Source organism: Lytechinus variegatus, chromosome 8 (assembly GCF_018143015.1).
Source record: "Lytechinus variegatus isolate NC3 chromosome 8, Lvar_3.0, whole genome shotgun sequence".
NCBI classification, from domain to species: domain Eukaryota; kingdom Metazoa; phylum Echinodermata; class Echinoidea; order Temnopleuroida; family Toxopneustidae; genus Lytechinus; species Lytechinus variegatus.
In genome coordinates, this window is record NC_054747.1 from 32079270 (window position 1) to 32335232 (window position 255963).

At 35.5% G+C, this 255963-nt stretch overlaps 7 protein-coding genes, 1 long non-coding RNA gene and 1 pseudogene across 11 annotated transcripts; all 9 read left to right on the plus strand.

Moving 5' to 3' along the window:
* The first annotated feature begins 45462 nt into the window (after positions 1-45462).
* On the plus strand, positions 45463-54194 carry LOC121419650 (V-set and immunoglobulin domain-containing protein 10-like). Its single transcript, XM_041614107.1, has 8 exons — positions 45463-45484; positions 46174-46497; positions 47083-47388; positions 49809-50072; positions 50780-51094; positions 51625-51942; positions 52437-52712; positions 54160-54194. Exons 1-8 carry the CDS (start codon positions 45463-45465, stop codon positions 54192-54194), a joined length of 1860 nt encoding a protein of 619 aa, XP_041470041.1.
* Positions 54195-65042: 10848 nt separating this feature from the next.
* On the plus strand, positions 65043-79087 carry LOC121419651 (tyrosine kinase receptor Cad96Ca-like). Its single transcript, XM_041614108.1, has 11 exons — positions 65043-65046; positions 65411-65441; positions 68587-68657; positions 69189-69359; positions 69941-70045; positions 70392-70567; positions 71031-71135; positions 71402-71507; positions 72429-72525; positions 73361-73460; positions 78598-79087. Exons 1-11 carry the CDS (start codon positions 65043-65045, stop codon positions 78655-78657), a joined length of 1026 nt encoding a protein of 341 aa, XP_041470042.1. The 3' UTR covers positions 78658-79087.
* A 42078-nt stretch (positions 79088-121165) lies between these two features.
* On the plus strand, positions 121166-155286 carry LOC121419652 (angiopoietin-1 receptor-like). Its single transcript, XM_041614110.1, has 17 exons — positions 121166-121217; positions 123069-123392; positions 125573-125878; positions 126351-126614; positions 127757-127783; positions 128663-128704; positions 130556-130708; positions 131347-131377; positions 134591-134661; positions 135458-135628; positions 136144-136248; positions 142608-142789; positions 143881-143985; positions 144300-144405; positions 145060-145156; positions 154000-154099; positions 154698-155286. The coding sequence occupies exons 1-17, from the start codon at positions 121166-121168 to the stop codon at positions 154755-154757; spliced, it is 2196 nt and encodes a 731-aa protein (XP_041470044.1). The 3' UTR covers positions 154758-155286.
* LOC121420363 lies at positions 145325-150493 on the plus strand. 2 transcript variants are annotated; one of them, XR_005970749.1, is made up of 5 exons: positions 145325-145678; positions 146934-147032; positions 147764-147958; positions 148979-149252; positions 149633-150493. It is a non-coding gene; the product is annotated as an uncharacterized LOC121420363 (long non-coding RNA). The 2 variants fall into 2 exon arrangements; XR_005970748.1 differs by having other exon boundaries at positions 147764-147925.
* A 13205-nt stretch (positions 155287-168491) lies between the features above and the next one.
* On the plus strand, positions 168492-199215 carry LOC121419653 (sushi domain-containing protein 2-like). The gene is made up of 17 exons (XM_041614111.1): positions 168492-168850; positions 173786-173904; positions 174994-175086; positions 180834-181073; positions 182123-182272; positions 186787-186955; positions 187417-187680; positions 187830-188139; positions 188651-188792; positions 189712-189860; positions 191706-191980; positions 193870-194034; positions 194749-194925; positions 196310-196455; positions 197090-197216; positions 198137-198376; positions 198908-199215. The coding sequence occupies exons 5-17, from the start codon at positions 182216-182218 to the stop codon at positions 199213-199215; spliced, it is 2529 nt and encodes an 842-aa protein (XP_041470045.1). The 5' UTR covers positions 168492-168850; positions 173786-173904; positions 174994-175086; positions 180834-181073; positions 182123-182215.
* A 335-nt stretch (positions 199216-199550) lies between these two features.
* On the plus strand, positions 199551-215539 carry LOC121420364 (tyrosine-protein kinase receptor Tie-1-like). Of its 3 annotated transcripts, XM_041614966.1 has the most exons (14): positions 199551-199561; positions 203459-203497; positions 206196-206222; positions 207990-208076; positions 208747-208777; positions 209833-209903; positions 210604-210774; positions 211206-211310; positions 211779-211960; positions 212209-212313; positions 212597-212702; positions 213225-213321; positions 214040-214139; positions 214571-215537. In XM_041614966.1, exons 6-14 carry the CDS (start codon positions 209882-209884, stop codon positions 214628-214630), a joined length of 948 nt encoding a protein of 315 aa, XP_041470900.1. In that variant the 5' UTR covers positions 199551-199561; positions 203459-203497; positions 206196-206222; positions 207990-208076; positions 208747-208777; positions 209833-209881; the 3' UTR covers positions 214631-215537. The 3 variants fall into 3 exon arrangements, with proteins under 3 accessions (XP_041470900.1, XP_041470899.1, XP_041470901.1); XM_041614965.1 differs by lacking the exon at positions 208747-208777 and having other exon boundaries at positions 214571-215539; XM_041614967.1 differs by lacking the exons at positions 208747-208777; positions 209833-209903 and having other exon boundaries at positions 214571-215539.
* Positions 215540-220334: 4795 nt separating this feature from the next.
* On the plus strand, positions 220335-225770 carry LOC121420366. The gene is made up of 4 exons (XM_041614969.1): positions 220335-220437; positions 221204-221527; positions 222035-222358; positions 225529-225770. The coding sequence occupies exons 1-4, from the start codon at positions 220383-220385 to the stop codon at positions 225693-225695; spliced, it is 870 nt and encodes a 289-aa protein (XP_041470903.1). The 5' UTR covers positions 220335-220382; the 3' UTR covers positions 225696-225770.
* Positions 225771-226519: 749 nt separating this feature from the next.
* On the plus strand, positions 226520-242138 carry LOC121420365 (tyrosine-protein kinase receptor Tie-1-like). The gene is made up of 10 exons (XM_041614968.1): positions 226520-226537; positions 228816-228886; positions 229403-229582; positions 231271-231375; positions 232273-232454; positions 233544-233648; positions 238000-238105; positions 239864-239960; positions 240583-240682; positions 241161-242138. Exons 2-10 carry the CDS (start codon positions 228865-228867, stop codon positions 241218-241220), a joined length of 957 nt encoding a protein of 318 aa, XP_041470902.1. The 5' UTR covers positions 226520-226537; positions 228816-228864; the 3' UTR covers positions 241221-242138.
* A 7042-nt stretch (positions 242139-249180) lies between these two features.
* The window catches only part of LOC121419654, a 21524-nt pseudogene continuing 14741 nt past the window's right edge, over positions 249181-255963 (plus strand).

Sequence of the window (255963 nt, forward strand, 5' to 3'; positions counted from 1 at the left end):
CAATTTGTGTATATTTTATAATAACGAGACACTTCGTTAAATCAGTATCAGTGACATTTCTACAACCATGTTAAGGAGGAACCAAACTTGGTTTCAGATTATCACATGCATATATAAATATTTCATACTTCATATAGCGAAATACAAAAGAAGTAGTGAGTTAATGATGTTATCGGTCCCCTCACTTGCATACTAGCCAGGTTGTGCATATAACTGTTTTGTGAAATTGAAGTAAATAATAAGATTTCATAAATTTTTCATGTGTTATCTGATTTTGTTTAAAAAAATTAGCAAAATACTTGTTGATTTTTCTCCTTTTATTCGAACAACTCTTGTATAGGGATGGACTTGTTCCCTTTACGTTATGTTCTATGAACTCTACAAGATAGAAGGGGTTGTAAACATTGATCACTTCGCATACATGGCATATGTCAATATAAAACAGATTATTTTGCTAATTAATTGAGAAAACCTGAAAGAAGCATAAAAAACTCCCCTTCAAAAGAGGATGAAAAATATGAAAGTATTTGCATTTTTGTTTCTTTGTTTCATTATTAAAAAGCAGATAAAAGCATCACACAGGTAATATAAAAAAAAACCGACGGCGCTTCACATTTTATATTGATTGTTGGTTTCCATGCATTCCATTCATATACACATTTATTTTCCTCTATTTTCACCTAAAAACAAATTCAATATAAACCATATAAAATAATTCTCATAAAAGAGCATAGATCTATAACACATCAGAAGAAGCCATAGTTCTCTGACAAGCTTGTTGCGGGATACGACTGTAATACTAATGCAAAACAAATACACAATAAAAGAAAGGAATAGGGGCAAGGAAGGACTAAGAAAAGAACGAGAAAAGAAGGGATGTATGGAGAAGTGAGTGGATAAGCGAGCAAGAATTACCTGGGCAATACTGGCAGAGGTAAAAATGGCAGCGGTAATAATGGCAGAGGTAAACATGGCAGCGGTGATAATGACAGAGGTGAAAGTGGCAGCGGTAATAATTGCAGAGGTAAATATGGGAGAGAAAATAATGGCAGAGGTAAGAGGTAATAATGGCAGAGGTAAAATGACGAATCTTAAACCCCCGAGCAAAAACTTTTAGATCATCATAGATAGATCGTCTGTACCAACTGATAACCCTTAAATTGATATATGTATATATATATATATATATATATTATATATATATATATATATATTAATATATATATATATAATTGACATATATATATCCCCCCTGGACTTGTATGCCTTCTCATGTCAAATTGCGATACTATTATTCAAATTTGAAGCACACTTTGGATCCCAACAATTGTACTTGATTCATTCAAGGGGAAGTTCAACCTGACGTAAAGTTCATTGTAAAAAATATCAGAAAACACTATTGAAATTATCTTGGTGAGGGTTTTAAGAAATCCATCATAGATTTTTTTTTATTACATGTAATATTTTAATGGTGACGTCTTTTAAGTGTTCCTTTTCCAAATATTTAATAAATATAATTCAATAGACTGCAATTTCTTAACATGAAATTGATTTTTATTGTAACTTCAGTATACCAACAGACAAATCCTGTCACATCCGCTGCTGAAACATTTTTTTTTAGCAATCATCAATCATTAGATAATTGAAAAGTATACACTTTGTAGTGCATAAAAAATGGGGCAGCTGGTCGTATATCACACCATAGATTAAAAACCCAAACTCCTATTATAATAACTTTCTTAATCTTTGATGGATTTTCCTCAAATCTTCATCAGTATATTTTCTGTTATTTTTATAATAAACTTATCGTCAGGACGAACTTCCCCTTCAAAGCAGGTCGATAGAATGGTACCTATAAGATACACCAATAATTTGAATCCCTGATTCGCTACACACTACCAAGTTTATGCGGTAACACTAGTTTGGGAAACCATGGACCTATTCGCAATAGGTCCATGGGGAAACTGACTTCCGCTTGGGCATTCAGCTGCAATAAGGTAATGCTCTAAAATGCTAAACAATAATTGCTTTAATTGCATCATTTACACTAATTACTACGTATCATATCAACATCTATTCGGATCCATTATGATATTGAAATAAAGAAAATTACCTTTATTTCAGAATATTTTGTTATTTCTCTGTTATTCAGTTTATGCAAGTGGTTCGAAGTAATCCCGATCTTGTATGTTTCTGTTGGTTAATGCATGGACCTATTACGAATCCATGGTTAATGCTGGCAGCGCACATTGGTGTTCACATTAAAAATCGTTGGGTATGCATGTAAAGTTATGTTCTACTTACGAACTTGCCTTGAAATCATTTTGGCAAGAAAATAATTTTGGTTTAATCATATCAATGACAAAGTATAGACCTAAAATGATGGAAAACAACACAAATAATATCCTATCAATTTGTATAGCCCATTTCATCGACAAGAGTCTGGTCAAGGACAATATTTATGACTGATATTATGTAGCATATCTTTACCTTAGTCATGTTTTGCCTGTGCCATCTTTCCCTCTGCCATTTTAACTCCGTCATTTCTACCTCTACCATTTTCAACTCTGTGTCATTTTTACCTGTGTCATTTGTACCTTGCCATAATTACCTTTGCAATCTTAACCTCTGCGATTAATATCGTTGTCATTTTACCTCTGCCATTTTTACACCGATCCTAGGATACAGGCGTTTATACAACAGGCGCGTACGCAAGGGGGGGGGGGGGGTTCGGGGGTTCAAACCCCCCCCCCCTTTTCGTTTCCTTTTTTTTTTTTTTTTTTAATAATAATAATAATACCAACATGCTTATATAGCGCATATCACTGCCAAATGCGTCCCTATGCGCTCCATTGGATATTATTACCCTGGCTTAAGCCCCGCAGCCTTTTACAGCGCGGTGGCATTTCAAGGAATAAATTCCTGCCAGGTACCCACTTACCTCACCTGGGTCGAGTGCAGCACAACGTGGACGAATTTCTTGCTGAAGGAAATTACGCCATGGCTGGGATTCGAACCCACGACCCTCTGTTTCAAAGTCCGAAGACTAATCTACTAGGCCACAACGCTTTTTTTTGCTTGTCTCCCCAGAGGTCGGTCTGGTCAAAGAGTTATCGGGCAAGAGCCTGATAACTCCTTGGTCTGGTTACGGACAGTTCCCCTACCCAATAATGTATATGACAGCAATAATAAACAGAATCTCATGTTTCCGACGAAAAACACAGAAAAATTTTCCGCTCGCTACGCTCGCTCCATTTTATTATATCTTTTATTTCCGCATGTCGCCAACATGACACGGTATCGCTATTAACAAGGCCATACATGATTATCATGATGTATACTTATGAATACAAGTGAACCAAGACAAAGACATACGTTTTCTTACAAAATATGTTTTACCAATATGAAAACCAAAATGACGGAAAACGCTTAAATGTCGGTTAGCTCGCTCCGCTCGCTCGTAATAATTTATGAAATTCCATAAGTATCTAGCCTCCTGTTCAAGGCCGTATTATGAGTGTTACGAATAGAAGGACATGTAGCATCGACTAATACTTGATTTACTAACAAACTATTGACAAGAAATGTATGTTTTGACGGGAAAACGCGAAAATTTCGGCTCGCTCACTCCGCTCGCTCGTAATTATTCATGACATTTCTCAAGTTTCTAGTGTTCTGATCAAGGCCATATCCAGGCGGCGGGATGCGCGTAGCCAGGGGGGGCGGTCGCCCCCCCAAAAAAAAAAACGTCCCCAAAAAGAAAAAAAAGAAGGGAGAAAAGGAGAGGAGAAAAGGAAAAGTGAAGAAAGGTAGCTTTGTGTTTTTTCTATTTATTCTTTATTTTTTTCTCAAAAGAGAAACTCCTTCACTCTTCTTGCTTTAAATTCATATATGAATTTTGCTTCCGCGCTGCGCGCGGTTAAATGACAATATTGAAGTTCTTCATTGTTCCCCCACCTTTTCTCTAACCCTGTTTTTCCACCTCAGCTATGTGCTTCTTGCAAGTTAAAGTTAAAATTGTATACATTAGGGCATGAATTTGAGTAAGGTTAGGCTGAAGCAAATGTATGAAGTTATTTTTTTTTCAATTGATCGCGCAACTTCTGGTCTGGTCGGCTCCGAGCGGGTAAAATCTTTATATCAGTTTCTGCCGTCACCTCCATAAAGTCAGTTTCTCCCGCTTTTCAGCTCATTACTATAAACAACCATAATTTGGGGGCAAACAGGTTCCTAATTTAAAAAGAGGAAGGTATGGAATTCGTGTCGTATTAAATAACAAAGTACAATATTTTTTTTATCAAATTGTATTAAACTTCATGTCATTTCCCTGTATACATTCATCTCCTGTCCTGTTTTGCGCCCTCAGTTTGAAATTTTGAATGACACTTAAGTTTCTTTATATTCAAAATGAAGCGCTTCAGGATAAGTCAAAAAAATTAATCATCCTTTATTATATAGATAGATAATTTCAATAAATCACAGAAGTTTCAACTTTATGCGCACTATTTTCCTTGTAATGAAGTTCAATAATCTTAGAAAATCAATTGAAATAGAGACGATTGGGTATGAGAGATATCTACATTTGATGAAACGTCCGCCCTTTGAAATTTCAGAGTTTCATTGCTCATCGCGGGGAGGAATATCTTCCTCTACCAATCTTCTCCTCTGTTTTGCGATTTAAAAATATGCACTGATGCTAAATTGTTTGTAATCAAATCTGATCTTTCCAAAGAAAGTTTCAATATATCTTTGAGAATACCCTTTTCTCGGGACCCTTTTTATAGCAAGAAAAATTGATAAATCACTTTAGCTTCCGCGCTTCGCGCGGAGTTATCAATTTAATTTCCTCCATTGTATACCTCTTTTGTGCGTTTACAATCACTTTTGAAAACAAGGTTCAAAATCGCAATATAGTCAACCGAATTGGAGGTACTAGAGACAAGAGAAACGGCTCCTTTTCATTTTAATTTATGAAACACTAAAAGCTTCGCGCTTCGCAAGGGAGGGGGAAACTCCCCTCCCTGCACCCACCCCCTAGGGAGCGCGCTTCGCGCGCTCTGTAAGTGTTGGCACGCTTCGCGTGCATTTACCGCCCCCTCCAAAATGAAATCCTGGCTACGCGGTTGGCCATATCATGAGTGCTATCCGAAGGACATGTAGCATCGAGTATGATACCAACAAACTATTGACAAAAAGGTTATGTTTTCAACGCAAAAACGAGAACATTTCTGCTCGCTCGCGGGTCATGACCGCACTGTTACATACCCATCCCCACTTAAATGTTATTGTCTTATTTGCAGCGCTGAAAAAAAAAAGAAAAAAAAATCATCACCTAACCCCCCCCCCCTCATCACTTTTTAGAGACTGGGCGGGAGATTAAAAAAAAATCAGCTCGAACCCCCCCCCCCCCTTTCAAAATCCTGCGTACGCGCCTGTTATAGAAGAACCCATAATCACCATCATCATAATTGTTAACCTATTCAAATAGTGTCTGTGTGGGTGGGCGATCATGTCTGTGATTGGATATGTGTTTCCGGATGTGTGAGCGTGTGTGTAGGCGGAGGTGTGTGTGTGATGTATATCGCCTGTCCGTCTGTACTGTAAAGTACATAAAGGTTGTTCACATATAGAAATCTGATGCCCATGGTAGTCTATCGGGGTTGGACGGAAAAGTGAGCGACTAGTAAAAAAAAAAAAAAGGTCGCAGAAAACTTAACTGAATGGAAAAAAAACGATCATTCTATCATAAAAAGGAACGAAATGCATGCCGATTATGATGTTGCTATACACTACTCGCGTGGGAGGGAATATATATAGTTTTAGAAGTAAGCCTTCATGTATAAACCCTTTTTAAAGAAATATATATACGATCTATAATAGCTACTATATTTCATTTTTATTTGTTATAATACATTTCATGCAACATCAAAGTATTTATCTTGTTATTTGTTCCCTTTATTGATATGTTGTGTTTTCAGGTACAGGTTCAACCTTATCCCCTCACATGATTGGTATGTCCCTACTTCGATCTCCTATTCATTTTATTCATACTGTTTGTACATTAATATATAAACAATATGTCTTTTGTAAATATTTTAAGAAGTACTCATTTTGCCCTTTTAAAATTTGACACATATTTTCCCTTCATGAGCATATAATTGATAAAAAATGGATCCACATGCTAGTCTGAACTAAACCTACTAAACTTGATGCATGAAAATACCTTAAGTTTAGGTTCAAACTTTCATCCGTCACTGAATGTCACCTTTTCTCTATCATTCTCAACGATAATACATGGAAGTTTATATTGTAACACTATGATATGCAAAAATCAATCATTTGGTGTTTATTTGCCGACAATTATTATGCAAATTTGCTTTGCTATTTAAGACATGATAGGGTCCAAAGTCCCTTTATTATTATTTTTCCTGGGCTCGAGACGATGTGTCAATCAAAAATTTTACTTACAAAGTTCCTCTTTCAAATGATCGGTCTTTTTTTTCTGGAATTCCCCTTTTCATTTTTTTCATTACCACTACAAAATAACATTGCGGCTCCGAATAGAATATTTCTAGACTGATGGCGATATTAATACCCCTTCGTATTAATATTATTGCAACTATTATCATTATCAGTTATATTTTTAATAACAATAATGTTAATAACAGTATTAGTGTTATTTTACTTTTCATTCATTACTGTAAACGCTATCATTAAGGAATTATACTGCAACATATTGAAAATACGTATCCTAACTTGACTTCGTTTAATAAGTTAAATTGGAAATGAGTATGTTGGGGTCGAGGAGAAAGGAGGGGTGCAAAGAAAAACTGGTAAATATAATATTATTGTATTAATATCATGTGAAAAACTAGAAGATTGGATATCATTAAAGAACGGTCAGAATCATTGTTATTTTCGTGTTATTTATTTTTTGTTTAGGAGAATTATCCTTTACACTATTCGGGATATGTTTTGAGGCAGGTTCAATGATTGAGAATAGGACCCAGTATTTTTGTAAAATGTAAAATGGGGTCAACAAGTGTATCGAATACTAGGTTGACGTATGGACCTACTACCTCTGAGTCTATGATAAGTGTAATCGCATTTGACAGTTAGCCTTTGTCGTATTCATGAAAATTTAATTCTACAAACTATTTTTACCTCTGATGTGAAACCTTGCTCACCAATCGTAGACCTCATCCAAACCTATTGCACGTCGATATACCCTGTCTAGTCTGATTTATGGTCCTTCTGCAGGGATAGCTGTCTCAGTCATCCCTCTAGTAGCTTCTATCATCATCAACACTGTACAGTTCATAATCCTAAAGAGAAAGACAATGCCAGGTGATTGTTATTCATCAATTCTTTCAAAATAGATGAAAATGAGAATGCAAAGAAAAAAATATAATAAAGAAATGTCATGAGGATATATCACGTATGTTTTAATTGACTACGTGGGTCTTCTCCTTCTTAGGTCGCTACACAAGACCTATCCAGTGCAGTGTACAAGATCTGGCTGTGGGGTTACATGGGTGAAAAAATGACAACTTAAATCCCAACGAACGTTTTTATTACAACCTTTCTTAGTTAGTAAACTCAAATAATATTTAATCATACCTGCAATTAATAGAGAAAAATATACTTTAACTTTGCACCATTATATTATAAAGGTACAGACCAAAGTCACATCGGGAGCATATTAAAATGTAATATTTTGAACTAATTTCCACCTTTAAGAAAAAGGGACCACCTTTATTGGTGCATCTTCAAATGTGCTACAGTGTTTGTAAAGGTGCAAAGTTGAACCTATTTTATATAGAATATAATTATGCCCTATAATTTTTGTTGAGAATGATAAATGTTCATTGCAATATACATATTACAATAACACTGACCTAAACCCAGCGATGAGCCTATAGTTCGGGAGAGGGTGATCTATTGTTTCACCCCTCCAGTACTTGTGAATAAGGAGAAGTTCATAAAAATTAGCAAACTTATAATTGTTTTCCTCTGATACCAATATCGTGTATCTATCGTTTATCTAAGATAAATTGGTTACTAGACCTTATATCACTTTTCAATAATTAACTTTTCAGTTTGAACAACCCACCTACTTAAAAGCATGTGGGATGTTCAGTAGTCATCGAATCGTTAATGTTTACATAATGGAAAGATACAACTAGAATCATTAGCGAGGTTGTGTTTATCTTGAACATTATCAGTTCACCTCGATTTCTATCTTGAAATCATTTCCCAATATCAGTTTACACACTGCTTCAGTTAATTTCTTATTACTCTGCTGCAAACGTTTATATTTATTTTCATATTCACTAGACCCTCTGACTCACATCCTCATATTATCTGCTTACCGACCCACACATACACTCTGCAACCAAACGCATGCACCATCTAACCCTCTCTCTTTCAGAAACTGGTACAACACATACCGAATATCCACCCTCACAAGTATTTTCAAATACCACACCACTGAAAGCACCGAACATATTTGTAAACATATACACTTTTCCTCAACCTACCGGTCAGAATCAATGCATATTCATCCCGGGGTGGGGGCACTCAGTATATAATGCATAGTGGGTATGTGCCGCGGAGGGGACCCCCATTTTCACACTCAAATTTCAGTTCCAAGGTATAGTATTTTTGTCTTGTTGAGAAAAAGAACAAAGGAAGCCGCTCCAAGGCATATCATTTCCTTCTTATCGAGAAAAAAGAAGAGGGAAGTCCGCTCCAAAGCTTCGCATATTTTTCGTTACGCCGCTCCGATCGCATTGAATGAGTCGAATTTTCGTGAAAAGTGGCCGCAGAGCTCCCCCGGCGGAGGCCGCGCTAGCTGCATCATGCACGCATGACCGTTCCGTAGGGATGCATACGCACTCACACGCTGCCGATCCGTTCCACGGACTCCCGTTTTCACAAACATTTGTCGTTCCGAAGCCGTCCTTTTTACAATAAGCCCGCTCCAAGGCCCCCGTTTTTTGTCTCGCCCGCGGCACACCCCCACCACATTTTTGGTCGAGTGCCCCCCCCCCCCCCCGGATAATCATCCAATTGCAATTTTCACTCGACAATTTTACTGAGGTACATCAGTACATGGACATAATGTAAAACACTGAAAGATAAAAGAATGACTTCATTTCAGTATTATATGTATATATGTTTTCATGTTCAGTAAAAATGAAATTTGAAAAATCTAATCGTCTAACGTTATTTAGCATGTTTAGTGTATGATAAAATTTCAGATTTAAGTCAAGTACTTACTAAAATAGTGTGAAGTTCCCTTTTTTATCCTTTTTGAATAATTTAATTTGGAAAATACAGTACGTACTAATCATATTGTGATTTTTGTGGTTTGAATTTGCGAGAGTCAATGTTTTAGCTAAACTTTATTTTCATAAAACATTGTTTTTTCTAATCCCATTCCTAGAAACACTTTTATATAGAGGATCTATATAACAATGAATAATCGCTATTGGTTATATCCAGTGATCCATAGAATATTTGACTGCTTGCCAACGATTTTTTTTAGTGCCGTAAAGTCATTTTGAATAGGCGTAAAATAAGCTACATGTTATTTTCTGATATCAAATAATAAAATAAAATTATCGTGGACGTGGAGTCTACTCATATTGATATATATTTTATTTTAAAATAATACTTTCGTTACAATTCGTAAATTAAAAAAGATTGTAAAGTGGAAAAGAATACCAGTGGGGTCAAGCTTTTTATGTTTAATCACTAAGTTACAATTAACTGAAAAAAAATTATATCATACCCTTGCTGTATAAAAAAAAACCTGAGTTCAGGAGTGTGTGAACAGACAATCACTTGGACAAGACAGTACGAATACTAAAAACAAAACAAAGACAAAAAAAACGGCACACACACAAACAAAAACAAAACAAAACAGGACAAGACAGCAAAAAAAAAGGATAAGAAACAAAACAAAGGAAAATAAAAAAGTAAGAGATGTCATTTACACTGTAAGATGTGCATTTGGAAACCACCTGGGAATTTAGTCAAAATGGACAAAACCATACCATTGTAACCAGTCCCATAAGTACCATTTGCGCAACAAAATCGAATCTTCCAGGTGAACCAGTGTGCCCATCTTTAGGTATAAACAACAATAATTTTAGACCCTAGTTTTGAAAGCCATCTCGGAATTTTTTACTGTCCTTTTAGCTTGTTCCCGTGTATTTCCTGACCCTTGTAACCATGTTGCAGACACCGAAATCGTATCTCCCAGGCGGATATTATACGAACTATGTACATTTGAAAGTAAGAGCAGTCATTCTAAATTCAATTTTTCGAAGTCATCTTGGATTTTTGGACAGCCTGGACACTTTAACTCATTCCAGTTATTACCTGAAACTTTAAACCATAGCTTAAAATGTCAAAATCATATTTCGCAAGATGATATTGAGCAAACTGTGTCTATTTGTAACAGCAGATATTCAAGCCTCCCCTTTTGGAAGCCATTTAAGAGTTTTGGACACAGTGGACACGTGATTGTCGTTTCAACTTGTTCCAGTGTTCTATTTGACCCTTGAAATTTGAAAAATTGGTTTAGACACCAAAATCATATCTTTTGGATTTTTTAACATACCAGACCATATATCCTTGAAGCATGTTCAAATATACTACTTGAATACTGATAGAAACCAAATGAAAGTCACTTAAGTAGACCACGTAATAGCTGTATCGTGGATTTTAAGGCTACGACAGTTATATTACACGCCTTCTTCGAATTTCCAGTCTATGCTGGGGCGTTTCTGCATCAAAACATCTTTTTACCACTATCATGGATTAAGCCTCAATGTATGTCTCGGGTGGATAATAAAAAAATCTTAAAAATTAAAACATTCCTGGATGCGGATTCTGGTATATCTTACTATATTAATCCAAAGATCAAATAGTACCAGACAACCGAACTAGGTGCATTTTTGGTCACATATTGACCAGATTATAGAGCTTGCCTTTACTTTTATGAACCATGCATTATTGATTAATTACTGTACTTTGCACTACTGTTAGAATTCCTAATCAGCAATGAAATGTCTCTCCCATACTCCAAATATGAATACAGTATTACTTTGCAGAAAAAATAAAATACAAAGTTTTAATTGCTCTTCATTTTCAAAACTGAAGATTTGACTTGATTACCGAATTCGCCTTGTATTGTTTGTAAATATTTATTCCCCTTTTCATGATTTTTATTTGTAATTACTTTGTAAATTTTGATGTTGATTTATATTCAATATATTGTGAAAGATCAAACTAGCCCCTGTTACACCCACAAATGTAATAACCGCCCACAAATGTAATAACGCCCACAAATGTAATAACACTTTACCCACAAATGTAATAACGCCCACAAATGTAATAACACTTTACCCACAAATGTAATAATTTCACCCACAAATGTAATAATGCACTTTACCCACAAATGTAATAATTTTTGATCGCCCACAAATGTAATAATGACTTTACCCACAAATGTAATAAATTTGAAGGGATTTTTGGCAAATCCGTTCTAAGCTAAAATCGTATAGTAATGCGTTCATTTAGCACAAAAGTGCAGTCTCATTTCCTGACCCGGTTAATTAACAAATTATAATATAAGTCCAAAGTCTTTATTCCAAACCCGGTTTTTCAAAAATTATAATATAAATCCAAAGTCTTTATTCCAGACCCGGTTGTTTAAAAAATAATAATATGAGCCCAAAGTCTTTATTCCAGACCCGGTTGTTTCAAAAATTATAATATAAATCCAAAGTCTTTATTCCAGACCCGGTTGTTTAAAAAATAATAATATGAGCCCAAAGTCTTTATTCCAGACCCGGTTGTTTCAAAAATTATAATATGAACCAAAAGTCTTTATTCCAGACCCGGTTGTTTCAAAAATTATAATATAAATCCAAAGTCTTTTTCCAGACCCTGTTGTTTCAAAAATTATAATATAAATCAAAAGTCTTTATTCCAGACCAGATTGTTTCAAAAATGATAATATAAGTCCAAAGTCTTTATTCCAGACCCGGTTGTTTCAAAAATTATAATATCAATCCAAAGTCTTTATTCCAGACCCGGTTGTTTCAAAAATAATAATATGAGCCCAAAGTCTTTATTCCAGACCCGGTTGTTTCAAAAATTATAATATGAGCCAAAAGTCTTTATTCCAGACCCGGTTGTTTCAAAAATTATAATATAAATCCAAAGTCTTTTTTACAGACCCTGTTGTTTCAAAAATTATAATATAAATCAAAAGTCTTTATTCCAGACCAGATTGTTTCAAAAATGATAATATAAGTCCAAAGTCTTTTCTCCCGACCCGGTTGTTTCAAAAATTATAATATAAATCCAAAGTCTTTTTCCAGACCCGGTTGTTTCAAAAATTATAATATAAATCAAAAGTCTTTATTCCAGACCCGGTTGTTTAAAAAATAATCATATGAGCCAAAAGTCTTTATTCCAGACCCGATTGTTTCAAAAATGATAATATAAGTCCAAAGTCTTTATTCCAGACCCGGTTGTTTAAAAAATGATAATGCAAGTCCAAAGTCTTTTTCCAGACCCTGTTGTTTCAAAAATCATGATATGAATCCAAAATCTTTTTCCAGACCCGGGTGTTTAAAAAAAATCATGATATAAATCCAAAGTCTTTTTTCCAGACCCGGTTATTTCAAAAATTATAATTTTAGTCCCAAATGAGATACATTAATGATATTCCAGTGGAATAAAAATGAGAATCGAGCTTAGTCTTTTCTCCAGACGCTAATGGTAAATTGAAAATCAAGCATAGTCTTTGCTCCAGACCCGGTAACTAAAAGCTGAAACTTTATAGTAATGTGTTTATATAGCACAAAAATGCGAAATCTTTTTTCCAGACCCGGTTATTTAAAAAATTATAATATAAGTCCAAAGTCTTTTTTCCAGACCCATTTATTTAAAAAATTATAATAATTATAAAAAACAAAGACCCACGATCCTATTTATGTTGAATAACATGGAAATGTAGCGTAGTCTTTCTGTCAGACCCAGTTATAAAAGTCATTAAAAACACAACAACAACAACAAAACAAAGACCCTGCAACCATTAAAGGTCAAGTCCTCTTCAGAAAAATGTTGATTTGAATCAATAGAGAAAAATCAGACAAGCACAATGCTGAAAATTTCAGCAAGGTTATGACATTTCAAAGTTTTGTTTATTTTTAACAAAATAGTTATATGAACGAGCCAGCTACATCCAAATGAGAGAGTCGATGATGTCACTCACTCTTTCTTTTGGTTTTCATTGTTTGAATTATACATTATTTCAATTTTTACGAATTTGACGATTAGGACCTCCTTGCCTAAAGCACAAAATGTTAAAATAATAAATTTCCACGTGTTGCAGGGAGGAATGAAACTTCATTTCACATGACAATGACGAGAAAATAAAAATATTTCATATTTCATTTAAGAAAATACAAAAGAAATAGTGAGTGAGTGATGTCATCAGTTCCTCATTTGCATACCGACCGAGATGTGCATATAACTGTTTTGTGAAATGAAGCGAAACATTAAAATGCCATAACTTTCTTATTTTACATCCGATTTTGATGAAATTTTCAGTGTTATGCTTGTTGAATTTTTCTCTTTTTATTCATATCAAGTTTTTGTTGGGGTGGACTTGTCCTTAAAAAAATAATTTCTTGTATATTCCTTCCTTTTTTCTATGAAAAAAACCTAAATAACAAAACATTAAAATACATATGAAAAAAAAAATGAGAAATAAGATATCAGTAAACAATAGGGGGATTACTTCCCCAAAACGATAAAGTTGTTGATTGACGATCTATGATATATTATATAAAAGAAAAACATTCTAACAAGAGGGGATAACCATTCCATTCCATGTTTTTATTTGGCAATAAGTCATGATTGACTATTTTTGCCACCCACTGTATGAGGAGTAGGGTAACAATTTTATTTAGTATTATTACTTCTTTTTGTCTCACCTGCATAGCAGAGTGAGACTATAGGCGCTGCTTTTCCGACGGCGGCGGCGGCGTCAACATCAAATCTTAACCTAAGGTTAAGTTTTTGAAATGACATCATAACTTAGAGAGTATAAGAACCTAGTTCATGAAACTTGGCCATAAAGTTAATCAAGTATTACTTAACATCCTATCAGAGTTTCATGTCACATGACCAAGGTCAAAGGTCATTTAGGGTCAATGAACTTAGACCATGTTGGGGAATCAACATCAAAATCTTAACCTGAGGTTAAGATTTTGAAATATCATCATAACTTAGAAAATATATAGACCTAGTTCATTAAACTTAGACATAAGGTTAATCAAGTATCACCAAACATCCTGCATGAGTTTTACGTCACATGACCAAGGTCAAAGGTCATTTAGGGTCAATGAACTTTTGCCGATTTGGGGGTATCTGATGAATTACAATCAAAACTTAAAAAGGTTTTGGATCTGATTCATGAAACTTGGACATAATAGTAATCAAGTATCACTGAACATCCTGGGCAAGTTTCAGGTCACATGGTCAAGGTCAAAGGTCATTTAGGGTCAATGAACTTTGGCCGAATTGTTTTTTTTTGTTGAATTACCATCATAACTTTGAAAGTATGTTTGTCTAGTTCATAAAACTTGGACATAAGAGTAATCAAGTATCACTGAACATCCTGTGTGCATTTTAGGTCACATGACCAAGGTCAAAGGTCAATGAACTTTGCCCATAATGGGGGTATCTGTTGAATTACCATCATAACTTTGCAAGTTTATTGATCTGACTTTTGAAACTTGGACATAAGAGTAATAAAGTATCACTGAATATCCTGTGCAAGTTTCAGGTCACATGATCAAGGTCAAAGGTCATGTGAGGTCAATGAATTTTGACCACATTGGGGGTATTTGTTGAATTACCATCCTATCTCTGTAAGTGTATTGGTCTAGTTCATAAAACGTGGAAATAAGAGTAACCAAGTATCACTTAACATCTTGTGCGAGTTATAGTAGTTTTCAAAGTCAGCACTGCTGTTATGTTGAATCGCGTGATGCAGGTGAGACGGTCAGAGGCATTCCACTTGTTTATTATTATTATTTCTTGTATATTCATTCCTTTTTTTATGAAAAAAAACACACACAAAACCTTTAAATACATATAAAACAAAAAACTGAGGAATAAGATATCAGCACACAATATGGGGATTACTTCCCGTAAACGATAAGGTTGTTGATCGACGATCTATGAGATATTATATAAAAGAAAATCATTCTAGCAAGAGGGGATAAAGTTTTAACAAGTTCTTCGGTACTTTAAATTTTCAGTGTACCAAGCACCATTTGTAATATATTCAGCATTTTTTTTTTATTAGTTACAATTCCAATAATCTCAGTGGCCTAAGATATATTTTCTGGGGTTATATTGACCCGTTAAGTAAAGAGAGAGAGAGAGGGGGGATTTATGTGATCAAGAAGTGATAAGATAGGAAAAAAACTGATTTGAAATGACTGAAAGAGAGACAGGCAAAGAAAGAAGAGCCCCCTCCCACACCCGTACCAGAGTTACGGAGTTAGGCTGTCCCGTCGGTGGATTCAGGTCCATCAACATCTTGAGGTTTAATCTTTCCAGGGGGCAAACGTGTGTGGGTGTGTGTGTGTGTTTGAGTTTTGTCAGACGTGTCTCAATCAGATATGATTATTTACGTCTGGGACCGACCTTTAACGTCACCATCCGAAAGACGTGACCAGGGCTCGAACCTCTGCATCAATTTGTAACTTCCCCACATAGCTTGGATTACAGGCGCACGCCACAACGCCCAGTCTTTAAATATGGTGTAGTCTTTGCTTTAGACCCATGCAGTTATTTCAAAATAGGAAATTATTAGAAACGATAAAAACAGACAAACAATATTAACAAAGACGCCACAATATCATTGATGTAGAATAACGTTGTTGTTGTTATTTTGGGTTTTTAAGGCGCGTACCATTCAGATCTGAATATTTACACCTTTTATTAAATTGACGTTTTTGTGGTATTCAATTCAATTCCATTCAATTTCATTTCACTTCCATCAAACAAAAACAAGTTGTATACCAACTTACGGTATGCCTTATCACAGGGTTTTATAGTTTGGGAGATGCTGGTGTCTAAGTTTTTAGATTAATCTTTTGCTTAATTTGTATTTTAAGAGAACTGGATGTGGGGTAAAGACAACTCTCTAAACCCAAGCATTTTAACTGGGTTTGATTTTAAAGATTGGTCTTAGCTTTGATTTTTTTCAATATTTGTTTATCTTATAAATAGCTGGGTCTAGACGAAGGTCTAAGCATAATAATAATGTTATTCAACAGGAATAAGAATATGACAAAGTCTTATGTTTTAAGATTGTTTGAATTAATTTCTAAATGACTGGGTCTGGAATAGAGATAACGCTCTAAACATGTGCTTTTGTACTTGGTCTTAATTTGGAGGATTGTTGGTTCTTAGATTCGTTGTTGGGGGTTGGGTTTTATTGTTTTTTTTATTCTTGAAATAATTGTGTCTGGAGGAAAGTCTACAATCGATCTCCATGTTATTCCACAGTAGTTAGATTATTGGGTATTTGTTTTAGACAATTTTATTTTTAAATAATAACCAAGTCTGGAAAATGGGCGTTTTCTTTGCAAATGCATAATTACAATGTTTTGTATGGGTCTTAGTATTATTATACAAAAGAATCTGGGTGTGGGTTACAGACATATTTTTTACTGGGTGTAACTTTCGAAAACTGGTTTTAGATTTGATTTTCTTTTTTAATTCATTTCTGAGATAACCTGGTCTGGAGGAAAGAGTACGTTTTACAACTCATGTTATTCCAAGAGAATATGATAGGGTCTTATGTTAGAAGATTTTTTTTTCGTAATTTTTGTAATGATTAGGTCTGGAATAAAGACAACATTCTAAACCTCTTTTTAAAAACATGTTCTTAGGTTCAAGGATTGCTTGGTATTAGATTTGGAGTTATTTATATTTTTACTCTTAGCCTTATTTTGAAAAACAAATGACTGGGTCTGGCTGAAAGACTACGCTATATGTCCATGTTATCCAGCATTAATAAGATTATGGGGTCTTTATACGGTTTTTGTTGTTGTTGTTGTATTGTTATTTACAATTTTTGAAATAACTGGGTCTGGAAAAAAGACTTTGCACTTACATTATAATTTTTGAAACTACTGCGTCTGGAAAAAGACTGGACTTTTGTGCTATATGAAGGCATTACTATAGGGTTTTAGTTTTTAGTTTTAAATAAACGGGTCTGGAGAAAAGACTATGCTTGATTCTCAATTTACTCATAGCGCGTATATTCACAATACGTTCAGTATAATTTAAAACAACAACAAAGACTTTGATTCCACCAGTTTTAATTAACTGGGTCTAGAGAGACTAGGCTCGATTCTCATTTTTATTCCACCGGAACATCATTATCGTATCTTAGTTTGGACTTATATCATAATATTTGAAACAACCGGGTCTGGAATAAAGACTTTGGGCTCATATTATCATTTTTGAAACAACCGGGTCTGGAATAAAGACTTTGTACTTATATTATAATTTTTTAAACAACCGGGTCTGGAATAAGACTTTGGGCTCATATTATTATTTTTGAAACAACCGGGTCTGGAATAAAGACTTTGGATTTATACTATAATTTTTTAAACAACAGGGTCTGGAAAAAGACTTTGGATTTATATTATAATTTTTGAAACAACCGGGTCTGGAATAAAGACTTTGGGCTCATATTATTATTTTTGAAACAACCGGGTCTGGAAAAAGACTTTGGATTATAATTTTTTAAACAACCGGGTCTGGAGAAAAAACTTTGGACTTATATTATCATTTTTGAAACAATCGGTTCTGGAATAAAGACTTTGGATTTATATTATAATTTTTGAAACAACCGGGTCTGGAATAAAGACTTTGTACTTATATTATAATTTTTGAAACAACCGGGTCTGGAATAAAGACTTTTGGCTCATATTATTATTTTTGAAACAACCGGGTCTGGAATAAAGACTTTGGATTTATATTATAATTTTTGAAACAACCGGGTCTGGAATAAAGACTTTGGATTTATATTATAATTTGTTAATTAACCGGGTCAGGAAAAGAGACTTTGTACTTTTGTGCTATATGAACGCATTACTATACGATTTTAGTTCAGAACGGATTTGCCAAAAATCCCTTCAAATTTATTACATTTGTGGGTAAAGTCATTATTACATTTGTGGGCGATCAAAAATTATTACATTTGTGGGTAAAGTGCATTATTACATTTGTGGGTGAAATTATTACATTTGTGGGTAAAGTGTTATTACATTTGTGGGCGTTATTACATTTGTGGGTAAAGTGTTATTACATTTGTGGGCGTTATTACATTTGTGGGTGCAACACCCCCCCCCCCCCCCACATGAAATTCGCCTGATGAATAATGACGAATAATCAAAATTGACATGGCTTATATTTTTGTCGTTTACTTTTTACAGAGTTACCTGTCTCTAAATGACTTGGATAAACGGTGTACGCGTCTACTATCGATGCTTAAACGCATTGTTTAAGAATGGCTTCAAAGTAATATGCTTTAAAAATTAGTGTGTCCTGTCTCAAAGAAAAATTGATTATGTAGAAACGCTGTTTTATGATTTATGGGGGTATAGCCCGTCACTATATAACAGCAAGTTGTTTTACTTTCACACAATTGTTTAAACTTTATGGACATTGTTTCAAAACAAATGTGAAGATGAAGAAGATAAAGATTCTGTTCAGCAAAAGAAGAAAATGTGAACATTTCAACTTGACGACTAGGTATGATGCAAAAATGGTTATTTGCGAAGTAGAGAATGTTATATAGGATAGGTTTTTAGGTGAAACAATGAATACTTTCCACCTCTGTCTACCGCAAGCCCACTCATACAGACCAATACATACCATATGATTCTCATCACGACAAATCGGTCAAGAAGGGTCTTATTAAATGTCTGTTCGACAGAGCAGAACGTATTATAACTCACCCGCCTGAACTCCCGAAAGAAAGAGCACACATACGTGGCGCCTTATACAGTAACGGATACCCACGCCGTTTTATCAAGAATACTTTCAAGAAAAAACAACCACCAAGGGATCAGAAGGTTTTCAAGACTTGTACAGTCTTGCCATACATAGATGGCCTTTCACAACAACTTAAACGCCGATTAGAAGGTCACGGTATCCGAACGGTTTTCCGCTCGGACACCACCTTACGCAAACAGCTTGTACGCCCCAAAGACCCTATCCCTGATCACAGACGTGATGGCGTAGTATACAACATTCCTTGCCAGGGATGTGACGGGTCTTACATCGGAGAGACAGCCCGACCGATAGTTGAACGCATTTCTGAACACAAGCGCGATGTTCGGTTACAGCGAACCGACACATCCGCGGTGGCAGAACATGCTTGGGAGAAGCAACACCACCCAGATTGGGAGGGTGTACATTGCATTGCCAAAGAAAGACATTGGTATACACGCAGGATTAAGGAGGCTATTAGTATACGTCTTTGTCCTAACAATTTCAACAGAGACAGCGGGATCGACATCCCCGATTTCTGGATGCGGACCATCCGACAGCACAATACCCCCTTACCTGGCAGTGCACGCCGACCCGATCATTCCCGGCCCCGATCGAGGGACCGCTCAGCCAGTCAACCCCCGCCCACGGGAAACTAGCGAGCCCGCCAATTTTGGTCTCATTTGCATATTGCCGACCCACGGCGTATTTGCATATACCCCCGGCTTATTTGCATAACTCCTGACCAATCACACAACGGATCAGTGCCCACCTATTGTTCTCGCGTTTGTGCGTACGGTCTTGGAGTTAGTATAAATACAGTACGATATCGGACAATCCGTGTCACTTGATAAAGAGTTGCAGCGGCACTCGAAAGCTCGTGAACTTGTAAGCTAGTGAACACTTTTTGCGAGAGTGATCACGAATTTCCTAGAAAGCCAGTGAACACTTTTTGCGAGAGTGATCACGAATTTCCTTGTTGACCATAGTAGATTGCGAGACAAATGAATACCCTCTAGCGATTATTTCAATCCGCAATAATGAACCTATTTAGTATTAATGAATACTTTGTCGGGATTTCCCATTCGTCTGCAATATCAGTAGCATCAGTATCAGTAGAGGTGTGGGTGTTCTATCGAGATAGAAAATACTTTGCCAAACTTTGTACTTAAATTAATTTATTATACTCTAATTTTTACCACATTTTAATGATATTCATATGGGTTAATACTTGTAAATTTCAACTCAAACAGTTGTATGTACTTCTGAAGAAACGGTAAGAATTTAAAAAAAATCAAGTTAGGCCTGCAATGTATCAAACTATCACTTTCTATAATAACAGTTTCTAACATTACCTTTTTGGGGTTTTCCATCCATATAAATTCGTTCCATATATTATTTGTAACACGTTTACTTTTAACAGTTATTCAATCGTATAAAATTCAGCGAAAGTCCCATTGTTTATACCCAGCAAGGTCAAATTAACCCCACCATTAAACTTATTATTTCACGTTGGAATTTATTATTAGAATAAGAAAAAAGTTTAATTTAAATAGGTTTAAGTCCTTCTGTCGAGAGTTTTTATTCAAAAATTCTTCATATAGATCTATTCCTTAAGTTTGGTTGGTTTGGTGGTTATTTCCTATTTGGATTCTCTACGTATCTTTCAGGTTATGTTGAATGTCAACCGGCATTTATTGTTATTACTTTCGTATATATACTTGTGCATATTTTATGCGAATAAAGAGAACGTTAATAGAATTGCTTGTGAGTCTGACTGAGTGCATGAATAGGGTGTGTGTGTATGTGTGTGCGTGCGTTTTCTTCTGTATGTAATCTATGCATATTTGTTTCAGGGCCATGCCCAACAAGCACTTACACTTTTCGTTTATAATTATCATATTTCATTTAGAGTCTTACTTGTCGATTATATGATACTATATGTTGCATATTTTATATATATTGTCACGAAATGGGTTTTAGTTCGTGTTAGGAAATTATCTTTGGTTGATTTATAATGATTTTGTCGTAGCTGGCCATATTACATGCATGTTTCTACAGTAATAATGACGTAGATAAGACATTGAAAATTATGCATGTTTTGAACCGTTTTTGTGGAATAACAATTTCTTGGAGATGCTTAACTGATTATTATGGTTATCACTAGCTTGATCTAAATGAATGCTTTAATTTGATATGTCATTCATGCATATCCGGTTTCGGAGAGCAAAGTTATAGCTGTTCTAAGATTGTAACAGAGGTTAACTATAACAGATATTGTATAATTAATGCATAAGTACAGTAAGTTAATGCACTCGTGAGGCTTTGCCGATGATCTGTTGAAATACGGCGCCCACGGGGTGCATTGCACGTAAAGTATGCAGACGGCTGGTGGTCCGGAGCAGACGGGTTGGTCTGAAGCGGATGGTTGCTGGTCTGGAAGCAGACGGTCGGAGGTCCGGAGCAGACAACGGGAAAAACTACAAGTAGAGCAGAGCCAATGGGTGTGGTCGTGGGAACCTGACTGCAGAAGGACCCATACATATGGTCGAAGAACCAGACGTCGTTTCCGGTACTGAACAGAGGTCCCTGGTTGCAGTACGGCAACAGACGAGGTTGCGGTACTGAACAGACGTGGTTGCAGTACGGAATCGGGGCGTATGCTGGCGAATGGTCGGAAGCCATTCTTCAGGGATGTCAATACCGTTATCTCTGTTAACATTATTAGGATGAAGACTAATTTGGATAGCCTATTTAACACGCCGTGTGTACCAGTGCTTATCCCGCGCTATACAGCTTAACTCGTCCCACTTGGGAGGGTGATCTGCATTCCAAGCATGCTCTGCAACTGCCGAACTATCTATGCGCCGGTGCTTGACATCTCTGCCATGTTCTAGCATTCGTTCGCTAACGGGTCTGCCCGTTTCCCCGATGTAAACCTTGTCACAAGCCCCGTATGGTAACTTGTAAACAACGCCATCGAGTCTGCCGGACAGCGCAGGGTCTTTGGGGCGCACTAGCGGTTTACGGATAGTAGTGTCGGACTTGAAAACCGCGCGTATGCTGTACTTCTCTAAGTGCCGGCGTAGCTGGCGGGAAATAGAATCGACAAACGGAAGTACGACAGACTTGCAACGCACAAAGTCTTTTTCGGCGGCATTCCTACCCTTAGTTACACGGTCGAGAAAGGAGCGCGGGTAACCCGTCCGCATCCAACCGCATTATTTTTTGCACAGCTACCGCTATTCAATCCTCGACGTCCGCAAATCGCCCGCTTTCCAAGCCGACTGCAGCCGACGGGATTTCCCCGACATCCGCAAGCCCCACGGCGATCGCACCGTCCGCGGCTTCTGATTGGTCGGTTGAGCCGACCAATCACACCATGGCGGTTCCGGCACCTACGGCCCGCAGCTTACGGTAGAAAAGGCGCGCAGTGAGTGTCCACTTCATTGAAAACATAATTGTTTTCTGGGCGTTGTGGCGTGCACCTGTAATCCAAGCTGTGGGGAAGTTACAAATTGATGCAGAGGTTCGAGGTTCGAGCCCTGGTCACGTCTTTCGGATGGTGACGTTAAAGGTCGGTCCCAGACGTAAATAATTATATCTGATTGATACACGTCTGACAAAACTCAAATACACACACACCACTTCATTGCCTGACGAAGACTAATAGGTGCAGTCTAAACGTCGCAATTTCAGTTTGCCGCATCGTGAGACAACAGATTAGTTCTTTACTCAGATTCAAGCTACCACGATGATCAACATCTTCCTTACTATTAAAGGGATCTCCACTCGTTTTAACGGATGACACCACAGTACGTTTTAAAAAAGTTCACACTCTCAAAAAGTTATTATTGTTACATAAAAGTTTAATTTTAATTTTGGACATCTTCTTTTGCTTGGGTGAACACTATTTTTTGGAGGGGGGGGGGGTAATGGAACCCGAGGGAGTGTTTTATTTCAATTATGTTTTCATTGTTTTCAATGTTTTCAATTACAAGAAATCACAATATTTACATTATTAGACATGATCGTAAACAAGCAAATAAAAATAAAACAACATTGGTAAAGAAAAAAGTGACAAGTAACATAATCCAGAACAAGCTAAAACAATTAGATTCTGAACACATGCGTACAACCAGTATATCAGGTAATGAGCCGTGGCAAAAAATTAACCCGTACTTTTAGGACATAAAAAAACATGTTTCACAAGTGAACTTCTTCAAAGCTCAAATCTCCATTTTTTTTTGATGTAAAGCGAGCTTGTTTCTTTTCTAGGCCATATAGTATTCAGTTTCCCTTTGAGATTTTATAAAATTCTTAAAGGAATCAACATTGCCTTTAATGAATTACAATGAATTTGTAACATATTTCCAAAGTGGAGTCACTTTTCCACATTCGCAAAATAAATGTACAATCGTTTCTTCTTTTCACAAAATACACAGTTGGGAGATTCCTTTCTATTGATTTTGAATAAAAAATCATTCAATGCTATTGTTTTATGAAATATTTTAAAATAAAAAGAGCGCAATCTAGTGTCAAAAGTACAAGTGAAATTGACATTACTTGCATGTACATGTTAGGTGAGTTTGTACTTGCTGCCATACTGCGTTTCTTTCAATGTACTTGACCATTCAATGTCAACCATCCGTGTCATTCTTTCTTTATTTGTACATGATTGTGATTTGGTTTAAAAATGGAGATAATCAGGGTTGTCACCCAATATGGTTCTTACTTCTTACACTGACCAGTGTACATGTTGTTGATTGTCATGTGGTATTACAGTATAGACCTTGTAGTGTAACATCACCATCTAGAGTGAAAGTTATTGGATCACATATGTTGTACTATTCCAAATCGAATGCCTGTTTTAGGTTGAGAATACTTATATCTGGTGATGTCAGTCCAAATCCTGGACCTATGTTCTCTGAGAATTGTACACAAGCACTCACAGATGATAGACATATTGTTCATGATGTGGAGGGTAAATCTTACACTAGACTTGATCTGTTCCAATGTAATGTTTTACCCAATAAACTACAATACCATTTCCTCCATCCTGATGTTTTGAGAAATATCAAGAGGTTAGGAATAAATCGTAAACTCAAAAAGAAAGCTCATCGTGGGAAACGGGGAGGTTGTAGAAAGCAACGTAGAATCCCAGTACTTACTGGTATCTCTCAGTTTAGTCTGAACAACAAATCTTCTGTACAGGGAATTAATCATCATAACTTGATTGTTATTGATACCAATAATAAAAGGGTTCATGAGTCCTGTTTAAAGATATGTTTATGGAATGCTCACTCTGTACGTAAACGACATTCCTACTCAATGATTAAATTTCTGAACAAGAGCAGAAGATCCAGTCGTCATCGCAGAATGCCCACCAGCTGGAAATGCGGCTGTGAATGCTCCAAGACTAACAGATCCTCATGGCGGCATCGCGGTTATTTTTAAGTCTCCACTTCAACTGCAGCTGAAAATGGACAACTCTATGACCTATTCTACATTTGAGCTTGCACACGTTGTTAGCAATGCAGGTCAAGTGCATTTCTTTGTAGTCTACCGACCACCGCCTTCTGTGGAGAATCAGCTCCGTACAGCGGACTTTCTTCGAGAATTTGATGACCTTACTGCTGAGATATCACGATTAGCTGGGCGAGTTCTTCTTCTTGGGGACTTTAACATTCACGTCGATAAACCTTCAAAATCTGATGTAGGTCAGTTCCTATCCATCATAGAATCTGCTAACTTGGTTCAACATGTCATCGGCGCTACCCATAACATGGTCACACTTTGGACCTTGTAATGACCAGAGATGAGAGTAATCGTCATGGACAATACTCTGCAGACATCAGTCCTACCCGTCATGGATGCATCATTGAAGACATTGTCATTCATCAGAGTCTGATGTCTGATCATCACTGCATCCGGTGTGTCATGTTTGTACTCAGGTATCCTCGGCCGGTGGTTAAGAAAGTTAAGCGGACTTTCAGGAACTTCAAGGAAATGGACATCGAAGGATTTAGTGAGGCACTGATTGACAAACTTAATGACTTGTCCTCGGCTGGTGATGTTGATTCAGTTCTTACTGCGTATAACACATTTGTTGCAGCCTGCGTTTATGAGTTTGCTCTACAGAAATCATGTTTCCGCTCCACAAGGGTTCGCAATCCTTGGTTCAATGGGGAAATCCTTACTGCCCGTCGAGAAAGAAGACGGATTGAACGGAAATGGATCAAAAGTTTTTCTGACACTGATCACACATCTTTTAAGCTAGCTCTCCGAGTGGGAAGGAAGAGGTGATGATTGTCGACGGTTCAGTAGCCGATTAGCCACAGAAAATATATTTTTTAGAGTCGCCGTGACAGTCTTCAATGATAGCCACATAATAGGAACGCTTTGCTCTCTTCATAAGGAAATTGACAAGGTCACGCTGGGCAGAGAAGAGTTCCGGTGGATATGAAGTGAAGACTGCCGCCATTGCCTCTCCAGCCTTCTTCGCTTTTTCTTCTGAGAGCGGATGTTGTCATTATGCCATGGAGAGTCAACATGAATCTGGACTTTCCTTTCTTTCGGGGGTGCATGAATATCAAGAATCCTTCCCAGTTCAGAGTGATAACGACGTACGGCGGTGTCGACACAAAAGTCTGCACTCTCTGTCCTAGGAGCAATGATGTCACATTCAGTGATGTCGTTCGCAAAAGTCACCCTGTCGATGTTGTTGATGTTGCGACTGATTATAGTGGACTGGGACCGACTCGGCTTGGGAAAGTTGACCTTCCATAAGATGGCAGAGTGGTCTGAGATGCCAGGTATGACTCGAAGCTTCGATAACAGAGCTCGATCATCAGAGTCCGTAACCATGACAACATCAAGGATGTGACCTCTGTCATGTGTTGGAGTATGAACTAGCTGAGAGATTGCGTGACCGCTAATTAGATCATTAAACTTATGTGTGTTAGGTGAAGAGTTATTGTCTAGGTGAATGTTCAGGTCACCAGTGATGATAAAAGGTGGAGTTCGATATATGCTTCTATCCAGGAAATCTGAGAATTCATGTAGGAATCTGGAAAAGCAATGTCCACCAGGAGGCCTGTAGATTACAGAGATGTCCATGCAAGTAACATCGTTGGAGACGGTTGCGGATAGACATTCAAAAACTGTTGAAATTTTCATGCGGCTTGGTGACAACGTGAAGACTGTTCTTGTGAAGAAAAGCCACTCCATCGCCACGTCCAGAGACTCTTGAACAATGCCTGAAAGTGTAGGAGTCAGGACACAGGTCTCCTATGACCGCATCGTCATTTGAAGTCAGCCATGTCTCACTAACACAGACAAAATCTAATTTGTGATCTATAACAAAATCTTGAAAAAATACTTGCTTTATTATGTAGCGACCGGGAATTAATGCTGGCAAATTTATGATGCCCCTTAATGAGACCTCGTCCTCCTCTCTTGCCCCGATGAGTCCTCCGCCTTCGACAAGGTCTACTGATCCCGAGAGACACCAATCGGTCCCATACAATGTTATTATTTTCTCGCCATCTTCTCGTGGAACAACTATCCCTATATTAAGGGCATGAAGTGTCTGAGTATCATATGTAGAATGTGAAGTAAAAGAATCAGCTAAAAGGTTGGATCCACTAGAAGGCCCAGGGTTAGGGTTAATGTCTCCCGAGATCAGTAGCAAAGTGCGAAATATAGAAAGAGAATAAGCATACCGCTGAATGGGTGTACCAACATATTTGCGCTTTCCATTTGGATCAGTGAAAACCAAAATTGGTCGCCAGACTAGCTTAAAGTTAGTCCAAATGGTGCCCACCTGGACTAACTTTAAGTTAGTCTGCTTTGCTGGACTAGCATGATGGACTAGTTTTGCTTAGTCCATCTTGCATCACTAGCCTTCCATTAGTTGGCTGACTAGCATGTTCCTAGTCAAGCGACCAGTTTAACGTTAGTCATGCAAGCCCGACTAGTTTGATGCTAGTCCAGTGACTAGTTATTGGTTAGTCCAGCGAGCTGGACTAACATATAGCTAGTCGCTCGACTAGTTATTGACTAGTTTTAAGTTGGTCCAAATGGTGCCCACTTAGACTAACTTCAAGTTAGTCTTGCTGCTGGACTAACCTGATGTTAGTCCATCAAGCTGGACTAGTTTGCTGAACTAGCATGTTTCGGTACGTCAAGCTGGACTAGGTTGCATTACTAGCATGACGTTTGACTACACTAACGGACTAGCCATGAAATGATCCAGAAAACCTAGCCGCGCCTTCAGACGTTCCCACCACTTCGCTAGACATCGCTAAATTACGAATGAAAATATTTTCGAGGAACAAAATATGAAATCAAGAAAATTTGTAAATTCATTTACAGTAACAATACAGTTTTATTATCCAAATATCATGTATTTCCAAGACATGAAAAGTAATATCACATCATCAAAGTAATGGCATCCAGATGGGCTAGAGCATATACCAAATTTTAGACAAATTATTCCTCACTATTAAAATAGAAAAAATACCTCCTTGACAGTATTCATTAATAAATGCATTCTTTACAATAAAATGTTTTGAATTTGTTATTTGTTCACAAGAAAATAATATCAACCTTATTTCATCTGACTGCTAATGAAATTAAACTTCCAAACATATATGCAAAATCTATAACCTATTTACTTTTCCAAATGAAGATGTTCCTTCTAGATTTAAACATAACATTTTAGGAAGTGCAGTTTAATGCGCACTTCATACTACGATTATTTGACGATTTGTTTTTTCTTTTAACAAGGTTATGTAAACCATCATATTCCAATTCTTTCTTTCAATTTATATAATGAGATTTAAAAAAACTTTTCAAAATATATAACAAAAGAAAGTAATAGAAAATGTACATATTTTAGAATAAATCGTAGATTAAAAAAGCGGTAAAACAAGTAACAGAGGAAAGAAACGAATAAAGCATTATATACTAAATATTCAAAATCAATACACTGAGCATAGTTTGCATGTACATTCCAGAGGAATCCCCACTCGAGACAGGCCTGAACTTGAAAACATTAGAAAAGCGTTAAAAATATTGCATATTTATATACACTAAATACAATCATGGCAGAAAAAAGTAAATCAAAATGAATTCGCATAAGAAAATCAAAGTAAATTTTCAAAGTTGTAATTATAATCATTAATTAGATTTCATTCTCGATACAGGGAATACATGTATGTATATTTTGTTGAAAACAATATGGCAATAGGTGAATGTAGGTTGATATTCAATTGAAGGACTTCAAATATAAAAATATACATATGACAACTTCATTATTTCTGGAAGTATATTTGCTTACTTTTGTTCGATGTAGAGTTTTGTACATTGCAGTATCAGTATATGTTATTATGATCCTCATGAAAATATCTATACAAATTCAAGGTATATAGGGATAAATTTGGGTTTGTACTCGAGTGACAGAATGATGAAAAATCAATAATACAAATAGTCAGATAAATTCCTTTGTGAAAAGGGTGATATGTAGATAATACTAATTAGAGAATTTGGTATGTACGAACTGTTTCTGTCCAAATAAATCATAATGCATTATGAAAGAACTAAATATTTTGCTCTGTAATGTCATAACACAAACATTTGCATTTGTTGATTATACAAAAAGAAACTTTTTCAAACTTAGTCATATGTATACCCAGAACATCCAATAATATACTTGGCATCTGATTAAAAAACACTATTTAGATTTGAAATTGTGAAAACCAACATTTATAATATACAGATTTAAGATAATTCTGATATTGTTATGGAACAAACCTTAACCAAAGTTATTAGGACACTGGAGTGTTGATTATACTAGATTTCAGCAATAAAGAATTAACACAGATAGATAAAGAAGCTTAATTATCTTAACTCACTGCATGTTTGATTTTTTTAAATGTAAATATGGCCGTGTATGGAATGTTGTCTCCATCCTGAATATCTAATAAGATCTTTTGAATAAATATGAGAGTCTTACTAGGCAAGTGGGATATTGAAAATAGAAGATATAAAACGAAGAGATCGACATCGTGTCCTCTGACAGAAGGTCGAGTGATGTGGTGATGGTGAGGATTGTGTTCCGTGTCCGTCTGGATGTGTACGGGATTCTGTGACATTCCAGATAAATAATAAAACAGAAGATGGAAATGACAATTAGAGTGATAGAAACAATTGGAGAATCAGGAGGATGAAATGGATATTATTCAAAGTTAGCAGCAAGTGCTGGCGAGGAAGCCACCACTACGAAAATCATAGTAATGGTACATAAATGTATTTTTTGTTATAAAAAAAAATCATAATTGTCATAGAATTGCCTTTAAAAGATGGCCCCTGTATCTTACGTCATAATTACATGGACCATGAATAGTTTTCATACAGTCTGATACTTGTGGAGAAATTCCCTTAAAACAATTGCCTCATAGCTATTTCATTATAAACATACCAAATCCTAAAGACTAATGTGACTAATGTTTCCATAATAATGTGTTTATTTAGAATGGAAGAGAACATGGGAGTTTGATGTTAAATGAGGAAGGAACCTTATCAGAAATTTCGCAATATTTCAGGTTTGTTAAATCATATCAATATTAAGCAAATGTGAAGGAAAGCAAAAAATTACACATTAAAAATTTAACTAACCTCAGTTCTGGTGACACAAAGAGATCATTAAACTTTCCCTAAAGAAGTCATGTTGTTACCAAGGATGGGCCTACTGCTTTCGTCATTGCTTCTAGAATGTTTAAATGAAAAGGGAACAGATTTTCAATTATTATATTCACTTCATCTCTCTTTATCAATCGATGCAGAATATGTCAGGTACAATAAATAAAAACAGTTCATGACATGCAGCTCCTTTACACCATTAAGACCAACAGTGAAACATTGTTTTGTACAGTATCATCAATGTTATAATGATAATGGTCAACTTGTCAGTAATTAATCGTTTATATTATAATGTTTTTTTTTATTCTGCCTATATTCTTTTAAAATGTAAATCGTTTGAAAGCAGCAGATAAGCATAGAAGCACTTCCTCACCTTCTCTTTCTTCCTGACCTCACCTATCGTCTATAGTCACAAATGATTGGTATGCTTCTTGCCATTCCTAAATTTAATCGATGAGATATAGAAGATTTCAGCGGACCCATTTTCAATGATCGGCATATGCCATATTTCTTTATTCTGTATAGACGACCCATATCTGTAGATAGTTGTGTAAAAAAAATATCATCATCGTTTTATTATAGAATCAGTGCGTCTTATTGGGTTGTTTTTTATGTGATAAACAATATGATTAATTAGCTCCTGCAGTTCGCCATCGTCATTAGCAAGATATAAACATTAATTTTGTGCTTGGGATCTTTTAAATTCGTGGGTTATGTAAAAAGGGATAAGCCTATCGATTTTCATCTACTTACATCAGTTCATTTATAAAAGCCACTTCTTCTTGAACTTTAGCCTAATAATGGACATAGTTAATTTTCAACACTGCCTACAGCAGGCTCCAATTTCAATTGTTTTTAGTGAGATTCTGAATAAAGAATTTTTCTTGTTAAGATTTCTTTCCAAACTTATAGTGGTACAAGTATAAAAGTATCAAAATCAATACAATCCAACTGACAATGGGGGAATTCAACGTGTAAAACATTCCATTTAAAGACTGCTTTACAAATACAAAGATCCACCTATAATGGAAAATTATTATAAAAATTATATAAGCCTACTTAATATTCCAGAAATCACAAATAAAATATAAAAACATTTATACTACTGAACAGTTATAATTATTCTCACAATTACATATCTAATCTTACAAAATTAAGAAACACAAAGAATTTCCTTTCCTACATGTAGAAAACACAACTTGACAATCTCAAATAACTTGGGCTAAGTATGTATGACATAATTTTGAATTTCCTTCAAAAAAGATGCATTCCTGATACTAAAGTTAATTTCAAAAGTTCCACAAATCAATTTAACGCCTATTTAATAGTGCAGAGTCAAAAAATATAACCGAAAACACCCAGCCGATGTTATCTGCACTATGATCTACTCTCCTAAGAATAAGAAAATTCTCACACTCCTCTAACACACTTCACTTATATTGGAAACTAGGCAGTGACTTTCTGTGCCTAATATGCTCTTCGTCCTCTCCCAGATTTGTCTCTTTAGGATCATGCATGATATCGATTTTAATCTTCAAAAAGGAGGAAAATCGTACTTACTTTGAATTTTTCGATATGGTTCGACTGATTCTTGAAAACAGGCAAAAGATACAGGCTTTCAGTAGAATAACTTCAGACTTGCTTCCCTGATCGTATCACACAGCGAATGACCCAAATGATGCATTGTTTGTGAAAGCGTTAATTTGAGCGGGCAATTTCCAAATGAAGCAAGAGCTGGCTTAAGATTGGTCTTTGTATCCAAATAAGCAACTTCTTTGTAGTGCTCAGTGCTACTGCATGTTGACAATAATGCATGTGTTTGCTTTTCGGGTTATTCAATGCACAGGCTCAGATTCCAGTTAGCCCTACCTGTAAACACTGATTGTGGGACATTTTATCTCGTTAAATATGCCTATAGGCAACATCTTGAAAGAATCAGAACATTAATTGCATGTTGCTCATCTTTCATCCAATCTTTTTTTTTTGGCTTTCATGCACTTCATGATAATCATTGATATCTTAGAACTTTTTGCACTATTCAACAGATGTCTTGAATCAAGCTCCGTGTCGCACTTTGCGCTGCAGGTTTTTCAATGTAACCATGATAATTATTTATTCTGTGAAAGTGCTAGAAATACCTAATCTTTTCTAATAACTATATGATTTAGGCGTACTAATCTTAATGCAGGAATAACAATAGAGGACAATGGTATATCCAAGAGCTTACTTCATTTTCGTGGTGAAGCCAAACACACTTTAGTTAAAAAAAAAAAGAATTGTAAAAGCTATCTTATTATCAGCATCTGACATGAATTGCCTCAAATTCGACAAGCCAGGCTGGAAAAAACTTTCGCTATTAAGACAAGCAGGAAACCTTGCATGACAACATATCTCGATTTACAAGACTGAAACTAGTGTACTGCTTGACAAACTTAAAGCTAGTCTGTCTAGATTGACAAGTCATAAACTAGTCCGCCCTGCTTGACAAGCCCGAAGCTAGTCAGTCTGGCTTGACAAGCTACAAGCTAGTCCGTCCTGTCTGACAAGCTAAATGCTAGTCTGTCTCGAATGACAAGCCTTGAACTCGTCAGTCCTGCTTGACAAGCCAGAAGCTAGTCAATCTGGCTTGACAAGTTACACGCTAGTTCGTCCTGTCTGACAAGCTAAAAGCTAGTCTGTCTCGATTGACAAGTGATAAACTAGTCCGTCCTGCTTGACAAGCCAATAGTTAGTCCGTCTCTAAACTAGTCCAGCACCGAAAAGGACATTAGTCGAGCAATTTCGACTAATTTCAAGCTAGTCCAGCAGGCCGAAAGCTTGTCTTAGAGGCTGGACTAGTTTCAAATTCGGGTTTTTCCTAGTCCAGCAACCTCGACTAACATGCCAGACTAGTAAAAGCCTAGTCGAGCCTCCGCTGGACTAGTTTAGGTTTTCAGTGATTTGGATCAGGTTTAAACAGCAGTACATGTACATGTACCAGCAGTATAATGAACAAGTGCAGTTGTGAAAGACACAATACAAATGGATACAAATGGATACAATAGATGCTAAGGATGTCAGCCAAGCCAATTTCATTGTGAAAGTGCACACATCCGTACACTGTGCCCTATGTAGTACAAGAAATGTTCAACATGCATGTGAGCATGGCTCAATACTTACAACACAGTAATGCAGTTGTGAAATAAAAAATCATCAGATAGCAAATATACGAGAAATATAGCAAAAAAAGACAAAAATTGTCTAGTAGGTTCCTGGAGTCATACACAAGACATCAAATAGCAATAAAGAGAAAACAATACAAATTAAGATACAAACCAAGAGCTCTGTGGGAAGGCATATACCAGGAGCACTCAACCCCCCCCCCCCAAAAAAAAAAAACCGCGTTGTGAGCAATATGTCTAATGCCACTTCTTTATCAGATTCTCAACCTACTTGGCTTTTGAAAAAGACTTGTCAATTGCAATATTCCTACTCTGACCTCTATCGTAAACAGCTCATTATCATCGGGTACATTTCCAGATGGTGTTCATCAGGCTATAGTTACACTGACAATAAAGAGAAACAATCTGAATAAAGACACATTTTGTAATTATAGGCCTGTTAGTAATATTTCACATATTGCTAAAGTGATAGAAAAAGGTAGTATCAATTCAACTAACAGAACACGTAAATGATAATGGCTTATACGATCCAATGCAGTCAGCATATAGATCCTATTTCAGCACTGAGACAGCCCTTTTGAAATTGCAGAATGACGTTCTGTCATTTTTCGATCAGCATAAGTGTGTTTTCTTAGTTCCATTGGACCTAAGTGCAGCTTTTGACACTGTGGATCATACCATACTACTGAATTGCTTAAAATCTCGATTTCACATATCTGGTCTAGCTCTTAAATGGTTTAAGTCTTACCTGACTGGTTGGTCATCTAGGGTAGCCATAGGCGGAGAGTTGTCTGACCCGTGGGTCACTGAGTTTGGGGTACCCCAAGGGTCAGTTCTCGATCCGATTCTGTTTAGTTTCTATATCACTTCCATCTCTGACATTATTAATAAACATGGTTTACAGTGTATTTGTTATGCAGATTATATACAACTGTATTGTTCCTTTGACCCGCGCTCTTTTGAAAATATAAAGGAAACACTTAAGAAAACTTTTTTTATTTCAGAAATTAGTAGCTGGATGTCATCTAATTATCTCCAGCTGAATAATAGCAAAACTGAATTCATAGCTATTTTTTCTTCTGCCCGCCATCTGCAATCAATATCACATATCCAGCTTAATGTTAATGGTCAATGTATCCCAATCTCGACTAAAAGTACTGTTCTTGGAGTATGCATTGATAACATATTCACAATGTCTGCTCAAGTAAATCAGGTTGTCCGTAATTGTAATTATCATCTCAGAAATTTGTGGAGGATTCGTAGATTCATTGATCTTAAGACATGTCACCATGCTGCGCGAGTGCTTATCCGTTCGCGGTTAGATTACTGTAATAGTTTATATACTGTTTTGTCAGCTAGAGATAGAAGAAAACTTGAGGTTATACAGAATCGTGCCGCTCGTTTAATTTTTGGCTTTGGATCCCGAACTCATACTACACCCCTACTTAAGGAACTTCCCTGGTTACCTCTATTCCAACGCATTCAGTTTAAAGTCTGTTCATATGTATACAAAACTCTAAATCAATTAGCTCTTGAATATCTTAATAATACCATCAAATTACACCCTCTCGTAATCTTCGTTCAATCACTGACACATGTAGGCTTTGCATTCCCTTGTCAAAACTCTCCTCTGCCGAAAAACGGTTTGCTGTAGCAGATGCCAAGACTTGGAATGCTATCCCTCTTTCAATAAGTAATGCTTCCAGTGTTGTTGGGTTCAAGCCATCCCTTAAGACATACCCTTCTTCCTCAATAATCAATATTTTCGTTTTTTTCTTGAATATTGTAGTAATCATTGCAAATATTAAATTGTTTCCTACTTTTGTACGCGCTATGGTACTTTTTGTTTTTAGGGCCTCTAAATACCCATTATTATTATTATTATTATGAACCTTCTCCCAAATGGTTTCTTCAGGAACAGTAATTTGACTTTTCCAATAATCATACCTCTTTTCAACGATAAGAGGTACAGCAAGTAACGTGGAAACTACGGAATCATGAATGTTTACACTATATACAAAAAGGAACGTCTAATCAGTCCTCTAGAATGTGTTTGATCAAAAAATTGTATTTTCTTCGATCTGATCTGAGAATGTCAGTCTAAAATCTATTCTTCAAACAATTTTTGGTTTGGTAAGGGTGGGTTCAATAGATCTGAAATGCGTGAGATGTTCTTGTTATCCCATGGTTTATAATAAAAACACATTTTCGATTTAGAGCAAATGAGTCTATTAAACTACAAAATCTGGCAAGTACCAATTTCAGAGAATTTAGAGTGATATGATTCTAGAGTAGCATATTCACGATAGACATACAAAGTTCCCAATGAATCAGCTATTTGAGAGTTTTCCAGAGGTTTTAAAATTGATTCTGGGGCGAATGCTTTCCACAAACTTTTGTTATCCTTATGAAATTTTTCTAAAGCCAGCACTTCAATGGACTTCCATGCTGAAACATATTTATCAGCAAGTAAAAGTTTCACCAAAGACATTTTCTGAGCAAGAAAAAAAACACGGATCAATCACTTTTAGACCACATATAATCACTATACATATATTTTCTTTGGACTCTATCTTTTCCTCCATCCAAATAAACTTGAAAAAAAAAAGACTATTTAATTCATTACAATATTTTTGGGGTGTTTTTGTACTTAACACAGAGAACATATGAATTAGTTGAGGCAAGACTAAAGACTTGATCACACAAATTTTACCAATAAGAGATAGATTTCCCATCCGCCAACAATTTATGGTCTGTTTCATTTGCTTAAGTTTTTCTTTATAATTAAGATCAAATATCAAACTCAAATCCAATGAAAAATTTATCCCTAAAGACTTAAATGTAGAGTTTCTACAAGTAATTCCTTGATTACTCACGGGGAAGTCTTGGCAACCTTTCTTTGACCCAATCCAAATTGCTTCAGTCTTAGATAAATTCAACTTGCATCCAGAATATTTCCCAAATTGGTTCAAACCATCGAACAATGAATCAAATGACTTTCTGGACCCATCTATAAAACAAACAGAATCATCTTCAAATAAAGAAATTTTAACTTCATGATCTTGTATCTTCATCCCATTCAAATTAACGTTTTGTCGTATTGATAATGCCAAAATCTCAATAAGAAACAAAAATAAATATGGAAAAATATGGCAGCCTTTAAAAATACCTCATTGCATCGAAATGCGATTAGTCAAAAAGCCATTATTTATTACATAAGAAGTACGTTCCTTATAAAGAGTCTTTATCCAAGATAAGAAGTTGTTCCCAAAGTTGAACTGTTTTAAAGTCTGAAAAAGGAAATTATGATTTACTCTGTCAAAAGCCTTTACAATATCAAGTAATAGTATAGCTCCTGGTATATTATTTGCTTCAGTGTACTCTAATGATATCAAATATTAAACGTAGATTATGACTTATGTTTCTTAAAAAAGCAGATTGATCAGTATGAATCAGACAATTAATAAAACTTTTAATACGTTCTGCCAGACATTTTTCCAATATTTTATAGTCAACCGTCAAAAGCGGAATAGGCCGGTAGTTTTTAATCAAAAAGTCATCCCTATTTTTTTTACGGAAGGAGGGTTATAATATCATTTCTTAGTGATAACGACATAATCCCACTTCGTAGAGAAAAATCAAAAGAATCTAACGACAAATCACATATATCCGGCCAAAACACTACGTAAAATTCCATAGAAAGACAATCAAAGCCAGGAGCTATGTTGGTTTTCATTGATTTAATGACATAAACTATCTCTTGTTTTGAGAGTGGTTTTTCTAGTAATGCTTTTTGAGTATCTGTTAATTAAGGAATATTTATCTTATTAAATAGATCTTGGAAATTATCGTCTGAGCTATTCTGATGTTGGGAATTACTATACAAGTTTCCATAAAAGTCATGAATTTCTTTCGCTATCTTATCTGGGTCTGAAGGCAACTTTCCCTCTCCATCCTTGATTGTACTGATAGTCTTTTTTTGCCAAGATCTATTTTCTTAATTACAAAAATATTCTGAATTCTTTCTCCTTCTTCTAACCATCTGACCCTGGATCTGATTATCAAACCTTTTGTCTCGAAATCATATAATTTATCCAATCTATTTTCCAGATCAGCTATATTTGCTAAAAGTTGTTTATTCTTGGAGACATTTTCACTTAAATGAGACTTCAATATCTCAATATCTTTATTGAGATGATCCTTTTCTTTTTTCCTTTCTGTCTTTTTCCTGGCAAAGTATTCCATACTGCAACCAGTAATTACACATTTAAGGGCATCCCAGAGATTGTCTGGATTACATTCAGAATCCTGATGTATTTTTTTAAATTCAGGGATCTTCTTAATCAAATTTATATATTCTGCATCATGATGTAGATAGTAATAAATTAAGCTTCCAATATCCTTCACCTCTTTTGGGACTGTTATCATTGCAATGTATAGATACTATGGAATGGTCAGATTAGATTCAAGGGGATATTTTCGACTTTATAACGCAGTTACCTATAAAATCACTAGACACCAAAATGTAATCTAATATCTGGAGAAAACTTGGGGTGACTTTAAATGTCGTGTATATTGACTCTGCGTTGGGTGAAAATGTCTGCAAACATCAATTAAGTTATATTCTTCCATGAGATCTTAAATCATATTGCTAGCCCTATTTTTAGAGTGACGGTGACTTGTAACCTTGTAATCTATATCACTAACGGTGGCATTGAAGTCTCCGCCCAAGATTAAGGACGAATTTTCAAACTTGTCAATTTCTGCAAAAAAATAGGGTCATCGTTGTTGGGAGCATAAATGTTAACAATAGTCAAATGTATGTCATTCAAAAAACAATCCAGAATTAAAAATTTACCTTGAGGGTCATAGAAGGTCGACTTCATTCTCACTGAGATAGAATTTCGTTTTAGTATTGTAACACCCCGACTATTGGTAGAGAAGTTAGTAAACCAACAGTGCTCACCCCACTGGAATTTCCAGAATTTCTCATCATCTTTACCACAATGAGTTTCCTGAAGTAAAATGATATCACAATCAGTGTTACATAGAAATTGAAAGATTTTTCTACGCTTTACAAAATCCTGCAAACCCCTACAATTAAAAGTACATAATTTGAATAACATTAATATTCACAAGAAACGCTGATAAAAGGAGACCCCTTACAAACAGGAACAATTAACCTGGCATATTGGTTTACAACCATCATTGCATGAGAAGTTTTTAAAAATCTAAAAACATTGTAAAGAATTTCAATACTGTACTTGTCACAAGAAAAAAATAAAGTAAAAAACAATATCAAAACTATCATTCTGGCAGAAGATTAAAGAGTGCAAATACACAGTGCCAAAACTTCAATTCAGGAAACAGTTTTGGCAAGTGTAACGGTTTGAAAGCAAAAAGATATATAATTGCATGAAAAAAAATCTAGCTGGTATACATTGATGAAAGTAATACAGTTAGCCTTGTTAACCATATTTCGTAAAATTTCAAAAATTAGATGGTTACGGTGTCAAATGTAAGAACAGAAAGATAGAGTAAAACTTGAGGTGGTGATTTAAAAGAAAATACATGTAACCAGTAAAAAAAAGTCCTGTGAACTTGACAGTCATAGTCTTACACTCCAGCTGCCTAGACAATCATTAGCCGGTAAATTGCCAATTCGTCTACTACCATCCCGTCCACTCACCACATGGTCTACATTCATTTCGTCTAATGCCATTTCGTCCATCAACATTTCGTCTACCACCCATTTCGTCCAATCACCATTTCGTCTAATAGCCATTTAGTCTAATAGCCAGTTAGTCTATAGCCAATTCGTCTACAACCATTTCGTCTACCAACCATTTCGTCTAAATCCATTTGGTCTAATGCCAAATCGTCCATTAACCAGTTCGTCCACCATTCATTTGGTCCAATAGCCATGTCGGCTAATTTCAGTTGGTCCAATATCCACATCGTCTACTTATCAACTCGTCCAATTGCCATTTCGTCTAATAGTCATTTCGTCCATCAACCATTAGGTCCAATAATCAGTTCGTCTACCAACCAAATCGTCTACTAACCATTTCGTCCAATTCCCAAATCGTCCAATAGCCATTTAGTCTAATAGCCATTCGGTCCAATAGCCATTTCGTCTAATACAAATAATTTGCGTTATCCGAGGAGGGAGCGAAATGACTTTAATACCTTGAAATTATTGATGATATTAGTTTAAAAAAAAAACCCTAAAAACTATGATGATAACTACTATCGCAAGGGTCGATTCAGTGGGTACAGCAATTCAGGCACCCCCACCCCCCCAAAAAAAAAAACGCACACACACACACACACATATAAAAGGGGGAACTAAGATGGGGAAAATGGAAAAGGGTCCTTTTATTTTAATTTGTCGCTCAATTTTTATTTAAAAAAAAGAAAGGAGAATATTGTATTCCGATATCAAAATACGACGATAAACAGATGAAAGACAATATAACCTTTTAAAGAAATATTATTGATCAATATACCCCCACCCGCAAAAAAGAGCTCTTCCCGATCTGTCCTATCTTCTTTCCTTGTACTATCCTCTCCCTTTTTGTTCGTTTCCCGTCGCTAGAAGCCCGCCTGCGCCTAAAATAAATGTAGGCCTAGTAGTATTGACAATAACGATGAGTATAATGTTTGTGATATACTCATGCTGTAGCAATTAATGGATATAATAATAAGAATGATAATCATCATAATGATACTAATAAATAACAATAATAATAAAATTCACAATAATACTACTACTAATAATGATTATGATGATCATATTACTAATATTAACAAAAATGATAATAATAAGGATAATCATAATAGAAATAATATACATAATTAAAAACACTTCCATAATGCAAAGTAATCAATGACGAACAACACTAGTCAACAGTGATAAAATAAATCAAGAAGTTGAAGAGAATTGGTAATTAATTAGGCCTACAATCGCGAATAGAGTCGACTCGGGTCGTAGAGGGCGCTAGTGCAGCATAGTAGACCAGTATGCGTATTAGACGAAATGAATATTAGACGAAATGGTGATTAGCCAAAATGGCAATTGGACATATTGGTTATTAGACCAAATGGCAATTAGACCAAATGATTGTTAGCCGAAATGAGTTTAGACCAAGTGATAGTAGACCAAATGCAGTTAGACCAAATGGAACATGGACGAAATGAAAGTAGACCAAGTGGTTATTAGACCATTTGCCTTTAGACCATTTGGCTATTAGACCAAATGGGAATAGACGTAATGATAGTAAACAGAGTGGCTATTGGACCAATTGGCAAAAAAATACCATTAGACCAAATGGCTATTAGACCAAATGATAATAGACGAAATGGCTATTAGACGAAATGGCTATTAGACGAAATGGTGATTGGACGAAATGGTAATTGGACCATGTGGATAGTGGACCAACTGATGGTAGACGAAATGATATTAGACCATGTGGGTAGTGGACAAAATGGCAGTGGACGAAATGGCAATAAACCATCCCTATAGGCCAGTCTTGCCGGGTACATGAAGAAGGGTTTTCCCCTCCGCCTTCAACTAAAGTCGTTGCTCCTTCTCTCTCCGAGGGAGTGTTTTGGCCGGGAACAAGATTTAGTTATGAAAGAAAACAGATAAAATCTAAAATCCATGCATTATGTATCATTAATATTTTCCTTTATTCATATAACAACTTCGAGGTTTTGCTTCGTTTTGCTCCGTCTTAGAATCCATGTTAAGTTAGAATAAGTGGTCATCTCATTAATCATGTGATAAAGAAATTGACAAAGAAACTTTAAAAATGATATACTAGAATGTAATATTACCTAATCTTGATATTGTTTATAAAAAAGGCGGGTATTATTGTTCGCAGTATATTTACTTGGTCGGGTTTTGAGAATAAATCAAGATAAAAAGTATTACACATGTGTGCGTTTTTTATTTGTCTAGTCTCTGCAATACGGACAGCAGTGGGTCCCGTCTTACAAAGAGTTGAGATTGATCCGATCAACCATGACTGTTGGAAGCCAGAATTATCAAACTATTTAATCGTATGCATATTTGTTCAGAATAGATTTTTTATGCATTGTATAATCATGCATTCATCGTTTTTTTAATTCACTTGCATACAAAGGAAATTGTGTATATTTCATGGAGAGAAAAAAATCTGACATTGATGAATTTTCCATATAGCAGATGTTACTTTGAATAATCGTATAGCTCTTTAGAAGACGGACCAAGGTGTTACTATAATTATGAAGAGGTAAAAAAGGTTCACAAACTGCTATACTTGAATTTGAGGATAATGGTTCGTTTGCAAATCTGTTCTTTGGACTATAGACTGTGGGATGGACAAGGAAAATGTCTCTAGTTTTTCATTTCCGTGGGGCGGCAAATACAACCACGGTTCTTGGACATGATAATATGTAAAATATTATGAGTGAATACATGCACAATGTTGCCATCGGTAAATTTTGCTCCTGACCTCAAAATTAAAATAACAATATGCAAAATCGTACCATTGATTCGACTGGAAATTCCGCCATTCACCCCGTGTGTTAAGGACTTCCGTGAACGCGCGCAAGCGTGCACAATGCATGTAACCTCGTTCGCGTTTTATTTTTTTTTATTCGCTGTACATGATACGTTTATATTATACAGAATATACGATGGCGGATAAGATGTCGTCGTCTTCGTCGTGTTTTGACAGCGAAAATGACGATTTATCACTAGCAAATATATGCTACATGCACGTCTTACCCAGGAAAGAGGGCCAGTAAATTCCTTTCAAGTAAAGAGCTAGAACAAATTTAAGCCTTTGCTGCATTTGTTGATGTAGACTACCTGGGACTTCAGAATAAAAATAGCTATTCGTGCAGCAGAGAAGTTTGCGATTGACTTGCATGCAACCCGGCCCATCCCAGGGAGCAGTGGCTTAACAGTGCAGGGGGGGGGGCAAGCTATCCCCCCTGGCGGAGTTCACCGGGAACTTAAAGGGGAAAAAAGAAAAGGGGGAGAATGAAAGGGGAAAAAAGAAAAGGGGGAGAATGAAAGGGAAAGGGGAAAAAGAGGAACTGGAAAAGGAAAGAAAGAACAGATAGATATGAAAAGGTGATTTTATTTTTTTTAAATAAGCATGCAAAATCATGAACAAAATCTTGTTTACCGTGGCGTACAGACCAACAAAAAAAAGGAAAAGGAAAGAGAGAAGGGTGAAAAATATGTTATCTTCTTTAACATTATGTCAAAATCTGAAATTGGATTTTTGTAATAAAAATGTATAATTTTTTGCTCACTCGCATTGTTTTTTTACTCGATACACCACATCGCCCCTCAAAATGTTGCCTCATGATGCCATTGCCTGCCCCCCCCCCTTTTGAGAAGCAAAATACTAAAATTTGTAATGTAAATATGCCATTAAAACAAAGGTGTGCCCCCTCTTTTGAAATTGAAGACCCTTTTTCTCGTGTACGAAATATACTTCATTTGTGGGTGAAAACCTTTTTTTTTTTTTGCTTGTCAATTGGTTGAAAAACTTTTTTGGGGGGGAAGGGGGGCTGGTCGAAACTTTCCTCTGAAAAATTAGCCCCCTTTTGGAAAATCATGGATCTGCCCCTGATAAGACCGGAGATTTTTTTGCTCTTGCCCCTCCTGCATGGCCACCGACCCGTTACGCTCCTGCCCAGCCCGACCAGCATTGCAGCAAGATCCGAATGGATCAAACTAACGTTATAGATGTAACGCGTTACATCTTGCTCAGAGCCAGGTCAAAAATCGTTCTTATCACCAGCATTCCAGCAATCAAGCTATCGAAGGTGAAAAAGATACAGAGGATGATTTTGAGATGGTGTTCCTTGTTATAGCGATCTTTGTCCATGCCAAAATTGTTTCACTTTGTGCTTTTGCATTTCATTCTCTGCAAAAGTGAAGCAGTACAAGCTTTGATGATTTTTGTATAGGTCTAGATTTCTTAATTGAATCGATACATAATGTGACTCATGTCATGACTTACTTCACCGCCACATTTACAAGCCTATGAATAGAAGACGAAGTAAGTCATGAGTCACATTATTCATCGACTCAATTAAGAAATCTAGATGTAGACCTATACAAAAATCATCAAAGTTTGCACCGCTTCACTTTTGCAGAGAGTGAAATGCAAGAGCACAAAGTGAAAACAAATTACCTTCGATCGCTTGATTGCTCAATGCTGGTGATATACGAACGATGTTTGACCTTGCTCTGGGCAAGATGTAAACGCGGTAGGCCTACATCTATATTTATTTTGATCCATTCGGATCTTGCTGAAATGATGGTCGGACGTCGGGCTGGTCTCCCGGGGCCGGGCTGCATGCAAGTCAATCGCAAACTTCTCTGCTGCACGAATAGCTATTTTTATTCTGAAGTCCCAGGTAGTCTACATCAACGAATGCAGCAAAGGCTTAAATTTGTTCTAGCTCTTTACTTGAAAGGAATTTACTGGCCCTCTTTCCTTGGGTAAGACGTGCATGTAGCATATATTTGCTAGTGATAAATCGTCATTTTCGCTGTCAAAACACGACGAAGACGACGACATCTTATCCGCCATCGTACATTCTGTATTATACAGCGAATAAAAAAAAATAAAACGCGAACGAGGTTACATGCATTGTGCACGCTTGCGCGCGTTCACGGAAGTCCTTAACACACGGGGTGAATGGCGGAATTTCCAGTCGAATCAATGGTACGATTTTGCATATTGTTATTTTAATTTTGAGGTCAGGAGCAAAATTTACCGGTGGCAACATTGTGCATGTATTCACTCATAATATTTTACATATTATCATGTCCAAGAACCGTGGTTGTATTTGCCGCCCCACGGAAAGTCACAATTTTAGCGACCATCCCACAGTCTACTAATAATCTAGGTACTTCGTACAAAGTTTTTGTCTCTCGGACGAGTTAAGCCTATGCTATAAATTTCTGCCATTTACTTTTTAAAGCTGTTGCCATATTTAAATAAACATTAAAAAAATGATGGGGATTTCACAAGAATTAGGTACATGTATATACTGTTCTACAGAATACCATTATAACACTCCACCTGATTGTGAAGCACGCCCTCCGTCGTGCTGTGACAAATGTACATATTATTCAAGTAATACTTATAATTCGGATCATTTCTCTCAAGTTCAAGGAGTTTTAAATAGGAAGTTTGCATTTAGGAACGTATGCTTGGCATTGCCATGGATTTCGTATTGTATTTCACCTACTATGGCATATAAAAAGCAATACATTACCGATTAATTACCACCTCACCCCAGAGTAAGTAAATTATTAGGAAATATTTAGAAAGAAGTTCGCTTATAATCTTTATAATCAGTTGTTCATATGAGATTTAACGTTTTAGCATAATAAGAGTATTTGGTCTATACCGTTCATGAGTTAGCAGTGACTAAATTTTAGATGATATCATACATTATTTGAGCATTTTGTAATGTATTTTTCTTTATCAGTGTCAAAATATGGATAAAGAAAACGTTCTTTGAGAAATGAGTACTACACCGAAATGACTTTTGAGTTGGTCTGATCTGATATAATCCATTTGGGAAATCTAAAGGCTTGCGTACCAATTATTCTAAACCTTCTAATGTAGTTTAAAGAACATCGTCTGTTCCAACCGATATAAAGAAGCAACAATGAAAATAATAATGTTGTTAAAAGATATTAACGGTATAAATCATCTTCAGAATAACGGTGTTCACTAAATCTGTTATATCTGTGCATGTCTTTTTTTTTAACAGATCGAGTTTGAATGAATCTATACATGTATCAGAGAAACGAGATATTCAGAAGACATTGGAAACCCATATACATAGTTTAACAATCATGGGACCTTCCACTGCTTTCCGGGTTTATACAGTCATTCTGCTCGCTTACGGTATTTTTTTTTATACTGTACACTATAAAAAAAACCCTGATTTTACAGAGAAAAAAAAATTGCAGAAAGCAATAACAGAATCATTCTGTGAATTCATAAAACATGAATTTCCTGCAATTTTACAGGACAGGTCTGTTTAAAAAGGGGAAAAAGTGTTCTATTAAGGGAAATTTGTAAGGTTCCATACAGCAAATACCAATTTCCTGTAATTTTACATGATATAATGTAAGATTACACAATCTGGTAAGATTAAACGTGTTCTCGAGATTGTGCTGCAGGAACTTCTTTTATTTTGAGGATAAATGAACAGTGTATTTAACACGATGACATGACCCTTTTCATCTTTCCTACTAGATTATCTTCATTATTTCAATCAAACATACAGTTAATCGATATTTAAATTTTCAAAATTTTAAATCGACAATCATCCTTTTAATTCGTTATAGATTCATTTGATTCATTTACTTATTCATTTATCATTGGCATCATTATCATTATTTTTGTTAGGGTGGGGGAGGGAGATTACTTAAGTGGGTCAAATCATTTTGACCGGGATGGGGTTTGGCTGGACAACACGTAAGGTGCTTGATGATATTTTTGGTATATAATTATCATTCATTCCTTTATTATTATCTTTTATAATTAATGAAGGAATTAACAAAATAATTGAATGATTTATTTATTCATTTGTTTATTTATTAATTCTTTATTTTTGTTCATTATTTTATGATTACTACCATTACTATAATATGCTATTATTGATATCATCTTAATATTATTATCATTATTGTTATTATTGTTATTATTATCATTATCATTATTACTTTTATTATCATCATTATCATTATTATTTATATTATTTTTTTCATTATTATTAATCACTATTATTGTTGTCATCGTATTTACATTTTCCGTTTAATTTAATTTTCGTATATTTTATATAAAGATTTATTTTACCGAATTTATTTATTGCATTTATCTGTTTAGTTTTTAGTTTGTTTGTTTATGACAAGTGCCAACGTAAAAAATATCCAAAGCAAATCGCTGCAAGAAGGTCATATAAAGCTTGCAGTAGTCGGCATGGTTGGCATTTTTTTATGGCTGGGGTTTTTTAACGAAGGGGGATATAAAAAGAAGAGCGAGGAAAAGAGGTTTGAAGGGGTATGGTGGGAAAATTTATTCGTTTCCCTTATTGGTGTATTTTGATGAAGCATTAATCATGTTGACAGTGCAAAAGCTACAGAAATGATTTACTAATTTTGCAGACGTGCATGGTCAAGTGACTCCACCTCCATCAACTGTAGTGGCTCTTGGAGATGATGTATCATTGACATGTACCTCTACAGAGAGCAACCCAACATTCACATGGACATTTTTATCAGATGATGTACAATCTCAGCTATTATTCTATGGGGATTCAGATAGTGCAATTGCGCCAAGATATGATAATATAGTGCTACGTAGCAGTCCTAATGTTCATACGTCAATATTAGGAATCAATACTATTCAGCTAGAAGATGAAGGGCGGTATCAATGTAGTACAACAACAACCTTAACTCCACCTGTAGCCACAGTGGTGTTTGTGGAAGGTAAGGAAGGATGTATACGCTTTAAAGTATGCCTAGCGAGAATTTGAAAGAAATGGTTGCATCATAGTCATTAAGTCTATAGGTGATGATTTCTATTTTTGATGTATGGTATGGCATTCCTTGAACAATTGATATATACATGGTAAGGAATTCATAACATCATATCTTACATTCACATAAACTGTAATATGTTTAAAACTTTAATAGTTTAAAACAATATTTACGCTGAAATATCAATGATCCCTCAAAGAGAATGCGACTCTGAATGTTTTATAATAGTCGGCCGAGAATAATATCATCATAATGTGTATCCTAATCATGTAATCATAGTGCCGTTCCATCCTAAGAAAACTACCTGAGTGATTAATATTCATAGCTTTTTTGCTTCCCAAGCTGCTTTTGAAAATATAAAAAACAGACCGGGTGAAAATGTAATCTAAGATGGTGTTTAATTGAGAGACAATATAATTACGCAATAGGTCCATGAAATAAATGAAATAGGCTCTCAGATATCGGCTTTTATCTGAGGAATATTCGATTTTTTTCTTAATTCATACATGTATAGTTCTCTTTCAATATCAACAGTTGGATCCGCTTCACAACCAATATGTTTGGAAAGCCCTCATGGTTACACCAAATATATAGCAACATGTGAGGCCATTGGAAGCAAACCAGGAGAGAATATTACATGGATTTTAGATGGTGTTATTCAGACTGATGGTATAGCGCAAACAGGCACAACTGGGAGAGGTGATTCTCTGTTTGATACAACGAGTGTGTTCACATTTCTAGCAACAGTTGGAAATTACAATGCGACATTGGGGTGTATCATCGGCGGTCATCAAGTTAACAAGTTGAACAGACAAGAAACAAGATTGGTTGATATACAAAGTAAGTTATACCGTGTGTCTAAAAAAAAAAACGTAACACTTTTGAAATGGTTGCCAAATTGAGCATATATTATTTCATGAAAAAATGTCAATAAGTATGGCAAGCTAAAGGACCAAACTTTCATATGAAGTGAAAAAATTTGAAAAAAAATCATGCTTCGATGAACAGGATTCACGTAAGTTAGAGGCATGAAAATGGGCCTGCGCAGGATTTTTCCTTCCAATTTTGGACAGGTATAGCATACAAAATAAATTTGATATGAGATATTCATGATCGATGGATTAACTCTTCATGCGTTACGTTCGCATTATTGCACATCCGTAGGCGTGTTTCGTTCGCATTTTTGCACAACCACACATTTCCCATAGACGTCCCCTGTCCCATTGTTTTTCGAACAATTGCACGCCCCGGAGCGTGGCTAGCTACAATGTATAGCCTGGCGTTTTGTATACCGTACATGTGTACCTATCGATCGCGAGTGCAACATTAGTTTAGCGTTTGACGGATTAACGCAGTTTACAAATTACAGAATCGTTGAGTTTTCCCCAAAAATCAATACATCCTGATCACAGCCAGGAAGTTCATTGAAAAAAGAGAGGATAAAATAAATAAAACCCTCCTCACAAACAATACCATGGCCAGGTTTATTGTTAGGAGGCTGTGACTCATGGCACGAATGTGAATGAGACCCTAAAATAATGCAACACACAGGGGGTTTACAGGTGAACGCATGAAGAGTTAAGAGTTAAAAGGATGTTTTGAATACCAGTCTTTTCTCTCTGTCATTTATCAATCCCCAAACACCACCCTTACCACACACACACACACACACACACCAACTTCCACTCCCATCTTAATGTAACGGGCAAGATCGTGTATCGAGAGAGAATGTGGACATGTCGATCAATAATGTGAAAGACTTTTATCTTTACCGGTACCCTTACTCAATCGGTATTTTGAAAGCCGTGATATTCAGTCAAGAAGGAAAGATAGCCATGTGGACTATGAACTGATTACTTTTGTCAGATCTTTCATTTTAAGATGAACAAAGCAGTTGTAAATAAGAAAAAAATAAAAGAAACATGAACATCTTAAAAAAAGAAAAATTTAACTTGTTTTTGTCATGTCTGCCCTAATGTGTGTGTGTGCGTGTGTGTGCGCGTGTATGTGTGTGTGGTTTGTGTGCGTGTGATAATAGGTTTGAGCAATTGCTTGTCGGAATTAATTTTTCAGTGATTTATCGATTGATTTCATTGATCAAAATGAGTGACTGGTTAATAATTTGATTATTAATGGAAAATAAATGATCCACTAAACTTTCAGAAGAAAAGTGATAAAAAAGGAAGGAGTAGGTGAGAGGATAGGAAGAAGGTTGTATGTGTGTGTGTGTGTGTGTGTGGGAAGGGGAGGACAGTGGGTTGCGTAATGTTAATTATGATTTGGAATATTTCAATTTAGCCAATTCCCATTCATCCTTAATCCCGTTCACATCTACCAGATCAATGATACAATAAGATGGGAGTGGAAGTGTGTGTTCGTGTGTGTGTGTGGGGGATGGGGTGGGCGGTGGTGTTTCGGGATTGATTAATAACAGAGAAAAATGAATGGTATTCAAGGTATTCAAAATATCCTGTTGATCCATCGATCATGAATATCTCATGTCGACCTTATTTTGTAAGCTACAAGTAACTTACCTGTCCAAAATTGGAAGAAAAAAAAAATCCTGCGCAGGCACATTTTCATACCTCTAACTTAAGTGAACACTGTTCATCGAAGCATGATTTTTTTTCAAATTTTTCATATCATATGAAAAGTTGGTCCTTCAGCTTTCTATACATATCAACATTTCTTCATAAAATTACATATGCTCAATTTGGCAACCATTTCAAAAGTGTTACGTTTTTTTGAGACACATGGTATAGTACTTCCAGTTAACTGCTAAGAAAAGTATGTATGGTTTTAGGAATGATCTTAATTCCAATATGCGTAAAGAAATAAGGAGATCTCAAAAAAGCGTTCTAGTAACTAAAATTTCAAGAATTTACTATCTATAACTTGAATATAAAGTATGTTCGCAAATATGAATTAGCCAAATTGTATTTTTAATAATATATTATTTCTATACGTGGTCCTGTCTCTGTCTCATTTGCTTCGTTTCATTTTTTGGGTCTATTTCACAACCTCTTCCCTCATTAAAGGCTAAACCAATACTACACGCTAATTATATAATTATACAGTACATGTAGCTCCGAAAATTATTCCCAGTTCACATATTTTGTTTACTTTTTGCCATATATTTTTGTAATCGTAGAATAGAAAATATCAAATTCGAAGCAGTTTAGGATTTAAAACAAACCAAAATAAAAACCCCTTCTGAGAGGTATCCTGTACAAAGTTTATCATTTTTTTCCTTTTCACAGACCCACCAAAAGCCAGAGGCATTACAATTGATTTAAACAGTGATGGAACAGACCTCACAGTATCATGTGAAATTAATAATGATGTAGATGAAGCTATTCCACCCATGGAATCATTCTGCATATATTCTAATGGATCCCTTGTCACCAAACCAGTGTCAGCTAACAGTGTTACTGTCTCAGAGCCTGATTATGATACAGAATACATGTGTGTAGGAGGAAACTATCTGGGAAATACTTCAGCATCAGAAACGTTTTATCCAGGCAGTAAGTATACGTTCATAATATGTGTGTAAAAAGTTGAAAGAAAGAGTGTGTCTGACGAAGTACTAACCTTTAACATGTAAATTATCTGTGAATGTGAAAGTTAATGTTGAAATACAAGTTAAAGTCCATATTAATCGAGGAAAAAAATAAATGACGAATGAAGAAAACAAAAGACGTCAGAGTATTGTGACATTCAATATTGTTTTGAGATCGTTGTCAAAATACCTCCATTTTTGATTGAATTAAAGAGACTAGCATAATCAATTGAGCCTTAAAATAACCAGTGCGAACTGGTGAAGTTTAACTATGAAAAGGTATAAAGATCTCCATTAGGCTATTGAAAAAAATACAATTGGGGACGTACAATTCATAAGACTTATTGACGGCTTGACGCTAGCTGCGCGTGATACGGGTATATCTAAATATCGTGTTAATGTATCCAGTCATTTTTAAGTTAATGGTTACAAGACTCTAATTTTTTTTTCTAACATAATATCTATCAATCTTTATCCGATATTTGGTGACGATAGTCTTATTCTAAATTTCTATGTTACGTGCTCTTGTTTTCGTATCCGACGTTTACAATGATTATTCACCAATAAATGACCATGAAATTTTAAATAATTCCTTGACCCGCATGTCCGCACTTAATACCAATATTACGAAATTGTTAATTATTTGTTTGAACTTGTTTCTCCTTGTTCAAGGAACCAATTGGCAAACGGCCACTGTAACCGGTAATTCGCCAGCAGCAGCGGGGACTGATGTTACACTCACATGTGATATTACAGGTGGAACACCGTCTACAATTCTATGGGTAGATGATAGTATATCTCCCCCTGACAATTTCTTTTCCGGGACGGCCCCTTTCAGTAGTAGTGCAAAATTCAACAACTTTGATGTAACTACACTAACAGCCACTCAATCAGTGATGACCATTTCTAGTGTTGAAGTTACAGATGATGGAATATATCGATGTGATGTTGTGGGAACTGATAGCAGTATCGACTTTGTGGTCGAAGGTGAGTACAGTGAACAGTATGTTTCGAATAACTATAATAGATGATATTAAGAATGGAAAAGAAATGTTTAGAATCAATTTTACAATGTTTTATCTTTGATACGTTTTACTACAAGACAACATAGAATTCTATTCCACCATTCGCATCGAAACACATTTTGAAGTGAAATAAAATTAAATTCGATATCAGATAACGCAATTTACATACTTTACGGACATGTATGTATGATTTATGTGTCTAAAAATAATCGATGCACCCAATTTGAAATTGGAGAAATTGAAATTTATAAAGGATTAAGTCATTAACATTGGATGAAGGGAATAGCGATAACATATACATGGATATTTAAATAATAGTCTTACTTACTTTTAGATACTTGTTGATGCTTCTGAACGCAGGCTTAATCCTCTAATAGTCTTCCAATATTAGATTTTTTTTCGTGAAGGTTGTGGGTTATTCTTGGATGAGTTATTCGTGATAAGTCATATGATCTTAAGTCAAAGGATTATCCTGCATTATCATTTGTGTAGCTGCACCAACTATGACATTGACCGTGATAAGTGAGCTGAAAGACAATGAGGATATGTATCAAGCAACATGTGATGCTGTTGGAAGCAAACCACTAGTTACCATTTCGTGGACTCTAAATGGAGTTGCACGGACTGATGGCAATGAGAACGCGATAGATGAAACAAACCCAACAGTTACCCCGCCTTTATCCAATACAAGGAGTGTGTTGACATTCCCAGCAACTCAAGAGAATTATGGACAGACTTTGGTTTGTCAGACCACTGGACATCAGCTCACAGAACTGAAGAGACAGGAATCAAGCGATTTGAATATGCATAGTAAGTAAATGATTGGATGGTGATCTTCCCAATTCATACAGTGTGCATCGGCCAATACTTTATTTTGAATAATTATTACTGATGTACATTCATGTTGATTTCCATGATTCAATGGTTAATTACCACAAACAGTCAAAACTAGAGCTAATACATGTAGCTCTGAATGATTAATATATACATATATATATATATTGTTTTATTTTTTTTTAATTTATGTTTGTAAATGCTTTTTGTATTGATATTTTTTTCTTTTTCATTTTATAAATGATATAAAAAATAATAAGAAAAGCAAAGGATGAGGCGTCCTTATTGCGTATTGAAATTGAATTCGATATTATACACCACTATAGATTTATGAAAAATAAAACGGGGGGAGCGGTCGTATGTATTTATTTCGAATCTCATAATTGAACAGAAAATTGTGAAATGTATGTCTAAGTGTAATTATCAACACAGAATATATATTTGATAATATTTTAATTCTTCCAACCTAGGCTCTCCATCTACCGCTGGCACTATTGCCACTGCTGATTATACAACCCTAGGAACAGACATCAGAGTGACATGTACTCCACGGAATGAACCCACTCCACCAATGAGAAACTACTATATATTCTCTAATGGAACCCTGATACATGAATCAATGGAAAATGTGAAGGAAGTCACTGTGTTAAATCCGGTAGCTGGCACGGAGTTCACGTGTATGGCTGGCAATTACCTTGGAAATACATCAATTAGTGCAGCGATTCGATATGACTCAACTGCAACAAGTAAGAAGATATTTCTTCTAAATTCTGGTGTTACATTATCTTTACCATCACAATTCTGATTATGTAATTGCTTTTTGCAATGTCTCTCACGATTTGAACCCTTCCTGGTGATAAGTTTGTTCTTGTTCAGAATTTTCTTCACGTGACCCCACAAGTTCCATTTCTCCTTGAAGCCCCGATGCCCCTGTTTCCCGTCGGCATAGTCGGCCCGGATGCTATTTGTAGCCGGTTCTATATACAGAAACCAGCCTTTAGTGTAGGGGTGTGCGTGGGTGTGTGCGCGCGTGTGTTTGTGCGTGTGGGGGGCATCCGCGATTGTACGCCATTGATTGTAAGGGTCGTGTGGGTATGTCTGAGAGAGGTTGCGGTGGTGCGTGTAAATATGTCTTTGGCTATACGTGACGTGTATAAGGGATTTCTACATGTATGTGTATACCTTGTAGGGATTTGCTTTGTACAGACCCCCCATAAAGAGATAATCAAAACGATATTTACATTATTATTTAATTTGGTATAAATAAAACATATAAACAACAAAATAGGATAAGAAAAGTAACATGAATGCTGGAAAAGGACCAAAAAACTATCCAAGTAATTTGAATTTATAGAAAGAAAATACATATCTACGTTCAAGATGGCTTCCAAACCAAAGATTATAAAATTGCTACTGTCTGTATGGTTTTGGTGTCTACACTGTGGTTTCAAGGGTTATATAATACACTGTAACAAGTTATCAAATGGTTTTAATGACTAGGCAACAGCATCCATTTTTAATGCAATATTTTAGATTAAGGTATTTTGGGGGTATATTGAATTGCATTTTCTGCGTTTTTGTCATCATGGAAGTGACGTGGCTTAAAGAATTATTAGAAATACTCAAGTGTGCCAAAAGTATGCAATCAATCTGATTTTAAATCAATTCTCCTTTACTAAATTATTCCCGGAAGAAAAAAAAACACACCATGCATTCTTTTATTCTACGCTTATGCTGAAATGTTTTACTGGATTAAGGCATTGTCACACCGCCCGAGCGTTGTTGGAGCGGTCTATGGAGCGGAGAGAAAAAAAATCATCACCTCGTCATCAAATCAAAAATCTTCAAATCTCGCTCCCGTTCACCATTTTCGATTTCGATTGTTTTAATTTTGTTTTAGATTTTTGTTTTGTATTTTTTCCCCAATTTTGTGAGCGAAACTCGATCCCCTCTCCCTACCGCTCCACGACCACTCCAACAACGCTCGGGCGGTATGACCAGGCCTCTACGTAGCAAAAAAAAAAAAAAGACCTGATGGCGGAAAATAGGAAGGCTGGGCGGTGTGCCAAGGTCTGGTCAATTATCAAACACTCATTTCTCCTTAAAGATGATGGAGATTTATTTCTAATTTATCAATTGATTAATTTATGAATATAATCCTTTACTCTCTTGTCCATATTATTTCAATATCAGGAACAGCCACCCCTCCCCCGACAACTGGTATGTAGGCCTATATTATCCATATTATAATCATGCTATAGCACTATTTTAACGAAATTGATAATTATAGGTTACATTTGTAATTGTTGTATCGTGCAGATGGTCATATTCTCTTTTTCTTCACCTGCAACTGGGTATTGAGCAGCTCTATGCGTTACAAATATTATACTCTTGTCATTCAAAATGCTTTGAGGATTCAGATGATAGAATCCTGCGGAATATGACATTTTATTTATTTATTTATTCAAATATATTTATTCAGGATGACAAGATCAGTTAAAACTGTTTTACATCATGGTCCTGACACTAAAAACATAAACACGTGTAAATCAATAATATATTATAGATGACATAAAAGTCAAAGTAATATCGAAATGATATTCAATACCAGAACATTTACAATATGTTATACAAAGAAATAAAGTAAATGTAAATAAATTTAAGTATTTAACAACCGAAAAAGTACACGATTCAGGGACGAAATGTATTAATAAATGGCTACAGAACTATATAAAAATTGGTAGAACATGATTAACCATATTCATAAGTTCAACACTGATATGACATAGGAATAAAAAAGTGGTATAATTTACATTAAATTCATTTCGTCTTGATCGAACTTAATTGTAAATCAGTCATTACAATGATAGTCAACATCACTAAAGCATAAGAGCATAATATGATTTTCTTTAGACACTTCTTAGCAAATTAATAATAATAATAATAATACCCAGTTTTTATAAAGCGCTTTTCCCAGAATGGCTCAAAGCGCGTTACAGCATATTAATACCCGGGTCATTGGATTCATTTCAATCCCGCACGAAAGTGCACAATTTCCACTCCCTGGGGAGCATTCCTTGCATTCATCGCAGCCTCATTATGGCGCTGGCAAAATCAAGCATACAATATCTTTCGCATCCTACCGGGTACCCATTTAGCACCTGGGTCGAGAGTGGCAAAGTGTGGATTAACGCCTTGCCAAAGGACGCTAGACCGCGTTATAATTATAATTATAAACTTACTGATGTAGACTAAGGCTATAATTTTCAACTTTGTTTTTATATTTTAGATACTACATTAATTTTTTTATATATCACCCTATTAAGTAGACATGACTGTAACACTCTCAAATATTCATTTCTTCTTGATCGAACTTAGAAACATCAACTGGACTAGATGACCAAACTTCTAAATCCACGAAGGGTATGTTGACATTTGTGTTCCTTCCATGTCTACAATGTCTACATGTCTTTCATGCTTACAACACCCACCCGCCTGTTTTGCTAATTCTTTTCCTGAACATCCCAATAATGTTGTGATTCTTTTTTTTCCTGTTGTTTATTAGTTATTGATTTATAAAGCACATAGAAATTGACCTGCTACACATGTTGCAAGAATTAGGGTTAGGGTCAAGAGTCGATTGAAAAAATCATGAAGTACAGTTACCGTACAACAAAGGAAATGAACGGAAATGTAATTGCAGTATCTTATATCAAAACGTAAGTTTACCTCTTAACTTAAATTTTCAACTTTTACTTATTTTATTTTTAGTCATTTATTTATTTATTCATTTATTTTCATTTTTTAGGAGGGGGGATAGTATTGCAAGTATAATGTGTGGATCCAGCGTTGACCATTTACAGTGTTATGTTGTGTAAACATAATGTTCTGCAAAGTTGGGGGATCTAATTTTGTGTTATTTGTGTCGTTACCTGACAGTTTTACATAAAAAAATAAAGACCATTTATATCTTGAAATGTTAGTTCACAATATAGTGAACCGTCGATTAAGAATAAAATATAATTTTGTCATTTCCACAAACATGTACCGTATACTTTCAGTACGAAATATGTTTAACATTTTGATTTGGGAGAAATGTATAGAACAGAACTGCTAGAAGAATCTGCCAATATATTGTGCTTAACATTTTAAGAACCACCCTCTTTTATGTGTTTCTATATACGTGTAAAATCAATATAAGGTAAGATTATTACCTTATATTACCTTAATAAAAAGTGTTTAGGAATATTCTTTTGGTGGCATGGAGTGTGAACTACACATATCACACACGTATACATAAACAGGATTACTTTTATGATATTTTATGCAGTCATGGCAGTAGTCTGTTTGCACTTTTCAGTTTCGTTACTAATTTGCCCTTTAGCTCCACTAAACTTGATGCAAGAGTTTATATCGAATTCAAGTTCAGACTTACACTCTTAAGGCAATGTCTCTTTTCTCTCTTATTCTCAACTGGGTATGGTAGGTTATATTGTAACATTATGATATGCAAACAAGAGCAAGGAAGATATCGATATGACGTTTACATATATATCCACGTTATGTGATTATTGCTTTGGTAATGCATTTGGGTTTAAAGTGCGGTTATTATGTTTATTTTTTTTCTCTTGGCTCCAGAAAAGGTGTGAATACATTCCTTTAAAATTTCATTTGCAAGGTTCCTCTTTCGATGGTCTATTTTATTCGTAGATTCATCTTTCCATCTTATAACTCAGTCACATTTGCAATGCGGCGGCCGTACTGCGAGTCTAAGACAGCCATTTTAACATTTACCAGCTACATTTAGGTTGTTGACTAGCCGGGAAATGTGACAGTAGCATAACAACAATAATAAAAAAAATAACAGTGCGCCTTCGAATAGAACATTTAAGATTGAATACCAATTAATATCTATATTTCATTTTTTACCATTATTGTTATTACTATTTTTGTTGTTGTTACCATCATATTGTTGTTATTGGGCATGTTTTCAGTAAGGCATAGGTATTGTATATTTTGCTCTAAAATGAATACCTTCCTAGACACTCTTACGCCAAGCACCTCTTAATTAGACCACATCACCATGTTACAAAACGCATTCCTGTAAGGGTTATCTGTCATTTCAACTTGAATTATAAATACAGGCGCGGATCCAGGATTTCGAAGGGAGGGGGGCCCAAATTCGACCTGATTTTGGCGCCCCTGTGTACTTTTCGGAAAAATGGCGGCCCCCATAGGCGGCGGAAGCGGGGGGGGGGACGTGTCCCCTCCTAAATTTTAGACGGGGGACGGTCCCCACTAAATTTGTTTATGATAAACTTTTTTTTTTTTTTGCTGGGCAATTTGTTTTCCTGGTTCCCCCCTAAATTCACGTGGACTCCCCCTGAAACGTGTGTTGTCCCCCCCCCCCTAGGTTGATGGCCTTTTTTTTTTTTTTTTTTTTTTGCTTTTTGGTTTAGCAACTCCTAAAATTTAGGTTGATAACCTTTTTGGGGGTCGCTTGTCCAATTTTGTACCTGTGTCCATCCCAAAAATTCAAGTGCACACCCCCTACATTTTTTGGCTTCCGCCGCCAATGGCGGCCCCTCCCTCCCCCCAGGCAATCATAAGTGCCTTAAATGCATGTTGAATTATCTTATTTCATAAACACATGAATCAGGGGCGGATTCAGCCTTCGCCAATAAAGGGGCCACATTTTCCCCGATCGGCCGCTCGAAGATGTTTTTTTTTCGTTTGTTTCTTTGAAGGGGGTAGTCCTATAAGTCACCTCTTAGCTTTATTCTCTAAAGCAAAAAAAATGTATAATATCATAATCCTTATTTTATAATGACCGCGCGAAGCGCGAGCAATTTTTTTTATGAAATTATATGTATTTTTTTCCTAAAATTTGAACATTCTGAAAAAAGATGTGCCTGCAATACTGCGAACGCGAAGCGCGAGTATAATTTTTTGATAAACGTTTTGAACTGATTGGAAAGGTAGGCCTACCAGTCCTGTTAAAGACTGCATACAGTTAGCCATGAAGACGTTAAAGATTTGAACAATCAAATAATGCGAGCGCGAAGCGCGAGCTGAAAATTTTTGACATTTCTACATAAAGAATGGAAAACTTTAATCAGTTTTTGTAATCATGAACAGGATAGCTATACAGTATAACTAAACAATTGATGCGAGCGCAAAGTGCAAGCGGAAAAATTCTAGATTTAGACCTAGAACGGGACACTCTATTCATGTTTCCTAAATCATGAAAAAGATGAGTAATGCGAGCGCAAAGCGCGAGCAGAAAATGTTTGTTTACGTTTTGAACTGATCGAAAAGTGCCTTTTAAGGACTGCTTGCATTTAGACACGAAGACATTACATATTTCATTAATCAAATAATGCGAGCGCGAAGCGCGAGCTGAAAATTTTTGACATTTCTACATAAAGAATGGAAAAATTAATAATCAGTTTTTGTAATCATGAACAGGATAGCTATACAGTATAACTAAACAATTGATGCGAGCGCGAAGTGCGAGCGGAAAAATTGTAGTTTTAGACCCAGAACGGGACACTCTATTCATGTTTCCTAAATCATAAAAATGATGAGTAATGCGAGTGCAAAGCGCGAGCAGAAAATGTTTGTATACGTTTTGAACTGATCGAAAAGTGCCTTTTAAGGACTTGCTTGCATTTAGACATGAAGACATTACATATTTCATTAATCAAATAATGCGAGTGCGAAGCGCGAGCTGAAAATCTTTGACATTTCTACATAAAGAATGGAAAACTTTAATCAGTTTCTGTAATCATGAACAGGATAGCTATACAGTATAACTAAACAATTGATGCGAGCGCGAAGTGCGAGCGGAAAAATTCTAGATTTAGACCTAGAACGGGACACTCTATTCATGTTTCCTAAATCATGAAAAAGATGAGTAATGCGAGCGCAAAGCGCGAGCGAAAATTTTATAAAGTGACATAAAATATTTTTTCCAAGTCTTCCTCTCATCTTATTTTATTCATTCGTCTTCCTCCTTTTCTTTTTTCTTTTTCTTCTTTTTTCTTTCTCCCCCCCCCCCCTTTTTTTGCTCTACCAATAGGGGGTTCGGGCCCCTCGGGTCCCCACCTGGATCCGCCTATGCATGAAGAAGATGCAATTGAATAATGGTTTTATAATGATTTGTTCATGAATAAATGTAATATCACTTTAACAAATAATCGATGCGAGCGGGAAACTCGATCGATTTCTATTTTAACCATTTGATGCTTTCAATTCGTTTAACTTCTCATCAGAGTAGGCCCTGCTAGAATTATGTGAGCGGGATCCAGGATTTCTTAGGGGGCCCTAATTTCAAGTCAAGTAATAATCGTTCCGAAATATTGACTCCCATTGCCGAATGGGTAATGTCTAGTTCCACAGAAACCTCTCTTGCATTCTAGGCATTCTTCGTTCTTGTGGGTACTCCCATTATTTTTTTCTTTTCTACTTTTTGCTTCAGGGGTTGAAAAATCTTATGGGTATGACACCAATGTATCGCCGCGTATGAAAACTGGTAGTGCAATAACTAAATTGTATATTCTGCATGAAAGAAAATTAATATTTTATTTTGGGTAAGATATTCTTGAAAAAGATATAAATTTACATGTTTTTTATTATAAAGGTGAGGTAGATTCAGTAGTCAGCACTCAGCATTTACTAATTGGGAGTGCACTGCCTACTTTGATCTGTAAGTGTTTGGATATATTATATAATCTTTTGTTATTCGCTTGAATTCCATTCAAAACAGTGAGTTGTCTTGTCAATCCTAATCAGCAAACATTGGCTCTTCCGCTCTTGCAACAATCATATAAAGTATCAAAAGGTTATGCATCTTATAATCTTGCTCAAATTTTATATACTCCAAATAGATTTTCAAAAGAAACAAAATGCGTGTAAACGGTGTATATAAAAAGAATATAAGATACTAAAGATAAATTACTGTAAAAACATACTTTATTGTCAGTGTCTTTATAAATATGAAAACAATGCTCTTAAGTTCGCATCATTTTGGACGATAAGTTCTTATCTCTCTCTTTCATACAATACTAGTGAAACATGAATTCCAAGGTCCCATGTATCTTGTATACATCAACTATTTCAAGATGTAACAATAAATGTAAATGATAGCAATGCAGTTTAGGCCTGAGTAAATCCACGTAATATTTTCAGTGGAATTCGTTTAAAAAAATAAAACGTGATTTCCCACTGTAGGTTAGAAAAGAAAAGGTGTCGTATCATCAACTGTATATAGCTGTCTTTTACGCATTACTACATGAAACAAAAAATATAGGAACGATATAAACCATAGAGTTATTTCAGTTATTTGAGTATTTGACGATTCGTCAAAAAATAAAAAAAACGCATCCGAAACTTTCACCATTATAATGAAAGTATCATTTATTCTTTTACATATTGCACACTAAAAAATAAAGGTTCAAAATTAAACCCCGAAAGGTTCTTGCAAAATCAGCACCCAATGGGTTCAAAAATTGAACCCCTGATTTGGGGTTTAAAAATTGAACCCTGCGGTTCGGGTTCATTTTTGCACCCTGCGGGTTCAAAACTGCACCCCTAAATTTCAAATTGAACCCCTATGGGTGCAATTTTGAATCCGCAGGGTGCAAAAATGAACCCCAACCGCAGGGTTCAATTTTTTAACCCCAAATCAGGGGTTCAATTTTTTAACCCATAGGGTGCTGATTTTGCATCAACCCTTCGGGGTTCAATTCTGAACATTTATTTCTTAGTGCTTGCAAGTAAACTTCAAAATTTCTGTAAATAATATCTATCAATGTCCATCAGTGTTGTAGTCAAGGCTCAAACCTCCAAGGCCAATGCTTTAATACCCAAGACCAAGGCATCAATCCCCAAGGCCATGCCTAAAAACCTCAGGGCCAAGGCATTTCAAACTTTCAATATATGGAACAATGAGCAAACAACAAGGCGGTTCGAATATCAGTTCGGCGCCCCAACATGTAGGTCGATCATCAATTTGCCCCCCCCCCCCTTCGAACATCATTTTGGCATCCCTTCGAACTCAATTTGCCTTCCCTAGTTCGAATATCATCCCCCCTAGCTCGAGTATCAATTTTGCGCCCCCCTAGTTCGATCATTAATTTGTCCCCCCCTTCGAATATCATTTCGCCCCCTAGCTCGAGTATTAGTTTTGCGCCCCCCCTAGTTAGAACATCAATTCGGCGCCCCCTAGTTTGAGTATCAATTTGGCGCCCCCTACCTCGAACATCGATTCGGCCCCCTCCCTAGTTCAAGTATCAATTTGGCGCCCCCACTTCGAACATCATTTCGGCGCCCTCCTAGTTCGAATATCAGTTCGGCGCCCCTACATGTAGGTCGATCATTAATTTGCCCCCCCCCCCTTCGAATATCATTTCGCCCCCTAGCTCGAGTATTAATTTTGCGCCCCCCTAGTTAGAACATCAATTCGGCGCCCCCTAGTTTGAGTATCAATTTGGCGCCCCCTACCTCGAACATCGATTCGGCCCCCTCCCTAGTTCAAGTATCAATTTGGCGCCCCCACTTCGAACATCATTTCGGCGCCCTCCTAGTTCGAATATCAGTTCGGCGCCCCTACATGTAGGTCGATCATTAATTTGGCCCCCCCCCCCCTTCGAATATCATTTCGCCCCCCTAGCTCGAGTATTAATTTTGCGCCCCCCTAGTTAGAACATCAATTCGGCGCCCCCTAGTTTGAGTATCAATTTGGCGCCCCCTACCTCGAACATCGATTCGGCCCCCTCCCTAGTTCAAGTATCAATTTGGCGCCCCCACTTCGAACATCATTTCGGCGCCCTCCTAGTTTGAATATCAGTTCGGCGCCCCTACATGTAGGTCGATCATTAATTTGGCCCCCCCCCCTTCGAATATCATTTCGCCCCCCTAGCTCGAGTATTAATTTTGCGCCCCCTAGTTTGAGTATCAATTTGGCGCCCCCTACATCGAACATCGATTCGGCCCCCTCCCTAGTTCAAGTATCAATTTGGCGCCCCCACTTCTAACATCATTTCGGCGCCCTCCTAGTTTGAATATCAGTTCGGCGCCCCTACATGTAGGTCCAACATCAATTTGGCGCCCCTAGTTGAATATTAATTTGGCGCCCCTACATGTAGGTCGATCATCACTTCGGCCCCCCCCCCCCGTTCGAACATCAATTCAGCCCCCAGTTCGAACATCATTTTGGCATCCCTTCGAACATCATTTCGGCGCCCTCCTAGTTCGAATATCGATTCGCGCCCCTACATGTAGGTCCAACATCAATTTTGGCGCCCCTAGTTCGAATACCATTTCGCCCCCCCCCCCCTAGCTCGAGTATCACTTTGACCCCCCCCCCCCCAGTTCTAATCATCAATTTGCATCCCCTACGTCGAACATTAATTTGCCCCCCCCCCGTTCAAACATCAATTCTGCCCCCAGTTCGAACAGCATTTTGACATTCCTTCGAACATCATTTCAGCGCCCTTTTGGTTCGAACATCATTTTCTTTCCTCCTCTTCCTCTTTTTTTTCTTCTCGTCCTTTCCCTCTTCGTCTCCCCTTTTCTTCTCTTCTTTCCCCTTTCTCTCTTTCTTTTTTTTCTCTCCTTTCTTCCCTCTTCCTCTTTCTCCTTTTTCTCCTTTTCCTCTCTCTTTTCACCCTCTTCCTCTTTTTTTCTCCCCCTCCCCTCCTTTTCTTCTCTTCCTTCCCCCTCTTCTTCTTTTTTCTCTTTCTTTCCCCTCTTCTTTTCTCTTTTTTTTTCTTTTCTTTCCCCTCTTCTTTTTCTTCTTTTCTTTCCCCTCTCTTTTTTTCTTTCCTCCCTCTTCCCCTCTCTCCTTTTCTTTCCCCTCCTCTTTTTTCCCCCTCCCCCTCCCTTTTCTTCTCTTCCTTTCCCCTTTTCTTCCCCCTTCTCTCTCTTTTTTCCTCTTCTTTCTTCCCTCTTCCTCTCTTTCCTTTTTTCTTTTTCCTCTCTCTTCCCCCTCTTCCTCTTTTTTTTCTTCTCCCTCCCCCTCCCTTTTTCTTCTCTTCCTTCCCCCTCTTCCTCTTTTTTCTCTTTCTTTCCCCTCTTTTCTCTTTTTTTCTTTCCCTTCTTCTTTTCTTTCCCCTCTTTTTTTTCTTCTCTTCTTTCCTCCCTCTCTCTCCCCCTTTCTTTTCTTCTCTTCCTCCTTTCTTTCCTCTTTTTCCTCTCTCTCCTTTTCTTCTCTTCCTTTCCCCTCTTCCCCTCTCTTTTTTTTCTCCTTTTCCTTTCCCTCTCTTTTTCCTTCTCTTTCTTTCCCCTTTTCCTCTCTCTTTTTCTTCCCTTCCTTCCCTCTCTTCCCTTTTTCTTCTTTTCTTTCCCCCCTTTCCTCTCTCTTTTTCCCCTCTTCTTCCTTCCCCCTCTTCCTCTCTCTCCCCCCTCTTCTTTTCCCCCTCTCCTCTCTCTCTTTTTCTTTTTTCTTTCCCCTTTTTCCTCTTTTTTTTTTTCCTTTCTTTTTCTTCTTTTTTCCCCTCTTCCCCTCTTTTTCTCTTTCTTTCCCTCTCTCTTTTTTTTTCGCCGAAGGGGGAAGGCCCCCTCGGCCCCCCCATGGATCCGCGCCTGTATAAATAAGGTAACATACAGCGAAATATCCGGCCAAAACGCAGATTATTAAGGGTCTCTGGTGAAATGTTTTTGTAAAGGGTGGGTAGAGGGCGGATGAGGAGAAGTAGAAAGAAATAAAGTAAAAATGTGAAATATGTTATTATTGTATTGATATCATATATAATTCTAAACAAACATATAATTCCATTGTAATTTTCTTGCTCAATTGCTTCGCCATCTCGCAACATCTGGCTCACTACACAGCTGATGAGTTGTACTGTACGCTCATGTATTTGAATTATGTTGAATTAGCTGGGAAAATCATCTACTAAACTACATGTATATATTGGGTTAACTTAATTCTCATTTGTAAGATGCATTTTTTTAACGTCCAGTGTTTAATTTAGCCCTAAGTATTTTAAGCTCAGTGGATCGCAATCATTCCTCTCTTTAAATCTTGGCCCACAATTTTTAAGGCTGTTGTTTCTTATCTTTTAAATGAAATACAATTCATGAACATGATCTTTTTCCACTATTTTGGAATATGTTTTGTTGCAGATTTCATTTGTTAAATGAAATATGATGTTTAGATATTATCAAAAAATTATTATGGACTTAATATTCAATCTAGTAGTGAAATCATAGATTATGGGCATACTGCATAGATTAAAAAGTAGAATGGGGCCTCGAATACTGAGTTGAAGCATGAACCTTCTACTCCTGGGTCGTATTAATATGCATTAAATTCCACAATCTGTATGAACATTTAATATGGAGACAACCTTGTTCACTAACCAGGGACCACGATAGAATCCACACCTTGCTCATGTGCACCGGCTGGTCTGAGTTCTGTAGCCTCTACTGGGATAGCTGCCTTAGCCATCCTTCTAGCAGCTTCTGTTACAGTCAATATTGTACAGTTCATATTCACAAAGCGGAGGACTAAACCAGGTGATTGTTATTCATCAGTTCCATAAAAAGCAAAATAAGATGAAGTAATGTCATGCATATATGTTGTGTATGGTTACCCGACTATGTAGGGGAGGTAAAAATTGACAAAATTATGGACATTTCAACGAATATGATCATTATAATCTCTCTTAGTTTGATTAGCTTAAAAATTGTTATTTTATCACACCTGCGTGAGAGAGAAATATAACATTCCGTCGTTATGGGCCTAAATGTACAGACCAAAGTCACAGTGCGAGCCAATTCAGACGTACAATCTTTAAACTAATTTGCACCTTTAAAAAAGGGGACCACATTCAAAGGTGCTCCCAGTGTTTGTAAAGGTGCAAAGTTGAACGTATTTGATATAAAGTATACGCCCCATGAATCTTGTTGAGATTAATAAAAATATTTTATTGAAAACATACATATACATGTAACCATAAAACTAGAGTAAATCCAAGCTATGAACCTATTGATAAAGGGGGTAATCTGTTCCCCCCCCCCCCCCCGATTTAAATTGTATGACGTCATGCATTTTAAGCTTTTGAACAATAATGGGTACAGAGATCACAAATGACATAACATACATGAAATCTACGATTGGTTCTGATACCTTTATCGTGTACTATCGTTTATCTTAGGTTGGTTAAATAGATCTCACCATATTTCCACTCAAAATCGTATTAAGAGTACATTTCCGTAATTAAACTTAGGTTGGTTGGGTTTTTATCAGCCATCGACTCGTTCATGATTATATCATGGAGCTATAAACGTAAAATTAAGAGCGAAGGTTTATTTATCTTGAACATCTTGACCTCGAGTGCTAACTTGAATTCATTCTCCCATTTCAGTTTACATAGGCTTCATTTCATTTCCTTATCACCCTTTTTCAAACATGTCTTTTTATATGTCTTTTCACTAGAGTTTGATGAGTCAAAGAGGAATAATAAAAGGTAAGTGGAAGGGGAAAACAAATTCCAATCACAAAAACAAACATACCCTCCTCTTCTACACCGATGCTCACATTTAATATGATGACAATGAATCTACCTATACTCCATACAAATCTCAATTAACACAAACCTTATCTTTTGCACAGGCATACCCTCGGCTCTCTCCTACATTCACAAAACACACACGCACACACACCCATCCACTCAGGTAATCAAACAACCTCGCACCCTTTCACTCACATTTAAAATATTTCAAATACTAATACTTTCTCACACATGCACGCTCTCTAATATACGTTCCCTATCATACACACTTAACATGCCCACACAGGCATTTTCATACCCCAGCCCAAACACCCTCAACTACCGTACCAACGCACACACTTACACATTCTATCTCACACCCACACATCTCATATCCCTCTGACACACTACCTCACATTGACCTGAACGCATGCACCCCTTCCTACCATTACGAACAAGCGAGCGTAACCTCGTACACACCCACACATACGTACACACCCTCACCCCTCTAACCCTCTCAGAAATTGATAAGACTCGTACCTAATACACACCAAACACATATTCATACAATAGTCTACAAAATACAACACAACACGACGCGATCTTTGTCGTTTTACGTCTTCTAAGGGTGTTAACACTTTAGCAAACATTTTGCATATATTTGTATTAATAATACATTGCTTTGTTATCATCCCTTCGATCGCTTTTAGTAATACTTCTTGATTAATATATACAGTTGAGGCCAGGGCCCCGTCTTACAAAGAGTTACGATTGATCCAATCAATCGTAATAAATCCTACCGGGTACCCATTCATCTCACCTGGGTCGAGTGAAGCATAATGTGGATAAACCTCTTGCTGAAGGAAATTACGCCATGGCTGAATTCGAACCCACGACCCTCTATTTCAAAGTCCGGAGACTAATCCACCTGGCCACAACGCTCCAATATCCTTTGCAAACAAAGATAAGCACAGTGAATTATCCAGATAATAATGAATGCATGAATATACATCATAGTTAGAGAGCATTTTGCACAAACGTGCATAACAGATGTTGATGTTGCTGGCCGTCCATAGTTGTGATTGATCCGATCAATCGCAACTCTTTGTAAGACGGGGCTAAGAAGTTTACATACACCCATGAAATTGAAGAAAAGTTGAAACTTCCCAAAAATCAATTTACTTTATCTTAAAAAATAGTTGTGTTATCGTGACGAATTTGATAACAAACAAATGGATATATCATGCTCCTTCATCACATTGGTTTGTCATCAGGAGCTGAAATATATTTAGGAGTCATTTTCCCACATATCTTCATATTTTAGACAAATCAAATACAAAACCTTAAAAAAACGTTTCATATATGAGTTAGTAACTTCTCAACATAAACATTTCAGATTACACTCTTGTTTTGTTTGTTCAGTGGTGACATATGACATTTGGCACGAATATTTCACCTGAAATGTACTTTAATACCAATGGCAACCCTATCATGTGAAAGAGCTTAATACGCTATGACAACGATGGGAGTGCGAAGCGCGAGTTGAAATTTGTGCACACATTGACCATGTTGACCCAATCCAGGGACATCTTAAGGACTATTTTTTTAGAAATCAATTAAGAGTATACTTATCTCACTATAGTCATCTAATGCAAGTGCCAAGCGCATGCTGATTTTGTTAGAAACACGGAGCTGAAAATTTAGGAAATTCAGAAGAGGGCGTTTTAAGCTTATTTGTTGGAGTTCCCTAAGACAAAACCTGTTTCATTAAAGACAAGTCCACCCAAACAAAAACTTGTTTTGAGTAAAAAGAGAAAAATTCAACAAGCATAACACTGAAAATTTCATCAAATGGGATGTAAAATAAGAAAGTTATGACATTTCAAAGTTTGGCTTCATTTCACAAAAACAGTTATATGAACGAGCCAGCTACATCCAAATGAGAGAGTCGATGATGTCATTCACTCTCTATTTCTTTTGTTTTTTATTGTTTGAAATATGAAATATTTTGATTTTCTCGTCATTGTCATGTGAGTGAAGTTTCATTCCTCCCTGAACACATGGAATTCCATTATTTTAACATTTTGTGCTTCAGGCAAGGTAGTCCCAATCGTCAAATTTATAAAAATTGAAATATTGTATAATTGAAACAATAAAAACAAAAGAAATAGTGAGTGAGTGACATCATCAACTTTCTCATTTCAACTTCGAAATGTCATAACTTTCTTATTTTAGATCCGATTTTTAGTAATCTTCAGCATTGTGCTTGTCTGATTTTTCTCTATTGATTCAAATCAACATTTTTCTGAGGTGGACTTGACCTTTAACCAAATGATACGACCGCGAAGCGCAAGCTGAAAATTTGTGTTATTCAGATAAGAAAAAGGAAGATTTTTAGGAATAATTTTAGGAATTCATCCACAGCAGACAGAATCATATCCACAATCCCCTAATGCAAACGTAAGCAAGACATGGAAATGTTTTATATTCAGACAGTCTGAAAGTCTGAATAAGTAGTCATCAAAAAGAAGCTTAAGTCAATATATAAAACAATGATAACTCAAATGAAATATACTTGTATTTTGTGTGTATTGACTTGAAAATGTTTTAGTCGATCAGGATTGTATATCTCGTTAAACTAACAATGCGAGCAACAGGAACGATGAACACATAAAGGCCCTGACCAAATTAGTTTTCATAGAGTTTTGAAAAAAATATTATGTAATACAACATGATATATACATAATATATATAATGTAATGTAACATATTATACTGTCCAATAATTTCTTCTTTCCCACAACGTTTCTCTTCGTTTTTTTTTCTTTTCCCTCGTTTTGGGGATGGGGGCACGTGCTCCCCTTGCCCCCCGTAGTGACGCCACAGTATATGTGTGTGTGTGTGTGTATATATATATATATATATATATATATATATATGTGTGTGTGTGTATGTGTGTGTGTGGGGGGGTGTGTTTGTGTGTGTGTGTATGTGCATGAATATGTGGACAGAGAGAGGGAGAGAGATTATGTTACACCATGAAATGTTTTTAAATAGGTAAAACAGGCTATTCTACTTTTTTGAAATTACGAAATGAAATGAACTACGGTCTTTTTTTACAGAGATAAAGAAATTAAACCACTTGAGGTGAATGACAACGTGGCCTATGAGATGATTCAAAGCGGAGATCAAGGTGAGATTTGTTCTAGATATCTTATTGTTATTTTATGAACATGTTAATAAACCATTAAGCCCTATATTCCTGAGATCATATTCTCTATATCTGTTTTCAAACAAAGTGTTTACCAAATTATACCTTAAAGTTACCTATCCTAATAATTTCTTACTCATAAAGTCCAGTCAAATAGTGATTCAATTCACATCGTAACATAAGCTGGATAATTTCAAGCTAAAACCTAATTCCGTAAGGGAAAGTTGCCAATATAACTATTCTAAAATACATATCCATGTACATTTTCTTTTATTTGTATTCTTTCTTGTGTCGAAGATAATACATAACAACTTATGGAGTTGCCTTGATTAATGTCTAATGTATTATATTAATTTCCCATTCTCCGGAACTATTGAACACCGCGTAAAATCCACGGTCGTCGCAAATTGTCAGATATTGGACTTATTTTTTTTTATTTTTGGAGTTAGCCCTTTAAGTGTGGCAAATAGCGTACTTTCTTTAAAATATGCATGTTTCTTAAAACACATGTAGCATTCACAGCGTTAAAACTTGATTCATCCAACTCTTTCGCCATCGCTCGTGAAAACGTGACATTCTTCACCAGACTCGGCTCGATTGGACAGGGAAACTTCGGCGAGGTATGGAAAGGAGACCTTCGGTCAAACCAAAACCATCTCGATGTCGCTATCAGGCAAATACCAGGTGATTGCGTCTTTTGCAGGCAACCCGTTTAATTCAAGAATAAAATTCAAACTAGTTTTTAAAGGTAATGCTTAATTCATCATCTAAATAACAATCAATTTCATTGATACCTGATTGTTTTAGGATGTCATTCTAAACATGTAGATTGGAAAGTTCTTCACTGCAATTCAATCAAATATTTTTCATACGACTGGCTCTCCTTTACTTCGGATTAATCAACCATGCTAAGATGGGAAGGATTTGGGGGTAGGTAACCCTTTTTGAAGAAGTATATTATTTTGTTTTTTCCTTCTTACTGCCCAGAAATTGGAAAGTACTCCATTTGTCACACAGTTTTACATGTGTATCCCGACACAAGTAGGCCTACCTGATTTCTCGTTTATGCCTTCTTCCATATTGTGAAAATGTGAAAATTGATGCAATGTCAATCAGGAGAAACAATTGTTTTTTATTGAATTGAACATCCCTCTTGCTTGTCATTCAGTAATTGTGCCCCTTTTCTATTTATGAATCTGCCCCTGCGAATAACAAATCTGTTTGAAAATATTAAAATGGGGCTTGTGTTTCTTTTTAAATCTTAGATCGCGTCACAAAATCATCACACGTACTTCAAGCGATTGAGGTTCTTTACAAGCTATCGGATCAACCAAATATTGTTAAATGTCTCGGATATTCTAAAGAGCAAGGTTTGTGAAGCATCTTTAATAATATTGACATACTAAATAATAATTTAATAATGTTTGAAAGTCAGTAAATGGTATCATTTAAATATTTGTAAAAATCGATTTTGTGAGAGAGACTTTTAATAAGGAAGATGGGAAAGTCCAAATATTTAGCAGATACAACCTTGAACTGAATGAAAAGGCTTTGGTCACGATTTTCTCATACCAAGCAGAATACATAATGATAATCCATTCCATTTTATAATCCCTTTAAAGGATAATTATCCTAAATTAGGGTTTAGAAGATGCTTTAGTAAGATGACGTCACGGAATTCGCATTTCTTTTATAATCTATCATTCATCAATGCAGGTTTTATTTTGTATGAGTTCATCTCGGGGGGTACACTACTTACCCATCTACAGACTTCAGGGGTGCAATCCCGACCCACTTACAGCAAACCAAAAGGTGTCCGTATTGATGAGGATACACTACTTAAATTGGCTTGGCAGGTAGCTAAAGGGATGCAGTACCTTACTTCTAAGAAGGTAACTCATTTCTTAAACAAAATGAGGAATCACACGAGGCAAGGAAGTTAATAAGCCTTCAGACTTATGATTTTATCACTATTTGGAATCTTTAGTTCAATTCATGCTTTGCTTGAGCTTTACTGGCAAAGCGGTTGTTCAGGGAGTCCCGATAGAAAATTAACGTTGCAGTAGAGTACCCCTGCATCCTTATATACATATGTTTTTCTAGTATCCATCCTCTCCGTGGGTTGCAGGCCGACTGCAGCGGCCTATATCCACTGCCGGAAACCTGGATTATTTGCTGTTTGAGTTAATTTCGTCTGAAAATTGTAGGTATTTTTAATCGTACAATGGGAACGGTTTACTGTTCCGTTGTTTCAAATGATGGAGGGGTAAGACGAGAGATTTTCAACAGATTTCCAAATAAACGACGATTCTCCAGATGTCCTCGTAATATAAGTTGTCTTTGTTTCTTCTTCAGATCATCCATGGAGCGCTCTGTGCTCACAATGTGTTGCTAGGAGAAAGAAAGCAATGCAAGATATCAGATTATGGACTTTCTTCATCGCTCTTTGGTGACGTAGCTGTAAGTGAGACTCGTTATGCCTGACAATAACTAATGTTATATGCTGTAGGTTTGCTCAGAGCTTTTCGACATCTTTGAAGAAATGCATATATCTGTTCCGAAATGTAACGGAGCCGAGACCTGAAGACTCTAGACTTATGACTTAATTACTTACTTCGGTTTGTATTACATCTGCGATATTTCATAAGTTAATTACAGATTGCAATTGTTAATCACTTGAATTATTTGCTTTAACACGATTCGTTATAACTTGTACACTGTGCTAGAAACCAACCAGATGGAGCTCACCAGAAACAATGGCAACGGGTGACCAAACAACAGAAGGAGACATCTGGTCTTTTGGTATCGTCTTGTGGGAAATTGTGACTCTGGGTAAGAAAGAACACTCTTAAAAATATTGGGTAAAAATGCTCCATGATGGTAATTATGTATCCAACCAACATTGGGCATTATTATTTATCCAGTGTGATGAAAATTTGCCATTCTAAAGTAATTTCTGCTTATTTTTTAACCATACTGGACAATATGCTTCCTGCATTGTGTAAAATACTGCCCAAAATTGGTTGGATACATAATTACCCTCGTGCTGGTTAAAATTTTGCCCAATATTTTTTACAGTGAAGGTGCACGAAGTTATGTGTGTAAATGTCTAACACCTTAGTCATATATCAAAAGATAAATATGATATGTTTGATGATGGTGGTGGTGACGATGATAATTCTTTACCAGTTTTCGATGATAAAATGGTAAATGATTATAAAAGGCATAATGCAACAAGCTACATCATTATTTTAACTACCATGACTATTGCTGCTACAGCAGTATCAACAACAGTGACGGAAATATCAAAATAACATTTTACATAATGTCATTATTGACTCGAATGATAATGATATCAACATTCTAATGATAGGCCTATATAAAATGCCGGGTGATGTTTAACATTTTAAACGGATTGACAATTGCTACAAATAAAAGTTATTTTTGGTTAGGTATGGTCAAACCTGTGACTGATCGGAAGAATGATGAATTGTATAACTTTAGACGAAGTAGTTTAGCTCTGTTAAACTAAACAAAGAACATGTGATTTTACGAGCCATGTTACCTTTTTTGGCATATATGCAAACATGAAGGAAGTGGTTATCGGTGTCGAGATACAATTCATTTAAAGGAATCAAACTTTGCCGTCAAGTTCATACCTCTAGTTCTAACAATATACGATTATTTTGGGCAACTTTAAGATATTCAATATTCAGATGCTTCATGCTATTATTTATTTTTACACTCTGATAGGTGCAAGACCATACCCAAATATGACATTCAGCTCGGTTCAGACGGAGGTTGCTAATGGTTACCAGATGCCATGCCCTCGTCACTGTGCACAAGAAGTGTAATACTTAGTTTTTTAATCAAAAATCTAAAATTTGTTTATCGAAGATTAATGGGATTGTAAATTCATTTATCGTATATGTTCCAAACTCACAACAAAGATTTTTAAAAATAAATCTTCATAGATTATTTTTTCGCACAACCCTAGGGAAACATAAGCTGAATGATCTATACTTAAGGGGTACTCTGGGTTGAAAATAATTTTCATCTAAAGTTTAGTAAAATTCATTTAGCAAAATGCTGATGATTTCATCAGGATCTGACAATGTTGAGGTTATTGAATTTTGGGGGTTTATTGAACAGCTACATGTACGCCGTCATAGATATTCAATAAGTTTTTTTGTCTTTCTAAAGTAATTGCATATAATCATTAGTACTTGATATTTGCATTATTATGTGTATACGATATGTCTTTTTTTAGCAAAAAAGTGCAGCAATAAATATCTCACAGATTAAATCTCTTATCAATCATTTTATTTTTCATTTTAGGCGGGCAAAATATATAAAAATAATCTTAGTTCATATAAACAAAGAAGAAGATAGAATCAGCTTTCTCATTGCATACTCGAGTGGACATGCGTGCAGCTATTTCACAAAATATAATGCAAAACTTTGAAATATCATACCTTTGTTATTGTACGAATTTAATGGAATTCCCGGTCTTTTGTTTGTGTGAATTAACCCTGTCTGTTTAAATGATAAGATTTTTAGCCTTTAGTATATAGGCCTACTCCTCTAATAATTCCATGTTTGAAATCAATTTCATATATATACTTCCTTAAACACTGATGTAATCGGGGTTTTTTTATAAACATTATCTATAATTTATTTGAAAGGTATGCGGTTATGACTGGTTGCTGGGACAAGGAACCCCAAAATCGGAGTAACTTTGATCACATCCTGAAGAGTATGGAAAGGATTTTAGAAAAGACACACGTAAGATTAAAAGGATTCTGTCTTTCTTATAGTCAGGTCCAGATTTGAGAAAAGTAGACTGCCTTAGGCAAATCGTGTTAATGCTGACTTTAGAAGTGTTTTAGCATAATTTGAGGGTGCTGAATCCAAATTTGTTGTTTGCCAACCTTGATTTTGATGTTAAAATCCTCAAATTGGCAAAAACAATATGGCCGCCATTCTACACCCATTTTTACTCTATTCTGACCCCCAAAACGTGGAACAAAAATGTTTGTCAACGATTTTTGGTATTATTTGATCTCAGGAATAACATTTTTAAAATTCACCAAAATCTGGATCCGGGAAAGTGGTTATTTTCAAGATGGCGTCTAAGATGGCCGCCATCAGCTGAAAATTAAAATAACCGGCAGTTTCTCTACCCTAGACACTTTTTCGGTGCATACATGCATTCAATGGTGTAGGGGGTAAAAGGAAAGAGTAAAAATAAGCACCCCAGGGTACCTGAAAATCAAAGATTGCGTAAAAATGGTTGCCATATCCTAAAAATTCACAATTCATCTATTACCTATTTTAGGGTCTTTTATTTGGGTTTTATTCATTGGTGATATGCAAGGGTCAAGAAGTAAACTGGGACAAGTTACAAGGACAGTCAGCGCTCTACTATGTCCAAAAATCCAAGATGGCTTTCAAAATAGGAGTCTGAAATTGCTGTTTTTATCTAACAAGTGGAATGCCTCTGGCCGTCTCACCTGCATCACGCGGTTCAATATAGCAGCAGTGCTGACTTTGAATACTACTCTAACTCGCACAAGATGTTCAGTGATACATGGTTACTCTTATGTCCACTTTTTATGAACTAGACCAATAAACTTACAGAGATATGATGGTTATTCAACAAAAAACCCCAACATGGCCAAAGTTCATTGACCTTACATGACCTGTGACCTTGATCATGTGACCTGAAACTCGCACAGGATGTTCAGTGATACTTGATTACTCTTATGTACAAGTTTCATGAATCAGATCCATAAACTTTCAAAGTTATGATGGTAATTCAACAGATACACCCAGTTCGGCCAAAGTTCATTGACCTTTGACCATGGTCATGTGACCTGAAACGCGCACAGGATATTCAGAGATACTTGATTACTATAATGTCCAAGTTTAATGAACTAGACCAATAAACTTTCAAAGTTATGATGGTAATTCAACAGATACCCCCAATTCGGCCAAAGTTCATTGACCCTAAATGACCTTTGACCTTAATCATGAGACCTGAAACTTGCACAAACTGTTCAGTGATGCTTGATTACTATTATGTCCAAGTTTCATGAATCAGATCCATAAACTTTCAAAGTTATGATGGGAATTCAACAGATATCCCCAATTCGGCCAAAGTTCATTGACCCTAAATGACCTTTGACCTTGGTCATGTGACGTGAAACTCGTGCAGGATGTTCAGTGATACTTGATTAACCTTATGTCCAAGTTTCATGAACTAGGTCCATATATTTTCTAAGTTATGATGACATTTCAAAAACTTAACCTCAGGTTAAGATTTCGATGTTGATCCCTCCAACATGGTCTAAGTTCATTGACCCTAAATGACCTTTGACCTTAGTCATGTGACATGAAACTCTAATAAGATGTTCAGTAATACTTGATTAACCTTATGGCCAAGTTTTATTAACTAGGTCCATATACTTTCTAAGTTATGACGTCATTTCAAAAAACTTAACCTCAGGTTAAGATTTGATGTTGACGCCGCCGCCGCCGTCACCGCCGCCGCCGCCGTCGCCGCCGCCGTCGGAAAAGCGGCGCCTATAGTCTCACTCTGCTTCGCAGGTGAGACAAAAACCCTAAAATCCGAAATAGTTTGTTTAATATCTGTTTTGGGATATGATGTTGGTGTCTAACCCGTTGTTTAATGGGTCAAGAAATACGTTGGGACAAATAAAAAAGATGATATGGTCCTTTATGTCCAAAAATCCAAGATGGTGTGCAAAAATAGAAAATAAAATGTCTGTCATTAATTACAAACCGACATAGTTTGTTTAATAACCGCGTGAAGAATATGATTTTTTAGTATAACACATGGTTTAAAGGGTCAAGTATTAGATTGAGACAAGTAACAAGGACAGTTACTGGTTCCATTATGTCCAAAAATCCATAATGGCTTCCAAAAATTGAGTCTATATAAGCCTTTCTTACCGAAAAAAACTGATATAGTTTGTTTAATATCAGCCTGGGGTATATGATTTTTGTGTTCAACCCATGGTTTAAAGGGTCATGTAATAAATTACGACAAGTTACATGGACAGTCAGAGGTCCAGCATGTCCAGGAATTCAAAAAGGCTTCCGAGATTGGAGTCTAAAATGGATATTGTTACCTAAAAAGCTGACATAGTTTGTTTAATGTCCGCCTGGGGTGTATGATTATGTTGTCTAAACCTTGATTTAAATGGTCAAATAATACATTAGGATAAGTTACAAGGGCAATCAATAGTCCCGTATGTCTAAAAATCCAAGATGGCTTCCAATTAAGGAGTCTAAAATGGCTGCTGATACTTAAAAATTGGCATAATCTATTTAGAATCCATCCGGGAGATATGATTTTGTCGTCTACACTATGGTTTCAAGGTTTAGATATTACTTTTTATTATTTACAATGGTATGAAGCTGTCCATTTTACCTATTATTTAAAGATCGCTTTCAAAATGAGTCTAAAAAGACCTCCATCACCTACACATAGTCAAAATTAGGTGAACAAAATCTACACTTTGTGGTTTGAAGGCTGCAATAATAAATCGGGACAAATAAAAAGGATGTTCAGTCGTAAAAAGTCCAAAATGACTGATGTCCCGTAATCTTGAACCATAGGATAGTCCTAAGCACATAAATGACATGTCTTGAAATTATCAGTGAATTATGGAACTTTTTAGGTGAAAGTGTACGTTACTTTTTAGAATTTGTTTTTCGGATATTTACTTATTGTTGCATTACCATCTAATAAAGTCACAAATTCTTGTAAAACGTATTTTCACGATTCTTAAACAGACACACCAAAATAGTGGCACTAGATGAGATATGAAGTATTGTAGTTTTTGTATCAATGGTGGCCAATTGGAATGTAATTTTTGGAGCGTTCTTCAATTTTCTACAAAATGGACAATGGTGTATCCATGTAATTCGTCTTCACTTATATTATTTGAAACTTGAAATCGTGAGAAAGACACAAAAATGTTTCTAGGTAGAAAGTGTATGCACTTTGCATCCAGATTTTTAAAAAATAAAAACTATGATGACTATTTTTAGGTCATCATTTTTTTTGCAAAACTGCACAGCTGATAAACCTTGAATTTTTTCCAATATAATTTGTTCCCTTTGGAAGCCTGATTTTTTCATATAATTTATTTTATTCTCGGTAGATCCCAAAGGTATTTCTACAAGGTGTATATATAATGAATTTGGACCATTTCAAAGTTACAACGTCCTGACGTCCATTATTGATGTCATTTTCTCTGACTCTGGATTCTCTGACACACTCACTGACTATCTTGTAAACCTGTCCTGATTCATTATTTGATGAATTTGATTTCGATTTTGAGGATTCACTTTATTTTTGGAGTTGATGGTACAACGGATGCAGATGTTGACGCCATGCTTTATTTCCATGTAAACTTGACGAACTTCTGTAACTATAAAACCTGTCTCAATATATTTTGTTTAATCCTAACATGCCTAAGTTTCATGAAATAGACAACTATACCCTAAAAGTTATGACATTTCAAATTCTTAACCTCAGTTAAGATTTGATGTTGATTTCGCCGCCGCCAGGGTCATCGCCGCCATTGGAAAAGCGACATTCATGTCTTGCTTCTGCTATGCAGGCAAGGCAAAATGGCGGACACGTTAAAGATATCACAATGTAAATATGCCATCATCGCCCCCAAATTATCAAACATTTGGCCAAATGATTTAATATCAATCAGCAGCTGTGAACCATGGCAGCCATCTTGGAATTAAAGATGGCTGACGAATCAATCGGACACATTATGTTTGCAACCCTAGGTATAAAAAATAACGCGTAGATCCCAATTTCTGAAATATAATCACCCATAAAGATCGTTTAATATGGGAAACTGCATTAAATATGCCGCCATTTTGTTTTTTGCCAATTTGAGGGTGAAAACGTCGGAATCAAGTTTGGCAAACAGCATTTTTGGATTCAGCACCCCTGAATTACCTTAAAACAATTGATAAATCAGCATTAACACAAAATGCCTAAAGCACTTTTTCTAAGCACATTTGTTAAAATCTGGACCTGACTATTACACAAAACTACGCATTTCTTCATCATTTAATCTTATGATTCATTCTAATAATATTTAATGCCATGATATGATATCAATGAAAAAAATATATATATGTGAGATAAAATAAAAACAAAAGAGGATATCTGCACTTATTTCCATAATCATGATTATGAAGAACTTAATATTTTTCATGACGTGCTCACTTATATATGTATATACACACATTTATCTTACTGGAATGTGGTTTAGGTATTTGCACGTAAAACTAGTTTGTTATACACATATCTTACAGAAGAAGGCCCTTTGTTTGTTTTTGTTCTTACGAAATATTACCATGCTTGAGAAATTCAAAGTAAAATTAAAACCCCACCTCTTTCAGAATGTTAAACTTAGTCACATGTAGGTTCAATTCATGTTTAACATTCTTTGATGTTATGTATAATTATTTGAAGTCTAATTTTTAAATTTACAATTCTAACCACATTCTAACCTCGCGCATAGAGACCTGTAGGTGTTATGCGTATGAAGAACTGTACTATTATTATCATTATTATTATTATTATAAATTGTATGATTTTTATGTGTACCATTTATATTACAAGGAGTCTGTTTTCTTTAACAGGAGTCTATCTTGACATTGCAGTTGACATTATATTGTTCGTTTAAACATGTACATGTATTATATATTGTTTTTTGTGGAAATGAATTAATAACCAACTTAATAAATTTAATCCGTGAAGTATTGTCATTATAGAAGTAAATTTGAAGTTATCATCACTGGTTAAAAATCTAATTTTTGATGACGTAAAAATTGTAACGATTTTTTTTTTGTTATTTCACAGAGTTACCTGTCTCTGAATGACTTGGATGATGGGTTGTATGTCTCTACTCTAGATATGTGATGCCAAGAGCATAAAACAATGCCTCACAATATGTGTTTTACATGGAAGGTCAATGCATACGTGGTAGATTTAAGTGTAACCAATTCACGCATTTCATTCTTCTCTGGATACCGGACCCTTGATTTGATCAAGATTGAATTTGTTGTTTAATTTCCTTTAAAAATATATTATGCTATGCAGTGGTGTATTTAGTATCAGAATGCATGAAAACATAGTTTAATTTTCCTAGTAGTGTTTTGGTTTTTCCTGGTGTTTAGTGTTTTTTATTTTTTTTTATTTTAACCCCCACCGATACCAATTCCAGGGTCCCATAGCACAAAGATTAGGAATTAATTGTACTTGTCTTTTTTACGCTTGATTGTGCATTGTAGTCAGCAGGGGCGTCGATCCATTTTTCAGATATGGGGGGGGGGGCAAAATCATGAATCAATCTTCCAAAGGCGCTCGATCACACAAACACACACATATGCCTATATATATGTGTACATATATATACACACACACACACAGATATATATGTACATATATAACTCACCTGCAGATTAATGCGAGCGCGAAGCGCGAGCTGAAAATTTTTATATTTCGTTTAAAAAAAAAATTAATGGACGTGTTTTAATAAAGAACAAGATATATATCCAACAAAAAATTATTGCAAATCGAAGTGGGAGTTCTTTTGAGGTTTAGAACTGAAAACGGGACCATATTCACCTATTTAATGGAAAGTATGGGTTTTTTGTTACAAAAATGATGCGAGCGCGAAGCGTGAGCTGAAATTTTTTGACATTCCAATCTGAAAAGTGGACATTTTGAGCGCGATTTTAGACAAAGAACGAGTTGTGTATCTCAATCTCGCTTGCTGATTTCTGTGTAACATTACAATTTTATTTTATTTTTAGCACATGCGGAATTATTGGGGGGGGGGGCAAAATGATAGGTTTGCCCTCCAATATTTTCATTGGTGGGGCGATCGCCCCCCTGCCCCCCCCCCCCATAATCGACGCCTCTGGTAGTCAGTACAATCAATAGTTCAACAAATTATACGATGATTGCTAAGCTTTGTGTTTCGGGCCTCTGATTGAATAAGCCTGTTCGTAGTTCCTTTCTGCGCATGATCGAAAGATTGTACGCATGATCAGAAGAAGGTCATTACTACAGTGACATGGTGCTTTAAATCTAATGAGATGAGCACCAACTTTGATGTCTTGATTATTCATATATTCTTTTGAATTGTCGTTTTCATTTACATCCACAAAAAACAACAATGCTTCCACGAATGACTGGTATTTTACAGTTTGTCAAGTACATTGTGCAACATTTTAAGATATGCATTCAAAGTAGGAATGCAACAAATACCTTCATTAAGTGTTCATTAGTGTGCTATTCTAGTCACCTGGTCTATTGAATTTCTTCATCCTGCTATGTAAGACAAGCTTACGTAATATCTTGCTTTGAAATTTGCCTATCATGATGAAATAAATGAAAGGTCATTTGACCAAAATTGCCCATGAAGTAACTACGAACGGGTCTATTTATTTCAATGTACAGACAGTCGGTTGGGTAGGTTCCGTTGAGTGTTACAATAGCATCAGATGAAGTAATATGTAGAAAGCCTTACATCTTCATATAAAGATCAATGTCAAGATAATTTCTTTACCATTTATCCACATTAAATTAGTCCAGGCTAGAAGAGGCAAATTCTGTCAGAATTATATGTCCGCACTTACAATCTACACATTACTTCAGGGCCTAAGGAAGCTAATTTGAATTTCAAATTACTGAACTTATTACCTTCGAGAGCAATGCGTGATGTATTCAGTTAGACATCATGTTTAAGACAATATTTTACTCGTACATTAAAGTAACTTTAATTATATGATTCTCACTCTTGTGACAATTAATTTCCATATAGATATACGCATGTTATATCATAGGGCTTGTAGCGGCTATTTTAAATGTCAGAATATAGTATTAATAACCTACATGGCAGAAGAAATGATATTTGGTGAAAATCATGATTTAAAATAATGTTTTGCTTATAAAACAGGATAATATGGATTGATTTTATAGTCAAGCAAATCCAAATTCTTCTAAAATTGTATTGTTACAATTTACATTGTAGATTATACTTACAGAGCTTTAAGGGGCCATTGTGAATTTGACAATACAACATTTATCATTTATCATGACAAAATACATATGTTTCGCTAGAAAACATATTTTTACACAATGTTTAAGTCGTTGATAACCAATAAATGCATTTTTTTGTTCTTACTCTTTATGATAATTAGTTTCTTTATCCGTATTGTACATAATGAATATATAGGACCTAAGGCGACAATCCTGAACTTAAAAATACATCACATCACATACATTGCATATTGAATACTGTATTTCGTAAAAAGAGTATCTATATTAAGTGTTCTATTCGTTTATCTTTAGTAAACTTGTGAATCTTATTTTTCCCAGTTAGCATTGTACCTAATACTGTTAGGGAATTGGTGGCAATTTTCAATATCAAAATGCATCATTATTTTATCACATACATAACATAACAAGTAATATATTTCGTTATAACTCATGTTCACTCCTAGATCACAATTAGGTGCATTTTAGTGCTCACTTTTGTGAAAATTAGTTTCCCCATTCATATTGTACATTTTTTTTTAGATTATTTCACTCCTGCATCCTGCAAAACAATTACTACATTTCATAGCCTATGTGCGGGCTATTTTATGATTTCCATGGATAATTTGCATATTTTGGCAGCCATATTTCCTTTTGCCAATTAACAGAAAATGCTCAAGTTTACATGAGTGGCATCATTCAGATTCGTAAACAGCAAACTCGAAGTGACAAGAAGTCATGAAAAATATTATTTATATGAAAAACAAGGTTTTTCCTTAATTTTTTAATTTGCTGGTGATTTTGATGCAGATAAATGCAATTTTAGGGCGAAAAAGTACTTTGTATAAATAGCCGAACTGTCACTTTAGTGAAATGTATTTTGGATTTTATATTTCTTTTTTTAGAAATCAATTTTCATCGATTGAACAACTTATAAAACATTGTTTAGTTTGTTTACTATTGAGCCTCCTTCTCTAAATAGTAAAATCTGTAGCGAATCTCCAATTATGTAAGCATGCTTCTTATGATACTATTTCTATAACGAAAACTATGAGAACGAATTATGTGAATATCGTGCTGTATATGCAGTTAACGGAAGGATGAAATATATGTCATCTATAATTTTTGTAAGTGTAATAGTGCTATTGCGGTGATTTGTGAAATTGATATGTTGACAAAATAAAATTACGGCATTTAGTCAAATATTGTTTCATATCTAATAATATTCTTGTACAATGTAAAGAAGTTAAAAAAAAACTGCATATTCATCCTACTCAAATTAACCACTGGCAAACATTAACTATCCATACTGAGTTCGAACGTCCAAATACAATTTCCTGATTAAAACTGAGCTAAATGATAATTGGAGTAAAGTCTGGGTCATTGACTATAAGAGATAATTGAGAACTGTCTGAAAATTAGGATATTTCATCGATGGATGTACAGTATTCGTTTGCTCGACCTTAGAAACGTTCTCCACAATTTTATATTTCATCCACATCCCTATCCTAGTCATCTGATCATCAATACTTATCAAATAGAGCGATTATTCGAGTGACAAAGTCATGAAAATAGGGTTTATGCATGGGTATTTAAAAATTAAATGAAGTTGGAGGCAAGAGAAATAAATTTTTATCCCGGCTTAGAAAACTCACACACACGCAAAGACCCCCACACAGCAAAGTATTGCAAATGATACAAAGAGAAGCAATATGACCAAAAGTTATTGATGCATTGAAAAGAATAGTCAGCTATCAACTACAGGAGAGGATAATCGGGTGTATGCCGTCTGGTCCTGGGATTTATCAACATGAAGTCTCTCTCCCTAGAGAGAGAGCAAAGCAAACTTCCGAATTTTGATAAATATGCCTGATCAAGTTCAGAGATAGGTAAGATACATTTAGGAGCAGAGCTAATCTTTTATATATATATAATTATTTAGGTACGTCGGTGCCATGTCAGGCATTGATGTAGGCTATACATCATCAATGCACTTCTTAATTGTAAATGTGTCTGGATAGGCTGCACCAACCTATTCATTTGTATAAGAAAAATCAAATCCTTCCCCCAATGATATACGCACAGCTAGCTTTGGAAGCTTTTATGACTGCTCGTATTCAAAATATTTCCGTCTAATCAAAAGAATCGTGATCAAAATGCTGGAGAACGATGACACCGAATACACTGGCATAGGAATTTCCGAGATCTAGCTTAAACTATACTTTTTGCTCGTTTATTAAATTTCGATATGATCCGTCTATCGTATATACGCATACAATATCATCAAAGCACTTGGCCTCTTGAAATCTTATCACACATTATCCATTTGCATTTGCCAATAGTTAGTCTGCAGGGGAAAGCCTTCACTTGAGTTAAGGGTCTGAATGTGCAGGCTACACATGCCTTCTGTACTGACTACCGAGTAGTCGTGTCATCAGTTACCATTATAAATACATTTTGGTACACATTTATCAGAGTTAAAAAAATGGCCCAAGAATGGGTGCCTGTGGGACTCCAGATAAGTTTTCATGAAATTGAGAAGTGGTCCGTTTAAAATATTTTTTAGGTTTAAACTGTTTGTAAAATTAGTGAGGAAACGTACTTGCCAAACGATCGACCTAATGATGATGGATTGGAGAGTGAAAATGTAAATTTTGTGGCATACCTGGCACACTTCGTTCTGGCGGAAGTTTAGTTTTGACAAGTTAAACTAAAAGTCATCACCTTTTTTCTAAAGCACTTAATTCTGCCACTCGTTACCTTTTCATCAATGTGTCATATTCTAGACATTTCATTATTTTTCTTTAATTAATTTCTACATATCAACACTCCTAAAAAATGTATTTTCAATATAATAATTGTTGAAAATAATGGTACATAAATAAATGGAATAAAATCCTGCAAAAGAACAATTATATCAAAAATTGATATTCAACTGTAATGAACGTATTAAATGTAAAGTTCGGCAATGTTGTGTATTTTTGCATGCGGTCATGAATGTACAAATGACGAACGTCACATCCCTTATTGTCTTTTTATTATGATATCATGATATTAGTTAATGTATGGTTTCATATGTGTGTGCTACCATATCCCTCTCGAATTGAAATCAGTTTCAGCCATCATTATCTTATACAGTAAATTAGAAATCAATCATTAAAACCATTAAATTTTCAGCTTGAATCAGTGCTTTTTAGTTATCTTTGGCGATTAATAAGATCCCTCACAGGAAAATCAGACTGCACTGTTCAAGCAGGCATTCTTGGTCAGGATGGAAATCTTGACTAGAAAGACCAAATGAATATTTCTTTATTGTTCATGTTGCATTTCGCTCAATTATAACCCCCGACTACATTTATATTTGTTGTAACGCCCTCTTTCACAAAAAGCGTAAAGCAAGAACAATACCAAATTTGGTTTAAATTAACAAAATGAATTTAGTCCTCGTCGAACTGCGCTGTGCTCACTAAACCAAATATGTGAAAAAAGATACAAACAACTTGAATTGCTGATAGCTGTATAAAGGGAGTTTTTATACATTAATATGTTCAGTGTTGCAAAATATGCTTTTATCAACTGTAAATTGATTGGTTGTGATTTGAACCAGACAAAAATACAAGCAAAGAAGCTGGGATCTTAGCTCCAAAATTAAGTTAATTCGAATAAAATGTGTAATTGTAGAATACCTGCCTGAATTCCAGGCCATTTTGCATATTAGATAAGATACGCAGAACCCCGGCGTCCGCAATCCATTCTAACACAGTGATAATGTGGATGATATCATACAATATGTTTTGTAGTGGACAGTTTCCTTTTTCCTTCAAATCAGACATTTTCAAAATAAATAGGATACCAATTTCATGTTATGATATTTGTCTGTAGTTTAGCACATACTGTCCACTGATATCTACCACTCAATTCATTTACTGCTCAAATGGCCCCTTTCAAGAAAAAAGGTACATTGATGTATTTTTCACCATTAAATGGCGCTAAAATAAGGGCTGCCAACGATGACATTAAACACGAGCTGACGTAAAATGTTGTAAACCCTTAAATGCTTAATAAGACATGTTGATTTTTTTCATCAAGAGCGACTATATTCTAATTAGGTGGTTGTGTTAATTAGAAAAGCTGGCCAAGCTTGCTGAGACGGCGAATAAATCAATGACCTCCTAGAAATCGAATAAGAAAATAAAAAAAACTTGTATCAAACAACTTCAAATATCCGGTTAATCAACGCATCGGCTGGAGAAAGTTTAAAGCTCATAATAATGAGAGAGGTAGTATTTTACTAGCAACCCATTTCATACGGGGTTTTTTTTTGAGTTGACATGTGTTCTTAAATGTATTGATTCTCAACGGCTGCAATACTGTGTACAGTAATTCAACTATTGTAGTCAATTATAAATGTTTTTAATAAAGCAATGCTTTGAAAATCTAGATTTTGGAGATGAAATTGATTTGAAAAAAAAAATAGTTGTAGCCAGTACATTGCATGAGGAAGAATTGATATCATCCAATCATATTACGAGGAGAACAACATGCTGTTCACCACTGACATGTCCAAGATGATGGTTGGACTGGTTTCATGGAATGCATTTTTAGTTCTGGTGCTTGTTATGGGTAATCATCTTAAAATAATGTTTTTAAGTGATATGAGTAGTCGAAAGAATGTATGACCGATTTGCTCTCATAATGGCTGGGTGTTAAATTTTGAGCAGCTAATTAAATAGGCCCTAAAATCTAAATACTGTTATCAGGATCACGATGCCTAAATCGTAACTGTACCATCCAATAGTAACAACCATGGTAAGAATGTTCAACAGCCTATCAAGATCATGAATTCCATGGGGAAAATGACTGCAACAACGACGCTGTAATAGCAATTTTTATGCTCTCCAGTCAAGATCTGAGAAACAAGTCCCTTTTATATAGAGTGCTTTCAATTTTAAACAAGGTTTTCACAGTGAAACACCCAAAGAACTAACATCAAGCACATGGGATGGGCCTTTTAGCCTTTAAACAAGGCCATATGTCTGTTGTGATATATCACAAACCCTATACTGACTGAAAAAGACTATTCGCAAAAAGCCGAGTGAGAGAGAGGATTTCGAGCTCAGTCACAGGGCCTTTAGGAATCTCGCCTTTAAACAAGGCCCTGTGTCTATTGTAATATTATATCGACTGAAAATAAAATCTATTCGCAAAAAGCCGAGTGAATGAATCAGAGTCGTTACCTGAGAGGTAACGGCCAATCAGCGAGCGTATTGCTCACATCAATGAACCCCATGTGACCCTGTGCAACATAAGCGAATAAACTCGGTCGCATGACGTCATAGACACTGACGGTGCATCGGCCGCATCAGCAAGCTCATGAATAAGTCATATATTCACGTCTACACCAGATTCTTATGGTGGCCCTGAAGGGACATCGCATATAGACCAAATCGCGAATATTCACGACGAAATTGCCGACGAAATTCACGACGTCGTCAATTTTGTCGTGAATTTCGTCGTCAATTATTCACGACGAAATTCACGACGTCGCCAATTTTATCGCCAATTTGAATATTGACGACGAAATTCACGACGAAATTTGCGACATCGTAAATTTCGTCGCCAATTTGTTTCGCTTGCCTGGGCGGCCGTATGCGGGTTGATACCAATTCGTCTGCTGTTAGCTAATTCCTCCACTCACAACAGGGTCTACATTCATTTAGTCTAATGCAATTCTGTCCATTAACTTTTCGCCTAACCATGGTCCAGTAAACATTTGGTCCAGTCATCACTTCGTCTTATCTCCAGTTCGTCTATGACCATTTCGTTTCATAACTAGTTGGTCTAATATCATTTTTTTTCCCTTAATTTCGCCCAATTAACACTTAGTTCAATTTGACCAAATGGCATATGGAATAAATAACAGTTGGACCAACTTGGTTATTAGACGAAATGACAGTTAGACCATGTGGACAGTGGACGAACTGATGGTAGACCAAATGATAGCAGAGTTGGCATTAGACCAATTGAAAGTAAACCATTGAAAAGACAGAACGATGTCCACTGCTATCCATATGCATAGGCGGATCCAGGGGGAGGGGGGCCGAGGCCCCCCTCCCCCTATTTGCGGAGCAAAAAAAATATTAAAAAGGGAAGAAAGAAAGAAAGAAAGAAAGAAAGAAAGAAAGAAAAAAAAGCGGGAAAATTAAGAGAGGAGAAAAAAGAAGAGGAGGAAGACGAGCGAAAAAATAAGATGAGGGGAAGACATGGAAATAAAAGAATCTTTCATGTAACTGTATCAAATTTTCGCTCGCGCTCGCATTGCCTATAGGTGTTCCAGGGGCAGATCCAGCCTACTGTGTTTGGCATATAATCATTTCATTCATTCAGTAGCAGACTTTTCCCTGGGTCAGCACATTCCATATCCCCTACCCTATCTAATCTGTTCACATGGTTACCCCTCACCACAGTGTAGAGAATACCCTGGACCCTGCGTGGTACCACATGTTTCATATGTATGAATAAAGCACATGTTCTTCGACCAGCAGAGAGAGCAGTCATGTGTGTATGAGTGTTATAGTAATAGACTTGTTGAACACAAAACAGCCTTAGCCAATGGTGGGGGGGGGGCAGAATCATTTTTCAGCCATATTTTCCCCGATCCGTCGCTCGAAGATGATTTTTGTTTCTGTGAAGAGGTAGTCTTCTTAGCTTTATTCTTATAAATTAACATTAATATATATCACAATCCTTATTTATATAATGTGAGCGCGAAGCGCGAGCTAATTTTTTTGGAAATCTTGTGTATTTTTTCCTAAAATTTTAACATACATTCTTGGCAATGTTTGTTTTCCTAAAAAAAAGATGTGTATGCAAATAAAATTACTACGAACTTGAAGCGCGAGCAGAAATGAACTAGTGGAGACCATAAAACTGTCACATTTACAGAGCACTTTTTAAAAATCAATTTGTAAATCATGCAGAATAATGAAAGTTTGATTTTCTAGATGAAATATGTTTTGTATATTGACTTCCAAACTTGATATTTAAACTCCATGTTGAACAAGATATGAAAATCACCTAACAGGCAATATGAGAGCAAAGCGCGAGCGAAATTTTTTTTATAGTGACATGAAAGATTCTTTTTATTTCCATGTCTTCCCTCATCTTATTTTATTCACTCGTCTCCTCTTCCTTTTTTCTATTCTCTTTTCCCCCTTTTTTCTGTCTTTCCTTTTTTTTGGCTCCGCCAATAGGGGGGGGGGGCGGGCCCCTCGCCCCCCTCCCCCTGGATCCGCCTATGCATATGGATAGCAGTGTACATCGTTCTGTCGTTTAAATGGTTTATTTTGTCTAATGCCAACTCGTCTATCATTTGGTCTACCATCAGTTCGTCCACTATCCACATGGTCTAACTGCCATTTCGTCTAATAACCAAGTTGGTCCAATTGTCATTTATTCCATATGCCATTTGGTCTAATTGAACTAAGTGTTAATTGGGCGAAATTAAGGAAAACAAAATTGATATTAGACCAACTAGTTATGAGACGAAATGGTCATAGACGAACTGGTGATAAGACGAAGTGATGACTGGACCAAATGGTTATTGGACAATGGTTGTTAGGCGAAAAGTTAATGGACAGAATTACATTATTAGACTAAATGAATGTAGACCCTGTTGTGAGTGGAGGAATTAGCCGCAGGCGAATTGGTATCAACCCGCATACTGCCCAGGCAAGCAAAACAAATTCACGACAAAATTGGCGACGAAATTCACGACGTCGTGAATAATTCGCGACGAAATTGGCGACGTCATGAATTTCGTCGCCAATTTCGTTGTGAATATTCGCGATTTGGTCTATATGCGATGTCCCTTCAGGGCCACCATAGATTCTGAAAGGCTTCGCGCCTAAAAGTCGCTCGCTCTCGCGCTCACTCGGATATCGCCAGTACTCTTCGTCGGCCGGCAGTCTCGTCTCAGCCACTGCTTGACGACGAATAGAGGCAAGTCGCGAGGCATTGTCAAAAAATGCTATTAGGAATCTGACTTTTGATTTCTTATGTTTACTATTATCTCCCACTCGCGATCGCTACCTGTGACGTAGCGACCGATCAGCAAGCGTAGTGCTCGCATCAATGAACCCTGCATGGCCCTGTGCCGCAGAAGCAAACGAACCGACGTTAATCCCGACCTTTCGTTTGAGGACGCGTACGCTTATTTAGAACGGTAGTTCATTTTGGGAGAGACTTTTGGGCCCGTCGTCATGGTCGTAAAACTCCGTCCTGTAATGCAAATTGTGTGACATGAGATTTTTTTTCGTTTCGCATCTGGAACGGAAACATTCAATCTGCGTTTCGTGTGCAAAATTCTGGTTGCTACTATGGTAACAGCGATATATCTGATTTAGGACGACTTTCAAAATCCAAATTTGGTTCCTCCCAGAGCTCGAGAGGCCGCCCGGGGGACCCACTTCCATTGAATGGTGGATATCAGGCGCGACCTCACGTAAAAAGGGAAAGAGTACGTTACGTATAGACCTATGTAGCGTTATGAGGGTGTGAGAAACAATGATTAAAATACTGAAAAGGGATATATTTCCACTACTTGTAGGGTGTCACAACCCAAATACTTGTTGAGAGATGCATTTTCATAATCTGGAAAAGACCTTCCCTTGTTTAGGGTGCTTTTCGAAACCCGATGGTCGCGCCTGGTACCCACTCATCAATGGAAGTGTACCCCCCCCCCCCGGAAAACCCCCATTTCTGCGGAAAAGTAAAACATACTGCCCATTACATTGTGTGCTAGAGGCATATTGTTTATGTAGAAGGTGCAGGCAAAAGAAAAAAAACTCCGCAAATTTAGACGGTTTATGGCCTGTTGCATGCTGTGTACATGTCAACGCATGGGAAATGATTCGGTTTGAGAGGTGATCTGACTCATGGAATCAATTGTTAGTGATCCACAAATAATGCACATTAAATGCAATATCGAACTGAAATGATCTATATCTAAGCTTTAATTCGGTAAGTTTTTCCTTACTCAGTATGTACTCGATTTGTTTGAAAAAAACACCTTCTTATCCATGTCATAATCTACATTTCGCATTTCTCCAGACAGCTGGAGTCATAGCCATGATACAGATACAGTCTCGCCTCGAGCTTAGGCAGGCAAACGGCATGGCATGGCATGCTGGTATCGTATGAAAGAGCTTTGCACACGGAAAGCAAGATCTATAGGGCCTGTAACACAAAGCTTGGCAATGATTGTAAAACAGTTTTCTACGTTTGATTGTATTGACTGTAATGTATAATCAATCTAGAAATTCGAGTCTATGATTAATCGTTCACTTTTGAGTTACCCGACTCTAATCTCGCGTTGTAGAGATTTGCGAAAGGTGCATATCGACAACGGCGGTGCGGATTGACACATCGGCCGCATCGGCATGCTCATGATATTGACGTCTTCACTAGATTCCAAAAGGCCTCGGGACTGAAGTCGCTCGTTCTCACGCTCACTCGGGTATCGCTAATTCTCTTCGTTGGCCGCTGAAGGCATGGTCACACCGCCCGAGCGTTGTTGGAGCGGAAGGGAGAGAGGGTCGAATTTCGCTCATAAAATTGGGGGGGGGGGGGAATCGAAAACAACAATCGAAAAAAAATCGAAATAAAAAATGTGAACAGTGGTGATTTTTTTCTCTCCGCTCCACGACCGCTTCAACAACGATCGGGCGGTGTGACCATGCATTTATCTTGCCTCAGCCACTGCTTAACGATGAATAGAGTCAAGTCGCGATGACTTGTCTGAAGGCTAAGGACTACTTTGCTCGAAATTGATCTTAATTTTACATGTGAACACTTCAATGAATAATACAGATGCGAGATTTTTTTTACGTGCTATTGTTTTTTTCGTATGCGATGAAAATGCGCATTTACCAAAAAATGCACATTATTGTTATAAAATTCATTCTTTTATTCCGCCCTCACGTTAGCACCTCCGTGAAAATAACATGAAATTATGATATATTTATTTGAGCCCCTTTTTTCAGGAACCAATGGGCAAATTGCCAATATTACCGGTTCTTCGCCAGCAACAGCTGGGACTGATGTCACAATAACATGTGATATTACACGTGGAACAGCAGCTGTAATTCTATTGGTAGATGATAGTAAATTGTGTCCTAAAGTATTCTTTTCTGGGACGGTCCTACCACTGGTGATGGAAAGTGCAGTGGCGTAGCAGGCGGGGGGGGGGCAGGGGCGGATTTCATCGGGAAAATAAAAGGGGGAAAAGGGGGAGGGAGAAAGAAAGAAAGAAAGAAAGAAAGGGGAAGGGGAAGAAAAGGGGAAAAGGGAAAGGAGGAAAAGGGAAAGGAAAAGTGAAAAGAAAACGAAGAAAACATATTTTTTTAATGGAAAAGGAAGGAAATTGTGTTCAGGGATGAAAGAACATTTGAGAAAGAACAAATCAGTCCGAAATAACAACCAACTCGAACCCACACCTATCATAAAATTGAAAATTGTTCGCCAATTTACCAAAGTCCGCTTATTTGCCCTCTAACTTCCGTGTATGTTTGCCACCATTTTGCCTACCCCTCTACACACATTCTTTATGATCGGTTATGCTTCAGTCATCTCCCATAGTATAGTCTGCATGCTACCAACGGGGAAACATATATGCCTACTTTTAGAAGGCGCCATCGATTTGGGAATCTGGTCTTTCTTTACACAGGAAACCGTTATCACAATGAATTGATACGACGTATCGGAATATTTTGATGATTTTACTTGCGTCACTCTTTTGAGGATCTGTTCTGAAAACTTAAATGACCATCATGATTGGTGTAAGGAGAAAGAACTCATTTTCTACCCTCCTTCTTTTAATATGCTTAGCTTGGGTTGCCAACTCGGAATGTAAGTATAACGGTATCGTTGTACATCTGATGTTTAACATGTTTAATTGATCGAGTAGGCTACTATTCATGCACTGACTACCTTATAAGTTACCTAAGAAGGTATAAACTGAAAAAAATGTTCTGTGTAATTGTTACCAAAGTAAAAGAAAAAAAGTGGTCATTACTATATGTATGCCAAACAATTACTGAACATCCTGCCAGTTTTTTAATGTCATGGTAATGATTGGAGTGACCCGAATGTACTTAGATTTGAATATCTAGAATGTTGAGTCCCATCAACGAAAACGACTTCAAGTCGACCGTGTCATTTCTTGTCTATTATAAGGACAGAATATTTACCATTATAATTTGTATGTATTTTAATTAACAGGGGCAAATTGCAAAGCAGCTTTCTGTCTTTGTTAATAATTTTATCTTGTATAGCTGAATCGGTTACCCTGTATAAAGATGGAAATAAATGAATAAATGATATTTTTTATTCATTTATTTCACTATGATAGACCACTCGGTCACGACACCCCAATAACGTTTATCATTAACGTAACGGAGGTGTCATAACCGAATGGTCTATGCGCCTGACGAGGTTCGATCCCGTGAAGGAATTTCATAAATCCTGCCTTTTATCATGCATTCAAATAAATGCAAATGCTACACGCATTATTGGTAACTATGTGTACACTTGTTTAAAAAAAATAATGTTTTGAATCGGTTTCGGTGGTGTTACCATGGGGTGAGGGAATCATTATCCACTCGTCATGATAATCCAAAAACACATGTAAGCACTACTTTAAGGAAGTTGATACAGCTATTAAGCAATTATCGTTTCATTATGCATGGGAAAAACGCTAAAAACGAAACTTTAGTATGTAGATGAAACAAATTCTTGCTTTGATAGGGACCGCATTTGGAGCGATCTGCATCATGCATGTTTTACCTGCCGTTAATTGCCGTGTGTACTGTTTATATGGATGGGTCAGCAGCCAGAACTATGGCAGTTACAAAGATAACACTGTTACCTGCACAATGCACCATAGGCCTAATATCCACGGTGTTAAGGCCAGTACCAGCTGGTGTTCAAGAAGAACATAATTCCGAATTATCTTGAAAATACATACCATCAATGGATGGTTTACTAATACCATGAATTTAAAGAAGGGGTTTACTAGAGAGGGGGAGCTTTTGCCATTTAATTTTGTTGTCCCCTGGAATGAAACTGAGTCTAAGCTATATGGTCTGGATCTCTTTTTTTCCTTTTAAATATCACCTTTATTCAAAACAAAACAAAGGGAAGTTACAAACAATGAAAATGAGTCCAGGTTACTCGTTTTTTTTTTTAGGACGAAGTACAGGACTAATAAAAATTACAGATACACAATATATAACATATCACAATCAAAATTACATAAAACGATTATACATGGTGAAAAATAGGTGAAAAAGTGTGACGAGTGAAAAGAAGGGGGAAACAGGGTAAAAGGAGAAGGCTGAGAAGGAGAATGAAGAAAAAGAGGAATGAGAAGAAGTAAAGGAAGTCAATACAAAGTTTTGTGAATGAGATATTGCATTATTGGCATATAATTTACTTCTTTACAAACATCATCTACATACTTATACATCCAGAAGACTAGATAAGCTGACAAGATAGCATGGATGGATGAGAAGAGAAATAGTAGAGGGAGAGGGAGAGGGAGAGAGGTGAGGAGAAGAAAAAAAGGGAGAGAAAGGAAAAGATAAAAAGAGGGTTGAGAAAAAGAGGGAAGGAAGAGTGGAAAGGTGAGTGAAGAGAGAAGAAGCCTTCCCATACAATGTGATTTCTCAGTCTAAAAGAGTCATATCTGTCCATTGCGGCTCTGCCCTAGCATTGAAGATGACATATGACCCAACAAGAGCTAGTTTACTTATCTTGCTATTTACAAGACGGAAAATCTTCTTAATCTGTTGTTTGTTTTCTTTAGTAATAACACCTCGACTTCCAACTTCAAAACAAATGAACTGTATTTCACAATTGGCTGCCCTAATGTCCTCATTCAGTTATGTCATACTGTGTAGGCCTAAGTAGTATTATCTATTGTATTGTTGCTGCTTGAAAAACTTGAACATCTGAACACAAGTCAAGCACAGTGAAGTCCTTTCATCTGAGATTCTTTGTTGCTCTGCGTTTGCGCGCTTCATTGAATGACTTTTTGCATTGCAGTGAATGGTCTTCTGTGCACCCTTTTCATCAATGACTATTCACAAGAAAGCACTTTCTAAAGAAGAGAATCCTATACAGCTCAAACTGCTCTGCCTCCTTTCAACTAGAACTTCTCAATGCAGGTGATGTTCATCCAAACCCAGGACCTTATAATTATATTCAACATTAAGAAGTATCGCCGACGTCACTTCGATATGGTACAGCTAATGTTCAACGCACGATCAAGTATTCTTCTGCTACCCTTCTTGAATTGAGGAATTCCGAGAGAAATCTCCCATTGGACATTTGTAACCTCATTCACTCATATGGTATTCAAAGGTATTCAAAAACACGGCCAGGAACTCGAGGAGGCCGTAGAAAGAACTCTATTACACGTTATTAGCAGCCAGGATCGCCATCATCATCTTCTTCTTCTTCTTCGAATCTTCAGCTCTGTTCTGTAAACGTACAGTCTGTACGCAATAAGACTGCCCTCATTCACGATTTCATCTGTGACAGCAAAGTAGACTTGGTTGCCATTACAGAAACTTGGCTTAACATAAATGACTCAGCAGTTCTGCGTGAATCATCCACGAAATTGTCGCCGTTGCGGCGGGACTGGCCTTGTATTTAGAGAGACAATTGATGTCCGTACGGTAGCTGCTGGTGAGAAGGACTCTTTCGAGTTCGCTGAATATCTTGTCTCATAGCAGTCATTTAATATGCAATTGATTAATATTAACAGACAGCCATACTCAGCTCAGAATGTCATCCTGTAACAGGTTCATCATTCATATCTTAATGATTACATCCAAAGTCATTTGTTGTCTAATATCCCATTGCTAATTGTTTGGGATTTTAATATGCATGTGCATACTGTCAAAGCAGAGGCCGCTTTTTCGGATCTGCTCGAGTCACTTTTTTGCATACAACTGGTTGATTTTAGTACACATATTCATGGTCATATCCTTGACCTGATGATTCATCGTCAGATGAAATTATAGTTGGCAAACCCTGGCCACACAGTCTCCTTCTGTGTAATCTTATTCCTGTTATGTGCACTCTTAACTCTTACAAACCTCCACTGCCTTCTCCATTAATGTAAAGTAAGGTCATTCCGTAGGCTTGGAGTAATTGATATTGACGCGATGAAGTTTGAAATAGTCGGTAGTGATCTTTGCAAACATACACCTTGTGATCTTGAGGAATTGGTCTCATTATATGATGTAACACTAAATGGTATCTTAGATAAACATGATAAACATGCACCTGTCGTAACTAAAAAAAGTTGTTCTGCGAACTCAAGTACCTTGGTTCACTGATAATGTAAGGATTGCAAAAATACAGAAAAGGAAAGCCGAAAAGCGTTGGTTAAAATCTAGGATGGAGAGCGATTTGAATATGTATAAAGGCATATGGTCACATCGCCCGAGAGTTTGTTGGAGCGATCGTGGAGCGGTAGGGAAAGAGGGTCCAATTTCGCTCTCAAAATTGAGGAAAAAATCGAAAACAAAAAACAACAATCGAAATCGAAAATGGTAAACGGTAGCGGTGAAGATTTTTTTCTCTCCGCTCCACGACCGTTCCAACAACGCTCGGGCAATGTGACCATGCCTTAAGTCACTGCGCAATCGCATGTTGCATGTGTTAAATGAAGCTCGCAGAATCCATCACAATGATTTAATTATGGAAAAAAGGTGATCAAAAACAGTTCTTTCGTGTTGTGAAGTCTATGTTGAATATTGCGAATAAGCAACCCATAATACCATGCAACAGGCGCGCCGGAACACTTTCAGTTTTTTTTTTTTTTTTTTTTGGGGGGGGCAAAATCCCGAAGGGGGCACAATGTTTTTGACAGCGTGAGATACCGAAGCGATCGAGCGGGAGAGGCTGTGGGACCCCCCCCCCCCCCCCGGGAAGGACTTTGTGTAAAAATGGAGAATAAAAGTGCGTTTCTATTAGCATTCAAAAATATATTTCTTGAGAATAAAACAGTCTTGGAGTTCTTTTTGCTCCTTCTGTTTCCTCCCTTCTGACCCAGACTGATGTTTCTTCATGATCAGGGTCGCAGTTCCAGCAAATTACGAGCCTTATTGCAAACGAAATTGTTTCAAACCAATGTAATATAGGCCTTTTAAAGACTTTAAGATGACAAACATGACCGTACGCAGCTGGGGGCCGCCGATCGAGAGGGCAAAATTCACCAAAAGTGTGCACGAAATCCTTCAATTTTATTCTATAAAATGCAAAAGCTCCCCCATCACAACCCCCCTCGCTCTTAAGTTTCTTCGAAAATTTAGGTCTTGCAGCCCCACCCACTCCCGGATTGTTTTTTATTTTTGCAAACGTCCATGAATAACAAAAGCTGGGATGAACCAGAGAACATAGCTGCCATCTCGATCTGATTAGTAACAGGTAATGGGAAGAAGTTTTGGAATCTAAAATACATAAGCGCTATATCATATGAGCTGAAATAGTATCAGACAAAACGCCTTCCAATCATGCCAATGAAAAGGAATAGAAGAAAATACGGTTCTTTTTTATAGTAGAGCAGTACTGTAACGCTTATTTTTTTTCTTTTATATTCTTTATTTACATTTTTATTCATATCTCGGATAATATGAGTCCGGTCAAGAAGACACTTTCACAGATGATTTTATTTTTTTCATGTCTAAACATTATCTCTAAGTTGCTTTCGAGTGGGATTCACCATTTTCACAAAATATTATAATCCTCTACACATGATTATTCTGTGTGTAATTTTCTGATAACATGTCTATATTGAGTTGAAATGACCTTGGTATTTTCTTTAGGGCACTGACTTGTTATCACTGTATTAACTCAATTTATATTTAGTTGAAAATGAAATAATTGAAACAAGTTTCTCGAGATGTTATGGTTTCTGGCCCAGTCAAGCCCAGAAATTCTGGGCTTGACAGCGCGTGTGTGTGTGTGTTTGAGTTTTGACAGACGTGTATCAATCAGAAATGATTATTTACGTCTGGGACCGACCTTTAACGTCACCATCCGAAAGACGTGACCAGGGCTCGAACCTCTGCATCAATTTGTAACTTCCCCACAGCTTGGATTACAGGCGCACGCCACAACGCCCAGCTATGACAGATTCCATATGTAGCTCGAGTAATTAGTGTTCACGCGCGTTAGTGATATCGGGTCCGGTCTGAGCGTTTCTGGGCGACCGCGCGTTTGTTAGATGACACAGCCAGCATCATAGAGTTATAAACTTAATAATTGGTGGACCACTATCAATTTGGTATTCGCTTTTAGTCTGAAATGTATTCATTAAAAGGTTAAACGTTATCACACTGTAATAAGATGGAAAAGGGGTTTATCAAAGGTATGTTTCACAGACATGACAGAGGAACTGTTCGTCAAAAGACGCGAGGCTTACTATGATAATGTAGGCCCTGTTTGCCCTGTCAGGGGCAAATTTTTCTTCATTTTTTACAATGGCCATTTTCAGGCAAAAAAGTGCCTTCGTTTACTTTTGTCCTTAAATAATTTATCATTTGTCTACTTTCAGGGGGGCACATGGGGGGGGGGCAAAATCTCGTTTTGCCCCCCCCAAAAAAAAAAAAAATATTCGGGGGGGGGGGGCAAGTGCCCCCCTGCCCCCCCCCCCCCGCTTCCGGCGCCCTTGCCATGCAGTACTTACAAACAGGGCTTTTTGGATGATTTAGGCAAGTTTTTTTCAGAACAAAGTAATACAGATCCATGGAAATATTGGGTCAAGATAGAATGCAAGTAGCAATCCACTCACAAATTATCTTCAGGTTTCCTCCCATGATGTACCCGACTTTATTAACTTTACTCTTCTGTCAGAACAGGATGTTAAGAAATTTATAATCAAGTTCAGCAAAGAGTCTTGTGTATCGGACCCAATGTCCACAAAGATTCGTTTACAGTGTATGGACACACTGATTCCAACCATCACATCTCTAATTAATCTCTCATTGTCATCTGGTAATTTTTCTTTGCCATGGAAAACTGCTATAGTTAAACCATTATTGAAAAAAAAACTGGTTTGGAAACAAAATTTTGTAATCTTCGGCCTGTAAGTAATCTGAAGTATGTATCAAAACTTGTGGAAGGTGCTGCATATACGCAAATAATGAATCACCTGGACCGCAACTCTCTTCTTCCAATTAATCAGTCAGCCTACAGACAGTATCACAATACTGAAACCACACTGTTAAGAATGAAGAGTGATATTCTCATGGCTATAATAATAATAATAATAATTCATTCTTATTAAGCGCTTTTTCAAAAGTTACAAAGCGCTGTACAAATGACAAACAAATACGATCAGTAAAAACTTAAAACAAAACTACACAAAATGAAACACTATTGCAATATATTAAACATGTCAAAACAAATGAGATTTAAGCATCTTCTTAAACACATCAGTAGATGAACATTGTCTAAGTTTATGGGGCAATCTATTCCAATATTTGGGGGCAAACACAGCAAATGACCTATCACCTACTAATTTGAATGTCCGGGGATGTGAAGAGGGATATGTGATGATGACCGAGTGTTGTACATTGATTGGCGAACTGTTAGGAGGTTTGACAGGTATGATGGAGCTTGATCATTAAGACATTTGAATGTGATAGTCAGAGACTTATGCTCAATTCGTTTTTTTTTACATTCAGCCAGTGTAATTCTCTTATCAGGGGAGTTGTCTGTGTATATGATGGTTGACAGTAAATTACCCTAGCTGCTTTGTTCTGTAATTTGTTCTGACATGGCTATAAGTAAGTCACCTTGTTATTTTTATTAGATCTTAGTTGCACATTCGATACCATTGACCATACTAACCTACTGCATACACTTAAAGGTATTGTTTAACTTTGTTAGCAGCCAATTAAAAGAAAAAATCTCATACCAAGATGAAACATGTGTACAAGTGCATGTTTTAGAACTAATAAACCCTGGAAACAACCATTATTGAGAATGAAAAGATAAAACAACAAAGCAAACCCCGATTTTGTAAATAGGTGTCTTATAGACGCCTAAATAGTAAACATAAGTGTATGGGATAAAATTAAAATGGTGTTTCCGGTCACTTTATATTTTAATTTTTGAAGCACTAAATAATTATTTTCGAACGCAATTTTTTCTGGGCTTCATTTTTGTAACATATCACAGTCACAGGTGACAAGTGTGACCTTTTAGCTCAGATTTTTAAAAAGTCAAACCAATGTTGACTGGATAGAATCATATTTAACTGACAGATGTCAGAGGATCCAAATTCATGAAACTGTTTCTGAAATTTTGTCATTACCTTTCGGAGTCAGGCAAGGGTCCCGTCTCGGCCCTCTACCGTTCACTTTATGTACAAATCAACTCATTACAAATATACATAGTCTATTTCCTGAAGTATCTTTTCACTGCTACGCAGATGACTCACAGGTCTATCTGTCTTTTACGCCAGACTTGCTTGCTCAGCAGCAGAGCATCTCTCTTCATGAAGATTGTGTTGGTTACATACGTGAATGGATGCTGCATAACAAAATTATGCTAAATGACAGTAAAACAGAATTGCTAGTTATAGGCACAGCTAAACAACTGAATAAGCTGGATTTTGACGGGGTATCAGTTGACAGTTCAGTCATAGAACCAAATTCTAATGTAAGAAATCTTGGAGTATTTCTTGACTCGCAATTGAATATGGAAGCACATATTACCAATGTGTGTAAATCTTCATTTCATATGATATACAACCTCAGACGTATACGAAAATAATTTGACAATGAAAGCATGAAAAAAAATTGTCCATGCATGCATTATAAGTAAGATAGATTATTGTAACAGCTTGCTATATGTGCTCCCCTCGTCTCAAATTGGGCGTCTTCAGCGTGTACAGAACGCATGTACACGGCTAATTTGTAGTCGATCTAGATTTTCAAGGATAATCCCTGTCTTAAAAGATCTGCACTGGCTTCCAGTTTGCCAACGAATATCTTTCAAGATTTTGTTAATTGTATACAAGGCACTAAGTGGCCAAGCCCCCATTTATATTTCTGAGCTTTTACAAAGAAAAGTTCAGACACTCTCACAACCTGCGCCCGGGGGGGGGCACTTCCATTCACGAGTGGATACCATGCGCGACCATGGGGTCTCGTAAAGCACCCTAAACACGTAATTTCCATATTCTGAAATGAACCCTTAACGAGTATTGGCGTGTGAAACCCTACCCTTAACAAGTATTGGAAACAAAACGATACTCATGGCAAATATTCCCTGAAATGGACCCCTAAACAATTGTTACGGGTCCTTCGGTCGTCGGCTTTACCTTATTTGGTTTACGACCCCAACTTCTACACCTCGCGCAAATCGGACTCTAAACACGTAGTGTTTGGGCAAAAAGGACATCCTTTATAAAACATTTTAATTTTGTTTTATCATCCCCGCAAATTCGACCCTAAACATGTAATTTTCCTAGCGAAATAGATACCCTTTTTTCATTATTTTTTTGTGTTTTTGACACCCTTATCACGTTACGTACGTAACGTGCCCTATCGTGAAAAAGACACCCTTTTTACGTGTTATTTGGTCGCGTCAATGTAAGTGCCCCCCCCCCCGGAACCTGCGTAGTTCATATGATAATTCACTTCTTTATATCCCCACTCGTAATACAATACACGGAACAAATGATGTAAGCCGGGTAATGAATAAGTAGAGCGCCTTGATCGCAATGTTTAGTGGATATTATATGAATTATTTATCATTATCATCATGCGGCTCGTTTAATTTTTTTTATTGCTTGTTAGAAGGGTGCGAGAAAAACGGCATAAAGCATATTGTGATTCCATATACGTCCATTCGGTTATTTGTTTTATTTTTGGCCGTACTCCATAGAATATAACAGACGCTCAAGTTTAATAAAGATAAATATGAGATAAAGCAATCAGTACATGAATTAATTAATAAAGACAATTAATTAATTAGAGATAATATATATCACTCAATATGAGCTGGAATATGATATTTAGGCAGGCGAGAATGGCCTTTCTATGTATCTCTTTTGAAGCACGCTCTTCCTCTTACAGTTCTCTAATTAACTCGTTATATTTGTATTTTCATCGGAGCTCTTATGGATTGTTGGCTACAAGGAAAAAGGAAGTGGAGAAATAAAACATAAGAATTATTTTAATACATCGAAATTCTGTAAAGGTGAATGTACCGGGTGAGAAATTATATACACTTTGGACATTTTAGAATTTTACTTTGGCAATGCAGGTTATTATTTTCAGAGTCCTTTTTCATCTTGACGAAATTGTATATTAAAACAAACTGAACGCAGGAAATAATAATTTCCGAACGGAAAGTTCCTAAAATGTTAATAAAATCATATTGTCCGAAAATTTGACAGTGAGTGTGGCGAATCAAATAGGGGGGGGGGGTTAAATAATGGAATATAATTCATATGCACTAGAATTAGAAAAAAGGGTATAAAATAGTAATGGTGTAACTTGGGTTGCGATTTCATTGCTGACCTCTATTTCCTTCCTCCCCCTTGCTTGTCAGAAAAAAAAGTAAAGAAAAAGTAGCGCATTTATAGTCCCCTCTACCGAGAATTCCTTGGTTCACCGCCGATCTCTGACAAATAGTTTACCAGCAAAACCGAAAATGTCTTTCTGGTCACACTCATTTTTTTTTCCATTTTAAATTGTCCAACATATACTTATGTTATTTTTTCTTGCATTTTTCCATGCATTACTAATCATTTGTTGATCACATGAATGTCAAGAAAATAGCCCCACACGTTCTAAACTAGTGAAATAAACTGAGAATTGAGTAAGTTCACAATAAATAAAACGGATTGCAGGGACTTATTGTATATTCTTGGATAATGAAAGAAAGGCAGAATGTCTTGTTTATAATACAATTTTAATTGCTAGAATCATTTGATACATAATATTCTTTTTTTACACAAATACATGGCAACGTCACCGTTGGATTTTGAATTAAGGAAATAATTTGGAGGTTTTTGTTGAACATTTCTCGACGACGTAAAATCTAGACATCATTTGAAATTGATTATGGGCCGAATATGCCAGGCACCTATCCTAATGTAGGTTCTATTTTTAGTATGGGTTGGGCTTGGAGGGCCGGGTTTGGACATATTTCTGTGATGACGAGATAATACTCAGAAGGGAAAAAATAGAGAGAGGGCCGGGGGCACGGAACGGGAGATGAAGAAGAGAGGGAGAGCATAACCCACTTGTCTGCGCAGTGTTGTAGTACATTTTTTCGATTAAAAGCGCCTCGTATGAAATTGAACCCTCCCCCTCCCCCCCTGCGTAAGCTACTGATTGAATAGAAGGGAAAAAAGTAAAGGGAAAATAGAGGAGAGAGAGAATATAAGTAGAGGTTGACTAGAGGTAAGGGGATTAGAGAGAGTAGAGGGGATGGCATTCAGCGAAACTGATTCTTCTTTCGGGTTGCGCCAAACAAACATGATAATAACAATATTTTTCAATCGAATTAAACTATTTTTTTTATTCTTTACATGTAAAATATTCAAATGTTTACATAATATCAATGATAACAATTATAAACATTACTATCAACACTAACAATGATAATAACAAATAATAAAAGAAAATATAACAATCGGATAATAAAAATAATATTAATAATATTGATAATAATAACAACAATGGTTAAGATTATGAATATAATAATGATAAGACAAAGAAAAAGATAAAATAAAAAAGCAGACGAAACAGAAAAAAAGATGAAGGGAGAAGATAATGGTGATCATGGGGGATGGGGTGGGCTAACTTAAATAATTGGATGATAAATGATAAATAATCTTCATAATAATTGTCGTATACCACCTTGCAAATTTTAATCGAGAAGATTATGATTTCTTGTTCAGAAAGTATTACTTGTATGCATATAAAGATATTTTGAAGATTCATGTTTTGGCGGGCATACTTTTAAAAGGAAATATCATATTCTTCATTTTTTTCATTTTGCAAGAAGAGAAAAACAGAGAGAACAAAATAAAGCAAAATAGGATGACGGGAGTAAAAGAATAATGAGAATAGGTAAGAGAAGATAAGACGAAGAAAAAAACGAAAAAGAAGAAGCACAAGCAAATTCATAACAAGAATAAATAGAAGGGAAATGGAAAGAGAAAACTTAGGAGATGGAGGAGGTGTAGGATTACACAATTATCAGTGAAGAAGAAGGAGGAGAAAAGGAAAAGGGAGCATTATAAAAAAGGGGGGAAAAACAAGGAGGATTTCATTTGCAAGAGGAAACAAAGCAAGACTATATCAAGAGAGAAGGGGGGGGGGTCTATAAATAGGAAGTATAAGAACAAAAAGATGAGACAGAGATCGAACAGAAGAAGAAAGGAAATGAGGATGATAAGATAAGAAGAATATCGAAAAAGAAGAAGAATATGAGAAGAAAAGAAATGAGAATAATAATTTTGATAATAATAAGAAGATCGAAAAAGAAGAAAAAGGAAGAAGAAAGGAAGGGAGAATATTATGATAATAGTAATATCGAAAAAGAAGAAGTCCAAGAAAAACTTCAAAACCCACATCACAAACAATACATTCTCAAAGAAGTCACTCTGTGCGGACATAATTATAGCACTGGAGCGACAGGTGAGCTCTGAACTCCGTGCAGCCAAAACAGGAAATTAACTACGCATGCGCGAAAACTATTGATCGATCAATTCACTCATCGTGGATCGCACAAATGGCAAGCCGTATTGATATATATTGTGATTTTGTGATATCACGAATTCGAATTACTGATATCACTAATTCGAATTACTGATATCACTAGTTCGATTTAGTGATATCACTAATTCGATTTAGTGATATCACCAAATCGAATTAGTGATATCACTAATTCCCATATGTTTTTCACACAAATCCCTTTTTTTATATCAAGAAATAGAATTTGTGATATCACTAAATCGAATTAGTGATATCACTAAATCGAATTAGTGATATCACAAATTCGAATTTGTGATATCACTAAATGAATTTGTGATATCAAAAATTCGAATTAGTGATATCACTAATTCGAATTAGTGATATCACTAATTTGATTTAGTGATATCACTAATTCGAATTAGTGATATCACAAAATGACAAAAGAAATTTAGCACTCATGTTGTGAAAGATATCGCTTTGATTTCGAGCTTTACCTCAGTGCTAGAATTCACGTGGTATTTTGAGCTTTACTTTAGTGCTAGAATTCACGTGGTATTTTGAGCTTTACTTTAGTGCTAGAATTCACGTGGTATTTTGAGCTTTACTTTAGTGCTCAAATTCAGCTCTGTTTCTATCGCTAGTTTAGCGTTTTAATTCACTTGGTATTTATTACATTGATGCAAAAAATAACCTGTGATCTAAACCTTTACATTAGTGCAATAATTCAGTTCTGATTTTTTTTTTGCACTTTATTCGTTTAAATCGATTGGCAACATATCAAGAATGAAATTAAGGATATGTTGCCAATTTCTATGTAATCATTCAGTATTCTCTTTTGACGTATGATATTTTGGGGTTTGTTTTTTTTATTACAAAAAATGAACAACTTATACTTTATTTGCATTTTTATGGTTGAAATTTAGTTTTGAGTGGCACATTAGACAAAAAAAAAATGAACGCTAATTGTGCAAAAATTGGCAACATATCAGTAATTCATTTCGTGATATGTTGCCAATTTGTTGTTTTTAAATTTGCCAGCTCCGGCTCTGTCTTGATGAGCAGAAGTCGAAGACAAAGTAGATCTAGGACTAGATCTAGGCCTAGGCCTACCATCTTCCTCAATCTCAGAAGTACTGCTGCTACGTCTTGTACGAGCACTACCGTTACTACTTGCCTTTTAGGCCTAGTAACAAGTTAGACTTAACTCTCTGCATCATAACGTCAATTGCAAACTGCATGTATTCTCTCCCCAAAATCAAATTGGCAACATCATCAAAAACTCAGCTGAATTTCTTAAATTCAAATGAGCTGATATAATGCAATTAATTCTGAATTTATGGCACCAATATATCATGCTAAAATTAAAGTGTATGTGATTGTCGGCCAAAAGAAAGTAAAGTAAAAAATTACCAAGTGAATTCGAGCGCTAAATTAAGGCACAATTACAAAATGAATTTGAGCACAATACTAATGCTCGAAAACAAAAGTGAAATTCTGCGTAAAATCAATGTTTAAATGTTTGTACATTTTGTGATATCACAAATTCGATTTTGTGATATCACTAATTCGAATTAGTGATATCACTAAGTCGAATTAATGATATCACAAAATCGTATTAGTGATATCACTAAATGAATTTGTGATATCAAAAATTGGAATTAGTGATATCACATATTCGATTTAGTGATATCACTAATTCGATTTAGTGATATCACAAATTCATTTTGTGATATCACAAATTCGAATTAGTGATATCACTAATTTCTATTCATTTACTACACAAACCCCTTTTTTGATATCACGAAATAGAATTCGTGATATCACAAATTCAATTCCTGATATCACTAATTCGAATTTTTGATATCACAAATTCATTTAGTGATATCACAAATTCGAATTTGTGATATCACTAATTCGATTGAGTGATATCACTAATTCGATTTGGTGATATCACTAAATCGAATTAGTGATATCACTAAATCGAATTAGTGATATCAGTAATTCGAATTAGTGATATCAGTAATTCGAATTCGTGATATCACAAAATCACAATATATATCAATACGGCTTGCCATACGCACACACGCTTTTGTAATCAACGATCCAGCTCGCACGCACGGAACAATGGAGCTGTTCGAACTTGACATGGTCGGCTGATTAATCTCGTTTGGGGTGTTAGAACCTATTCTACTATGCCGTCGCGAACGGGTTAAGAGACATTTTTATCATAACTTCATGAAACATAATTTGCCCAGGGCCTACGTCTTCATTGTTCCTGGTGCTCGCATTTTCTGTTTACGAGATATATAATCCCGTTGTACTAAAACATCCCGTTTTCAAGTCAATATAAACCAAATATATTTCCTAGCACTTGAGTTATCATTGTTTTATGTAGTGACATGTGCTTCTTTTTCATGACTCAAAAAGTGATTGCCCCGTGTTAAGGTCTTCGTACATATGAAACATTTCCTGTCCGTGATTACGTTCGCATTAATGGATTGGTGAGATATGTCTGCTCTTCATGAATTCCTAAAATCAGTCCTCAAAATGCCCCACTTCAGGTCTGAATTATCTAAATCTTCAGCTCGCGTTTCGCGCTCGCAATATTTGATTAGTGAGATGGTATGATAATCATGATTGCAATGACTACAAAAGGGGTTTCATGTGTTCAGATGTAATTCGAATAAAATCAGCAAGCGCTTGGCACTCGCATTAGATGACTATGGTGAGATATGCATACTCCTAATGGATTCCTAAAATGTATTCCTTAAAATCTCGCTGTTTGGGGTCAAAATATACGAAAACTTCAGCTCGCGCTTCGTGCTCGCATTGTTTCTGTTTCTGTTTAGTGAGACAGGTACCTATCATGATTACACAAATTTGATTATAATGTCCCTTTTCAGGTGTAAATATAAAAAAAATAAGCTCGCGCTTCGCGCTCGCATTATATGATCAGTGAGATGCATATCCCTTTTATAACATTGTCCTTAAAATGTCTCTATTAGGTTAGTATACCTGGCAACTGAGCGCGCTCGTGCAGTGATTTAAAAATTTTGTTTCCCCCCCATGCCGTGACCCACGGTACGCCACTGTGGACATATCAATGACAATTCCTGGCATATCTTAAAGCATGACTGCAAAAAAAAATGCCAAAGTATTTCAGTCATCCCCCCCCCACCCATCAACACGGATTTACGCTAGTGGAATATATGCACATAGTTTCTGCGCTATATAAATCAGTATATGATTATTATTATCTTCCTGTACGTGCTGCTCTCAAAATAAATGAAAACTCACATTGAACATTACAATAATTCAATCGGCTGCTTGCTCACAAAAAACTATATTAACCTTTGATTTTTTTCCTTGTACAAGTGAAACCAACAACAATATACGAATGATATTCTATAAGTTTCCAGGGACTTTGATTGACATTCAGTTCGGTTTTATTGCTAAAAAAATAAATACTCGTTAAAAACTAAAAAAATAAGCAAAATTTGTAAGCAAAAACAAAAATCTACAGAGGTTGAATTTATAGTTTAATTATATCAAAAGTAAACTCTCGCCTAACTGAACTTCGCGAAGAAGAGTCAGTATAGAAGTTTCACGGTACACCGTGTATTGTATTTCTTAAGGCAACCGCACACTTTACGACTGGTCTGCGACCCGATTTTAGAATAATATAGCAGGATTTGATGCTAATATTGAGACTTGGAATATCTTACTGTGTAATGTTCTAAATCATCGTACGAATATTTAGGATAAAATTTGTGACTATGCTATCATCCTTCTTAGAATGAAAGCGAAATTAATATCTAGTCGTAATGACGTCATAGCAGTCGTACGATTGGCTACGATTTGAAACTAATTTGGACTTTACTCCAAAATACAGGCTTGAAATCTTTCAAAATGGTTATGATATCATCATTTCAATAAATTGTAATCTCAAATAAAATGATATATTCGATTCACATCTTCATTATTAATGAAATGTTTTTGTTAAATTCCTTCTTCCCCTTAGTATATCCATTCGGTACCGGTAATGGGGACACCACTCTCAGAAAAGAAAACGATTATGCAGAACGCGTGACATTAGGTAGAGCATTTCCATTCGGTGGGAAATACCACAATGTTTTATACGTAAGTATGCTAAATTGTAGATCCGTGCAAACTAACAAGTACACTGCAAAAACTGCGGTGTTGATTTAACACCAGCCCGGAATCTATATGTATATATATTTTTTTCTTTTCCTCTTTCAGAGGTACTTTATTCTTCATATTCCTTTCTCATTTTAACAATTTCTTTCGTAACACAGAGCATATAGAGTTACATAACAAGTTGCATATAAACATGTACATGTAATAGACATCAATTGTTTAAATAAGCTAACTTGTAATAGAAATGAAATTTGTAAGGTTAAAGCTCTTCGAACTTTTCAATTAAATGAACATTGGATTTAAATCTCCATTTTACATAAAAAGTATCTCTTTCTTGAACTCATACCAAATTGAATATGTATTAAAAGCTCTTCCTTGCATATTGTACAAGACATATGATTTGTATATTGCATACTGTGCAAATATCATAAACAAATTAACTAAAGTAAACTTGCGATCGTGAATTTTGTATCCAATGAACAACGTCATTTCGTCAATAGGAATTGTGATTTTAAACATAAATTGCAGAGAGTTCTTTATCTTTTTCCAAAAATCAGCAACAGGGTTACATTCTAACATAATATGAACAAAAGTTTCGTCTGCTTCACAGAACATACAAGATGTGTCATTAGCTAATTTCCAGCGACATAAATTGAATTTAAAGGGTAATAAATTATGAAGCACTTTTGGGGGGTTATGAGTAAATCATAAAAATCTTTTGATTTCATATTCTTTAAATTTACAATATCTCCTCCCCTAATTTCAAAAAGATCTTCTGGAAGCTTTGGAGATAAGGTGTCACATTTGTCAGTCCATTCAGCTGGGACAGCTCTTTTTAGCTTTGAATATTCAAATTCAACTAAAAGAGATTTACATGCTACTGTTTCAAAAATTTCTTCGGAAGGTTTCCAGGCATGATTACGTAATAATTGGTGAACATAAAATATATTGTGGTCGAACCACCTTTTGAAATATAAAAGGTTTCTTTCAAATTTTATATGACTGTTATACCATAAAATTTCGTGTTTTATACTATTAATATTATGATAGTCAGTAAAACGTATGTCATACCATGAACATAATAGATCTGTATAAAAGGATGGAATTTGCTTTTTCATACATACAATTAACATATCTTTTTTGAACAATTGAAACAAAGACACAAGGGCATCGGTCCTATCTTTGCTATCCAAAATTTAAACAAGTACATCCATGGTTGATCATCGTATTTTAAATATTTTTAAATCCACGAAAGTTTTAATGAAGATAATTTTGAATTTAAGTCTATCATATATAATCCTCCTTTATGAAATGAATTAATACAAACATTTCGCTTTATCTTTTCTATTTTCGAGCCCCAAATAAACGTATACATCATTTTCTCTAATTCACGTACCAGGTTGTTTGGTACGTGTATTACAGTTGCAGGGTAAACAATTTGTAATATTATCAAAGATTTAAGTATTACTATTTTGCCATATATAGTTAAATTTCTCATTTTCCAGATGTTCATTATAGATTGAATTTTAACTAACTTTGTATCCCAATTCATTCTTTCTTTTTTACGTTTATCTGTACCTACAAAATTATTCTTATTTGAATATAGATTTTGGTAGTATTCATAGATTTCTTTTAAAATGGATTCTTCATCAAAAATGACATCTTTTTCCCGTTTCAAAAAGTCTAGATGTTTCTTTATACCATTCCTTTTTTCCAAGTTGAGAAAATATTTTGATGATTTTTCGCCTTGTTCCATCCATTTTTCATGGGATCTCACAAAGGCACCTTTACATTTATCTTCAATTAATTTATCAATCTGCTTAGTAACAACGTTAAGTTCAGTAAGATTACTGTCACTCGGGTGAGCATCGTTTGATTTCGAAAGGATTTCAAGTTTACTTTGCAAAATATGATATGTTTGGTTTCTCTCCTTCTGTATTGTCTTTGAGTATTTTATTGAATATTCTTTGATCTTAATCTTGCATAAATCCCATAACATTTGATCATTATAGTTTTTATATTCTAGTTTTACTTTCTTTATGATATTTCTGATTGTTTGTTTAAATATGTCGTCTCTAAGAAGTGAGTTGTTAAATTTCCATACACCCTTACCCTTGACTAAAGATGAAATTGTAAGTTTTAAGGACACAGCATTGTGATCACATTTCAGAATGGGTCTTATATCTGCGGAATGTACAAATGAACATAAATCATATGAAATTAACCAATAGTCTAATCGGGAGTAATAACCAAGTAAGTATTGCCGCCAAGTAAATTGTTTGAGTGAAGGGTGACATTTTCTCCAGATGTCTGCTAAGTTCAACTTTTTACATATATTTTGCAACAGGTCATTAGGTTTATATGCATAACTAATTCCTTGGGTGTCCATACATGAACTTTGAACTGAATTCCAGTCTCCACCAAATAATAACAAGTCTTCTTTATGTATGTGTGCTTTAAGCCATGAAAGTAAACCTCTGAAAAAATAGACTTTTCCGATGATTTTGTCGGAGCATAAACATTTACAATAAAATAAAACTTATTGCTGTAAGATAATCGAATACCGATCACACGACCACCGGGTTGTCTAATACATTCTATGATATCTATAGGTAAACCATCCTTTATTCCAATTAAAACACCCTTTGAATGGTTGGTACCGTTGTTAAAAAATATTGAACATTTTCTTTCTGTATATAATATTGGTTCAAGGTCCTTGGTTATAAAAGTTTCTTGCATCAAAACAATATCGTATTTTTGAAAACCTAACCATTTGAATATTTTATCTCGTTTCTTTTTATTTCGTATTCCTCTCACATTGACCGAAATCAAATGTAGAACTTTTGAGTTAATAGCTATGTTATTAGGGTTGAGTATTCCGGTGTTTTTCATTCGTTTCCATCAATTTATCTTCCTGTGTTTGATCTTTCTTTTCTTTTCCGCTTCGGAGGTTTTTTGTTGGATTTTTTCGGTGTTGGTGTTTCAGGTGAGAAAGGCGATTGAAACTGGTCTGCCTCGCTCGATGTCTCGTCTCCTGAGTCGCATTCATTTGCTACGTCTGTTGTGTTGTATTGCTCATCAGACTGTGACGGTGTGTGTGTACGAAGAAATCCTGTGATGTGTGGTTGACGTTGTTTGCGAGAAGGTGACGATGCGTCAGCTTGTTGTGTATGCCTCTGTGGTGTATGCATTCTCTCCTTCGGGCGAGCCCCATTGGCGGTTGCGGCGTGATCACGTGATGTGGGTCCAGATTTCATGGCGTTCTCACGGGGTTCACGATCGGCTGTGGTGTTACGTAACTCGCTGGGTGTGGCTGTGTTTACGTTTGCTGTGCAAGTGCTGCTAACGTGGCCGGTCTGTTTACAGTTTCTACATTTCACGCTGTTGGTGCATTGTGACGAATGGTGTCCGTTTTCGAGGCATCTTGAGCAAATTGACACTCTCTCAGGTTGTCCAATATGGAAGACTCTGGCTCGAAATAGGTTAGCAACCACGATAGATCTGGGGAGGGGTTTGGAGGGTGGGTCTATGAAACACACTCGATCCCCGTTCAGACAGTCAATCAGTTTACCATTCACTCTCAGTTTCTGACGAATTATTTCACCTCTTATTTGACATTTCATGTTTTGTAGTGTTGATTTGATAAGTTCATCTCCTACTGATAGAGGAATGTCCTTTATAAGTACACGAGTCAAGTTCTCATTCTTGGCCTTAGTATAAGGGTTTGTATCATATACTGGGATTGTGGTGTTTCTTATCACTAATCCACTTCATATGAGGCTCACTCTCGCTTCATGACTGTTTACATAAATTCTCCACAGGTTACCAATGCGTTGTACCCCCGTTATAACATGATGATCAATTGAACGAGACAATGCTATATACATGTACAACTCCTCACAAATCTATATGTATATATACATTTATCCACACCAGAGAAGTATTGAAACAACACTGATTTCGAATCAAACCGATGCTGTTTTAATAGTAATTGGTGTTGTATAAACACCTCTCTGGTGTTAGATTAATACCAAAACCAGTGTTGTTTGACACTTCTCCGGTGTTAACATACATAGATTCCGGGCTGGTGTTAAATCAACACCGGAGTTTTTTGCAGTCATTCATTAAAGTGATAGTAATGTAATATAGTAAAATGTTGCTTATTCATAATCTCGATCTATGCCCTTATCCTTTGTTATGACTGGGATCATTTGGAAAATATAAGAAATGAATTTGAATTAAATTACTGCAGATGACTGATTTAAGGCTATTTTTTCATTCACATCGTTTGTAGAAAGGTTAAAATTCCAATTATTAAATACGTTACTTTAAATGTAAATATCGTATTTCAGGCATCGTAAAAGTCTAGAAGATCGGTCTTTTCCCTTTAAAAGGAAAATCTAAGTTCTTAATCTATTTTGTATTAATTCTTTATTTTTCAATATATCCTGAAATCGGTATATTTCTTTTTTCTTTATTTTAATGTTTTGTGCTATCGCATTGCTGTTTAGTAGATACGGGGACAACGGCAATATCTCGTTTGAAGATGCAATTTACGTGGAGTCTACCGATGCTAAATTTAGAAATTACCAATTCATTACGATGCAGTGAGTATGTCCTTCATTTCAATATAAATATTATTTTAATTAATTTAGAAAACATCCCAGAATAAAATCAAATCTTGAAGAGGAGCAAACTGACCCAAAGCACTGAGGACTCTCTTATTGACGGTGTGTTATACAAACCTAGTCTTGAAGTACACCTTTTGAACACTCTTAAAAATATTGGGTAAAAATGCTCCATGATGGTAATTATGTATCCAACCAACATTGGGCATTTCTTTTGGGCATTATTATTTATCCAGTGTGATGAAATTTTGCTCATTCTTAAGTAATTTCTGCTTATTTTTTAACCTTACTGGATAATATGCTTCCCGCATTGGGTAAAATACCGCCCAAAATTGGTTGGATACATAACTACCCTCGTGCTGGTTAAAATTTTGCCCAATATTTTTTACAGTGAAACAATGAAGGAAATATCTATTTATATTTTCATTTTTAATGAGAAACTGAAATATTATTGTGAGTAACGTACTTGGTTTCATATTTTGAAACAATGATTGCTGGATGCATATACTGAGCCATGAATTAGTGCAGTCATCACACAATTGTCTTGTTTTTCAGATTGTTGTATTATATGTCAAAAACCTGTTGAATAGTTGAGGACCGCAAAGAAGTGCTATTGAGCCAGCTGGTTCTTATCTGCTCTAAATCAAATGATAGCCATATTTTTGTATTAGAGATATGTAAGAAGAACACTTTACATGTCAGAGTACGTCGTTGGTGTGGAGCAAACGCATACTATGTACAGAGCCAGGGGGGGGGGCACTCAGTATCTAATGCATAGTGGGTATGTGCCGCGGAGGGGATCCCTGTTTTACACTGAAATTTCCGTTCCAACGCATAGCATTTATGTCTTAATGAGAAAAAAGAAGAAAGAAATCCACTCAAAAGCTTCGCATATTTTTCGTTGGGGTCGAGTGCCCTCCCCCATCCCCGGGGGTACAGAGGTGTTACAGCAACTCAAATGAAGGTTATCATATTCAATTCAAACACGATTTGAACTCGTAAAATATACCTCATTTCACAAATGTGTTTGCGTGTGTGTGTTTTATACCTTGAAAAAAAAAGGACGAAGACGGTGTTATAGAGGACCCTGATGCAATATTTCCATTTTGGGCAGACGTTGACATATCTGGTGACGGTGGAAATATATATATCATCGCGTTTCGACCAGTACGTCTACCCTCGACAAAGCTACGACAGACGTCCGCAATTACTTCCGGAGCAATGTCAACTTTCAAGCTCAAGTAGTTATTGTCGTCACATGGGACCCAGTCTCATTTTACAACCAAGATGGTGACGAAGACCCTGTAAGTTTCCTTTTAGGAAAGAAACAGTTCTTGAAACAAGAAACACCCTGGTGCTTGTCGCATATTGTAGATATCCTCGATTGCGCTGAATTGCCCCAAAAAACTCGACCATCCTGCTCATAAATCTGCATACACGCCACAAAATGTTGAAAAACGTGTGGGAGGGATGCCCTTTTTTTTTGGGGGGGGGGGAGAAAAAATACACACCCTTAAAAATCCTGGATCCACGGTTGATTACTACCGCAAAAAATGTTTGTTCTTAAATGAAATACGATAATTTTTGGGGTACTTTTCATTTCTTAGAAAGCCACAAGTTGGAGTTCACCAGAAACCATGGTAACGAGTGACCCAACAACAGAAGGAGACATCTGGTCTTTTGGTATCATTTTGTGGGAAATCGTAACGTTAGGTAAGGAAAATAAAAATATTCAATAACAAATATATAATACAAAATGTTGTATCGTGTATAGAGAGGATTAATGCAGCATATAATCTAATATTTTTTAACCTTTAGTTTCAATTTTTATTTTAAAATGTATTCACTACACTGTTCATTTCTTATGCCTTTTTGTCGGTTGCGTGTGATCTTTCATTGAAAATGAAAGAAGGATAAATGGAAATGAAATCAAAGATTCATTAATGCCAATATATTTATGCACAAAATGCTGAATATCAACCATCTTGTTGACGCTTATCGAGGAAATGTTGTGCTTTATATCATGTTGTATGATACATTTCTACCAATTACAATATATTGCATCGAGTCTTGTTCTTATCTTAATATTAATAATAGGCATTTATATAGCGCCATCTATCTAGAAATATTCTATTCCGAGGCGCACAAGAAAAGAAAGAATGAGAAAGTTTGGATGACTGTCAAAGTGCCAATAACTAATACTGTTAGAAAAGATAAGATTTCAGTTTGGATTTGAAGGTTTCCAGTGATGATTTGTTAACACTTTGTAACTGTTGATTTTGATTTATATTCAATAAATATTAAAATGTATTTTCATAAAAATCAAAATTCCTGGTATGAATTTGTTGAAGGACAATAATGAATATTTTTACAATTCATCATCAATGATATCATATTTTTATTTACAACAGTTTTTCGTTGTCTTCAAATCGTTTAATTTTCACAGAGCTACCTGTCACTTAATGACTTGGATGAACGGGTCTACGCGTCTGCTACTCATATTTGAAGTATAATTAAAGCATGGTAAAAAAGGACATCAAAATTGTATGCTGAGGTTGAGGTGCCGTGGCCGAGTGGTCTAAGGCGCCTGACTATACATAGAAAGTCTGGGGTAAGATACCCACCTGCGGCACGTACGCCCGTGAGCAAGGCATGAACAATGCTCTGTTATCCTGCTTTCAACTACAAGAAAATGCTATACGCCAAAAAGGTGACTACATGCTTTCCAAATCGATCATGTAAAAAAAGGTTTAAAAAATTTCAGTTCGTTATTCAAGCCCGGTTCTCTGTCAACAAGTTGTTTAACTATTTGAAAAAAAAATCACAACTATTGTGAGGGATGTAAAAGGAAGGTTAATTGATATATCACATTCTTTCTCTATACCATACGCCTAAATAATGTTTCAAATGATACTTGTTGGACTTTCCTGTGTTTTTTTTTCTGACAAGCAAAGGAAGAACTGGTCAACATTCCAATCTCACCTCGACGATTGGGAATGAAACCCAAAAAAATTTAATTTGCAAAGTATAGAGAATATTGTTTTTTTAGGTGTATACACAGTAAATCAGTTATGAGGTGTGGTGTGCCGCAAGGTTCTATATCGGGTTCATTATTATTTCTGATTTATATTAATGATATTTATTTGGTATCAAACACATTGAATTATATATTATTTGCTGATGACACAAGTGTTTTCCTATCACACCGTGATATTGATATCTTAGAAAACACCATTAATGTCGAACTTCCGAAATTATCTAATTGGTTTCGAAGTAATATGTTATCACTGAATGTTAAAAAGACTAATTATGTACACTTTAAAGGCAGGAAGTCATGTGCTGACCATGATTTAAGATTGAAACTTGACAATGCTTTGCTGGAAAGACAGACATCTACGAGGTTCCTTGGGGTCTATATCAATGATCAACTTAACTGGAATGATCACATGAAACACATCAGTAAACCAATTTCTCGAAATATAGGTATACTGTATAAAGTTAAGTACCTTGTACCTTATAAAATACTTTACATGTTGTACAATACTCTTATTCTACCTTATGTGTCATATTGCAATATTCTTTGGGCAACTTCAACGAATGTCACAAACCCAATTCTTTTGTTGCAAAAGAAAGCAATTCGCATTTGTGCTGGAGTTGGTTACCGTGATCATACACGCCCTCTCTTTATAAAGCTGCAATGTCTTACTGTTGATGATGTCATTTTCTTCAAACTTCCCTTTTTATGTATCGGTTTAATGCCAAAATGTTACCTACCTGATTTTCCAATATGTTTCAACAAAATAATACTATCCATACCTACCACACAAGACAAGCATCTAATATGCATTTGTATAACCCTCGCACACTGTTGGCTCACAAATCTGTCAGACATTATTGACCTGATGTTTGGAATTCGATACCTACTAGTATTAGGAATATATTATCAGTGCATTCCTTCAAAAATGCGGTAAAACGCATACTTGTCTCTAAGATGTAATTTTTTTTGCAAGACACATTTTGTTGTAATGTACATTTTAACCTAAAGGACTGATATGATTTCAAGTATTATTACGCCTCACACACTCCTTGTAAATAGTTGTGGAAAATAATAATTTGTTTATTTAGTTTTCTTTGTTTTCTTTTTTCCCCTTCTTTGAGTAATCATTAGTTTTCACTTTTCAGTATTGTTTTTATATTTATGTATGCATTTCATATATCCAAAGGTCTGACAACAGCTCAAGCATCTGCTTATTTTGTCATACCACTGCATGTTTGCAGCCTTGTTATTATCAGTTATGTTAATGTTATGTTAATCATCATAATTATACATTATTATTATGTAAAATTCAATGTAATTAATCTTGTGATGGTTACACTATGTACATTATCATGACACGCATAAACAAATAAATAAATAATAAATAATAATAATATATGAATATCTCAACTGGATTTATCATACGTCTACAATATCTAAATCAGTAGCAAGAGGTATGGGTGTTTTATCGAGATTAAAGTATAATTTGCAAAGCTTTGTATTCAGATTGCTTTCTTATACTCTTCTTTTACCACATTTAAATTATTATAATCATATATGGGGTGATACTTTTAAATCTCATATTAAACTGTTGTATATGTACTACAGATTAATAAAACAGTAAGGATATTAACCGAATCAATTTATGCTCGTACTTTGCACCAAGTGATTATCTTATCCAGTAACAAAAGTTTCTAACATAACGATACTTAGTTACGCTTAATACTTGTTGTTTTACATCCATTGTTTCCAGATCCTATTTGTAACAGGTTTATTTTTTAATAAACAATATTATTCACTCCTATATAACTCGTCAAACATTTGCCTAAGATGAACTTAACCTCACCATTAAACCCTTTATTTTATGTTGGTATTGATTATTGGAAAAAAAGATCAAATCAAATGAAAGTGTAGGTAGATTCACATCCTTTTGTCGAGCATTTTATTCAAGATTTCTTAACATCTATCTAAGCCTTAACTTCGAGACACTTTTTACTGTGTGATTATTTACTATTCGGATTATTTATGTTTCTCTTATTGTTTAATGATGTAAATTTCAAATCATAATTTTTTATTTCATTATATCTACTTGTGCATTTTTTCATCGAATAAAGAGAACATTGAACTGATTTATATGTGAGTATAGTGGGCATAGTTATGCTATGTGTGAGCGCGCGTTTTCTTCTCCATGTAGTCTATGTATATTTGTTCAGGACCATGCCCAACACGCTTTTCCTTTATACTTAGCATATTCTTTATAGAGTCTGACTTTCCATATTATGTATGTTATTATGATTTTGTAAATAATGAAAAATCTTGAAAGTTTTTTAAGGATCACACCGCAGTACGTACAAATAAAAAAAGTTAACATTTTGAAAAGTCCCTCAAATTGAACAAAACAAACATGGCGATATTGTTTCACATTTATTTTGAGACTTTGGCCATCTGTTACATGAAACCTTTATTTTTTTACATTTTCTTTTGCTTGGGTGAGCACCGTAATTATTATTAATTTTTTTTTGGGGGGGTGGGGGGGTTGCGCTCGAGGGAGTGTTTTGGCCAAGGACAAAGATCTTCTTTGCTAAAATCAATGGACTCTTCATAATTTTACTTTATCTATAAAATATTTACAGGTTTTTCTTTCATGAACTTCTTGAAAGTAGGTGGTGCTCAAAAGAGCTGACATTCGTATTGCCATTCGCTTAAAGAGACCTGAACTAATATATGATTGCTGGAAGGAGCATCTGGATATTACATATACATCATTTTGTGGGAAGATTTTGGTGTTTCAGTATTTAAAGACAAGATAAATATTCCTAGATTCTTGTTAATGGGAATATATTAATGGATTCTACCTACGAAAGGTTTTGACTTAATAGTTATCATTAAGGTGCCTGTTTTCAAATCTATAAAGTGTTTGAAATAACGGATTGCCATTGAATGGTTTCAAAACTACCTTTCGACAAGAAAATTGTAACCTGCATTACGAAATTAATTTTGAAGACTTTCCCTATCAGACTCGGAGTACCACAAGGATCTATTTTCGGTCTGCTTTTAATTATTTTCTGTTTCCATTAATCAATGAACTATCCTCTGCTCTAAAATGTAATTTATCTATTTGATACTGTAGTTTTTAAACTTATGATGCTGTAGTTTTAATCATGTCAATGTGTAATTGAATTAACATTAGATAATGAGTTTGCCGATCTGGATCGATGGATGATCAGACATAGACAAAAGCTAAGATACATTAAAGCATTGTATTTCGTCTAAGAATGCATGTTAAAAACATAGATACAGGAATAAATGGTCATCTTATCAATCACGTGATTTAAAAAAAATGTTGACAAGTAAACTTTGCAAATGATATTTCAGAATGTTACATTCCTTGATATTGATCATGTTTATATAATAACTTTCTACAACACATAAGTTAAGCAATTATAAAATGCAAAAAGGGGGCAGTTATCATTGTTCACGCTATATTTTACTTGGTCGGGTTTTTCTTATAAATATTAACAAATCAAGCTATGAAATACTACACATGTGTTTGTGTCCTTTACTCATGTCTAGTGTCTGCAGTACAAACAACCATGGTCCCTGTCTAACAAAGGGCTGTGATTGATCTTATCAACCACAACTATGGAAAGCAAGAAACACAAAAAAATATGTGATCATATGCATATTTGCTCAGAATTTTGTTTTTATTGTACAATCATACATTGATCTTTTCATTGACAATTAATTATGCTTCTATTTGCTTACAAAGGACATCGTGCAAAATATGTCATTGATGAATTTTCATATAGTTCATGTTTATTGGATAAGTCGTAACTCTTTGGAAGATGGACCAAGGTGTCAGTGCATGGAGAGAGGTAACTAGAATTTAATTAACGGTTAAATTATTTTGGGTCCCCTACGTTTTCTTATATACATGTACATCAATGATTTTGCAAGTCCTACAATATTTTATCCTTTCCTCTGTTTGCTGACGATTCCAATATTTTTTTCTCCCATAAGGATCCACGTCATTTGCTTGCCACCATCAAGAACTGGTACATGTTTTTGAATGGATCAAAGCCAACAAACTATAAAAATTCCTAAAAAAACAAACAAATGTCTGTAGTGTGCTTTGTTTATTTCTTTTCGCTGTCTTACCCTGTTCTGTCCTGTTTTCTCTTTGTTTGTGTGTGTGTGTGTGTGTCTTTTTGTTTGTTTTTAGTTTTCGTCCTGTCTTGTCCAAGTGATTGTCTGTTCACACACTCCTGAGCCCAGTGTTTGTTTTATACACCAGGGTTATGATATAATTTTTTGTTGTTTATTGTCACATAGTGAGTAGGCATCAAAAGCTTGAGCCCATTAGTGTTTTTTTTCATTGTACAAACCTTTTTAATTTACGATTTGAATTTCATTGATCAATGTTATACTTTAATTAACTTACTGCAGGGAACCCAACAAGCTTTGCTTTCCAGTGGGTTCCCCTTTTTATTTCTGTATACTATATTTTTTTTTATTTTGGCTTACATTGTAACTTTTGTTGAATTTTGAAATGAAAAAGAATTAATGCAATCAATCAAATTAAATCAAATTTCAGGAAAATGGCCCTTTCACATGTCTGTTCCTTGGACTGATTAACACATCCACCGTACTTCGTAAAAAGTTTTTATCCATCGGGTACGATAACCCTATACGAACAACTTTCGGCGGTGTTGCAATAATCAAACATACTTCTTCAAAATTACCTGATGAGAATTGCGCTAAAGTTAAATATTCATGAAGATCTAAATAGTACCATTATTACACTTCACGTGATTGTGCAGTACGCCCTCCTTAATTCGTGCTGTGACATATTATTCAAACAATTCTTATAATCCCCGATCATTTTTCGTCCATCTTTCTCTATAATGTACTGGTTCAAGTTCAAGGAGTTTTAGGAGGTTCAGCATTTAAGTACGTATACTCGATATTGTCATAAAAATAATTCAGAAACATAGCGCAACACGTATACGGTTGCTAACTGTTTCCCTGTACAAGACAGTTACATTGAATGGAGACACATGAATTCCGAATTGTATTTCTCCCAATACGGCAGTACAAAAGTAATATATTTCCCATATCACCTCACTTCCGGAGGAATTAAATGTTCTTTATATAAAGTATTTCGCTTGTTGTATTTTTTTATAATAAGTTATTTATATGAGATTTACCTTTTCAGCATAATAGGGGCATCAAGTCCATACCGTTCATGAGTTAGCAGTGATAACATTTTTGATATGATTTATTATATAAGCTTTTTGAATATTTTTTTTTCAAAGCTTACAGGTAATTATGGAGGTAGAAAACTTTTATTTGACAAAAGAGTATCTAATCTAAAGATTACAACGAAATGAATTATGTGTTTTTTCATATGATCAGTTCTATCCGTATATTGTTTGTATGTCATCCATTTCGAACATTTAAACTTTTGTTGGACTTTGTTTTATTTTGCCGATCAAAATCTAGATTTAAATTGTCAATAATATGCTCATGCGAATTGAAAAAAAATAGCTTCTAGAACATTGATTTTTCTAACAGGTGTTAAGAAGCCACTAGAAATATATTGAATGTGATGAACGTATAAATCACATTTAAAATATATACATTTTATGTAAATCTGTTATATCAATGCATGTTTTTTATCAAGCAAAACAGATCGAGTTTGAGTGAGTCGATGAGGAAAACGTGCCAGGCAGAAGACATTGGAAACCCATAAACATAGTTTGACAATCATGGGACCTTTCACAGCTTTCCGGGTTTATACAGTCATTCTACTCGCTTATGGTAATTGTTATGACCCTTATCATCATACTTTGTATATCTTGTATTATTTTTAAGCAGACATCGACATAGAAGACATTATCTTCTATTATCTTTAAGCAAAAATACAGATATCGAGATTCCAGTGTTCGAGACTTAAAAATGCCAGTCATATTATTATTGTTTTTTTTGGACAGGATGGGTTTGTTCGGGCATAGTGATTACATATTTTCTAAATATATATATTAATATATTCTTCTTTTAATTTATTTCTTCATAACCAATGAATGAAAAGATAGATTAAGCAATGGTTTCATGTTTTATTTATTATTTCATGATAACGAACATTATTACTATTGTTATTATCATTAGTTATAATAATAATAACGGTTATTTATCTGCGCTATACACAAAAAGTATCACAGCGCTTACAATTGTCAGAAATGAAATATGAATATAAATGTTAAGTAACACAAAAAGTGTAGAAATTATATACATTAAATTGCCTCAACTATTGGTGTTCTCAACTGCGCCAGATGAGGCCTGGTGGCCTCTTGCTTGCTGCTTAGTTCACCAACAATTTAAGGGACAAGCCCGGTCAGCACATCATTCACAGAAGCTCTAGTATAGCACTTGAGGCCACCAGGCCCCAGATGGGTTAGCCAAGTCAAACCAAACAGTGACAGCAAAAATCATTAAAAAAATACATATTAATAAATGAAAATAGAAAACTAGATATTTGGAAAAAGATATGACTTGAGTTGTCGTTTTAAAGATGATATGGTCATCTTTCAATTATCATTATCATTATTTTATTGCTATTGTTACTTATACAATTTATAAATAAATATCATTATTTTTTCATTATAATATAATTTTTGTGTTTTTATTTCACTTTCATATTTCCTATATAATGATTTATTTTACTCAAATTATTCTTGCATTTATCTATTTATGTTTCATTTGTGTTAATGTATCGAAAAGGGTTGTTTTAAGTCTTTCTTAAACGGAATTTCCATGTCAAAGTATGAAACCCAAAGCAGATTGCTGCGAGAATGTGATAAACCTTTGCAGTCGTCGGCATGGTTGGTATGATTTTTTTTCAAACGAAAGAGGTACGGGAAAAGAGGGAGTCGGAGTTATAGATTTGATGGGGATGGCGAGAAAATGTATCGCTATAAAAATTCATAATGTAACCACTATCCTTTTTGGTGCATTGTATCATAAATCATGTTAAAGGGGTGTTCCAGTCTGGAGATATTTATATTTCAATATATAGAGCAAAATTCACAGAGCAAAATGCTTAAAATTTTATCAAAATCGGGTAACAAATAACAAAGTTATTGAATTTTAAAGATTTGCATTATTCCGATGAAACAGTTCGAGGCATGTATCTATGAATATGCATCGTGGGCTGAGGATGTCATATCCCCATTCGTTCTTTTGTATTTTATTATATGAAATTTGGTTTTCTACCAAGAACTAAAACAATTGGATTGACAACTGATTGAGTGCATTAGTTATTTATTGCTGCAACTTATTTTATCATAATGGAGACGTATCATTTACACATGTATGAAAAAATGAAACATTCATTATTTCATGTAAGAACATAAGAAAAAGGAAAGTGGAGATGTGACATCATCAGCCCACCTAATGAATATGCATGACCATGTACATATAACTGTTCTAAAGAAATATTGATAAAGTTTATAATTCAAAAACTTCGTTATTTGTTATCCGATTTTGATGAAATTTTCAGCATTTTGTTCTGTGAATTTTATTTTATTTATGTAGATCTAAATATTTTCAGCCCGCACCATCCCTTTAATAGTGTAAACTAAAGGTTACTTGAATAATTGACCATTTCTGCAGGCATACTTGGTCAAGTGACTCCACCTCTACCAACTACAGAGGCTCTTGGAGATGATGTATCATTGACATGTACCTCTACAGAGAGCAACCCAACATTCATATGGACTTTTACATCAGATGATGTTCTATCACAGACACTATTCTTGGGGGATATAGATACTGCAGGTCCAATCAGATACAATAACATAGTGTTACGTGATAGTGCTAATGTTCAGACATCAATATTAGGTATTAATGCTATTGAGCTTGAAGAGGAAGGGGAGTATCAGTGTAGTACTGCAGCAGCAATAACAACACCTCCAACCACAGCGGTGACTGTGGAAGGTAAGGAATGATGTAAATGTACACACTCTTAAAACGTTCAGCAATAGTGATTTTAAATCTGACAACCAACGGCTATAAACATTTTCAGGACCATAGTCAATGTACATAATCTTGTTGCCAAGTCCATCCCCTACATATCGATACCGAAACTAATTTAGGCCTATGTATGACCCTTTCAAATAATTGTGAATAGTATGTCATTGTCTGACATACCTTGCTGCTTATGAAGATATGATTACCCATGGTAATGGTAATGATTTATTGATAATTCATTCGCAACCAACGGCTGAATTGTAAAATCTTTTACAAGACGAGTAAAAGAATATATGATAATCAATTGTATGGTGACACATTGCTTAAGAACTTAAAATATTATAATAGTTATGAAAACAAACTTGCCTGAAAGGGTGGATTGGGGATTTTTATCATGCATTATTAAGATTGATATAGTCAGTTGGCTTTATCATAAATAAAATAAGAATATAAATTTCTACAACACACGCCAAATTTATTAAGAAAAACTACAGATCACAAGAGTACTGGTTTAGCAGAAGTGAAAGGGGAAAGGAGAGCAAAGATAGAACAGAAATACGAGAAAGGAAAGAGAGAAAGAGAGAGAGAGAGAGATGAATGGCGGGAAGAAAAGAGTTGCGAAGAAGGGAGGGAATACAACACAGAGATCATTTGAGTTCATCAATTAATAAGTACATCAAATTAAACGTGACAAGCTTTAGAGTTATCAAACCGGTCTGTTATATCCTTATATATGGGCAACAATGATTACCTTTAATTTTGTTGAATTGTGTTATGAAATACCTGATTTTCAAAGATCATGCATTTGTAAATGTGATTTGATTAGAAATTGCCGAATTTATACATCAAACAGGATATTTGTATCATACTTAAAAACATAATGACTTTTACAAAACGAGTACAAGAATATATGATAATCAATTGTATGGTGACACATTGCTTAAGAACTTTAAATATTATAATAGTTATGAAAACAAACTTGCCTGAATAGGTGGATTGGGGATTTTTATCATGCATTATTAAGATTGATATAGGCAGTTGGCTTTATCATAAATAAAATAAGAATATAAATTTCTACAACACACGCCAAATTTATTAAGAAAAACTACAGATCACAAGAGTACTGGTTTAGCAGAAGTGAAAGGGGAAAGGAGAGCAAAGATAGAACAGAAATACGAGAAAGGAAAGAGAGAGGGGGTGGGGAAAGGAGAGAGAGTCAGATAGAGAGAGGGGGAGCAAAGGGTAGGAGTGGAGCAGAATGTCGGAAGAATTAAGGTACGAACACTATGAAAGAGGTATTTAAAACATGAAGTTGTAAGGCTGCAAAATTTAACGCTAGAAAGGAAAATAAAATGCACGAATTTGAAAGCAAAATATTATCCTAAACACATGCAATATAGTGGTCCAAATTGTAATTTCTACACTAAGTGTACATTAAGAACAAGTGTCATTGTACATTAAGAGCAAGTGTCATCGTACATTAAGAACAAGTGTCATACTGTAAGAAAAAAAAGTAGTATACATGTATCTCCAACAATGGAAAGAGAGAGAGGGGGAGACGGATAGAGAGAGAGAGAGAGGGGGGGGGGGAGGGAGAGAGGGAGAGAGATGAATGGCGGGAAGAAAAGAGTTGCGAAGAAGGGAAGGGAATACAACACAGAGATCATTTGTGTTCATCAATTAATAACTACATCAAATTAAACGTGATAAGCTTATATTTTGACTAATGTTCATATTTGCCATTATAAATGGAGTATATATTAAAAAAGTACTGTTGCATACCAATGATAAACAAAATAAATTGACAGGAGTAGCAGAGATGTACAATATTTACATACTATACATAAACAAATCTTACGGGCAATCATCCCATGTTCCCTCCTCTGTAGGGCTGCCTCTGCATTTTATTATTGTACTTTGTATACATGACTTCTAATTCTCTTATTTTCTTAAATGAAGTTATAACGTAACAAAAATGAAAACAAAGAAAATTAATAAAAAAATTACGGCAAGAATTTCTTCCTCCTCGGAAGTTTTGTATAAGAGTATGTTGCAGTAGGATATCCCCATATAATTATACCAGTGGATGTTCATTTTTAACATTGTATGCATGCACATTTTCCTGTCATTGTTTAAAACATTTTCAGTGGGATCAGCTTCACAACCAATATCTTTGGACAGCCCTCCTGATTACACCGAATACATAGCAACATGCAATGCCATTGGAAGCAAACCAGGAGAGACTATTACATGGATTTTAGATGATGTTATTCAGACTGATGGTATAGTGCCAACAGGCCCAACTGAGAGAGGTGATTCTCTGTTTGATACAACGAGTGTGTTCACATTTCCAGCAACTGTTGACAATTACAAAGTGACATTGGAGTGTGTCATTGGTGGTCATCAAGTAGACAAGTTGAACAGAAACGAAACAAGATTGGTTGATATTCATAGTAAGTTAACGATCGCTTTCAAGAAAGAAGTGTCATCTCTTGAACCATTTTAATTTCAATCATTTATGTAAAAAACAAATAAGGAGATAATAAAACAATATTCTATTCAGCAAATTCAATTTCTTTTACCGTTATTAAGTTGAATATAAAGTGTTTTCACAATAACAGATATAAAGTAGCTATTTTTTTTTCATTTTTAATCATGTATGCTCAATGTACATGGTACTGTTTCTCGCATCCTCTCGTTTTCCCACTTTCTTTCACGACTCGTTCTGTCATAGTAATTAAATGATTATCTTTTTTTATAAATTATTCTTTCATTCTTGTATTTTTTGCTTTCGTTCTTTCCTGTTCTACTTGTTTTTTAATATAATAGGCCGAATGGTGTTGTTGTTAGCATAAACAATTACGGATTGGAAGCAATTTAGGTTGATATAGCCTTCTATTAGAGAAAATATTTACATTTTTACAGATCCACCAAAAGCTGAAGGCATTACCATTGGGTTAAACAATGTTGGAACAGACCTCAAAGTAACATGTATCATTAATAATGCCGTAGATGCAACTATACCACCCATGGGATCATTCTACATATATTCTAATGGAACCCTTGTCACCAAACCAGTGTCAGCTAACAGTGTCACTGTCCCAGAACCTGATTATGATACAGAATATATGTGTGTAGGAGGAAACTATCTGGGAAATACTTCAACAACAGAAATATTTTGTCCACGCAGTAAGTATGCATTTATATTATTTAAATTGATTATGTGTTGATCATTATTTCTAAAAGACAGAATACGATGGGCGACGTACCGCTTCCTAAAACGTTTGAATATATACATTAATGTGTAAGTTTATTTTTAATGATTGTTTAAAGTAATTATTAATCGAGGAAAGAAATAAACTAATATATCGAAAGAAACTGCAGAGCATTTTAATATTCAATCAATTGCGATACTTATTCAATTAGATTAAGGTGACATGCATATTCAATTAAAACTGTCCAAAACGAAAAGTTAACCCGAAACTTAAAAAAATAATGATATAAAGATCTCTATTCAGGCTACTTACAAATATAACTGGGGACATAAAAATTATATTAGACTGCTTGACGCTTGACACTAGCTTGGTGTGATTTAGGTATATCTCAAATGTATAGGTATTCAGCTATTTTTTGTTACGTAAATAGTTTCAAGAATCTAAAGTAGGTGTCTTTAACATGAAGTCTTTAGATCTGCATCCAATATTTGGGGACGAGTCTCTAATTTTTATAATCATGATTTGGAATCAGTTGATGAAGGACCAAAATGAATCCATTGTCAAGAAGTCCAGATTTTGTGGGCGAATTCGACAATAACGGGACCCTTTATCAAATCAAGATTGGTTTGCCATGTTAGCAATGGCAATTATACAGTCTCGTTCAGGGAAAATCAAATTTGGTGTCATATGTTAAATAAACAATATTTCATAAATTATATCATAATAGAGTACAAAATAAGTAGTAGGTTGGATTCAAGATTATGCTTATTAACTTTGTCCTTATGAAGTCCATTTATTTATATTTAATGTTTTGTCACGGTAGCCTGGCCACTCACCAATAGTTGTTCGTGAAAACCAAACATACAAACCGGCGTTTATCGAAAGAATTTTAATAAAATTTTGTTGCGGTGGGATTAAACTTTAACATGATTATTTAAATGTGTCAAAAGAAAGTGCCAAAATTATTTATTGTTGATAAATTGGAATTTTCTTGCATTCGTATTATTCGGTATAATCATATACCTCTAGGCTATGATTCGTTCATCTGCCATCAAACGTAACATCCACCTGTTTATATCATTTGATAATCTTGGTTTGTTTCATAATTGTAAACAGGAGCTACCGTCACTCCATCAACTACAGGTATGCTCAATCTTTTAAAACATTAACTCGATTTATTTTATTCATCATTTATTTATTTTGTGTATGTTTATTTTTACAAACATAATAAAGAGGGAAAGTCAACTCGTTTAAAAACATTTCTGATTTTTACCATGAGTTTATGATTATGTGGATAAGATTAGTGTTAAGTTTGGTTTCGGGTATTCCACTTACGTTTTCGTTTTATTTCATTTTATTTCATTTAAGTCTACTTGTGAGGTTTACAGTTATTTTTTTCAATAAATGAGAAAAATATGTAAATATCTAATGCATCGTGTTAAAAATCATTCATTTCAAAAAATATCTTCGAGGGCGCTCCTCGGTCTTCTTAGTGTTCGTCCACTTTCGCAACGTTTATTTATATTGTGGTATTTTATCAAATTTAAAGATGCACAAAGTTTACCATGACATAGATGTGGACGTGGTTTGCATGATAACTGGTTGGCAATGTGCGTCTTTCTTACGAAAAACCGAATCACGGATAACGAAACCGAATTATTACGATCCAATCATTGACCAGTGCTAATTATTGATAGTTAAAAAAAGAAATATAAATACGAGTAGTGAAATTAAATAAAGATCAAACAAGTCGTGAAACGATGGTAGGCATGGTAGGTATAAGGAGATATCGTATTTCTCAGGGGATTTTAGTTATTTGGTTAATTCCTTTTATAATTACAGAAGCGTAGAATAGTTGATACCTAATCATGATTTTACCATTGTTTTCGGTGGAAGGAGTATGGTTTGTTTTACAATTCCATGATTTTTATCTAAGCTCGCTACTTCTCATTAAATTAAATAGTTCATTATGATTTCTTCCTCTTTTTGACATTTGTATGATTTTTCCCCCGTCACTTTCAGAGGAATTTCATCCCAGCCGTAGTACTACAGGATCAGAAATAGGTAAATTAACTTCAAACATTGTTTCTTGAAGAAAGAAACTTGATTGCAAACAGATCTATGAGGACAATTATTAACAATTATACACATTATCCTATCAAACAGACACATAATTGGCATCGAACAGACATCGTGGGTAGTTTTATAACCTTTTCAAATTATCTTTAACATACGTTTGATCTGTTTATACTCAGATTTCATATTAAAGAATTCAATATTATCACAACTGATATTAAGTTTATGAACACAACGTATGAACGGTGTATAAAATGATGTGCCCATATGAAATACTAATAATTTCATAAAAAAAAACACATTTTCTACGTAGACAATGTGCACCGTATAGACAGGTAGAAACGTACTCTTTACTGAATGTTTCATTTCTGCATTATCATAATAGGGAAGTACTGCATAGTTATTTTTTATTACGGCATCTGATATACAATCATGAGCAAGGGCAATAAAAATGATATGCATTGATCCCTGATACGTTTATTGTCCCGTAAGTTTCAAGTCAAGGGAGAGAGGCCGAAGTCCGTTTATCGTATATTCGTGAACAAGGTACAAACATGCTGCATTGTTCCTGCTTTGATGGTGTATAATTCTGGGGGAAACTCCCATATACCAATACAATGTTTGGACTCACTGTGGATCCTACATACACGGTGTTTAATGCACATGGAGGCGATGTATTTTTGTTGTGTGTATGTATTGCGTGGGTGTGTGTGTGTGCATGTATGTGCGTGTAATGAAATATTATTATTGATGCTATTATTAAAAAAAGTATAAATTTGGTTTGTTGTTTTTATACATAATGTAACTTTTGTTTTTACAGACCTGCTGAAAAACAGCCGTGTTGGCTGATATTTATTTTTTTAACCGCATTGAAGTAAAACAAACAAACAAACACGGTGAAAAAATTACAAACATGTATATAAACTTTACAGAACCTGGAGTACTCTTTAGCAACACTGTTCAACTGCTGAATAAAATTTTGCAGAATAACCCTGTTATTTCTTATTCTGTCTAACATTTAAACAATCCCTTAGCATTTCATATGATATACCAGAATCTAAACAGAACTTAACTGTGTTTAACTTAACCCTGTTGTAAAAACAAAAAATCAGGGGGAATTCCCCTATACATTGTTTAGACTCACTGTGGATCCTACATACACGATGTTTTAAGCACCTTCAGATACTTTACTTTTGTGTATGTATTGCATGGGTGTGTGTGTTTATGCATACATATGCGTGTAATGAATTATAATCATTAATGCTATTTTTAAAAACTTTGTTTTTACGGACTTGCTGATTTTTTTTAACCTTATTGAAATTAATAAAACAAACAAATACAGTGAAACAAACAAAAAGAACATGCATATAAATTTTATACAACCTGGATTACTGTTTGCCAAGACTGTTCAAATATTAAACAAGAATTAGCAGATGTACACTGTTATTTTATTTTAAAAATCCGTCCAACATTTAAACAATCCTTTAGCATTTCATATAATATACCATGATCTGTTCAGAGCTGTACTGTGTTTAACTTAATCCTGTTGCAAAAGAAAAAGAAAATCAGGGTTGTTGACTTAAAACTAATATTATTTCACCAGACAGTCATTTACAAGTTATGTATTATTGTAGATTTAAAATGTACACTTAATGTTAAAGCATCTACGTTAGTATTAGAGGATCGTTAAATGTTAAATGATCTACTTTGAGTACAAGCAATCATTACAGTTTAAGTACATACATGTGATATAAGTCAATAAAGTCCATCATATTTAAACTAAATTGTTAAATGTGTAATGAAAACAAAATTTATAAATCGATCTTGTTTGATACACAGAAACCACACCCGAGCCTACACCATGCCCATGTGCACCGTCTGGTTTGAGTTCTGGAGCTTCTGCAGGAATATCTATCTTAGCCATCCTTCTAGTAGCTTCTATTACCATCAACATTGTACAGTTCAATATTCTGAGGAGAAAAACCAAACAAGGTAATTGTTATTCATCAGTTCTTTTGATATGTCTATTCAGTATGAATATAAAAGAAGATAACGACATGTGTTTACACTTGCTTTACTTGTCTACGTAGGAGAGGTAAACAGGGGGGGGGGGGGAAATCGACCACAAAAATCAAGCAAGAGGAGCACGTTCAGAGATGCTCCAGGTCTAATATTTGTAAACAGGGTAAAGGTGCAAAGTTGGAGATATTTGTCTGCCCTTTGGTTTCTTGCTAAGCATCGTAATGTTTTATGATAACATATACGACTTACATGTAGGCTATATACCAGTTGTGAATACATTGATGATCATAAAAATAAAAGAAAATTAAAGCAAAAGTGTAGTTACTTTCCTCTGATGCCAAATAGGTAGATTGGTTACTAAATCTCCCCATTATTCCCCTTGACACCAAAATCGTGATAGAAGCATTTTTTCCGTTATTAAACTTAAGTAGGTGGGATCTTCAACAGTCCTTTAGTTCATGTTTATATCATGGAAGATAAAACTGAAAGTTAAGAGCCAAGAACATCTTGATCTCGAATGCTATCTTGAATTCATTTTTGCCACTTAAGTTTACACTTCATTTCATATGCTTAATCACTCTGAATCAATCTTTATTTATATCATGTAGACGTTGATGATTCAACGAAGAATAATAAAAGGTAAGTAGAACAACCAATTAATGTCGATCACACGCCAAACACACCCTCAAATGCAATACCCAGTCTCATATTTTATATGACTAAAATGATTCCATACTATATCATGTCTTTATTATCCTAAACCAACTTACTTTGCGCAGGCACACCCCCCAGCTCTCTCCCATGTGCACAATACAGTCACGCACATCCACCCACTCACCTCAAAAAACCCTCCCACCCTCTCACCCAAAGTAACCTTTATGTTAACACAATTTTACACACATCAAATGCACTCCCATACACCTCTCATGTTATACCCACACGAACGTTCCCGCACCCTTTTCACACATGCACGCACACACCTTCTCTCTCACACTCGCACAATTCACACACACCCTGCTACACACATCCTCTTATCCTGTGCACGGCCCACACACACCCTCTTGACTAACATTACGTATAAGCGCCCAACATCACACTCACTCACCCACACCGTTCACCCCTTAACCCTTTTGTCAGAAAATGGTACAACACATACCGAATTCCCACCCTCACGCATACTTATACAATATTTCAAAACAATGTATTTAGATGTACCCCTCAAAACACGGAACACATTTTGAACCACAGACATGCAATAATATATCTGCGCATACAGACACTGTTCCGATGTGTTAATTGCTATAGAAATACGGAATATTATCATTATTAGGTGATCTGTCAATTGACAGATCAACTTTTAATTTCGTACGAATTTTCTTTTTTCTTTTTTTTAATTTTTCCACCCTTTTCTTGTGAGCGTAAAATCTCCAAATCTACATCATCAATAATCTTCAAAATATCATCCGATATGGGGACTTATCATGTGATGTGTATAAAGCAAGTTCAAGGTCAAAAGGTCATCATGACGTCATCTAGACGCCATTTTGTAAAATCACATCAATCATATCTTCATTATCAATTATCAAAAATTAACAATATTTACATCACATTAACTTCAGGTCAAGGGTCAACTGTCCATGTCATCAAAAGTCATGTAAAGGTACGACGTGCGCGTACGCGCGCGTCAAAATTTTAAAATGCTCAAAATCACTTTTTGACCAAAAAGGAGTATGAATCAGGTCATTTTAAGCATTTCAAAAATTTGCGCGCGCGCACGGTTCCGCGCGCGTTTCCGCACATAACGGCACTATACAACATAGGATCACCATTTTTTTTCATATCAATGCATCCGTAATATAATTCTGAACAATTTGATACCTTGATCAACCTTCTACGACAAGTAATAAAGGAATTAGCCTCCATCAAAGTTTACAGCACGCGCGCGCGCGCGCACTAAACATAGACAATATATGTGCAAAAACATGCCTATACAAAATTCATTATAGCTTTTAAAGTAGTCCGTTGACCCCCATTTTTTTCATATTCGAATAGAGTATGGATGGGAGATGTGATTTCATGTCGCATTTGACCCGAAATTTTATCATGACGTCATCAAAATGGCGTCGGAACTCAAAATTCCCATTTTGCTACTTATGACGTCATTATAATTATGCAAATTTGACTTTAACTCTGTAAATATTATTCAATTTTCGCTCAGTTTTCAATATGTTGTAGCTGAGGACACACTCTTTCTAATTTGCTGCCTTTATTCACTTTTAAAGGAATGGATCATCCTGAAAAATGGCAAGTTATAGAGGCATGTCATTTTCGCTCATTTTGTGTGCAATCTCTATGGGAAATGACTTTTTCTCAAAACCGGATTTTACATTCCTCTATTTCGCGAGCCATATCTCCACTATTTGATGGTTGTTTTCTTTGAGCTTTGAGTATAATGTAACTGAGATTCTAAGCTATCGCTAAGTTGTCTTTATTTTCCGATCAGATGCCAGGATTATGCCTTTATTTTACTTGCAAAATTGGATTAGAGATCCTCTTAATTTGCTTATGTGTAAAGAGTCCTTGGCAATATATGTCAAAGTGGTCAGTATTTGATCTAAGACAGCACACTCACCTTTGACCTGTGACTCACTATAATTATATAAAGTCTGCAATTTGGTACTAGCTCTCTCTCTACCTCTCTCTCTCCCTCTCTGCCCTATCTCTTTGTTTTTTTTTACATCATCACAAGACTTTCTGACACACTTATCAAAGTTTTCTACTCTAGGAGGCACATGTTTTGAGAACGTCTTCAAATGACTACTTCTGTGGGCTGGTATCATCTCACCTGAAGCAAACTTCATACATTGTGTCTTCTACGTCATCTCATATTCAAGTCCGTACTACCCCTTTTCTCTGTCATATCACCTAGAGAAAAATCCAAGATACCGTTTGTGCTAGCCAAATTAGGTTTGTAATAATATCTGTGCGATTTTGCGTATATTGTGTCAAGTATTGGGATCATACAATAATTGAAACACTTTTGATATATTGGATGATTGTCTGTCGGTAAGTTGAGATTATTACCTTGGCTTATTACCATTTCATCATAATTATAACCAACCCCTGCTTCACCTCATTTCCTGAATTGCAAGAGCTATCAACATATTTTGGTTTTCATCATGATTATCATATTGATCTGAATTAATATGGTGGTCATATTCATGATCAAGAGAATCAGAGACAGATCACCTAATTCGTCCTCATCATGCTCATGACGAATTAAAATTCTAGTTATTATTATTATCATTATTATATACACCAATCAGTATGAAGGTAATTCCATCATAATTCAACGTTTAGGAACCAATATTGCTGAGGTACATGGATAATAACAGAGCGAGAGAGAGAGATTAAAACAAAAAGTTAGATATCCAATCGTTTGATGACATCTAATGTATAATATATTTTAAGCTTTAAAAACACCGAGAGAAATGGTTACGACAATGCGGTGGATCTATCATTCTGATTCCTTATTGCCATTCATTCTGAATAACTTTATTTGGATATATAATATGTATTTATTTTATGTGGTTCCAAGTTTTGCAAGACCGTAACTTTGATTAATATTGGACGTATGACTTTGCATTAGCATAATCTCTCATATTTTATTAAGAACCTACAATAGATTTTTTTCAATAATCATTTGACAATAACATATACACTGAACAGCACTGGTTATTATGAAAATGTGCCATTCCTTGCCTTTGAATAGGTGTAACAAAAAATAATTTTTCATTACACGTGATCCAATTGCGGAATCGAATCTATTTTAACATTTTTTTTCTTGTATAGAGATGAATTAAATATACCACAGGAGGTGAACGACAATGTGGCTTATGAGATGATTCAAAGCGGTGATAGAGGTGTGTAATAATGTTTTTTCAAATATTCCTTTTCATTCTACATGGTAGGGACACAATGGTGTTTTTGATATCAGATACATTTCCGTTGTCATATTCTATATATCTATATCTTGTTAAAGAGTATTCAACCTGATTGTATTTTGAAATAATTTTACACATATATGTGATGACTCATTCAAAAACTCTGGGTCAATAATTTATGTTTTTTAGATCCTCACATGAAGAGATGAATATTTGGCTTTTTCCCAAAATATACCTTAATAACTAAATGAAATCTAGATTTTTCACGCATATGCATAATTATTTTCTGTGCATTGAATCCGAAAGGACTGTTGGCATTTTGAATTTCCAATTTATTATACTAACCAAAAATATCATAGAACACCCCTTGAAGTCCATGGTTGTAGAATAAAAATGTTGTAACTTTTGCTGTAGTTCATATGGATTGATTGGTTTTGGAGTTTTAGGTAAAGTAGTGTATTTATTTGAAAAAAAATGTTTTATGTGGACTGCTGTGGCCCAGTGAATTAGTATCCGGACTTTGAAACAGAGGGTCGTGGGTTCAAATCCCAACCATGGCGTAATTTATCCCCATTGGGCTTCACTCAACCCAGCTGGGGTGAATGGGTTCCTGGAAGGAAATTGTTCCTTGAAATGCCGAGCGCTGGAAAGGCTGCTTGAGCTACAGCCGGGTAATAATATCCAGTTCTTTTGGAAGCCCATAGAGACGTTATTCCTAATGTGTTATGCGCTATACAAAGAAAAGACTATTATTATTGTGTTTCTGAAAATGTAGCATACACAGCATTACAACTCGATTCATCCCACTCCTTCGCCATTCGCCGTGAAAACGTGACCTTCTTCACTAGACTTGGCTCAATTGGACGGGGTGACTTCGGCGAGGTATGGAAAGGAGACCTCCGCTCAAAACAAAAACATCTCGATGTTGTTATCAGGCAAATTCCAGGTGATGTTTTGTAACCCGTTACGTTAAGAATAATTGTTAGAAAACAGTTTACAACCACATAATTTCGAACTGTTTATGGTTATGCTTCATTTGTAATCTCAATGAAAATTGAATTTCATTATTATCTTATCATGGTAGGATGTCATTCGGGACATGCAAACTCATTTTGGAAAGTAAACTATTTCAATTCAAAATTTGGTATGCGACGTGATTCCCCTACCATTAAATTACCCAACCACACTTGAATTGGAAGTGGGGGGAAGGAGGGGGGGGGGGGGGTTATCGTGCCCCTTTTGAAAAAAGAATCTATTCCGTTTTCATTTTCTCTTTGCTTTTCCAGAATATAGTCAAGAGGAAAGATTCCTGATAAGGATTGAAACATCCCTCTTTTTTGTTAGTTTTAAGACGTTCCCCTCTTTTAGTAGATTCCTTGATCCGCCCCTGTCACTGAAAATCTATTTAAAAAGAATGAAAATAAATTTTTATGTAAACTTATATTTTATATCTAATTGAAGATCGCGTGACAAAATCAGGACAAGTACTTCAAGGCATCAAGATACTTTATAAGCTATCGGATCAAACAAATATTGTCAAATGTCTCGGATATTGCAGTGAACAGGGTAAGTGAAGCATCTTGATTAATATTGACATTCCAAATAAAATTTCTGAGAGACAGTGAAAGGTATCCTCACTTTTTTAAATAACCGGTATAGTGCTTATTGGCCCCTTTCCATGTCAGAGGCACCCAATCGAGCAAGAGATGGTAACTTAACCCTGTCAAGGCCGGAGGGGGGGGGGCTCGGAGGCCCCCCCCTATACGAATTGCGCAATATTTTTGCCGTGCGAAATTTTTTGACCGCACCGCACACTGAGTTTTTACTTTCAAATCTTGCGCAACTTTTGAGACCAATTTTCCGTCACCCTGGCACGTGGTTCCGAAATTACGCAACATTTTGTAAGTGCATGTCAGACCGAAAATTGCTCAAAAACGTGATTTCGTGTACAAAGCCAATGCAAATTATTATTTTTAGTTTTGCTAGTCTAAATTTCTTCATGTCATGATTTTTATGATTACAGAAGAGTCCCCAACAAATTTCATTGAAAAAACAATGAAAAACAAAAGGTAAAAAAAAACAAAGAAATACAACCTCAATCGTCTTTTCTTCAGACAACCCCATTAGTCCCTGTACACTCCCAATATGCCACTTCAGAGTCCTACCAGCACGCCTTCCCGCCTTTACGCCCATTGGTGAACTTCACAAATCCTCCATATCCACCAAAACCTCATCCGTATGCCTACACGTCATTGCATCCTTTTTCACCACCGATATTCCAAACCCCCCGTCAGCCCCCACCCCCCGTTCAACCACCAATGTACAGTTGTCCTCAAAATTATTCATACCCCTTGTGGAAAAACATTCTTTGGTAGATTCTTTACTTGTAAAGGCTATTATGATGTAACTTTCTTTGTATCTTTTGTCTGCTTGTTGCTATGCATGATTTGACATATGGGCTGGCAAGTCTCATTAGCATAGTAATAGATAGGGTCGAAAGTTATTTTTTGCACTTGTTCAGAATTATTCATACCCTTGCCAATACCTCAACAAAAATGTCCTTTTATGACAATGCGCATTATTTTCACTGTCTGGGAATGTGCTATTCTTTGTTCTATAGTTATTTCAAGATGTTCCAATGAATTAAATACCCTCTTTGTTAAACAAGCCATTAAACAATGATGGAAAATGGCATCTTTTTAAAAGGGTATAAATACAGGAAAGCATTCTGGTTATTCTCAGTCTCTGATAATCATGGCCAAGAAGAAGGAGCTCAGTGAGGACCTACGGCAACTTCTTGTGAATGCCCACATTGAGGGAAAAGGTTACAAGGCCCTTTCAAAGCAGTATGACGTACCTGTGGCAACAGTCCAGAGCGTAATCAAGAAGCACAAGAGGTACAACACTGTGAAGAACCTTAGTGGGCGTGGCAGGAAGTGCAAGGTGTCCCCTAAACTTGCCAGGAAAATCTGCAGAGAGGTCAACAACAACCCCCGGACCACAACCAAGGCCCTACTTGAAACGCTTGACCGGTCAGGGATGAAGGTGTCCCGTCCACCATCGAGCGAGTCTTGCACAAAGGAGGTCTCCATGGATGCAGGCCTCGGAAGACACCGTTGCTCAGGAAGAAACACCTGAAGGCTCGACTGGCCTTTGCTAGAGGTCATCTGAAGCAAAATCCAAGCTTTTGGTCAACCATCCTGTGGTCTGATGAGACGAAGTTGGAGTTATTTGGCCATATGGATGTTGAATACGTCTGGAGGAAGAAAGGGGAAGCATACAATCCAAAGAACACTGTGCCAACCGTCAAGCATGGTGGTGGGCACATAATGCTATGGGGATGTTTCTCTTCCAGTGGCACAGGGAACCTCGTTAGAGTCAAAGGAATCATGAAAAAGGAGGATTACATCCAGATCCTTGATGAGAACTTGAAGGAATCTGCCGAAAAACTCCAGCTTGGCCCCAACTGGAAGTACCAACAAGACAATGACCCAAAGCATACCGCAAAGCTGGTGAAGAAATGGTTCAAGGACCATGATTTCAACGTCCTAGAATGGCCAAGTCAGAGTCCTGACCTGAATCCGATCGAGAACTTGTGGCGAGACCTGAAAGTCAGAGTGATGGCTAGGAACCCGACCAACCTGACCCAGCTTGAGGCCTACGCCAAGGAAGAATGGGCCAACATCCCGCAGGAGACGTGCAGGAAGCTTGTGGACACTTACCGGAATCGTCTAGAAGCAGTCGTAAAGAACAAAGGCTATGCTATTGACTATTAATGAAAGACATTGGACTCAGAAAACCTAGGGTATGAATAATTTTGAACATGACATTGTTTGAATATCTATGAATAAAATACCCCTGAAAAGAGAAATTTCTTGAATTGTGCATTGTTGTTATTCTTTCACTAGTAGGTCACACATAAATCATAGAGAAACTTGATAAAATGCATTCATTTCATCACAAACATGAAAAATCACAAATATCAACAAGGGTATGAATAATTTCGAGGACGATTCTATAACTACACGCCAAGACGAAGATCGACTCCCGCGACGCGTTTTGGTTCCCATGGAAACAGAGCCTATGCATCAGTAGTCCGCGGAACGACCACAATGTACGGAAGATGTTGCGAATATTGCGGCGAACCCAATCATAGGGCTCACACATGCAGACACGGAATCCAACTCCAATGTCGCCGCTGTAGTCAGTTCGGACATAAAGAAAAGTATTGCACTTATTAAAAAACAGGCCAAGAAGAGTGTGCCAATGATGGACACTCGTCTGTGCACCTCGATGAACCTCCACGTTTTAATCTTAATAAAAACAATCTCAAATGTATATCGTTGAATGCAAGGAGTGTCGTAAATAAAATTGACGAAATAAGGACAATTATTGAACATGATACACCTGATGTTTTTTTATTCCTGAAACTCATTTATGTCCGGAAATTTTATCTTCTGAGATTTTTCCTCAATATTTTAACGTGATAAGAAAAGATAGAAATAGACGTGGTGGAGGAATTCTCATCGCGTACCAAAATAGTTTGTCGGTACTCCGAAGAGAAGACCTCGAGACTAAGTGTGAAATTATCTGGTGCGAAATATTGTTTAAAGATACAAAGTCTATTCTTCTTGGAGTTTTTTACAGACCCCCGAATAGTAAGATAGATATTGTATATGAACTTGATAAATCTATGTCTTTAATAACACAAAATGGTAATAAATTATGCAATGTAATCTTAACAGGAGACTTTAATTTCCCAAGTTTGAAATGGATTAACGGATATAATGCCGCATCCGAAAATTCGGAGTTAACTAAGTATTTTATTTCAATCATTGAAAACAATTTTCTTTATCAACATGTTAATCAACCGACAATGATTACGGATAAGACAGGCAGCATTTTAGATTTATTATTTACGTCTCATCAATCAGATGTTTCAAACGTTGATATCACTCCTGGTATAAGTGACCACGAGGCTATAAGTTTTAATATTTGTTATATGAGCAAAACTGAATTTAAAAAGAAACATACATATTTTTATTCTAAAGCTAATTTTGAAAAGTTCAGAAGAGATTTGACAAGCATAGTACTTTCTTAGGAAAACGGAGATGTAAAGGAATATTGGCAGTTTATTAAATCCGCCGTAAAAAAAGATTTGTGATGCAAATGTTCCACATGGGAATTTGAGGAAAGGATCAAATGTTCCCTGGGTAGATAAGGTTTTAAGGAAAATGATGAGAAAAAGAAACAGATTTTTTAAAAAAGCTAAAAGAACAACTAAAAAAAGTCCATTGGGAAAAATATAAACAATTGAGAAAAGAAGTAAAAAAGAAACTTAAAAGAAACTATATAAATTATTTGCGAAATGATATATGTAACAATTTAAAACACAGTCCAAAACGCTTTTGGAATTTTATTAAGTCTAGAAAATGTGACCGTGGTACAATAGATTGTTTAAAGGTAAATGGTACAATTATTACAGAAGATAAACAAAAGCTGATGTTTTTAATGAACAATTTAATCAAATATTTAGTAATCATGTTACCCTTGCTCACCCTGAATTCACATGTAATGTACCTATTATGGAGGATGTTCAGTGTACCGAAGCCGAAGTTTTAAAACTGTTAAAAGATTTAGATGTATCACAGGGCGCAAGGACCCGATGAATTACCACCACGTTTGTTGAAAGAAGGTGCGGAACAATTGGCACCTGCCCTTTGCAAGCTTTTTAATATGTCTTTATCATCAGGTGTCCTGCCAGATGATTGGCAAAGAGCAAATGTATGCCCACTGTACAATAAAGGTAGCAACAGGATCCTGTTAATTATCGTCCTATATCACTTACTTTTGTTACATGCAAAATCTTAGAACGTATTTTCTGTAAACACCTTATTGAACACTTTAACAAATATAACATATTATGTGATAATCAACACGGTTTTCGCCGAAAAAGAAGTTGCGAAACACAACTTATAGAAGCAATCAATGATTGGAGTTATAATATGGAGTCTGGTTCTAGCGTCCACATTGCCTTTCTCGATTTCGCCAAGGCGTTTGACAGTGTCCCCCATGATCTTTTACGAACAAAACTAGAAATGTATGGTGTTACTTCTAAAAATTTACAATGGATTATGAATTTTTTACAAAATCGTTACCAAAGAGTTGTTATAAACGGTGAATGTTCGTCGTGGATTAAAGTTAAATCCGGTGTTCCCCATGGGACAATTTTGGGTCCGGTGTTATTTTTATCCACAATATTTCATCCACTATTCGATTATACGCAGACGATTGTATAGTATACCGTCCTATTTTCACTGTTAATGATTGTAAAATATTGCAACACGATTTAGAAGTTTTAAGCAAATGGTCTGAAACTTGGAAGCTCGATTTTAATTTAACTAAGTGTAAAATTATGAAAATGTCACGAAAGCATCATGATATAACATATATGTACTCTATTAATGGACAGGAACTATTAGACGTTAAATCTGAAAAATATTTAGGTATCATAATAAATGATTCTTTAAACTGGAACGATCAATGTATGGATTTACATATAAGATGCAACAAAATAATGGGAATTATTAGAAGGAATTTTGTTAATTGCCCAATATCTATTTTAAAAAGTCTTTTTGAAACATTAATTCGTTCACGTCTAGAATATTCATGTATAGCATGGGATCCCTACAGAATAAAATATAAAGATATGATTGAACGCATCCAAAAACGTTACGTCAGGATGATGTCCAAAGATTGGACTTCAAAGTATAACGAGTTATTAAAACGGTTTAAAATAAACTTATTAGAGAAAAGACCTAAATACCATCGGCTTGTTTTTTTTTTTATAAAATCGTTCACAACTTGATTAATGTAGGAGAAGTGAATAGGTGCACACGAGCAAATAGAATAGGAAGAAATGATCACATTTATAAGATGAATGTTCCATTTGCTAGTAAAGATAATTACATGAAGTCCTTCTATCCTCGAACAATTAATGAATGGAATCATCTCCCACAAATAGTAGTTAGCAATCAATCACTTTATACATTTAAATCAGCTTTGTTAAAATATCTCCAATTAGACACCTGAATTATCATTTTGCAAATTTAGTACTTTGAAGAATTATTTATTATCTCCCTGCTGTAGTTTTATTTTCATATGATATTTGATATTCTGCCTATTTGTTTTTCTTATCTAATGTTATTGATTAAGTATTGTTTTTTATTCTGGGATGCCTACTTGTATGGGTTTTTCTAGACCTTGTTTGGCAATCCAAGACAGTATGTAAATATTTCATTTTATTTGTCTGAATAAATTCAAATCAAATCAAATCAAAGAAATTGCAAAAAACAATATAATACATAAGAAAATGATTTGATATCACAATTTTATATTCATTTATTCTTGCTAAGGACACCACAAAGAGTTTCTATACCAAAAATTAGTACATTTGGAGCTTTGTTTAGGGAGTTAGAGGAAAAAGTATGATTTCGCATACTAATTACGCATAAATTAGCATAATCACTTAATAGCGATTCGCATGAAATAAATTACTATACAATCTTGTAGATTATGTCCCAAACAACCCGCGTGCCAATTTTCGGCGCGATCGCGCGGTCGACGGCCGAGATCTTAGGGGGGGGGGTGGCTGGGAGCCCCCCCCCCCCCCCGCCATAGGAACTCCCAAAATACCCCGGCCTAGATAAAGGGAGATGGCAAAGTGCAGATTGTAATGGGCAAAATGTCCCCAAGAGATAGGAAGAGAGGGGTGGTGATGAGTCTTCTTATCCCTCACGTGGCAACCAGGAATTCAATGAAACAGTTTAATAATAACTCTCCAAATACAAAGCAGAAGCCAGTGGTTTACTAACTTAATGACGTCGCGGGGTTAACCTTTCTCTAACGATCTACTATTCATGTAGGCAGTATTCTCTATGAGTTCATCTCAGGGGGTACACTCCTTACCCATCTACAGACTTCAGGGGTGCAATCTCAACCCATGTACAGCAATCTCAAACCAAACGATGTTCGTATTGATGAGGGTACACTACTTAACTTGGCTTGGCAGGTTGCTAAAGGAATGCAGTTCCTTGCATCTAAGAAGGTATTTTTTAATGAGATTTCTTAACCCTAAAAGGACTGCGTGATATTTCCAAAAAGATAGCGCAGCAAAATTTTATGACTTTTTTTCAAAGTCTCGCGCAACTTTTGAGTCTAAATTCGCGACGTAGGTATCGCGACCTCGCGTGACTTTTTACGAGACAATGTCATTGCCGAAAATGGGTAATTTTTATACTTTGTGTACAGAGTCTATGGGAGATGAAATTCATAAAAGGGTGATTATTGTTCGTTGGTCTGCTCAATTAATTTAAGGTTTGATTTAGGTTATAAATAGTTTGTAATGATTTTCATTGAAAAAAAAAGATGAAAAAAGATGAAAAATACAGAAATACATAAGAAATTTGAAAGGCATAAGGAAAGAAATACATATGGACAAATTGGCTTTCACAATTTTTCTTTGTGGAAACCTTTAAAGTAGATTACAATGATGACATCTGAAAAAATGAATAAAACTTGAAATGAAATTGGGTGTTTAATATGAAAATTATTTTTTCATGAATAAAGTTGTATATTTTATTCAAGATAAAAAAAAAAGATTTTCAGATATTTTAAATAACTAACTTGTATTTTATGTGGTAAAGAATGTGCGTGCCAAATTTAGGTGCGATCGCGCAAATGGCACCTGAGATCAGAAGGGGGATCATGACACTCCCCCCCCCCCCCCCCCCACTTACATCTCAAATATCCAAGTCCTTTTAGGGTTAACAAAAAAGGGGAATAAGAAGAGGAAATGAATGCAGTTGGTGTTTTTAATTAAAAATCGGCTTTTAGGCTGAAAGGGACCCTTGAGGTCAGACTTGAATAGCTTGATCGGTCCAAGATAGAAAATTATTTTCGCAATTAGGGTTGCAACCCTGTACAACCATTCCATCAGAAATATTTTTGACAGCCATGCTCTCCAGAAACCTAATTTAATTTTCGTTTTGAAACATTACAGGAATAGGAAAGGTTTATAGCTCCTTTGTCTGTCACTACAGATGTTCAACGAGAGATTTGACTACTTTCATAAAGATCAGAACAGATGTATACATTAATGACTTTATATAGTTGCAGGTGTATTTCTCTTTTCTTCAGATAATCCATGGATCTCTCTGCGCTCACAATGTGTTACTTGGAGAGAGAAAGCAATGTAAGATATCAGACTATGGACTTTCTTCATCGTTCTTTGGTGACGTAGCTGTAAGTGTGACTCGTTATGCCTTACAATAATGAATGTTACATGTTGTAGGCTTGTTATAGAGATTTTCTCCAATTTGATAATTTAATAATGTAAATTAAAATATATGATTCTAAATGAAGCGAGGCTGGGACCCCGATTCACTTGACCCTTGACTATGATCCTCAGCCTGCAACTATACCAGTCTGTTATTGCTTATTCGGCCAGTATTAAGACATCTTTGACATTTTATAGGTTCACTGCAGATAATAATTTCCAATCGCTTGAATTATTGTTATCGCAAGATTCTTTGTAATCTTCACACCGTCCTATTTAGAAACCAACCAGATGGAGTTCACCAGAAACCATGGCAACGGGTGACAAAACAACAGAAGGAGACATTTGGTCTTTTGGTATCGTCTTGTGGGAAATTGTGACACTGGGTAAGAAAGGAGTTTTGTGTGTAAATGTCTAATATCTTAGTCATATATCAGACAATAACAATGATTGGTTTAATGATAGTGGTGATTATGATTGTCGATGATTAACATGGTAAATGATTGCGATAAAAGGCAAAATACAACAAAAGCAACATCTTTACTTTTACTACCATGACTACTGCTGCTACTACAACTACAACAACAACAACAGTGACAGAAATATCAAAATAACATTTTACATGATATCCTTATTCGGCTCGAAAGATAATGACATCAACATTCTAATAATATATAAAACGCCGGGTGATGTTGAACATTATAAACAAGGGATTGATACTTGTTACAAATAAAGTTATTGAGATAAGGTATGGTTAAACCTGTGACTGACAATCAGATGTATAATATACTGTATAACATTAGACGCAGTAAGTTTAGCTGTGATAAACTGATAAAAAAATTTGTCATTTACGCCTTTTTCAGTTGTGGACATATGCAAATATCTTTATCGGTGTCGAAATACATGTATTGATTATAAGGAATCAATATTTGACATGTTAATACTTCTACTTCTAACAATATATAATTATTTTGGTCAACTTCTAGATGCATGATATTCAGATTCTTCATAATATCATTTTTGCTTTTACATTCTGATAGGTGCAAGGCCATACCCAAATATGACATTCAGCACGGTTCAGACGGAGGTTGCTAAAGGTTACCAGATGCCATGCCCTCGTCACTGTGCACAAGAAGTGTAATACTTATTTGTTATCAAAAATCTAAAACTTGCTTGACAAGGATTACTAGGATTGTACATGGACCTCTAAAGAATTTCGCTTGTCATTTGCTCTCCTAAATTTCATTAACCGTACATGTATATGTCCCAAATTCACAACAAAGATAAAAAAAAATCAATCTTATTGGCCCGAATTCACAAAGGTGGACTAAAGTTATACCCGGGGTATAAAACGCGTCATTTGACGTCATTTTAATCCATGGACTAAAGTTAGTACCTAGGTACTAACTTTTGCGATTCACAAAGGTGGACTAAAGTTATACCGGGGTATAAAACGCGTCATTTGACGTCACGATTTAGTCAGCTCTTTGGGGTGGACTAAATCGGTGGATTAAAGTTAGTCCACGGTTTTAACCAATCAGAGAGCAGCATTGCGGTTGCAGAAAAGTTTGCTGCAAAAAAAAAGTTTTTTGGACGGAGACGAGATTCGGTGTGATCGGCTTATCTAAAGCTTAAAATTTCACGACTTCGACCGAGATTGTAAGTAAATTACATAATTTATTGGAGCTTAAATCATGACGGAGAATTCAGTTCCATCTGTAACTATCATTGATAGCTTTAACTTTCCAAAAAGTGTACTCGAAAACTTGAAATGGTATCTTTAATCATTGTTATCGTCGCGTCTCTAAGCTGCTCAGTCCCAGCCATGTATTTTTGTGTGCGTTCTTGGTTATCAGATGAGCAGTGCAGTGCGAGACGCAATTAGCAGTCACACTCACAGGCGAGGTAGGCGTGATTGAAAGGCCGATACTAGTTATGCCAGGCAGTGATTTTGAGTGATTTTCGATTTTGTGTGATTTTCATGGAATTTTTGTTGTCTACGATACCCCTGCCAACACAATACTGTGCATCGAATTTTGTCTGAAAAGTGAATCAAGACCAAGGAGAGCAGCGATAAAAATAAATAAAAAAAAAATTCTAACGTTACAAATACAAGAGCCGGTCTAACGTTAGACATTCTACCCTGGGCTGGCTTTGCCTTGGCTTGGATAGATGGCCAGGCTTACCTGGTAGCCATGTTAGAGTTAGTCCTACAACATCGTTGGAGTAAAAAAAAAAAATTAATAAGGGTCAACTCGAGTCTAACTAAGGCTAAGCCCTGATTTAAATATTTTTGGAAAAAAATGTTTTAAAAAGATTGGGTTCCACTCACCACTGTTTACTCCAACAGCTGTATATGAACTTGATTTTAATATGACTTTGATTTTACTAAAACTAAGTTTTACTTACCTTCGGCATCGCATTTGCGATCACTTCTAGATTTACGGTGTCGTCAAAACAAAAAATAATGGAAATCCTAGGCCTAATTGAATAATTTGAGTAATTCTAACTGAGGTCTAACTTTGAAAATTCTATCTTTTGGGGTTATTTTCTCTACCCCACTCTCTTTGTTTCAAGTATTTTTTTTTCACAAGGTGTCCTTCCAATGTTAAATCCACACGAGACCGCACATAACTACAAGTGCATTTGATCTTTAGTTCTAAACATTTGTAGTAGACCGATAAATAGGTTTATTTCTGTCAGAGATATGCTCCCCTGAGACTTCATGTGGCTCCGCAGCATCCCCTCTCACAAAAAAATCAGAAAATGTTGAAAGACTCCTTTGAAACAGCGGATTTTATCATTCTACAATTGTACCTGCTTTTTATTTTTTTCTTTGATATAAGGCCTAGTACATTGCAGTATGATTGATGAATAAATATTTTTTTCATTCTTTTTTTTCCTTCCATATCAGAAACAGACCATACTCGGCAGATTGTGAGATTGTGATCAATCAAGACGACAAACATGGCTCACATTTTTGAACTGCTGTGCCTTCTTGCAACAGAGTGAGGTATGTCTTATCAATTCATATTGAAAAAAATTAGATATCATTAAAATGGCATTTTGCATTTAGTGTTATTTCTGTGATTTGAATTCATCTTGTAATTGTTAATGTATCATGTATGTTACTTTTTCATTCTTGTCATAGTAATTGACAAAAAGGAAGAGGGGGGGGGGGACCTTGCTTGTATGTTATAAGCATATGTGTACTGGTCACTAGCTTTTTTTTAAAGGCTTGTTGATCTCCAATTAATCCTGACATTTTGTTGAATATTTATTTAAAAGAGAGAAAAAAGCATAGTCTTATGAATGCCAGGGGGGATGGATGTAGAATAAAAAGTTTAATGAGACTTTGATGAAGATTCATGAAAATATGTTATTCGAAAGTCACTCGCAAGCAATACCCTCTTTTTGTGTAAACAATGTTCCATAAAATTAGTGCCTTGCCTTCACTATTCAAGCCAATTGAAAGTGATTCAGCATCTCTTAGACGCGCATGGTTTGATCAATGATGATGATCAGCAACAATTGGCAGTTTTCTTTCTTCACATTTACAAGTACATGTAGGTAAATAGAAAAGCTACTCATGACAATTAGACATTTTTATCTTTTTTTAGGGATTTCTGTATAATCTTTGACATTCTGTTCCTCACTTTAAACACTTTTGAATTAAATGAAATTCAAAGAGTAAATTGCCCATTCATGATGACTCTTAAACACAATCTTTCAACTTCCATGCAGATTCAGCAACACATAGGAAGACCACAGCATGGATTAAGAGACAGGAAGAATCCATTTGAATGCTACAAGGATGAACCTTTTAGAGTGGGCTACCAACAGAGAGAAACAACACATTGCCTGACATGTTACATGTTTTGACAGGACTTTGTTTTTATGCCATTGGTGAGTTTGCATATGCGAACTATAAAGCAGAAGGTAATGGGGGGGGGGGTCAAATTATGTTCTATGAAAGCGATTCTCCAGGCCAAAAATAATGAGATTTTTATAAAGAAAAATTCGGCTCGCAAAAACCATCAATATTGGATGGAGAATTATGAATTGATTCAATTTTAAAGTTTTACATTACTTGGGGGAAACAGTTCTGTGTATCCTCATGAATGCAATATTCACATCCCCACTTGTTCTCTAGTGATTTGAAATTATAATCGTTCATTTTTTTCCTCCAGGAATGTAAAAATGTGGTTGACTGCTGATTATATATTTAAGATAGTTATTGCGAGTTCAGAATAATGTAAGGATCAAGGGTTGGAAGTATCTAGTCATGAAAATTAAGTTTTATGTTTTGCATAGCATGCAGATTTTCCATTAAGTAATTGTCGCCAGAGCAAATATCGTGGAACCCTTGTACATTCATGTATGGAAAATGTGTGGATGTGACATCATCAGGCCACTTCTTGCATATTAATGATAACATGCACATGGTTTACAGAAATAATTAATGCAAAACCTAATATAATTCATCATCCAAATTGTATGATTTTTGTTTCTGCTTTCAGTCAGGAGTACAGGGAGCGGGAGTGTTGGGAGTATTTCAGAGAAAGGTTTTTGTGGAAATGAAACATGTAACCCTTTGGGTTGCAAATGGGTGGGGATTTTATTTTTCTCTCATTTTTTTTACAATGTAGCAACATTTTTTAATACAAATATGTCATTCAAGTGGGAAATTATCATGAAGGATGGTTTATAATCACCCAAAAAGAAATATTGGTATGTCATTCCAGCTTAAGAGAGATATTCTCCATTTTGCATGGATTGTTATTGCAGTAGATTTTTTTTAGTGAATCTAAGAAAAATCTCTTTAATCAGTTCCAGTGCATCATAAACATCAGCTCATAACAGAAGCACAATGTTTGCAAATGTAAATGGTAAAGTATCAATTGGCTTTCATATCAATAAAGCAATTACACAACATCACTTATCATTCATTAACTAAAGGTACCTTTTAGAAGATGCAAGCAGACAAAGCAACTATATCATAGTCATCCGTGTGCAGAATCATCAAAGATTTTTCTGAGGCAATGGCAAGGAGTAACAGTTAATGAAGTGTCCGATGACGAGAAATTCAAACCACCCAGCGACAATTTGATGATTGCTACAGGTTTCCAAGAGTCGTAGGTGCTATCGATTGGGGCCATGTCTACATCAGGAGTCCTGATGGGGAACAAGCCCTGTACTTAGCAGGAAGAACAGGTCTTCTGTAAATGTATAGGTTGGTATACACACTCAGTTTTCAATTTGATATTCTCTGTATTCAACACCTACTAGATGTATGTGATAATGAAGAAAACATATATTGGCCCCTACTACATACTGTATTTAATCAAATTTCAATCTTGTTGGTCAAATTTTCTTGTAATTTTATACTCTTTATATGTGAAATAAGACAATTTTAAAGATTTCACAGAAGAAAAAAATATATAATCTGCTAACTTTCCTATTGCAGGAGAAATGAAAAATAGTAAAAAAAAAATGCATTTTGCTCTTCAGGTAAAGGGGGTATTAATTGCTTGATCAATGAAGATATATTTCCAGAAAGAATAACGAAGAGCAAATTTTTTAATATTCATTTTGTTTTGATCCTTATTGCAGGTATCCGTTGCTCCTCTCTTTGATGAATTCCTGCCTGCATTCTGTTGTCAATAGAAAAGGACCATGTGCTTTGGGTATTAAGCATTCCATTGGATTATCTGTGTATGAAAGTGGACACTTGTGATCACAAAATGGTAGCTTAGTTGATAGGATGTATTCATGCATTCCGATTTATCATTAGTGATCAAATGACCATCTTGCTTTTAAAAACCCAAATTCACAACATTTTTCTTGTTTGACAAAAGGTTTGGGATGTGAATTCCAGGAAATAAATGACACACACGATGGGCTAATGTATAAGCAGGGATGTGAGAGGTATAAGCAACATTTTGCTCATGCTTAACTAAGTTTGGCATGAGATGGTCTTGGTCATTCTTATGATTCAAGTCTATTTTTATACCATTTTTTTTAAACAACAATCAGTGTTTGAAGCCTCATGATTTCAATATCAAAACCTCTTTGTTAATTAAATGGTCATATTTCTAAGCATATGCAGCTTCCTAATTTATCAAATTTAAATTATATAATATCATTTTTGCTGAATATCCTTTTTTTTCCCACCTATTTTCATAGGCACTAAGATACATTTCTGTAGTAAGCACTATATATACATTGCAAGCTATTATCATTTGTTTGATATTACTATTTTATGATAGAATCATCCTTTAATTTCTTTCAGAAATATAATTGCCTAATTACCTGTGATATTCATGCTTTAGCTGTAGAGTTTAAAATCTTGACTAAACTTTTTTTAATCCATTGTTTATCTATTTTTATTCAGAGTTTCTGATGCATTGTTAAGAAAATGTAAACAGTCTATTCAATCTTCGTATCATTATGTAAAGAATTTCAATCTACTTTTAAAAAAAAATAATGTACAAAATAAACTGCTCTGTCTACTACACATGTACATATAAGCTTTGATTTTAAAGGTCAAGTCCTCCCCAGAAAGAATTCGATTTGAATTAATAGAAAAAAATCAACCTAGCATAATGCCGAATATTTCATCAAAAATGGATGTAAAATAGGAACGTTATGACATTTATAAGTTTGGGTTATTTTTCACAACACAGTTATATGTGGAGATCAGTGGCATGCAAATGAGACAGTCAATGATGTCCTTCACTATTTCTTTTGTTTTTGTTGTATGAATTGTACAACATTTCATTTTTTACAGATTTGACATTGAGGGCCAACTTGACTAAACTAAATTATATTATTAAAATAATGCAAATTCCACATGCTCAGGGAGTGACTAATCTTGGGTTCACTTGACAATGAAGAGAAATTCGAATATTTCATCTAGTAGAATAAAAAGAAATAGTTTGCATACCGACCTGGATGTACATATAAACTGTTATGTGTGGTCAAGCGAAACTTTAAAAATGTCATAATTTAATATCTTTACATCAGATTTTGATGAAATTTTCAGTGTTACACTTGTTTGATTTTTCTCTTTTTATTCAAATCAACTTTGTGGGGGTGGACTTGTCCTTTTATTTTGATATCGTTTTCAAGTAATTGTGTCAGGAGAAAACAAAAATGAAATTCTTTTATCAATTCTGTCCATATGCTGCATGGTTCATCGTTCTTGCAGGAAGCAAAAAATAAATTTATATAAGAAAGACTGCAAAGGAGAGATTAATGTTATGTGTAAAGCAGGGGCGGTGGTAATGGTATGTTGGTAAAGGTTGTGTATGAAGAAAGTCAAGTGATTGCTTGCTTGTGCAGGAGGATATACTTCAAGAAACTTGTTGTAGGCTATACTGCAAAATTATTTATAGTAAAACTTTTGAGAGAAAAGTATTTGGCACGTTAAGATGCACAATAATGTACATGTGATGGAAGCAAATGAGAAATGAAAGGAGTAAAGGTTGCTACATGTGTCACTGAGAGAATGGCCAGTGGTGTTATAGCATAAATCTTTGTTAAAAGTTATTTTCTTTTAGGGAAATTTAGTCCCTTCAGTTTGAAAGTATAGAGGGGGACCACTGACCATGGAAAAAAGCCCCTCCCCCAAAAAATCTTTATTACCAAGAAAAAAAAGAAAGAAGGGTAAAACATATTTTTTGAATATTATGTCAAATCTATCACAAAATTGGATATTTGCAATTAAAATTTTGAATATTTTTCCTTGCAATTTTTATTTTATTTTACCTGATATGCCATATTTAGCCCCCTCAAAATTTTGGGCTTAATACGTACACCACTGTTATTTCCCCAATTTCAAATATATCATTGATTGGGTGGAATACCCTTTACACTTATCCAGGGTTGATAAGTCTTTATTTTTCTGATAAGGAAATTGTGTTTCTTTTAAAGAAAAAAAAAATACTGCAAGCATGGTGAATAGCTTAACCCCCCCCCCCCCAAAAAAAAAAAATACTGCAAGCACAAACTGGAGAATAGGTAAAGGTTGGGAATAATGCGATTGCAAGAGTGACCTGAGTGTGGAGGAGCTACCAATGAGTTTCTCAGCTCCTTTTAGAGATGTTGGTAGAACTGACTTACAGAGTGGGGGGGGGGGGGACTTGGGGCTCTTCCCCCAAAAAAAAAATAATAATAAATTCATGACCAAGAAAAGAAAGATAAAAGAAATAAGGGTGAAATAGAATTATTCTTTTATATATATCATGTGAAAATCTAACAAAAACTTGGATATTTGTTAATTTAATTGTCAATTAAAAAAAATTGCTCGCTTAAAATTATTTTTTTAAATCCATTTATCGAGATACATATAAAAAGACAAGAATAAATGAATTGAAAAAATACTTCAAATGGGAAAGTCAATTCTGAGGGAAAGGAAAAGGGGCACGCTTGTGGACGCGGGATCAGATCAAGGTCATGTCGCTTGGCCCCACGCGACGCTGGCCCCACCATACCATGTACCAATTAACGTACACAACCTTAACCCGGGACAAAACCCAAACAAAGATTCAATTCCATATTTCCATTTTCAATCAAAGCTAGCTCCGGGCAAAGTTCCACCGGACTTCGATAAGGTAGGTAGGATTATACAATAGTATCAGATTGGTTATGATTTATTTCAAACAAATCATAATGTGCACTCAATCTAACATTTAGATTTAATTGATGTGTAACGTTAGATTTAATTGATGTGTAACGTTAGATTTAACTTCCGTGGATCTAACTTCCTCAAGCCTAAAAAAACGCAGTACAGCTATTAGATAGATTATTAGGTACGCCTAGATCCACGTCGTACTGCTGTGTTTAACGATGCCGATCGATATGGACTTCATACATAAGACCAAAAAGGCAAAACTAAAAACAACTTTGGTCTCTGTGATTGTTCCGCTGGACTCCGTTGCCTCCACTCACCAATTGAGAAATAAGAAATTGAAAAAAAAAATGTTTACAACCCCCTCGAAACAGCCGGTTGCTGCAGCTGTCTAAAAAAAGTTATAACTTGTTCACGTTACCATACGGTGTACCGTATACATTGTGGTGAGCTTGAACTTCTCGATAGAGATACGGTACGATGCTGCAGGCGCAGCCGAGCTAGCTCGCACGCAGGTAGCGCTAGTCCGAACCTAAGTTGGCCAATATTAACAAATAAGTAATGACAATGTTCGTTCTCAACACCGCATTGCTAAGAAATTCAAGTGCATGCTGCTGATACATGATTTTTTGGTTGAGTTCTGCCTCCTAATTCATGTGATGGCGACGTTTCATACGGCCCTAGCAGACTAAACTCTCAAATACGGCTCTGAGCATGCTCAGTACTGCTTTATTACACTGAGCATGCTCAGTGCAGTGCTATAATAGTATGCTAGCTTCAGTTCATGATTTAATCCATGGACTAAAGTTATACCCGGGGTATAACTCAGCCGTGGACTAACTTTAGCACCCGGGTATAAAGTTAGTCCGTGGATTAGTAAGTCCACCGTTTGTGAATAGCGCGGTGGACTAACTTTATACCCCGGTATTAGCTAACCCCCGACTAAATTTAACCCCGGTATAACTTTAGTCCACCTTTGTGAATTCGGGCCATAGATTTTTCGCACAATCCCAGGGAAACATGAGTTGGATCATATGTACTAAATGGGAACTCCGGTTAAAAATAATTTTCATCAAAAGTATAGTAAGAATCATTTTATTAGCAAAATGCCTATTTCATCAAGATCTGACAAATGTCGAGATTTGCTATTGTAAGATTTTGAAGGAATTCCCCGTCTTTTGTTTTTGTGAATTAACCCTGTCTGTTTAAATTATAAAATTTTCAGCCTGTAGTATAAAGGCCTACCCCTCTAATAATTTCATGTTTAAACCAATTTCATATATACTTAACCATTTATGTAATATATACATATTTTTTTTATAATCGTCATCTTTAATTCATTTCAAAGGTATGTGGTTATGACTGGTTGCTGGGACAAGGAACCCCCAAATCGAAGTAACTTTGATCACATCCTGAGGAGTATGGACAGCATTTTAGAAAAGAAACACGTGAGATTAAAACCATTCTGTCTTTCCTACACTACTTGTTTTTTTTAAACTACGCTTTTGTTTATCATTTAGTCTTATATATGATTTATTATACAATTTATTTCTTAATTGCATGATATAATATCAATTAAAAATATATATGTTAGATGAAATGAAAAAAAATGATATCTGCACTTATCTCCATTATCATTTCTCATGATTATGTGAAAACTAATTATTTTTCATTACAAGCTTACTTACGTATATGCACACATGTATCTTACTGGAATATTGTTTGGGATTTGCACGTAAGTTGTACTCATATGTTACATAGCAAGGCCCTTGTTTGTTTTTATTGAATAATAATTTGTATGATTTTTATGTGTCCCATGGTACACATAAAATGCATTTATATTACAAGGAGTCTATCTTTTCTCATAACAGGAGTCTCTCATGACATGCAGTTGATATTATATTGATCGTTAAAATATGTATCATATATTGCTTTTGTGAAAAATAAATAAGTAAATAACTAAGCGAATTTGAATTTATCATTACTGGTTTGAAATTTAATTTTTGATGACGTTAAAGCTTTAACGATTTCTTTCTTATTTCACAGGGTTACTTGTCTTTGAATAACCTGGATGAAAGGTTGTATGCTTCTACTCTAGATATGTGATGCCAATAGCATAAAACAATGCCTCACAATTTGTGTTTTACATGGAAGGTCAATGCATACGTATTAGATTTAAGTATAACAAAATCACGCATTTCATTCTTCTCTCAATACCATTGGACCCTTGATTTGATCAAGATTGAATTTGTTGTTTAATTTCTTTTAAAAATATATAATGCTATGTAGTGGTGTATTTAGTATCAGAATGCATGAAAACATAGTTTAATTTTCCTAGTAGTGTTTTGGTCTTTCCTGGCGTTTAGTGTACTTTCCTAGTGTTTTGGGTTTTTTTTTTTTTAACCCCCACCGAGGCCAATTCCAGGGTCCCATAGCACAAAGATTAGGAATCAATTGTACTTTTTTTACACTTGATTGTACATTGTAGTCAATGCAATCAATAGTTCAACAAATTATACGATGATTGCTAAGCTTTGTGTTTCAGGCCCCTGATTGAATAAGCCTGTTCGTAGTTCCTTTCTGCGCATGATCGAAAGATTGTATGCATGATCAGAAGAAGGTCAATACTAAAGTGACATGGTGCTTTAAAATCTAATGAGATGAGCACCAACTTTGATGTCTTTATTATTCATATATTCTTTTGAATTGTCGTTTTCATTTACATCCACAAAAAACAACAATGCTTCCACGAACGACTGGTATTTCACAGTTTGTCAAGTACATTATGCTAAGATATGCATTCAAAGTAGGAATGCAACAAATACCTTCATTAAGTGTTCATTGGTGTGCTATTCTAGTCACCTGGTCTATTGAATTTCTTCATCCTGCTATGTAGGGCTAGCTTACGTAATATCTTGCTTTGAAATTTGCCTATCATGATGAAATAAATGAAAGGTCATTTGACCAAAATTGCCCATGAAGTAACTACGAACGGGTCTATTTATTTCAATGTACAGACAGTCGGTTGGGTAGGTTCCGTTGAGTGTTACAATAGCATCAGATGAAGTAATATGTAGAAAGCCTTACATCTTCATAATAAGGATCAATGTCAAGATAATTTCTTTACCATTTATCCACATTAAATTAGTCCAGGCTAGAAGAGGCAAAATCTGTCAGAATTATATGTCCGCACTTACAATCTACACATTACTTCAGGGCCTAAGGAAGCTAATTTGAATTTCAAATTACTGAACTTATTACCTTCGAGAGCAATGCGTGATGTATTCAGTTAGACATCATGTTTAAGACAATATTTTACTCGTACATTAAAGTAATGTTAATTCTATGATTCTCACTCATGTGACAATTAGTTTTCATATAGATGTACGCATGTTATATAATAGGGCTTGTAGCGGCTATTTTAAATGTAAAAATATAGTATTAATAACCTACATGGCAGAAGAAATGATATTTGATGAAAATCATGATTTCAAATAATATTTTGCTTATACAACAGGATAATGTGGATTTCATAGTCAAGCAAATCAAAATTATTATAAAATTGTATTGTTACAATTTACATTATAGATAATACTGACAGAGCTTTAAGGGGCCATTGTGAATTTGACAATGCAACATTTATCATTTATCATGACAAAATACATAAGTTTCGCTAGAAAACATATTTTTACACAATGTTTAAGATCACCATTAAATGCATTTTTTGGTTCTTACTATGATAATTAGTTTCTTTATCCGCATTGTACATAATGCATATATAAGACCTAAGACGACAATCTTGAACTTAAAAATACATCACATCACATACATTGCATATTGAATACTGTATTTCGTAAAAAGAGTATCTTTATTAAGCATTCTACTCGTTTATCTTTAGTAAACTTGTAAATCTTATTTTCCCAGTTAGCATTGTACCTTATACTGTCAGGGAATTGGTGGCAATTTTCAATATCAAAATGCATCATTATTTTATCACATACATAACATAACAAGTAATATATTTCGTTATAACTCATGTTCACTTCTAGATCAAAATTGGGTGCATTTTAGTGCTAACTTTTGTGAAAATTAGTTTCCCCATTCATATTGTATTTTTTTTAGATTATTTCACTCCTGCATCCTGCAGCACAATTATACATTTTGTAGCCTATGTGCTGGCTATTTTATGATTTCCATGGATAATTCGCATATTTTGGCAGCCATATTTCATTTTGCCAATTTGCAAAAAATGCTCAAGGTTACATGAGTGGCATCATTCAGATTCGTAATCAGCAACCTCGAAGTGACAAGAAGTCATGAAAAATATTATTTATATGAAAAACAAGGTGCGGGGTAATTTGCTGGTGATTTTGATGCAGATAAATGCAATTTTAGGGCGAAAAAGTATCGTGGATTTTATATTTCTTTTTTTAGAAATCAATTTTCATCGATTGTACAACTTATAAAACTTTGTTTAGTTTGTTTACTGTTCAGCCTCCTTCTCTAAGTACTATCAAATTTAAAGGATATATAGTGAAATCTGTAGCGAATCTCCAATTATGTAAGCATGCTTCTTATGATACTATTTCTATAACGAAAACTATGAGAACGAATTATGTGAATATCGTGCTGTATATGCAGTTAACGGCAGGATGAAATAAATGTCACCTTTAAATTTTGTAAGTGTGAGAGAAAATAGTGCTGTTGCGGTGACTTGTGAAATTGATGTTGACAAAATAAAATTACGGCATTTAGTCAAATATTGTTCATATCTAATAATATTCTTGCACAATGTAAAGAATTTTAAAAAAATTGCATAACCACTGGCAAACATGAACTATCCATACTGAGTTCGAACGTACAAATACAATTTCCTGATTAAAACTGAGCTAAATGATAACTGGAGTAAAGTCTGGGTCATTGACTATACTAAGAGATAATTGAGAACTGTCTGAAAATTAGGATATTTCATCGATGGATGTACAGTATTCGTTTGCTCGACCTACGAAATGTTCTCCACAATTTTATATTTCATCCACATCCCTATCATAGTCATCTGTTCATCAATAATTATCAAATACAGTGATTATTCGAGTGACAAAGTCATGAAAATAGGGTTTATGCATGGGTATTTATAAATTAAATGAAGTTGGAGGCAAGAGAAATAATTTTCATTCCGGCTTAGAAAACTCACACACACGCAAAGACCCCAAACAGCAAAGTACTGCATATGATACAAAGAGAAGCAATATGACCAAAAGTTATTGATGAATTGAAAAGAATAGTCAGCTGGTGCAAAACTACAAGAGAGGATAATCGGGTGTATGCCGTCTGGTCCTGGGATTTATCAACATGAAGTCTGTCTCCCTAGAGAGAGAGCAAAGCAAACTTCCGAATTTTGATAAATATGCCTGATCAAGTTCAGAGATAGGTAAGATACATTTAGGAGCAGAGCTAACCTTTTTATGTATATAATTATTTAGGTACGTCGGTGCCATGTCAGGCATTGATGTATACATCATCAACGCACTTCTTAATTGTAAATGTGTCTGGATAGGCTGCACCAACATATTCATTTGTATAAGAAAAATCAAATCCTTACCCCAATGATACACGCACAGCTAGCTTTTGAAGCTTTTATGACTGCTCGTATTCAAAATATTTCCGTCTAATCAAAAGAACCGTGACCAAAATTCTGGAGAACGATAACACCGCATACACTGGCATAGGAATTTCCGAGATCTAGCTTAAACTATACTTTTTGCTCGTTTATTAAATTTCGACATGATCCGTCTATCGTATATACGCATACAATATCATCAAAGCACTTGGCCTCTTGAAATCTTATCACACATTAGCCATTTGCATTTGCCAATAGTTAGTCTGCTGGGCAAAGCCTTCACTTGAGATAAGGGTCTGAATATGCAGTCTACACATGCCTTCTGTACTGACTACCCAATAGTCGTGTCATCAGTTACCATTATAAATACATTTCGGTACACATTTATCAGAGTTAAAAAAAAATGGCCCAAGAATGGGTGCCTGTGGGACTCCAGATAAGTTTTCATGAAATTGAGAAGTGGTCCGTTTAAAATATTTTTTAGGTTTAAACTGTTTGTAAAATTAGTGAGGAAACGTACTTGCCAAACGATCGACCTAATAATGATGGATTGGAGAGTGAAAATGTAAATTTTGTGGCATACCTGGCACACTTCGTTCTGGCGGAAGTTTAGTTTTGACAAGTTAAACTAAAAGTCATCACCTTTTTCTAAAGCACTTAATTCTGCCAGGGAGGGAGTTTTTCTGCCTGTGTTTACTTTATTTAACATAGTTCTGGAATGGTAATGCCATCTGAAAAGGAAATGATGGTTTACTTTCAAGTCAATAACCAAGAAGTGACTGGATGTTCCTGTCTGAACCATGGTGCCATAATTTAAACATAAGATAGTTTAGTATGCCTAAGTCAACAAAAAACAAGAAAAAAAAATAATTAGAAGTCTCGACTATTCCACTGTGACTAGTTACTTTCCTTTTTGATATACTAAAATGAATAATGGCGTGCGACAGAACAAAATATACGACCACTCGTTACCTTTTCATCATTGTGTCATATTCTAGACATTTCATTATTTTTCTTTAATTAATTTCTACATATCAACACTCCTAAAAAGTGTATTTTCAATATAATAATTGTTGAAAATAATGGTACATAAATAAATGGAATAAAATCCTGCAAAAGAACAATTATATCAAAAATTGATATTCAACTGTAATGAACGTATTAAATGTAAAGTTCGGCAATGTTGTGTATTTTTGCATGCGGTCATGAATGTACAAATGACGAACGTCACATCCCTTATTGTCTTTTTATTATGATATCATGATATTAGTTAATGTATGGTTTCATATGTGTGTGCTACCATATCCCTCTCGAATTGAAATCAGTTTCAGCCATCATTATCTTATACAGTAAATTAGAAATCAATCATTAAAACCATTAAATTTTCAGCTTGAATCAGTGCTTTTTAGTTATCTTTGGCGATTAATAAGATCCCTCACAGGAAAATCAGACTGCACTGTTCAAGCAGGCATTCTTGGTCAGGATGGAAATCTTGACTAGAAAGACCAAATGAATATTTCTTTATTGTTCATGTTGCATTTCGCTCAATTATAACCCCGACTACATTTATATTTGTTGTAACGCCCTCTTTCACAAAAAGCGTAAAGCAAGAACAATACCAAATTTGGTTTAAATTAACAAAATGAATTTAGTCCTCGTCGAACTGCGCTGTGCTCACTAAACCAAATATGTGAAAAAAGATACAAACAACTTGAATTGCTGATAGCTGTATAAAGGGAGTTTTTATACATTAATATGTTCAGTGTTGCAAAATATGCTTTTATCACTGTAAATTGATTGGTTGTGATTTGAACCAGACAAAAATACAAGCAAAGAAGCTGGGATCTTAGCTCCAAAATTAAGTTAATTCGAATAAAATGTGTAATTGTAGAATACCTGCCTGAATTCCAGGCCATTTTGCATATGTAGATAAGATACGCAGAACCCCGGCGTCCGCAATCCATTCTAACACAGTGATAATGTGGATGATATCATACAATATGTTTTGTAGTGGACAGTTTCCTTTTTCCTTCAAATCAGACATTTTCAAAATAAATAGGATACCAATTTCATGTTATGATATTTGTCTGTAGTTTAGCACATACTGTCCACTGATATCTACCACTCAATTCATTTACTGCTCAAATGGCCCCTTTCAAGAAAAAAGGTACATTGATGTATTTTTCACCATTAAATGGCGCTAAAATAAGGGCTGCCAACGATGACATTAAACACGAGCTGACGTAAAATGTTGTAAACCCTTCAATGCTTAATAAGACATCTTGATTTTTTTTTATCAAGAGCGACTATATTCTAATTAGGTGGTTGTGTTAATTAGAAAAGCTGGCCAAGCTTGATGAGACGGCGAATAAATCAATGACCTCTTAGAAATCGAATAAGAAAATAAAAAAACTTGTACCAAACAACTTCCAATATCCGGTTAATCAACGCATCGGGTGGAGAAAGTTTAGGGCTCATAATAATGAGAGAGGTAGTATTTTACTAGCAACCCATTTCATACGTTTTTTTTTTTGGAGTTGACATGTGTTCTTAAATGTATTGATTCTCAACGGCTGCAATACTGTGTACAGTAATTCAACTATTGTACTCAATTATAAATGTTTGTAATAAATCAATGCTTTGAAAATCTAGATTTTGGAGATGAAATTGATTTGAAAAAAAAAATTGTAGCCAGTACATTGCATGAGGAAGAATTGATATCATCCAATCATATTACGAGGAGAACAACATGCTGTTCACCACTGACATGTCCAAGATGATGGTTGGACTGGTTTCATGGAATGCATTTTTAGTTCTGGTGCTTGTTATGGGTAATCATCTTAAAATAATGTTTTTAAGTGATATGAGTAGTCGAAAGAATGTATGACCGATTTGCTCTCATAATGGCTGGGTGTTAAATTTTGAGCAGCTAATTAAATAGGCCCTAAAATCTAAATACTGTTATCAGGATCACGATGCCTAAATCGTAACTGTACCATCCAATAGTAACTACCATGGTAAGAATGTTCAACAGCCTATCAAGATCATGAATTCCATGGGGAAAAATGACTGCAACAACGACGCTGTAATAGCAATTTTTATGCTCTGCTGTCAAGATCTGAGAAACAAGTCCCTTTTATATAGAGTGCTTTCAATTTTAAACAAGGTTTTCATAGTGAAACACCCAAAGAACTAACATCAAGCACATGGGATTGGCCTTTTAGCCTTTAAACAAGGTGTAAACATAGTGTAGAGAATACCCTGGACCCTGCGTGGTACCACATGTTTCATATGTATGAATAAAGCACATGTTCTTTGACCAGCAGAGAGAGCAGTCAAGTGTGTATGAGTGTTATAGTAATAGACTTGTTGAACACAAAACAGCCTTAGCCAATAGGGGGGGGGGGGGCGGAATCATTTTTCAGCCATATTTTCCCCGATCCGTCGCTCCAAGATGATTTTTTGTTTCTGTGAAGAGGTAGTCTTCTTAGCTTTATTCTTATAAATTAATATTAATATATATCACAATCCTTATTTATATAATGTGAGCGCAAAGCGCGAGCTAATTTTTTTTGGAAATCTTGTGTATTTTTCCTAAAATTTTAACATTCTAGGCAATGTTTGTTTTCCTAAAAAAAATGTGTATGCAAATGAAATTACTACGAACGCGAAGCGCGAGCAGAAATGAACTAGTGGAGACCATAAAACTGTCATATTTACAGAGCACTTTTTAAAAATCAATTTGTAAATCATGCAGAATAATGAAAGTTTGATTTTTTAGATTAAATATGTTTTGTATATTGACTTCAAAACTTGATATTTAAACTCCATGTTGAACAAGATATGAAAATCACCTAACAGGCAATATGAGAGCAAAGCGCGAGCGAAATTTTTTTTATAGTGACATGAAAGATTCTTTTTATTTCCATGTCTTCCCTCATCTTATTTTATTCACTCGTCTCCTCTTCCTTTATTCTATTCCTCTTTTTCCTCCTTTTTTCTGTCTTTCCTTTTTTTTTGCTCCGCAATAGGGGGGGGGGGGCCCTCGGCCCCCTCCCCCTGGATCCGCCTATGCATATGGATAGCAGTGTACATCGTTCTGTCGTTTAAATGGTTTATTTTGTCTAATGCCAACTCGTCTATCATTTGGTCTACCATCAGTTCGTCCACTATCCACATGGTCTAACTGCCATTTCGTCTAATAACCAAGTTGGTCCAATTGTCATTTATTCCATATGCCATTTGGTCTAATTGAACTAAGTGTTAATTGGGCGAAATTAAGGAAAACAAAATTGATATTAGACCAACTAGTTATGAGACGAAATGGTCATAGACGAACTGGTGATAAGACGAAGTGATGACTGGACCAAATGGTTATTGGACCATGGTTGTTAGGCGAAAAGTTAATGGACAGAATTACATTATTAGACTAAATGAATGTAGACCCTGTTGTGAGTGGAGGAATTAGCCGCAGGCGAATTGGTATCAACCCGCATACTGCCCAGGCAAGCAAAACAAATTCACGACAAAATTGGCGACGAAATTCACGACGTCGTGAATAATTCGCGACGAAATTGGCGACGTCATGAATTTCGTCGCCAATTTCGTTGTGAATATTCGCGATTTGGTCTATATGCGATGTCCCTTCAGGGCCACCATAGATTCTGAAAGGCTTCGCGCCTAAAAGTCGCTCGCTCTCGCGCTCACTCGGATATCGCCAGTACTCTTCGTCGGCCGGCAGTCTCGTCTCAGCCACTGCTTGACGACGAATAGAGGCAAGTCGCGAGGCATTGTCAAAAAATGCTATTAGGAATCTGACTTTTGATTTCTTATGTTTACTATTATCTCCCACTCGCGATCGCTACCTGTGACGTAGCGACCAATCAGCGAGCGTATTGCTCGCATCAATGAACCCTGCATGGCCCTGTGCCGCAGAAGCAAACGAACCCGGTCCCGTGACGTTAATTCCGACCTTTCGTTTTAGGACGCGCACGCTAATTTAGAACTGTAGTCTATATTGGAAGAGACTTTTTGGGCCCGTCGTAAAACTCTGGCCTGCAATGCAAATTGTGTGACATGAATTTTTTTTTCGTTTCGCATCTGCGACGGAAACATTCAATATGCGTTTCGTGTGCAAAATTCTGGTTGCTACTATGGTAACAGCGATATATCCGATTGAGGACGACTTTCCAAAGCCACATTTGACTCCTCCTAGAGCTCGGGAGGCCGCCCGGGGGCCCACTTCCATTGATTAGTGGATACCAAGAGCGACCACGCGTAAAAGGGGACAGAGTGGGCAAGTACATTACGTATAGGCCTATGTAACGTTATAAGGGTGTCAAAACGATGTTTAAAATGCTGAAAAAGGGATACATATCCAATACTTGTAGGGTTTCACACTTGTTAAGAGATGCATTTTCATAATCTGGAAAATAATTAATTGCTTCCCTCGTTTAGCGGGGTACTGTTCGAAACCCCATGGTCGTGCCTGGTATCCACTCATCAATGGAAGTGGTCCCCCCGGAATTTGAATCTAATCCACATTTCTGCGGAAAGTAAAACATAATGCCAATTACATCGTGTGCTAGAGGCATATCTTTTGTGTAGAAGGAGTTAAACAAAAGAAACAAAAGAAACCCGCGAGGTCAACACGTCCCTGGTCAAACGTATTGCATGCTGTGTACATACGCGTATCAACGCATGCGAAATGAAATGTTCGGCTGGAGAGGTTGATCTAACCCATGAAATCAATTGCCAGTGATCCACCAATAATCCACATTAAATGCAATATCGATTCGATGGACTGTAATGATCTATATCTAAGCCTTCATTCAGTAAGTTTTTCCTCTCAATATGTAGTCGATTTTTTGGAAAAACCACTCTCTTATCCGGATGTCAATTTATTTTAGGTCCTGCATTTCGAATATCTCCAGCCATCAGTCGTAATATACATGCATGTATGATGGGGGTGTCGCGGGAAAGGATTTTGCACACGAAAGGCAGATCTGTAGGGCCTGTAATCCCCCGGTAACACGAAGCTTTGCATTGACTGTAGAACAGTTTTCTGCGTTTGATTCTATTGACAATAATGTACAATCAATCTTAAAATCAAGCGAATGACTAAGCGTTAACTTTTGTGTTAGGGGACCTTGATATTAGAGTCGGTAAGGATTGCGAAAGGTCCCAACTGACAAGGCGGTGCGGATTGACACATCGGCCGCATCGGCATGCTCATGATATTGACGTCTTCACTAGATTCCAAAAGGCCTCGGGAATGAAGTCGCTCGTTCTCACGCTCACTCGGGTATCGCTAATTCTCTTCGTTGGCCGCTGAAGGCATGGTCACACCGCCCGAGCGTTGTTGGAGCGGAAGGGAAAGAGGGTTGAATTTCCCTCACAAAATTGGGGGGGGGGGGGAATCGAAAACAACAATAAAAAAAATCGAAATAAAAAATGGTGAACAGTGGTGATTTTTTTTTCTCTCCGCTTCACGGCCGCTTCAACAACGATCGGGCGGTGTGACCATGCATTTATCTTGCCTCAGCCACTGCTTAACGAGGAATAGAGTCAAGTCGCGATGACTTGTCTGAAGAATAAGGACTACTTTGCTCGTAATTGATCTTAATCTTACATGTGAACACCTCAATGAATAATACAGTTGCGAGATTTTTTTACGTGCTATTGTTTTTTCGTATGCGATGAAAATGCGCATTTACCAAAAAAAAATGCACATTATTGCTATAAAATTCATTCTTTTATTCCGCACTCACGTTAGCACCTCCTTGAAAATACCATGAAATTATGATATATTTATTTGAGCCCCTTTTTTCAGGAACCAATGGGCAAATTGCCAATATTACCGGTTCTTCGCCAGCAACAGCTGGGACTGATGTCACAATAACATGTGATATTACACGTGGAACAGCAGCTGTACATGTAATTCTATGGGTAGATGATAGTAAATTGTGTCCTAAAGCTTTCTTTTCTGGGACGGCCCCTACCACTGGTGATGGAAAGTGCAGTGGCGTAGCCGGCGTGGGGGGGGGGGGGGCAGGGGCGGATTTCATCGGGAAAATAAAAAAGGGGGAGGGAGAAAGAAAGAATGAAAGGGGAAGGGGAAGAAAAGGGGAAAAGGAAAGAAGGGAAAGGAAAACTGAAAAGAAAACGAAGAAAACATTTATTTTTTAATCGAAAAGGAAGGAAATTGTGTTCATGGATGAAAGAACATTTGAGAAAGAACAAATCAGTCCGAAATAACAACCAACTCGAACCTACACTTATCATCATAAAAATTTAAATTGTTCGCAATTTACCAAAGTCCGCCTATTTGCCCTCTTACCTCCGCGTATGTTTGCCACCATTTTTGCCTACCCTTCTAAACACATTCTTTATGATCGGTTACGCTTCAATCATCTCCCATCGTCTGCATGCTACCAACGGGGAAACATAAAGGCCTACTTTTAGAAGGCGCCATCGATTTGGGAATCTGGTCTTTCTTTACACAGGAAACCGTTATCACAATGAATTGATCCGACGTATCGGAATATTTTGATGATTTTACTTGCCTCACTCTGTTGAGGATCTGTTCTGAAAACTTAAATGACCATCATGATTGGTGTAAGGAGAAAGAACTCATTTTGTACCCGCCTTCTTTTAGTATCATGCTTACCTTGGGTTGCCAACTCGGAATGTAAGTATAACGATATCGTTGTACATCTGATGTTTAACATGTTTAATTGATCGAGTAGGCTACTATTCATGCACTGACTACTTTATAAGTTACCTAAGAAGGTATAAACTGAAAAAAAATGTTCTGTGTAATTTTTACCAAAGTAAAAGAAAAAAAAACGTGATAATTACTATATGTATGCCAAACAATTACTGAACATCCTACCAGTTTTTAAATGTCATGGTAATGATTGGAGTGACTCGAATGTACTTAGATTTGAATATCTAGAATGTTGAGTCCCATCAACGAAAACGACTTCAAGTCGACCGTGTCATTTCTTGTCTACTTTGCATAAGGACAGAATATTTACCATTATAATTTGTATGTATTTTAATTAACAGGGGCAAATTGCAAAGCAGCTTTCTGTCTTTGTAATAATTTATCTTGTATAGCTGAATCGGTTACCCTGTATAAAGATGGAAATAAATGAATAAATGATATTTTTTATTCATTTATTTCACTATGATAGACCACTCGGTCACGACACCCCAATAACGTTTATCATTAACGTAACGGAGGTGTCATAACCGAGTGGTCTATGCGCCTGACGAGGTTCGATCCGGTGAAGGAATTTCATAAATCCTGCTTTTTATCCTGCATTCAAATAAATGCAAATGCTACACGCATTATTGGTAACTATGTGTACACTTGTTTAACAAAAAATAATGTTTTGAATCGGTTTCGGTGTTGTTACCATGGGGTGAGGGAATCATTATCCACTCGTCATGATAATCCAAAAACACATGTAAGCACTACTTTAAGGAAGTTGATACAGCTATTAAGCAGTTATCGATGCATTATGCATGGAGAAAAACGCTAAAAACGAAACTTTAGTATGTAGATGAAACAAATTCTTGCTTTGATAGGGACCGCATTTGGAGCGATCTGCATCATGCACGTTTTACCTGCCGGTTAATTGTCGTGCGTACTGTTTATAAGGATGGGTCAGCAGCCAGAACTATACAATACAAAGATAACACTGTTACCTGCACAATGCACCATAGGCCTAATATCCACGGTGTTAAGGCAAGTACCAGCTGGTGTTCAAGAAGAACATAATTCCGAATTATCTTGAAAATACATACCATCAGTGGATGGTTTACTAATACCATGAATTTCAAGAAGGGGTTTACTAGAGAGGGGGAGCTTTTTCCATTTAATATTGTTGTCCCCTGGAATGAAACTGAGTCTAAGCTGTATAATATGGTCTGGATCTCTTTTTCCCTTTTAAATATCACCTTTATTCAAAACAAAACAAAGGGAAGTTACAAACAATGAAAATGAGTCCAGGTTACTCTTTTTTTTAGGACGAAGTACAGGACTAATAAAAAATTACAGATACACAATATATAACATATCACAATCAAAATTACATAAAACGATTATACATGGTGAAAAATAGGTGAAAAAGTGTGACGAGTGAAAAGAAGGGGGAAAACAGGATAAAAGGAGAAGGCGGAGAAGGAGAATGAGAATAAAGAAAAAGAGGAATGAGAAGAAGTAAGGGAGGTCAATACAAAGTTTTGTGAATGAGATATTGCATTATTGGCATATAATTTACTTGTTTACAAAAATCCTCTAATTACTTATACATCCAGAAGACTAGATAAGCTGACAAGATAGCATGGGTGGATGAGAAGGGAAATAGTAGAGGGAGACGGAGAGAGGTGAGGAGAAGAAAAAAGGGAGAGAAATGAAAAGATAAAAAGAGGGTCGAGGAAAAGAGGGAAGGAAGAGTGGAAAGGTGAGTGAAGAAAGAGAGAAGAAGCCTTCCCATACAATATGATTTCTCAGTCTAAAAGAGTCATATCTGTCCATTGCGGCTCTGCCCTAGCATTGAAGATGACATATGACCCCACAGGAGCTAGTTTACTTATCTTGCTATTTACCATGTTTACAAGACGGAAAATCTTAATCTGTTGTCTGTTCTCTTTAGTAATAACACCTCGACTTCCAACCTCAAAACAAATCAACTGTATTTCACAATTGGCTGCCCTAATGTCCTCATTCAGCTATGTCATACTGTGTAGGCCTAAGTAGTATTATCTATCGTATTGTTGCTGCTTGAATGAACTTGAACATCTGGATACAAGTCAAGCACAGTGAAGTCCTTTCATCTGAGAGTCTTTGTTGCTCTGTGTTTGCGTGCTTCATTGGATGACTGCAGTCATATGCATTAATGCATTCCAGTGAATGGTCTTCTGTGCACCCTTTTCGTCATGGACTATTCACAAGAAAGCACTTTCTAAAGAGAATTATATACAGCTAAAACTGCACTGCCTCCTTTCAACTAGAACTTCTCAATGCAGGTGATGTTCCTCCAAACCCAAGACCTTATAATTATATATTCAACATGAAGAAGAATCGCCAACGTCACTTCGATATGGTACAGCTAATGTTCAACGCACGATCAAGTAATCTGCTACCTTCGTGAATTGAGGAATTCCGAGAGAAATCTCCCATTGGACATTTGTAACCTCATTCACTAATATGGTATTCAAAGGGGTAAAACACGGCGAGAAACTCAAGGAGGCAGTAGAAAGAACTATATTACACGTGATAGGCAGCCAGGATCGTCATCATCATCTTCTTCTTCGAATCTTCAGCTCTGTTCTGTAAGCGGCCAGTCTGTACGCAATAAGACTGCCCTCATTCACGACTTCATCTGTGACAGCAAAGTAGACTTGGTTGCCATTACAGAAACTTGGCTTAACATAAATAACTCAGCAGTTCTGCGTGAACTTACTCTACATGGGTATCAATTTGCTCATCATCCACGAAATGGTCGCCGTTGCGGCGGGACTGGCGTTGTATTTAGAGAGACAATTAATGTCCGTACGGTAGCTGCTGGTGAGAAGAACTCTTTCGAGTTCGCTGAATATCTTGTGTCATATCAGTCATTTTATATGCAATTGATTAATATTAACAGACCGCCATACTCAGAATCTCATCCTGTAACAGTTTCATCATCCATATCTGAGTTTAATGATTACATCCAATGTCATTTGTTGTCTAATATCCTATTGCTAATTGTTGGGGATTTTAATATCCATGTGGATACTGTCAGAGCAGAGGCAAGAGCTTTTTCGGATCTGAGTCTCTTTTTTGCACTCAACTTGTTGATTTTAGTACACATGTTCATGGTCATACCCTTGACCACTCATTCAATGAACAAGGTTATAATATAACCTTGTTCTCAGTTATATCTCCATGTGTGACAAAATAAGGGTGGCAATGTTTGGCTTATTTTCTCTTTTTCTTTGGGGCAAATGCTTGATTTTTTTTTTACACAGACAGTTTCCATTAGACCTTTTAATTCATACCGCTTGGCTCTTATTTAAATTTGATTTTTTATATCAGTTTTTCTTAATTAAAAATAGAGATCAAAAAATGAAAATTTTCTTGCCATATTACTTTCCACCAATAGAGGGCGTACACAAAAATATGCCCAAAATTCAAGTTTTTGAGCGCTCTGGTGAATACAAAAATTATTCCCAGATTACTAATGAAAAATAAATTGCAACTTGTATGGAAATTAGTAATTTTGGTCACAAAAGTGATATTTTAATGATTTTTAAAAGTGTGTGCTATGTACAGCATTGGCATACCATAGTCCTACCTGTACATTCTCCACAGGCCAGATGGTAGCAATGAACAAATGCCCTTGACCTGACGATTCACCGACAGTCAGATGAAATTATAGTTGGCAAACCTCACTTGTTCACTGCTACCATCCTGCCTGTGGGGAATCTACAGGTAGGACTATGGTATGCCAATGCTGTACATAGCACACACTTTTAAAAATCATTAAAATATCACTTTTGTGACCAAAATAACTAATTTCCATACAAGTTGCAATTTATTTTTCATTAGTAATCTGGGAAAATTTTTGTATTCACCAGAGCGCTCAAAAACTTGAATTTTGGGCATATTTTTGTGTATGCCCTCTATTGATGGAAAGTAATATGGCAAGAAAATTTTCATTTTTCAATCTCTATTTTTAAACAAGAAAAAAATAATTTAAAGAATCAAATTTACATAAGAGCCAAGCTATAGGATGAATAGCTGTAATGAAAACTGACAGTGTAAAAATATGAAGCATGTGTCCAATAGAAAAAGAGAAAATAAGCAAAACATTGCCACTCTTACTTTGCCACACAAGGAGATGTAATTGAGAAGAAGGGTATATCATAACCTTGTTCACTGAATGGGTGGCAAAACCTGGCCACATAGTTTTCTTCTGTGTGATCATATTCCTGTTATGTGCACTCTTAACTCATACAAACCTCCACTGCCTTCTAAAGTAATGTCATTCCGTAGGCTTGGAGTAATTGATATTGATGCGATGAAGTTTAATATAGCCGGTAGTGATCTTTGCAAACATACACCTTGTGATCTTGAGGAATTGGTCTCATTATGTGATGTAACATTAAATAGTATCTTAGATAAACATGCACCTGTCGTAACTAAAAAAGTTGTTCTGCGAACTCAAGTACCTTGGTTCACTGATAAGGATTGCAAAAATACAGAAAAGGAAAGCCGAAAAGCGTTGGTTAAAATCGAGGACAGTGAGCGATTTGAATAAGTATAAGTCACTGCGCAATCGCATGCTGCATGTGTTAAATGAAGCTCGCAGAATCCATCACAATGATTTAATTATGGAAAACAAAGGTGATCAATAACAGTTATTTCGTGTTTTAAAGTCTCTGTTGAATATTGCGAATAAACAACCCGTAATACCATGCAGTACTGACAAACAGGGCTTTGTGGATGATTTAGGCAAGTTTTTTTTCAGAACAAAGTAATACAGATCCATGAAAATATTGAGTCAAGATAGAATGCAAGTAGCAATCCACGCACAAATTATCTTCAGTTTTCCTCCCATGATGTACCCGACTTTATTAACTTTACTCTTCTGTCAGAACAGGATGTTAAGAAACTTATAACCAAGTTCAGCAAAAAGTCTTGTGCATCGGACCCAATCCCCACAAAGATTCTTTTAAAGTGTATGGACACACTGATTCCAACCATCACATCTCTAATTAATCTCTCATTGTCATCTGGTAATTTTTCTTTGCCATGGAAAACTGCTATAGTTAAACCATTATTGAAAAAAAAAATGGTTTGGAAACAAAATTCTGTAATCTTCGGCCTGTAAGTAATCTGAAGTATGTATCAAAACTTGTGGAAGGTGCTGCATATACGTGAATAATGAATCACCTGACCCGCAACTCTCTTCCAATTAATCAGTCAGCCTACAGACAGTATCACAGTACTGAAACCACACTGTTAAGAATTAAGAGTGATATTCTCATGGCTATAAGAAAGTCACCTTATTACTTTTATTAGATCTTAGTAGCCAATTCGATACCATTGATCATACTAACCTACTGCATACACTTAAAGGTATTGTTTAACTTTGTTAGCATCTCAAATCTGAAACCAAGATGAAACATGTTTACAAGTGCATGTATTAGAACTAATAAACCCTGGAAACAACCATTATTGAGAAAAAAAAGATAAAACTACAAGGCAAACCCCGATTTTGCAAATAGGTGTCTTATAGACGCCTAAATAGTAAACATAAGTGTATGGGTTGTAAATTAAGATTGTGTTTCCGGTTACTTTGTATTTCAATTTTTGAAGGACTAAATAATTTAGAACGCAATATTTTCTGGGCTTCATTTTTTAACATATCACAGACACAGGTGACAAATGTGACCTTCTAGCTCAGAGTTTAAAAAAGTCAAACTAATGTTAACCAATCACTTTAACAGATACTTTGGTATTAAGGGTGTAGTACTTGACTGGATAGAATCATATTTAACTGAAACGATGTCAGCGGATCCAAATTGATGAAACTGTTTCCGAAATTTTGTCATTACCTTTCGGAATCCCGCAAGGGTCCCGTCTTGGCCCTCTACTGTTCACTTTATACACAAATCAACTCATTACAAATATACATAGATGACACGCAGATGACACACAGGTCTATCTGTCTTTTACGCCAGACTTGCTTGCTCAGCAGCACAGCATCTCTCTTCTTGAAGGTTGTGTTGGTTGCATAGTGAAAGGATGCTGAATAACAAACTTATGCTAAATGACAGTAAAACAGAATTGCTAGTTATCGGCACAGCTAAACAACTGAATAAGCTGGATTTTGACGGGATATCAGTTGGCAGTTCAGTCATAGAACCAAATTCTAATGTAAGAAATCTTGGAGTATTTCTTTACTCGCAATAATGAATATGGAAGCACATATTACAAATGTGTGTAAATCTTCATTTCGTATGATATACAACCTCAGACGAATACGAAAATACTTTGACAATGAAAGCATGAAAAAAAAATTGTCCATGCTTGCATTATAAGTAAGATAGATTATTGTAACAGTTTGCTGTATGGGCTCCCCTCGTCATGCTCGTCTCAAATTGGGCGTCTTCAGCGAGTACAGAACGCATGTACACGGCTGATTTGTAGTCAATCTAGATTTTCAAGGATCACCCATGTCTTAAAAGATCTGCACCGGCTTCCTTTTCGCCAACGAATATCTTTCAAGATTTTGTTAATTGTATACAATGCACTAAATGGCCAAACCCCCATTTATATTTCTGAGCTTTTACAAAGAAAAGTTCAGACACTCTCACAACCTGCGTAGTTCACTTGATAATTTGCTTCTTCATATCCCCACTCGTAATACAAAGATAACTTTGGGAGATCATGCTTTTGCCTGTGCAGCCCCCAAAATATGGAATGGTTTGCCGTATGTAGTGAGATCTTGTCCATCAGTAGAAACGTTCAAACTAAAATTAAAATCCATCTGTTCAAATAAATCCCATACATTTCTTTATCCCCTTTTCTAATTTCGTTTTGAAGCATCTCACTAGCTCTAAATTGCAGCGCAGTAGAATATATGCACAAAGTTTCTGCACTATATAAATCAGTATATCATTATTATTATCTTCATGTACGTGCTGCTCTCAAAATAAATGAAAACTCCCATTGAATATTACAATAAATCAATCGGCTGCTTGTCTCTTGATTTTTACCTTGTACAAGTGAAACCAACAATAATAAACGGATGATATTCTATAAGTTTCCAGAGACTCAGATTCACATTCAGTTCGGTTTTATTACTAAAAAATAAAACTCGTTAAGAACTAAAAAATAAGCAACATTTGTAAGCAAAAACATAAATCTACAGAGGTTGAATTTATAGTTTAATTATATCAAAAGTAAACTCTCGCCTAACTGAACTTCGCGAAGAAGAATCAGTATAAAAGTTTCGCGGTACACCGTGTATTGTATTTCTCAAGGCGACCGCACACCTTACGACTGGTCTGCGACCCGATCTTAGAATAAAATATAGCAGGATATGATGCTAATATTAAGACTTGGAATATCTTACTCTGTAATGTTCTTAATCATCGTACGAATATCTACGATAAAATTTGTGACTATGCTATCATCCTTCTTAGAATAAAAGTGAAATTAATATCTAGTCGTAATGACGTCATAGCAGTCGTACAATTGGCTACGATTTTAAACTAATTTGGACTTTACTCCAAAATACAGGCTTGAAATCTTTCAAAATGGTTATAATATCATTTCTATAAATTGTAACCTCAAATAAAATGATATGTTCGATTCACATCTTCAGAAAATTAGCAAAATGCGATTTGTTCCAAAATCGGGTCGCAGACCAGTCGTAAGGTGTGCGGTCGCCTTTAAAACTGCGCACATTAATATTGAAATGTTTTTGTTCAATTCTTTCTTCCCCGTTAGTATATCCATTCGGTACCGGTAATGGGGACACCGCTCTCAGAAAAGAAAACGATTATGGAGAACGCGTGACATTAGATAGAGCATTTCCATTCGGTGGGAAATACCACAATGTATTATACGTAAGTATGCTAAATTGTAGATCCGTGCAAACTAACAAGTACACTGCAAAAACTTCGGTGTTGATTTAACACCAGCCCGGAATCTATATGTATGTATGTATGTATATATATATATATATATATATATATATATATATATTAAGTCTTTTTATATCATATAATATGTTCTCTTGTTTATATAGTGTAAAATAATTAATAATTATAAGTAACCGTGAAGCATGTTTAGATTATTTTAGAGGCCATCATATTGTATTATTATATTATTGTATTGTATTTGTACTTTGTTTACATATTTATAGTCCTGAGGAAGATCATGCATTGATCGAAAGCTTGATTAAATGGAGAAGCAAGGAGCAACGACCACTTCGTAGTCATTTTTTCCTCTATATTGACCCTCACCACTATGAATGACCGCCAGTGTTACGAGGCTTTTGGAAAATTTCTTCCGCTATATATATATATATATGTATATATATATATATATATATATATATATATATATCCACACCAGAGAAGTATTGAAACAACACCGATTTGGAATCAAACCAATGCTGTTTTATTACTAATTGGTGTTGTATAAACACCTTTCTGGTGTTAGACTAATACCGAAACTGGTATTGTTTAATATTTCTCCGGTGTTAACATACATAGATTCCGGGCTGGTGTTCAATCAACACCGGAGTTTTTGCAGTCTATCATTAAAGTGATAGTGATGTAATATAGTAAAATGTAGCTTATTCATAATCTTGATCTATGCCCTTTTCCTTTATTTGTAATGACTGGGATCATTTGGAAAATATAAGAAATGAATTTGAATTAAACTACTGCAAATGACTGATTTATGGCTATTTTTTATTCACATCGTTTGACGAAAGGTTAAAATTCAAATTATTAAATACGTTATACTTTAAAAGTAAATATCGTATTTCAGGCATCGTAAAAGTCTAGAGATCGGTGTTTTCCCTTTAAAAGGAAAGTTTCAGTTCTTAATATATTTTGTATTCTGTATTTTTCAATATATCCTGAAATCGGTATATTTCTCTTTTTTATTTGAATGTTTTGTGTTAATACCGCATTGCTGTTTAATAGATAGGGGACAACGGCGTTATCTCGTTTGAAGATGCAATTTACGTGGAGTCTACCGATGCTAAATTTAGAAATTTACCAATTTATTACGATGCAGTGAGTATGTCCTTCATTTTAATATAAATATCATTTTAATTAACTTAGAAAACATCCCAGAATAAAAACAAATCTTGAAGAAGAGCAAACTGACCCAAAACACTGAGGACTCTCTTATTGACTGTGTGTTATAGATTTAGATTTGGATTTATTTATTTCCGTTCAACAATTTTTTTCAAAATACAATCAAAGTAACAATACATATTTAATATAATAGATAATACAGACAAATCAATGAAATTTCGTCACAAATGTTGAATATAGATTAAACAAAACTTCAATTTGTTGCAGTAATTTTATCAATGAAACGAAACAAGAAATGAAAGGAGGGACTCGCCAAGAAAAGCAAAAGCTTGTAGAGAAGGCAAGCCAATGAACTTAGTTTCAATACTAATCATAAACAAACTATATACAAAAATTGAGACGGACGCAGAAGACAAACTTAAAACAAGTAATCCACAAATATCAAAATAAAACGAATAAGCGACAAAAAAATTAAAAACAAAATAAGAGGAAGTACTTCAAATCATAATAATTCCAGTGGTAACACAAAAAAGTACTTACAAATTATAATAGGGAGGGTAAAGTGACAAAGGAAAGAAAGAGGGAGATAAGGGAGGTGCAAATAAAAAGTGCAAATGAAAGAGGAACATGGCAGGTGCACAGGACGTAATGTATTGTATCACGATGTACTGTTTTTTATAAGTAAAGTTTGACAAATTTATTGCTAGTAAAAGGTTAAGTTATGTAGTTTTAGTTTAGGTTATGTGTTGGCTTGACTTGTTGGTGTGGAGTATTGACAAATGAGCATCTTTTAAAGTTTGCGTTTAAAAATATTAAGGTTTGTACATTTTTTAAAGTCGTTGGGCAGGCAATTCCAATACACAGTTCCAAAAAAAGATAAAGAGTTTTTCGCTAATATACTACGGATAGGGGGTAGGTGATAACAGTTACGTTGTCTCGTTGGGTAATCGTGTATAGAGGAGTTTTTACAGAACACATTTGAAAAAATTGTTGGGAGATCATCTTTGTTTAGTTTATACATAAATTGGGCGAGTTGGAAAAGATATAAAATCGCTCACTTTAAGAATATTATTTTGGAAAAAAAATATATCTGTGTGTGATCTGTATTCGGTTTGAAATTTTTTTCTAAGAGCCTTCTTCTGCAGCAACAGTTTTCTTTGTAATTGTGTTTGGGTTGCACAACCCCATGCCAAAATGCCATTATTAATGTATGGTAATATCAATGAATGATACAATGTAAGAAAAAGTGTGAGATGGGAGAAAATATTTGAGTTTGTTGATGTTTCTTGAAATTGTTTTGCAAATATTATTGATGTGTGGTTTCCATGATAGCTTATTATCAATAGTAATCCCCCAAAATCTGGTCTCTGAAAAATTTTCAAGAACAGTATTATCAAAATTATGTTATCAGGTATTGTATTTATTATGTTACTACAAAGCATAAAATTCGTCTTTTGTAAATTAAGTGATGGTTTATTCGCTTTAATCCAGTCAGTGACATGTATAAGTTCTGAGTTTACAATTCTTACAAGTTGGTTTATCTTATCATGAGAAAAGAAAATGTTCGAATCGTCAGCAAACAATACAAATGTTAGTAAATTAGAACTTTTTTAAATGTCATTAATAAATGTAATAAAAAGAAGAGGACCGAGTAAACCACCCTATGGTACTCCACATGTAATAGGAAGAGTAGAAGAAACAACGTTGTTGACTGACACAAATTGAGACCTGTCTGTTAGGTAGCTCCTGAACCACTCCAAGGCCTTCCCCTGATACCATAAAAAGAAAGTTTATGAAGAAGTATTTCGTGGTTAATGGTATCGAAGGCCTTGGAGAAGTCCAGGAAAATACCAACAGTATGACAACCTTTATCTATGGAAGAATTAATTTTTTTAACAAAAGTCAACATTGCATGCGAGATAGTATGATTTTCGCGGAAACCAAATCGCAAGTTCGAAAAAGTATTGTATTTATTAAAGAACGTAGTTGTACGACTATGTATGAGTTTTTCGAGAATTGTAGATAACGAAATGAGCAATGAAATAGGACGGTAATTAAAAACAAGCTGATTATCACCTTTTTTGTAAAGGGGGATGACTTTGGCTATTTTCATTAGGTTATTTACCTTCCCTGTGTCCATAGAAACATTAAATATGTGGACCAGAGGATCGACGATAGTTAAAATATTTTTTTAAGTAGGAAATTAGGAATACCATCGAAACCTGGGCTCTTGGTCTGTAGATTATTAACAATATTAATAATTTCTCTTGTGTTAGTAGGATTAAAAAATATGGAGTTTGGATTTGGGTTGTCAAAAAAACTGTTGAAAGATTTATGAGTTTGAGGCACTTTGCTTGCCAGATTATTGCCAATGTTTGAAAAATATGAATTAAATTCTTGTGCTATTGAGATGTTGTCGTCGGTAATTGCATTGTTTACTTTTATTTTTGTTACAGAACTTTTTTTGTTTTTATTTAATACTCCATTATTATTTTCCATGTGTTCCTCATATCGTTTTTGCACAAATTGAGTTGGGAGGTATAATATTCTCTTTTTGCAATGCGTAATAAAGTAGTAAGTGTGTTTTTGTATGAAGTATATTTTAAGCGAGATTCGTTACTTCGTTTTCTTATGTATTTATAGTAAAGGTTGTTCTTTCGGTTGATTGATCTCAAAAGTTATTTAGTAATCCAAGGGTGGAGTGGACCTTTTTTATAATTCCATTTTCTGTTAGTGGTAAAAGGAACGTGAGTATCTAGAGAAGAGGTTAATTTGGAAATGAAAAAGTTATATGCGTCATCAACGTCTGTGGATTCAAAAACAGTTGACCAGTCTGTTGTATTTAAAGTATTAATCAGATTGTTAATGTTGTCATCAGTAATCTTTCGAAATGGAGTATTGAATGTTTCTTTCATTATAATTTTATTTGTAGATAATTTAACAAAAATTGGAAAGTGATCAGTAATGTCACTAAGGATAATTATACCGGTTTTGGGAATTTGTTGAAAAAAAAATAAAAAGAAAAAAGGAAATCCATAATTTATTGTTCAAAATAGCCATGAAATGAAATACTCCGAAAATTTGCTTTGCCCAATTGATCGTGGGCCCGGCAGCCACCGTGCAGCGCCAGATCGACGAGGCTCTATCCCTTTAATTGTTGAACGCCAAACAGGGTAGCAGCAACTCCCATCTTTTAACGTATTTTGGTCTGACGCGGCCGGGTTTGAACCCCGACCTCCCGGTTGTGAGACGGACGGTCTAGCACAGCCATTCTCAATTACTTTTTTTGAAGCGCCACATTTCTTGTTGAGAATCTGTAATGCTCCACTATCCATTACCCAAACCAGCAATTTATCAGCGGAGGGGATATAGAGGCCCCTGGTGGGGGTCGAAGGGGCAGAGCCCCCAGAAATTTTGGAATATGAGGCCTTTTTAATTGCCCAGAGGGGCTCTAATTAATATCAACAGAAGAAATACAAATGCCAACAAACTACACAATATTAATAAAAAAAAATGACCAGTGACTCTTTCACAACATACCAATGATACCACTAGTTCAGACTGTTCTGCACCAGATCTATTGGCTGAAGCAAGTGGCGTAATGAGTAAAAAAAAATGAGGGGGCTAGATATGGCAGCTGAAGCAAAAATAGTGAACTTTTAGATACAAAAATCTATATTTTGACATAATATTAAGACATAATACAATATTCCACTCTTTCCCTTTCTCCTTTTTTTCTTGGCCATGAAACACTTGGGGGCCCCAATCCCAACCCCCATCTGTATGCCAGTGGCTGAATTAGTTACGTTCCCTGATCTTTTTGCAAGGGCTGAAAATTTGGCGTTGCACTGCACTAACGCCCCAAACTACCCCTGTCTCTACAACTCACGCGCAGTATCATTCATTCAGTTCGTGTTAAGCAAGAGTGCATGCATGCAGGCAATGCATCTGAGTATATATGTATTTCACTTTTACAACTTCGGATTTTAATCGGCTCCGGAAACAAAGTTTTTGCTTGTTATGTCCCAAATTCATAATCTTTTATGATCAGGATGTTCTTTGAATATCATATTATTTGATGTTTAACTCTTAACCAAAACGTATACTCTGGAAATGCAAAATTTGAATTAGAAATCCTACCAACGGGGTTTTCAAATCACTTGTGTAGCACATAAACTCAATACAGCATAGAATAAATAAAAAGGAGAACACCATCGATCTTCCAATCATTATAATAGTGGTTATCGAGTGCTAAATTGGACAAAATTTGAGGAATTCAATTAGCAATTAAGTGTCAAGTAAACAGTTTTGGTTTTCTCTTTGTATTAAACATAATCACCAAATCCTTATTTCCAGGTTACTGGTAGATACATTTTTTTCTCCCAAATTTTTCCTTATTTTTTTTTTTTATACTGGCTCCCAAGCGCCACTCCGCAAGGCTCGGTGCGCCACAAGTGGCGCGCGCGCCACCATTTGAGAATCCCTGCTCTACCAACTGAGCCAACACACCGGTTGAGTTATATTACTAAAAATATTATCAATTAGTGGCCGAGTTGTCTGTCACTCTTGTCGGTTTAGTGGTAAGCGGTAAAAAGAATATGAAAGAAACATTTCAAGAAACTCATGTGAGGTGCTGTTTGAATTAAAATATACTAAGTTAATATTAAAGTCAACAATAAAAAAGCAATCTTTATTATACAAACCTAGTCTTGAAGTACACCTTTTGAAACATTGAAGGAAATATTTATGTCTATTTATATTTTCATTTTTGATGAGAAACTGAAATGATATTGTGAAAAAAGTACTTGGTTTGATATTTTGAAACAATGATTGCTGGATGCATATACTGAGCCATGAATTAGTGCAGCCATCACACAATTGTCTAGTTTTTCATATTGTTGTATTATGTGTCAAAAACCTGTTTGAATAGTTGAGGACCGCGAAGAAGTGCTATTGAGCCAGCTGGTTCGTATCTGCTTGAAATCAAATGATAACCATAATTTTTTTTTATATGAGAGATACGTAAGAAGAACACTCTACATGTCAGAGTACGTGGGTGTGGAGCAAACGCATACTATACCATGCACAGAGCCCGGGGTGGGGTCACTCAGTATATATTGCATAGTGGGTATGTGGCGCGGAGGGGACCCCCGTTTTTACACTCAAATTTCCGTTCCCAGGCATAACATTTTGGTCTTATTAAAAAAAGAAGAAAGAAAGACGCTCCAAGGCATAATGTTTTCTTATCGAGAACAAAGAAGAAAGAAATCCGCTCCAAAGATTCGCATATTTTTCGGTACGCCGTTCCGGTCGCATTGATCTGCTACAATGAGCTGCGATTTGGGTGAAAAAGCGGCCGCAGAGCGCTGTCCGACCATCGCCTCTCCGCGAGCGCACCCGGCGGAGGCCGCGCTAGCTGCATCGTGCACGCATGCCCGTTCCATAGTATCCATAGGGATGCATACGCACGTAATCACATTCTGGCGATTCTTTCCTAGGACCCGTTTTCACAAACATTTGTAGTTCCGAAGCCCGTTCCGAGGACCCTCCTTTTTCCAATAAGCCCGCTCCAAGGCCCCTGATTTTTGTCTCGCCCGCGGCACACCCCTATCACTTTTTGGGTCGAGTGTAGGTTATCATATTCAATTCAAACGCGATTTGAACTCGTCAAATATACCTCATTTCACAAATGACGTGTGTGTATTTTATACCTTGAAAAAAAGGACGAAGACGGTGTAGTAGAGGACGCGGATGCAATATTTCCATTTTGGGCAGACGTTGACATATCTGGTGACGGTGGAAATCTATATTATCGCGTTTCGACCAGTACGTCAACCCTCGACCAAGCTACGACAGACGTCCGCAGTTACTTCCGGAGCAATGTCAACTTTCAAGCTCAAGTAGTTATTGTCGTCACATGGGACCAAGTCTCATTTTACAACCAAGCTGGTGACCAAGACCCTGTAAGTTACCCTTTAGGAAAGAAACAATTCTTGAATTATAATGATAATAATAATAGGCATTTATATAGCGCCATCTATCTAGAAGTATTCTATTCCGAGGCGCGTTGTTATTATCATTATTACCCCGGCTTTAGCTTGAGCTGCCTCTCAGCGCTCATGCATTCAAGGAATTAATCCTGCCGGGTACCCATTCACCTCACCTGGTTCGAGTGCAGCACAGTGTGGATAAATTTCTTGCTGAAGGAAATTACGCCATGGCTGGGATTCGAACCCACGACCCTCTGTTTCAAAGTCAGAAGATTTATCCACTGGGCCACAACGCTCCAAGAAACACCGTGGTGCTTGTCGCATGTTGTAGATATCCTCAATTGCGCTGAATTGCAAAAAATAAATAAATAAAAAAATAAACTCAGCCATCATGCTCATAAAAGTGCATAATTTGTATAAGTATAGTTTGTGAAATTAATTATACACTTGCTATAATACTTTATCAATATTACATGCCAGTGACTTATGGAATCGGGGATTCCTTAGAATGTTTTCTTTTTATACATTTGTCGTTTAATGATTCAATAACTCGAACTATCAGTAAGAATATTTACTGGTTCTGTATCTGCATGGAACGTTGTGGCCCAGTGGATTAGTCTTCGGACTTTGAAACAGAGGGTCGTGGGTTCGAATCCCAGCCATGTCGTAATTTCCTTCAGCAAGAAATTCATCCACGTTGTGCTGCAATCGACCCAGGTGAGGTAAGTGGGTACCTGGCAGGAATTTATTCCTTGAAATGCCACCGCGCTGTAAAATGCTGCGGGGCTAAATCCAGGGTAATAATATCCAATGGAGCGCATAGGGACGCATTTGGCAGTGATATGCGCTATATAAGCATGTTGGTATTATTATTATTATTATTATACCATCAACACTTGCTCGTTATTCTATCATTTAACGTGATTGAATAAAGCATGTCATTAAACGAAATAGTTCTGTACTAAAATAAAAAATTGTATATTTCATTCTTTGTATTTCTTTATCCCGTTATTCAAAAACAGAGGAATACTTTCCAGGCAGTGCTTATCCATGATGGTCAAGAGTCGTTCGTTTTTCTCAACTATGGAGCCATCAACTGGTTAGTTGGGTCATTGATGCAAGGCGACAACAATACTGGCCTTTACGGTTCTTCCAAAATCGGCATTGCAATAGTAAGTACAAATAAAAAATCAGCATGTCTATTAAAACGAGATATGAATCATCACTAGCGGCCAATGGCCAATGCACTGTTTGCATTTTATTTGATATGGGTAAGTGGATCCGGTACTATTGAGAAACCTCCCAAACATTATTGTCACGGTGAATTAGATGGAGACTTGTAATCGACCATGTCACCTGGAAATAATTGCACATGATTTCACAAACAAAGTTACTGTAATTATGTTTTACTCGTAAATCATGCATGAGGTCATTTGTTTGCTTTCAATAAAATGAAAATTAAAATGCAGTGATTTTTAGTCCTCCAATCTTTTATGTATTTTTTCAACTTTAGATATGACACTTTTGCATTTCCCACCTGCCGAGTGTCGCAATGAAAGAAATAAGAAATACAATTTACACGTTACAGTAAAAGCATTTGCTAGGGCGATGGAAGGCATGACGAGCTCATACTTGTAACTGATTTGTATTCCAGTGCGCCCTATCCCGTGTATTAAGAGTCTGCACGCTGCCTTTGCCATTCCTAAAGAGACCTTCTCTTGTATTCGATAACACAAAAATATGCCCATCAAAATCAAGGTACATGCGGCTAATTCGTTTTTCTGTTTCCGAAACGGATAAAGCAAAAACAGAATGTTGAGTGAAAACCGTTTCTATTTTCATTGTTACAAACAGAAAAACGGTCGTTTTTTTATAATGTGGGTCAGAAATGAAAATATAAAAATAAAAATATTGAGAAACAAACTGTTTTTTCATTTTACTGTTTTCTTAAAATTGTTTTTCCATTTTTTTCCGGCAAATTGAAAAAATAAGTAACTTTTATCAATTTAATTTATCGTTTTGTCATGTGAAAATTAAGAAATTAAATTAAACATTTAAAAATTTTGTTTTGTGTTTCACAAACTGAGAATTAAACACCTTTTCTGATTTCTGTTTTATGTTTTGGAAATCGAAATTTGAACACGTTTTCTGATTTGGTTTTTCCGTTATGTTTTGGAAATCGAAAATTGAACATGTTTTCTGATTTTGTTTTTCCGTGTTTGCTTATAAAAATTGAAAATTGAACACGCTCTCTGATTTCGTTTTTCCGTTTTGGCTTTTGTCAATTGGAAATAAAAAAGTGAAGACTGCCCCAACGTTAAAAAAGCGTGGCAGTCTCACGCGGTTCCTTTGAGCGCGCGCTAAGTTTACAGTATAATATACAGTATACATGCGCTAGCCACTGTGCGAGAGATATGTAGCGCTAGTGCTACATACGTGTGTTAGCGGAGCCCGCCCGCGCGTTTCCGTTTTACACCCTGGCGAAGGCATTTTCCGGAAAAGTAGCAAAAAAGCGACTAGTGAAGAGTCTACACACGTCGCTGGTTGCATGCAGCGTGCGACACAGGCGAGTCCACCACCGCATGCAATTTGCACAGTTACTGATCAGAGCACAGAGTACCTAAATGAATAGAATGACAGACAAAATCAAAATAAACAGATACTTATATTAATGGAAAGACAAATCGAAGTTTGATGGATTGATACACTTAGAAGCTGCCGAAAGATAGATATAGAAGACTGATAAATAGATAAGAGACAAGAAAGACAGACAGATAGATAGATAGATAGATAGATGGATAGATAGAAGAAAGACAGACAGAGAGAGAGAGCTGGAGAATTTGAGAGATAGATAGATGTCAGATAGATCAAGAATGAGAGAGAAGAGCGACAAATTAACAGATAGATACTGTAGTTACATAGGTAGGTAGAGAGAGAAATAGAGAAAGACAGACAGATGGATGGATAGATAGATAGAGATAGAGAATTTGAGATAGATAGATGTTAGATAAAGAATGAGAGAGACAGAGAAGATTATTAGATAGATAGATACTGCAGTTACATAGATAGATAGAGATAGAATTTGAGAGATAGATATATAGACAGATAGAGAGAAAGACAGACATCAGCAAATCGGCAAGGCAAATGATCAAGGCAAACATTCGTATTGAACCTGGAAAGTATAAGCTCAGTTGCATTTGCAAGTACGGTATGTTCTGCGGATAACTTCGGTGCGGACTTTGGATCGCGCGCCCAGCTGATAATGTAAACAAACGTAGACGTAGACTCTTCACTAGTCGCTTTTTGGCTACTTTTCCGGAAAATGCCTTCGCCAGGGTGTAAAACGGAAACGCGCAGCCCGCCCAGCGTTTGGGCGGGAGGAGCCGGCCAGCCGCCGCTGGGTCACCGGTCGTGTATTGTATGTAATGCCAAGCCATGGGAACTTTGTAATGCCGTAGTGACGTTACAACTAAGCTGCACTATGGCCCTGCAAAATCATTTCCAAGACATAAAGAGGTGGATAGAGTTTTTGATTTTTCTCTCTAGGCCCTGGAATGTCCTTTTTGTATTTTGCACCTAAATATTTTGCAATTGTTTAAGCCTAAAAAAGTTAGGAACTAGTGGCACGAGTACACACGCAATAAAACTGTATACATGTGGCTAGCACACCACCCGGCGCGCGCGCGCGGCGGCTCCCCATCCCTGCCCGGCCGCGCCGGCCCGGCCCCGCTAGCTAGCTGTAGGTGCCAGCTATAGTATTGCTATGCATGGCATGGCTAGTGATGAGCGCTCAGCTCAAAGAAACCGCGCCTTTTTAAATGTTGAGGACATTCTTCAATTTTCTGATTTTCAATTGGCAAAAACGGAAAAACGAATTCAGAAAAGGTGTTTAATTCTCAATTTGTGAAACACAAAACAAAATTTTAAAATGTTTAATTTAATTTCTTAATTTTCACATGACAAAACGATAAATTGAATTGATAAAAGTTACTTATTTTTTCAATTTGCAGGAAAAAAAACTGGAAAAACAATTTTGAGAATACAGTAAAATGAAAAAAACAGTTTGTTTCTCAATATTTTTGTTTTTATATTTTCATTTCTGACCCAAATTATAAAAAAACGACCGTTTTTCTGTTTGTAACAATGAAAATAGAAACGGTTTTCACTCAATATTCTGTTTTTGCTTTTTCCGTTTCGGAAACAGAAAAACGAATTATCCGCATGTACCTTGATTCCAGGGCCTAGCATTACATACAATACACGACCGGTGACCCGGCGGCGGCCGGCCGGCTCCTCCTGCCCAACCCTGGTCGGGCTCCGGTAACACACGTGTGTAGCACTAGCGCTACATATCTCTCGCACTGTGGCTAGCACATGTATACTGTATAATATACTGTAAACTTAGCGCGCGCTCAAAGGAACCACGTGAGACTGCCACGCTTTTTTAACGTTGGGGCAGTCTTCAATTTTTTTGATTTCCAATTGCCAAAACAGAAAAACGAAATCAGAGAGCTTGTTCAATTTTCAATTTTTATAAGCAAACACGGAAAACGAAATAAGAAAACGTGTTCAATTTTCGGTTTCCAAAACATAAAACGGAAAAACGAAATCAGAAAAGGTGTTTAATTCTCAATTTGTGAAACACAAAACAAAATTTTAAAATGTTTAATTTAATTTCTTAATTTTCACATGACAAAAATATAACTTGAATTGATAAAAGTTACCTATTTTTTCAATTTGCAGAAAAAAAAAATGGAAAAACAATTTTAATAAAACAGTAAAATGAAAAAACAGTTTATTTCTCAATATTTTTATTTTTATATTCATTTCTGACTCAAATTATCAAAAAAACGACCGTTTTTCTGTTTGTAACAATGAAAATAGAAACGGTTTTCACTCAATATTCTGTTTTTGCTTTTTCCGTTTCGGAAACAGAAAAACGAATTATCCGCATGTACCTTGATTCATCAAAGTATTTGTCTCGACAAAATTTTGGACGTTTAGTGACTTTCTGACACATTGAATAGCCTGCCCTTACTGTTCTAAATAATTCGTCATCAGGGACAACTATATTTCCAGAAAATTACAGCGTTTTTCTTAAAGGTCTAGTCCACCCAAGAAAAACCTTGATTTGCATAAGTAGAGAAAAATCTAACTAGCATAACGCCGAAAATGTCACTATTTCTTTTGTTTTTTATTGTTTCATTTATACATTTAAGATTTTTCTACATATTTTTCAATAAGGGCCAACTAGACCGAACTATATAGTATTACACTATGATAATACATGTTCAGGGAGGAAGCAATCGTTGTTTCACTTGACAATGAAGAGACAGTAAGAATATTTCATATAATAAAATGCAAAAAAAAATCTGAGTGGATCCACTCACTATTTTGATGACATCATCTGTCTCCTTATTTGAATACCGACCAGGATGTACACATAAATATTTTGTGAAATAAAGCGAAAATTTAAAATGTCAACTTTTTGTTGGGGTGGATATATCCTTTAAACAGTCCTGAAGCTACCCACGGTGCAATCAGGGTTACGAATGTGAGCAAAGCCCTAGCTGGGCGTTTCAAGAAGGCGTGGACTCGTGCGTGAGCTGAGCTGTTTGGGACATTGCGCATACAATTTGTATAGATTGAGAAACGATTTGGAAATTTCATGCTTTTTATCCATCAGGTTGGGTTTCTGATGTCCGATGGTGAGATTTACGAAGTCTTTGACTACGATCAAGATACATTACGGGAAATGCCTACTGACAGCAATGTAGAGGTCGATGGAGTCTACGCATACAAGGTGGACAGCAATTCAATCATTGATCCAGTCTGCAAAACTGGACCGGGGGCAGGTAATAATGGAGGGACGTTATCGAATAGATGGGTTGGTTGCATTGTTGTTCATAATGATTATTAGGAGGAAGAGGAAAGGGAGAAGGAGGAGAGTTGTCATGCCGTAATTTCTAAGATGATGATTGTGAGGAAGACTTAGATCACTTTGGTAGATGTGGTAGTGTTCGTATTGATTATGGCGACGAAGACGAGACTGATGATGGTACTCGATATGATTACAGGGCTAATGGGATGATCGGGAAATATGACCGATAACATTGACGTCGAGTCTCACGAAAATTGGGAATAAAAAGGGTGTAAAAGGGGATCGAACTGGTGATAAGATTTACATGTATCTGTGATTGTAAATGACGACAAATAAGGTGATAACAAGTGCATAAATGATTAGATTTCATGATTAGGGGTGTGTGGGAAATTTTGATGACGAGAAAAAAACATATTTTTTTCAAAATTGTTTCAGAGTTGTCAGTTACCCCAGCCCGTTGCGGTATGATGGGAGGCGAAAGGATATACCTCTATGGACCATGCTGGGCGGTAGAGCGAGTCCAGACCTGCGTGTTCTCACATGGTGGTGAGATCATCCAGGAAGTCAATGCGACGGTCCTCAACACCAACGAGGCCTATTGCGTTCCTGACCCTTTCTTCCTCGTCGGAGAGGTGACCATTGCAGTGGTGAAGGCAGGTGACGAACTTGCTACTTCACCTTCAACCATATATTCACTTCGTGAGTATCAGAATAAACACGCGAAATACGTTTAAATACCAGAAGTCAGATTTGTGCATTCCATATTTCTACATGGTTTCCTTTTATCCACATTGCTAAGAGGGTAAACGGAAAAGCCCATTGACTGTACCATCCTTTATCATTCATAGTTGAAAACGGGAGAGTAGCGCCTACCATAACAAGAAGGGACCCCGGTTCTTTCAATTGGGATATGGCTGACAACTCTCTTACTATTACTTGGGAACCAGATCAAGAAAGCTTTGGCAGCTCAGACAGCGCCCTCTCGATCAATGTTCTAGCATACCGCGAGGACAACCCCGGACCACGATGGGAAACCGTCTATCTAATAACTAATAGCACAGCAGATGATGGCTCGCATACGTTCACTCCAACGGCACAACGGGAAGTGACGGAAGACAATGCATTCGGAGTGATGAGGATTACTGGGAATGCAAACGGGTAAGTTGTCACTTCAGCCAAGTGTACATATGGATAGAAATATTAAGGCTGACAGGCATTTTCTCAAATGTAACATTATTCGAATTATATCTTCTCTCTTTCAATGTTACACTTGAAATTACTTGCGATGATTCGATCAGTCAATACCGGAATACGTTGTTGGTGATATTTAATCATCACTCCATCCCTCCCCCCCCCCCCCTCCCACACCCTCTCATTCCAGGGACATCATTATCATATCAACCTTATCTTCCTACACAATATTTTCTTGTTTTTTTTCTTATAATAAAGTTCGTATACAGGTAGTATCCCAGTTTGATATTAACGTAATATTTTACTGTCTTGTTTGTCCCTTTCTAAACAGTCATCAACTTCAGAATAGAGGTCTTTCACTAAATGGAAATATAGGCATCTAGAATATAGTATTTAAATCGAAAATACTAACCAAATAATGATGCACAAAGTGTTATTTTACTGACCAGGAACTCCAACTTTTTCTTCCTAAATTTAGTCGTGAACGTGTCCTATGGAGCGACATTCATCCCCTGGGTTATCTATTGGAACAGTCCTATCAGGATAACCCAGTCCTGTGGGCCACAGATAAATGCAATGAGTGGCTTACGGCAGACGACGCCAAAGGATCGTTTATTGAGGTATGAAAAAACCATGAGGGATATCAGGACAGGCCGAATCCACAAGTGTATCACAACTAAGAATTACAACTATTCGAAGAGCTTTAACATCTCGGCAATTTAAAAACATTTATATGGAAATTTGCTTTTTTTTTTGCTGTTGTCTAAACATCCTTTTAAAAAACAATTTTAAGTTAACAAAACCAACTGTTTCCAGAAGGGTCAAATTCATGATACTCTATTTTGCTGAGTTACATCGCCTGGTGATATCCTAGGCTTGCTTTTTGCCCAATATAAACACTAACAGAGACCACCATAACACACTTCGGATTGGCGTTGATCACGATCTCAACAGTCTTTGGTCTTTTGAGCTCTAAACACATTATTTTACCGTCACTCTCGAGGCAAAAGCCCCATCAAACGACAGGTTCGGCATTTATCACGATCTCAAGAGTCTTTGGTCTTTTGAGCTCTAAACAAATTATTTTACCGTCACTCGCGAGGCAAAAGCCCCATCAAACACCAGGTTCGGAATGGTTACAGCAATTACGGTGATAAAGGAATATCAAAAGACTTAGCACCTTTGGATGAGGGAGCGAGTTAGGTCAGTCGTCTGACTGTCCAACAAAAGGTTGTGAGTTCGAGTCCACCGGGAGCAGATAATTGAAGCCTGCGTTGTGTGTAAACGTGCCCCTCCCCTCTTTCATAGATGCAAGTTATGTTACAGTGAAATACACCGCGTCCCTGGGATACGACGTTAAATGGGAGCCTAGGTTCGAAGAGAGTCACCCCCTTTTTTACTTTAAGAACCCACTGCACCATTCGTATAAGAGAAGGGGAAAACCAGCAGGTCATACTGTTTCAGTACTATTTTCGCCTCCAAGGCACATGTGACTCCAAACATAATGATAATAACTTTTTTGTGCTTTCCTTTTTTTAGAACCTTCCGGCTTGTCCTTGCACCTTGGAACAGGCAACAGAAGATGTAGGCACCTTCATCACCGACCCCGTCTGCAATACTCTGAACCCGGATGCAAATTGTGTGGGAAATGAAGGAGCTATATATTGCGTTCTCAGCGCTTATGCAAGGTTCGTTGGTTTTCTCGATAGCTCTGTTGTAGTTGTTTTTCTTGAATTTTAATTACCTGTTTTTCCGTTTATTTCCCTTCTTGTCACTGTATTCAATTGTTCATTTTTATTCATATATATCTATATCTATACTTCTTTTTTTTTTGGGGGGGGGGGTTCTACCCGTTTTATCCACTGCACGACAACATACTGTCATATACAGGTTCTACTGTCTCACGACACTACATCAGACACGCATTGTTTTCTCCTCAAACTTTTATAGAAAACGGATGTTGTCAAATACTTTTTCTAAATGTTCTACATGTAGGACGTAATGTTATACGGTCAGTATAGACAGGGCCTTGAATTTCCCTTACTCTTAAAGGAAACCAAAACCCAAGAAGAGAAGTAATCTTATTGGAAAGAGTAAAATGAGAGGAACAATTTAAAAATAGTTTCATCAAAATCGGTTATGAAATAAGCAAGTTATGGGAGTTTGAAAACTCTTGTTGTACTTTCCATGGGCATCCTCAAATTGGCAAATGTGCTTCAAAATGGCTGATTTTGTGGACAACTCTCCATTTGTTTTGTACACTAGTTTTCAGATTTTCCTCATTATCTTTCAAATTGCATCTTGCCTCCTTCTGAGGACAACATATGTCATGGGAAAATATAATCCACACCATATATGTCAAGGTCAGGAGGAGATAATATGAAATATGTAAAATAAAGGGGAAAATCTGAAAATATGTGTACAAAACAAAAGGAGAGTTGTCCACAAAATCAGCCATTTTGAAGCACATTTGCCAATTTGAGGATGCCCATGGAAAGTACAACAAGAGTTTTCAAACTCCCATAACTTGCTTATTTCATAACTGATTTTGATGAAACTTTTTTTGAATTGTTCCTCTCATTTTACTCTTTCCAATAAGATTTCTTCTCTTCTTGGATTTTGGTTTCCTTTAACCTTGGCTTCGTCTTTCTTCACACCTCGTAGTGATATCAAGTAGTTGATAGTTATTCGTGATTGTTGTAGCTATCTGGTGGTCTTACTCTAGTTATGCTGGTGGTCTTAGTGTAGCTGGTTAAATTAGTGATTAAATAAGAAATACGAAGTACAAAATATGTTTTCTTAAAACCTTATGTAGCTTCTGTTTATCATACCACGCTGCGCATTGGCACCGAGTATGTAGCTAAACATTGGGCTGTCCGGATTATGACGCCGCAAAGATCTCCGTAAGTCTTTAATATTTTTGCGCCATCCTGAGATTTGTAACTAGCGGCACATATCCCCTCTGTTGCCCCTCATACAGTAAGCAACTGCAACATCTCACTCATCATCAGGGCCCCGTAACACAAAGGTAAGCGAAAAAAAAATAATGAAATGGCTTATCAAGATCATCGTTGCGCATTTTGCTCTGTAAACTGACAAGGAACCATAAGGAATGGTTCTTTCAATTTAGCAATTAATCACCATCCTTTGTGTAACAAGAAGTGGAGCGTTGTGACCGAGTAGAATAGTCTTCGGACTTTGAAACAGATGGTCGTGGGTTCGAATCCCAACCATGTCGTAATTTCCTTCAGCAAGAAAGTGATTCACATCATGTGCTGCACTCACTTCAGCAAGAAAGTGATTCACATCATGTGCTGCACCCAGGCGAGGTAAATGGCTACCGGTAGGAAGTAATTCCTTAAAAAGCTGTGTGCGCTATGAACGCCTAGCTTAGCCGGGTAATATAGAAGTGCCTTGAGCACCTAACAAGGTGGATATGTGCGCGATATAAATATTATATATTAAGACCAAGAAAAGGAAATATCTATTGCGATTTGCTCGTGTCACTGTTTTCTGTCCTCTTTTCTTTGTAGTCGTATTACTATGTCCGGTACCAAATGTTGCTATGATGAAAACAATCTTCTGATGCACTCTGGTGACACGAGGTATGCAGGTATGGCAGGCCGATCACATATTCGAGGAGCAAGTCCTTACAGGCAGAGAAATCTGGTTCCAGGACTATCCCATTGGTCCAATGACGTGATTGCCAAGCACTTTTGTTGTCGATGGGCTAGCGAGAAGGAATGCTTCGAATACACCAAAATCAGACCAACCACTGATTGTGTTGCTTACGAACCACCAACTATATGTAAATATGTCCCTTAAATCCTGTTCGTAATTGTTTGCAATACTTTGAACAATGCATTTCAGGTTCTGAGATCACCCATTTATAGTTGAAACTTACCTCAAACAGTTGTAGCTTTCTTAATGCTGGGCCTTGAAAGTCAATAAGCCTGTTCACGGTTGTTAACTTCGCGTGAGCAGGAAAGGGTCATTAAGATATACCATGATGAGCTGAAGAGTAATAATAGAGCCTTCATAATCACTGGTATTTTACATGCAGTAGCCTAAACAATAGTGTTACGATACTGCAACAAATAACAAACAAGATTTAATTTAAATTTCCTTTTTTTATTACAGGAAATAAATCATGTACTTATATAAACAAAATAAAACCAAATAATCTTACATTAATCTCTTGAAGTGTCTGATGTACAATCCAGGGTTATAGTTCACTGTTATAGTCCAATATATATTCCAGGTAGGCTGGGAAGATTCCTTATTGATGATGGCGATGATGAAACTGATGTTTAAGTCCGATGAATAATAAGAGTCACTGTAACAAGTTGAAATGTCCGTGAAGATGATGTTGATGATGATTAACAGTCAATTTCAGCAATCCATGGGTTGAAGCGTGTTCATTGAACAGGTTGATGATGTTGATGATCTCGATGAGAACTGATAATTTCTCTCTCAAAATAACTGCAAACAGTTCATTGATGGTGGGCATAAACTGCTCTGATCTGATCTGGTGAAGTGATCTCATATGATGTGATGTGATCTCCTGCTCTCATATGATGTGATGATCAAGTGATCTAATATGATGTGATGATCCTTAGATAATCTGCCAGCCTTATCTACTCATTACAAGCATGACAAGTATTCTAGATCATTCTCAAAAATTTCACCACCATGGAAGGTTCTAGCACCTTCTTCCAAAAGAACATTCTCCTTTCAGGAGCAGTCAAAATCCAGAAGACTCTTGAATGACCTCATTGAAATCAACAGTGTCAATAACATAGCTAAGCCTATTGTTCCTAATCTCTATTCAGAAATAACAATACAACTCCTTGGCCATTAAATAGGCAAGGCCTGCTTAATAAAAGACATTCTGGAACGTTCTTTACAAATCTTGGCTATCCTTAAAGGGAAATAACTAATAGATGAATGTAATTGCTTTTAAAATTCTTTTACAATTATTCTTATATATAACAATAGTAAAATGTGCCAAAGGCAGAAAATTAAACAGATTTCCATACTTTATCCCTGATGTACTATTCTAGTCACCTGGTCTATACCATGCCTTTTGTTCGTAGAATTTGAATACTCTACGGTATAAAAGCTTAGGCAACATCTGCATTTGAAAATGAAAGTGCTTATCCTAACATGCCTAATGAAAAATCACAAAGGTCATTTGAGAAAAGTTGATCATGAGGTAACCGTGAACTGGCATATACAACCCGAAAAAATGGTGAGCTCCATTTATTCGTGTTAATTACTCTTAACTTTATTCATTGTAAAATTGTTAAATTACATTGAACTTTCGTTTGCTTTCTTCTTCGCCTTCTTCTTCTCTAGTCTTTCTCCTCCTACATGCACTTTGTTTTTTTCTCTTTAACTTAATTCATCTATTTCATTCTTGTTTCCTTGTTCTTTGTTGATTTTCTTGTTCTTATAAGATTTTGTTCTGCTTGTTTTAATGTTCAGCTTCGACTCCTTGTCATATATTTCCATTATTCTCATCTATTTATATCCTCCTCCTCCTCCTCAATATTCACTTCCTTGTTCAGTATTATCTCCCCCCCCCCCCCTCTCCTCATTGTTCTTATCTTCTTTTCTGCTACCCCATCTCATTTCTTTTTACCAATGTAAACTTATGTTTACATGGTCACTCTCCTATCCTCATTATTGTTGCAGCATTGTCGTTTGGAGATCCCCATTATATCACAATGGATAGGAATAATTTCACATTCAACGGGCTCGGGGAGTACACCCTACTTCGTTATGCTATGAGTGGGACTAAGACAGGACCATTTGACTTCGAGCTCCAGGGGCGACAGATAAAGACACTTGATAAAAACGGTAAGATGATTTCATTTTGCCAACACTTCTAATGCTAGGATAGCAGATATCTCTTTAAATTGACATTTCACATTCTTAAACATGTTAAAGGTTAGATGATTATTTTTTGGTAATTTTTTTGTTTATTATGACACTTTGGCCTAAGGAGGCAAAAAAGATACATTACTCTTGAATAAGCGCAATTACATCAACCAACAATATAGGTCTACATGAACTTCATAACTTCAAATAAAAATGCATTATGGAGAACACTAGCACTGGTTCTGTGCCACTGATAATATCTTATTCATAATAAATATCTTCCTTAAAAAAAATAAAAATGTTCTCGTAAATGTCAAAGTTGATGTCAATGTATGACCTGTGCCCTTTACCCCCACCCTTTCCAATCGTGTTTCTTGTACTATAAGTGTATTTTTCCCCTACGTTTAATTCATTACTGATTACTGAAAATTAATATTATCAATTTTGCGCTTAGTGTTTTTTGGCTATCCAGCCTTATACGTTTTGTATTACCTTTCGTGGAAAACCACGCAATTAATTTATCATCAAACACATTCAATGTTTCTTTGTATTGTTTTATCTTATTTCTGAAATAAAGATTGAATTGAACTGATTCCGTCATTTTACCAATGTTTGATATGTAACATGTATATTTTGTCTTTCAATATGTGGGGAAATGTAAACAAACAATGTTCAATTACTTCAAACCTCCAGGTAGGGAAGTTGATGTGACTAAACTATCTTCGATCGCAATGCAGGACAGCGGTTCGGATACCATCGTTGTGGAGGCTAGCGCCAGCAGCGGTATGGACGTTTACAGAAGGGGCACGGAAGACAACGCTGAATGGCAGTCGGTTTATTTCTCACATCAGACCTTCACAGATTTACAAGGTCACGGGAAAGCAAACTCGGTTATAAAAGCGATACTCCAGGCTAAAGATATTCATATTTCAATAAATAAAGTAAAAATTTACGGAGCAAAATGCAGAAATTTTGATCAAAATAGATAGGATTACAAATAACTTAGTTATTGAATTGTAAACATTTGCATTTATTCGGTGAAACAGTTCGAGGCATGTCTTCACGAATATTCAATGAGCAAACTGATGATGTCACATCATACTTGTTCTTTTGTAATTTATTAAATTAAATTAGGTTTATTCAAAATGTTCTACCAAGAACTACCACAATTGGATTGACAACTGATTAAGTACATTAGTTATTTGTTGCTGAAACTTAATACATTATAATAGATACATTAATAGATACACAATTATGATTTCATGTAATAACATAAGAAAAGGGAAAGTGGGGATATGACATTATCAGCCCACCTAATAAATATTTATGATGACGTGCATATTGCTGTTTTGTCAAAGTATTGCTGAACTTTGAAATTAGATAACTTTGTTATTTGTTATATGATTTTGATAAAATTTTCAGCATTTTGCTTTGTGAATTTTACTTAATTTACTTGGATATAAATATTTTCAGCCCAGAGTATCGCTTTAATTCGAAATCACATTATGACGTAGCCTAATTGAGGTAAACGGTGATAATAATACCTATTTACCAAAGGTTGCCGCTTTAGCTCCTGTGATCCGTTTTTTTCTGTCGAGCAAAACATAAAGTCTTCTAAAACGAGAGTCTGACAAAAAGGAAGAAGGTCTCATTTTCCCCGATTGCTAGGTCTCATTCCGAGTTTAAGCGATTTCCTGTCAACGAGGTGGTGTGGTCACTCTACCACTGAGCTACAGTGTCCGGTAAAATGCAATTTACACTGATTTAAATGATATGCATTTGTTAACATCCCGGCTTTTTGAATTTTAGATCCGGCACTGATTTGATAGTTTTGTAATGATTGATACAGCTAATAAACGAATCTAATCCAGTGCTTCGTAATGTTTACGTGATTGAAAGCCCCTGCCCTCTATGAAAAGATGACGTATGCAATTTTTACTTAAATTTAGAGAGTTGGAAAGCATTGCTGAAGATAAAGCCCGCGCGCGCGGCAGAGACTAAATGTTAGTTATTTTCTCTTTCTCCTATATTTGGATTGTTCGTTCCTTATTTGTCATCAGATTTTGAAACCCCTTTAAAAATATAATGTTACATATTGCCACAGGTCTTGAATAACCATTCAGCCTAATTGAAATGGCAAATAAAAGGTGAGATAATCTTTACAAATGCAAGAAAAGGGGGAAAACATCCATACACACAAGATAAAAACAATGTAAAATAGTTAGGATATGTACAATCTTACGATCTTTCCTAGGTTGTGTCGTAGGCGTCACAGAATTTAAACTCGATGTCCAGATCCACGGTGTCGTCGTCATGTTCAAAGAAACCGGTATCGGCGTTGCAGTCAACTACCACGACGGAATGCTTGCTGTACAACCAATCCTGCCGTCGACAATAGATGTAAGATGTGCTTCTTTTCACCACAGTTACACCCATGAATCCGACTCGAGACCCACCAAAGGCATTACGTTATTACCAAGGACATACAATCGGTCGTTTTGGAGTCGGTTATGTTTGTGTGGCAGTGGCATGCTATCGTTATGTCAGGGAAAGTGTTGGCAAACTTGCTCTGCTCTCAGTCAATCAGAGTCAACTATTTCAGTAGCTTTAAACATTCTTTGTTCATCTAATGTTTAACTTTGGATAGTCAATCGTGTTAGAAATCTCGAACACAAAGTGTTCAAGTTTACACCACGTTTGAAGTTAATTGAGCACTCTTCAAATTTTGTATTATTTTCTCAGCACTAATAGTCATATTATTCTTGGAATCGTTTTAATATTTGTTATCATCATCTAATTATTGGTGATTAGACTTAGTGTAATTGATGATATCATTATCATTTTACATTATTGTCATCTTAACAATTGTGAATATTATCATTATTATTATTATCACTATTGCCTTTTGAGTAGAAGAAATAGTCGTATTATCATAATAACTATTGCCATTTATCATCATCATCATTGTCATTTTTACAAAATAAATTTGAATGTAACTTCTATATAAAACAATTTTTATATTTGTTTTTACTAGAGCGATCATTTGTCTGGGTTGTTTGGCAACAGGGATGGTGACCCCAGCAACGACTTGGAGGCACGGAACAGAAACACCCCACTCGAGGATTCGACAGATGAAGATATTTTCCAATTTGGCCAATCATGTAAGAAACACCACGATGACATTACTTTATTGCAGGTGTTTCTTGTTTATAACATTATCATGGGACCTTAAACATAATGTACAGGCCCTTATCCTAGTCTCGGTGAAGGGGGCATCGGGGTGCCCAAAGAGCCCCCCCCCCCCTCCCCATTCTTGTCATAATGTACACGAATATTACCTCTCCCTGGGCATTGGTTAGTGACGGAAGCTTCCTTTTTTATCACAGACTTTTATGGACTTTTTACAGACTTTCAGGAGTAAAATCTTTCCCATTTGAAAACGATTGGGAAAGATTTTACTCCTGAGATTATGGGGGTGACATGACACAATTGTAGATAGCAAAGATGACCAACTTTATTTTTCATTCCATGCTTGACAATAACAACAATAACACATCCCCTCCCCATTCCGAAAACTGGGATCCGCCCATGCTAAAAAATGGACCCATTAAGAAGGGGAGAATGGGACGGAAAATACCCTTTTCACAGTTTTTAAGCATACACTTCTCTCCAGCTAAATAATGTGAGTTCTAGTCTAGCGCTGAGAGTTTATCTAACACTGCTTTCAAATCTAACATGGATGTTATATTAACGTTGAGTTTACAATGTATATCTTACGCTGAGTGCAAATCTAACGTTGAGTTTATATCCAACGCTGAGTTATAATCTCGTATTCCACCATGGGCGGAAATTCTTTCCCCAAATGTATGTGGGACCAGGGGCTGGAAAATTGAAAGGCAAAAAAAGGAGGTTATTTACTTCAAATCACATGTATTTTTCGGTTGTGAATGATGTATTTTTCTCCATCATAAAAGACCAAAAATAGTAGGGGGACATCTGATATTGTGTCCCCTTAGGATTTCCGCCCATGTATCTAACATGTTTAATGCTTAACCTCATTATCTTTTTTGATTCCTAACAGGGGAGATCGAAGCAGATTACACCTTATTCCGATACGTGTCAAACAGGGACCATTCCTTCTACCACAATGCGTCATTCGTTCCTCGTATGAACGTAGTTCTCCCAACACTTTACTCACCCTGTAACAACATTTACCAATGTCTGTTCGATTACGAGGTGTCAAATGACGACGAGGACCTAGCCCTGGCTACATTGGATGCTTACGAGAAATTTAAGAGCAGCTCGGAAAACATTCGTAAAAGTAAGCCAACTAGAACAAAATATGAGGTTTCTCTTTCCCATCGAGGTTCTATGAAACCAATGTCCATTCTTATTTAAATCATATAGGCTTGCAAAGGTACAATTAAAACCTAGGCCTACTTATATATTTTCCTCTTATTATTGTTTATATAATGTAGTACTCTTTTATTTATTTGAAAATTTATCCCTGCAAAAATACATGCAATAATAAATAGTATCCCGTTACTTATTCATCTTTGTTTCATAGAATGCATAAGCTAAAACGTATCGGCATCGGAACTGTGATGTGGATATTTTTTGCATATCTTCCTTATTTTATTTTTTTCAGAATCTCTTTAAAATAAAGTATACTGCTAGAAGGGCCTCACTGATAAAATAAACTACTTACAAATCAATATTCTTTGAGCACTTCTAAAGTGATACTCCCAATATTCGAAAATTCTTCTTCATCTTGAGATGGGCTTACTGTAGATTTTTTTTTTGTTTACTTCGTAGCATCTTTGAAAAAAATCTCTTTCTTTCCTTTACGTAGTCGACGCATGCCCGTATCTGATTACACCTTACAATGGCACAAAGTCGTACTCGTCAGATTCGAATAAATATTTTGAAGGCGCCGAGGTCACATTTACCTGCGATGAGAGTTTATTAATGGTTGGCTCATCCTTCAAGCGATGTGAATATGACATGGAGGCAGGAAGCCTTGTATGGACCGGATCAGAAGGGGATAATGAATGTATAGGTAAGAGCTTTGTGCAGGAACAATCCACAAACTCAACCTATACCTCTGCAATATGTAATAAACGTAAAAAGGGAGTTAAAAAAGGTCATAGTGATGATTAAGATATTACCAATAATACTAATAGTGGACCCCCCCCCCCCCCCCTCCCGACCCCCAAAACACGTGAAAGGATATCGTTTTCAAGATAGGGCACGTAACGTAAGAAGGGTGTCAAAAACACAAAAGGGAAAATCACGAAAAGAAAGCTACGTGTTTAGGATCAAATTTGCGGGGATGATAAAACAAAATTAAGATGTTTTATGAAGGATGTCCTTTTTGCCCCAACACTACGTGTTTAGAGTCCGATTTGTGCGAGGTGTGGGCCGTACAAATCCAAATGATGTGTAAAGGTAAAACCGACGGACCCGTGACATAATAAGATATCGCTGTTCGCCCCGACATGCATCGGTAAGTTTACCTTTCCCATATGCCCTTTCCTACATTTTTATCATATTTTTCCATTCCACTCCAATTAAATGGCTTAAACCCCACCCGGTTCAAAACTTTTTTTTTTGTCACGTAGGTCTATAATAGCGGGCATAGTGGTCCAGAAGTAAAAATGCTTTTGACCTTTGACGCGCAATATCTATGTGCCCATGGATGGTATGTGCGCGCATATATTTTAGTTTATGTTGGTGAGGGTGTGTGAGTGCGTGTGTATTCATGTTCTGGGTGCGTGTGTGTGAGTATGGAAAAAAAAGTGAGGATAACGAGAGAGGGGGGGGGGGGAAGCTACTTCCGATACAACCCGACAGAGTCCAAATATATGGAGAGAAGCGAGATGAAACAGCAAATTTATGTATGGTTTTATTTGTGTGAGGGATGTGCGGTGCGCGCGCGCGTGTGTGTGGGGGAGGGGGATGTCTGTGCTTGAATGCCAATTAGAGCGTGTGGGTGTGTAAGGGTGTGTCTGCAATGGTACATGTAGACCAACTCCATTGAGTGTGGGTGAGGATTTGTGGGTGGTGTGTGGTTGTGAATGTGTGCGTCTGCAGTGGAGTGTAGAGTATTTTATTTTTACTTTCTATACAACAAAAAAGGACAAAATAAAGCAGAAATCACTTTCCATCATTGTGCATGTATAGTTTAGGGGGAGAAAATGATTACAGAAAAAAAGGCGGTGGAAATTTTGGTTTACAAAGAGGTACAAACTTCAATGCACAGGATGATGTTGGAATAATGTTTGAAGGGGAGGTTTGTTACACGCATAAATGTACATGTAATAAACGCCCACAAATGTGATAACAACTACAAATGTAATAACACTTTAACAACAAATGTGATAACGCCCACAAATGTAAAAACACTTTACCCACATATGTAATAATTTCACCCACAAATGTAATGATGACTTTACCCACAAGTGATATGAATTTAAAGGGATTTTGGGCGAACGTGTTCTAAACTAAAACTCAATAGTAATGCGTTCATATAGTGACCAGATTGTATAAAACATTTAAACAATCTTCCAAATAAAGATCCCAACATTAATTATTCTTAATATTGAATAACATGGAAGTATAGCGTAGTCTTTCATTCAGACCCATATACTTCAAATAGCAAGTAAAAATGATAAATGTTAATAAAAAAGACCCTCACTATCTTATTAATGTTAAATAGCATGGAAATGTAGCGTAGTCTTTCATCCAGACCCACATCTTTCAAATAGCAAATTATTAATAAAAATGATAAATAATGATAATAATAATAAACAAAGATCCACGATCCTATTTATGTTGAAAAACATGGAAATATAGCGTATTTCCTCCAGACCTAGGTATAAGAAATCATTAAAAACAAAACAACAACAAAAACAAAGACCCTGCAATCTCAGAAACATTGAATAGCATGAAAATATGTTGTAGTCTTTGCTCTAGACCCAGTTATTTCAAAATAGTAAATAAAAAGAACAATAAAAACCAACAAACGATATTAACAAAGACCCCACAATACATTAAAGTTGAATAACTTGAAAATATGTCGTAGTCTTGCCTCAAGACCTAGTTTTTATAAACAACGAATCATAAAAAAGATAGATAATAATAAAACAAAGATCCCACAATCCTATTGATGTTGACTAACATGGAAATATACACAGTCTTTCCCCCAGACCCAAATATTTCGATTAAAAAAATCATAAAATACATATAATATTTTTTTTAAAAGGCCCACAATCTTATTGATGTTGAATATCATGGAAATACAGTGTAAAGTTTTCCCCAGCCCTACTTATTTCAAAATTACTAATCATTTTAAAAGGACCCCCTATCTTATTAATGCTGAATAACTTCTTCTAATTCTCTCTTGTGTTGAGTTGGCAACCAGTCAGAAAATGACTGTTTTTGCCTCTGCTTTGATTTGGATCCTTCTTTGTGGGGATGGAAATTACTTTCTCTTCGGCATCATTTTTCCTATTTTACTTTCTTTTCTTTCCTTCCCATTTTTTTTTATTTTTCTCTCTTGTTTTTTCTGTGAATATTTTTTTCTTTGTCTTTTCTTTTTCCCACCTCTTTTCTTTTAGTTTCGTTTTTCTGTTTTCTTTATTTTCTTATGCTTTTCCTTTTTTTCTTGTTCTTTCCTTTTCTTACTTTTTTCTTTTTTTATCTAATTCTTTTCTCTATCTTTATTTTCCTCTCTTCTTTTATTTCTCTTTTTCTTTTTTCCCCTTTTTCTCGTCTTTTAACATGGGGAAATGGCGTAGTCTTTCCCCCAGATCCAATTATTTCAAAATAACAATCATAAAAATCTAAGACCCAACTACCCTTCAAACTAAATTAAGTTTTTTTCTATTCCAAACCTTGTCATTTTCAATTATAAGACATATGAAATCTTTATATCTAAGACTTTATGCCTGTTCAGCACGATTAAATTGATTGGGAGCATTTCATCAACATTTATACTGTTTTGGTGCTGTTGTATTGTTATTCATAATATATTAACTTGGTGTGGCTGAAAGACTACGCTATATTTCCGTGTTATTCAACATTATTATGCGGTCTCTATACTGGTATTTGAATTATTTATAATTTTGAAATAACTCGGTTTGGAGGAAACACTATGCTATATTTCCATGTTATTCAATATTGCCAAGAGTGTAGGGTCTATTATTATTTTTTATAATGATTTTTTTCGGTAATGGATGATGGACTACACTTTATTTTCATGTTGTTCAACATTAATAAGATTGTGTAGTCTTTTTTAAAGATTTGCTGAACGCTTTAAACAACCTGGGTCCGCAAAAATGTCTTTGTGCTATATGAACACATTACTATTGGGATTTAGTTTTTAGTTTTAAGTATCTGGGTCTGGAGAAAAGACTACGCTTGATTCTCATTTTATTTCATAAGAATATCATTATGGTATCTTAGTTTGGACTTATATTATATTTTTTTTAAATAACCCGGTCTGGAAAAAAAGACATTGCATTTTTCGCTATATGAACACAATACTAAAATGTTTTAGTTTTGAGTAACCGGGTCTGGACAAAATACTACGCTTGATTCTCAGTATACTCTTAGCGCATATATTCTCAATATCGCCATATAAGTAAAAAGGACATTTATTCCACAAGTTTCAATTAACTTGGTCTGGAGAACTAAGTTCGGTTTTTATTCCACTGGAATATCATTATGGTATCTTAGTTTAGACTTACATTATAATTTTTGAAATAACCGGGTCAGGAAAAAAAAAGACGTTGCACTTTTGCGCTATATGAACGTAGGATTTTAGTTGAGAACGGATTCGTCCAAAATCTCTTCAAATTTATTACATTTGTGGGTAAAGTCATTATCACATTTGTGGGGGATAAAAAATATTTCATTTGTGGGTAAAGTGTTGTTACATTTGTGGGCGTTGTTACATTTGTGGGTGTTATTACATTTGTAGGTGTAACAAAGGTTTAACTTGAGAAGTAATACAAACCGAAGCTTTCTACTAATTCTTTATTTCCAAACTAATGCTAGTAAATATATACAATGCGTAGGAATATATAATAATCACATTATGATTTTATATTTACATGTATTATTGTTTTAAGTGAAAAATAAGAACCTGATAATTGCGATATGAACATGGAAAATGTGGGGATATGAATGATAAAAAACATGAATTGTGATTATGGCATTCAACAAACCACGCCTCAGCCTCTATCAATGATCAATGTAGCCCCGAATTTATAATGCCTGCAAATTGGAGGTCTGTGGAGTGTGAAAAGTTCTGGTCAAAAAATAAAAATTTCACATTCATTTGTACTTATAGATGAAAAATTGTGCAGTATTTATATATTTTGAACTATCTCCTTCATAGGACAATGGACAGAACCAACCCTCCTTTCTCCCACAACTGGTATGTACTCCTGTTCCCTATTATTTAATCAATTCATACTTTATCGAAGATTGCAAATCACATGCCACGCTTTTCAATATATTGCACAGATAGTCAATTTTTCTTTATCAGTGGAAAGGGATACAAATTTTTCTCTTATGCAATATTGCATATCAGATAAGTTTTTATCTAGTTTATATTTCTTTGTATTAACAAGGGTGTGTTTGAAGCTCCCGAGAATCATGCTTGCATGGAAACGAAAACAATTAAATTGATATACATTTGTACTTCAAAAGGATATCAAGGCAAACCATTGGCATTGGAAGGGTGTTTTTTTTCTTCGAAATGTGGTGCTGGTTTTGAAAAAGAAAATAACAAGCAAATTTTTTTTTCACTTCAAAGTTGAGGTGCTTTTGGTCAAATTTCACTAGTTGAGCATGCCGTGATAACTTCGAGGGTTGCCGCATACGGTATTCCAGCACCCCCAGCAACTCCGCTTAAAATGAAAATGGGAAAAAAAATATTTGAACACATTACGATTTAGTCGTGAAAAGTATGCCCTTGGTTATTACTTTTCTTGCGGCGGCAAGGCCCGTAAATTTCTTAAAAGGAACTCGAAAGCGAGGGAGCAAATCGACCGAGCTCGTCACGGGAGCCCTTTAGGATCTCCTGAATTGACATTTATGCTATCTTCCGTTGTAAAAACGTATTTTTTTTTATATTTACCCGCAGCATACAATCATGGAATCGTTTCTGTTTTAGTCCATTTCATTATAGCATGAGCCGTAACAGAGTTAGCCTATTATCTAGGCGGAGGCTGCAGTTATTGTCTTTGCTTCACATTGTTTCAACTATGCATAGTGGCTGCGTTAGCCAATACACTCTGTCTGCCCAATCAATATTCATGTATTCATCTCGTCCTTTCACGTGTTGTGGAACCGGGATCCGTACCCGGCAGCTGTTATTCCCCACTTTTCGCTGTGCCAACTCAGACGGACTTTGCGACGGTGTATTGATTTTGGAAGACTTTTGGGTCCGTCGTCATGGTCGTAAAACACTGTCCTGCAATGCAAACTGTGTTACATGAGAATTGTTTTCGTTTCGCAACTCCAACGGAAGGATTCAATCTGCGTTTTTGTGTGCAAAATTCTGGTTGCTACTATGGTAAAAGCGATATATCTGATTTAGGACGACTTTCCAGAGCCACATTTGGTTCCTTCTTGAGCTCCAGAGGCCACCCGGGGGCCCAATGCCATTGACGAGTGGATACCAGGCGCGGCCATGCGTAAAAAGCGAAAGAGTGGTCAAGTACGTTACGTATTAATAGGCCAAATGTAACGTTATAAGGGTGTCAAAAACGATGTCTAAAATACTTAAAAATTTATACATTTCCAGTACTTGTAGGATTACAGGAGCCAAGTACTTGTTAAGAGATGCATTTTCATTTTCTGGAAAAGACATGCTTCCCTTGTTTATGGTGTTTTTTAAAAACCCCATGATCGCTCCTGGTATCCACTTGTCAATGGAAGTGATCCCCCGAAAATTCGAATCTAATCCCCCATTTCGGGGGAGAGTAAAACATAATGCTCATTACGTTGTGTGCTAGAGGCATATAGATGAATTTTGCACACGAAAAGCAGATCTATAGCGCCATTTTCATTTTCTGTACTAGATTTAACCCAGATTATCAAAGAGAGATATTTTACATTGTACTTAAACCGATAAATAGTTGTACAGTTACTCATATCAGCAGGCAACCGGTTCCACTCTTTAATACAAGATGTTATGAAAGAATTCAAGGAAACATAGTTCTTACATAAGGTCGGTGGATGAGGTTTTGTTCACGTGTATTGTAATTATGTATTTGGGAGTTAATCGGGAACATGTCTTTAAAGTGGCAAATTTGTGGACAAAAACGAAGATTAAACATGAAAATCAACCGATTAAATGCAACTAACTCATCAAGTGGAAGCAACTTTAAGTGAAGGAATAAGGGTTTACTATGATGTCTGGAAGTTGAATTGGTGATGAGCCTCAAAATTTTCTTCTGTAAAACTTTTAGTTTGTCAATGCAAGTCTTAAAAGTATTGCCCCATGCAACTTTGCAGTAGGTCAGTTGGGGAAGCACAATCCTGGTATATAAGGTTTTTAAAATAACCTCAGGTAAAACACATCTTAATCTACACCTCGAGAAACCTTTGTACACACTGACTCTAAGTGGGGTTTCCAAGTCAAATGCTCATCGATAATTACTCATAGAAATTGAACATGCTCGCTACGAGCAACATTGTGGCCTCCAACATCAAGATTATCCACAGTTTCTGGAATACTTTTGCCTCTTGATCAAAAAATAATACATTTTGTTTTCTTAAAATTCATCAAAGTTTATTACAACAGAACCAAGCTAGTTTATGACGTTTCGACCAGCGTGTTCTGATAGTCATCAGGAAAGATGACGACCAGAACACGCTGCTATTCTCTCAAAAAATTTGCTTACGATAGCTGTCCACTGCATTTTGTATTATATGTATGTCTATGTAAATTATTCTATTATGTAATCGTCACAATTTGTAATTCTTTCATTTCATTTTGTATTTCTTTGTGCATGTATGCATTATGATTACTGTGTTTCATATATTGAATTTTCAATAAATGCAGAAACACCTTCCAAAAAAATTATTTATTGATTCTCTCGATTGACTTTTATTTTTATGAACAGGTTCAACTATACCCCCGTTGACAATTGGTATGTATTAGTTTCGACATTTTATTAATTTAATTTACAGTTTTTGTGTATTTAATTTGTTCGACAACTGAATCAAATCATTAGAATGGGGACCATAAACCAATATAGACTGTTTAGGAATTGATATTTGGCGATATGGAATGTGGACTGCACATATTGACATATAGCAAGATGTCTTATCTAAATATTTTATGAAGAAGTCATTTTGCACTTTTCGAATTTTTTACATACAAGTATTTTCCCTTCACAACGATAGAATAAAACATGGATAGACATGCAAATCTGTATTAAACCCTAGGCATAAAAATCCCCAAATTCAGGTTCAAACGTACATCCGTCACCAAATATTCCATTTTACCTGTCATCCAAAATTAATAAATAAATTGGACATGGCAAGTTATATGTAACATTATGACATGCAAATATCAATGTCGCTTAAATGCTTATTTGCCAACAATATGCGATTATTATTTGGTATTTAAGATGATAGGGTCCAAAGTCGGTTTATTATTTTTTTTCCTGGATTCCAGACGATGTGTCGAGTCCAAAAATTATTTCAAAAGTTCCTCTTTCGATGATCGGTCGTTTTTTCTGATATTCCCCTTTCCATCTTAATATTACAACAAAATAACAGTGCACCTCCGAATAGAATATTTCCAGATTGATGACGTTATTTATACCTCTTATTGCCACTATTTTATTAGTAGTAGTACTATTAATATTATTATATCCATTGATATTATCATTAAGGAATTATACTGCAGACTTTAAATGAAATTAAAATACGTACCTTAATTTAACGTTGTAAAAAAGTTCGCTCGAAAATTAATGTTTTTGGTGCAGGAGAGGGTGGGAGCGGCAAAGGAAAACTGGTATAAATTTAGTATTACTGTATGAATATATTGTGGAAAGGTTTTTTTTTAACTTTAGAATAATCGTCTATTACAATTTTCGGGATATGTTTTGATGGAGGTTCGACAATTGCAAATTTGACCAATTTTTAAGGCTGAAAAAAAAAACGTATACCTGTATACACGGTATAAATGAGATGAATGCAGGGGTCAACATACAGTATCGCATACTGGGTTGAAGTGCGGACCTAGTACCTCTGGATCCATGGTAAATCTAAGGGCCTTTTTTACACATGAATCTTGAATCCTCGTTGTAATGATGAATGTAAGCGTTCATTATTCTAATCATGTTCTAATTTAGTTTCACACGTGTGGCTGATGATGTCATATCCCCAGTTGTTCCTTTGTATTTTATTATATGAAATTAGGTTCATTCAAAATTGTTCTCCCAAGAACTACAACAATTGGATAGACAACTGATTAAGTGCATTATTTATCTATTGCTGCAACTTATTTCATCATGATGGAGACACATCATTTACACATGTATGAAAAAAATGAAGCAATTATGATTTCATGTTATAAAATAAGAAAATGGAAAGAGGGGATGTGACATCATTAACCCCTAATGAATATTCATTACGATGTGCAGCCTGTTTTCACAAAATATCGAAAAATTTTTAGATTCAATAACTTCGTTATTTGTTATCCGACTTTCATATTTTTTGTCGGCAGTTTGCTCTGTGAATTTTTTTCCATTTATTTCGATATAAATATTTTAAGCCCGGACCATCCCCTTAATAGCAATTAAATTTGTAAAAACTGTTTTAACCTCTGGTGAGGAACCTTGCTCACCAATCATAGACCACACCCGACCTATGTACTCCGCCTGGATTTCCCTCTCATTCCTCTTCAGGAATAGTTGTCTTAGCCATCCTTCTGTTAGCTTCAATCATCATCAACATTGTACAGCTCATACTTCCAGTGAGAAAAAATATTCCAGGTGATTATTATTCATCAGTTCCTTTAAAATGTTTAAAATGAGAATGCAAAAGTTGATTTACACCTTCAAGAAAGGGGACAACCTTAAAGGTGTATCTCCAAATGTGCTCTCAGTATTTGTAAAGGCGCACAGTTGAACTTTTTTACAAGATTATATGCCCTATAAACCTTATGATGAATAATAAATATTTTATTGCAACATACAGGCTATAACAATTACAATTCCATAAATCCAAGCTGTAAACCTTTTGTTTAGGAGGGGGTGAACTACTGTTTAATCCCCGTCCAACTTGAAACGTATGACGTCATGTATTTTACGCCCATGAACAATAACGAATACTGAGAGTATCATAAAAGACATAGCAAACATGTTTTTTCTCCTCTGATACCTGTATGGTGTATTATCACGTATATAAGGTGGGTTGGTTACTAGTTTTTACCAGATTTCCTCTCGATGCTAACATTTTGTAAAAAACCTCTCTTCCGTAATTTATATTTATTTTATGGAAAAATTGGAACTGAAAACCTATAGTGAAGGTATATTTATCTTTAACATCTTAACCTCGAGTAATAAATCTTTTTCACATCTCAGCTTACACGTGGCTTCATTTCATTTCCTTATAACTCTTTGGCAAATATTGTCTATTTACATTTACTATTTTATTTATTAGAGTTCGATAAGTCAAAGAAGAATGACAAAGGGTAAGTGGAAGGGGGAAGGGGTATTAATCACACGCCCAAATACACCCATCAATCCAACATCCCCTCTCGCATTATACTGTATACAAATCCTCATTACCACAAACTGTTTCACACAGACACATCCTCAACTCTCCCCACATGTAAATATACACACGCACACCCATCTACACATTTTTATAATAACAAACACCCTCGCACCCTCTTTCTCACATTTACAAGCGTTCATGTACACAAACTTATGAACCTTTAACACACATGCACGCACACATAGCTACCTTATCAAACGTACACCCACACGCGCATTTCCACATCCTGCCACGCCCACACTCAAACCCCAAAACCTCAACACTCACACACCATCAAACTCTCAGAAACTGGTAGGACACAACCGAATATCTACCCTCACACATATCTATATACTATTTTCAAATACCAAACCACTCAAAGCACCGAACACAATTGTAACTATATACCCTTCACCTCAACATACCTGTCAGCATTAATACAAGTGCATCCAATTGCAACTTTGCAATTTTACCAAGGTGCATGTATACATGGTATATAACGTGCAACATAAAGACAAAAGGATAATTTCATTTTAGGAAATATATATTTTAATGCTCAGTATAAATCCCATTTCAAATATCTGATCTTCTAATGATATTTAGTATATGATAGAATTTCAGATTTTGGTTCACTAGCTACTAATGTATTATTGAGTTTGCTCGTTTCTACTCTTGCCTAATCATCATATTTGGAAAATGTACTACGTATTCATCATATTGTAATTTTTGTAGTTTCAAGTTATTTTTTAATCCCATTCATAGCAACAATTTTTTTATACAAGCTCTAAGATAGATAATCGCTATCGGTAATATCTATTGATCAATGTTTCACTGATTGTGCAGGAATGTTGTTAGTGCCATGAAATCCATTTGAATAGGCGTAAGTAACTATGAAATTAAATCATCTTGGAGTCTTTCCTTATCGATGTAAAACAATCAATTATTTAAAAATTATTTTATTATTTTTAAAATAATACTTTCCTTGTACAGAGATGAAGTAAATACACAACAGGAGGGGAATGATAACGTGGCCTATGAGATGATTCAAAGCGGAGATCGAGGTGAAAAATTATGCAAGAATGTTTCTAATTTTCTTTTCTCTATAATTATGCATATCACGGATCATATTTCATATCAGATATACGGCTATAGTTTTCAATAACATCTTTTCCATCTGCGACATAGTGCCGTAGCTTTGCAACATCCTCATAATTCAAAATCATCACATTTACTGATGAATATGATGCTAATTCCAAATTGTAAAACCTAAATAGCTAACATACACATAAACGGTTTCTCTTGTATTTTTTGTGTGAATGCTAATAATATAAACACAGCATTTATTGTGCGCCATCTATCTAGTAAACTATTACGAGGCGAGGAGTGATACAAGAAAAAATATGTTTGCCTGTCTGGAGGTATGGTCAGATCAAATTACAGTAACATATTCAACCAAAGTAAAAAGAAACGAGAAAGGGTTTTGAATACTTTGTAAATGTTTAAAGCGATCCAATTGTTCGAATCCTCAATGGAAGGTCATTCCAGAGAGAGAGAGAGAGAGAGAGAGCTGAAGAGGAACTGTTGAATTTTGCAATGCTTAATCTCTAATCTGTTGCATGAACATCACATTCTATATACTAGAGCACGATAAACCTACGTTCATCATAATTACCTTTGTTTTATTTCAGATGGATTTGATGTTTTGATTATGGCAGTAAGTGTTCTGACTCAATTTCTTTTACGTTTCTTAAAACAATGCAGCATACACAGCGTTAAAACTTGGTGCTACCCACTCCTTCGTCATTGCCCATGAAAACTTGACATTCTTTACCAGACTCGGTTCGATTGGACGGGGTGACTTCGGCGTGGTATGGAAAGGAGACCTCCGCTCAAACCAAAAACATCTTGATGTTGCTATCAGGCAAATACCAGGTAATAGTGTACGTAATTCACTTATTCAAGCATTTTTAATGAATATGACGGAAATTCGAACTTTTTAAGATCATGCTTGATTTGTCATCACAATAAAAAAATGAATATCCTAATTAACGAATAATAGTAGGATGTCATTCAGGACATGTAGATAATGTAGATTGGAAAGTGATTCACTAGAAATTGGTTAAATTGTTTTCATACGACTAGTAGAGTCGGGTTCTCTTGGATGCAACTAACATGCCTAACATGAGGAGGAGGGTAGGGGTACGCAAATGAGGTACATGTACATGCCCACAATTTAAAAAGTGTTCATTATTATTATCTTGTTACTTCACCAGAAATTGGTCATGGGAAAATAATCCTTGAATTTATATATATTTTTTTAAGTGAATGTTAATGATATTATTTTTATGTACCATTATTAATAGATCGCGTGACAAAATCACTTCACGTACTTCAAGCCATCAAGGTACTTTACAAGCTATCGGATCAACCAAATATTGTAAGATGTCTAGGATATTGTAAAGAGCAAGGTACGTAAAGCCTCTTTAATGATATCGGAAATTAAAATACAAGAGGTTCTCTGTAAACGACAGTGAAATGTATCCTCTAGTTTAAACGATAGATATATCTAGGTCGTAAGTACTGTTTTGCATTGTGTTTTTACATGTAAGTCCCGGGGAGTCCGCAGTTTGAAAGAAAATGGCCAATTCCAGCTTTGGAAATGTCATTCAAAGTAATCATGAATTCTATAAATAAGATAAAGGGTAATAATGATAAATCATGAGTAATAGTAAAAATAAAAAAAAATTAAAAAAAATCCCCTCATTTTACGATCACAGAACCCCTTGAAATGATTTAGTGTTAGTCTGATTCAAGAAAAGCGAAGCACAGGACATAGTATTCCATTCTTCTCCTGCAATACTAAGGATTGTTTATTAAACATAAAGTCACGGAACATACCTTTCTGCAACGATCGTTTATATACATTCAATTTGTAGGAAGTATCCTGTATGATTTCATCTCAGGGGGTACACTACTTACCTATCTACAGACTTCAGGGGTGCAATCTCAACCTACGTACAGCAATCTCAAACCAAACGGTGTTCGTATTGATGAGGGTACCCTACTTAACTTGGCTTGGCAGGTTGCTAAAGGGATGCATTTCCTTGCTTCTAAGAAGGTAACATCATTTATTGGTATCCCTTAACAAAGGGAATCAGAGGTGAAACGGAAATTAGTTAGGATTAGAAATATAATTAACTTTCAAGTTTATGTTATTATCAATTCGGGAACCTTTCAGTTTCAAACAGTGGAAGGGTAACCCAAGAGACTTGTTCATTCTCAAACAATGAAAAAGATCCAAATAAAATAATACCCCCAATGACTCATAGATTTGGTTGTAATATTTTTTTTTTCCTTTTTATTCAGATCATCCATGGAGCTCTCTGCGCTCACAATGTGTTGCTAGGAGAAAGAAAACAATGCAAGATATCAGACTATGGACTTTCTTCATCGTTCTTCGGTGACGTAGCTGTAAGTGTGATGTGTTATGCCAAATAATAAGGAATGTTTATTTTGTAACTTCATTTAGAGCTCTTCTCCTATTTCTGAAGATAAACGCAAATATCTGGTATTTAATGTAACAAGGTTGGTATCTGAAGAATTGATCCTTTTGGTTTTATTACTCAGCCTGCAAATATACCAGATTTGCTGATTTTACATCATTATTCTTTGAAATTGTATACGTTAACTACAGATTGTAATTGGCAATCGATTGAATTATTGCTTTAACACGATAATTTGTATACCGTCACAGAAACCTACAAGATGGAGTTCACCAGAAACCATGGTAACGGGTGACCAAACAACAGAAGGAGACATCTGGTCTTTTGGTATCGTCTTGTGGGAAATTGTGACACTGGGTAAGAAAGGGTGTGCACGAAGTTATGTTTGTAAATGTGTAATGTCCGATTATTAAATCTTACATATCCATAGATAATGTTGTATATTAACGATGGTTGTTTTGAAGATGATAATAGTCACAGTACAATAATGATAATATGACTGTGCTGATAGGCTAAATGATACCAACGCAACGACAATTATCACATGAGTACTACACCACTGCCCTTATTTTCCTGCTTCAACTTTCAAATCCAATAAAAAAGCGACGGAAAAAATTAAATATCTCTATTCGTTTTCATCGGGAGTTAATAATTCAAATTTCTTCTTGAACTGAAACGCCGGGTGATGTCAAACATGTTAATATGCTTTAAAATTGATATGAATTAAGTTATTAAAATGAAAAGTAGACAGGAACGCACAAAGTTTTGATTGACTATGAGAAACGATATGTACTGGAATATTGCAATACATACATGATAAAGTAAAACTTTTACCTTTATTTCAGAGCACGAGCATTGTAACTTTCTTTATTCTGATAGGTGCAAGGCCATACCCAAATAAAACATTCGGCGCGGTTCAGACGGAGGTTGCTAATGGTTACCAGATGCCACGCCCTCGTCACTGTGCACAAGAAGTGTAATTTCAATAACATTCTTAATCTTTGATAGATTTTCCTCAAGCTTTCATCAATATAGTGGAAGAGCCGTGGTGTAGTTGTTCTGACTATCGCCCTGTAAACAGGGGGTCGTGTGTTTCAATTCCAACCGCGGTCTAGCGTCCTTTGGCAAGGCCTTAATCCACACTTTGCCACTCTCGACTCAGGTGCTAAATGTGTACCCGGTAGGATGTAAAAGATATTGTATGTTTGATTTTGCCAGCACCATAATGAGGCTGCGATGAATGCAAGGAATGATCCCCGGGGAGTGGAAATTGTGGACTCTTCGTGCGGGATTGAAATGAATCCATGACCAGGGTGATAGTATGCTGTAACGTGCTTTGAGCCATTCTGGGAAAAGCGGTTTATAAAAATTGGTTATTATTATTTTTATTATTTTATGATTTTTTTCTGGCATTTTTAAAACAAATTTTTCTTCAGGGTGACCTTCCCCTTTGATAATTACGGTGTTATAGGAACGTCAATTCGTTCCCTTTACAGGAGCAATCCCATAAGGTATGGACCTATGTACGTCCATGCATAAAGTGGTGTAATAAAAAAGAAGTGTTATAATATGAACAAAGACTGTTTAAATATCACATGAATTTAAGGATGGTGTAAATCTCTATTTGTGGCTCACAAATGATAACATGGACTATTATTGCATTGTGAATAAAGAACTGATATCTTATTTCACAGGTACTCGGTTATGACTGGATGTTGGGAGAAGGATCCTACAAAGAGGACCAACTTTGATCGGATCCTGAAAGATTTGGAAAGGATTCTAGAAAAGACTCATGTAAGCTTAAATTTTGATTCCACACAATTTGATCTCCTGCTGTGATACTGCTTGACTTTGCTGTTATCATGTTTATCAACCATAGGGCAACATACGATTGAAATCTATTGTTTTACCTGTATACTATACTATGCAGTCGCGTTAGAATAATTAAGCCATGCGACTTACTTCCCATATTCAATAGCCGAAATTAAATTTGGGTACCCGGTTGCCTCAGATTGCCCTCCCCCCGTAGATTTGTTATTTTTTTCTTCCCCTGTTTAATAATTTGTATCTGTAATAACGTTGTAATTTCAGTAAATATTGAAGTATTCAAAAATTTGATTATGAATTTGCTTGATGAAAAATGCTGAATACTATCTATTTATATCACATTGCTATTGGCTGATTGATAACGGACTTTAATTGTCTGTATCGTTCAATTTTCACAGAGCTACCTGTCACTTAATGACTTGGATGAGCAGTTGTATGCGTCTACCAGTGATATGTGAATTATACTTACCGCATCCATCGTGTAAGAATATCATCAAGAATGTATTCCTTACATAATTATAAGTGTGCCTGATCGTTGACGTACATTAATCATGTAAAAACGCTGGAAAAAAAGCCCGTCACTCTAACAAGCCGTTTACACTTTGAACTTTTTAGAAATTGTTTCAAAACTATTGTAAGGATAAATAATGAGAGATATATTGATATATCACATTTTTGGCTATTCGATAGACCTATACAGTGATTCAAGGGACCCTTTTCAGACTTTCCCGTCGATTTTGTTTCCTGACAAGCAACAGAATAAAGGTAAACACTCCAATCTCACCTCGACGAAAGAGAATGATGCCAACAACGTAATTTGCAAAATAGAGAATGTTTCGGTGTAACAATGAATGAATATCTCAATAGGATTCTCACACGTCTACAATATCTAATTCAGGAAGAGATGCTTGATGCTTATCGTGACCAAAATATACTTTACCAAGCTTTGCACTCAAATTGATTTATTATACAGTTATTTTACCACTTTTAAGTCATTTTAATCATATTAGGTTAATAGCTATTAATCTAATTTTTAACAGCTATTTGTAATACAGAAAAAACATTAAAAATTATAACCAAATGTTCCGAGAATGTATTTCTGACAAGTTAAATTTAAGCACCATTATTCACTCACTATCAATCTCGCAAAAAGTAACATTTCCAATTATCTAAGGTAAAATTAAGCTGATCATTAAACTCGCTATTTAATGTTGTAGTTGGTTATTGGAATAAGTTTTTTTATGTTAATGAAAATAAAACACGATCAAGTTCAATTGTAAGTAGTTGTAGAGCATTTCCCATTCGACATTTCTTCACATCAATCTATTCCTTACACAGTAAAAACGCTGTTTGATTTTTTATACAACGCTGTTTACTATATGAACCTTACAGTACCTATTTAAACGGTTTAAACAAGTGTTTAAAATCTTAAACAACAAAGTTTAATTTTCAGTATCGAATCTTCAATAAATTAAACATGATAGTTTAAACTTTTAAACAACTACTGTAAGGTTCATATAGTAAACAGCGTTGTATAAAATCTTAAACAGCGTTTTTACTGTGTACGTTCGATACAGTTTTTACCGTGTGATTATTTACTATTCGGATTATGTAGGCCTAGTATTTATTTCTTTCATTTGTTATGTTGAATGTAAATGGCAAATTATTGTTTTATTTTTGTATATCTACTTGTGCATATTTAATGCGAATAAAGAGAACATTGAATTGATTTGTAAAATGTGAGTACGTGCATATGTTGTGCGCGTGCGTGCCTGTATGTAATAAATGTACAGTATATATGCCGAACATGCACTTAAGCTTTGCTTTTTTACTTACCATGTTTCATATAGAGTCTGACTTTTCATTTGTATAATAATATTATGTTTTTGTATATTGCATATACAGTATATCATTATTAGTGAATTTTGAATATTTTTTTACGGATGACACCACATTTCGTACCGATAAAAAGTATACACTTTGAAAAATTCCCCCAAATTGAAAAAAGGAATTTTATTCACACTTATATTCAGGCATTGGTCTCATCAGTTATATGAAAGTAAACTTTTTTTTATATAATCTTTTGTTTGGGTCGAGTACTGTGGTTTGTGTATGTGTGTAGGGGATGGGGGTAGTGGCGCTCGAGGGAGTCTTTTGGCGAAGGACACAACATTTACTTTTAGAGGAAAAATGTATCTTCTAAGTTAAAAATCCATGCACTCTTCATGATTAATACTTACTTTTATTCATATAATAAATTTCCGCAAATTATTTTTCGTTGATTTTCTAAAAGTAGGTGTGCTCATACAAGCGAATTTTTTTGTTGAAATTCATAATGTCCTTCGCTTAAAGAGACCTGTATCAATATATAAAGATGCGGTAAGGAGCCCCAGGTTATTATAAATAAATAATTTTATAGTAGTATCCCATTTTATTATTTTTTTAATGAAATAGTACCCTACATTTCACTCTAAAAAAGGGTTTGCCCAATGTTGGGAAAAATGGGAACGTCTATGATGTGGTTCGGTAAAAAGATACCGAATATCTAATAAATTTTTCCCAATGTTGCGTTTAAATAGCCAAATATGGGGTAAAGGACACGACTCAGCAAACATGCATGTTCCCTTTCTACCCAATGGGTAAAACTTTACTCAGTGTTTTGGGGAGAAACCAACTTGATTTTGAACACTTTCCCTATCGATCTCGGAGTAGGATCTATGTTAGGGCTATTCATTTTCATATTTGTTAAAAGATCAATAAATATTCTCCTGCTATAAGACGTAATTCATACATGTATATGTAATACTGTAGTTATACATATGGTTGAGATACAGCAGTTTTAATCATGCTAATATGTAATCGAATGAACGCTAGATAATCAGTTGGTCAATCTGAATTACTGGATGATCAGAAATATACTAAGGTTAAGATACAAAAGCATTGTGTTTTGTGTTAGAATACATTTTAAAAACATTGTTGGGGTAAATATACGAATAAATGACCATTTGTTTTATCTTATAAAGTTACTGAAGAACTTATTGCAAAAACGAAAAACAAACTCAATAAACACAATGTAAGATGGCAAAACATAAACAAGTATTTTTCCATTGCATAAATTGTAACCACTGTAATATTTTGTGTAGTCGGTTTTTTGTGACTTTGTTTTCTCTTCTGTTCATGTTGTAGTGGTGTTTTTGATGTCATGTTAATACATGAAAATGTCATATTTTTTGGTTGCGCTATACCCGGCGATGCCGCCAGGATGACACTGGACCGTTGGGTATAACCGTACCCCCTTCTTCTTCGGTTAATGGATCGTCCTGTCGGCAGCGCTAGGATACAATTTCTTGTAAATTAAGATTATGTTGTATTTACTTATACAATTTTCATTTTGATTGAAGTGAAACGATATGTTTTGTATACTTTGATTATTTTTATGACGAATAAAAACTGCAAAGATAAAAAATGGTCATATTATCAATTATATGATAACTTTTTTAAAAAATGACAAATAAATTTTGCAAATGATTTGCCAGAATGTTTTATCACCTAATCTTGATAATGCTTATGTCATAACTTTCTACGACAGATTATTTAAACAATCGAAAAATGTGCAAAATACTGCAGTGAGCATTGTTCCCAAAATATTGACTTGGTCGGGTCTTTCTAATATAACAAGCCATGAAATGCTACACATAATTGTGTTTACGTTCTCTATATGTGTAGTGTCTGCAGTATAGACAGCCATGGACATCGTCTTACAAAGGGTTCTGATTGATCCGAACAGCAGTATCTATGGAAAGCCAGCAACACGGACAATATGCATATGTCCGGTAGAAGAAATATTATGACATTGATGGACTTCCATATAGTCTATGATGATGGATCAATCGAACCTCTTTGGAAGACAGACCCAGGTGTTGGTGTATGGAGAGAAGTAAACAAATTTTCACAGACTGTTATATTTAAATTTGAAGAAGATGGTCTGTTTCCATGCCTGTTCGGGTGACTATTATATTCCCAAAGGCAAATTTCACCCTGTCAAAAAGTTTATTTTGAATATAGCAGAAAAAATATATGAAGGTTTTGGGGAAATCTATCAAAGGTTAATTACAGCTTTCTATTATCATGAATTACAAAATTCAATGAAATATCATTTGCTTAAATAATTTTTTGATGGTTTATTGTATATACAGCATATTATAATAAAGGAAATTTATCAATATCAATATAGTATGATAAACAGGCAGCTGCTCCTATCTGACGTCATAATTCAAAAAACTTAAAATTCTAATTACTTTCTTGATTTTTTATTATCATTTTCCTGATATTTTTACAATAAAGTTTTCGTCATGGTGAATTTTGCCTTTAACACCTACATAAAAGTACATTCATATATCTATCCTGCGGGTGAAGTAAGTCTATACTTAAAATATGTGTCGACGCAGGTTCAAAGATTAACATTGCAGCGCTGTTAACCATTTATACCCAAACCTAATTGGAATTGCCCATCTATAATAGATCTACACTATACCATCATTACCCGGTTTGAAGTACCCCCTCATTCAGTGAAATCTGGATCAATTCTCTCCATCTTTCTCTATCAACTACTGGTTTTGCTATTTACTCCTTCACCAGGTAAGGATAGCAGGTTCAGTGTGTGTGTATTTGAGTTTTGTCAGACGTGTATCAATGAGATACGATTATTTACGTCTGGATCGACCTTTAATGTCACCATCCGATAGACGTGACCAGGGCTCGAACCTCTGCATCAATTTGTAACATCCACACATAGCTAGGATCACAGGCGCACGCCACAACGCCCAGTTCAGCATTTAAGTACGTATAGTAGACATTGTCATAAAATAATCTAGGAACAGTGAGAAACACGTGTTCCTCGGACGACGATTGCTACAATTTAACAGTTCCCTTATATAAGCAAATGAGTTTGAGAATACACGAATTTCGTATTGTATTTCACCGTATATGCATCAAAATAGTAATACCATGTATACGTTTCCGATGAATTGTCACCTTGCTCCTGGAGGAAGTAGGGTACTCTAAAATGATTCAGCGTCCTGATTTCTTTATAATTGTTTGTTCATACGAGGTTTCTCTTTTCAGCACATGGATATCAAGTCTTTCCCGCTCACCGGTATAAGCAGTGATAAAATGTATTATATCCTTCATTATTTAAGCTTTTTTAAAATTCATTATTTTTATCACAGTAAAAGAAGTAATTATGGATATAAAAAGTTTTTTGACATATTTATTGAGTGTCTAAATATTTCGACATGATTTTCGTGTTCGTCGAATGAGGAATAGGGTCTGTAATCATCTATTTTGGATAAAATGTTATGCCAATGCCAAGTTCTTTTTTTATAACTTCGAGAACATTGGGTCAGATGCATAGAAAGTAGCAATTGCTTTAAACACGAGCAAAATATCACGTCTTAGTAATTGCTTTATTTCGTATGCATAACGCTTTGTTTGCGCTTAAACAATTTTCTTGCCTTCTGGCTTCAGAAAGAAGCTATTTGAACAATGGGCAATTCCATAAAATATGTACCTCCGTCCCCTATATGAGGGAGCTTCATGAAATGTCTCTGATTACTTGTTCTTTTGAAAGTCCCCCCCCCCCCCAAAAAAAAAAAAAAAAAAGTTAGGGGGTTCTGAATCTCTGCGTAAAAAGTGAGTTAAAAAAAGAAAAAAAAATCCTCCCCTCTGCGTACGCCCCTGATTAATTAACTTATATATCTGTAGTTGGCATTCAGTTTGAACTTACTCGGGGAATGAATGTACATGTCGGCTTCTTACATCTCCGGGTTCTCAGGTACAAAAGCATGATTAGAAATATCCAAACGCCCCAATCAAGTAAACGTTCAAGCTGCTCTAATGTAGCTTGAAAAAAGTAAAATACTTAAACGCACAAGCAAAAGGTTCGCTTTATGAATATGTTTTTTAAGCAATTCCTTAACCATCAACTAGATAAAATTGCTAGTTTGTCATGTATCTGACAGATTGTTTGTCCCAACCGATTTAAGAAGCAATTACGAAAATACTGTTGATATATGTTGAAGGAATAGATAATATTTAGAATATCAGTTTTCACTTGTCTTTTATACCTATGCATGTTTTTTTCCAAGAAGAATCATCGACAAGGGATGAGAAAAGGTCCAAAGTCATTGGAAACCCATAAATAATTTGATAATGATGGCACCTTTCACGGCTTTCCGAGTTTATACAGCCATTCTGCTTGTTTACGGTAATTTGTTTTCATTTAGTGTATTTATCATAATTATGACCCTTCTGATCTTCTATGCTAAGAGATTATCTTCCTTTATTTTTCATTAAACATACAGACATTGAGATTTAAAATGTTCGAAATATAAAATTGACAGCCATATTTTGCTTAATCCTTTAGTGAGATAGTGAATTTGTTCATTATATATTTATTTAATATTATTTTGGGGGGTATTACTCGAACGGGTGGAAAAAAAAACATTTTGGACAGGATGGTTTTCGGTTTTGGCTGGACAGCACGTAAGGTGCTTGATGATATTTTTTTGTATATATCATATTTATTTGTCCCTTTAATCATGTATGTTTATATGGTATATGAATGAACGGATAAATAAATCATTTAATGTACGCGTTAATTAAATTCTTTGTTATGATTACTATTATTTTTTATCATTACCAATAATATTACTTTTGGGTTTATTTAATTTCAAATATCTTATGAGTGATTGATTTTACTTAAGTTATTTCTGTTATCTATTTATTTTTATAGGAGGTGTTACTATACTAACAAACTCATGTTAGGTCTTTGATGAAGAAAATTTCCATGTAAAAGTCCGTTGCGATAATGTTATAAGTTTGCAGTCGTTGGTAAGGGAATATTTTTTAAAGAAAGAGTGACAGAGATAGACAAAGGGAGAAAGAATAGATAATTATGATGGGGGATGATCGGGAAATGCATGGGTTTAGCATGGTGTACAAGTTCAAAGAATGATTTTCTAATTCTGCAGACATACATAGTCAAGTGATCCCGCCTCCGTCAATGGTTGTTCGAATTGGAGATGATGTATCATTGACCTGTACTTCTTCAGAGAGCGCCCCAACATTTAAATGGACTTTCGCATCAGATGATGTTTCATCCCAGCTATTATACTTTGGGGATATAGACAGGGCACCTCAAGCAAGATACAGTAACATAGTGCTACGAAGAGGTACTGATATTCATACGTCAATTTTAGGAATCAATGCTATTCAACTTGAAGAGGAAGGACGGTATCAATGTACTACTACAACAGCATCATCAACACCTCCTGCCACAGTAGTGGCTGTGAAAGGTAAGGAAGGACGCATGTATAAAATCTTTGAAGACCATTTCGTAACCCTTACTTTATTTCATTTTTTTCAATTTTCATTTCTTTTTATTTTATTTCGATTTAGAACATAATACAAAGTAATATAAGCAAGACAAATTAAATTCTTTGTTATGATTACTATTATTTTTTATCATTACCAATAATATTACTTTTGGGTTTATTTAATTTCAAATATCTTATGAGTGATTGATTTTACTTAAGTTATTTCTGTTATCTATTTATTTTTATAGGAGGTGTTACTATACTAACAAACTCATGTTAGGTCTTTGATGAAGAAAATTTCCATGTAAAAGTCCGTTGCGATAATGTTATAAGTTTGCAGTCGTTGGTAAGGGAATATTTTTTAAAGAAAGAGTGACAGAGATAGACAAAGGGAGAAAGAATAGATAATTATGATGGGGGATGATCGGGAAATGCATGGGTTTAGCATGGTGTACAAGTTCAAAGAATGATTTTCTAATTCTGCAGACATACATAGTCAAGTGATCCCGCCTCCGTCAATGGTTGTTCGAATTGGAGATGATGTATCATTGACCTGTACTTCTTCAGAGAGCGCCCCAACATTTAAATGGACTTTCGCATCAGATGATGTTTCATCCCAGCTATTATACTTTGGGGATATAGACAGGGCACCTCAAGCAAGATACAGTAACATAGTGCTACGAAGAGGTACTGATATTCATACGTCAATTTTAGGAATCAATGCTATTCAACTTGAAGAGGAAGGACGGTATCAATGTACTACTACAACAGCATCATCAACACCTCCTGCCACAGTAGTGGCTGTGAAAGGTAAGGAAGGACGCATGTATAAAATCTTTGAAGACCATTTCGTAACCCTTACTTTATTTCATTTTTTTCAATTTTCATTTCTTTTTATTTTATTTCGATTTAGAACATAATACAAAGTAATATAAGCAATACAAATCAAGTACATTTTTACAGAAGGGCATTCTTACTTCATAAAACAGAAAAAAAGTATAATACAAGCATATAAATGGAAATGAGGGGATACACTAAAAAGCAAAGCTTGTAAAGTGTGGATCCCCTTGGAAATAAAGAAATTGTAGTTGACTTATTCTTATATGTGTACATGCATGTGTAACAGGAAAGAAAAAGAGAACAAAAAAGAAATCATATTGGTGCAAACATAATTACTGAACAAATGCAAAGCTTTTCACACAAAGAGGTCTTCGTTATAAATATCATTTTTAAAAACTGAAACATCCTTTTCAAAGGTGTCCAAACTTCCCAGTTTATTACACATGTCAAGACGGGCATGGTTATCGATCCGCTCAATCACAAACAAGCTCCAGGAAAATTTAAATGACTGGGACAGTTAAACAGCCATACGCACCCCGCCCCCTGGGATGTCCTGGTAAACGGGGGATAGTCTGAACCTTTGGTTTGAACTCAGTGTGTGCCTGTATCTCACTCAGGGCATTTTCAAACGTGAAACTTAATGATGATTGCTGTTGTAATTGTCACTGTGATTCTAATGACGTTCTAGTTTGGTTTCGCACGTGATACACATTCGTCATTAGTCTTATTTTCCACTAGAATCATCACTCAAATTACCATTTTTTACCGTGTGAAAGAGCGGTCAGTCAGACATAGAACACGGTGTTCACATTATCGCCCGCTTATCCCCCGCTAATCTGTTAGTGGCTGTAACATTGTTCCCGAACTTCCAGTAACTTTTTTTTTATTTTGTTTCTTTAGTTTCTTTGTGGTCAAAAAAATCACTGTCAAGGACATTTGTGATAACATAACCGGGAAGGTCTTTCTTTATGACTTTGGTTTATCAAACTAATTGATTTTAGGGGCTATAGAATCTTTGTGATTGAACTATCTCTTCATTGAATTTGCTTATATAGTAAAGAAAACTGAAGCGGACCCGTGTAAAACTTTTTTTAGAGAGAGAGAGAGAGGAATTTGTGCGGTGTCCTTGTAAAATTTGATAGGTTTCTTTGGGAGCCCTTTTTTTATTCCATAGAAAGTCCACGTGGTGGATCAATGTTGATAAAAAGAAGGTTTACACTTTCTGCTTTATTCCAAGAAAAGTTACGTACAGCCTTTGTATCTTTCACGCAAGAATGATCAAACACAATTTAAGGGAGGGATACCAAACAGTCACTTGACTGGCGTATCTGGGTTTCAAAAAGAAAACCACAATTTTAAAAAGTTCAGCATCTGCTCTTTGACTTGATAATTCAGTTACAGAAATGTTAAATAAAAAGTTCTTGTAACTTGAAAAAATGCTTGAATTTTAATAATTTCATAAAATGAAAAGGTTTTACAGGCTAGCGCTCAGACTCACTCGACACTCCGTTTTGCTGACGACCAGCCATGCATTAAATCCTCTGTTACCCGTGCGAATAGCTTCTCTGGGAAATAGGTGGAAACACTTTTTTCAGTGAAATTATGGAAATACAAGCATTGTTTCGAGATAATAGAACTTTTCTCTTTACTCATAGCCATGTTAAATACAGAATCAGAAAATCACTTCTGGAAACAAGATATTTTTTCTCTAAAATGAAATACTATTTGAAAAGGTAGTCAACCTACTTATACACTTAAAACGGGAAAATTGTAACCTCGAAAGCGAAATAACAAGAGCTTTTATGTGGATATATTACTTTGATAAATATTTTTATGAAGTAACCTCTTTCAGTTAATTGAAATATTTTAAGCGGATTTTTCAATTACAACATTCACGATGAACGCAAAACTTTTCAACGTATAAAAATACATGGTTAGATATGTACAAAATTTGGTGATATTGAATTTCAGAAACGTAAATGTAAGAGAATGCTTAATCGTTGCACTCTGCGCTAGAGGCTTGATATATCTGTAATAGTTACGATGAAATACTGCATGTTCATGAAAGTTATGACAATACATGTATACAAACTTGAGAACGGTCAATGTAAAGTTGATGTGCATCGATCCCTGTAAAGCTATTGCTTGTCTCCTATATTTCAAATCCGAGGAGATTCCAAAGTCCGTTTATTGTTTATTCAGACTCAGCATTAACACAGCCTCATATTTTCAAAGAACAGTTCTGCTTTGATAATTTCTATTATTCAGCGAATCCTCTATACATGAATATAAATGTTGGTACTGTATAGTGTAAGATTTCTACTGAAATGACGTTTGAAATTACCTTACTATCACTGCTGCTTTAACTGAAATCCGACTTCGGGAAGTTCGTCGTATCAAACTCCAACCACAAACATGTAAACTTAGTTATTGGTCTCCTAGCAGATGGCCTCGGATCGGCGAACAGCCTCGTCATCTCGTGGCTGAATTCAATAGGGCTATTATCAATTTTCTTCTTATGCCCCGATGGACTTATTCCCATTTCATGTATGCAATATTTTGCAAGTTTTCAAATAAAAGGAGATTCAAAAACAATTCATCGAATCATTCAGAGTGGTGTTATAGACGAAGACATTGTGCGAAATGTGTATAGCTTAACCAGAAATAAATGTTAAAATATTTAGGCTAAGTGTTTACTAGACTAGGCATATACCATGCGCATGATGTGGGATAAAGCCACGATGTGGGTGTAGACTAGTATTTATTTTTAATGTTTTTAAAGCTTTCTGTCACAAGACAAGCAAATCGGCACAATCAATATTACATACTATTACATACATTGTACATCAATATTATATACATCCTGTACTTATTGAATCGTTATATGTCTACATGTGGCAGGAGTGAGCATTGAAACGCGATCCTGTAAACAATGTGTTGAAGGAGGTAAGTCGGTGCCAATTTTACAGAAAGGCTTTGAATAACAGTAGGTGATCTGTGATTAAATAAGAGCGTGGAATGTTTCAAACGACCATTTCTTTTAAGATGAATGTTGCATCATTATTATTTTGTAATGTTTTCTCCGCACACTACTCACTAGGTAACCACGGTAACAAAAATATATAAAATTTAATACCTAGGCACCACGGTCGAATCCTCACCGTCTGGTCTGAGTTTTGGAGACTATATAGGGATTGCTGTCTTAGTCATCCTTCTAGTTGCTTCCATCATCATCATCATTGTTCAGTTCATACTGCTAAGGAGGACTATAAAACGGGGTGATTGTTATTCATCAACTCTTATTTAAATAGCTAAATTGAGAATGCAAAAGAAGATAAAGTAATGCAGTTTTGATATTTTACATATGTGCTACCTGACTACATAGAAGAAGTAAAACTTGCCAAGTGACATTTCAAAGAATATCATTTTTTAAATTTTTCTTGATCGGATGAGCTCAAAAAACGTTGCACAGTCAAGGCCTGAGGGTACATAACAAAGTCACAGTGGGAGTAAATTCAAATACACAATTAAATACTAATTTGTACCGTGATTATAAATTGCAAATTTGAAGATATTTTACATAGTGTATGCCCTATAAATCTTTGTGAGAACATTTTTTTTTATTGCAACACATATAGCCTGTAAATCAAAGCGGTTGACCTGTTATTCAGAGGGTGATCTATTGTCTCGTCCCCGCCATAGAATGACGTTATGTACTTACGTCCATGAACAAAAATTAATACCGAGAAGTTCATAAAAAAGTAGCATGCATGAGTAAATATATGACTGCTTTCCTCTGATACCTTTTTCGTGTTTCTTTTATCTAAGCTAGGTTCGGTACTAGATCACACCATATTTCAGCTTTATACCAAAATCGTGTTAAAAGCACTTTTCCGTTATTAAAAAATAAATAGGGCGGATCTTAACAGTCGTCAAATCGTTATTGCTTTTATCATGGAAATATAAAACTGAAAGTCCAGAGCGAAGATATGTTCATTTTGAAGATCTTGACCTCGATTGCCATCGTGAATTTATTTCCCCTCTCAGTTTACATAGGCTTTATTTCATTTCCCTATCACTCTAATAGAAACATGTCTTTTATAATTTATTTTAACTAGAGTTTGATGGGTCAAAGAGGAATGATAAAAGGTAAGTGGAAGGAATCAAATAGTTTGTTGATCATACAGTACATACAAATACACACTCCAAGCCAACACCAACACTAACATTTTATATGAATGAAATGCCCCAACCTATCTACTGTATGTTCATCAACCCGAACCCAATATTTTGCACAGGCACATCCTCGACTACATCCCACATGCACAATTCACAAACGCACACACACATCCACTCACAAAATCTTAGAAACTACCTCGTACCCTCTCTCTCACACATTTTCGCACAGTTCATGCACTCTCATATGCCCACTCAATCATACACACCCATCCTGGTATTTCAATACCCTCTCTCCTGAACACCCTCAACTGAACATAAACACACACTTAACACTCACACTCGCACGTCTCACACCCACACCCTGAACACACAGCCTCACATTTACATACCCCTACTCACCTTACTCTCTTTCTACATGTTTTTCGACATGTTTTTATTAAAGATATCATTCAAATAAACAAACAAGCGAGCGCAACATCACACTCACTCACCCACACGCATACGCACACACCCTTAACCCCTAAACCCTCTCGGAAAACTCATACCGAATACCAACCCCAAAACACTTTTATATAGTTCACAATATAATGCCACCCACAGAACCAAACGAACATAACCTTAACAAACAGGCCAGTAATACACAGGCGTTCGATTCCAACATTCAGGCACCAATTTTTACTGAGGTACGTATGAAAAAGAGAAAGAAAATGATAAGAATGATGAGTTCAATTCAGTCATTGTGTATTTTTCTTAATTCTTGTACTCAATACGTAAAAACCGGTTCAGATATCTGATCATATATACTGATATTTAATGACAGATTTTCAGCTCTATTCAATTAAAGTTAACTGGTTTACCACGACACATTGGATTTATTATTTTGTTGCCTTCTATTCTGTTCTAATCATTTGTTCGAAAAATATAATACGTTATGTGATTCTTTTAGTTTTAGGTTAAGTACACTAGCTACCACTTTACATATATACAGTGCGTATCAAAAAAAAGTTTACACTTAGAAAAAATCCTGTAAAATTATATATTTGTAATATCCTGAAGATTTTTCCTCATTTTAACATTGGTACAGATCCATTTAAGCAAATGACGATATAACTGTCGAAAAATATTTCCGCTTGAGTGAGCACCACTTACTTTTGGAAAGTTAGTGAAAAATGATTTGCGCAGAACTTGGAAATATTTATGCGAATAAAAGTAGACCTTAATCATGAAGAACAGGTGTTATTTAGCTAGTAAAATTGATTTGATGTTATCTTTTGCCTTTTTAAACTTGTTTCCTTGCCCAAAGCACTTCAAAGTGTGCATTGCGCCCCACCTTACCCCCGCACACCGAGGCTATCTTGACGATATTTGCTTTACACTGAGCTGTGATTTACATGAAATGGCTAAGGCTTCATTTTCATTTTATTAACCATTGTCAAGATTGGGAAAAGTGTGGAGGAAACAAGTATCAAATTAAAAATGAAATGTAAACCCACTTTAATGACACAAACTTAGTGAAAAATGCTGGAGATGTCTGATATAAACTTAAGTTCAGATTTAGGTATGTCTTCAGATCAAGCTGGCACACAAAAGTGTAAAGGTTGTGTTTACTAAGTGTTGAAATTTCAATTTGGGTGGCAAAATTGTTACAAAATGCTGGAATGTATCCGATTTATTTCAATCGACTAAAAGTTCAAGGGAAATGAATGAGAAATGTTTCGCAGGGTAAGTTTGATTTCGCCCTTTCCCCTTGACACAGCGTGAAAACGAGCATTTCTGCGCAAACAGATTTCTGCGAGCTTTACAAAAATGGACAGTGCTCACTCAAGTGTAACATTCTGTCAAAACTTTTACTTTCATTTGATAGATGAGACCCAAACCCAAGATTATATGTGAAAAAAATACCCACATGTTGTATATTTTTTTATTGCCAGTGCTTTTTCAAAGTGTAAACTTTTTTTGATACGCACTGTATATTAACAAGACCTTGCTTTGTTATCATCAAGTTCTGTCGTTTTGAGTATATATATATATATGTTTGTGTGTGTGTGTGTGTGTGGATGTGTGTGTTTGGGTGTCTGTCTGTCTGTTTGTGTGTGTGGGGGTGGGTGTGGAGAGAGACATAAAGAAATTGAGATGGAGATATTATATTTCTACCATGGAATGCCTTGAAATTGCTTTAAAGAAACTATTTGGTATTTTATGTGTTGAGACTACGAAATGAAATGGACTAATCATTCTTTTTCTACAGAGTGGAAGAAAATAAACCATTGGAGGTGAATGACAACGTGGCTTACGAGATGGTTCGAAGCGGTGATGGAGGTAACAAGTCATTCTAGATATTGTAATTCAATTTTATTAACGTATTATTTCGATTTTAAGCCCTACATTTCCGAGATCATATTCTCAAAATCTGTTTTTAAACACACTATTTTGTTTTACTCCTACCAAATTGTACTTCAACACATCCTGATAATTACTCGCTCATAAACTCTGGTCAGTGAGTAATTTAATTCAAATTAAAACGTAATCTGAGGAATATCTTGTTAATTCCTAATCATGAAGGCCAAAATAGATATTCTAAAATACTTTTGTTTTGTGTATTTTTTTCTTGTGTCGAATCTAATACAAAATAATTGTTTGAGTTGCATGAATTCATGTCCAATGTAGCATATTAATTTCAAATTCTCCGGAAGTATTGAACATCTCGTGGACGGTCATTGTATATCATCAAATACTGATCTTGCTTTTGATTTGATTTATTGCTTGAATTTAACCTTTCAAGTATGTTAATAAGTTTACTTAAAAATATGCATGTTTCTCCCCCCCCCCCCCCAGAAAATGTAGCATACACAGCGTTAAAACTCGATTCATCCCACTCCTTCGTCATTGCTCGTGAAAACGTGACATTCTTCACGAGACTTGGCCCGATTGGACGGGGTGACTTCGGCGTGGTATGGAAGGGAGACCTCTGCTCAAAACAAGACCACCTCGACGTTGCTATCAGGCAAATACCAGGTGATTGCGTCATTTGCATGCAACCATGACAGAAATCCAAACTATCTTGAAAATGTCATGCTTAATTTGTCATCTAAATAAAAATTTAATTTCATTATTACCTAATGATTGTAGGATGTCAATCTAAATATGTAGATTGGAAAGCACACCACTACAAATCAAATAGTTTTTATGCGGCTGGCCTCCCCTACATTTTAATTCAATCAACAATGCTACCATGGGAAGGATGGGGGGGGGGAGTGCCTCGTTTTGAAGAAGCATATTATTTCGATTTTTACTTTTGCCTGCCCAGATATTGGTGATGGAAAAGTTCTCCTGACAAGGATTGCCAACATTCGTCACATAGTTTTACAAGCATATATGAATATCCCTACAAAAGCACATGTTTTCTGGTTTTAACGGCTTCTTCAATCTACATAATTTACTGCTTTTTTATACTTTAATTCATTTGTACTATATTCATGATATCCTTTGTTTATTTTATATGTAGATTATTGAAATGTCAATCAGAAGAAAATACATTTTTGTCTCACCTGCATAGCAGAGTGAGACTATTGGCGCCACTCTTCTGACGGCGACGGTGGCGGCGCCGTCAACACAAATTCTGAACCAAAGGTTAAGTTTTTAAAATGACACCGTTACTTAAAAAGTATATGAACCCAGTTAATGAAACCTAGACATAAGGTAAATCAAGTATTACATGTATTAAACATCCAGCCTGAGTTTCATGTCACATGACCAAGGTCAAAACTCATTTAGCGTCAATGAACTTAGACCATGTTAGCGGAATCAACATAAAAATCTTAACCTAAGGTTAAGTTTTTAAAATGACATCATAACTGAGAAAATATATATACCTAATTCCTGAAACTTTAATATAAGGTTGACCAAGTATGAACTTTGGCAAAGTTGGGGGTATTTGTTGAAATACCATCACAACTTTAAAGTTTTGTTGGTCTAGTCATAAAACTTAGACATAAGAGTAATCAAGTATCACCGAACAGCCAGTGCGAATATCAGGTCACATGACTAGGGTCAAAGGTCAATGAAAATTGGTCATGTTGAGGGTATATGTTGAATAACCATCCTAACTCTGAAAGTTTATGGATTTGATTCATGAAACTTGGGCATAAGAATAATCGAGTATCACTGAGCATGTGGGTTTCAGGTCACATTATCAAGATCAAAAGTCATATAAGGTCAATGAACTTTGGCCAAATTAGGGGTATTTGTTGATTGAGAATTAACATTTTAACTTCGAAAGTTTATTGGCCTAGTTCATAATAATAGAGGTAGTGATTGGATTGCTATAATACCTTTCAAAGTTTATACTGTAGATACATGTATCTTTTATAAAATGTGGATAACAGGGTAATCAAGTATCACTGACAAGTCTTTAATAGGTCGCATGATCAAGGTCAAATGTCATTTATTGTAAATGAACATAGTATTGTATCATTTTATAAATGGTGTTTTCTTAATAATTATTTTATAGTAGTTTTCAAAGTCAGCACTGCTGCAATATTGAATCGTGTGATGCAGGTGAGACTGCCAGAGGCGCTCCACTTGTTAATTAATTGAATGGAACATCCCCATTGCTTTTTTATTGTTTCCCTTTTCTATTCCTGGATCTGTCCTTGCCCAATCTGTTTGAAAATATTAAAATGTGGTGGTTTTTATAATCTTAGATCGCGTCACAAATTCATCACAAGTACTTCAAGCGATTGAGGTTCTTTACAGGCTATCGGATCAACCAAATATTACCAAATGTCTCGGTTATTCTAAAGAACAAGGTATGTGAAATATTTAGATAATGTAGACATTAAAAAAAATGTTTAAAAGTCAGTGAAAGGTATCATTTAAAATATTTGTAAAAATCAGTATCATCAGAGATTTTGTAGTTAACCCTATCTAGGCCGGGGGGAGGGTTCTCGGAGCCCCCCCCCCCCCCCTCAACGGATCACGCAATATTTTCGTCGCGCGAAATTTTTTGACCGCGCAACTCGCTGACTTTTTACTTTCAAGTCTTGTGCAACTTTTGAGACCAACTTTGCGTCATCCGGGTACGTGGTTCCAAAATTACGCAACATTATATAAGTGCATATCAGACCGAAAATTGCTCAAAAACGTGATTTCGTGTACAAAGTCAGTGCAGCCTTATTTCGTTTTCGGATCAACGAACCAAAACTCCTCAAAAAAAGTTTGAAAATCTTATCTTGATCGATAATTTCTCCTCGGTTTTAGTAAATATCAATGGGTAATTAATATCAATAAATATAACATTTAATTGTCTTTTATGATACCCTACATGATATGATTATGGTTCGCATGGAGGTGCAGTGCCTTGAAATGTGGGGCAAGGGAAAAAATTCAGAAGCTGCAAAATGACACAATATCGGCAAGGCAAATTTCGTGGGGTTTTTTAGTAACCGGTATAGTGCTTGTTTGCCTCTTACCCCTTCAAAGGCACCCCATCGAGCGAGAGTTGGCAAAGTGCATTCTAAAGGGCAAAATGTCCCCAAGAGATAGGAAGAGAGGTGGTGGTGATGAGGTCTTCTCACCCCTCATTTGGCAACCTGGAACTCAATGAAACAGTTCAAATAATTCTCCAAATTTCAAGCACAATCCGATGGTTTACTAGAAAATGGTCATTGAGTCTACCTTTCTCTAACGATCTACTATTCATATAGGTAGTATTCTCTATGAGTTCATCTCAGGGGGTACACTACTTACCCATCTACAGACTTCAGGGGTGCAATCTCAACCTACGTACAGTAATCTCAAACCAAACGGTGTTCGTATTGAGGAGGATACCCTACTTAACTTGGCTTGGCAGGTTGCTAAAGGAATGCTCTTCCTTGCTTCTAAGAAGGTAATTTCTTTTGATGATATCTTTTTATAAACGAAATAAGGAAACACACGAGAAAGAGTTTGTTAGCCTTTCAAACTCGTGACATTATGAACGTTTTGAATATTTAAATATTTAGTTCATGCATGATTGTATCGCTCGAGCTTTACTGGCAAAGTGATTATTCAGGAGTCCCGATAGAAAATTCAAGTGTAGGGTACCCCATATCCTAATAAATATTTCTAGTAGGGCCTAGCCATCCTCTCCTTGGGTTGCAGACCCCCCCCCTCGACGCTTTACGCGATATTTCCGAAACGCGAAAAGAAATCACCTCAGAATTTTATGATTTATTTTTTTGGAGTTTTGAGACAAAATTTGCGACATACAGGTCTAGCATCGCGACGCCACGTGACTTTTTACGAGACAATGTCAAAATGGCTTATTATTATACTTTGTGTACAAGGTCAATGGGAAATTAAATTCATAAAAGGGGGAATATTTTTGTTTTGTAATTGGTCTGCTTAAATAATCTATGGTTTAATTAAGTTCTTTAATAGTCCGTAATAATTTCCATTGAAAAAAAACAACAGTTTAAAACAAAGAAAGTCTAAAAAAATACGAAATACATAAGGAAAAAATTGGCTTTCGCAATTTTTCTTTCGGAAACTTTTGAATTAGAGAGAAAATTTGAAGTGAAACTTGGTGTTAAAATTTGCCAATAATGTTTTTCACGAATAGATTTGCATATTCTATTCATAATAAATTAAATATATATTTTTCAGATTTTGTTTTATACTGGCTCGTAGTTTACGTGGCAAAGAATGTGCGTGTCAATTTTTTTTTGCGCGAACGGCGGCCAAGATCAGAGGGGCATAGGGTCCTCAATAGCAGAGTTATTCTAGGGTTAATACATCTGCGACTGAAAATTACTTTTAAAAGTATTATTGATCATACAATTTGAATAGGAGCGGTTTACCTTCTTTTCTATCAACCAATGGAGAGAAAAGAAGATAGATTTATCTATTTGCAACAAAGATCCACATACACAAAAAAATCCCTAATGATTTCATAGATTAAGCTACATTGGCTGATTTTCCTTTATTTTTTCTTGAGATCACCCACGGAGCTCTCTGTGCTCACAATGTCTTGCTGGGAGAAAGAAAGCAATGCAAGATATCAGATTATGGACTTTCTTCATCGTTCTTTGGTGACGTAGCTGTAAGTATGATCGTTTTGCCTAACAATAATAAATGTTATATGTTTAGGCACTGGCGGATCCGTGGGGGAGGGCTGCCGGCCCGTGCCCCCCCCCCTTGAGAAGCAAGATTAAAATTTGTAATGTAAAATGCCATTAAAACTATAGTGCCCCCCCCCCTTGGAAGTGAATCCCTTGTTATTGTTTTTTTTTGCTTGCTTGCCAACTTTTTTTTCGGGGACGAAATATCATTAATTTTTGGTTAAAAACCTTTTTTTTGGGGGGGGGGCTGTTGCACCCACAAATGTAATAACGCCCACAAATGTAATAACGCCCACAAATGTAATAACACTTTACCCACAAATGTAATAACGCCCACAAATGTAATAACACTTTACCCACAAATGTAATAATTTTTGATCGCCCACAAATGTAATAATGACTTTACCCACAAATGTAATAAATTTGAAGGGATTTGTGGCGAATCCGTTCTAAACTAAAATCCTATAGTAATGCGTTCATATAGCACAAAAGTGCAGTCTTTTTTCAGACCGGGTTAATAAAACATCAAAGTACAAGTCCAAAGTTTTTCTTCCAGACCCGGATGTTTCAAAAATTATAATATAGATCCAAAGTCTTTTTTCCAGACCCGGTTGTTTAAAAAATATAATAAAAGTCCAAAGTCTTTTTTTCCAGACCCGGTTGTTTAAAAAAAATGTTATGTAAGTCCAAATTCTTTTTTTCCAGACCGGGTTAATAAAACATCAAAGTACAAGTCCAAAGTCTTTCTTCCAGACCCGGTTGTTTCAAAAATGATAATATAGATCCAAAGTCTTTTTTCCAGACCCAGTTGTTTAAAAAATATGATAAAAGTCCAAAGTCTTTTTTTCAGACCCGGTTGTTTAAAAAAATTGTGATATAAGTCCAAAGTCTTTTTTTCCAGACCCGGTTGTTTAAAAAATTATAATATAAATCCAAAGTCTTTTTTCCAGACCCGGTTGTTTCAAAATTTATAATATAAGTCCAAACTAAGATACGATAATGATATTCCTGTGGAAAAAATGGGAATCGAGCTTAGTCTTTTCTCCAGACCCAGTTAATTAAAACTGGTGGAATTAATGTCTTTGTTGTTGTTTCAACTTATACGGTGGATATTGTGAATATATGCACTAAGAGTAAATTGAGAATCAAGCATAGTCTTTTCTCCAGACCCAGTTACCTGATATTTAAACATTATGAATAGCAGTTTAAAAACAGTATAAAGACCCCATAATCTTATCAATGCTGGATATATAGCGTAATCTTTCAGCCCGACCATTTTTTTCTTTAAAAAAAAACGCTAATAGTAAGAATTAAAAAAATCAAAGTTTAAGACCAAACAAACCTTCAACCTAAGAACCTGTTTTAAAAGAGGTTTAGAGTGTTGTCTTTATTCCAGACCTAAATAGTTACGAAAAAAAATCTTCTAACATAAGACCTTATATTCTTATTCTCTTGGAATAACACGAGTTTTTAAACGTACTCTTTCCTCCAGACCCGGCTATTTAAAAAAAAAGTAACTGAAAAAAGTTCGAATCTAAGACCAAATTTCCAAAGCCTTTTCACCCAGTAAAAATATGTCTTTTTTTAAATAATACTACTACCCCTACAAAACATTGTAATAACGCGTGGGTAAAGCAGACATCCTTTCTCCAGACTTGGTTACTATTTGAAACATAAAATAGTTTTTACAAATATTCTAAAACGAATACCCAATAATCTAATTACTGTGGAACAACATGAAGACCGATTGTCGAAGATCGACTTTCCTCCAGACACAATTATTTCAGGAATAAAAAATCAATAAAACTCAACCCCAAACAACGAATCTAAGAACCAACAATCTTCCAAATTAAGACCATGCATGTAGAAAAGCACACGTTTAGAGCGTTGTCTTTATTCCAGACCCGGTGATTTAAAAATGATTTAAACAATCCTAAAAACAAAAGACTCATATTTTTATTCTTGTGGAATAACACGATTATTATGCTTAGTCTTTCGTCTGGACCCGGTTATTTAAAAGATAAAGAAATATTGAAAAAAATGACAGCTGAGACAAATCTTCAAAATTAAACCCACTTAAAATGCTTGGGCTTAGAGTGTTGTCTTTACCCCTCACCGACGTATATTATAACTTTTGAAACGACCGGGTCTGAAAAAAAGACTTTGGACTTGCATTATAATTTTTGAATTAACCGGGTCTGGAAAAAAGACTTTGGACGTATATTATAATTTTGAAACAACCGGGTCTGGTAAAAAGACTTTGGACGTATATTAAAATTTTGAAAAACCGGGTCTGGAAAAAGACTTGGACTTGTACTGTAATATTTCATTAACCGGGTCTGGAAAAAAAGACTTTGAACTTTTGTGCTATATGAACGCATTACTATAGGATATTAGTTTAGAACGAATTCGCCAAAAATCACTTCAAATTTATTACATTTGTAGGTAAAGTCATTATTACATTTGTGGGTAAAGTGCATTATTACATTTGTGGGTAAAGTGTTATTACATTTGTGGGCGTTATTACATTTGTGGGTAAAGTGTTATTACATTTGTGGGCGATCAAAAATTATTACATTTGTGGGTAAAGTGTTATTACATTTGTGGGCGTTATTACATTTGTGGGTAAAGTGTTATTACATTTGTGGGCGTTATTACATTTGTGGGCGATTATTACATTTGTGGGTGTAACAGGGGCTTATAAAATTTTCGTCGGAAAAATGTGCCCACCCCTTAAATTTTTCTTGATCCGCCCCTGGTTTTAGGTTTAAATGCTTTAAGCTCTTCTATTTTTTAAGATAAATGCTAAAATCTGATAACGGAGCTGAGACCTGAAAACTCGAGACTTGTGACTTCTTTCCAAGCCTGCAGCCTTACCAGTCTTTCAATACCTATTACATTAACTTTACAGTGCGTATAAAAAAAATGGGACAGTTTTGAAAAGTCTATAAAAAAATTGTTTCAAATTATGATATCTATATTTTGATGTTAATCAATGTTAATGTTTGCTCTGAAATCTTATCTTTGAAATGCAATTTAAAAAATAAATTTTGTTCATGCTTGAGCGAACAAGAGACGTTTTTGTGGGGGGTTAAAAAAGAGGCTTGCGCAAGAATGGCGGAATATGAGTAATATGATGAACAGACTTCTTGATTATCAGCAAACCTCCTCTTAACCTGTGCCATATTTTTCGAATTATGCTGTCAAACTTTATTGAAGAATTTATTTATTTACTTATTTTTTTTTTCATTTAAACTTCTTTTAACTTTGAATTTTCCTTCATAAGTAAGAAAAGGAGACTTCTTGTAAACCAAAGCAAGAAGATTTGCATTATTAATTGGGAAAACTTGAAATTATTTAAATCCTTTTATTATGTGAAGCACGTTATGCTATGGTACCTATAAAAGACATGAATCCACTTTTCAAGGGGTTACTGATCCCTTCACCAAGTTTAAATATATGCTTGACAGGATAATCAGGAAGGGATTCATGTCTTTCAATGACAAAGGTGTATTGAGTCAACTTTGAAGGCGCTAGATATGGAAGATCGGGTAAAATTTATTAAAAAGTTGTGAAAAAGCGAAGCGAGCACGCAAATATTCCCACTTTTTTATTAAAATATCAAATTTTGTGATTTCGACATAATATTCAGAAAGTAATATCATATTTTACTTTCTATTTTTCCTTTTATTTCCTTGGCACTTTTTTTTCTTGGTCATGATTTTTTTTTCGGGGGCATCCCCGAGCCTCCGCCCATCTGTTTAGCACTGTTCAAAAGGCACCATAACCTTTGTAGCACACACTGAAAGGATTTGAAAAAAATACACGCTCTTCCATACTTCGGTTGAAAACAAAATTGTTCTTTTTGCGTAAAGAAGGAATACTCAAAAGCTAAAAGAGAACATATGAAAAAGAAACAACAACAGAACAATTCAAGCAAATAAAAAGGTTTGAAAATGAATTTTGACCGCATAATTTTGGCAAAATTATGGCAAAGATAATGCAAAGGTTAAGAGGAAGTCTGCTGATTAGCAAGAAGTCCGATCATCATATTTATCATTTTATGCCAATTTGGCGCAAGCCTCGTTTTTGAACCCAGACAAAAACATTCCGTGTTCGCTCATGCATGAACGAAACTAATTTTTAATGGCATTTAAAAGATAAGACCTAAGAGCACCTAATAACAACAAAATATAGACATCATAATTTGAAACAAAAATTTTACAGACTTTTCAAATCTGTCCCGTTTTTTATACGCACTGTATATTGTAATTTATAATCGTTTGAAGTATCGCGTTCATGCGATTATATGCAATTTGTACACCGTCCCAGAAACCTACAAGATGGAGTTCACCAGAAACCATGGCAACGGGTGATCAAACTACAGAAGGAGACATCTGGTCTTTTGGTATCGTATTGTGGGAAATTGTCACACTAGGTAAGAAATGATGTTCCAGAAGCTACGAGTGCACTGTGAGAAACTTTTTACTTAAAACAAGATTCCAGCAGCAGAGTCTTGAGAACACTTGAAATTTTACTGCATTGTATAATCTTAGATACATTTAAGTAAAATTAGAGAAAATTGGTATCTGGTGAATGTAACCTTACAAATCTGTTGTAATAAAACTTTTCTCTTTTTTCTTTAAACAGACCTGTTCTGTAAAATTGTAAAAAAAAATATTTCCTGTCATACCTATTTAAAGAATGATTTGTTCATTTCTTTCTGTAAAATCTTCTGTTTATTCGAACAAAGTGTAAACGTTTATTAGCCTATGACACTACATTTCTTATCTACAGTAGGGGAAGGCGTGGTAAGTTGAGCATAGGGGCAAGTTGAGTCACCACCCCCATTCTAATAATGAATGAGTCAGACATTGTGGTGGTGTCATGTTTTGATGACCCATTGTATAACCCTTTACCCCACCATTTTGTTTTCGACTTTGAAACAAAAAGTACTTTTTTGAGGTAAAAATACAAAATTCAGCCAAAAAAGTACAAAAAGGGTGTGAAATAGATTAGTGCTTATTACCCACACACGTCTTTAAATATATTATACAAATAAGAACAAATTGTTAGTCCAGGTATAGATTTTCACTCTTGTCATAGTCTTTTACATGATGAATGCATAAGAAATGTATGGATGTGAAAATATCGCAATAAGTTTGGACTGGGGTATTTAAAGCCAAATCGACATGGGGCAAGTTGAGCCATGATTATTCTTTGGTGATGTATAATAAAAAAAATATTTAAAAAATGTACAAAGCCATGATATGCAGGCAGATATGAGCGAATTCACATGACAGATCTTCTACTTTTAGAAGATGTTAGTATTTATAGAGAATTAGCAAGTGAAAAGACTTTAAATGAAAAATTGACATCCTGGTTCTTCCCGCATACATTTTGTACATAGTTTTTGTGGCTCAACTTACCCCTGACGGTGGCACAACTTATCCCACAGAGGGGGCAAGTTGAGCCATTTGACATCGTTTTTTTTTCAAAGGTCACAATGACATTCAGCGTGGGGGGGTAGAAAGTTATATATAGGTGAAAAATATTTCCCAAGAATCAAATTTAAAGGTAGGATACTTATTTCTACAATATTACTAGTCATATCAATTCTAACGTGCAAAATGCAAAAGGTGTGACAACTTACCCCGCTTTCCCCTATATATCAGAAAAATAGTAATGGTAATAGTGGTGGTGGTGAAATACTCACACAAATTGTCGAGGATAAAATGATGATGAAATAGGCTTAATGAAACAAAAGCAACAACAACGCCTTGACTACCATGACTACTGTACTACTACCCCGATCTTGCTTTTACTTAGTTAGAACATGCCTCAAACAGTGACAGAGATATTTAAAACAATAATAATACTCAATTCGTTTTGGAAGGTGATGAAATCAGAATTGTTCTTAAAACTGAAACGCCGTGTGATGTCGGACACGTTGAAGGGATTTTAGATATAAATAAACTTATTCAAATGAAGAATACACGCAAACACTGAAAGTTCCAGTTGACGATTTAAAGAGTATTTTTTATATTTATTGAAGCATTATAGTAAACAACTACAATGCTTCAATAAATATATTAAAGCAATATTTTAAGCTCGAGTAAACGGTACTAAGACTTGGAAATGTCCAATATTCAGATATTTCAGAATATCATCATGCTAATTTCCTTTATTCTGATAGGTGCGAGGCCATACCCTAATATGACCTTTACCTCTGTCCAGACGGAAGTTGCTAATGGTTACCAGATGCCACGCCCTCGTCACTGTGCACAAGAAGTGTAATTCCAGTTTTACTCAGCCGTCTTAACCTTGAACAATAATTGTATTTGAAGGAAATTTAATGAAAGATGAAGAAGTTGGTCATGATATGAAAGTATATCATTTTAATACCCCCAATTGGATTACAGAAATATAAATAAAAGTAGACAGCTCTGTAAATGAATAAATTGATATAATAGTTGACAATGACTGGCGCCACGATTAATGTTAAAAGTGATATGATTTTGATAAGATGTAACATTGACTATATAAATATTGGTAATAGTTCCAGGTATCTTATAATATTCAGATCAGCAAAATTTCTTTATATCTTATCTTTTGATTTATCTCTCTTCATGAATTCAAATAACAGGATGCCATTGGGAATCTGACTAAAATACATTAGTGGAAGTTCTAGGCGTAATTAAGTGTAAAACTACTCATATACAGTGAGTGCTATACAGTGTAAAGAACAACGACAATCCGCCCTCGGAGTATATAACAATAATCCTAATGCGTTAAAATAACCAAATATGGGTGCTGAAATAAAACCACAAATTTAATATTCGTGTAAAATGATTGTTGTGGCTGACTAAAATGGTTATCGAAGTGCACATAAAGAATCTTTATCTTATATCACAGATATGCGATTATGACTGGTTGCTGGAAGAAGGACACCACAAATAGGACCAACTTTGACCTAATCCTGAAGGATTTGGAAATGATTTTAGAAAAGAATCATGTAAGATTAAAATATCTTCCAAACAGTTTGATTTCCTGCTGTTATGCACCTTTCCTTTACAACCATAGGCCCACATATGAGTGTGCTAATTATATTGTTATACTAAGCAAAACGCCTATAATAATAGAGCCATGCATGAATAGAGTGTCACAAAGGATAAAAGACAAGCCTGCTCTTTGTTTTCAAATGCAGATATTTAATTTTAGTAATTAATTCGTCGTATATCCCCCTTTGCTTTGTAAATATTTGTTTTTCTTCTCCCCTTTGTATGATTTGCATTTGTAATAACTTTGTAACTTTTGATGTTAATTAAAATTCATTAACAGTATTGAAATATCAAACAAAAATCTAGTAATGAATTTGCTTGATGAACAATGCTGAATAATATTTATTTACATGATTTATAATTCATCATTAATGACATCATGTTGTTATTGTTAACAGTCTTCTCATTGTCTTTATCATTTCATTTTCACAGAGCTACTTGTCTCTGAATGACTTGGATGAACGGTTGTATGCGTCTTCTATTGATATGTGAATTTCACTTAAATCATCGAGCAAGAATGACATCATGATTGTATTAATTAAAGAATTATTGTGTCTTATTCAATTCAATTCAATTCGATTCAATTTATTTCCACTATAAAAAGCAACAATATATATAAGTAAATACAAAGTTCTGTATATTTTCTCAGATTGAGACATGTAAAAACGCCGATTGAAATTTCAAGCACGTTGATTAAGCCAGTTAGTCAAACCAAAAGTTGTTAAAGCTTTTTGGATATTGTTTCTAAACTATCATAAGGATAGAAAAGGTTAATTGGTTTATCACACTGTGTTAGCTACATGTTTACAATAGGCATATACAGTGTTTCAAAGGACATCTTCCTACCTTCCGGTCTTTTTTCGAGCAAAAGAAGAAAGAGTCGAAAATCCAATCTCACCTTGACAATAAGGAATGCTGCCGAAAACTGTTATTTGAAAATTGCAGAGTATAGGATGTTAAGTTTTTAGGTGTAACAATAATTGACATCTCAACTTGATTTCACATAAGTCTACAACATCTACGTCAGTAGCAAGAAATGTTGGTGTTGTGTCGAGACCAATGTATACGTTGCCGCCAAGATTTCCAATCAAATTTCTTTATATTGCTTTCACCACATTGAAATTATTGTAATCATATATGGGTAGATACTTATAAATTCCTATCTTAAACAGTTGTATGTAACAGAATAAAAAAAATTAAGCCTACTATTATTCACAAATTATGCACCAACATCATATGACTGAGTTACCCCTAAGACTATATTTATCATAATTTTTTTGTTTCCATGTAAATTAAATGATTTCTAGATTTCATGTACTATGAAGACCGTTATTCGCTCGTATAAAACCCACTAAAAGTCACATTCCAATGAAATCAAGGTAAAATTAAAGGAGAATGAAACCATTGGAACAAGATAGCTTGTGTGAAAACAGAAAAATCAAATAAAAAGATCAACAAAAGTTTGAGAAAAATCGGACAAATAATGAGAAAGTTATGAGCATTTGAATATTGCGATCACTATTGCTATGGAGATAGCAAATTGGCAATGCGACAAAGATGTGTGATGTCACTTGTGAACAAATCTCCCCATTACTTTAATATATATTTCACTTGAATTGCCTCTTTTATCACATATATCCATCATGTCCATAGATCATGTGTTCTTTCTACATGAGGACATGTAATACATATTTTTTTAAGAATACATCATCGATAAAGAGTTTGCATCATCATAAGAAAAAGCAAAAAGACACATTTTGAGGGTATTTTATAGTCCACCAAAGGGAAAGTTGTTCATCAGTGACATCACACATCAATGGGTGGATCTCCATAGCATTAGTGATTGCAATATTCAAATGCTCATAACTTTCTCATGATTTGTCCGATTTTTCTCAAACTTTCTTTATTCTAATTCTTTGATATTTCTGTTTCTACACAAGCCTATTTGTTCCAAAGGTTTCATTTCCCTTTAACATCATAAGTAAAAACAAAAACAAAAATCATTATTTCATGTTGAAATGAGGTAATGGAATAACCTAAAATCACGAGATCAAGTTCAAATGTTAGTGGAATTAGGTCCCTCTTTCGGACAATTTCAGTCAAGCATTCTTCACATAAAGTTCGATTAACCTTTTCAACGTGTTATTATGTATATGTACATTTTATTTACAGGTGTTTCTTCATTCGTTATGTTGAATGTAAACTGCATTTTCGTTTATACTTGTATATTTTGTTTGCAAGTAAATAGAACATTGTATTGGATCGTATGTGAGTTTGAGCGCGTGATATATTGAGCATGTGTGTGCGTTTTTTTTCCCGTCTGCAATCTATGTATATTTGTTTTAGATCCATGCCAAACAAGAGTTTAAGCTTTTCTTTCATTCCTTATTTCTTACAAATAGATTCTGACTTTCCTTTGTCTAATTACATTATTACATGTGGTGGAGCATTGTGGCCCAGTGGATTAGTCTCTGGACTCTGAAACAGAGGGTCGTGGGTTCGAATCCCAGCCATGGCGTAATTTCCTTCAGCAAGAAATTGATCCACAATGTGCTGCACTCAACCCAGGTGAGGTAAATGGGTACCTGGCAGGAATTTATTCCTTGAAACGCAGGGCGCGGAACAGCTGCCCTGCTAAAGCCAGGGTAATTATGCTGCATATTGTAGAGCGCTTAGAGACTTCTGACAAAGTAAGTATCAAGCGCTATATAAGCAAGTATAATTAAATCTACATTGTACGTATTTTCTATGCAGTATATCCATGTATTATTATGACTAATTAACCGAGTATTGAATCTGTTTACCGGAGACAGTCGAGAAAGGGTTATTAAACCATCTTTGAAATATTAAAAACAGTGGATCATTATTTTATCCTAAAATTATATGTCTACGGCGCTGATTAGGGTCAAGAAAAATAGTATAAAAAAATAATGAAAATGCATTGATTGGGGCTCGAAGTTTCGGAAGGATCTTTTTTTTTAGGTTTATTGGTTTTCTTGATTTGTTAGTTAATCAATGAGCTATCTTCTTTACGACCTGGTGTGTATATTCATATTTCTATGATACTGTCGTTTTAGACATATTAATGTGTAATTATATCAAGGTTGGTCAATTTGGTCAATTTTCATTGATGGATGATCAAAATTAGACTAAAGTTTGATAACAAAAAGCACTGCGTATCCTGTCAGGAAACACTCGTTAAAAACACATTTGGTTTGATCTATTAATGTTCATCTTATCAACCATGGGACATCATTACTCTAATTTGTTGTGTATATTTGGTCGGAAATGTGTTTGTGTTTACCATTTGATTAAATATATCGCACAATGTTTTTAGGTGTTTTATGTCTTTTATATTTGGAAATACCCCTTACATGTCTTACTTGAATCTAATTTGTTTGGCACGACGTTCTTACATGTTCCTCATCGCTTTCATTGCTTAAATGTTTTTTATGTGTTCATATATATCTTGATAACACTAATTGCTATGTATTTTTTAATTGATTTTAATGCTAAAAATTGTGTTTGTAAACCATCGACGGGTGATAAAAAAACTTTTAATAGTGTTTTTTTTAGGTATCCATGGCCATCAATCGATCGAGTTTTCCTTTCCTTGTATTCCTTTTGCCAGAAATAAAATAAATGAATTCACGTGACACAAGTCGCCTGACTTTAATGTTAACAGTTTACATTGTTCAATTGCACGATGTGTACGGTCTGATTTCCAGTTTATTGGTAAAACCTGCCTGAGTCTAGTTGGGGCGATACAAGTACCAATAAATTTTCAGAACTGTTTAAAACCGACATGACTCCGGCTTCAAACCATATCCAAAGGTTGACTCAGTCTGCCCTCGCCCTTTTAAGCTGAACCAATGCCCATACCCTATCGACTATCAATCTGCTTCTAACATTCCTGCCAAGTAAACATTCATTTTATTACAATATAAATACATTGAACATCAAAAGTGCATTGTAAAGAAAGTGGCGAAATTACGTCCTATTTATTATGTCGTTTCATGGCAGTATAGCGTCATGCAATTGCGTAAAAAAATGTCGTAAACTTGCACTATTCAGGAACAGTACGTCCTATCTTCATCTGTTTGGCTATGTTGACGTCCCCTTTCATGTAACTACTGACTGTTTTATGATGTCTTAAAAATGAAAATGATTTAGGTCAAATCACTACATTCTTGCAAAGCTACCAAATTATCAGGCAATGCGCAGTACAGCCTTATATTTGGTTCCTGACGACCCTCTCTCACTAAATCTTGGAGAGGGTGGATGGAAATGACCATGGCCGAGCTGTTTTTTTTTTTTTTTTTTTTTTTTTGGGGGGGGGCATTATTTGTTTTCCTTTAACTAATCGACCGCGCTCATAAGAGCTTATGAAAACGCAGGGACTGTGGGGAGTTTTGAAATCGTTTGTGTGGGGGGTGGGTGTACCACGTACTGGCCGAATGGGAAGGGGCCAACACAGCAACATTTGGGTACTTTAATACTGAAATATGCGACAGTAACCTGGCCAAATATAGTGATCGTTTGCCATGATGTCTATTAATTAAAATGTGCTTTCTGGGAAGAAGCTTCTTTTATACTACAATTAAGAAAATAATAAATGCAACCAATTAATCAATAAATTAAGGCATATATCAATAAATCAAAACACTTTTTTTCTGAAATACAGAGTAATACAAAACAATCCATTGAAATAAAGACAACGAAAATGGGCCTATTATCTAAAAAAAAAATAGTTTCTTGCAAGTGCATGCACATGATGCAGGGGTGTTGGACGAGACACTGATTTCACCATTGAGAAGATTGTCGGTAGAATGTTAGTGGTGACGTGACATTTGCTCTGGCGACAATTGCTCCGGGTTTATTTCGTGTAAGATATAATAGGTTAGGGCTATTGCAGTAGGGTGTTATGTTAAGGTTAGGGTTATTACGTTTAGGATAGCGTATAGTATTAGATCCAGGGTTGAACTTGGCCATTCCATTAATGTGTTGAGCAAATGTCATGGATCGTAGATCCTAAACTCGTGTTACTGGGACATTTGGACAAAGCTTTTTTTCCATGTTTAGATCATATAACAAAATATATGTTTCGTATAAAACTCAGAAAATGGTAATCGATTGGGATTGATAAAAATGATTAGAAAGGGCAGAGACAGATATATAATTAGTACTGAATTTAATAACTAAGCACCCCCCCCCATCAAGTAACATGGTTAAAAAGGTCGAGCGATCCCTATTATTCAATTGCTTAATAGCAGCTTTTGACTTTTTTATTGGCTGCTGAGGGGGGGGGGGGCAACGGCTCACGTCAGCTATAGCTAGATCGGAGAAGTGGGAACATATTCACTGCCTAAATCTAAACTTTAAATTTTGTGTCTCATCACTCCAAACCATAAGGCCTTCAAACAGAGGAGTACTAAAATATTATACAATGGATAGAACTAGAAAAGGTAGAAGAATCAATTTACACGTTTTCGGAATAATCATGCTGGTAAGTTACCTATGATTTAAAACCTCCTGTCCTTAAAATATACCGAGAGAACGCACTTACTCTCAGGCGTACATTATGAAACCAATAACACAATGGCAAGAGCGTTTTTAATATAATTTTATTGTACGCGAAACTAAATGAGATTATACTTTAAAGGGGTACTTCAGACTGCCGATGTAAATAAAAAGAGAAAAGTAAAAAAAAAAATTTCAGAAAGTGAAAATATGATAAGAAAATAATTCAATTATTGGACTTAAAGCCTGTGTATAGCTTTGGTAAAGGGTCAATAATGTGATTGATAATCGAATATCATCTAATATGACAGTCCTACTGAAGCGTTAGAGACCGTCAGCTATTTTTCCAACTGCACTTCTCTGAGAAAATTTCAAATATTCAAATCTTAGATATATAGCGCCCTCTCTCGGCGATGCTTGTTTTAAATTAAAAAAAAATGGGCATTCAAGCACTTATCTTATAAATTTAGTGATTAGATATCCAAAAGTTACAGACAAAGAACATATCTTGAAAGTTTAAGCCCATTCCATGATTTGGAATATTGAAAGACAAAAACACACAGATATTTTAATTTGATCGGGTGACCCGATCAAGTTAAATTTCCATGTAAAATCGCAAAATTTATCCTGTTAAACACATTTTAATTTCATATCCTCCACAACATAACTGTTATAGGGCATATCCATTCATATTAGCTAGCAATGAATTGGAATAGTGATAGGTGCATTTTGGTGGATTTACCAAAACTATACACAAGCTTTAACAAAATCTTTGATGATGTTATGTCCCCACTTTCCTTTGTTCTTATTCAAACATATTTTCATGCATGTTTATCACTGTTTGTGAGTCTGAGATTACCCTATATCTGTTCATATCACTTTCAACCTCGAAAACCTCCTTTTCGGGGATACGTTCGTTTTTCAGAAAGTCGGTTATTCCAAAGATTGGACTACTACAAGGATTCATTATTCCAAAAGTTCGTTTTTCCGAAGGTACGTAAGTCCGGAAACGAAACGAGGTTTATTATTCCGGATGTTCATTACTCCGAAAATGAAATAATGCAAAATAGCTTTACCCCCCCCCCTTCCATAAAGCTGGCTACGATGGCTGCGGATGGCTGTTTTGCCCCGCCCCCATCATGGAGCTGGCCACTGTGACAATGGTCAGCGCCTCCAGTAACAATAAAATAATCCTCAGTGGACAGGGTCCAGGCCCCCATCAGACACAAACATGATATCGATTCCTGCATGAAAATTAACAAGCACCATGAGCCTATGATCACCCCTTTCGAGAGAATCCTTCGTTCGTATAAATCGCCCCGGTAACGATAATGTAGCTCTTTCCATACTCATAACAAATTAACAGCAACTGTGATTTTTTTCCCGACCCCCCTCCCCCCTCCCCCTTCATGCCTGCCCTTCCATTTTTGCGGCTTCGCCAAAAACTATTTCAGTTTCGGACTAACGAACTATATTTTATTTTCGGACTTAAGAATTTTATTTCGTTTTTGGACTAACGAATCTTCGGAATAACGCCACAAAGTTTCGGATGAATGAACCCATTTTCATTTTTTTTAACGAAAATCAAGGTGTCTGGCAATTTACGTGTTTCGGAGATACGAACCTTTGGAAAAACGAACTGTAACCTGACTTTTTTCTACTTCCATACCAATGGGTATCAATAGATTTTCTTTTGAAGACCTAACATAAGGAAATCAAAAGCTTTGGATTGTTTAATATTCCGTTTTCTCCTGAAGCAGATAATGATAATGAGAACAGTAATAGTCAGTATTTATATAGGGCCTACTGCATAACACACAATGAATATATTTACAAGCCCTTAAGAAAATAAAGGAAAGAAAAAGAACAGTTGGTAAGTTTTCTTAATAGAGCTGAGATACAATTTTAATAGGAAGGTTTTAAGGGCCGTTTTAAATTTGTCAGCTGAATCAATTGTTGAACAGTTTTTCTGACATAACAATTTAGGCCAAATAAGGGCCACTCAGAAAAATAACAAAATTCTAGTCAAGACTTCCCCTGTGAATTGTATAAACAAAAAATGAATTTAAAATCTGGAAATCAAGAAAATATTAATCTTATTTACATGTACATACAAATATATCTAAACACAAGCCTCCTGGCAGAGTATGATTTTTTGTAATTTTCGATCCTGCTGATTTATTCAAGTTTTTCTGAGAAAAAATAATCAGATGCCAAGCCATTAATATCCATGAAACATACATTGATGTGCTTTGTCATATTTGTAGTTTATAGGTTTCCATTTTTTAGTTTAAGTTTTTTTTTATAACCAAATAAAGTTAGAGCTTATGCCATAGGCTTTCGTCTTTATCATTCGTGCTTTTTCACATTTGAATTATAATTCAATCGACTTTTTATATATTGCTAAAGGGCATTTTTTATATGTTTTACGGGATTTTGATTCACAAAAGAAGAAAGAATGGAGAAGAAAGCACGTGGGAATTAGCAAACCATGTAAATAGTGTATAAATTGGCAGTCCGAATTAACGCATTGTGGTGGTTTTGACACATGTGTTTGCGAGAGGAGTATAGCAGACTTAACCCCCTTCCTCCGATACATAGGACTTAAGCTATTCCTTCTTGTTTCTCCTTTGAATAATATCTTGTTTATAATTTTGTTTATTGATTTTTGAAGTTCATAGAACTTGCGAAAAGCCAGTCCCTTTTGGCTTTCTACGGACCTTCCGCGGTAGAGAGAGGACATAATGCCGTTTACAAATGCGGGCAGACCCCTGATTCTATAGGCATAGGAGGTTCATTTCGATGGACAGATGTCTCAGTAGTTCCAAATGTTGACATTTTCAGTGGTACACTAAGAACCTACCCAGCAGAAGCAACAAAATATGACAATTTTGATGTATCACAGACGGGTGGTGCTTATCCCCTATCCACTATGACAATCAGTAATTCACAGATAGACGATGAAGGACGGTATACATGCTTCTCAGGGTCATTGGAGACTGATGTCAAGGAACTTAAAGTAGAAGGTATGTTAAACAAAGATGGTAAATTCAAGTTATATTCATCAACACCTTATATTTAACTGACACTGACACAAATATATTTCTTTTAAAAACTTTTGAATGTAAGAGGTGTTCTACGTTTCATTTTATTATTATTGTTTGTTTTTGTGATTGGTAGAGAACTAATGCAGTCTATAAATGATAAAAGATTATCTAAATGTTCATGTTTCGGAAAATAGTGGTATGAAAATGATTTGTAAAATGATTGAAAATAGATCAATGTCAGTAGACATACACATGTAAAGATAGAAAATTCAAATTGTATTTTCAGTCCAATCAACACGATCATTGACGGTTGGAAGTGCTATTGCAGACGATGCTGATGTATATACAGCAACGTGTACAGCTACAGGAGGTAGGCCACAAGAAACACTCGAATTGATGCTAGGTGATGATCCTGCCCCGTGTGATGGTCTTCAAGAATATACTCTTCCAGCTGATCCAAGACTTTTTAGTAAAGAGATTGTCTGTACATTTCCAGCTACTAGGGAGAACTATGGTCAAACATTGAGATGTGTCATCAGAGGTCATGTTCTATGTCCTCTCAATGGAGACATAAGGGAAGATCTTGAGATGCACAGTAAGCTCATATTCTTTTTATTTGGTTTAGTCTCAAAACAAAAGTATATGAAAGTTTGCACACTGATGAAACATACCAAAGCAGAGTATTTAAGATTTGATTGTTGATTTTAAAAAAATAACACTGTAGCGTGGTATCAATTATTTTTATAAACATTCTAACATAGATCTACTAGCTTCTTAAGATGCACTGTAGGCACTTTATTGTTGTGAATAAGTTTTGTACTATTCAATTCAAGTTCTGCATTATCAAAATCTATATCATAATATAACATTAAAAATTTATTTTAACTAGTATAACAGATATTGTCTGTTATACGCATGGGGAGTTAGCAAGGTCTTAATGTCCTTCTATGGCTCAACTCAAAATAATAGTGATACTAGCACTCACGCAAATTCACCTATTATTGTACTAGATACTATTGTATTAGCAAGAAAATGTGAAAAGGGATTTGAAAGAGAAAAAAAATCGGAATTTTGCATTGAAAACGGACATACTGACATGAATTCGTCATAGTAAAATCGCATGAATGACCACGACGCTAGAGCGAAACAATATACATGAAAATAGAACCGAAAGAGACAAGTGCATGTCCAGAAGCTTCAGTATGTCAGTTTTCAAGGCTATTATCTGATTTATCGGTTAGCAACACTTCGGGAATTTTCCCACGTGAATCTTGAATCATCATTCTAATAATAATTGCAATTCGTCTTTACAATAGTCGGACCTTTTACACGCTCATTCGAAAAATGTGATTTGAATTCGATTTCCCGAGCGAAGGTGGTATATGTCCTTGGTGACTTGTCAATCAAAGCACTGCATCGCAAACACAATGCACTTTTATTTATTTCCGTGATACAATGCGTAAAAGGTCACGTAAGCTCCGCCCCAAAAAATATGAGTGACTCTTATCTGGAATTCACCTCCGGAGTAGAATTTGAATTCGTGATTGTGATCAGCGTTCGTGATTCTAATCATGTTCTAGCTTATTTTTCACTGGAATCATCATTCAAATTGCGATTTTTTTTACCATGTGAAAGGGCGGTTAATTATTTACAATAAAAAACATGCGAGGCATGGTAATACTAAGGGGTTGGTCCTACTCTTCTCTTTGATATGGTTTACATGTAATGACTTCATTTGGGGGGTATCTGTTATAATGATAATAGTAGACTTGTTAACTGCAAAAAAAGGGGTGAACGCTGCATTTTTTAGTACAAATGTCCCACTTGGCACAAATGTTCCTTGAGTCAAAAGAAAAAGATTCATCCAAAGAGACACGCTGTATGTATGCAAATAAGCAAGTAATTTGCATAAATTTGCATATTATGTCGATATGTAAAAACAAGTAATTAAGAATATATATTTCACCAGAACTGCCCTAAAATTGGAAATAAAGACTTAGGGTAAGACAGGGAAGAAACTGCCACACAATAATTGGGATATCCTTGTTTATTATTACCTAATTTACATAAATTATGCAAATTATAATTTAAAACAGTATTTTTTTCAAGAATCCTGAACTGTTTTATAAATAACAGCAATTAATACAAAATGTCAACATTCTACATGAAAGAGAATATATTAGCGAAAACATTGATAATTTTTTTTTAATACATAAAACCAAAAAGGGAAAGGGTATCCTAGGCATGCTCCTGTTGGGTTATAGCCTTTACTGTGCTAGAGCACTATTACAAACGGCAGAACAATAATAATAAAAATAATAGTAATAATAATAATATTAATAATAATTATAATAATATCAATAATGATGAATGTAAGTATGAAAATATAGATATAAAATTTGCTTTATTATACCAAAAAAACGCAATTTGCCTTGCCGATGGCTTTAAAACATGATATTTTTTTATTTAAAGTCTAAATAGGGGATGGGGTGAATTCGGAGGGGTCCCGTGGGCTTAAATAAACAAAATTAAAAAACTTTTTTTCAGGAATCATGTTGTCTGATGTCCCATACATCTGTGTTTTCCAAGTTGATAATACAAGTCAAACTAGTTTTGTAAAGTAGTGGGAATGCCGGGGAGATGCAGTTTTGCCACTTTGGGGTCTCCAAAACATATATATTTTAACAAAGTTAATATATGGATTGAGGTAGGGTACATTCGTCATGATTCATGTGCCAGAGCTTCATTAAAGCAGTAACCTGCAAAGCAATGTCTCCTGTAAATTTTCCAAGAGAAACAAATTAGAAACAAATAAAACAAAATTAATAGTGTTTTACCGATACCGAAATGCATTTTGCCCGTATGTATCATAGATTACGGTGTGGCAGACACACCAACAAAAGCGATACGAGAAGCCGATGGAAGTTATTGTGTTGAGATTGTGTTATCTCGAATGACATACCATTGATCGCTTTATTGTCCGATTCGTGAGTGTGACTGTGACATAGAGGTTGTTTTGGTCTCGTTTTAGCGCAATATCACGTCATACATTTTGATATTATATTTGCCCTCTTTCTAAGCAACTTAAGACACTAATCAGTGTAGTAAAATCACGCGAAATCGTCATTACGCAAACATGTAATAAAATGAGGTCACCACAGTGAATCGATAACAGCGAGAGCGCTGCACATTGCCAGCGGTTCACGGAGATTTGCACGCAAAACCTATGAGAAACGAGCGAGAGCGAACGATTCCACGAGCTCTTCCCCCTTCTTTCCCTTCCCGGCGATTTGTCCCAAAACAAAAGGATTTCTGCAAAGTACGATACTTTGTTTTTCAACTTTATTAGCATTCGATCTATCCGCGCCGATTTTTTTTTTACCGTGGCATTTTGTTATAAATTACCAAAAGAACCTGTACATCAGTTTTGCCGAGCTGAATAAAACGACTGATAGGCGTTTATGACAGCCGTCATTCACGTAAACTTTTGTATCCGATATGTAAACTTTCATTCTACACGTAGTGTACTGATCAATATGCACACAACGTCGTACTTGAAGGTTCGTTATAGTATTAATATTCATAGGTGATAGCAACGGGGAACATAAGATTGACATGTACAATAAAAACCAGTAAAAACTATTTAAAAATGATGAGTCCTTGATGCAGTTCACCGACACAGTGAAGGATCAGGATCGTCAATTACAAAACAGATGAACATGATGAAATTATAAAACTTACATGACTTGTCCAATATCGCATGAATCATTAATATCCCTTATTTTTCCTTTGGCTTATGACTGTTAAGTGCAGAAAAGGGGGAAACGGTGAATAATTTGGTACTGGCTGTATGGTCCCGTGGTCAGTTAGCGTGCATGTTTGTAGGCCTACATTCACAATGATCACGTCGATGGTCAGAGAACAATTTCCCTCATTCATCTCAATCCTGTCTTATCATTACATGTATCATGTGTATACCAGGGAGATGGGGGTTGGTGTGTGCATTAACGTGTGCATACAAGGAAAGATAGCCGAGGTATAGGCCTTAGTTTGTGTGTAAGTTCATTGGGCATGTTGGGTCGTCTCTTCGGTCAAGAGCGTGGGTGCTGTGTGCATCATTGCACGGTGCAAGCTTGTGTGTCAAATACGCGCGAAACGACTAATAACAGGCTACAAAAATCACTCGACCATGCTGCCGCTATGCGAATTCGGTGTGCGAAGATTACGTAACTTTCACCGAAATTAACGCTACACCGTAATGACGATTTCTCGTTATTTTACTACACTGCTAATACTGTCATGAAGCATATCGATGTTTTCGCTAATATATTCTCTTTCATGTAGAATGTTGACATTTTGTATTAATTGCTGTTATTTATAAAACAGTTCAGGATTCTTGAAAAAATACTCTTGTTTTAAATCATAGTTTGCATAATTTATGTAAATTAGGTAATAATAAACAAGGATATCCCAATTATTTTATGACAATTTTTTCCCTGTCTTACCCTAAGTCTTTATTTCCAATTTTAGGGCAGTTCTGGTGAAATATATATTCTGAATTACTTGTTTATACAATATCGACATAATATGCAAATTTATGCAAATTACTTGCTTATTTGCATAGATACAGCGTGTCTCTTTGGATGAATCTTTTTCTGTTGACTCAAGGAACATTTGTGCCAAGTGGGACATTTGTACTCAAAAATGCAGCGTTCAACCTCTTAACAAGTCTACTATAATATACAAATAATATCATTATATCTGCTATCCAAAGAATACATGACGGAAATACAAATGCACATTATATCAGTACTCCCCCTCCCCCCTAAACTGCAATATCGGACAAATATGTTCCGTGGGACAGAGCTCAACATAACTTTCCCAGTCGTCAAAAGTAGGAATGAAAATTCCGAATTAATATGCTCGAATATTTATAAAAGGGTCCGAAGTTCGTGGAAAAAATCATGACATAAAGCATGTTGCATAATTTTAGTTGTTTGTCTAGGAGATTTCTGCTCAAACACACACACCCTCACACACGCACCCTTACACACAAGCACACACATTCATTGTAAGATATTGTGAATAAAATCTTCAAAGATTTTTATTTGTCCACATTTTAATGGAAATACGCACAGAACTGCTATAGAGAGCATTCACAGGGGCAATTTCCCCATGTGATTCTGCTAACTGTTTATTTCAACTTTTGCATTTCATCATTTATTCAGGTGCCCCTAGAAATGATATTGTGACAGTAAAGTTTGGTTTTCTTGATTCAAATTTGAGAGTTACATGTGACATTGATGCTGCCAACCAACCTTTTCCAGTGGTAAGAAATTACTTCATATACGCCAATGATACTCTGAAGCATGCATCTTCAACAGGATATAATTTTGTGGATATAACAAAATCAGAATATTATCTGTCAACAGAGTTTGAATGTGTTGCAGGGAATTACCTTGGAAATACAACAAGTGGCAAAACAAGATATGGCCCAACAAGTAAGTCCATTACACTCTAAAAAGATATTAGGGAAAAGTGTTCCATAAGGGTAATTATATGTCCAACCAACATTGGGCATTTCTTTTTGGCATTTTTAGTTATCCAGTGTGATGAAAATTTTGCCCATTCTTAAGTAATTGCTGCTTATTTTTCAACATCACTGGACAATTAGCTTTCCGCATTGGATGAAATATTGCTCCAAATTGGTTTGACACATAATTACCCTCGTGATGGTAAAAATGTTACCCAATATTTTTTACAATGTAAAGAATACACTGGGTAAATTAACTTTCTTGAGAAATCATTGTTATACAATGCTTCTATGAGCAAGGTGAATGAATCTATATGCATGCAGATACCAGTGAATTGAGCACCTCCCTCATTTGACAAGAAAGTCGGAATGATGTAGATGTTCTTTTTTGTTTCTCTCGTCATTCGATTCGACCATGGCAATCTGTAAAGAAGGATCATGTACATGATAGAGGAAATAAAAAAATAACATGTGATACAATATCACAATGTGTTTTCCGTCGATCTATCATGCCTACCGTTGTACTTATCTTAACAAGCAAGATTACGTTTTAATCCATTGTTTACAATTCGGTTATTGATAAAAATCTGTTTTTCAGCAATAGTCACATAATTATAGCTATCATGTAGAAAACCGTAACATATGATTCAAACGAAAGACAATCAAAATAAGAGATGACCATTGAAACAAAGGAAGGACAATATCTAGATTAGTTATTCTGTTAGCCACGGATAATGAAGCTCTATACATCGTTGATATAGAAATGGGAAAAAATTGTCCCATAAGATAATACTACGTTGTTGATGTATGACTTTCAGAAACTACCGAAAAATGGACGACGAGCCATCCAACGACAAAATATGAAGAAGGTAAGATTATCTTATAAACTTTTTAAATAAATATATAAATACTTACATGTGTGTATATATATATATGTGTGTGTGTGTGTGGGTGGGTGTGTGTGTGTGTATATATATAATATATATATATATATATATATATATATATATAGACGCAACAAAAAAGGTAAATCCCCCTTGAACAAACATCAATACTTTCCGAAGCAATGCGAGTTTTTGATATATTTTTACATGAATGTTAAGGTAATTTTATAAGCTACCATCTGAGTAAATGT

What these genes read in the sequence shown, in the direction of transcription:
- LOC121419650 (XM_041614107.1), top strand. Translation starts at nt 45,463, where the DNA reads ATGGGGTTTGGCTGGACAACAC. An exon ending in GGGGTTTGGCTGGACAACAC is followed by an intron (nt 45,485 to 46,173) that starts GTAAGGTGCTTG and finishes CTAATTTTGCAG; the next exon opens with ACGTGCATGGTCAAGTGACT. An exon ending in AAGCGATTTGAATATGCATA is followed by an intron (nt 51,943 to 52,436) that starts GTAAGTAAATGA and finishes CTTCCAACCTAG; the next exon opens with GCTCTCCATCTACCGCTGGC.
- LOC121419651 (XM_041614108.1), top strand. An exon ending in GTGGGAAATTGTGACTCTGG is followed by an intron (nt 71,508 to 72,428) that starts GTAAGAAAGAAC and finishes ACACTCTGATAG; the next exon opens with GTGCAAGACCATACCCAAAT. An exon ending in GGATTTTAGAAAAGACACAC is followed by an intron (nt 73,461 to 78,597) that starts GTAAGATTAAAA and finishes GTTATTTCACAG; the next exon opens with AGTTACCTGTCTCTGAATGA.
- LOC121419652 (XM_041614110.1), top strand. Translation starts at nt 121,166, where the DNA reads ATGGGACCTTTCACAGCTTTCCGGGTTTATACAGTCATTCTACTCGCT. An exon ending in CACAGCGGTGACTGTGGAAG is followed by an intron (nt 123,393 to 125,572) that starts GTAAGGAATGAT and finishes AAACATTTTCAG; the next exon opens with TGGGATCAGCTTCACAACCA. An exon ending in GAGGAGAAAAACCAAACAAG is followed by an intron (nt 130,709 to 131,346) that starts GTAATTGTTATT and finishes TATATCATGTAG; the next exon opens with ACGTTGATGATTCAACGAAG.
- LOC121419653 (XM_041614111.1), top strand. Translation starts at nt 182,216, where the DNA reads ATGCAAGGCGACAACAATACTGGCCTTTACGGTTCTTCCAAAATCGGC. An exon ending in CCAAAATCGGCATTGCAATA is followed by an intron (nt 182,273 to 186,786) that starts GTAAGTACAAAT and finishes TTTATCCATCAG; the next exon opens with GTTGGGTTTCTGATGTCCGA. An exon ending in TCCTGCCGTCGACAATAGAT is followed by an intron (nt 196,456 to 197,089) that starts GTAAGATGTGCT and finishes TGTTTTTACTAG; the next exon opens with AGCGATCATTTGTCTGGGTT.
- LOC121420364 (XM_041614965.1), top strand. An exon ending in CCTCCTTTCTCCCACAACTG is followed by an intron (nt 203,498 to 206,195) that starts GTATGTACTCCT and finishes TTTTATGAACAG; the next exon opens with GTTCAACTATACCCCCGTTG. An exon ending in GTGGGAAATTGTGACACTGG is followed by an intron (nt 212,703 to 213,224) that starts GTAAGAAAGGGT and finishes TTATTCTGATAG; the next exon opens with GTGCAAGGCCATACCCAAAT.
- LOC121420366 (XM_041614969.1), top strand. Translation starts at nt 220,383, where the DNA reads ATGATGGCACCTTTCACGGCTTTCCGAGTTTATACAGCCATTCTGCTT. An exon ending in CACAGTAGTGGCTGTGAAAG is followed by an intron (nt 221,528 to 222,034) that starts GTAAGGAAGGAC and finishes CTAATTCTGCAG; the next exon opens with ACATACATAGTCAAGTGATC. An exon ending in CACAGTAGTGGCTGTGAAAG is followed by an intron (nt 222,359 to 225,528) that starts GTAAGGAAGGAC and finishes TTTAATACCTAG; the next exon opens with GCACCACGGTCGAATCCTCA.
- LOC121420365 (XM_041614968.1), top strand. Translation starts at nt 228,865, where the DNA reads ATGGTTCGAAGCGGTGATGGAG. An exon ending in CGTCACTGTGCACAAGAAGT is followed by an intron (nt 239,961 to 240,582) that starts GTAATTCCAGTT and finishes CTTATATCACAG; the next exon opens with ATATGCGATTATGACTGGTT. An exon ending in TGATTTTAGAAAAGAATCAT is followed by an intron (nt 240,683 to 241,160) that starts GTAAGATTAAAA and finishes TCATTTTCACAG; the next exon opens with AGCTACTTGTCTCTGAATGA.